General features: G+C 43.1%; 8 protein-coding genes across 25 annotated transcripts in view; 5 read left to right on the top strand and 3 right to left on the bottom strand.

Annotated features, from left to right (window-relative positions):
- The window catches only part of palmdb (palmdelphin b), an 89,717-nt gene extending 86,674 nt beyond the window's left edge, over positions 1-3,043 (top strand). For all 4 annotated transcript variants that reach the window (XM_026179202.1, XM_026179203.1, XM_026179204.1 and 1 more), the window contains one exon: positions 916-3,043. In XM_026179202.1, coding sequence (XP_026034987.1) covers positions 916-999 — 84 coding nt within the window. In that variant the 3' untranslated portion in view covers positions 1,000-3,043. The remainder of the gene's footprint in view (positions 1-915) is intronic.
- A 32,586-nt stretch (positions 3,044-35,629) lies between these two features.
- On the bottom strand, positions 35,630-135,393 carry arhgef4 (Rho guanine nucleotide exchange factor (GEF) 4). Of its 8 annotated transcripts, XM_026180768.1 has the most exons (17): positions 134,880-135,393; positions 134,339-134,532; positions 133,520-133,575; positions 128,720-128,819; positions 127,381-127,515; positions 112,649-113,206; positions 109,100-109,205; positions 68,752-68,903; positions 60,202-60,381; positions 59,804-60,004; positions 53,293-53,472; positions 52,787-53,019; positions 47,400-47,529; positions 47,162-47,293; positions 38,363-38,606; positions 38,033-38,110; positions 35,630-37,091 (listed from the first exon to the last, which is right to left on the bottom strand). In XM_026180768.1, exons 3-17 carry the CDS (start codon positions 133,552-133,554, stop codon positions 36,934-36,936), a joined length of 2,622 nt encoding a protein of 873 aa, XP_026036553.1. In that variant the 5' UTR covers positions 133,555-133,575; positions 134,339-134,532; positions 134,880-135,393; the 3' UTR covers positions 35,630-36,933. The 8 variants fall into 8 exon arrangements, with proteins under 8 accessions (XP_026036553.1, XP_026036557.1, XP_026036554.1 ...); XM_026180772.1 differs by lacking the exon at positions 112,649-113,206; XM_026180769.1 differs by lacking the exons at positions 134,339-134,532; positions 134,880-135,393 and adding an exon at positions 134,096-134,313.
- A 75-nt stretch (positions 135,394-135,468) lies between these two features.
- On the bottom strand, positions 135,469-142,687 carry chchd7 (coiled-coil-helix-coiled-coil-helix domain containing 7). 2 transcript variants are annotated; one of them, XM_026180779.1, is made up of 4 exons: positions 142,545-142,687; positions 140,128-140,187; positions 139,927-140,025; positions 135,469-136,173 (listed from the first exon to the last, which is right to left on the bottom strand). In XM_026180779.1, the coding sequence occupies exons 2-4, from the start codon at positions 140,179-140,181 to the stop codon at positions 136,069-136,071; spliced, it is 258 nt and encodes an 85-aa protein (XP_026036564.1). In that variant the 5' UTR covers positions 140,182-140,187; positions 142,545-142,687; the 3' UTR covers positions 135,469-136,068. The 2 variants fall into 2 exon arrangements, with proteins under 2 accessions (XP_026036564.1, XP_026036563.1); XM_026180778.1 differs by lacking the exon at positions 142,545-142,687 and adding an exon at positions 141,164-141,349.
- Positions 141,466-152,748, top strand: plag1 (pleiomorphic adenoma gene 1). Its single transcript, XM_026180777.1, has 3 exons — positions 141,466-141,814; positions 147,470-147,826; positions 148,019-152,748. Exons 2-3 carry the CDS (start codon positions 147,579-147,581, stop codon positions 149,202-149,204), a joined length of 1,434 nt encoding a protein of 477 aa, XP_026036562.1. The 5' UTR covers positions 141,466-141,814; positions 147,470-147,578; the 3' UTR covers positions 149,205-152,748.
- Positions 152,749-156,761: 4,013 nt separating this feature from the next.
- Positions 156,762-158,219, top strand: mos (v-mos Moloney murine sarcoma viral oncogene homolog). Its single transcript, XM_026179100.1, has one exon. It carries the CDS (start codon positions 156,837-156,839, stop codon positions 157,842-157,844), a length of 1,008 nt encoding a protein of 335 aa, XP_026034885.1. The 5' UTR covers positions 156,762-156,836; the 3' UTR covers positions 157,845-158,219.
- Positions 158,220-160,296: 2,077 nt separating this feature from the next.
- steap2 (STEAP family member 2, metalloreductase) lies at positions 160,297-165,341 on the bottom strand. 5 transcript variants are annotated; one of them, XM_026179097.1, is made up of 7 exons: positions 164,752-165,340; positions 163,953-164,356; positions 163,575-163,741; positions 162,213-162,740; positions 161,594-161,758; positions 160,904-161,218; positions 160,297-160,713 (listed from the first exon to the last, which is right to left on the bottom strand). In XM_026179097.1, the coding sequence occupies exons 2-6, from the start codon at positions 164,332-164,334 to the stop codon at positions 160,925-160,927; spliced, it is 1,536 nt and encodes a 511-aa protein (XP_026034882.1). In that variant the 5' UTR covers positions 164,335-164,356; positions 164,752-165,340; the 3' UTR covers positions 160,297-160,713; positions 160,904-160,924. The 5 variants fall into 5 exon arrangements, with proteins under 5 accessions (XP_026034882.1, XP_026034884.1, XP_026034880.1 ...); XM_026179099.1 differs by having other exon boundaries at positions 160,297-161,218; positions 164,822-165,341; XM_026179095.1 differs by having other exon boundaries at positions 160,297-161,218.
- A 1,665-nt stretch (positions 165,342-167,006) lies between these two features.
- Positions 167,007-172,997, top strand: alg14 (ALG14 UDP-N-acetylglucosaminyltransferase subunit). 2 transcript variants are annotated; one of them, XM_026179103.1, is made up of 4 exons: positions 167,007-167,316; positions 170,619-170,764; positions 171,687-171,809; positions 172,701-172,997. In XM_026179103.1, exons 1-4 carry the CDS (start codon positions 167,175-167,177, stop codon positions 172,929-172,931), a joined length of 642 nt encoding a protein of 213 aa, XP_026034888.1. In that variant the 5' UTR covers positions 167,007-167,174; the 3' UTR covers positions 172,932-172,997. The 2 variants fall into 2 exon arrangements, with proteins under 2 accessions (XP_026034888.1, XP_026034889.1); XM_026179104.1 differs by lacking the exon at positions 167,007-167,316 and adding an exon at positions 167,639-168,304.
- A 70-nt stretch (positions 172,998-173,067) lies between these two features.
- On the top strand, positions 173,068-191,485 carry cnn3a (calponin 3, acidic a). Of its 2 annotated transcripts, none has more exons than XM_026179101.1 (7): positions 173,068-173,224; positions 183,867-183,988; positions 187,932-187,998; positions 188,102-188,239; positions 188,334-188,450; positions 188,636-188,782; positions 189,763-191,485. In XM_026179101.1, the coding sequence occupies exons 1-7, from the start codon at positions 173,165-173,167 to the stop codon at positions 190,093-190,095; spliced, it is 984 nt and encodes a 327-aa protein (XP_026034886.1). In that variant the 5' UTR covers positions 173,068-173,164; the 3' UTR covers positions 190,096-191,485. The 2 variants fall into 2 exon arrangements, with proteins under 2 accessions (XP_026034886.1, XP_026034887.1); XM_026179102.1 differs by lacking the exon at positions 173,068-173,224 and adding an exon at positions 173,243-173,736.
- The last annotated feature ends 24,926 nt before the right edge of the window (positions 191,486-216,411 follow it).

The raw sequence follows: 216,411 nt of genomic DNA on the forward strand, positions 1-216,411 counted from the left end.
CTCATGCAATAAACGTTAACTATGGAGTTCCACAGGGTTCAGTGTTAGAGTCATTTCTATTTACATTATACTTGCTTCCATTCAAATATTATTGGGATTAATACTGGAATCTGTGAGTGTTCAGAAATGGCTCCAAAAGATCTTCTGTTGAAATCTACAATTCTCCTTCCCAGATTTTCACTGAGATGAATTTTATTCTGAATGTTGGTTATTCTAGTGAGTGCTGCTGAACAAATCCAAAGAAAATATTACTCTGACATTCAAATGCACACTGAGTGTATGTAACTCCTGATCACAGGGGTATATTTTATGGCTTTGTTTGTTACAATAGTCTTTATTTTAGGCAGAAAAAACAGACTTGCTTATTCAGGAAACCTTTTACATCCTTTTTCTTTGTGGTGAAATACTTTTACTAGGACATTTCGCCCTCCACACAATTTATTGTAGCAGCCAAAACTACAAGCTTTATAAAATAAACTCTACTTCATGCACCCGGCTGTATCATATTTGATGTCCAATTTTCACCATGAATTTAGTCAAAGTTAGTATGCCATGCACAGTAAAGACATGTCTCTTTAAGACAAATATTTATATTTAAGTAATGGAAGCCATGTTGAATCAGTCTCCCTCTGAAGTCATCTTGCATTATAGTTTCGATGATGATTTGTACATCTGAAAAAAGTATGTGCGTCAAATATAGCAGCAGCTGGCGTGACAGGGTTGTACCTCGGAAAGAAAGAAGTCACATCCTGTCTTAACAATAGTTTGAGTCACAATAGAATAACAGAAAGAAAAGGTAGACTGTCATTGCAAAACTTGCTTATCCCATCTTTATTCTAATAAGCTGAGAAAGCTGGTGGAAGAGGTGGAGGGAGTGGTGTGAATGCAGTAAACCAATAAAGTGTCTTTTGCCAGTTTCCAGAGATCCACACTGGAGGAAGACGCAAGAGTGCCATGGCTTTGCGCTGGGAGGCGGGAGAGTTTACAAAGAATGAATGAAATGCAACAAGTCAAAGGTTCACTGCTGTGTTATTCTCATTCAAGTCAGATGCACTGTTAAAATGGTTTGTTTCATGTTGTGACATAACCTAAATTCTGCTTCGTGTGATGCTTGGGCAAAGAGTGTTTATCCTTACGTTAGTCTGAACAAAGTTTATTGAGCACTGATGGCGGATCTGATAACGCTCAGTTCTGGCCAAGAGGTGCCTATTATGTTTGTGAACACCCAGACGCATTTGACATTTGTTCATTACTTGTGAATAAATACTCATATTTGCTGCTGTTTTAAAGTCTTAATAAGCTACAAAATCTGTAATTGTTTTAGTAAAGTGATGTTTCTTAGACAACTAAAAGCAGTGCCAACATACTTTGTATTTAAACCCTAAACAACTATTTTTCTTCTTATGTTTTGGCTTGTGAAGAAGCACAGAAGGTCCTAAAACTGACAAACAGTGCAGTAAAATAAGAACAGACCTCAGCAGTTTGATATGGCATTGAGTGCATGTCCTGTTAATGCACTACAGTGTTTAGTGGATCCTGGTCTTTTGCTGAAGATTTCCTTCTGTGGGAATAGATTGGATAAAGGATCATTTCATTGTTTGTGCCATGTCAGATGACTGATTGGAGTTAGTCAGTATTAAACCTCCAATAATGTGAGTGTAAAACTGTAAATGGACTGCATTTATAGAGCTCTGTACCTTTATTAACCAAGAATGTGACCCTGAAATGTCTCTGCTGGGAGAAAAGTGCATCAATTGTTCTGTTGTTGGTGGCAAGAATGAGCATAGCAGGCTTCATATAGTCCCAGGCTCTCAGCATCTTAAGGCCCTGTGGATTACTCACAACAAGAGGAACTCACGGTATGGTGGATGCTTCATATGGCTATAGTTACCATCTGTTTGCTTTTCTATTGTTCTGTCGTTGCAGTTGATGTGCTTTTCTGCTTTAACACAACTGAATTCTCCAAAAAGGCTCCAATATGTTTCTGTTTCTGCTGTTAGACAAAGGAACATGCATGAAAAACAAGAGACTAGTTAAAACCAGCTCAGTCCCTTTAATGCCATTTTCTTTCTCGCTGCTGAAATCATCAGAACAGCAACGTTGTGTGGAAAACCCAGAAGGTGTACATAGACAGACAGCTTTGCCTCAGTTTTATATGATGAATAGACTCATCTGCCTTTAAAAACATATGAAATTAGACACAAAAAAACTTAGTGTCAAAGGATGAAACGAGAAACAGAATCATAAAACCTGGAAGCACAACAAGGGCTCTGTGAGAACGATGACACAATCTGAACCAGTCCTTCAGTGAAAGCGTTTGTTCTTTCTGCCCCTGACAAATATATAATACTGTCCACTTTTTGCTAACCTTTGAGACATTATACATGTCAGTCAGATTTTTGATGTTATTGTATGTCTTGATAATGAAAATGTGACATTGGTCGGTGTATATTAACTGTATTTTCATATTATGCTGTTAGTTGCAACTGATATTTAAGCTGGATGAACACAGGAGGAATATCCATGCATCCAACTGAAACAACATAGACATCACTCAGACAATCATATTATAAATGTCAAGATTTTTATGAGACTACATATAAATTTATAATTCCTTTTCAACTCTCCTTGTGGGGGTCAATGAAGCCATGGCCTAGCTCTAAATTACACAGGGTAATTAAAGGTTACTCTAATAATTAACAACTTATTTATTTATTGTTACAGTGGGTTCCTTTACATGAACAAACACACTGATGGTTTTTTAATAAATGTTTCAGCCTCTCTGAAAAACAATTTATACAAATTCAGTGCTTTCACCTAAGAGTCTATTGATCCTAAACAGTTTATTTTTCATTTCAGGTTTGTATGCTTAATTGCTGAAGTATAGCTTACAAAACGTAAGGATTGCTTGCTGATGTTTAAACATTTTGTGTATAGCCTCCTCTGTCGCTTTCAGGGGCTGACTGGGGCTCTATTTGCAGGGGATTTTCACCATGTATTCCTCATGCAAAAATGAATAAAGCTATATATGATATATGAAGAACTTTGTCTAGCTTTGTTTGCTGTTCATCAGCCTGTGATGCCTGTTGTGAAAATATGGTTGTGCAAAGGACACAGTAATCCTGAAAGTCACACTCAAAGGTTTATGAATGACAAAAAACAAAAAACAGCTTATCATCTTTATCATCTGGTGAGTATAAAATGCCATAAAATCATTGTGATTCTGTAAGTCCATGAATAATGTCCTCATCTTTTTTGAGATTCACTAAAAAGACTATTTAATTTAAATAACTGCCTCATTTACACCAGAAAATAGATTTTTGTTGTTGTTGTTGCTGCTAGAAATGTTTGTGGGGTTTTAAAAAAAAAAAATGTCATGTTTCAAGTTTTTGCTCTTATGTAAAAAAATTCCCAAGAATGGTGACTGAAAGTTTTCATAACTTGTTCATAAGGATCCAAAATGAAGGACCCCAGACTCAGGGAAACACTCAGAGTTGCAGCTTTATTTGCAGATAATTAATAATGCCACTATAGTTGCACATTTCTGTCCCAAGCGTCGAAAAAATAATTCTTCCACTTCTTAATGTGAGCTGTCCAGGTTTATATCTGACTCGTACACACAAAACAAAGCTACCACAGCACGATGTCACGGTCAAAAAACTGTTTGCAGCTACAGCGCGCATCTCCCCCGCTGTGCTGGCTCATTCTAACCACACAAAAGGACAAAACACGGGGCAGAGGCAAAGGAAACGGGAAGGGAAATAACTAGATGGGGAAACATACATGTGACAGGACAAAATAGAAAAGGAGCTGGGGCCCGTTCTTCGTACGTCGCTTACTACATCCAAGATCAAATGACACATCCAAGATCAAATCATCGCGCTAACCGTGAGCTCGCTAATCCGGTTCCCCGAACACACCTGCTGTTGACGATTACTACAGCTGGACGCAGGAATGTGACATCACTGGGTGTCGTAAAAGGGGCTACGCATCGATAGTAGAAACATTGATCGGCAACCCGCTGATTGGTCGGCGAAAATGTCCAAGGGGCGTGCTCGGTATTTTCCGGCAGCAGAGCAAGAACTCATGAGTGAGGGATTTCAGGAGTTTCAGAGTTTAATTAAAACGCAAGAGAACACTGCAAAGGCTGCAAAAGCAAGGAGAGAGGGCTGGCAGAAAGTTGCTGACAAATCAAACTCGTAGGTAATTTAATAATAATAATAATAATGGATTGGGTTTATATAGCGCTTTCCAAGGCACCCAAAGCGCTTTACGATACCACTATTCATTCACTCCCACATTCACACACTGGTGGAGGCAGCTACGGTTGTAGCCAGGCTGCCATATCGCGCCATCGGCCCCTCTGGCCAACACCAGTAGGCGGTAGGGTAGATCTATCATATGACACTATATTGTCCAATATCATATGGCATTATATTATATTATAATATGTTATATTATATCCCCTTTCACATTAGAGCCACAACAGGACCCACAAGAACATGGGAACAAGTAAAAGTGGAATACAGGAGTATTCTACAGAATGGTAATATTTATCTCTTAGATTGCTTTGCGTCTCTTGGCAAGGTAATACTGGCCTGTAATACTCTGTTAGTTTGTTCATAACAGCAACCAAGAAAAGGGCAGAGGAAAAAAAGACAGGTGGTGGTCCTGCACCCCCTCGTCAACAAGTTGGTTAAGTAAATAATACCCTCACGGGAAAATCGATATCTCTCTATGAGCACACTGTCGCGCTGAGCTAAAGGATCCTGTCTGTCCCGCAATATACGCTGAATTCTGAGGACTCTCCTTATCAATCTTGCACCTTCCACAATGGGTTGGTCGCGTATATGGACAGGACATGGCTGCGACAGACTTCCCAAATCCACCTTCGCTTTTATAGCCGTGGTCTCTCATCTTGATTACACGAAGTAATTTACAATTACTACTGTGAAATATGAATTACATCTGTAATAATCACATACATGTAATAGAATGTTAATAGTTCATTTCCCTTTTTTAGGAAATGACCTGTATGTATCTGTGTGACATCAATAAAAGGATCAAGTGCTGCATTATCTTTAGTTACATTGATGTTATTTATTTATGGTGAAACAGTGGTGGAATATCGCTGTTGCTTTCGTATAAATGAAGCGGACATACCTGCGTGGCCGCGATCTAATCCTGTTTACATGAAGTAAACCTGCTCCCCAGCAGGTTTACGCTTACGGCTCTGTTGCTATGACAGCAAGTCCCGGATGAGCTTCGGGGAACCGACTGATCCAGGATCACGCGAAATCGTCAACAATCTAATCCGGCTAACCTACTTAGCGCGGTACGAAGAACGGGCCCCAGATGTGAGGAAAACAGGAACACAAAGGAAGGATTAAAGCTGAGGCAACTGGCAACTAAATCTACTATAGTGCAAAAATAAGAAACAACAAAAATACAAAGCAAACCTGGAATCTCCATGACAATAGTGTTTACTGATGTTTTTACTGCTTCCTAAGTCATGTGATTTATTTTTAAGACAACCTCAAAGATCACATTTTGTTTGGATAATTTAAGCAGGTTGGATAGGTTGCACTTCCTGTTACAGCTCGGTAATAAAGGGGTAATAGTAGGGTAACGAGGGGGGAAACAAGAGTGTAATCATTTGTAATCAAAGTTATTACCATGCAATGACCAGAGTAATAACAATGTAATATCCAAGTAATATCATGGTAGCAACAGCGGTTACAGTTGAGTGATTTTACCATGAAATTTATGTAACACTTTATTACCACTCAGTTACCTGTGGTAGTTTCTGTGTAATAAGCAGGAAACGGAGCTGCAAAACTGCCTGTTTCTATTTAATAACATATTAATAACCAGGTAATAAATAACCGTCTAAAACAAACTTAAAGAATAGTAATGACTACCAGGAAACACCTGTGGCAGTTTCTGTGTAATAAGCAGCAATCTAATACTTTGGTCATGATAGCTGAATAAAACAAGCATCAGGAAGTCTGCAATGAACTGGAAACACTGAAAGAGGATCCTCTTTCACAGCTTAGTTTATCATGGATGACAACACATAGCATTGTATTTCAGGGAGGAGAGAAGGTGGAGCACATTTTTAAACCGACTCTTAACCATCCAAACATCCAGCCTTTCCTCCAGTGAGGAGCACAAAGCCGCCCACTGCATACTGAAAAATGAGAAGTTTTAAAGAAAAACAATGTTAAACCAAGCGTGATGTAACTGGCAGTTCTGTGCCCATACGGTAAAAAAATACATTTTTCCTGGCCAAAATATATTTCAAATATATGGTAAATATATTTTGTATTTGTGATGCTCCAAAAAAATATATTTTTGAAATTGAAAATATATTTCTTTCAAACTAAAATACATTTCAAAACATATTTTAGGGTGAAGAAAATACATTTCCAACCTTACAGTAGAATGTATATCAAAGTATCCTTTATTTAAAATATATTTAGTGCAATAATGATGATAATGATAACAATACTAAAAGTAACATGTTTTATGCACATCTGCAAAAAACAGTTGGATTCAAACAAAACAGAGTCAAAGGTCTATCACGAATTAGGTTGTTTATTCATTTGCTTACAGTATTTCACATTACACAATATCTCACTATAATGTAGCGTTCATTGACTTTGAAATTATCTGTCAGTGATACAGTAAACAAGATACAACAACTGCTATGTACACTTTAGTTTTTGACAATATATACAATTTAGTATTTAAAGGAACACACTCCACTGTTTTGGAAATAGGCTCATTCTCCATCTCCCTCAGAGTTAAAAATGCAGCGTCTTCTTTCTAGATCCGTACGTTAATAGGGCTCTGGAGCGTGATCTTACGGGATGGGGCGTAGCCACGATTTTTGGTCAAGGCGCCATATTAGCAGGCCAAACAAATGCTTGCTGTGTGGTCGGTTGTAATGTTAGATTGCACTACCGACAAAGGAATAAGCTTGAAAACAGGCTCTCTTTTCATTGTTTCCTCACCTGGAAACATCATGAGGGAGCTTATGTGTTGGATGTTACCAAAAGAAGGCGTCTAGCCTGGATAGCAGCTGCGAGACGAGCTGATATTCAGTTCTCTACCAGCCACAGATATCTGTTGGTGTGCTCCAGTATTTTCATTCAGGTAAGTTCTAAATAAGTTCATATTATTATTTATAGCCTGTTAATTTTATTTTCAATAGCACAAACTTAGAACAAACATGCAGAACTACCTTCTATTTATAGAGTTGCTAATTATTTGGCATTATTGCAACAAACCAGCCTATGAAATGAATGAAACAAATCCTGACTGGGTTCCAACACTACACATGGGGCACTACGAAATCCCTGCTTCAAACTACATGCTACATACCACCATGCCAATCAGATTACTTCTTCCATGTGAGGGTAAAAAGGTGACCTTCCTGGATAAGATGGCAAAGGTTTGCTGCGTTTTGGTGAACATGTGCCCCAGTGTGGTAGTAAAACCAGGGAAAAATGCTCTTGTTAAATACTTTTAAGTCTTGTGCTGTTTATGTAGTGATAAGTTTTCAAAAGAGACAGTAAATTACAGAATGCTAGTAGTGGGTGATATTATGCAAATGCTGTCATGATTTTATGTGAACATTTTGTCATTTGTAAACTATACATAACATTTTTTCTACATTGTAACTGATGTGATGTTCGACAAAGTGCTTTTAATTAAAAATAGGCAAACATTTCTTTGTTTCTTTATTCAACTTTTGAACAGTGGTATTTAGTAAGTACATATTCAGTAAATGCAAAGTATTTACATGGCCCCCTAAATTAAAACATTATGGGTTATTCAGAACAGAACTATGCTTGGAAAAATATTGTCCCATCAGTTGATCCAACTCCTCCACAGTAGCAGGTGGAACTTTTCTTTTTTGAGGATGGCTTCTTTTACCTGTCACAACGAATGGTCTGTTTATGTTTTGATCAAGAACCTTTTTTTTGGGCAGCTGAAGAGGAGAAGTCTATCTTATGGCCAACCTCTGGCTGTATCTTGGTCATATTACCCAGCAAAACCCAGTATGCAGGTTCATCTGTAACAGTCCTTGTGCCACAGATCCTCACTGTTGCTTCTACATTAAACAGAAGAGCAGTGACATGGCTGCAAGTCTCCACGACTCTAGCCATACAGCTGCAGCGGGTGGCTTCAACCTTCCCTGTGATGCTCACAATGACCTGTGGCTGCAATGCTGCAATTCAGTCTTTAAGAGTGCAGCACCTAAAACACACACAGACAAAGTTCATTTAAAGACAAGAACTTTAATAAGCCAAGTCCGACACAAATGTGTTTTATTTACTTTCAAATCCATTTATCATAAATGTAACAAATAAAGTGTTTTTATGTATCCATCTATAGAACGCTGCATGTTATATTCTAAATCTGCATGTTTCTTTTTAGAAACCTATCAGCAAAAAATGAACCTAAAGTATGTAATGAATGTATTTTTAGTGACACAGGACACAAACAAGGAAGCAAATCAAATCAAATCACAAATCAAATCACTTTTTATTGTCACATCACATGTGCAGGTACATTGGTACAGCACATGTGAGTGAAATTCTTGTGTGCAAGATGTGTAATTAGGATTATTTATAATAAATATGAATTAATTAGGGCAATTTCTTTAACCATAGAGAATAACTAAATCCTTCAGGACAATGTCACATCAATGCACTGAACTCACTATGTTATCCCTCTAACAGAGCCTCTACATGTTCTCACTGTAATTTCCCCCTCACGAATGAATTTTTGCTAGCACTAATTTGAATGCTGGGGGGAATCAAACGCATTTTACTCGCAGTACTCAAGCTGACTTACCTTTGCTTGAACGTGGAGGCTTAAAAATAGCCAAATCTTGTACCCAGTCCTTGGTGAATTGGATGTGCGCCTCCAGAGATTTATAATTGCGAAATTGGTGCGCCGTGTATGCTCTGACTCCACAGACAAGGTATGAGAGTAGATCATGCTAAGTCAATAGCGGTTTGGTCTTCAGGGTTTCTACTCCACGGCTATATTTCATACGGGTCCACATTTCAACAATCAAGTACCGTCTCTTTGCATCTGGACAGAATCTGTACCTATATATATATATATATATGTCTCTATACCGTCATTTTCTTTTGAGCTACGTTTCAGAATGGTTCGTAGCAATCTTGTTTTGATTCGTGACCTGCCAAGATGGTGCTGCGCTCCCACAATGCATTGCGACATTACGTCAACTCCAAAGCCCTTTGCGTGCAGGAGTGTATGCGCATGCGCATTGCCATGGTGGTTTAAAAAATAAAGATATAATGAAAAGTAATTAATAAAAATTAAATATTTAAACATTCCCACAAATGTGCAATGAACGTGCAAAAACTCTCTTTAGTAGTTGTTACTGTTTCTTTCTTTCTTTCTTCTTTTTTTTTTTTTTGAAAAATAACGACGTCTCTGAGGCGCGAAATCTGACAGCGAGAGGAACGGCCGGATACAGGAGACGGGAAGAAACAAGCCGATTATGTTCGCGTTAATTAAGTGGTTGGAAGATGTAAAATTCTCAATTCTGCCAACTGAACATATACGAGATTTTAATGAGGATGAATAATTAGCCGGCATGGAGGAAATGGACCTTTATTTCATGGAGTGGCGACAAGAAGCCAAGGCGGGTGGCCAGTCTAAGAAGCCTCCATCATCAAGCTAGCAGGTGCCTTTTCCCATATAATATTACTTTATTCTCGTGTATTTGGAACAGAAGCGTAGAGCTGCCACCCAGGCAAAAGAGAAATATAAGTATATCACGTTATAACGTGAAAAGTTTATCGTTCTAACAATATACTATCATGTTTGAACAACATGTTTGAACAACATTGTACGAAAAATGTACATAATTATCACGTCCGTACAATATTGTGCGAACGTGACAATTATGTATATTATAATAACGTGATATTATATTATACAAACATGAAAAGCATAATGTTAGAACAATAAACATTTCACGTCATAACGTGATACAGCTCTATTTTTCTTTTGCCTGGGTGGCAGCTCCACGCTTCCATAATTTGGTAATCAAAATATGTAACTTAATTAATTATATTGTGACGTACTTTTGCCTTTTCTTATTATTCTGCCTTCTCAATAACTATCAAAGCCTATTCACATTTAATTTGGCTTTCACAGAAATCCTACCTCTCCTTCTGGCTACAGATTGTTGTGACAGCCCTGATTGTACTTATACACTGCATCTGAACAGGGAACAGTCTGCCACATTAATGTATTTTTAAGTGACTTGTTTGTAATACATGAATTTGTTTCTTACAGATGTCAAAGTCTCAACCTCATGCTGCCCTCCCCCATCCTCCTAAAGTAAGTATTTGTTGTTGTAGTTTTTTATTCGGTGTCTGTGTCACATGCTAATCATAATTATTGAAATAACTGTTTTCTAACAGATTTTCCAAAACACTAGTTATGTTTGTTGTCATTCAGACCAATACTACTGCTTCGCCAAAAAATATATGTGCTAAAATACATTTTAAATATATACATATTTTAAAATGTATTTTAGCACATTTTTTGGCCATTTTTTGTATATTTTGAAATATATTTCAAAATGTATTTTAAAATATTTTTTTTTACCGTATGGGTGAGCAACAATTTGAAAGATACAGACTGTCCTATTGAAAAAGTGCACCATTATAATTTTGTATGAAGTAAAATAAATAATTCATCTTTTTCCTTTTCTAAGCAAAACCACATATTAGAATATTTCATGTCTGTCATTAAAAATAAACCACTGCAAAATGCACTGGGGGTAGATAGCTATATTCTGAGTACAGAGTGGCTAAAGCTAGCAGTTGGCACCCCTCGTCTTTGTCCAGGGTTCAAATAGGAAGTGCAGACTCCCAGTAGGCAGCAGTCTGCCACCTGCTGGCAGGCAGCTCTTTGCAGGCTGTTTCTATTTATACTTATTACACAGAACCCACCACAGGTGTTTCTAGGTAATTATCACAGACTTTTTAAGGTTGCTTCAATATTCTATTAATATGTTTGTCCAGTTTGTCCTGTACTGATGAGAGTCCAGGTTCCATGGGAGGCAGGCCTTTATGTGCTGTAGGATAAGACTCAGGAAACATTAGGTCTGGAGTTGGTGAGACACTTTAGGGCAGATGACATGATCTGTGATCCATGTGGTCCACACAGCAAAAAAACAGCTGCAAAAAACTTTGTTGTTTGCAAAACTCAGTTACTTTTTTGAAGAAGTAACTATATAATTAATTGCCCAACGTTGGTCATTATTTACTGTATTTTGCAGACAGAGTTACAGACTCTCTCCCAGACCACAGACTCATAATACAGTCAGAGCTTTATTTTAAAAGAAAAGAGAGCGAGAGAGAGAGAGAGAGAGAGAGTTTTCTTTTCAAAATTGGAGTTCAAGTTATTTTTCCTTCTAATAGTGTTAACATGCTGCACAGGTCATGAACAAGATTGTTTTTAATTTTCATTGTAAGTGGGCTAAAGCATTAATTAAAAGTAGTCTAACATAAATGTAAATGCTGTAATTTGATTACTTTAATAAACATGTAACTTGGATGCTGACGTGACCACAGCGCACACGTCTGATGTTGCTCACAGTGGTCCAAGGGATGCTCAGGGAGTTTGTGTGTTCGCTCAGACACATGAAACATTAGAGGGAACATTGCTCTAGACATGAACAAATTAGAGTCTTCACACACTAAGGTTGATTATGGAGTTCAATGGGATTCTGCTCTTGGACTACGTCAGTTTACATTATACATGCTTTCTCTCAGCAGTATCATTAGAAGGCATAGCGCACATTTTCACAGCTCTGCAGATTATACCCATGTCACGGTCTGTGGATGCAGACTGAGTGGAAGTTAGAAAGTGGACCCAAAATCAGACATGTGGAACAAAACTTGATTTAAACAGAAAAGCAAGCCATCTAATGAGGCTGGTGGAAAAACAACAATAAAGGCGAACCAACAATAACCTAACTGGGATAAATGGGATGGGATTTACTACATAAATACGCATGAGCCTGAGGAGGGAAAAGGAAACACTCAGGGAACACAGCTGGGGTGAATAAACATAATGACAAATGAAGGAAGGAAACAAAACTGAACACACTGAACATGAGATGCAAGACTGTCAAAGTAAAACAGGAAACACGCAGACTAAGACTTGACATGGGACAGGAAAGTAGGAACGGGAGACAAGACACGCACATAAGTGAGGAACAAATACAGAGGACATGACGGGAGAACACACATGAATGCACATGACACACGGGGGAGACCGAGGAAACATAGAGTACAGACTGACAGCAGACACTGGGATGAGACAGTGACAGGAAAACAGAAATATTACTAAAGAGAGCAAATCCAGGACTCATTCACTAATAAATGATAGAAAACAAAAAATTACTACTATATAAATAAAACAAAACCAAATCATGACATCAGTTTGAAGATCAGCTGTGACAGGAAGATGGCCCCTTTGCTCAGCTTGACTTCTACCTGTCTGCGTTGTATTTTTTTTTTTTTTTTTTTTTTTTTTTTTTTTTTTTTGCCTGTCCCGTTTGGCTCTTTTGCCATCAGAATTGTTGTCTAAAGGCAAAGAAAGATGCCCAACGGATTTACTTTACCAAATTGACCATCCCAGCCTTGCCATAATGGTCCATTTGATTCACCTTTTATTGTTTATTTTATTTTCACTTACTGAATATGGGACAGACTTGACTGGGGGAAAGAAGGGGAGAAAGAAAGAGGGAAAGAGAAACAGCTGAGAAGAGGGACGGGGGAGAAGGGCAAAAGACAAAAACCAACAGAACGGGCAGAAAAAAAAAATGCATATATCAATCACCTGGATCACCTGCTGAGAAAGAAAAAAGAAAACAAGCAGAAGAGAACAAGAGTAATAGAATAAACAACATCACAATGATATATGGGAATATGACAGTAAATACTAAATGTTAAACATTATTGTGCAGCTCATAAGATCAACAGAACACAGTGTGCTTTGAGGTAAGAGCCAAAAAGGGTGTAGTTTGTGGGTGTGATCACCCGTGTGTACACCTGTGAGCATGGACGCGCTTGTTTTTTGTTTTTTAAAAGGTTCCTTCATGTAATGATCTGCTAGAGGGTGTGGGGGGGCCACAGCCCCGTCCTCCAGGGTATGAAGCAGGTATGGAGGAGATCCAGACTCCAGACATCCAGAGGCCCCCAGAACACAAGAGACCAAGGAAGACCAACAGAGGGGCAGCTGCGCCACTGTCCCGGAAAGAGCTGAGGAGAGTCCCAGATGAGGGCTCACTCAGCAGCCGCGGAGCAGAAACCAGGGGGAGTTGCAGTGACGCGCCCGTGAGCTCCGCCGGCAGCCAGCCGTGCCTGAGTGACCGAGCCCCAGGCCGAGAGGCCGGGGGCACCCCACCTCCGAAGTGGCCCGAGCGAGCCCCAGGCTCCAGGCCCCGATAAGCGGCCGCCAAGGAGTGAGCCGGTGTGTACCTGGACGCCCATCCCCGGACACAAAGAACCACCAACGCACCGATGTCTGAGGGAGTCCGCCACTGGCAGGGGAAGTGGTGGTAGGGGGAGATAGGCCTCCAAACCTTGGAGGGCCTGAGATGTCCCCAGAGAGGTGGCGCCTGACACCCAACCTGACATATAGACACAGACATACAGGCACACACAGACACAAACATCCATTCCCACCCTCATGCTCTCATATGCACTTACTCCACACTCAACCAACGTGGAGACAGACATAAAGAGACGCTGTACACACGATCACACTCCCCAAGCGTACTCTAAGCCCCGGGTCTAGGTACCCTTGCCCCTGGAGGGGGGGGAACTGCCCCCAGACCCAGGTGGTGTTACCCTTTTCCCTGCGGTGGGGGGAGGCAGACCGCCCCGACTCCGCAGTAGCAGGGAGGCCCCACACTCCAGACCGCAGTCGGACGGCCAACTCCTCCTCCTAGCCCCCCCGCTCCAGCAGGTCGCAGAGAATGGGGGTGAGAGAAGACTCCAAACCTCCCTCCACCCGCTCATTGTAGTGTTGATGCATGTGTGTTCTAAGGTGCATTTAAAACCCAGGAGGGCATGGAGCTACCTGCCAGAGAGCAGCAGGTAAGCGCATGGTCCCTCCTGCTGGCCCTCAATGTCTACGTGTATTTAACATTGAGAGGTGGGCAACGACGCCAGGCGTGGGGTGTACACCCTGATGGTACTTTGGATTCCGTGTATCGTGCCCACCCCCAAGATCCTATATGTATGTGTAATGAGAGTGTGAGTAATGTGAATGTCTAAGTTGTGGGATAAAATTGAGGCAGAGGCAGCCAGAAGGGGACAGGGGGGGTGGCCTCCTCTGCACCCTGGTGACATACCCCTACTCCAAGGTCCTGCATGTGTGGGTGGTTGTGGTGGAGCGGGAAGAGGGAGGCAGCTGGAGATGGGGAGGGAAGGAAGGGAGGTGTCTGCGTTGTACTGTATTTTATGCTATTATATCATAGCTATGTTGCTGTGATTTATGACCGTTCTTCCCTGCTCCACATCAAAGAGTCTATGGAACGCCTTTATGATGATTGGGACAGTAATAAGTAAACTTTCCCCCCACCATTTGTGTGCTCTTCTTCCTCGCCGGATTACTTCTTGCTACTTATGAAATGTGCCTTAGGCAATTCCATGAAGAAATTGAGGAAAAGAGGCTGTAGGGCCGGCATACAGGTACACATTAGACGAGCCTACAGATCAGAGATTCCCCGACTGGCCTGGAGACGTCCCCGGTTTTTGCTGCCAGTTAGCCTTCCGGATTTGTTTGGAAACGTGTACAGACCAGTACAGACTGGATCCTTCTCATCTGATGCTCTGGATTCTGTTGATTACCTCACTATCACTGTGTCCTCGCGATAAATTATTTACATTATGTTTGACAGTTCTTTACTGTCAAACATAATGTAAATACTCTTATTCATCCTTCATCCTTATTCATCATTCCATTATCCTTAATAGAAAATGCACATCCATTTTGGATCAAGTGGCACCTATTAAAACAAAATCGGCCTTACAAAAGAAGACATGCCCTTGGATAAATGAGTCTATCTTAAATTTAAGGAGAATATGCCGCAAAAGGGAACGACTATGGAAGAAAACCAAACTTGAAGTACACAGGCTCCATCTTCGAGATCTCATGCTCTCCTTAAATGATACGGTGAAAACTGTTAGATCAGAATATTTTTCTAGACGCATATCAAAAAACAAGAGAAATCCCAAGTTTCTTTTTGACAAAAGAGTGCTATATTATCCCCAGATGTGGTACCTTTAGATGTACACTCTAAAGCAGACAGTAATAAACTCCTCCAATTATTTGTTGATAAGATTAAAGAAATCAATGCTAAAATCTCCCCAAAGCTTTCTTGTTCTCCAAGTGAGGCACTCCCTTTACACTCCGGGTCAACTTTTACAACGGTGACATATGATGAAATAGCAGATCTGGTGGACAAAATGAAGCCATCCTCAAGCCCATCAGATATTATTCCCACTAAGCTTTTCATCAATGCCTTTGACACCATTGGTCCTTGGGTTGTGAACCTTTTTAATGTTTCTCTTCAGACTGGGGTGTTCCCCAGCTTTTTTAAACATGCCATTGTGGAACCAAGGCTTAAAAAACCCCAACCTGGATCCAACATTACTTCAACATTTTAGACCTCTCTCCAAACTCCCATCCCATTATGTCAAAACTCTTTGAGAAGACAGTTGCTGTCCACCTTACAGCATACATGGACCCACATAGCAAAATTGGTATGGCCCAGATCTGGCCACACATTGTGCTTACACATAGCCCACATACCGCAAAGAATGACGGCCCTTTGGTGGCCCAGATCTGGTTTGCCAGATGTGGCCCACACATGGGCCAACGTAAGGCCAGTTGCAGACACACTGCTGGCCCTGTGCTGGCCCAGAACAGTTTCAGCTCTGGCTCCAGATGTCAGCCTAATGTGTACCTTAATCAAAGCATGTAATAACAACATGTGACGGAACATAACAGTGCAAAATTAACTTGAGGAAACCCTTTTCACACAGTGAATGGGCTGACAATTATATCGTGCTTTTCTACTCTCCCCGATTACTCAAAGTGCTCTATATAACATGCCACATTCACCCACTATCTCGCTGAGTGCTTCCTAATTACTTTCATACACATTCACTCTTGACATTCAGACTGGAGGAGCCAGGGATTGAACCACTAACCTTCCAATCAGTAGGTGACCTGCTCTACCTCCTGAGCTACAGCCACCCGGTGGTAAACATGAGTAACTCCTCACTAGGTTTTGGATAAAGTGTACACTCACAAACCGTTCAAACCTGCATTTGAAATGTTGGCTACCATAGCAGTATAGTATTGCAACATGGCATTTGGGTCTTCTAACTAAAATAGGAAAATATGAACATAAATAGTGCCATCATTGCCAGACCTGGCCCACATATGGTTGACATACACTCTGCCATGACACCAGTCAGTCAGAAGTGCCAGCTTGATGCCGAATCTGGGCCAGACCTGTTTTTTTTTTTTTTGTTTGTTTGTTTTATGAGCCTGGGCCGCATAAGCCAAACCACAATCAGGCCAGATGTGGCATGTCATCACATAAACAGTGCCATCTGCACCTGGCCTGGCCCATATCTGGATGACATAACACTTACCATGCCAGAAGTCAACCAGCAGTGCCAGCTTGACACCAGATCCGGGCCGGACCTGTCTGCTATATGGGACATCTATGACTGTTTTCAATCTGGTTTCCGTAAATGGCATTCCACTGAGACAGCACTACTAAAAGTCACTAATGATATTATGATGTCAGCAGACTCCGGAGAATACACAGTCCTAGTCTTGTTAGACCTCACCTCAGCCTTTGATACAGTCAACCATACCATCCTGATAAACAGACTGAGAGACCTTGTTGGGATGTCTGCTCTGTTCTAGACTGGTTTTTATCCTACATATCTGGAAAGGAGTTTTAGTGTGGCTGCAAATCAGATCATGTCGGAATCTACAGAGCTGCTGTGTGGAGTTCCTCAGGGCTCCGTGCTGGGACCTATTCTGTTTTTAATATACTTTCTCCCTTTAGGCCAGATAATACGGCAGTTTCCTGAAGTATCTTATCATCTTTTGCTGACGATATTCAGCTATACTATACTATAGCGCCTTGCCTTGCCTTATTCATTTAAGCCTTCTGAAGTTCACAAGCTCTCCGGTCTGATTGACTGTTTAACCAACATTAAACAATGTTCGAACAATAACTGTTTACAGCTTAACCCAGACAAAACAGAAAGTTTGATTATTGCACCCGACAGTGCAATACCTGATATTAAACTGCCACTGGGTGACTTAGGTTCCTCACAGAGGCATAACCTTAGAAATCTAGGTGTTATTTTTGATGAAGTTTTTTCTTTGGAGGGACATTTAAATCAGATAGTAAGAACCTGCTTTTTCACTTGAGGAACATTTCAAAACTTCCATCGAGTCAACAAGTGAACTTGAGATGATAATACATGCTTTTGTCTCTACAAGACTTGACTACTGTAACAGCCCGTTTACTTGTCTAAACAAGAACGGGCTAGCTTGTCTACAGGTTGTTCAAAACTCTGCAGTGAGGCTACTGACCCGCTCTAACAAGGGAGCTTGTATGACTCTTGTTTTAAAGTCGCTGCACTGGCTACCAATCAGATTTAGGTTCCATTTTAAAATTCTAGTTTTAAGTTTTAGAGCATTACAGGGAAAACTTACAAACCACTTTGCCTTTTCAATCTCTGTATAAAGACAACCAAGAGTGGAGTAGTACAAATGCAGTTTTCTATGTGTTGGTGGTACTTCAGAATATGTATTGTGGAGCTTTATGGCCCTTAAAACTGTTATAGACATTTACAAAGTTTATATTAGAATAATTGGCTAATAAGATGTTCTCTGTGACATTTAGCTGGAGAAACAGTCCTCAGGAAAAGACAGGAAATTCATCAGAAACATCACATCAAATCACTTTTATTGTTACATCACATTACCTTTACACTGGTCCAGCACATGTGAGTGAAATTCTTGTGTGCAAGCATTACAAGCAACAGAGGTGTGCACAACACAAGAAACATAAAAAACAAAAAAAAATATAGGAATAAATACAAGTACAAATATAAGAATGAATGCACATTACAAAATATGCATATATTTATATATGATGACATAACACTATATATATATATATATATATATATATATATATATATATATATATATATATATATATATATATATATATATATATATATATATATATATATATATATATATATATATATATTAGTGGTCAGTGTTTAGCAGTCTGATGAAATCAAGTCAAATCAAGAGGTTTTGTAAGGACAGGAAGTCAGCTACTTTTACTACTTTATTACTCCATAGTGTAATCTCATGTTTTATCATATCTTTTGTTATGCACATGCACACAAACAGTCTGATTTTGAGGTCCACTAACAAAGGAATAACATCAACATGACCACTAAATATCAGATCTTGTTAAAACCACATCTATAGGACCGACAGAAGAACACTAAGCAAAAGATTTAGAGATGAAGCAGTGTGACAAATAGAGGAACAGATGGACACACACTTGGAGGGAGGTGGTGTACACACACACACACACACACACACACACACACACACACACACACACACACACACACACACACACACATGCTATGATGTTTGTTCCAAAAGTTCAGGGAATTTTACTCATATCAAAAATCCATTTCAAAGAACCAGCAGGGACACAAACAGCTCGACTGTGGACCTTGGCTTTACCCAAGTACCCCAATGTATCCAAAGCCTCAATGCACTGACACTTTCCTTCCATGTCTCAGTGGTATTTTCAAGGGCAGGAGATTCAAACAGACCAGAGCTGAACCGCTCAAACAGTAGGCGGTAACAACGGCTAATGATATCCATTACAAAAGAGGCCAGGCACACTCCTTAGCTGCTGAATATGTCCATCTGGAGGGTCCTCTACCACTATGCCCATTTTTGTCAGGATGCCACCAAAAACAGTCATATCAAGCTCCATGTAACCTATATTGACTTGCCATCGGCCTGAAAACGAAAATGCCTAGTTGAGGGAGAGGTGGGGGTTAGTCCAGTCTGAGAAGAAAAATGGACAGACATTTGCTTCATAAGAGTATGCAACTGAACCTGATGTTTACAAAGACACTCCTTTATCTCTAAAATGCCATCACTAGGCTTAGCGGTAACTGAGTGCATAGTTGCATTACCTCCCTCTCCCCCTGACGGTTGGTATCAAGGGAATTCACTCGAGACCTAGTTTTCCCTCCCTGTCAGCTCGCCTCAGCCAACCTAAGGGTAATACTGCGTAGAGTAACAAAGGAAATGTCTGGTGTTTGAAGAACCCACTGTTTCAACTCTCTCCGCAGCGTATCATCATGAACATGTTAAACTGCTCTCTTAACACTGTATCACTTTTGGGGATACAAGCTGGTGTCTTGGATATTCCAACATCCATTAATGATTTAAGGGCATAAAAGTAGTCTTGCAGAGATTCCCCCTCTCTCTGGATACGCTGGAAAAACTGTAACTGAGCAGCTCCCTAAGACTGAGTACAGCTATAATTCTCATTTAAAATAGCAAAAATCTTTACTGGAGCATCTCTCCGGTGAAAACGGACACTGCCATCAGATATGTCCATCATAAACATCACTTGTTCTGCTCATGACAAAGGGCGAATCTCCAGACATCTACGCACTTCTTCAACGCACTGATCAACAGTTAACAAGCCCACTGACAATTTCCCATTAAACTTCAGACATTTATGCTCTTGGGGCACATAAGCATAACACACATTTGGAGCTTCATTTTTTGGGTTCAAATTTGATGGTGCAGTGGACGAGCCTGGCACTGGACCAGTCACCAGTGAGCATTCCTGTAACTGGTCTCTCAATTGTTCATTTGAACTCTCAATATCAGCCAGCATCAGCCAGCTTCCTTTTCCTTGGGGAAGCCAAGTGTTTCCCTAAGGAAATGATTGGTACCACTGCAATCACCATTATGCAAGGCCTAATTTCTATAAGGTGTGAGCCCCAGCTCAGGGACCTCCCACTACCAATATTCCACCTGGCCCAGTTAACATAAAAGCAGACCCAAATGCCAAAAAAATCCCTTTTAAAACGCGACCCTTACTCTAAAACAAACTAGGGAGAAAGTGCAAGAAAAAGAGAAAGGGAAACACTGACACAATCACATGTGCCACCCATCCTACAGACAGTACAAAATAAATTACATTTCAGTGCATTAATACATTCTTTATGTCAAATATATTAAATTACCGTGCCTCTGCTGCTATGTTTGCTGCACAACTTGACTAGTGTCCTCTTAATCACTACTAAAAACACAAAATACAATAAACATCAAACACGTTTCAACAAACTTTTTTTTTAAATTGACTTAAAAACCAGTCTATACCCTGGCCCTCTGCTGTAGGGTATTGTAGAGCCAGAAGGTTTTTCAGAGTTTTTCTTTGAACACTGTCTGCTTTTCACTCACTTTTAGTCCAGTTCTTCTATCCTTGTACCTGCCATTTTGTAAAGAATGTTTTATTTTGTCGTCTTCATTTCTAAGACCATGATGGTGTAGAATCCCAGATTTTAAGCCAGTCATTATCAGCAGAGGTTTGAAGTGAAACCATTGGGACACCCTGACTTATTGAAATCATACGGTTACTCTGTAACCTTGGTTCTCTGAGTGAGCAATTATCTCTCCACTATGTGGTTGTTACAAAAAAAGTAAATACACATAGAATGTAATGGCAAGCAGATCTCCATGCATCCATGCTCTTCCTGTATGTATTTTGACTTTGGGAGGATGTCGGAGTATCCGAAGAGAATGAGAGGACATGCAAACTGAAAATGAATATTTTCTGATGCAGGATTCTCAAATGTCCTGCTCCTTTGTCATTGTTGTATTTTTCATTTTATAATGAGCCAGATGTTATCAACTGGTGAAAGGTCTGGCCCACAGACAGGATAATTCATCAACCTCAAAATGAGCTAATATGATGTCACTGAAGCGAGAAGAGAATGCATCCTCGAAGGTCTGGTGAAGAAATACCTGATATGTGAATTTGCCTATATGTTCACTAAGGAGATGCACAAAGTTTCAGTTAATGGGGTTTACTTTGCATTCTAATAGCTTCAAAAGTAGGAAAAATAAGGCTTTTACAACCTCTTTCTTTCTCTTACTCAGAAAATGCATGCAACTCATTTTCCCTTACTTTGAATGGTATATGTTCTCAAAACATTGCTTTTGCACTGAGAGGTGAAACCATTGCAAAAGCTGCACCTTGAATCTGGACAGTGAGTCTGAAACCATGCACACAAAATATACAAGGTAATTATAAGCTATGAAAACTGCTTTGTAACCATAGTTTTCCTACTTTTTTGCAATATACCACGAGTATGAAATTTGGTCTCTCATAACATTTTTTTATAGTTTCATGTAATGTAGTGTATCTTTATATTGTAGACTTGTTATTGTTGAATTTGCTGTACAATTTAAAGCGCCTTGTGGCAACTGTTGTTGTGATTTGGCACTATATCAATAAAACTGAATTGAATTGAACTTGTCAAGACTCCAGAAAATAACCTGGAATGAACTTGAAATGATCATAGAAAGGATTTCCACATGACTACATTACTGTCTATCACAATTAAGCCTTTTTACCTTTTTTTTGGACTAACTTCATTTTGATAAACTGAGTTTTATAATACCATGGTTGTACTGGCTGGATCAACTCCATTAATAAACAACAAGCATAGCACATAAGTGTGAAATAACCTACTGAACTGAGTTGGACCAAAACATCTTAAGTTAGACCAACAAAACTAAATTAAACTGGCCTAAGCAGGAGTAAATAAGCTAAATCTCACCATCAATTAAGTTGGTTTGATCCAAGAAGATTATGTTGGGATAATATTTGCATAATGTTAAAATAAAATAATGCGAAAATTCTTTCCATGATTTTTTTATGTCCATTTAAATACTTTTTTTTGTGTGTCAATGTCGAGCTTATTTGAAATGTTTTTTATTCTGTTTAACATTCAGCATCATATTCTCAAAATCATGTTTGTAGTAGGTGTCCTGAGCAGTGTTGGTCAAGTTACTTGAAAAAAGTAATCAGTAACTAATTACTGATTACTTCCCAAAAAAAGTAATCCCGTTACTTTAAAGATTACTTATTTTCAAGAGTAATTAATTACTTAGTTACTTAGTTACTTTTTAAAAACACGATTTACAACCTGAAGAGGTGATAAAGTGATAGATCTTTCAGCCCAATTCTACTTTTTCTACATAATCCATCATACAAAATGTAATCAAATGGAAAAGTCTCTTTTTAAAACTTGTTTTATTAGTTTTAATCTTTTAACTTTATGCATCAAGCAAAAATTTAATTATATGCAACATTCTCTGACTTGAATAAATTAGTTTAACATTTAAACCTATTTTCTGCACATTCCAGCTCATAAAATAAAATATTTTTTTTTTTGTGTTTACACTCAGTCTTTCAAATAGATGCAAGTAAAACACAGCAGAAAATAAATAAAGTCAAAGACTCAGCGGTCCTGTTGCTCTATTTTCACCTGGTAGGCGGAGGTTTACCCTGGTGCAGGTGTGCCGCGGTCAGTTGAAGAATCCGCGAGTTTCTCTGTGAGTTTCCCATTACGTCGTTGCGCACTCGGTGCTTGTTTGGAAGTTTAGGGGTTTTTTTTCGCTGTAAAAAGAAGTTTTCTTCCCACGCACAGCTGACACTAATGTTTTTGTCACTTTTTATGGAATCAAACTCAAAGTAAGGTCAGTACTTCCACGCTTTAAACGCTGCACGCTCATACTCTCTCCCACAATCGATATGTGATCCATTGTTGATCTGCACACAGCTGTTGTCATGAACGTCGCACTCGCTTACGTCACTGTTGATAGGTTTGTAGCTTGTACCTATCCGCTGGAACGTTGAAGACAATATAATTACACTACAAAGCAAGACACAAGCAGGCTGGTTTACTCATGCATGAGGGAAATTAAGGTTCAAGGTTCAAGGCTCAAGGTTCTTTATTTGTCACATGCATAGTTATACAAGTATAACACACAGTGAAATGTAGCCTGACACGCTCCTCGACATGTGCAAAAATTGGGGGGGTGTAGAGGAAGAACATTATATATATATATATATATATATATATATATATATATATATATATGAAGTATATACATTGGGTGAATGTGCAGTAGTAGCAGCAAGCAGGTGAATTCTGTACATTAATATGAATAGATATCTGACTATTTTACAGGATAGACAATATAAACATATTTAAAATTAAAGGAATTGAAATGTACATTGTGCCTTGGTTTAGTGTCTGGAAGAGTCCTGTCTCAGTCAGTTATAGATGATGTGAGAGGGCGGGTGTGTGTGTTTAGGGCACGGATGGCTTGGGGATAGAAGCTCCTCTTGAGTCTCTCTGTCCTTGCCCGGAAGATGCGGAACCTTCTACCAGATTGCAGAAGTTGGAACAGTTTGTTGCCAGGATGGGACGGGTCCTTCAGTATCTGCGTTGCTCTAGTCCGGCATCTCCTGGTGTAGGTGTCCTGAAGCGGGGAGAGAGCAATCCTGCAGCAGCGTTCTGCTGTACGGATCACTCTCTGGAGAGCTTTTTGGTCCTTCACACAGCTGTTCCCAAACCACGATGTCATGTTCTGTGTGAGGATGCTCTCCACAGCGCCTGTATAGAAAATCCTGAGGATCTTTGGAGAGACCCTGAACTTCCTCAGTTGTCGTAGGTGATACAGGCGCTGCCTAGCCTTTTTGGTCTGGACCTGAATGTGGGCAGCCCATGTTAGGTCTGAGGAGATGTGGACACCAAGATACTTGAAGGACTGCACCCTCTCCACTGGAGCTCCATTGATGATGATGGGCTTGTAGTCTCTGTGCTGACCCCTTCTGAAGTCCACCACCAGCTCCTTGGTCTTGCTGACGTTCAGCTGGAGGTGGTTGTCCTGGCACCACGATGCCAGATTCTTCACTTCATCCATGTAGGCCACCTCATCGTTGTTGGAGATGGCACCCAACACCACTGTGTCGTCAGCAAACTTCACAATGGTGTTGGAGCCATGGGTGGCCACACAGTCTGAAGTGTAGAGGGAGTAGAGCAGTGGCTGGGGCCAAGTGTTGTCCTACCACCTAGCCCCCGTCAGACTCTCAGCCAGGTCCCCCACAGCACTCCTTTTATTGTGGTTACATGAATATGCATAGGGTCATTAACATATAACATCTTACATAGGTATACATGTGAACAAAGAATACTGTGTATGTATTTAGTATTTAGTATTTATTTATTTATTGTCATTGTCAGAGAACAATGAAATTGCATTTGGGGCTTCCGTACAACCCGTAAATAAAATAATGAAGAAAATAATAAATACCCCTTAAAACCCAAGTGTAAATATTTAACCCAGTGTGACTCCAGTGCAATAAGACAATCCTTAGCAACAACATGAGAACCTGACAAGTAAGTTCAGTGCTATTAAGAAGTTGGATATGGTTATTGTGTGTGTGTGTGTGTGTGTGTGTGTGTGTGTGTGTGTGTGTGTGTGTGAGGTCAAGGTGTGACCCTGTGAAAACTCCCCAAACGCTGGTGCCAGGAGCGGGTCCATCTGAACAAAAGACTCTTATACTTAAACAGATATACGTGTGTTTGCTAAACCATATATCAGCAAGAGAAGATACGACCTCTCCTAGGAGGTGTGTGATCTATGCCAGAACACTCTGTAGAGGAGTGAACGCACTCCCCCTTCATGCTACTCAGAGCCGTTACAGACCTCCTAGGATGAGACATTCTTTCAATCTACAAATGATTATACACTTCTAAGCATATATGGTTAAATATTTCTAAGCATAAATGACAATCAACAACACAAAACCTAACAACTGTCGTGAGACATTCTCGCAAAAAATCACGGTTTTAGTAACGCAGTAACGCAGCATTCCTACAGGAAAGTAGCGGTAATCTATTACTTTACTCGTTACTTTAAAAAAGTAATCAGATTACAGTAACGCGTGCCCATCTCTGGTCCTGAGGACCAAATATATTCATGACTGAAGAAAAAAGTCAGCTGAATTTAAAGGCTTGAGCAAAATCTATAGGGAGGATTAAAATATGAATGAAATTCAGTTACAGTTAGCGGGACATGGCTCATTTGTTAAGATGATTAATCACTGAAGCTCGTTCACTTTCTAATGCCAACTGTTTTCAGAGCAGTCACTGTTGACAGAGACATCGGTTATAAAGAGACAGCTCAAGTATCCTAAGAGCGCAATAGAAGGGCAGCTTTCAGTTACAATAGCCAACTGTGCCTACACGATGGCAGTAATGGAAGGGATGGATGCAAAAAGGTGATGAGCTTTATGGCAGCACTGTCTCATATGACAGGAGAGAGAGATTATGTCATGGTTCTGGGTCCTTGACCCAGCTTTTTGAGTTTAGTTTGTATTTGATTCATTCCTTGTGTTGTAATGATTTAGTTTTATACAGTTTAGTATTGAGTTTACTCCTTTTTATGTTGCTGAGTTTATTTGTAATTTCTGGTTTATGCTGTTTTATACGTTCCCTTTGTGCCCTCGTCTACATTTCCATGTGTGTGGTTGTGTGTCTTTCGCTTCCTCGCACTCTTATGTTCCCACACTCCCCTCCTTGTGTTTCGTTTCTTGTCTCTCCTGTCTGTCATTTGCATCTCTGTCCGTTTTATTCCCAACCCCAGGGTCAAGCCACATGTCTTTGTGTGTCAGTGTGTTTCCTGTTTTATTTTGACAGTCTTGCGTCCTGTGTTTGGTGTGTTCAGTTTTGCTTCCTCCCTATCTCGTCATGTCTGATTTGTTCCTGCTGTGTTCCCTGTGTTTCCACTTCCCTTGTCACCCTTCTGTGTATATGTTAGGGGTGTCCAAATTCATAGGTGCATCCTCCTGAGGACCCGGCCTTTGCGGTCTACGTGGGCCGGGTCCTCAGAATGTCAGATAGACCGGAAGTTAGCGGCTGTGAAATTGGACAGTCTAGCCTTCTGATTAGCATCGCTGCTGTCTCGGTGGAGTTTAATAAACTCGACCGTCTGCTCCTTGCTGTCTAAAATATAATAGGACACTGGTGTAAACTCTCGACCATCTCACACTTCTGTTTAATCAGTTTTCTGTTTGATGTTTATCCAGCTGTGTGAAAACCAAGGAGGAACCCACTGGGGGAATAATAAAGTTTTATTTCATCTAATCTAATAACTTTAATCTCAGCCAAACAGATTTACTCACGAACAAATAAAACACTGAAAAAAGCCAAACAATAACATTTTAGGTTATCTAAGTGACTTGGTAAATGGTACCATGGTAAATGGTAAATGGACTGGTTCTTATAAAGTGCTTTTCTACTCTATCTGAGCACTCAAAGCGCTTTATAAAACTAATTCACTCACTCAGTCATGCCCATTCACACAAGCACTTTTCCGAAACAGTTTAGTGCTTATTGTCTGACATTCATACACTTTCACACTCTGATGCATGCATCGGAAATAAAATAAGAAAATAATAAAGATCAAACAAACTATGGCAATCAAGTGGACCAGTATGGCAAAGTTGTAATGATCCAGTTGGGAACATAAATCTGGCGGACATTTGTCTTGGCCTTCAGACAATAATTCTGATTGTTACAGTGCCGGACGGGACGGGCCAAAGAAAAAAAAAAGAAATCTCTATCGGGGTCACCTGTATATCTCTGTCAGAGAAATGGGATGCCTAAATAAACCTGGAAAGGTCAAACGTAGCTGATAAAGTATGTTATATGCTCTATTTTATAACGACACATATCACTCAAGAATATGTTGGATGTCACATGTGCTGCATGTTCGCGTCACCTCTGTTATATTTGTCTTTAGCTCAACTGTCTGGTTAAGCATTAATACTAAAGTAAGTCCAGTACGCCAGCCAAGGTATTCAGACTCAGACCAGAAAATGTAAAAGCTTTTAAGCACCAGCCACTATTTGAATATATGCTATTTTAACTTGAGTAGTAGCAGAACAGACATTCAACTCAATTCAATTCAATTCAATTTTATTTATATAGTGCCAAATCACAACAACAGTCACCTCAAGACATTTTAATTGTACAGTAGATACAGAGAAAAACCCAACAATCATATGACCCCCTATGAGCAAGCACTTTGGCGACAGTGGGAAGGAAAAACTCCCTTTTAACAGGAAGAAACCTCCGGCAGAACCAGGCTCAGGGAGGGGCGGGGCCATCTGCTGCGACCGGTTGGGGTGGGAGAAGGAAGACAGGATAAAGACATGCTGTGGAAGAGAGACAGAGGTTAATAACAGATATGATTCAATGCAGAGAGGCCTGTTAACACATAGTGAGTGAGAAAGGTGACTGGAAAGGAAAAACTCAATGCATCATGGGAATCCACCGGCAGCCTACGTCTATTGCAGCATAACTAAGGGAGGATTCAGGGTCACCTGGTCCAGCCCTAACTATATGCTTTAGCAAAAAGGAAAGTTTGAAGCCTAATCTTGAAAGTAGAGATAGTGTCTGTCTCCTGAATCCAAACTGGAAGCTGGTTCCACAGAAGAGGGGCCTGAAAACTGAAGGCTCTGCCTCCCATTCTACTTTTAAATACTCTAGGAACAACAAGTAGGCCTGCAGTGTGAGAGTGAAGTGCTCTAATAGGGTGATATGGTACTACAAGGTCATTAAGATAAGATGGGGCCTGATTATTTAAGACCTTGTATGTGAGGAGCAGGATTTTGAATTCTGGATTTAACAGGAAGCCAATACAGGAGAAATCTGCTCTGTCTTTCTAGTCCCTGTCAGGACTCTTGCTGCAGCATTTTGGATTAGCTGAAGGCTTTTCAGTGAGTTTTTTGGACATCCTGATAATAATGAATTACAGTCGTCCAGCCTGGAAGTAATAAATGCATGAACTAGTTTTTCAGCGTCACTCTGAGACAGGATATTTCTAATTTTAGAGATGTTGCACAAATGGAAGAACGCAGTCTTACATATTTGTTTAATATGTGCATTGAAGGACATGTCCTGGTCAAAAATGACTCCAAGGTTCCTCACAGTGTCACTGGAGGCCAAGGTAATGCCATCCAGAGTAAGAATCTGCTTAGATACCATATTTCTAGGCTTTTCAGGGCCGAGTACAATAACCTCAGTTTGATCTGAATTAAGAAGCAGAAAGTTAGCGGCCATCCAGGTCTTTATGTCTTTAAGACATTCCTGCAGTTTAACTCATTGGTGTGTGTTATCTGGCTTCATGGACAGATAGAGCTGGGTGTCATCTGCATAGCAGTGTAAATGTATGCTATGTCTTCTAATGATGCTGCCTAAGGGAAGCATGTATAATGTAAACAGAATTGGTCCTAGCACTGAACCCTGTGGAACTCCATAATTAACCTCAGTGTGTGAAGAGGACTCTCCATTTACATGCACAAACTGGAGTCTATTAGGTAGATATGATACAAACCACTGCAGCACAGTACCTGTAATACCTACAGCATGTTCTAATCGCTCTAATAGGATATTATGGTCGACAGTATCGAACGCTGCACTGAGGTCTAGCAGGACAAGCACAGAGATGAGTCCACTGTCAGAGGCCATAAGAAGATCATTTGTAACCTTCACTAAAGCTGTTTCTGTGCTTTGCTGAGCTCTGAAACCTGACTGAAACTCTTCAAATAAACCTCTGCAGATGATCTGTTAGCTGTTTGACAACTACTCTTTCAAGGATGTTTGATATGAAAGGAAGGTTGGAGATTGGCCTATAATTAGCTAAGACTGCTGGGTCTAGAGATGCTTTTTGAGTAAAGGTTTAACTACAGCCAGCTTGAAGGCCTGTGGTACATAGCCGGTGTACCACAAGGCTGTGTGATGAGCCCTTTCCTCTACTCCCTCTTCACCCACGACTGCAGACCTGCTGATGGTTCCAACACCATCATTAAGTTTGCAGATGACACCACGGTGATTGGCCTCATCAGTGACAACGATGAGGCCGCCTACAGGGAGGAGGTGGATCGTCTGGCTGAGTGGTGCGACAGAAACAACCTGCTGCTTAACACCGAGAAGACCAAGGAGCTCATCGTGGACTACAGGAGGAATGCTGACCCACATCCACCCATCCACATTAAGGGGACGGCTGTGGAGCGTGTGAGCAGCTTCAAGTTCCTGGGAGTCCACATCTCTGAGGATCTCACCTGGACGACCAACTGCTCCAAGCTGGTCAAGAAGGCTCACCAGCGCCTCTTCTTCTTGAGGACTCTGAGGAAGAACCACCTGTCCTCAGACATCCTGGTGAACTTCTATCGTTGCACCATCGAGAGCATCCTGACCAACTGTATAACAGTCTGGTACGGGAACTGCTCTGCCTCGGACCGGAAGGCGTTGCAGAGGGTCGTGAAAACTGCCCAGCGCATCGCCGGAGCACCACTTCCTGCCATAAAGGACATCTACAGGAAGCGGTGTCTGAAAAGGGCTGGGAAAATCATCAGAGACCCCAGTCACCCATCACATGGACTCTTCACCCTCCTGCCCTCTGGGAGGCGCCACAGGAGCCTCCGGACTAAGACCACCAGGTACCGGAACAGCTTCTTCCCCACAGCTGTCAGACTCCTGAACTCTGCCTCCTGACATCTGACCCACGTTAACACATGGACTGGACATACACACACCCACAATGGACAACTGTACCCTCAAACACACAATAATAACATGGACTGAACCACCACTCACAACCACTAGCACTTTATATAGCCTCTGTAGAAACTATCTACACCCTCACTTATCTTAACTGCACTACTGTATAGCTCTGTGTAAATAATCATTCTGTACATTCAATAATCTTTAATCCTACAACTGTTTACAACTTGCATAGTTCCCATTTCTGTATAGCTGTATATCTCAGATTCTGTAAAGTTATTTATTTCATATTCTGTATAGTTTTTCATATTTATATCCTGTTCATAGCCTGTACATAGCTTGTACTCACTACAGCCTGTACATACTTATAGTTATAGAATATTCACAACATACTTCATACCGTGTACATTATAACATACCATAATAGACCCATTTCTGTAATATACTCACATATCTATATTATTGCTAATATATATTGTAATATATCTATATCACTAAAGCACTTCTGGATGGATGCAAACTGCATTTCGTTGCCCTGTACCTGTGCATGTGCAATGACAATAAAGTTGAATTCTATTCTAATTCTATTCTATTCTAAATGATGATCCTCTAAATTTGTGACACGCCATTTCCTCTCCAGATTACGAGTCATCTGCTTTAGGGTACGTGTTTGAGAATTATACCACGGAGTCAGGTACTTCTGATTAGAGACCTTAGTTTTCACAGGAGCTACAGTATCCAGAGTCGTACGTAGTGAGGAGGTGAAATTATTAACAAGATAATCGACCTCTGTTGGAGTAGCGTTCAGATAGCTTCTCTGCTCTGTGTTGGTACAGGGCATTGAAGATGATAACAGTGGGTGGATTATATTCTTAAACTTAGTTACAGCGCTTTCAGAAAGACATCTACTTTGATAAAGTCTACTCTCCACCTCTGTGTAATCAATTATTGTAAATGTAAATGTTATCAGGAAATGATCAGACAGGAGAGGGTTTTCAGGAAACACTGTTAAATGTTCAGTTTCTATGCCATATGTTAAAACAAGATCTAGAGTGTGATTAAAGTGGTGGGTGGGTTCTTTTACATTTTGAGAGAAACCAATTGAGTCTAATAACAGATTAAATGCCATGTTGAGGCTGTCATTTTTAGCATCTACATGGATGTTAAAATCACCCACAATAATTATTTTATCTGAGCTCAGAACTAAATCAGATAAAAAGTCTGAGAAATCACACAGAAACTCTGTGTAAGGCCCAGGTGGACAATAGATGATAACAAGTAAGACTGGTTTCTGAGTTTACAGCTGGGGTGGACGAGGCTAAGCAGCAGGCTTTCAAATGAATTAAAAGTCTGTCTGGGTCTTTGGTTGATTAATAGGCTGGTGTGAGAAATTGCTGCCACACCGCCCCCTCGGCCTGTGCTTCAAGATTTCTGGTAGTTAGAATGACTCGGGGGTGTTGATTCATTTAAACTAACATAATCTTCCTGCTGCAACCAGGTTTCTGTAAGGCAGAGTAAATCAATTTGTTGATCAATTATTAAGTCATGTACTAACAGAGACTTGGAGGAGAGAGACCTAATATTTAATAATCCACATTTCACTGTTTTACTCTTTGGTTCAGATGTGGATACTGTATTGTTCTTTCTTTGTGATTGTTTATGTTTAATTTGCTGGCTTTTAGTTTGTTTTTTGTCTTTTTGGAAGCTGACACAGTCTCTATGGAGATGGGTTTTTGGGGGGGTAGCAGGAGGAGAGAAGCTGCAGAGAGGCGTGTAAGACTGCAACTCTGCTTCCTGGTCCCAACTCTGGATAGTCATATTTTGGGGGGTTTAATAAATTTGTCCATATTTCTAGAAATGAGAGCTGCTCCATCCAAAGTGGGATGGATGCCGTCTCTCCTAACAAGACCAGGTTTCCTCCAGAAGGTTTGCCAATTATCTATGAAGCCCACATCGTTTCTGGGACACCACTCAGACAGCCAGCAATTTAAGGAGAACATGTGGCTAAACATGTCACTCCTGGTCTGATTGGGGAGGGGACCAGAGAAAACTACAGAGTCCGACATTGTTTTGGCAAAGTTGCACACCGATTCAATATTGATTTTAGTGACCTCCGATTGGCGTAACCGGGTGTCATTACTGCCAACGTGAATTATGATCTTACTGAATTTACGTTTACCCTTAGCCAGCAGTTTTAAATTTCCTTCAATGTCACCTGCTCTGGCCCCTGGAAGACAATTGACTATGGTTGCCGGTGTCTCTAGCTTCACATGTCTGAGAACAGAATCACCAATTACCAGAGTTTGACCCCCGGCGGGTGTGTCGCAGAGTGGGGAAACCTGGGGCTTCTGTTTAGGACTATGCTTTCTCCTCACCGTGACCCAGCCGCCCTCTTTCCCCAGCTGCATGGGGTCTGCCGGGGAACAGTTAGCGGGGCCTACGCTATCTTCGGCTGCACCAGCTACAGGGGCCTGGCTAGCTATGGGTGAATGAAGGGTGCGAAGCCGAGTCTCCAATTCAGTAATCCTGGCCTCCAGAGCTTCAAATATGCTACATTTGTTACAGATATCATTACTGCTAAAGGAGGCCGAGGAGTAACTAAACATCTGACACAATGAGCAAGAAAGTTCAGGAGGGACAGGTGAAGTAAATGGTAAAATGGTAAATGGCCTGTATTTATATAGCGCTTTACTAGTCCCTAAGGACCCCAAAGCGCCCCAAAGTAGCCATGGTGCTAACGAGTCGGCTACGAGCTAAGCTAAGCTAGCGAAACAGTACAGAGACAGTGAGTGAATACTTTGGCTATAAATTAGGTAGTGAGTACACAGAAAGTGTGCTTCGGATGAAGCACGTGAAGATTATACTATGAAAAAGAATGTATTTAAAAGTTGTTAATTAAATTACTAAGCAAATAAGCTACTCAGAAACACCACTGTGTTTGAGCAGGAACAGGAAGTGATACTCTACCGCAGAGCGAGCGAACACCAAGTGACAGCGATCACCTATATCTAGCCAGGTACCGGCTAGATATAGTTGGGCTCACCTCTACGCATGGCTTGGGCTCTGGAACCAGTCTCCTGGAGAGGGGCTGGACCAGGTTGCCCCTGGTGAGAGGCGGCGGGCTGGGGAGGGTATTCTAATATCCCCTCGGCTTGCTGCCGGTACGTTAGGGTTCTTTCCGGTGGATGAGAGGGTTTGTTCCCTGCGCCTTAGGGTCAGGAAACAGGTCCTGACTCTCATCTGCGCTTATGCGCCAAGTGGCAGTTCAGAGTACCCAGCCTTCTTAGAGTCCCAGACAGGCCGTCTGTCAGGATATATTTGTGAATGATATAAAACAGTCGAATATGGTTGAATTCTTTGACTGACTTGACAAAAGCAAAGCTTGCTACTACTGCCTTGTTTAGTTGACAGCATGGCAATGATACAAGATGTATTTCTAAAGACTGCCTACATTTCATGTTTGCATCAAATATTATCACAATATGTGGAGCGATACCCTTTGAAGAAGGGGCTTCACAGCCTTCGATTACTAATGCTACACATTGATGAATCTTTGTTTTAATGTTAACATTCATCATATAGTTCATTATAATGGATGAGATTTAGGACCTTATAATTGCAGAGGAAGAACACTGAATTTTTTTTTTGTCAGTTCTTTTTTGTTAGTTCTTTTGTTGTTCCCACGATACTCTTGGTGATAATTCTGTACTTGGTGTTAATGTTAAAAAATGTTTTTTTATTAGTGCTGTCAATAGATTTAAAAAAATTAACTAATTAATCGCACAATTGTCTGTAAATTATCTGTATATTTAAGCTTGTAACTGACATTCATGCTATATAATGAAGTAAATGCAGAATAAACACAAAGAATGTTAAATGCCTAAATTCAAAGAGAATTTGAATAGTTTTCTTCAATCTTTTAGCACAGGTTCTCTCCTGTGAAATACAACTTTTTAAAAAACCTATATACTAATAGGTACGTGTGAGATTATTATACTGCCATATGTTACCTGTAATCAAAACGATTGAATCATGATTAGGGATGGGTACCGGTATCCGGTGACATTATGGCACTGGTTCTGACATAAAGGGTAGTAACCAGACCGAAAAGCAGCGCACATTTCGGTGCTTTTTTTTCCTGAGATGACACACACTCATTTTACCTTTCCAAGGATAGTAGGCGGGCCCAGGTACGTACGTTCTTTTAGAGCAGAGCTACAGATTAAAAATGCCCAAGGCGAAGCGGTCAAATTCTGGCTGTACTTCACAGCAAAAGATGCAAACTCAGCAGCCTGCAACAAGTGCTTTAAGCTGATACTGTGATACTGTCAAAGGAGGTAACACCTCAAATCTGATGAAACATCTGGCGACGCATAGCGTTTTTTTTAAAAGCCGAGAAATGCGCCGTATTTAATAGCTTGCTGAGAGACCTCACACCGTGCACATCTACTGCGGGTGTGGTGCCTGTTATTGGAACCCGGAGTTAGCAACATCCCCCAAGAACCCGAAGAGGAGAGTCCTGGCCCCTAGCCCTGCCAGTGTAGCAGAAATGATGACGGATGATGATGCAGCAGCAGCCGTTCTTCTCTGCGTGAGTAGCTTCATGTTGTTCGTGTGTAATTTACGTTGAGTAGGCTAACCACGTTATTACATTAATGCATGTAAGGTGAACTAGCAAACATCATCACAGCTACATGCGGCTGTCTTCTTGTTTGATGGCAGATACTCCCTTCACCCTGGCCAAAAAGGCTAAAATGACCAAAGAAAAAGTGGAAAACAGCTATACATAAGAGGTTTTTGGACAAAGTTTGTATTCTCCATTCTTTAATCACCGGTTCGAGCACCATTTAAGCACCGGCACCATTTCAAAAGTACCGGTTTGGTACTGGTATCAGATAAAACCTAAACGATACCCATCCCTAATCATGATGCTGCTGTAGGCCACATTATACTTCTTATTATCGATTGTGTAATCATTATGTAGTTTTAGTTTGCATTATACTTCTGACTTAGAAGAATGTGAAAATCATTAGATTTATTAGATTGATTTGTATTACATTATACTGCTGATTTACTGTGAATGAGTTACACGGTTTTATGACATTTCATACTGCTGAGTTATAAAGAGAATACTGAGTGCACGGGATCAGGGCCTTGCTTTTCTGATTGTAGAGAGAACCGAGTATACTGCACGAGAGCTTCTCCCCCACCTTTGTTGGAAGCAGAAAAACAGGCAGCCAAGGTCATAACTCAGGCTCACTGAGAGATAGAAAGTATGTGCGATTGTTTTGCCCCCTGAGCTCCAGGTGTTGTGCTAGACAGTGATCGTGATTACCATCCGCAGGAACACGCAGCTGCTTAAAGCTGTAGCGCCCAGATTTCTTACAGCTACTTTCTGCAGCTGATATAAGATGCAGTAAGCTGAACACAGCTTCAACCATCTGTTTGTTGAAAAATAGTAACGGGCCGCATTTTCTTGTTAGTAACTGTAACGGCGTTATAACGATAGGAATAGTAATTAGTTAGATTACTTGTTACTGAAAAAAGTAACGCCGTTAGTAACGCCATTACTTGTAACGCCGTTATTCCCATCGCTGCCCATGATGCACCATCACACTATGAATGTAAATAGTGTGGAGTCAGTGAAACTGTGTGTGTGTAGCTTTTTTCTCATTTATACTGTATAGTCTGTGCTTCCCACAACCTTTAATTATAAGTTGTGCAGTGTAACTACATTAAGTGTGAACTGTATCAATTTTCAAAGCAATCTCCCTTTGAACGGTATGAAAAGCAAAGTAATACAGACTTGATACTTTCAGCAGGTTTTTTAATCTATAAAGTGAAAATGTTAGCTTGTACTCCATGTTAGCGTACACATGGTTTTTCGTTAAAGAAGTGAAACTCCAAAAAGAGTGGCATGAAACAAAGTAAAAATCACCCCAAGTTGAAGCGACATGAGTCATTTTAGGAACGTTTAATTTTTGAACAGAAAGGAGTAAGGAGTACATTTCACTAAATGCACTTACAGAGCAATATCGCCGGGCTGCACTGATCTGACATGAGATTATACTGGAAATCAGATACACAGAGCAGGAATAGTGAATACAGGTAGATAAAAGAATGTGTGTTTGTGAGACAGAGAGATGCTGTCAGCATGGCTGCACAATGAAACCAGCTTTAACCAGCAATCAGGTTAAATATAGCAGGGCTCTTCAGAGATAAAAAAATATTCCTCACAGTATTTCTTTTAAGCACATCCATGCATGTCATTGTAAAGCATCCATGACACACTTCAAATGGCACTTCAACAAAGAACAGAAAGAAAAAGAAAATCGAGCGAGTTGCGTACTTTCGTTGACACAGCAGGTATCAGGAGTCGTCGAGGTTCAGACCGTGGAGCCAGAACAGCCGAGAACATGTGCTGAGCCAATTTGTCTTTGGGCTGCGTTTGATATTCGTCAGGAGTTTGCACATTACACCAGAGAAGTACAAAACCAAATCCCGGTGGATCATAATCACGAAACAAAACATAGCTGAAATCATATTTCTGTACATGGAAACAAGAAATGTTGTCTCTTCATAAGCAGACAAGGAACAAATATAAAAACAGATCATCTGGCACTACAAACACTTGGCATCTGTCAAATCATGAAGCAACAGAAGAGTGAAAATAAACAAGGTTTTGTTGACAGGCAACGTCTTCACAGAGACAGCACAGTCAGGAGTCCCACGCTCACCTGCAGCAGTACAGTACTAGTACAGTACTAGTACAATAGTAGTACAGTACTATTACAGTAGCAGTACAGTAGTAGTTTTAGTTCCAATCAGTGCTTGATTCAAGGTCTATTTATAAGTGAACCAAGAGTTTACTCTACCTATCTGACTCATTGTCTCTAGAGGACCATTCCCATGTCTGATTGTTAACCAACATATAAAGTGCTTTCAAAAGATAACATATTCAATTCATATCTATACAATAAATCAATAATTAGAGGATATTATGTGTAGGAATTAAAGAGAGGAAGGGTTAAAAATGGTCTATTCAGGCACGAACAGAGACTCTTTCTCCTTCTCTGTTCCTTTTCTCCAAGGCTTTTTTTTCCTTACAGTTTTTTTACTTCTTGAAGGGCGTCAGTCTGCCAATGTTGTGCCAGAAGGTGGAGGTCTTGCGCTTGGGCTCAGCCAGCATAAAGACCTGCTGCTGGGGCAAAGCAGAGGGGAGAGAGGGGTGTTTCTGCCTCAGGAGGAAGTCATAATAAGGTCTGGACACCGCTGAGGAGAAGACGAACAACAGATCATTACTTATAATACAATAATAATACATTTTATTTATAGGTGCCCTTAAGACCCTCAAGGTCACCTTACAATAGCACAAGAACAATAGCAACAATACAATATAATAAAACATGGCAAAATAAAATATAGACATAAGAGAAAAAAAAGCATGAAAGTATAAAAGCAAGTATAAAAGCTGAGCAACGTAAAAGTGGACTAAGCCCGAATCAATTGTATGCAGTTTTGAATAGATGGGTTTTGTGACGTGATTTAAAAGTGGTGAGAGAGTTCGTGATCTGGTGGAAGTGCATCCAAAGTCTTGGAGCAGAACAGCTAAAGGCTCGAGTCCCATGGTAGTCAGGCGAGCAGGTGGATTTATGAGGTACACCGTAGAGAAGAGAATTACAGTAATCTAAACGGGATGTGACAAGAGCATTGACAAGTATGGCAGTACTGTTTGGAGTGAGTGAGGGACGAAGGCGGTTAATATTACGGAGATGAAAATAGGATATGCATTAGGAAACAAGGAAGGGTTTCATTATGAGGGTCTGAGATTGCATTTGTTGTTTAAATCTAACTCGGTAAAAGTTCAGTATAAACTAAAGTGAGCGGCTATGAATGACAGGGAGACTTCTACAAAGAGCCAAACAGGTGAAACAAGAAAAATATTAGATATACACATAATCTGTTGACATACGCACATGGCAGCAGATCACAAAGTGTGTACTGCCAGGCGTTTCGATTCGTTATCATCTATGGGCCACTTTTTTACCCCTTTGCTCAGTTCCACTGCTGTCCACTGCAGTCGTGTAGGTAGAGCAGGTCATTTACTAATTGGAAGGTTTAATCCCTGGCTGCTCCCATCTCCAGTCTGCACAGTATCCTTGGGCAAGATATTGAACCCCAAGTTACTCTACGATAAATTGATTGGTGCATACCTTTGGGTTTCCCAGCTGGATGGCTTTTGCAGGCATTCAACATGGCCTGTTTCTTCTGGACCTCTGTGAGAGTGAACCCTGACAAAAAGAAAATAAAAACAACAGGTTTATTCGTAAGGACACCAGACCGACAGCATTCAAATCAGCTGACAGAAAATGTCCTTGACAAAATGAATTTAAAAATCAGAATTCTGTGAAAGTTTACAGCGTCTGTATCTGTTTAATGCATGTGCCACGACAGTGCTGCAACAAACTTGGATTGCCACCATTATTATCATCCAAATGTTTTAGCATCCATTCATATGAAGACAAACTGAGCACATGTCTGACCTGTCTCGCGGTCTTGCTGGACCTGCCTCCTCTCATCAGTAAAGGCCCGGAGCCAGCGCTCTTTCTGCTCAGGCTTCTTAGCACATAGGAGGTGGACTTCATCACCAGTTAGCGAGCGCAGTTTCAGAGCATTTTTTACGCTGATGTTGAAGTCTTTCTCCTTACCATCCTCCAGATCTATTACTTCCATGTGGTCCATGTCAATCCGGCCCTTGTAGTAAAGCATGTCTCGGCGCAGGAGGTCCTGCAACAATAATGGACAGCAGATTTAAAGAAGGATTTGTTTTGAACAAGAGTAAAAAGAAAAGTAAATGAAAGCATACAGGTTTGTTTTGTTTAGTTTTTTTTGTTTAGCACTGTGTCACCTCAACAGTTCTCAACAGCCCAAGAGAAAACCCTAACAATCACATCACCCCCCATGAGCAACCACTTGGCAACAGCAGAAAGGACAAACTCCCTTTTAACAGGAAGAAACCTCTGACAGAATCAGGCTCAGGAAGGAGCCGCCAACGGCTGTGACCTGTTTGGAGTAAGAGGAGGGAGACTGGTTCACTTCCACTGCATGTCTTTAGTCCTGAGGTAAATAATAACAAATGACTGAATGTTCAAAGGTTGATTCTGTTCATCTGGACGTAGCGTTTTCAGTGGGAGAAGCGTTTCGTCACTAATCCAAGTGACTTCTTCAGTCTCAGCTGACTGCAGGTTTCAATCTTATAAACAGTACATTTGAAACCAGCCCACTGAAGGAACAATGGGCTGGGAGGGCAGTTCCTTCATCATAATTATGCAAATTCTCATGACCATTGATCAACAACCAGTGATCAAAGCCCACTGATCAATGGCCATGAGTACCATAGTCAGCAGTTCTCTCCTGGATCGGCTGGATCTTTCTTTAGGCGTCTTCCCAGCTTTGACAAATGTCCAGCTGGGATAACAACATTTAATCAGAGCCTTTTTCCCACTTTGGCACGGACTGCCTAAAGCTTGCTCGTCAGTATGAGCAAACAGCACGTAAGATGGCGGATTACAGGAACCACCTGAGATTCAGCCTCAGATGCAGACAAAACAGGATTACTCCTAAAAGTCTGCAAATGAGCTTTTCAGTTAAAGGCTTCCAGGCAACAAAAATCCTCCAGAAGGCACCACACCAGCTGCTTAATGAATGGGTGAGGCAGACAAATTTTACCATCGACGTGCTAAAATCTCAAGAGGAGCGGATCCGACAGAGACTGACAATGCTTTTAGATGAGAGCAGACCAGGCAACAAATGAAGTTTGACTTACTTGTTGTACATCGGAAACCACAGCGAAATACGGAGAGTGTACTCAATGGCCAGAAGAGGGAACGATGCAACACCGAAGATGTAGACAAGTGGGTGAAAAATTTGTCTGACAGACAGCTCACCCAAACAGAGAAAACATCCTTGCTAAAGGGTTAAATTTTGCTGTCATGGTGAGACAAATCCCGCTAGTGGAGCTGATCACAGCCACAGAAACAGCAATTCGAAACAACAATATAAAAACAACAAAACAACACTCTCAGCATCGACCAAGTGTGTTTGAACTGTGTGTGAATTCCACCTACTTCACATACAAGGGTCAGTTCTACAGGCAGAAACATGGGTGCCATGGGCTCCCAGTTTCACCCATCGTGGCCAATTTGTACACGGAAGAAGTGGAAAAGAGGGCTTTGCTATCCTACCCTGGAACACCACCAAGCCATTGGTTCAGGTATGTGGATGACACCTGGGTGAAAATCAAATCTCAGGATGTACCACAATTCACGGATCACATTAACTCGGTGGACCGACACATCAAATTCACCAGGGAGGATATGAACAGTGGCAGGTTAGCCTTCTTAGACTGTGAGATTTCCATCAGTAATGGAGGACATCTAAAAGCTGACGTGTACCGTAAACCTGCACATACGGATCAGTATCTGAGGTTTGACTCTCATCATCCACTGGAGCACAAACTGGGCGTCATCAGGGTACTACAACACAGAACGAACACCATCCCCACTGACACAGCAGCCAGGGAGGCAGAAGAACATCAAGAAGGCCCTGAGTAAATGTGGTTACCCCAGCTGGACTTTTGTCAGAGCTGGAAAGGCTCCTAAAGAAACCTCCAGCTGATCCAGGAGAGAAGGACAACCAATGACTAAGCGAAAACCTGTAGTGATCCCGTACGTGTCAGGAGTATCGGAACAGCTGAGACGCATTTTTTCTAAACACCACGTATCTGTGACCTTTAAACCCCAAAACATGTTGCGGCAAAAACTGATCCACCCCAAGGATCGGGTCCCCCGACACAAACAGAGTAACATAGTGTACGCTGTTAAGTGCAGGAGGATTGGCAGGATTTATACATCGGGGAAACCAAACAACCAAAGAGGACGGCACAACACAGAAGAGCTACCTCGTCAGGCCAGGACTCTGCAGTCTATTTACACCTACAGGCCAGTGGACACTCTTTCAATGATGAGGATGTAACATCCTGGACAGGGAGGAACGCTGGTTTGAGGGCGGAGTCAAGGAGGCCATTTACATGAAAAGGGAAAGACCATCTCTGAATCGAGGAGGGGCCTAAGGGTACATCTGTCACCATCTTACAATGCTGTGATTGCAGCCATTCCCCAACTCTCTGTGAATGGGACTCATGGCCATTGATCAGTGGTTGTTGATCAATAGTCATGAGAATTTGCATAATCATGATGAAGGAACTGACCTCCCATCCCATTGTTCCTTCAGTGGGCTGGTTTCAGTCATTATGTAAATGTCCTGTTTATAAGATTGGGGAAACCCTTCAGTTTGCTTAGACTGAAGAAGTCACCTGGATGAGTGACGAAACGTTTCTCCCAATAAACGCTACGTCCAGATGAACAGAATCAACTTTTGGAGATTTACTTACCTGGATGATTGAGCATGCATCAAGACGTAATGACTGAATGCAAAGTGGTGTATAAACAGGGAGTGAAAAGGAAATGTTCATAGCATCATGGAGAGCCTTAGCAGTAGCCTGAGCCTATTGCTGCATATTTAAGAGAGAGGCTGGATCAAGTGACCCGAAACAAATGTTATAAAGCTTTATAAAAAAAAAAGAAAAGTGAAAAGTACAAAGAGGGGCTGCCTCCTGAATCCAAACTGGGTGCTGGTTAATATAGGAGAGGGACCTGACAGCTAAAAGCTCTGCTTTCAGACTTGTGGCGACTTGTGGCTCCCAGAGTAGAATAGGAAACAAAGTGCTCATTTGGGGTGATATATGGTAAAATTTGGTGTTTAAGATGAGATGGGGCTTGATTATTCAAGACTTTGTATATGAGGAGTAATTTAACTTTGGCTCTTGATTTAATAGCTAAAAATATGGTCTCTTTAGTCCATGTCAGAGGTCTCACTGTAGGATTTTTGATCACTACAACCTGAAAAATTATTACAATAGTCTGGCCTAGATGTCATAAATGCATGAAATGTTTTTTTATATCACTCTGAGATAGGATGATCCTAATTTTAGAGGTACTGTGCAAAGCAGTCCTTACTATTTGCTTAATAATGTGCATTACAGGATATAATCTGGACGGCATTATCTTGGCCTCCAGTAACCAGGACAAGTAACTGGTTAGACACGTGATGTAGATTGGACTCAATACACAGGGCTCAGGAGAAAAGTTTACAAGACAAAGTCAGAAGCAAAGCAAAGGGATTTCCAGTTAGCGAGGCCCATGGCTCCACCACAGTATTTTCTTTCCTCAGCAATCTCTCTTTCAGTAACTCTCTGAGATCCATTTGCAGGTCTCTGCTGCCGAGTGAGCCAACACAGGAGGACTGGAGGACCATGGCATCACATTTCTATGATTTTTAAGGCAGAATATAAAAACTTCGGCATAATCTGAATTTAGAAAGAGATAATTAGAGGTCGTCCAGCCTACAGTTTAATGAATTTGTGAGCTAACCGCTCACGCCTCCACCCACTCACTCCATTAATTGACTTCGGCGCCGAACAGAGTTTTATTGACTTTTCCCTTGCTAAGAAACTAGGCTTAACTGTTGAGCCACTGCCTCATGCTCTACGAACCTCCTCCCTGAATGGTTAGCGTTTACCAGACGTCACCCACATTACTGAACTGATAACATCATTCCGGATATCATTCTGAGTTAATCAGTTTGTTTGTTTTTAAGGCTCCACTAACCCATCTGGTTCTTGGCTATCCCTGGCTGTTACAACACAACCCCACTCACTGACTGGAGAAATGGCTGCATTTCTAGATGGAGGGAGGAATGCCACATGACATGCCTAAGATAATCCAATCCAATCCAACTTTATTTATATAGCACTTTTAAAAACAACAAAGTTGACCAAAGTGCTTTCCAATAATAAAACAATAATGATAATAATAATAATGGATTGCATTTATATAGCGCTTTTCTAGGCACCCAAAGCGCTTTACAATTCCACTATTCACTCACACTCGCATTCACACACTGGTGGACAGCGAGGCTGCCATATTGCGCCATCGGCCCCTCTGACCAACACCAGTAGGTGGTAGGTGAAGTGTCTTGCCCAAGGACAAAATGACCAGGACAGAGATGGTAAATGGACTAATTCTTATATAGCGCTTTTCTCTCCCAGAGTACTCAAAGCGCCGTATGCAACATGCCTCATTCACACCCACTCATGCAAGCACTTCTAAACGCAAGTGCAAACTAATCTACATTCACACACAGTCACACTCCGATGAACGCATTGGAGGGCAATTTGGGGTTAGTATCTTGCCCAAGGACACTTGACATGCAGACTGGGGAAGCCTAGGATCGAACCACCAACCTTCCGATCAGTAGCTGAGCCACAGCCACCGAGAGAGAGCAGGGGGATCGAACCGGCGACCTTCTGGTTACAGATGAGTTTCCCAACCCCCTGAGCTACAGTCGCCCAGATCTACCACCTCCGTCTCTCCTCTTTCCAGCATCACCTCCGCCAACACCTCCGAACCTAGCTGCTGTTCCTTCGGTTTATCATGAACTGGCTGAGGTATTTAATAAGGATCGTGCCTCCACACAGGCCCAATGATTGCGCTATTGACTTGCTATCTGGGCACCATTGCCAACCAGTCGACTCTAAAGCCTGTCCCAGCCAGAAAGGGAGGCCATGGAGGAATACATTACCAACTCACTTGTTGCTTGGATAATTCAGCCATCTTCCTCTCCTTTAGGGGCAGGATTTTTCTTCGTGGAAAAGAAAGACAAGTCTGTAAGACCTTGCATTAATTATCGGGGTTTGAACACAATAACTGTTTAAAAAAAATGCCCGTTGCCTTTGTTGACTTCTGCGTTTGAGCTTCTCCAAGGAATGACAATCTTCAGTAAACTGGACCTCCGCAATGCGTACCATTTGTTTCGCATAAGGGAGGGGAACGAGTGGAAGATGGCCTTCAACACTCATTTGGGGCAATTTGAGTATCTTGTCATGCTGTTTGGGTTAACAAACGTTCTGGCAGTCTTCCAGGCCATCGTTAATGACATTCTCAGAGACTTCATCAACCACTTTGTTTTTGTCTACCTAGATGATATCCTCATCTTCTCCAGGTCAGTGGTGGAGCATGAACGGCATGTAAAACTAGTGTTGCAGAGGCTGCTGGAGAACCGTCTGTTTGTTGAAGCTGAGAAGGGCTTCCTCTCTTCCATTATTAAACAGGAAAATCTGAGACCGGATCCAGTAAAAGTCCAAGCGGTCTTGGAGTGGTCCACACCACCAAACTGCAAACAGCTTCAACGATTCCTGGGGTTTGCAAATGTCTATCGTCGCTTCATTCACGACTTCAGTAAAATTGTCTCACCTCACCTCTCCAAAGGTCCTGTTTCAGTGGGGGCAGGCAGCCCATGAGGTTTTTGCTCACGTGAAGCAACCTTTCACTTTGGTGCCCATTCTCACCCAGCTGAATCGCACCTGACCCTTCCGTGGAGGTGGAACTTAGTCAACAGACTGAAGGTAAACTCCATCCATGTGTTCACAGAACAAAATTACGACGTTGGCGACAGAGAGCTACTGGATATCAAGTTGGTGATGGAGGAGTGGCGGTAATGGCTTGAGGGAACAGCACAGCCTTTCACTGTGTGGATAGACCACAAGAACCTCGCCTACCTTCAGTCAGCAAAACGGCTTAACGCGCGCCAAGCCAGGTGGGTCAGGTTCAGTTTCTCAATTACCTACTGGCCTGGGTCCCAAAACGTCAAGCTAGATGCTTTATCACACCAGTTTTCACCTTCTGAGGAGGCTCAAGTGGAAACACTGGCCTTTCCTAGGGGCTGTGTAATAGGAGGACTCCCCTGGGAAATTGAGTCAGCGGTATGGCAGCATACCGAACCTGATCCTGGGACAGGACCCCCGGACCGGCTCTATGTCCCTTCATCCGTGCAGGCCCAGGTGCTCCAATGGGCATGATTCTCGTGTCATCCTGGAATCCAACGCACCATCTCGTTCCTGGGAGCCTGTTCTGGTGACTTTAGCTCAAGATGCCCGAGAGTATGTAAAAGCCTGCACCATCTATCCCCAAAATAAATCACTGACCTCTCCTCCGGCGGGCCTGCTCCAACCGCTACCAACCCCAGGCCCTCTTGATCACACATCGCCCTGGATGTTTTGACAGGCCTTCCACCTTCACCAGGAAACATGGTAATTCTGTCTATTATTGATTGCTTTTCCAAAGCAGCACATTTTGCAGCTCCCCACAGCACTCAAGATGGACCAGCTGCTGATGGATCACTTGTTCCACCTGCATACAATCCCTTCAGATGTCGTCTCCAACCGTGGACCTCAGTTCACGTCAAAGGTATGGAAGGAATTCTGCTTCACCATATGTGCCCAGGTCAGTCTCTCATCAGGTTATCACCCCCAAACCAATGGTCAGACAGACAGGCTGAACAAGGAACTGGAGCCCTCTTCCCATTATTCACTGTGCATATGTATATTAGAGATGGACCGATCCGATATTACGTATCGGTATCGGTCCGATACTGACCTAAATTACTGGATCGGATATCGGAGACAAATAAAAAATGTAATCCGATCCATTAAATATCACGAAAGCACCTCACAAAACTTGCAACACGCCGTAACTCACCTCAGCACGTTAGCACGTCGGAGCAGTATGCATCACGTGATAGAGCGGCTGTGGCATGCGGGACCTGTCGGTGGTCTGGATAGCATTTGGAGCTTCGCTAGCAACCCGGCATTTCATCTCCGACAAAGTTATCCCGAGAGAAGTAAAGCAAGTGTGTAAGTCCATCTCTGAATGTTTGTAAAGCATTCCTGCGTTAAGCTTAACAACCGATATATGGAGCGACTGCCTCTCCTGCTGCTACTTCAATCATGAAACTGCTTAACGATCAGCTGATCAGCTTTTCTGTCCTGAGTCTCTCTTGTTTGTTTTTGGCCCACTTTGCACCAGAAAGAGGAAACCAGCAGCTGAACAACAGCAGCACGTTTAAGCTTGATCAGCTGTTGTTAGAATGTATTTAATATTACTTTCTACACCAGGATCTTTTTCTACGTAGCTGACGCTGGTAACTGTGCAGGGGCGGATCTAGCAAAGTTTAGCCAGTGGGGCCGATAGGGCATTAACAGGGAAAAGGGGGCACAAAGACATACTTTTCTTTCTTATTCTCATTTAAAATGTCGAGCTTTTAATAAATAATTATCTGACACCCAAAGTTTTAATTTGATGTAAAATGAATAGAAGTCAATTACTGTATATAGTAACTATTAAGTCTAATATACCCTAGTAAGCTATAGTACTTTTTCCTTTGGGAAGGTACCATCTGTGCAGTCTGCAATTTTGTTGAAGAAAGATGTTGAATCTATTTAATATTTCTTGAAAAATAATTGATTTCTGTGCATTTTTTTTCACACTGCATCAAATTAAGGTTGATTACGTCGATTAAGCATCATGAGGTGGCGCGTGAGGGGTGGTTCCCTATTTTTTATTTATTTATTTTTGTTGTTGCTGGGAGTTGGAACCCTATTAGTTAGGTTGCTTAATATTTACGCTAAGTACTCTTTAAAATACCAGAATAGGGAGGATGGTGTAGGTTTAAGTTTATTAGATTGATCAGTATTGCTGAACTATGAAATTTTTTTTTTTTGCATACAGGTATAACAGAATAGCTTTAGTGTAGTTGTTGTTTTAAACTTGAGTATGAACCTATACAAAATGCAGCAAGATATTTAAAAAACTGTTTTGTTGATTAAAAAACACTATATCGGATTCATATCGGTATCGGCAGATATCCAAATTTATGATATCGGTATCGGTATTGGACATAAAAAAGTGGTATCGTGCCATCTCTAATGTATATATGCCCCTTTAAATAAATTTTTTCACTTTTCACTAGTTTTAGAGTTTTGGAGTCCTGCGATTGAGTCCTGCACCAAACAAACCTTGACAATTCAGTTAATGATCCATCTCAGTACATAAATACCACCATTTTTCTTCTTCCACTGACCAAACTGTCTTCTTCTTGTGGAATAAAGTGAATTATTATTAGAAAATTATAGAAATGTATTTGTATTTAGAATACAAATTAAGCCTATTAGCTTGACACATTAGTATTACCTTACACAGACACCTTGAGGGAACTGTTGTTGTGTTTTGGCGCTATATAAATAACACCTGATACACAACCATGGATAACCTTTTCTTTTGTACATATACACTGATGCCCCTTTCTCCTGGCACTTAGGGTGATTCTTGCCACATGCTTTTATCAGTACCTCACAAAATGACATCCATAGTAGAAAAAAAGGGCACCTTTTTACAGTACACCATCTGATGGTCAAAAAGGAAAAACATTCTCTGTTGACTCTTAGCCTGAGGCAGGGATAGCTTGGTCAGCTCTCCTGAAAAGATGAGCTCAGAGCTTCTGCTGAGGACATCTTCACCCTGTAAGGTTTAAAGCACACATGCAGCTATTAGGTGCTTCTCAGACATGCTGCAGTTAATAGTAAGTGTTGGAGAAATGTTAGAAAAAAGATGCTTCATTACAAACCTCAAAATCCTCAATGGAGCTCTGCCACTGAGCGATCTTGTCGATGTTCTCAAGGCGCCGTTTTCTCTCATTTATAAGCCTGGCAACATTCTTCATGGCATTCAAAGCTGCCTCCACATCTTTGTAGTCCCTAAAGTTTAGAGAGTGACATGCATTTGGATTATAAAGTAAGTATTTGTGGTGATTCCATAACACACTCTTTATATTTTCTGTGAAGCACAACTGATGCATCCGCCATGCTGCAGAACTCCATTATTAAACAACCATTAAAGCAATCACTGAGTTGTTGAACAGGGCGTCGTGTTACAGTTACAGTATAGTGTGGTTTCGGACAACCTGTCAGAAAATGGGGCTTTCTGTAGAAAAAAACCCCAAACTGCACAAACTAAAATGCCGTGTCTGTTAGTCTTTTCAGACAGAAAAACCAACTAATTTATCAGAGGTCACCTTAGAGTGAAGTAACTGTAAACCTTCTGTGCCTCACTTCACAAAATATATTTAACAAATGCACCATTTTATTTCCGTTCAATTGAATTTAATTTATAAAGTGCCAATTCACAACAAAAGTCACCTCAAGGCCTTTTATACTGTAGGGTGATAAAGACCCTACAATGTTAGAAAGAAAATCCCAACAATCAAATGAGCCCCCATGAGCAAGCATTTTTCAACAGTGGGAAGGAGAAGCTCCCTTTGAGTGGGAAAAATCTCAGGTGGAACCAGGCTGAGGGGAGGGCCAGCCATCTGCCGTGACCAGCTTGGGAGTGAGGGGTTAGAGAAGTGAGCAGAGAGACACAGAGTCATAGTTACTAATGACTGACTGAATCTTTCATGAATGAATCCGCTGTGTATAAAGCCACAGAGAGTGAATGAAGAAGAAATGGTCAGTGAATCACGGGAACCCCCCAGTAGCCTAAACCTATTTCAGCATATCTAAGGGATGATTCAGTGTCACGTGATCCAGCCCTACCTATACGCTTTATAAAAAGGAAAGTTTTAGACCTAATCTAAAAGTACAAATAGTGTCTGTCTCCTAAACCCAGACTGTGAGCTACTGATATCCCATTCCCCCCAACTCTGAATTATGATAGTATGGTATTATGAGGTCTTTAAGATAAGATGATTATTCAACATTTTGTATGTAAGGAGAAGGTTGTTAAATTGGGGGATTTACAGAGAGCCCATGGGGAGAATGTGGGAGAAATATGGTTTATCTTCTTAGTCCCTCCAGCCTTCTGTTTCAGCTGAAGGCTTTTCAGGGAGATAATACTGGATTTTCAGTAGTTAACACTAGAAGCAATAAATGCATGAACTGACTTTTCAGCATTCTGAGACAGAATGTTCTAGTGATATTGCACAAATACATAAAAGTAGTTATGTGTACAGTCAAGGACATGGCCTGATTAAAAAATGACACAGGTTCCTCAAAGCGCTGCTAGAGGCCAAGGTAAGTCCAGTATCTGGTTAGACAAAATGTTTTTAAGATTCCTGCGGCCAAATTAAAAAAACAAATCTCAGTTTAGAAGTAAATTAATCATATTTAAAGTTGGGCTATCACTTAATGATCAGACTTAGAGCAGTCTTGTAGGAATGAGTTCTAAGAGACATGTTTACATGTTAGAGAAAGTCAATATAAGCAGCTATTAAAGCTGTTGTATTTACTGGTACATCCTTGGGAAGGGTGTGAAATTTATTCTAATTGTTAGAAAAATAATAATCATTACTAGTCTTTACTATTAAAGTCTAAAGGAAGACTCCATTCAGCAGAGCTCTGACTCTTTGTCAGCCTGGAAAAAGTGTTAAAAAGAAACCTATCATTGACAAATAGTAAGATGTCCCAGCTCTACAGAAGACTTTTCCTTCAGAGTGTTGGATTGTGTGTGATGAGCACACAGAGGCAGGCGGAGGTTTTAACAGAAGCGAGCCCTTTATTAAACCGATGGAACAGGTAAAAAACAAAGGCAAAAGTCCAAGTGTAAATGGGAACTATTGAAAAACTAAACTTGGAACGACAGAAACCAGAACATAACAGGACACTCTGATAAGGGACAAAGGGGAACTGACACCAGATAAACACAGGAGGGTGGTCAGGGGAAGTGGAGACACATGGGAACACAGCTGAAGCAAACAGACGAGATAGGGGAAGCAAAACTGAACATAACATGCACGAGACAAGGGGCTGACAAAATAAAACAGGAAAAACAACACAGAGAGAGTGAGGGACACGGAGAGACTAAGACAACCTCGACACAGAAGGGAACTGAGAATGAACGAGGACTGAGAACTAGAAATATAGACAATAACCCAGGAAGCACGGGGGGAACATCAAAGGCACGAACAAATCCAGATAAATCCAGAATACTTTTCTCAAAACACAATACAATGTTGATTCAAAAGTCCAACAAACAAAACATATGATGAAACAGACCCAGGGATCCTAAACTATAGTATTGCTATGTAAAGCAAAAGACAGATATTCCAGGTCAAATTAAGGTCTTCCAAAGGCACAATATCCTCTCCAGCCTATGAGTTATGTGTTTAAGTTAAGTTAAATGCAGTGTCATTTCAACATATAAATGGATGGACTTACAACAATTATTTGGCTGGGCACTGAACCTGACAAAAAAGTCAGAGACATCAGATAAACACACTGAAGATGATGGATAACAACTAAAACTGTTTTTTGACTTGTCCAGTGGACAAGGATAAATAGAGTTTTAATTCATCTTTAACAGTGATGGATGGATGGATGGATGGATGGATGGACGGATGGACGGATGGATGGATGGACGGATGGACGGATGGATGGATGGATGGATGGATGGATGGATGGATGGATGGATGGATGGATGGACGGATGGATGGATGGACGGATGGACGGATGGATGGATGGATGGATGGATGGATGGATGGATGGATGGATGGATGGACGGATGGATGGACGGACGGATGGATGGATGGATGGACGGATGGATGGATGGATGGACGGATGGATGGACGGACGGATGGATGGATGGATGGTTGTTTGCCGATTTTGGTTTGGATTTTGCTTGTATGGGAGCAGACACAGTCTCTACGGGGATGGAGTTTTGGGGGTTTACTGGAGGGTGTTGCTATAGGTCATCAGAACAGCCTGGCGCTAAACTGCAGAGCCTTGGATTGGTTCTGCTGCGGCCCATTACCTGCATGTCATTCCCACACACTCTTTCTTCCCTTGCTTTACTCGTCACTCATTGCACTGTGCAAAGAATGAACAGTAAAGGCAAAAATCAATCAATCGATTTAGATAAATGCTGATAAAATACAGTGACCAGCTATAATGAAATAATGTATTTGCACATTTTTGGGACATTTAAGGTGATGCACTTGCATTTATATTGTGCTCTTCTAGTCATACTGATGCTGCAGTGCTTTAGACTTTCTTTTGGGCACTCCTCCCTCTAGGGCAGTGGTGGGCAACTCCAGGCCCCGAGGGCCGGTGTCCTGCAGGTTTTAGATCTCACCCTGGGTCAACACACCTGAATCACATGATGAGTTCATCACCAGGCCTCTGGAGAACTTCAAAACATGTTGAGGATTTAGCCATTTCAATCAGCTGTGTTGGATCAAGGACACGTCTAAAACCTGCAGGACACCGGCCCTCGAGGCCTGGAGTTGCCCACCTCTCAGTAGTTTGTTCACCTCCATCTCAGTTCATACATCCTCATCTGTCACACTAATCCTCTGCATGTCTTCCTTCACTACATCAATCTTTCTTCCTCCTGCCTGACAAGTCCATCTTGAAGATTCACTGTCATGGACTCTGGGGTGTTGGCCCGAGTTTGATGTTCTGTATTTGAGATTCTACTGATACGTATGGCTTTTGTATTTCTGGCGGAGGTGTGGTCCCTGGCTCAGCTGCAGGGCAGGGGTGGTGCAGTGAGCTCAAGGGGCAGTGCCGGGGAGGTGGGACAGGTGCGTGGAGTTTAGTTAATGAGCTCTCTCTCTTCCTTCGTGATATAGTGAAGCCGGAGCTGAGAGTGGGGAGGAGTGTCATAGCGCAGCTGAAAGCTGCACGCGTGGGTGCTGAACCGAACGACAAGAAACTGTCAGTAGTGTGCCACGTAAATAAAGAGAAAATAAACACGGTCAGTGTTGTGGTCCTTGTCACAGTATTCTTTTCTTTGTAGCTCTTATTCTTAGTTTTAGATTCTCCTTGTGTTATAGTTAAGTTCTTTAGTTTTGGTTTAGTGACCATTCCTGCTTTCCTTGTATCCTGTTGTCAAGTTTGTTTGTTAGACGTCTGTTGTTCGTACTTCGTGTTTTACTTTGTTAGTCATCTCTTCTGTTTGGTGTTTAATTTTCCTTCCCCCATGATTTGTGATTATTCTGATTTAGTTGAGCTGTGTTTCCCAGGTGTTTCCTCACTGCCCATCACCCTACTGTGTATTTCTCATTCCTGTATTCCCCTTATTCTTTGTCAGTGCCTCAGTTCCTCTCACCCTAGCTTGTTCCTGAATGCTTCTTCTCAGTTTCCTGTGCCGTAGTTGCTAGCTTACTTTTTTAACTTTCACATTTTCCTCATTAGATTTGTGTTATGTTTTATGGACATTTTTTTTAGGCTTACAAAACAGGTTGTATTCTGTTTATTGGGCACTTTTGTGTATCTGCCTTGTCTATGGACAATTTAGAATGACCATTAACCTAACATGCATGAAATTGGACTAGAAAGAAACTGGAACACCTGCAGGTAGACATGCAATTCTCCGCACAGAATCCATCTCATACTAATATATTATTCTTGTTTTCCTTTTATGGAAGTTTCCGTGACCCCTTGTCTCTATATGTTCCTCCCTGAGCCTGGTTCAGCCACACGTCTGAATATTTAAGAGGTCTTCCTGTTAAAAGGGAGTTTTTCCTTCTCGCTGTAGGCAATCATTGTTTGAAATTCAGTTTAAGGCAGAGGCTCTTTTTTTCCCTCAATCTGTGTATGTCTGAATATCCCACTAAGATTTAATGCTGCATCACTCTTAAGAATGAAGATGAAACCCAAAGAGTGTGTAAACTTAAAACTTCAGATAACTGCATCTGACCACGTGATGCCCTGGTTAAGTCTTTAGGAAATCTTAAATTCTGAAATATCACCACTTGTGATTCTGTTATTCTGTTATACTCACATGTGCACACGGGCAACTGTTGAAATCGAGAAAAAGTCATCATTAAGCTATTTTAGCGCTTTCATTTGGAGAAAAGCTTTGTTGGTGGCCTGACACAGAAAAGCATGTGACTGTCTGCATGGATTTTTGGATTCGTCTACTGATGAAATGTATGTCATAGAGAGGAGCCAACTGGACCCTCGCTAGCTCGGGAGCACTTAAATTCTGACAGTTTGTCAAAGAGCTTACAGTCACCTGTGCTGAGGGTTGGTATATTTGAGCAGTTCTGCCAGCTGCAGCGGGTACTTGCAGATCTTCTGAACTGGAGTCAGCAAAAAACCATCCAAAGATATGTCAATCATCTTCTGAAGCAGTCGGCAAGCCTCAAAGAAGAATACATACTTGTTGACCTTCATCAACTTGGAGAGTTGGATGCAGGCATTGGGGTGGTTGTTGCAATACTCTGAATAGATCTGGAAATCTGTTTGCTGAACACAGACAACAACAAGTCGGGCTAGAGGTGAGAGAATGGTGTGGGAAGAGTGTTTAATATGTGACTGAAAACACCTCTCAGACCTGTCATGAAACATCATAAAGCATTTTCAATTAATCAGGCAAAAAAATGTAGGTGTAATATAAGCACTATGAAATGGACAACTCAGAAGGACTGAAAGCAGAAGTGTGTGTGTGGGTTAACTGGTTTTCTAAAGGTTTTAAGAAAACCAGTTGAAGATTTTTTGTTGTTTTTTGATTCAGCTTACATGTTCAAGGAAGCAGCAACCAATCTCACTCAGATGTGGCTGCTCCTTGTTGAACTTCTGCTCGAGACCTTTGAGGAACTTCCTTTGGAATCGGTAGATCTCTTCGATATTCCCAAAGATGGTACGAAGCTGCTCTTCAGTGAACATGTCTGTCCTTTTGCGGCACTGTTTGATGTAACCCTGAGGGGCAGAGACAGGAGGAAAACCTGCTGATTTTAGATGTCAAACATACACAGAGCACAGTGTGTTCACAGACTAACTGTTCTCTCTCATTTTTCCACTTGGTTTGAATTTGGTCATTTGTACATTTCAGACTATCTCAGAGTTCAGGCCCAGATTTCCTGATGCTGGAGGACAGATTTCCAAAGTTCTTTTTCCTACATGCAGGTCAGGTTTGGGGGCCAAATAAAGGGACTTAGAATCACTGACAGGATCTTGCTGGGGGGCCTTGGGCGCTGGTGGAGAACGTCCAATGTGCTTTTTTGCTCAGCATGCTGCTGTCCAATGCAGCTTGGTCTTTGCTGTTGGTTGCAGCCACTTGGGGCCTCTGGGCTTATGTTGGTTCTCATTATGCGCATGCTCACCCCCCCCCCAATCAAAATGGGCCACAGTGTTATCATTTCAGTAGTAATAAGAATGAAGTTTATGAAGTTTAGGAGTATACTTGCCAACATTTAGATGTAAATTGTCCTTTGTGTAAGTGCAGATGGGTGTGAGAACTGGAAAAGTGGTTTTTAAAACTTGTTATGAAAGTGTATATGCAAAACTACTGCTATGTGAAATTAAACTGGTGAGATAAAGTATAACCGTTGGTGAATGTTTTGCTAATCAAAAACTGAACCCTTCTAAAAGAAGAACGTAGTGTAACTCAGTGCATACCAGTGATGTTGCAAGTGAGACAACTGTTGCTGTGATTTGGCGCAATATAAATACAACTGAATTGAAACTGAGCTGATGCTGGCATCATCACATTTTGAAAATTTCTTCAATACAATTTAATATTGTCCTGGAGATCTAATAAGGTCAAACTTTCCTAAAATGTCTTTTTGTATTTAAAAATTAATTCTGTTAATTTTGCTTTTATTGGCAAGATTTAGGCAATGAAACTGGTATATGGCAATTATAAATAATGAAAACCTGAAATTCCATTTTAAGCAATAAATTGCCCCCCAAAAAAATTATAACATAAGTTAATTTAACAATCCATTTTCAAAAAAAAGAATTAAATATCTATATAAATATATATATGTATATGTATATATATATATATATATATATATATATATATATATATATATATATATATATATATATATATATATATATATATATATATATATATATATGTATATATACATATACAGTGGGGCAAAAAAGTATTTAGTCAGCCACCGATTGTGCAAGTTCCCCCACTTAAAATGATGACAGAGGTCAGTAATTTGCACCAGAGGTACACTTCAACTGTGAGAGACAGAATGTGAAAGAAAAATCCATGAATCCACATGGTAGGATTTGTAAAGAATTTATTGGTAAATCAGGGTGGAAAATAAGTATTTGGTCACCTCAAACATGGAAAATCTCTGGCTCTCACAGACCTGTAACGTCTTCTGTAAGAAGCTTTTCTGTCCCCCACTCGTTACCTGTATGAATGGCACCTGTTTGAACTCATCATCTGTATAAAAGACACCTGTCCACAGCCTCAAACAGTCAGACTCCAAACTCCGCCATGGCCAAGACCAAAGAGCTTTCGAAGGACACCAGGAAAAGTATTGTAGACCTGCACCAGACTGGGAAGAGTGAATCTACAATAGGCAAGCAGCTTGGTGTGAAAAAATCAACTGTGGGAGCAATCATCAGAAAATGGAAGACATACAAGACCACTGATAATCTCCCTCGATCTGGGGCTCCACGCAAGATCTCATCCCGTGGGGTCAAAATGATCATGAGAACGGTGAGCAAAGATCCCAGAACCACACGGGGGGACCTGGTGAATGACCTGCAGAGAGCTGGGACCAAAGTAACAAAGGTCACCATCAGTAACACACTACAACGGCAGGGAATCAAATCCCGCAGTGCCAGACGTGTTCCGCTGCTGAAGCCAGTGCATGTCCAGGCCCGTCTGAAGTTTGCCAGAGAGCACATGGATGATACAGCAGAGGATTGGGAGAATGTCATGTGGTCAGATGAAACCAAAGTAGAACTTTGTGGTATAAACTCAACTCGTCGTGTTTGGAGGAAGAAGAATACGGAGTTGCATCCCAAGAACACCATACCTACTGTGAAGCATGGGGGTGGAAACATCATGCTATGGGGCTGTTTTTCTGCCAAGGGGACAGGACGACTGATCCGTGTTAAGGACAGAATGAATGGGGCCATGTATCGTGAGATTTTGAGCCAAAACCTCCTTCCATCAGTGAGAACTTTGAAGATGAAACGAGGCTGGGTCTTCCAACATGACAATGATCCAAAACACACCGCCCGGGCAACAAAGGAGTGGCTCCATAAGAAGCATTTGAAAGTCCTGGAGTGGCCTAGCCAGTCTCCAGACCTCAACCCCATAGAAAATCTGTGGCGGGAGTTGAAAGTCCGTGTTGCTCGGCGACAGCCCCAAAACATCACTGCTCTCGAGAAGATCTGCATGGAGGAATGGGCCAAAATACCAGCTACTGTGTGTGCAAACCTGGTAAAGACCTATAGTAAACGTTTGACCTCTGTTATTGCCAACAAAGGTTATGTTACAAAGTATTGAGTTGTATTTTTGTTATTGACCAAATACTTATTTTCCACCCTGATTTACGAATAAATTCTTTACAAATCCTACCATGTGGATTCATGGATTTTTTTTTCACATTCTGTCTCTCACAGTTGAAGTGTACCTCTGGTGCAAATTACTGACCTCTGTCATCATTTTAATAGAATAGAATAGAATTCAACTTTATTGTCATTGCACATGCACAGGTACAGGGCAACGAAATGCAGTTTGCATCCATCCAGAAGTGCTTTAGTGATATAGATATATTACAATATATATTAGCAATAATATAGATATGTAAGTATATTACAGAAATGGGTCTATTATGTTATAATGTACACGGTATGAAGTATGTTGTGAATATTCTATAACTATAAGTATGTACAGGCTGTAGTGAGTACAAGCTATGTACAGGATATGAACAGGATATAAATATGAAAAACTATACAGAATATGAAATAAATAACTTTACAGGAATCTGAGATATACAGCTATACAGAAATGGGAACTATGCAAGTTGTAAACAGTTGTAGGGTTAAAAATTATCGTATGTACAGAATGATTGTTTACACAGGGCTATACAGTAGTGCAGTTAAGGTAAGTGAGGGTGTGGATAATTTCTACAGAGGCTATATTTTAAGTGGGGGAACTTGCACAATCGGTGGCTGACTAAATACTTTTTTGCCCCACTGTGTATATATATATATATATATATATATATATATATATATATATATATATATATATATATATATATATATATATGTATATGTATGTATGTATATATGTATGTATGTATGTATATATATACATATATATATATATATATATATATATATATATTAGGGGTGCAACGATATTCGTATCGATATTGAACCGTTCGATACAGTGCTTTCGGTTCGGTACGCATATGTATCGAACAATACAAAATTTGTAATTTATTTTATCAACTTTCCTTCTGACGATGCTGTCTGTGTTGAGAGCGCTCAGTGGATCTGCGTTCAACTACTCCGCCTAGGCTGCACTGTCCAGCGCAGATCCACTGAGCGCTCAACACAGACAGCATAGTCAGAAGGAAGAGCGCAGGGCAAGCTAGTGAGACAGAAGCTAAGCTCTCCTTGCAACATGGCAAATTGAACCTCCCTCACCCTCATTCAGATCTGGCGTTTGGAATTATTTTGGTTTTCATGTGACGTATGACCCTGAAGGTAAGCGAGTCATGGACTAAAGTAAAACAGTATGTTGGATGTGCCACGCAATGCTCAATTACATGGGTGGGAGCTAGTGTGTTAGCGCAGTTAGCTCGTTAACGTGTTGGCCGTCCAGCCCCATGCACGGGGCGATCGGCGGTAGCTCGTTAACGGAGATTTGCCGTGTTGTGGCGTTAAGGTCATTTCAACGAGATTAACCTGAAAGCACTAGTGGGAACACAACGAATATGACTGCACATTTACACCGACATCATCCTAGTGCAAAGACAAAAACAACAAGCATGCTACTAACTTTAGCCGAGTCATTTAGACAGCCGTTAGCACAGGATTCTCCTTATGGGGACCTGATATGTTTAATATGCTGCTGAGAATATAGCCCAGAAGAAGCGTATAGTATAGCTTTTATTTTGGAAAGAGCCATTTCTCTGTAAACGTGGTGATTAAATTTCCTCTGCAGCAGCATTTTAACGTGAGCAAAAGGAGCCGTGAACGTACGAGGAGAAACGTGATGAAAATTAAATTCTCGCTAGCCCTGTATTCCTCAATCAGATACAGGGCTCGCAATATCGCTAGCCCGATGTCCCAGGGCTAGCGATTTTTCCCGTCGGGCTATTGTAGGAAGGAAAAATATATATCAATGCTTTTGCATTCTTTCAGAAATGTAGCTGGGTAATTATGTCATTGGCATCGGTGAGCCACTGTCAATATGTGACATATTGAAGTCGCGTTTGAATTTGCGCTTGTTTTTTTGCTTTCACTTTGCAATCTCGCGAACTGTGTATAGAGAGCGACAGCACTGATCTGTGAGTGACGATAATTTGTGCACCAATTCCTCTGACATCGTCTTATTAATCGTTAGCTTACTATGCAAACATGACAAGTGAAATCTCCCGCAGCTTAAACATATGAGAGGTTGATCGCGCAGAGAATCGCTGAGCTTATGTGAGTCCGTGTGTAAAAGTAGCAGTATATATATTTTAGTTCTGCTGAGCCAAATAAGACAGGTCAGGGTGAAGAAGTGACAGCCAAAGAAAAGCTTACCACAAAACGGAGAAGTTATGACAAATCAGACTATAAGGCAAAAAGAAAGTGCAGCTTTATGGTTTCATGGACAAAAGAATTTCTGGGGCTGCAATATGACGAGCTAAATAACCAGGGCTGCACATAAGTGGTCCGCAGGTGCGCATTCGCTGTCAAAATAAAAAAACACGCACAAGGGTTAGGGTTAAATTTAAAAACTGTACTTTTGAGTTAAAATATATATTTATAATTTTAATAAATGACAAATTAAAAAGGCATGAACATTTTTTTTGTATCGAAAAAATATCGAACCGTGACACCAAAGTATCGAACCGAACCGTGAATTTTGTGTATCGTTGCACCCCTAATATATATATATATATATATATATATATATATATATATATATATATATATATATATATATACATAGATAGATAGATTTGTCGTTAAAGGAAAGAGCCAGAAAACTCATAAATGTATACAAAGCCAAAGTAAATAGTGCCCAGGGAGTGAGTGCTTTGGTGGAATTTTGCATTCTTGGAGTATTAACCTTCTCTTCCACAGGGTGTCTTTGGTCCTGTCTCCCTCTCCTCAAACCAAACTGGCCGCCCCCTCCATGAGGGAGGTTTCTTCCTTTTAAAAGGGAGTTTTACCTTCCCACTGTTGCCAAGTGCTTGATCTTTGGGGCTCCTGTATTATTGTAGGGTCTCTGTTGCACATTGTAAAGGGTCTTGAGGCGAATCTAGTTTGATGTATAAATAAAACTGAACTGAACTGAATTCTTACATTAAAGTTCTGACCTGGAAGATGACATGTCTGTTGAAAATGTGACTCTGGCTTGTTGTACACTTTAATAAAGAAGCATTGTTTGTCTTTTTTTTTTATTACAAAATATTGCACGTTTTAAAGTCTTGCTCTTAAAAAAAAGAGGCAACAACAAAAGCTAAGAGAGGGTTGTAATTCATTCAGCAAGTCCCTGTGCTGGTCTGTACTCTGCCCACAGTCCAAAGACATGATTTACTCATAAATATCTACATTTCATAGATATTAATGTGAATGTAAATGACAGTTTGTCCTTATTTGTCAGCCCTGTGATCAATCCTCAGGCCTCTTATGCATTAACAGTTGGGCTAAGCTCAGTGACACTCAGGTGCTGGAGCTTGTACAAGCGGTAAAGAAAATGAATCGAAGGATGTAACCTGTGTATACATTATCATGCACCCTTGACTTGAATCAGGCTGCAGGTTAAATACTGTGGGGAGTGTGTGTTGACACTCAGAACAGGTGTAATACAGTCATTCACAATAAAGTTCGAGCTGGTCAAGCAAATAATGGGATGAGAAAAATGGCAAAATGAGATGGTCAATGAAACTACGGGAGAATTTAGACATTTAGACGGTTGGCAGATATATTGGAGACATACAAGAGAGTTAAGCAGACAAAGTTCCTCATCTAGAAATCGATTTCTAGATGAAGCTCGAACAGATATGTCCCAAGTAAAACACCAATCAATTTCAATGCAAACCTCACAGATGTCTTTCAGGTGCTTGATGTAGTCTCTCTCTGTGCTCATAATCTCATTGATGACATTTGTTCTCATCTGCTCTTTGCAGGGTAAACCAGGTCCCAGCAACAGGCCCAGACTTGCCCGGTCCTCTTCTCCAGCCTGAGCCTCCTCTAGGTGGGCCAGATACTCGTCCATGGGTTCGTCCTGGTTCACACGCAACTGGAGAATGCAGGCAGTGTTAAAAGTATGCAATGGCTCTAAGTGGCTCAAATAATAACCCTGTCTTTCAATGTCATCTTTTTCTTCACAGATGCCAAAGTTTAGTAGCAGTTTGATGTCTTTTGATATATATCCCGTATATCCTTACCTGGATGATTGAACATGCACCAGAGTACAGTCAGAACAGAGTTTCTCACCCGTACAAAGCTGGCAGGGAACCAGCCCTCACTGTCCATGATGCGACCCCACCACCACTCCTTGTTAGTTGCATCCACTACTTCAATGACATCACCGGCCTTGAAACCTAACTCCTGGTCATCCATGGTAACATGGTCCCAGAGCCCCTCTGCATACACCACACTGCCATCACTGATGAGCTGCAGAGAAACAACAACAGGAGGGACTGTGGTCACATACAATCAACTTCTGGTTGGGACTGCAGTAGAGTCATGGTATACAGGATTAATGTAAGAACTCTTTCAGCCTTCTAGCCAGGTACAGGTGTGGTCTGAAGCTTGCATACACGCTTCATGGGCATGAATGTTGTGGTCATTTTGGGCATTGATTTCTTTTAACTGTTCCTTTTCTTAGGGTGAAATGAGTGTACACATCTTTACTATATCCTGGGTCTGTTTATTCAGTGAGTTTAAGCTTTTTGGATTGTAGTTTTTCTTTTCTTTAAATCTCTTATTCTTGGTTTTCCTAGGGTTTGTATTTTTCCATGTACTTTTTCAGTTTCCTGTTTCTGGAATCGGATCTACTTTAGGCACTCATGTAATTAACACTCATCTTTACAGACACCTCCATGCATTTGAGTCCGCACGCTTCCACCACACTCTGCACAGCAGAATTTCAAGTTTTAATATATTTTTGATTTTTTTCTAATTCACACAGGGTCAAAAGTCTACATACAGCCCTACTAATATCTGGTAAAATATCTCTTAGTAAGGTGCACCTCAACCAGATGCTTTAGATATGCCTGAATGTTGTTGATGGCTAAGTCTGGCTGTATATTTGTCCACTCTTCTTAGCATAAGTGCTAGAGTTCACTTAAATTAATTGGTTTCCTGGTATGGCCCTGGCTTTAAGCACAGTCTACAAACTTTTGAAAAGGATTAAAGTCAAGGCTTTGGAACGGCCAGAATTAATGGGCCATTTCTAAACAGCTGCAGATTCCAGGATTCAATTTCAGCTCAATTTTATTTATATAGCACCAAATACCATAACAGGATCAACAGCTCAAACTGTATGTAAGTACAAGTTAAACGGATAGAACAATTTGGTAGTATGTTCAGGAACAACCCAGGAGCCACCAAGATTAAAGCCTGCCGTTAACGGCTGTGTGTGCTATCATTTTGTGTTTTGACAGCGTCCACAGAATAAAAAATCACTGAGAAGCTAAAATCAAATTAAACTTAGAAGGAGATACATTATGGAAGAAGAAGAAGAAACAGAGGAAGCACTTTTCTACTCTCCTGGAGTACTCTATCCAACACGCCGCATTCACCCCATACACACAAGCACTATTATCTATACAGTGAGTGCTTTCTAACTATCATTCATACGCATTCATACTCCAATGGATGCATCGGAGAGCAAGTCGGGGTTAGTATCTTGCCCAAGGATATTTGGCATGCAAACTGGGGGAGCCAGGGATCAAACCACCAACCTTCCGGTCAGCAGCTGATCTGCTCTACCTCCTGAGCTACAGCCACCCCTCCCAGATGGGAGCAGTGTTACTGAGGAAAACGCTGAGGTGATCATCACGGTGCCTTGCAGGTCCATATATCAAATGATCACTATGGCATTACTGAGAGTTGAAAAACTGTCTAAAGTCTTTTATCTTTAATAAAATGATCAGCGTTCTGCTCTACCAGGTGTAACAATTGAGTTTAACATCCAGGCATCCATGAAAACGGAATTTATGACATTTAACGTTAGAAGTTAGCAGGGAGTTAGCTCGCTAGCTTCTATCTAAATACAATATAGCATGTCCTGACTGCGGGGTTTTGGAAACAAATTAAAACGTACAGCTCTGTTATCACTTCCAGCATAAATGAAGACAGAAAACTAAACAGCAGTGACGTTTGTAGGGTTACTGAAGTTGGGCTAGCTGGTATATAATGATTTGCTACGTGACCGCTAGCGACACAGCTATGTTAGCATAATATAAACAAGCTAACTTTTTTTCCACTGGATAAAAGTTAACGTGAGTGTTCTCGGTGGTCAGGAACAAATGTAATCGCATGGCAGGATGCTGTAAAAGGACCAAACTTCAGCCAGGAGAACAACTGAGATAATCCATCCACAATATGAGGTTAGTCATTCATATACTGCTGCATGGGCTGGGCTGTAGTTACATCCTAAGGTTTTAAAAACTGAGCTTAAATAAATGATTAGCGGTAATAAAGGGAGGTCAACAGTGATCACTGACTGTTTTAGGAGCTTTTTGAGATTAAATAGAAGAAAATACAAAACATTAAACATGTTAACAACACAAAAGCCATATTAAACGCAGACTACTTTAGACCCGGAAGTAGGATTCGTCGCGTCATCACTGAACAACCGGATAGGCACTAAGCCACATTTCACATAGATTTTGCATTAGTGGATACTGTGCTGGTCTTTCTTTGTTTTATGTTCAAATCATTGTTGCTGGGTTTGGGTGGTCTGGGAGTAGACACAGTCTCTAAGACGATGAGGTTCCGTTCAATTTTATTTATGCAGCGCCAAATCACAACAACAGTGTCCTCAGGATGCTTTATACTGTAAGGTAAAGACCCTACAATAATACAAAGAAAACCCCATATAACCCCCTATGAGCAAGCACTTTGGCGACAGTGGGAAGGAAGAACTCCCTTTTAACAGGAAGAAACCTCCGGCAGAACCAGGCTCAGGGAGGGGTGAGACACATTGTAGGGTTTTGGATAAAATGGCCTGTATTTGTATACATGTCCCTAAGGACCCCAAAGCGCTTTACACATGCAGTCATCCACACACTGGTGATGGCAGCTACATTGTAGCCACAGCCACCCTGGGGCGCACTGACAGAGGCGAGGCTGCCGGACACTGGCGCCACCGGGCCCTCTGACCACCACCAGTAGGCAACGGGTGAAGTGTCTTGCCCAAGGACACAACAACCGAGACTCGGCAACCTTCCGATTACAAGGCGAAGTCCCAACTCTTGAGCCACGATCGCCCCAAATAAAAGAAGGAGAGAAGCTGCAGAGAGGCATTAAAGACTGCAAGTGTGCTGGTTTACTGGTGCTTGAGGAGAGCTATGGCTGTCCTGCTTTGGCCTCACATACTACAGGGCCGGGCCAGTTCTGGGTTTTTCAAGGGTGCCGAGCTGGGTCTGTTCACATCCCTGATTTAAACTGTTTAGCTGATATCTTTCCACTTGGTAAACAGAATGCTGGAAATATAAACTTGGATTTTATTTATTTACCAATAAATACTCTTCTTTTGAACCTGACTCTGTTCAACAATTTCTGTTCTAAAAAGTATAAAAATAAAAACTTCAAATTAAAAGAAAACAATTAAGACATAAGCTACAACTATTAAATTATCTGAGAATGTTAACTGTATCATTTAACCAGCTTTGAAACACTTAGAATAGAACTCACTCAAAGTGCTCACTGAAAATAAGAAGTGAAAAGAGCCACTTAAACCTTCTTATTTCATTTTGTATTACCTTGGTGATCTAATGTCCATCCACTTATTTTCATTTATGATGGTGGAAACCATTAGATTGATTTTGCTTTATAAGACCACATTTTACTTTGATGCAGGAGTCTCCTCCAGGCTTTGAGTAACATTCTCATAGTCATGAATGTAGGGAATTAGCTGTGTGTCTCATCATCAACGTGATTTCTGAGAAGATCATTGGTGAGTATGTTTGGAGTCTGGGGGTGCATTTTAATGTCACCATCTTGGCTCATGAAACCAGTGAAGGAAAGGTCTGAACTGGAATTTGAGGACACTGTGTTACTGTGGCAACCTGTCAATCATAAAGCAGCCATTGATAAATAAATACTTAAGAAGATGTTAAACTCCTTACCAAAACCATGAATTCAACAATGAACGGTGTGACACTTTTCTGCTCAGTCTTACACAGTGATGGCACGAGGCCCTTCTGCAGAATCTACTTTATCAATTCAGCACAATAACAACATAAATGTTGCTCTATTGTTAACACAATATTAACAATGTTAACAACTTTTTTTGCAATAAATAAATAATAATTAAAAACAAAAAAAGAAGAATGACACAAGTTTCCTCCCAGCAAAACAATCTCAAATCCACTGTTGGATTGTAGTGGAGGCTGGAGTCACAGAAAATGTCTGCACCACAGATCATTAGTGTAACCATGGTGTTTTTCAGGCTTTGTATATGTCTATTAAACACACATCATCCGTCCCTTTGCCCTCCTGCTGATTGTACCTGTGTTCTGCTGCTGCCATGCTGGAAGCCCATCAGTCCAAACAACACAGCGCTCTCTGTTCTTCTGTTTGTACTTCACCTGGTCTCCTCCTCCATCTAGGAGTCTTAGTTTGTGTCTATGACAGAGAGTGTTGGTCTGTGTGCGCTCTACTGGAAGGCCAGTAGGAACATGAGAACTACATTGATGATTATCAGCAACATCATGATGATGAACACCACCACCTTCTGGGTCTCTGGGGGTAGGTTGCAGCGCAGCATAGTGTTTAAGAATCCCATCCTCTGCCTGCTCCACCTCCCTGAACCACCGCCACGAGCCATCAGTTCCCTAGCTTCTTCCTCTTCCTCCTCAGCACCACCTCCCCTCCCCCGTCTTCTCTCCCTCAACACCAAGCCTCCACACCACACCGCGTCACCTCGTCCTCCTTCTCGACTATCGATGTCAGTATCCTCTCGGGCTGCTTTCTTCCTCCGCTCAGCTCCAGCGGTGTCCTCCTCTGTTTTTCCTGCCACTTTGCTAATTTGCCAGCGTTGACCCGGCCTGCCTGTGGAGGCTGGGTGCCTACCTGTGTCAGCGTCTGCGTAAAGCTTTGGGAAGATATCTGTGTATTACGTGCTGAGCATGGACCCCCCCTCCTCCTCTTTTACTCCCTTTCTTTTCTTTGAGGAAAAAGCACCTCCCCTCCTCCTCTCTCTGTCTTCTTTGTATCCACCACTTCTGTCTTTTTTCCTTCTGGCTCTTCTCTCTTTTAGTCAGGATATCAGGATGAAAGACAGCCAGTGGGTTGCTGCACCGCTCCGATACGTGATCATGGCTCGTCCTTTTTCCGTCTGTCCGCTTGTTTTCCAGAGCGTTCTTTTCTGTAGCCTACATAAACTCTTTTTTCTACCTCTTAAACCAAATGGCCATTTGGAGCTGGCTTGTTGTATCTGTGCTCATCTTTTCTCTCCATTAAGAGCTCCTTCTAAAATGGTGCTCAGTGCTCTGCCTGGAGCTGTGCTACCTCAACCATCTAACTACTAGGATCAACCTTGTTTCCTTTATTCTCCCCTTCCTTCCCTTCCCTTTTATATTGTGCCCACCCTTGCATAAGCTGGCAGCCAATCAGAATGCGGAGTGTGTCAGCATATCCTAGATACCACAGTAGTTGAGGCAAGCACATTGTAACCCATTGGAGGGCAGCAAAGAGGGGGGCAGGGTATTTGGCAGAGAGGGACGGAGGAGGGGGTACAGTGAAGACTGATCTGGAGAGAACTGATGCGTGTGTGTGTGCACATGTACGGGGCATCGTATCTATTTCTGCAGGATTCAACGTAATAGCAAAGCAACAACAGTTATAAAGGACCTGTATGAAATGTGATCAGAAGAATGTCAATAAGATAACAACAACATTTCTTTCACAATGATTCAGTGTTTGTAGTACTGGGCACCAGTGGCACCCCTACTGAAACCCAAATCTTTTACTACATAGTTGCTTTCACAAGGTGGGACCAGAGCTTCCACTCAATAATCCATATCTCCTCCACACATCTCAGTTTTTCACACTCTCCTCTACTAATCCCATCTATCAGGCATAAGAGCTGCGACCTATTATAATTATGTGACCCGTGGGAGGTAGCCATTTCAATAGGATGGAGCTGTAGGCATACAGTCAGTTCACAAGGGGTTAATGTTCATACAAAATAAGATTAAACATGTAACGGTAGCACCTAAAAACAATTAAAAGCTTTACTTTATTAAATACGTTTAAAACTATAAAATTGTATGATTGTACGTGGGAGACAGGATAAGCAATGTGGGGAACCTGTGAAAAATAATCAACGTTTGACACATGTTAAAAGAGATGGCAACTCACACTGAACACTAACTGGGCAAAACAATATAAAAAGGAAAATCTTCAGTGCCGTCTCCACTCAAGCTCACCACAGTGCATGCAAAAGCAGCCAGAAAAAAACACAGTTTCCACGCAGCACCTTCACTGTCTGCAACGATATAAACAAGTAATCCACTCTAAAATACAATCAATCCCTGCATTGGTGCCTACTGATACAGTGAAATAAAACAAACACACAGAACACCGACAGCCGCAGCCGTCACAATAATCTTCAGCTCTTCGCTGTTGAGTTACACCAGTCTAAACACATTAAAATAAACACTGGTGCATCAGGACCTCGGCCCTGCAGCCAGAAATCCACCCAGGCAAAGCAGCAGCTTGGCACTCTGTAAATGAAAACAGGACATCACTTACACTGAACAGTCGACCGCAGCAGGAATATCCCTCCCGCCTGGCTTCATATGTATTGTTCAGTTACCTGTTCACAAGTTCGAGTCTGGAATGCAATAAAATAAAATGCTATATACAATAGAATAAAATAGAATAGAATAGAATAGAATAATATATACAATAGAATAAAATAGAAATACAAATGCTATATACAACTGAGTAAGAAAATACAAAAGTACAACTTCGTCAGAAGAAGAATTGCACATATAGCAGTGTTATTGCACGTGTGAGGGTTTGATCAGCTGCAAAAGTCTTTGTATGCTGACATTGTTATCTTTTTACAAAAAAAAACAGCTAAACATGAGAGGTTTTTGGACAAAGTTTGTGTTTTCCATTGTTTAAGCAGTGGTTCCAACCAAAGGAGGTATGTTGTATCAACAGAAAAGGCTAACTTGGTTATCATTTTGCAGAAAAAAGGAGACTTCTAAAAATAAAAACATAAGAGGTTTTTGGACAAAGTTTGTGTTCTCCATTCTTTAAGCACCAGTTCGAGCACCGGCACCGTTTCAAAAGTACTAGTGTCGCACTGGCATTGGATAAAACCTAAACGATACCCAACCCTACTCTGAAAAGGTTTACAAAGGTATTCCTAAGGCTCTGGGACTTCAGAGAACCACAGTGATTATCCACAAATGGAGAAAACTTGGAACAGTGGTGAACCACACAAGTGGCTGGCCTATCAAGTGCATATCAAAGACTCATCCAGGAGGCTACAAAAGAACAACATCACTGTAGACCTGTCAGTGCTCGTCTTTCAACAATAAGAAACAGACTGGACAAAAATGGCATCCATATATGACTTCCAAGGAAAAATAAACACTCCTCACCAAAAAGAACATGAAGACTCCGCTCACTTTTGCCAGAAAACACCTTGATGGTCCCCAAAAAAATATCCTGTCGACTGACGAGACTAAAGTTTGAACTGTTTTGGAGGGTTTGTGTCCTGTCACATCTGGCAAAAAACTAACATAGTATTTCATAAAAAGAACGTCATACCAGTTTCTTTGGGGTAGCTCACCGCATCGTTTAAGTATTAAGAAACTTCAAGCGAGTGCAAAGCAAGGAGGTTTTTCATTGCCTAATTTCCAATGGTATTATTGGGTGATGAACGTGAAACAACTTAGGGCTTGGTTACCTACTGCACCAGTTAAACCCATCTGGTCCCATATAGAGACGGAAGTTAATGGCGGTATTTCTCCTTGGAGGGAGCTGTTTGATACCAGTCATAAAACTATCCATCCTATAATTGCAAATGCGAAGACATTGTGGTGTAAATTACATAGGGCAGGTCGCTGGGACTTTATTAAATCACCTTCGGCAACCTTATGGGGGAATAAAAGAATTTTAATTGGAGGGACATCGGTTGACTGGCTACAGTGGCGTAAGGCAGGCATCCTTAATGTGTCCGATTTATTTGACTGTGGGACCAAATGTTTTTTAAGCTTTGATAAAATTGTGGAGTTATATAAGTTGAAGCGTAATCAATTCTGGAGATATGTCCAAATACATAGTTCATTATCGAAGTGGCTGGGAACCCCCTTGAGTTGTCCTGTGGGCAGCCCTGTGGAAGTCCTGCTCTCAAGATCACCCTTGGGTAAAGGTGAAAAACTTTATTTGTGGATGTGTATGCACAACTCAAAATCAGGACTCATGTAAGCTTTTATGTCAAATATCTTTTTACATCTGTTTTCCCTCCAAGTTGGTTGAGTTCATAACTTTTATGGACCCTAACATTCAATAAATGAAAAGAAACGTAAGTGTTTTCTTTTTCCTAACACTCTCTGACTTGGCAGGCGATCCCCCTGCTGACATGACTCTTACTACTCCAGGGTCAGGTTTATGTCAAACTGTAGTCCTCTGCCGAGGATGAACTCTTTTTGTTTTTAGTTTGGTATCAACCCCACCCTACATTTGGTCAAGGACATCTATCTTTCACACAGATCAATTGAGAGTAGATATATAATTCTTCTGACCTTGGTGGTCACAAGATGGTGCTAGAGATTACAGTTCCATGTTGCTTACCTCATTGATGGCAAGTTGCTCTCCTCCGCCTCCTCCTGGGTGTCCATAACGATGTCCAGATCCTCGAAATTCATCATAGAGGAGGTCCTCTTCACTGCTCAGGTCATCCCCAAATGCTGACTTTTCAAATGTGCCATCAGGAGCGACTGCAGCTGAGTCAGGAAAAGAAAGAAAAGGAAACAGATATCTTCACATGTGTTTGTAATTTGATTACATTAGATTTATAATCAAGTATATCTTTGTATTTTTATGCCAGTTTTCTAAACACTAAAATACAAAATAATGCACAGATGACAGGCAGACATTTTATAGGTTAAGCAGCCCAGTGTAATGTTATGTGAGAGTCAAGTATTTTAGCACCTCCTAGTGGTTTGCATGGAAACTGCGGTCAGGTGAATGTGCTGTGGCTTTACTCGCATTCCTTCCTGTTGGATGTTTAGGGTCACATGAGCAGGGTAATACAGGAACCATTTTAGTATTAGGAATTGCACAATGAGGTGTACCATTAGTCTCTCTGTTTAATCCTTCAACATCCACCTGTGAGAAGGACAAGCTGTGTCCTTTCACAGATTCTGGAAAAGAAGAATGTCCACCAGTGAAGACAGTAAACAATCCTTTACTTTGCTTCCATGTCTGAGTCATCATTCAACGCTTTCATTGCCTACTGCATATGTTTAGCTGTCTGTCAATTCGTGTAGAGCCACGCACGCACGAGACAGAATACTCAGTAAGTCCAACACACGCCGGCTGCCGGCTGCACAATCAGCTGGCAGAGTTGTTCACAAGATGCAATCAGGGATATTTCATCCGCTAATCATTCTCTCTTTTGCCAAACAGTTCACAACGTAACAGGTTAATACATCACAGCACAAACATACCTGCATTACTTACTGAAATGCAGTCGGCAACCCTGACAACCTCACACTCTTCTTCACTTACATTTGGGCTTCACCTCTATTCCTCACGTAATATGAAGGAAACCAGTCAGTCAAAATCAGGTCTCCAAAAAGTCTGCCGTCTCTTTCTCAGAGTTCCTTTTTTCAAAACTTGATTCCTTAACATAAAACATCACTGTTGCATCCTGGGGCAGCAAACATGATCCCCTCAAACCGATTTTTCATTTTACTGTCCTTATGTTCCACTGAGTTACTGCTTCTGTTAAAAACTAATGTAAATCTACTTACTGCTCCCAACCAGCCCGCTGACTGAATGTTCTGCACTGGCACAGCACGGCACTAAGATGTTCCAAAAACTTAAATCCACACAGCGTTACATCTGTGTCAGGACTCTGATGTACATAAGCCTGTAAAGTGTTTCATGTCCACTTCAAGAACAGCAGTTTAATAACAGCAAAAGTCTCTTTTTCATTCTCTATCACTGGAAACTAAAGAATTTGGGATTTTAAACATTCATGCACAGATTTGATTGCTTTTGTAATTTTTTGTGATAGTTTGAATAATTGAAAAAGGGTTAAACTAGATAAACTAAATAAAGTAAATAAAGTAAATAAAGTACCACATCAGCTTTAAAAATAAAATCAAAACACGTCTGATCCATATCTGCAGTGCTGCGGGAAGGTATTTAGCCCCCTTCCTGATGTCTTAATTATATCTGGGGTTTAAATAAATATCAAGTGTTAACATCACGTGACTTTTTTAAACTGCCTTTTGTTCATCTAAATCTTCAGAGTATTATTAAAGAAAGTGAAATGAAACGAGTGAGTATATACCTGCTGATACTCACGCACTGTGGCCTCACTACTGTACTGGGAGTATAATACTTCATCGGTCCAGTTAGTCATGTTTAACCACGGCCTGCTATAACGATTGGTGGTCATTCTGGTCTGTGACATCAGCACTACATGAGAACCACTGACCATGACACAGCATTTAGCTCTTATTTAAACCAGCTTTCTTTCTCATCATCCTACCTCCCATCCATCCTTTGAAGTGTCTGAACTCACATTTGTGAACACCTAGCTGACGGGCTAAAAATACTTATGCTGTCACACCTCATCATAGGCGTCACCCTTGGTTGCCTTGCCAACAGCTCTGTCTCCTTGGTGACAAGTCACTGTGGAGACAGAGAGATGTCCATAAAGAAAGATCCTCTCCCCTCCTCTACCCCACCCCCCCCCCCACCCGTCCAAACACACACACACACACACACACACACACACACACTCCTCATTCAAAGTCATTACAGAATTTAGTTATTAAAATGAATTCCATTTTCTTTGGTACCTTTGTTCCTCACTGACACTGACACACACTTATCTATGGTACAAGGCAAAGCACACCAAGCTACTCCTCTATTAGGATTACACCAGCATCATACACATTATGTAACGCTATATAATGCAACACCACTATCACTGCCAGCATCAAGAAGAGACGTTGCAGGTGTTGCTCTGATGGGGGCAGTGTAGGACACCCTGACTGGTGATGCAGTAGAGAGATAAGAGAGCTCCAGGTATTAGCTGGTCTTTGTTTATGTGCACAGAGCTCCTGCAGTCTGAGTAACAGAAGCATGGAGGGAGAGAAAGGAGGGATAAAATATCCATTTGCAATGCTAAGTAAACTGGTAGGAAAGGCTTTTTTAAAGTCATACACTCACCATCCATCCATCCATTCTCTGCCACTTATCCATATAAGGATACCTCTGATGCCTCTACTGTACATAACAGTAGATGCAGGATGCTAGCAGGCAGTGCATAGAATGCTATAACCAGGTTGCTGGCATAATATACAGGAACATTTGTGCAGAGCATGGCCTGGAAGTCACAAGCTCAGATACGTCCTGGGGTATGAATGACCGAGCTAAGATCCTGTGGGATGGCTAACAAACCAGACATAGTAGTGGTGGACAAGGAGAGGAAGACGGCCGTAGTGAAAATCTGGAAAATAATTGTTTATTCTGGATTAAAAAGCAGATCATATATGAAACAGATCATTTATAAAGTGTAAATAAGTGATTAAGAAAGCATTTTCATGTACCTTTATATATATATATATAGAGAGAGAGAGAGAGAGAGAGGAGATCTGGGAAAGTGTATGTCAGGAATAACTGCTGGAACTGTTTCTTGGTGAGTTTAGCTGAGCTAGCGTGACTAGCTAGCCTTATAGTGAAAAAGGTAGAGTACTGAACTGCTGTACCAAAAATAGTGTGGCCGTATTTTGGGAATTCCTATTTTATTTTCATTATGGCCATTAAATATTTTATGGTCATTGATTTAAAGATTCCAAGCAAATGATTGTCTGATCACCTCTTTACCCCAAAGATTATCATTGAATGAGAAGAAGAAAGAGATCAGAGTGCTTCTTTCACTTCAGCAGACCTGGATTGAAACGATCTCTCTTACTATCTGTACTATTTAGTAGTAAAAGTGTTCATTGGAGGTCATCTTGTCTGTTTCAGCTCACCGACCGGCTCTTCAGGCGGTCCACAGTCCAGACCACCATCTTCTTCACCAATGTGTCATCTCACCACCTTAACCAGTCTTAGCTGGATCTAGCCCCCCTGCTGGTCTGCGCTGGCTCAGCCACCACCTCTCCATAGATGCTCGAGTCAGCTGACCCAGTATTGTTTCATTTCTTTTCCTCTGTAAATAAACCTTTTAGCTCGGGATGTGCATGTCTCAGTGATCTGCTACTTGTACTGGAGCCTTTCCAGTTGACCTTTGTCACCTACCTGTGCACTGACCCCTGACCTACCCCATTGTTCCCTCCTCACCCACTTTATCACCATTTTAAAACTGCTATAGCATCAAGACTTTCTTACACTTTAAACTGTTTGGATCCAAACTGTGCTTCCAGCTCTCAGCATTACAACACACAAAGTCGAGCAATGTCATATTACCACTATGCATTAAAAATGTATAGTGGTAATATTATGCAATATTGATTTGTTTGTGATACTTAATGAGCTCATTGTTGCTGTGGATACCATCACTCTCTCCCACACAGCTTAAAAACTGTGGACTCAGCGGTAAAAGCTAAAAACTTGCATTATGTTTAAGCAGTTTGGTTTTTAAAAAGTTTGTAATATTTATTGAAAGGTGCTCTATAAATAACATTTCAGTTACTTTTACTGAATAATAAGAAGACAGCTTACTCTACCCCAAATATAGATCAAAATGAGGAACAGATGGCTTGTGTGCAATAAATGGGTATATACAGAAAACCAGAGGTTAGCCAGAGGTCAGCCAGAGGTCAGCCAGAGGTCAGCCAGCTGACTGTTAGCTAACAGAGCCCCCCCTCCTTTTTTATCTAGTTTCCACTATAAACACGTTCATTTCTTTTGTTCCAAACCTCATCATCCATTGAAATATAAAAACTAAAAGTTATGTTTTGAAAATGTAAAATAAATGATAAAACTTTCAGTTTGACCTTTCAGACGTTTCCCACTGCACCCTGCACCAAAACTATTTCCAGTCAACAGTTCATCATTCAATCCAACAATCTACGATATATTTAAAGTGTCTTAGAGCAGCGTTAGCTTGATGGATGTGCATGGGTGTGTAACTTATCAGCTGTGTGGGCTGAGTCTTGTGGGAGCTGGAGTGTTGTCCTTGGAATTTTGGTACAGGGTTGAATTCCTTTTTAAGTTTAAGGTTTTCCTATTTGGTTGTTAGTTTTTGTTGCTTCTGTTGAAAGCATCACATGCTCTCAGAGTTACACCAGGATAAAAAAAAGACTGATGTTTGGATTTCAGAGTTTTCATGAACTCTTTGGTTTATTTGGGGCAGTCAGAGAAACTGTTCTAATCAAACAGACATGTCTGGCTTGTCAGATTATTCCATGAAGTAGAAATGACTTCTGCATATTCTGAAGTTACACTCTGTTAGAAATTATGCTGTCATGAAGTTTGCAATGTCCAGTTTTAGTAACATACTCTGCTTGTGTGTTATTTTACATGGTTAAGAGGTGACACCATGCAGATGAAGTATGGCAGCTGAACAACAAGCACGAAAATGAGAAAAGCTAAAGTTTGGGAAAACACAAAGATAATTATTTTTATTACAACTTTCTGTCAGTGATTCCTAGAATACAGTTTACATTTGTTAAAATACAAGTAAACTGTAGTAAAACTAATGTTAACACGTGTATCATATTTAACAAATTGTGTTATTAAAGTGTTTTTCTATTTGTTGTTTGTCAGGGTTCAGATGGTTCCTGCGTGGTTTATTCCCTACATTCACAATGAGGGGTCATATGATGATGATGATGGTGATGCTTTGACTGAACAATAACAAGAAACAATAAAGAAAATATATAAAACATGTATCTGTTTGTATCATCGCTCATTAAGACCAGGTTGAACACTATTGACTGTTTGTTCTCACCTACCTGTCATAACTATGTAAGTAACTAAATGCTGCAGGTTGGACCCTTACTGTTGTTGCATTTGGAGTGTCTCTTTCACAGTGTTGGGACTAACGCGTTATTAAGTAACACGTTACAGTAACTACGTTATTATTGTGGTAACGAGCACGGTAACTAGTTATTATGCCAAAATCAGGAACGCGTTAGTCGTTACTGGGATTTAGATAGGCTCGCTATTCGTTACTTCGTGTGTTGCGTTCGACTTACCTCGGAAATTGGAACACGGACCTGGAGATAATGTCACACTCGAGTAAACGGCGTTCTGGTTAGCCTCGTCCCTAGTAACTAGTTACTTTGAAAGTAACGAGTAACTTGAAGTAACTGAGTTACTTTTGATAGAAGTAACTAGTAATGTAACTAAGTTACTATTTTAAAGTAACTTACCCAACACTGCTGTTTCACAATGCAAAACTCTTGAACCAGAGTATTAAAAATGATATGCTAAGCAGCAGACTTCTTGAGCAGGGATCACTTTGATATCACTTTGATTGGTAATTTATTTGGAACTCATACATGGCGAGGATCACCTGTAATGTTATGCACAGTGCCAACGTTTCGTGGTTCTCTCCTACAGCAGTGTTTACTGACCTTATTAATCACTTGAATTGTTTGGAACAAAATGCCATATATTTGTGACAGAATCTGTGAGATGACTGCTTTCAGCGCCCGGCAGCATGTCCATGTGAACGGGGGCTCCGTCTCGTTTTTACATCTTTTTGCAGAATCTTTTACTTTCTCTTTAATTGTTTGCTGTTTTAGCTGGTGGTTAGCTTGATGGTTGTTGAAATAGTGTCTAAGTATATGTTTTTAACCTGTTAAATAGTCATGATGCTGATATTTACAGATAATTACAGCTGCAATAATAAATAATTAAGCTATGTAATACTGTAATAATAACGTAATAAGCAATTCACTGATTAATTGTACAGACACTAGTGGATATTACAGGCTTTGGTGTCCTCGGTAACCTCCACATCTGTGCATGGAAATATGCAAGTTTGTAACGACATCCCCCTCAGCTACCTTCAATAATCATGTGACCTACATTGTAGCTGCAGTCAGCCCTCTCTGTGGCCTTACAGCCTGAAACGAGGCCATAGGGAGGCATGCCAGCCTTTTAAGGGAAGTAGAAAATAATCCATCATTACTATTACAAAATCTCAAACCTAAAATAACTGTAAACATTAGATCTGAAACTGGTGCTGGCTGATAAAATGACCACAATATTTTCTTTATCACAACATATCATCTACCTCCATCACAGCCTATACAAAATGTTGGGTATAGGGTCAGTAACAGCCAGTAACAGTGGAACTGTGGCCTGTATCAAAACTACTTTTCTCACCAACGCCTCATCCCTTCAGTGGATGATCTGAGACTATGGACAGCATGTGTAAAATTGTCAGGAACACCTGTATCCTCAGTACAGAGACTTGGCTCTAGTCTTCTATTCTGGCAAATGGTAAAATGACTGGTTTTTGTTAAGCGTTACTCTACCTCTGCAAATAGGTTAGAAGGCTACACAATATAATGTCATGACAAAACTAGTGACTCTGGTGAGAGTAGGCGGGGCTGTCTGTGCGTCTGGCAATAAAAACTGGTGTACTAACTCAGTGACTACAATGAACTACTACTCCTGGGACTTAGACTGTTAAATGTGGGCCTGTTTACTTTCTTAGGGAGTTTAATGTGGTCCTAATAACTACTGTGCAAATACAGTTCGATTGTAATGCTAACTCTGCTCTTGGTCATTTGCATAGCACCATGAGCTTACAGCAGAGAAGGTTCCTTAGCAGAGACTTTAACCATGTAAATTTAAAAAAATAGCTGTCCCTTTTAATACAGAGCAGCAGGATCGAGGATCGCACCCCTCCTGGACACCTGTCAGGTCAGCCAACAACAATTGTGGGGGCTCGTCCGGGATTAGAGCCTCCTACTGACGGTAGCTAATCACCAAGCAATAAACTAAGATTAATGTCCTGGACCAACGTGCTACGCCTGCTCCATCTGGGATACCAGAATGGCTGCTTTACAAGAGTTACGATGAAGAATACAGAGAAAGCTTCATGAGCTTATTAATACTGCTAAAACAGAGGTATTGTACAAGCTTGCAGACACCATTGAGGATGAGGTGGAAGATGACCTAACAGGAGAAAATGCATCAGAGGTGGAACTCTATGACTTCATTGTGGACTTTTTGAACAGTGACTGGCTGGCAAGGCAGGAGGACTAAGGCATGTCTCGCCTGCTAGTAGTCAACAACTTCATCACTGACCTGCAATGACCTCCGGTGGCTGCAGATGAGGATTGTGAGCTTGTTGCAGAAACACACTCTATTGTACCACCCTCAGTAGTTAGTGCAAAGGCAGATAGACCCTGCATGGTAACCAGTCAAGTAACTGAGATTCGGATGTTAGTTATAGCTCTCTGTGTAGACAGAGTGATGAAGCTGAGAATTTTACAGAATTAGAGATAATCCATACTGTCTTAAAGATAATTAAACCAGGTACATTCAAGGATATGTTAATGGCCAAACCTGGGTTAACGTTAGCTGAGCTCAAATGGTTCTTTAGAGCATGCCTGAGAGACAAGAGCAGTGCAGAGCTATTTCAGGAGCTTAGCAAAGCTAAGCAACAAGACAGAGAAAACCTACATCAGTACATGTACCGACCGGCTAACGGGGCTAAAACGGCGTGTGATGTTTGCTTCCCAGCAGATTAGCTCAGAGATTCAATACACCAGTCAACTGATTGGCCAAAACTACTGAGAAGGCTCTCACTCCAGTGGGAAACTCTTCTGAGTCCACACAGGTCAGCTCATTCAGTACTGCTCCACCACCAAAGTCCACCGTGAAAGGAAAATGCAGGCCATGTATAACCCAAGGGATTGCTAGTAACCCCTGTTTCCAGTGTGGTCAGGAGGGACACCAGGCTGTGGTTTTCCTGTCCAAGAACCGGGAAACAACAGCAGGTCATTGGGGAGGGACTACCAGTGACCAGACAAAAGCCAGAGTCCCAAAACATTGTAAAAAAAAAAAAAACATGAGAGAAGAACTCCAACTGATAATCAGCAAGTGTTAAGACACACAGTGAAGAAAGGAAACTGTCTAGTAAAAGGTGTATGTTTACCTGTTACCTTAATGGTGAACCAACTGAGGTACTACTGGACAGTGGGGTTCAGGTCACAATAATGGCACAGTCTTGGATAGAGAAGCACTTCCAGTACCTGATGCCAAAATCAAGTCGCTTGAAGATATCTTCAATCTTCAAGCTAATATCTTGATATCTTCTTGCCACCAAGAACAGCTTTGAACTTCATATTAGGAATCATAGACACCAGGCCAACAGACTTTTGTCACCCTTGTCAGCAACCAGGGCAGTCAAGTGTTGATACCTAAATATGTACCATGCAGGATAGCCAGGCACACGAGTGCCAGAGCAAACAGTATCCAAAAAGTGGCATTCCTGTTAACTTCGAGAATCTTGACCAGAAGCAGCCAATCCAGTTCAAAAGTGCTATAACTCTATCCCTAAGCCTTTGTACAGGAAGGTTAAAGACCATTCAATTTCAACTCAATTTTAATTATACAGCGCCAAATCACAAAAGTCACCTCAAGACGCTTTATATTGTAAGGTAGACCCTACAATAATACATACAGAGAAAACCCAACAATCATATGACCCCTAATGAGCAAGCAGAGAGGTCTATTAACACATAGTGAGTGAAGAAGAAACACCCAGTGCATCATGGGAATCCCCGGCAGCCTACGTCTATTGCAGCATAACTAAGGGAGGATTCAGGGTCACCTGGTCCAGCCCTAACTATATGCTTTAGCAAAAAGGAAAGTTTGAAGCCTAATCTTGAAAGTAGAGATAGTGTCTGTCTCCTGAATCCAAACTGGAAGCTGGTTCCACAGAAGAGGGGCCTGAAAACTGAAGGCTCTGCCTCCCATTCTACTTTTAAATACTCTAGGAACAACAAGTAGGCCTGCAGAGCGAGAGCGAAGTGCTCTAATAGGGTGATATGGTACTACAAGGTCATTAAGATAAGATGGGGCCTGATTATTTAAGACCTTGTATGTGAGCAGCAGGATTTTGAGTTCTGGATTTAACAGGAAGCCAAAACAGGAGAAATCTGCTCTCTCTTTCTAGTCCCTGTCAGGACTCTTGCTGCAGCATTTTGGATTAACTGAAGGCTTTTCAGGGAGTTTTTAGGACTTCCTGATAATAATGAATTACAGTCGTCCAGCCTGGAAGTAATAAATGCATGAACTAGTTTTTCAGCGTCACTCTGAGACAGGATATTTCTAATTTTAGAGATGTTGCACAAATGGAAGAACGCAGTCTTACATATTTGTTCAATATGTGCGTTGAAGGACATGTCTTGAGCACCGGGATGTTTTAGCTAAACTTGTTAAACTTCAACCTTTTATTCATACTGCACACCGACACATCCAGTGAAGGGTTAGGTGCAGTGCTGCACCAGCGTCAGGACAACAAGTTACGTGTCATCAGATATGGCTCAAGAACTCCAACATCAGCTGAGAGAAATTACCACCTTCATTTCGGTAAGCTTGAGTTTTTGGCACTAAAGCCGTCCACCTGTGATAAGTTTCAAGACTACTTGTATTATGCCCCCACATTCACAGTCTGCATTGATAATCACATCTTAACATCCATCCTGAGCACTACCAGACTAAATCTGAAGCTGAATATAGATGCAGACACTCTGTGAAGTTACCCAGTAAACCTCCAAGACAGAATGACAGAGCACACAGAGACTATGTCATCAGAGGTGGTGTCTGCAGCATGGCAAGGAAGCAAAGCAGGGCAGGAGGATGAGGTGCCCCAAGCAGCAGCTTTTCGGGTGAATAGTAGAAATGCAGCATAAACAGCATAAACAGCTTGTGCTTCCTGAAAAGCTAAAGCCCCTGGTGCTGAGAACACTTCATAATGACATGGGTCATGTTGGTGTAACACACCTCACCTGTGAACAGTTTTATTGGCCCAACATGCAGTATAGAGGACTATGCAAACAAACGATGTGTCTATATCAAACAGAAGCATCCCAGTCTTCCCCAACGAGCTCCTATGGACTTATCAGTACCAGTAGTCCTTTCAAGTTGCTTTGTATTGACTACCTACACCTAGAGCAAAGTCACGGGTATGAGTACATTCTTGTTCTTGTAGACCACTTCAAACGCTTTGCTCAGGTGTATCCAACAAGGAATAAATATGGGAAAACCGCATTTGACAAAATATTCCATGAGTTTATCCCTCGCTTTGGGTACCCGGAGAAACTCCACCATGATAAGGGGAAGAAGAGTATTTGGAAACAGATAACTGATCATCTTCAGAGAAATTGTTAATTTGAAGAGTTCAGTCAGGTTTCAGAGCTCATCACAGAACACATATAGTCTTAAAAATATGAGTAAAAATATCTTAATAATAATCTTCTTATGATCTCTCACAGTGGACTCTCCCCTGGCTAGAACTCAGTGCAGTGTTCAATACTGCTGACCATAGAATTTAATTATAGAGATCAGTGCATGCCCTAACTTTAAGGCTACTGATTTTAGGGGTTTCATTTATTACTGTCTAACAGACTGCCTCACACACTACCATTACCAATAATCAATAATGGAGTGCCACAGGGTTCTGTGCTGGAACCAAATCTTTTTATTTTAGACATGAATTCTGTTTACAATCCTGTTTACATTATATGTGCTTACCTTAGGCAGTATCATTCATATATTTACATTTAATTTCAGACGTTTCAGCTTTTTCGGGGTGTGGGTGTATGGGGGTCAATGTGCACATTAATCAAATAAGTATAACCGCTACCTTGCATTTGCACAATATCTCTAAAATTAGAAACATCCTGTCTCAGTCTTGATGCATGCTCAGTCATCTGGGTAAGGAAATCCCAAAAAGTGGAAGAGGAGTGAAAGAAGCCATCTATGTCCACTGTGAGCGACCATCTTTGAACAGAGGCGGTGGTTTACGACACCAACTGTCTGCCATCTATAATCCAGTTTTGAGATCCCTTCCCAGACGCCCTGGGCCATCTGACCTCAGGAAATCACATGATAGGGTGGGGCTAGGTTTCACAATGAGCTCACCCTAAACCCTGGCTGATTGTGACCCACACCCATTTTCACACCTTGGCTCAGGTGATTAGGTAGAGGATCATCAGGGGGTCCTTTTGTCTCTCTTTGGGGGGAAACTCCCACAGGGCTTAAATCTGGGACTCCACATCATTTGACCTTAGAACTGAAGAAGGTTCTCGGACGAGAGGTGAAACGTCTTCAAGCAACTTAAAGAAGTCCAGACGCTTTTCTTTCCAAGCTTCTTAGAATACAATGACCTGGATGACTGAGAACCTTCACAGACAAATCCCAAAAAGTTGATTCTAATCATCTGAACACAGTGTTTATGTACTCTTGTACTCTTTATAAGGTTGGGGAAACCTGCAATCAGTCGAGACTGAAGAAGTCACTTGGATGAGTGATGAAACCTTTCTCACACTGAAAACACCACATCCAGATGAACAAGCATCAGCTTTTTTGGATCAAATCTCAGTGTGTTGCTAAAAAACTGGTTCATGCATTTATTACTTCTGGGTTGGGCTACTTTATTATGAGGCTGTCCTACTCCTTGGTAACCCTTCATTTGATCTGAAATGCTGCAGTGAGCGTACTGACAGTGACTAGAAAGAGACACGCCAATATTTTCCCCATACTGGCTTTGCTTCACTGTGTATCTGTTCAGAATCAAACTTAAAATCCTTTTCCTTACATATGAGAGCTTGAATACTGGGGCCACATCTTATCTTAAAGACTGTATCATATTATCCATATCAACCAGCAGCTGGACTCAAGGACCATCAGTCAACTGAAAATGAACTTGAAATCTACTTCAAACTCCAACTAGTTCTTTGAAAAGGTGGAAAGTCTATGTAAACTCCTTTCCTAAAAACAATCTGCCAGGTTACCCTCAGAACATTTGTAGTACAGAAAGCAACACTGTCACATGCAAAAGAACATTTACCAAGGTTGAGGCAGACTGGATATTCTTCTTAGCCACAAACCTGTAGTTTGTAACAGTGGACATTTCCAGGAGGTCACAAAAGAAAGAACAACCTTAAAGAACAGAAGGCTTCACGTCTCAGCTAAGGTCATAAGTTCATAATCAGTGTTGGGGAGTAACGGAATACATGCACCGCCGTTACGTATTTAAAACATAAAATATGAGTAACTGTATTCCGTTACAGTTACCGTTTAAAAAGGTGGTATTCAGAATACAGTTACTTTGTTGAAATAAATGGATTACACTGCGGTACTTTCCTGTTTCATATTGTCGCGGGTCAGGACTGTTTGGGTTTTGTTTGACAGCTACGTTCTGTAGTTCCAGGCGGCAGCGTTACGGTTGCCATGGTTACAGGGTGATGCTCTCTCTCTGTCTGTGTTTGCTGGGTGAGAGAGCGCCTTTTTGTTGTTGGTGGTGTGCTAAGCTAACAGGCAGAATGCTACAAGCATAGCTCTAAAGAATGTAGCATCATAGACAGTGTAGTCCGTGCTGCAGGGAGAATGGACTGCTGTACCCGTTATGTGTCTGTGAGCGAGGAGGGAGAAAAAGGAAAAGTTCGAGCTGTCTCCGAGCAGAAACGGGAGCTGGAAGCATGTAAATATAATAATAACCACTGCAACCAAAAAGAGTGCCTGACGAGCCCAGTTGTAAGTAAGCTATTAAGACTCGACTGTACACCGTGTTCCTGTTTTCCTCTGAAACAATAAGTTCCGTTGGAGCAGCCTTTCAACGCCTCTCTCTGTCTCTCGCAAGAAAAGTTGACCCACACAACAAAGTAAAGCTAGTTTTCAGCTACGAGCCCGACACGAACCCGACGTATTAGCCAGAGGTCCCTTTACTACAGTTCGGAGTCGCGGACCTTCAGTAATAGTAATAAATCACACAGCAATAGGACATTCACGTAGTTGTAAACAGCATGATAATGTATTAAGTAATCCAAAGTATTCAGAATACGTTACTCTGATTGAGTAACGTAATGGAATACGTTACAGAATACATTTTGGGGCATGTATTCTGTAATCTGTAATGGAATACATTTTAAAAGTAACTTTCCCAACACTGTTCATAATTAACCAATAAGAACGAGACTGGGCAAAAGTGGCATCGATGGGAGAATTCAAGGAGAAAACCACTGCTGACTGAAAAAACCCCACCAAGACTCTTGTGAAAATATTCTGTGGACTGACGAGACAAAAGCTGAGTTTTTTTGGAAGGTTTGTGTCCCTTTTTATGTGGCATTAAATAACACAACATTTCAGACAAATAACCACACACCAACAGTAAAATATGGTGGTGGTTTTGCTGCCTAAAGACCTGGATGACTGCAGTAAATGGAACCCTGCTGTCCACCTAAACTTAAACGAGATGAAGTGTAATTGGGTTCTGCAGCAGGACAATTATCCAAACATGCCAGCAAGTCCACCTCTGAATGGCTTAAGAAAAAGAAAATGAAGACTTTGGAGTGGCCTAGTCAAAGTCCTGACTTTGATTGAGATGCTAACAGTTGAAAAAAGCAGTTCTTGCTCAAAAATGCTCCAATGGGGCTGAATTACAATGATTTTGCAAAGACAAAATTCCTCCCCAGCACTGTAAAAGACTCATTGCCAGTTATCGCAAACTCTTGAATGCAGTTGTTGCTGCTAAGGGTGGCCACTGTTTTATACGCAGGGCCATGTAGGTTTGGATTTTTGTCCCTTAATAGTAAACCCCCTCATTTACAAATTGCATTTTGTGTTTACTTGTGTTATTTTTGCCTAATATTTACATTTATTTTGATGATCTGAAACATTTAAGTGTGACAAACACAACAAATAGGAAATCAGGAAGGGGAAAAGCACTTTTTCACATCACTTTTATTTCTTTTTCTGATTATTAACTATCTAGATATTATGATATTTATATAATGATAACCTAGTATAATGTTATATATGTTATAATCAAAGGGTCTAATGCAGTTTCTATGCATTATATAACTACAATTGGAATATGTTTCAGTCAACAGGTAAGAAAAAAAAACTTGTGTCAGTGTCTTCCAGCTGGCACCACCCAGTGGGTCCGCTGTCACCAGCTCACCAGTTTAGGCATGGTGGTAATGCTAGCAGAGGACCATCTTGTGGCTCAGCTGAGGGAGCTGCTGAGGCCGCCGTTTCGGGTGGTGGGCAGACAGTCAGCCAGTCCTGGCCTCAAGTAGGAGGCTCCAGGTCACTGGCCAGGGATGGCAGACCGATGGCCGCTGTCTCTACTAACACTTTCTACTCTGCTGTAGCTACAGACACTGCACCTGGCCCGCAAGGGGCCACATGGACAAAGTGAAACTGGTGAACTAGGTGGCAATTCCAAAAGTGTCTTTGTGACCACTACCTTTTATGGAGGCCTCGGAGCGCATCAGCATGGACTTTATCGGGCCATTTTACTGGAGTGCACAGGAATATCAATTTGTTTTAGCTCTTATCGAGTATGCGACACAATATCCCAAGGCAATACAATAAATACAAGCATATTTACAAGAAAACTGGGGACATGTTGAATACTTATTTACTTGCTGTACAAGAACAAAACAGGGTCTACACATAGACTTAGGGTTAGTATATATTTTAGCAGATCAAAAACAAGTACCTTACATACATTTCAACCTTACATTTACTCTGTTATGATATTTTTCTTTATGTGCTTTACAGGTAGAAATTCACTACTGGGGGCACATGTGAACCCTAACTGTAGCCTTAATCTTAGGTCTAAAGAGCCTTGAGGATAACAGTTAAATAAGGGGACACCAAGCTACATTAAGTTCCCTGTGAAGAAAAAAATAAATTACAATGTAATAAACTTTACAGAACAAACGAAAACAAAGTCTACACAGTCCCTCGCTGTTTCACATAAATGAAGGGAATCTGAACTCTCTAAACAAAACTCTGACAAAGACTTCCATGCTTTGACCAACTGAAGCAAAGCAGAGTGGCAGGATAAAAGGGAGAGGATGGAGGGGGGAGGTGCAGTATGTACAAGGAAGTGCCAGGCTGAGCTGTTTGCTGGCTTTGTGCTTCCAGCCATACAGGAACAGTAGAAAGTGTGCAAGGACGCAAACACACTGATGTTAAACTGAATGTGATTCTCTCTCTCTGTCTCACTCACACACACACACACACACACACACACCAGTAGATCATTGAAACACCTCAGGATTCGATGTCTATACCCGGGCACAGTGATGATGGTGAACTTGCTCCAAAGGCTCCGCTAACATAGGGAGGTACAGACTATATAATGCACTCATTCTGAGCACTCAAAGCACTTTACACAACTTGCCTCATTCACACATTCACATCTGAACTTTTTTCTATGCTTTTTCTGTGAAAGTGCTTCTAACTAACATTTACATGCATTCATACTCCGATGGATGTATTACAGAGCAACTTGAGGACATACCCAACGAAATTTGGCATGCAGACTGGAAGAGCCAGGGATGGACCCGCCAAGCTTCCCATTAGCAGATGATCTGCTCTACCTCCTGAGCTACAGCTGACCCAAGATGGCTTTCAACCATGATTTTTTCTGAACTGACTCGGAAGAAAACCAGTCCACCTGCAGCTCCTCTGCTTCACATCAGAACAACGAATATGGTGTCTTGGCTGGCTGGGGCAGTGGCACACTGAGTCAATGACAGGCTCTGCAGCTCATCCTCCGAGAAACCGTGGATGTCCAGCACATCATCATCATCCTGGTGATTGTTAAGTTCAGCTGAAGCTAGCTAGCATTCTTGCTTAGTTCTAGCTCACCCTCTTCTAACCCATCAACATACTTCATTCAGCCCAGTCAGATGCAGGTACATCAACTTGCCTTTGGATTCAGACAAACCCAAGTTCCTACACTTAGAAAGGAAAGCTTCATGCCGTGCTATAGCCATGTTTCCCAGTAATTTCTCCACAAACGTCACCCATCTTTCTAGGGTCTTGTGCTGGAGCTGACAACAAATTGCACAGGCTTCAGGTTCAGTCAATGTGTGGTCAAAACCCAGGTAAATGTGACATGCCTCATTCTGCTCTTGCTGTGGACTGCTGGCGACAGGGACAGCCATGAGATTTCTGCTTGCTTGCTTAATTTTGGTACTCATACGAAACCACAAACACTGTACAAGAAAAGCTGTAAACAGTTAGCACTCGGCAGGCAGCCCAAATACCAACTGAGTGGTGGTGTCTCAGTTGGTACCAGTAACAGTGGCAGTTAAGCTAACTGAGGGGTGACTGTGATGACACAGGTGTATAATTTGATTGAATGAACCCTGGTGCTACCCCCTGCCACTTTTCTGTGGACTTATTTTAATTCTAATATTGTATCACTTAAGTGTCTTTTCATATATTTGAGAATGGTTTCTGTAAGCCATCAATTGCCATCCGATTTTTGATCGTTTTTATTGCATTTTTATTGTCGCTGTCACCATGCCTTCAGCAACTGGAAACCTCTAAAATCTAATGATGTGAAATGGCAGAGTGTTCCCGTGGAGCTTGCTGGCACTGGTTGCCATCTTCCACCCACTGACATTTGTATTTTAGTACACAACAGCCAAGCTTCTTCAGCTTCATTCTATTTACGTCATCCCAGTCAGAAATACACTCACCGAGGATCTCGTTGGAACTTATCATGATCATAATCCAATACAACAATTCTGGTCTATTTTCCTTTGATCCCCACATAGACCTGGTTAGACTGTTAACAAGTGTCCCGGCTCACCCGACCTGGTCGGCTGATGCCACAATTGAGATAAAGAAACTCTCCTTCGGGTTATTTAATGTGAATTCGCTCACCAATAAGGGCTTCTACTGTGTGATCTCCTGGCCAGTCATTAAGTTTGATTTTCTTTGTTTGACTGACTTGACACCAACCCAGTGACATGGTGTAGCTTGGTTAGTTTACACCTATCAGCCCTGCGCATTTGGCCGTGGTCGCAGTGTTGTGGTAGTTTACAACAAGAAATGGAAAGGATCATCTAAAACTATTCTTCTGTACGCCTCATTTGAGTCCATCGTTTTACAAATCAGTGGGCCAACTACTCCTATATATGTTACAGTGTATTGCCTGCCCAAGCTAAATAATGACTTTTCAAATTCATTTTCTGAGTTCCTCCAATGAGTTTCTTCTGGTTTTCAATGTTATTTTGCTGGTTGACTTACATATAGACAATCTCACTAAAACTCCTAAGAGGGATTTCGTGTTCCATATCTGACCAAATTTTTAATGCCAATTTAATCTTGTTTAAGTCAAACTCTTTTCGTTCTGTGTCATATTGCAACATTAAGCACATTGACATATTTGCCTTTTCCCACGTACTCGACAGTCTCCCAAGAGACCATATCCTGATGAGATGGTGTTTTACTACACAGAAGGCTTCACCCCAAAAAGGAGCACCCCAGAACTGCCCCAACTTAAAACTAAAGGTTGTTACCTGGAAGGTCTTTATGGGCTGGGTCTGTGACCCAGCATTTTGATATATTGTTTATTTCTTTTATTAGTATGGGGAAATGTTAAGTTCTTGTTTTGTATTATTAGTTAGAACTTGAGGCTTCATGTTTTGTCATTTATTGTTTGGGTTAAGCTCATCTAGCTCCCGTAAAACCCCAAGTGGTTCAGTTTTGTTATTGATCCCCTCATTTCCCCTTTTCCCCGGGCTTTGGGCTCACCTGCCCTTTGTGTTTCATGTCTCATGTGTCAAGCCCATGTTGTTTATCTGCCTCATCATGTTTCCTGTGTTATTTTGTAAGAGTCCAGTATGTTCTTTGTTCATTGTATTTAGTTTCCCTTCCCCTGCCCTGTTATTAGGTTCATGTGTGTCAGCGGTGTTCCCATGTGTTAATGTTCCCATTGTTGTTTATTGTGTCTTATGTGTCATGTTTCTGGTTGATGCTGTCGTGCCTGTGTCTTGTCATGTTTTCCTGTTTATTTTGAAAGTCCAGTTTTCATGTCATTGTGTTTGAGTTTACATTTCCTGTGCATCGTTATGTTCATCCTTGTCACCTCATGTGTGTATTTAAGTCCTCTGTTTTCTATGTTTCGTTGTCAGGTCGTCTGTTTGCTTCCCCAGAGTGTTTCGTTATAGTTTACTCAGTGTTCATAGTTTGTCATAGTATTTTCATTGAGTTTCTTAGTCCTTTAGTTTTCTGAGTGTTCACAGTTTTCTTAGTTTTCATAGCTTCATGCTTTTTCATGTGCCAACATCCAACTAAAGGATCGTCTTCTGTTCAGCCAGCAACTCCGCCTTTCAGTGTCTGCTTCTGGGTCCTGTAAACTAAACTTATCGGCGCACCTCGCCGTGACAAAGACTGGTCTTGTTGTTCATAAGAATATTTATCAGAACACGTGTCCCAGTATAAGGATGCTCTAAATCTCAATATCATGCAAAAATAATTAGGTCTGATGAAGGGAATACTAGGATTCTTTGTCTCTACTGAAAATCCCACTATCCAATCAGGTAATTTTCTGAGTTGACATGGAGAGGTGAGTGACGGTACATAGCTGATGGTGGTGCGTCTATGAGGTGGAATCTGTCTGTATTACTGTGCAGGTTGCAACCAAAGGTGAAATCCACATAGGAGAAGACCACTAAAGGCCACTTGAGTGTTAGTTGTCCAACAACTAGACCAGGTGATGTCATGCAACATTTACATCAAACAATAGTGCTACTGATATTAAAAAAATATGAAGGAATAAATAAGACACACATTACTGATGGACCTGTGACATTAGCTAGTTTTTATTAAATAAAAAACTGCAATTTTCTGCAGTGTAGAACCATATTGATGGGACCCAGACACAGTTTACTGATTCATTACAGAGCCTATGATCCCTTCATTGGGTGGGTGTGGCTCAGGAGGTGGTCGATTCCTAGCTCCTCTACTCTACATTTCCTGAATGGTAAGGCTGGAAGGAAGTATTTCTACACTGGAGAGAGGCTACAGTTGTGATCTACTATGGTCCACAATGGGTAGCTGTTGTGGAGATTTGGCTAGTTTAGCATTTTGCTAGAACATCCTCTTCTAGTTTGGTGAAGTCCCTATCTTCACCCACTTATCCTGGAGGTATAAGTGGGTAACTGTTCAGAGTACCCGACCTTCTTGGAGTCCCTGGGTGGGGTGCTTGAGGGTGCTCCACCTGGGGACTCTGTTGTCCTACTGGGAGACTTCAACGCTCACCTGAGCAACGACCGTGAGACTTGGAGGGGCGTGACTAGGAGGAACGGCTTCCCAGATCTGAACCTGAGCAGTGGTCTGTTACTGGACTTCTGGGCAAACCACAGTTTGTCCATAAAGAACACCATGTTCGAATATGAGGGTGTCCATAAGGACGCAGGGTGATTTTGTAATTGCATCATCAGATCTGCGACCATATGCTCTGGACATACGATTGAAGAGAGGGGTTGAGCTGTCAGCTGATCACCACCTGGTGATGAGTTGGATCAGGTGGCGGGGGAGGATACTGTACAGACCTGGTGCACCTAAACGTACAGTGAGGGTACACTGAGAATGCCTGACAGAGGCCCCGGTCTGCAAGATCTTCAATGCACACCTCCAGCAGAGCTTCAACAGCATTCAGACTGGGAACATGTTCAGCACCTCCTTGTCAAAGACACTGCACTGAGCTGCGGCTGCAAGGTGGTTGGTGCCTGTCGTGGTGGTAGCCCCCAAACCAAATGGTGGACACCAGAGGTGAAGGGAGCTACCAGGAGTCCTATCAGGTGTGGGTAGCCTGTGGGACTTCAGAGGCAGCTCAGATGCTTCTCTGAGGTTCATCACTAACTGTAAATTTCAGACTCACCACTGTGAGTTATACTCTCAGGTAGGATGGCCTGCTTTGGTAAGTCGGAGGAATTCTCATTTCTACAGTTTTATATATAAGGCGATACTTGGGTTGCTGCCTTCTTATCTATGTTCCCTGCTTGTAATGAAACATGCTGGTCAGTATTCTCTTCGTCCGCATGGTTACTTGTTGCTTTCTGTTCCATTTGCCCGAACTGAACTTGGTAAAAGAGCTTTTGTCCATTTAGCACCCTCAGCTTGGAACAAACTGCAGAAGGAAAATGACTGAATTCATTTCATTAAGTGCTTTTAAATCTAAACTACGAATCCTTGAGGCCAAGTCCATAACATGTAACTGTTTCAATTAGATTGATTGTCATTTTAACTGACTTTTTTATTTTTATTTGAATTTTATTGAATTTTATTTTTTTTTTATTTGTATTCTTTCACTTATTGTTGCATGTGTGTTGTTGCTGCCTGTGTTTGAGTAATTTCTGTAACTGTGAGACATCTGCTGCTGCCTATCTTGGCCAGGTCTCCCTTGAAAAAGAGGTTTTTAATCTCAATGGGATCTTCCTGGTTAGATAAAGGTTAATAAATAAATAAATAAATGTACCGACTGTATGACTGTATACAGTCGGTATCGGACTGTAGTCGGACTGTATGAATTGAGAATAGTAGACCCAAATGCAGACACAAAAGAACGTGGAACAAAACTTGATATTAACAAAAGGTCGTTTAATAAGGCTGATTTTTTTTTAAAAAGGTGCAAGACAAAAGGCAAGGCAAACTGATGCAAAACTAAATATTAACCTAAACTGGGAGAACTAAAAAACAACATGAAGAACCCTGACATGAACCTAAACAAACCTGGAGATGAAACCTGGAAACATGGCAAGAAACAACAGATGACCTGACAAGGAATGTATGAAAACAAACACACAGGAGGTGATCAGGGGAAGCAGAAACACATGGGGAAACAGCTGACACAAATGAACATAACAACATCACAGTGGAAGAGTAAAACTAAACACATTGAACAAAGAAAAACAGGAAACAAAACAGAGTCCCAAGAAGACAGTTCAGGGGACCGACCCGGAGGTCAGCAGCACAAGAGTCCATAACTAAAGAGGTCCGGAGCTTGGCCGCCTGGAAGCAGCTGACAGCCAGGAAGTGGCCAGCGACGGTGTGCTGGACATGGACAAGTAGGATGTGGATGAGCAGGCCGCGCTGGACATGGACAACAACAACCCTCAGGCGGCTTGGCAGGCGGTCGATGGTGGTGTAAACATGCACAGAAATCCTCTGGTGGCTTGGCGTGTCAAGCGCGCTGGACATGACTTGGCAGAGGCAGGACCATACGAGGCAGGATCAGATACGGGCGCTGGAGCTAGACCAGATGGCGCCATGGCAACAGTAGGCAAAGAAGTAGGTGGTAGTGCAGCAGGCGACGGCGTGGAAGCCACAGGTGGTGGAGCAGGAGGTGGCTGAATAAACTCACAAGAGCCCTCAGCGGACGCAGCAGGTGGTGAAGCTGCAGGCAATGCAGCAGGATGCTGGATGGGCTCGGCCGACCCTCCAGCGAGAATAGGAATGGGTGCAGGCACCTGCAGGACACTAGTCACTCCCACCCGAGGAGTAGATATAGGTGCGGAGGTCAGCTGTGTCTTGGTGGGCCTCACCTCAGGGACTGGCATGGGTGGCAGAGCAGACCGGAAACCAGCCACTCCCATGCGAGGAGTAGGTACAGGTGTTTGAGAAGGCCGGGTCACAGCTGCTCTGACCTTGGACACCGGAACAGGCACCGGCAAATGCTGGGCAACTGCTGTCTCCACCCGAGGAGCTGGAACGGGTGCAGGGATCGGCAGAGCCTCAACCAGCCAGGAACCCAGAGCAGATGTTGAATGTCTTGTGGGGGATAGGGGACCCTCCTGCCAGAGATGCTTGGAAAGTCAGGCTTACTGACTCATTGGCTCATTTCTCTCAAATCAAATACAGAGATTTGAATTTTACTGTTTTAACCTTCGTAAAAGTGAAAACGTTTTTAAAGTTCTTTTTAAAGCTTGGGTATTTTTTATCACTCTGTAAAAGTCCTGCTCTGATCACATGAATATAAACATTTGTGTTTTTGTACCAAGGGGAACACTAAACAGACAGCAGTCATCAGCTTATGTCAGTGGACGATGACACATTAGTTCAGGAGTATGACCAGGAGCATCCTTCTCACTTTTAACTGATGCACCACAGAGCAGATTGTCAGTGTAGAGTTGCACAGAAACAGCCACAAGTGCAAAACACTTAAACTATAGCATTTACCACCACACGGTGTATTAAAAAGAAAGGAGATTTTTGGCCAAACCAACAAAATCTTTGCTCATCACATAATTTAGTTCCTTTTCCCAAGATTAATTTAAAGTTGAACAGTTGGAAACAATGGAGGAAAACACATAGAGCGTATCTATTTGCAATTGGGCAGAACTAAAAACTAAAAATACCAGCTGTGCAGACATACAGAGCTATCCAAAGAGAAGATTTTGGAAGGGAAATGGGCAAATTAAAATCAGTTGTTTTTTAATGAGCAGTCACAGAACACCCTGTAAAACCTAGACATGAACTATTACATGATTAAAAGTGTAAAATGAAAAGCAAGCAACTGAATATGGCATGTGATAATAAAAAAACACGTTAGTGTCTTTGTGTACTTAGAAAATAGAGTTTAACAAAGTTTTACTAAGTCAGCACACCAGTTAAAAATAACTTCTTTTTAATTGACATTTAGGAATCACTGTACAATACCATCAACTTCAGCAATTTGTTACTACATGTATTTTTCTTTTTTTCCTGTTTTTAAACAACTAAAATATCCATACAAAAGGAATGAAAGAAGAAAAAAAAGAAGCAAAACAGACAGAAAAAAAATAAAATAAAAATACAAAAAAAAGGCATGTAGGGAGTTTTTGTTTCCATTAATATAACTAATATATCCTCTAATAGTTAACACAGTCAAAATCAAAATCTGGCCTGCATGTTTTTATATAGTCCATCCATTTCTTTCATCATAGTTCACATCTGCTGTCTCCATCATGTAAATGTCCATTGTGATGTCCATCCACATGTTCATAGTTGGGCTCTCAGAAGAAAGCAAGTTTTTGTGATGGCTCTTTTTGCCTGCTGCCAGTAAAATATTAAACAAATATTTATCGTTCTTTGTCCATCCGTCTGGCATAAGTCCAAAAAATAGAAAAATAACATAACATAAAAATAACATATTAAATAGCAGACAATTTAAGTTTATATTGCTATACTATAGCTATAACTACATTAATGGTGATTAGCCATAGCAGATACTTTTGGAGAGACTGTTTCATTTAATCAGCAACAAAATGGGCTCAACCAGATCTCGTGGAGAAAAGTAAGACTCAGTTAAAATAGCTACTGAATATATGCTGTTTACGTTATCTATGTCACATTCTACTGTAATGAGTAATAATAAGAGAATCGGTAACAAATGAATAAAACTGATGCATTTATCTATTTGTGTCCACTGTCCCCTCATCCTTCTCTAAGATAAGTAACTTCAGAACAAGTAGTGCACAAAAACACCTCAGGCTAAATGGCTGTTTTAATGGTGACCTATTTCCCAGAAAGCACCATGCCTCCCATTTTTGTGATGGATGCTTTTAGACATCCTTTCCCCCATCCCCTCACTTGCTCATGGATGAGAACAGTTGCCAGTGTGTGCTTGGATGCTACAGTGTGCCACACTGTTGCCACCTGGCATTATTTTAATTCACAGGAACACAAAAGAGGAGAATGAGTGCAAAGATTGGACAAAGACTTGTTTACACACAACCTCTTTTCTGGCATTTTCTGAGATTTTTTTTTCATTGGGGTAGCAAAGCACAGGGTAGGTACAAGAAGAAAACAGGTCAGATTGGTAAAAGTGGTTTAGGATTAGGCATCAGATATAGAGATTGAAAATGTGACGTCACTCAGGGGTAAAACCGCAAAGGATTCTGGGAACTCGTGGCAAGAGGTACTAGCGCACGCAGGCTTTCAATTGAAATCAGTTACACAGCGATAAAAAGAAACACAAAAATGTCAAGAAGCCGTTGTATTATTAACTGCAATAGCCAGTCACATGACAGCCACGGGAAGCCGACGGGTAAAGAGATCGGTTGTTATCGGATTACGTCGTTGAAGAGAAATTGTTCGAGCCATGTTTCCGAAGTAACAAAGACGCGACTGGATTGCAGCCATTCAAAGACCAAATATAACGTCCCAGAACACTCCAGCTCACAGGTTAGTCTGCTCCAAGCATTTACACAAAGGTCAGTCTGCTGTTGTAGTTAATGCGTCATTTTCATAACATAATTGGTGATATAGGTTACAAGCAAGTCTGGTGCTGAACAGAAATTGTCGCGCTATGCTCCTTTGTTTATTGTGCATAAGTAGTGAATTGTCCTGACACAATATTGCGTTTCGCTTCTGTTATTATGGTACATTGACAAAAACATATACTTTTATTCACAGGATAAAACAGTTGTTTTGTATCACTAATTGCCCAGTACGATTACAGCATACAATATTATTGTCACTGCTACATTTCTGTGATGCTACCAGAAATTATTTCCACTACTAATTAATTACCATTGAGCTCAAAGGTTATATTAATAAACGGTTAATGAATGTGTATTTATGAAGACGATTTGTGAGACTGGTAAACTTATGATACGTACGATGGTCTTTACTTTCTACACGGTGCATTTCAAGGTCCTGCACCCATCCGTCGGTAAACTGTACCTGGGCTTGTTGCAGTGACCTGAAGTTACTAAACTTCATGAGTGTATGCACTCACTCCAAGAACCGTATAATTATAAATATGAGCGTGGTGAAAGTTGGGCAGCACGCTAACATCTTTTGTCCCTCTGTGTGCTCGTGAGGGTCTGACCCTTTCACTCCTTTGATTTTTTTCCTCGTATCTTTTCTTTGACTTTTCATCAAGTCTGTCTTTGTACGGACCGGCATTGTACACGTTTTGTACATAACATTTTGGGGGGCAAAGAAAGAGCAAGAATTTATTGGAACCGAAGAATGAACGTTTTGTGGTGCTGCAAATGCTTGCATTTGATGCAAGTACTTGGATTGTTTTGCCACGAGTTACCGGCATGCAATGCGCGAAAGTCACGTGGTCTGTCAATCTCTATACTGAAGAAACGTAAGGTTTAGGTCAGGGCTTTGTGTCTGTGGTAGTGATGTGTCGGTCACAAACGAAACGGCTCTTAGAGCCGGATCTTTGACATGAACGACGTGAGCCGGCTCCTTATCACGAGCCGTCACGTGTTTTTTTTTTCTTACTCTCTCTCTCTCTCTCTCTCGCACTTTTTTCCCGCTTCATTCTGCACGCCAGCCTTGTGCTTTGCGCTGGGCAGAGGGGGGAGGGGCGGTAGTTACACTCACAGTAGCACAGGAACAGAGCGGGAGGGAGAGAGAGAGAGAGCCAGGGACAACAAGGTCACATTAGAAAGGTATAGTAATCATCCACAACTATTTTCAGCTGCAGATGATAAAGGATTCAGAAAGTTTATTCATGCAGGTCCATATGACAGAGAATGTGCATCTTCTTTTTGTTTTCATATTTTAATTTATATTTAATTGTGTTGTGGTTTGCAGCGTTTTGTTGCTTAAACCTATTTTCTGCACATTCCAGCACATAAAATAAAATATTTTTTGTGTTTACACTCAGTCTTTCAAATAGATGCAAGTAAAACACAGCAGAAAATAAATAAAGTCAAAGACTCAGCGTTCCTGTTGCTCTATTTTCACCTGTAAAGCAGGAGTGCGGTAGTGCATTTACATGCACAAACTGGAGTCTATTAGATAGATATGATACAAACCACTGCAGTGCAGTACCTGTAATACCTACAGCATGTTCTAATCGCTCTAATAGGATATTATGGTCGACAGTATCGAACGCTGCACTGAGGTCTAGCAGGACAAGCACAGAGATGAGTCCACTGTCAGAGGCCATAAGAAGATCATTTGTAACCTTCACTAAAGCTGTTTCTGTGCTGTGATGAGCTCTGAAACCTGACTGAAACTCTTCAAATAAACCATTCCTCTGCAGATGATCTGTTAGCTGTTTGACAACTACTCTTTCAAGGATGTTTGATATAAAGGAAGGTTGGAGATTGGCCTATAATTAGCTAAGACTGCTGGGTCTAGAGATGCTTTTTGAGTAAAGGTTTAACTACAGCCAGCTTGAAGGCCTGTGGTACATAGCTGATCATTAGAGATAGGTTGATCATATTTAAGATCGAAGAATTAATTAATGGCAGGACTTCTTTGAGCAGTTTTGTAGGAATGGGGTCTAAAAGACACGTTGATGGTTTGGAGGAAGTAATTATTGAAGTTAACTCAGAAAGATCAATTAGAGAAAAAGAGTCTAACTTAACATCAATGGTACTAAGAGTAGCTGTAGATAATATTACATCTGTGGGATGATTATTGGTAATTTTTTCTCTAATGATAAAAATTTTATTTGTGAAGAAGTTCATGAAGTCATTACTAGTTAACGTTAAAGGGATGGTTGGCTCAACAGAGCTCTGACTGTTTGTCAGCCTGGCTACAGTGCTGAAGAGAAACCTAGGGTTGTTCTTATTTTCTTCAATCAGTGATGAATAGTAAGATGTTCTGGCTTTGCAGAGGGCTTTCTTATAAAGCAGCAAACTATTTCTCCAGGCTAAATGATGATCTTCTAAATTAGTAAGACTCAATTTCCACTCCACCAGAACACTACTCTGTGGGAGTAACGTACTTCAGTCATATTGATCCAGGTGGAAGGTTAGGAAAATAAAACATTCATGCCAGTCGAAATAATGACCCATCTTTCTTCTACAACCTATTTTCATTAGAGTGCAATTCAACCAACATCATCAGTGCTGGACACTTCAATACAGTTATCAGTCCCACACTCGACCGGTGACACTCACCTGGTAGCTTAAGACTTTGGTGTTCCACAGATATCATAAAACAATATATGAATCATTATGGTCTCAATGACAGCTGGAGGAAAAACAACCCTTCATCCAGAGACTTATTTTTCCATCAATCCCTCTCACGCATTGCTTTCTCTGTCTCAGTAACTCCCTTACAACAATCCACTCAATCATACTTAGTGAATGGGATTTTTCAAAACACTTTCAATATTATTAATATATTCAAAACCTTTTATAGCCAGCTATACTCTTCTGACCACAACCCAAAGTAGAAAACTTTCAATGAAAACTTAGATTGACCCAGACTTTCCAAAAAGCAAGCAGACATGTTGAATGAACCTGTTACTATAGATGAACTCCATAAAGCACTTAGTAAATGCCAAATATGAAATCACAATGGATTTCCGGCACAATTTTATAAATACTTCTGCCAAATCAGAAGACAAACCACAGAGTAATGACACAAATAATACCAAGCGATATTATGACTCTCCAACTAAAAACTAACCAACATATCGCTCTCTCTCATTAATAAACACAGACATTAAAATAATCACTAAAGCTCTAGCTACTAAAAAAGAAAACGTTACCCAAACATGAATACATCCAGAACTCTCTGCCCCCCTCTCACGGACAATAACCATATCCAACTTCTTAATAGCAATGAACTGGTCTGCATTGGTGCATCATATCTTTATTCTCTTCCCCCTCCTGCCCCCCCCCCTCTTTCTTAAATAGATAACTATCATATCTGATATCATATCTCACAGTACAATAATATTGAATGGGTTGCATTGTTGTATTTTGTCATGTTTCTCAGGTCTTTGTCTGAATTTCTACGAACATTATTGCTAAGGATTGTCTTATTGCATTGGAGTCACACTGGGTTAAATATGTACACTTGGGTTTTAAGGGGTATTTATTATTTTCTTCTTTTTTTGGGTTGTATGGAAGCCCCAGACGCAATTTCTTGACAATGACAATAAATAAATAAATACCTAAATACCAAAATCAAACCAGCTTCATGAAAACCTGAAATGACAGATTAATCAACTTCATAACTTACCTCTAAACACCATACCATAATAATCATGCTAGCATTAGATGCAAAAGAGGAGTTTGATAAAGTTAACTGGACACTTCAACCTACACAGACTGGCTTTTGGACGCTCAGAGAAAAACACTGTGCACTTCACCCAGGTAAATATAGCACAAAACCAACTCAACGTGTATTATTGTAGGCTCTGCCTTACAATGCAAAGCGCCTTGAGGCGACCGTTGTTGTGATTTGGTGCTGTATGAAAAATTGACCTCAACCATTTGTCAGTTTTAGTCTCTCTTTCCTACATTTCTGCACTAAAAAAAACAAACTACATTACAATTAGTGTAACTCTGACGGCCTGGTGGAATGCAAACAAAATGTCCAATCTATAATCAAATCCAGGATTACCATAACAAATAATCCACTACTTCCCTCCAGATTAACTGAAGAGACCATGAAAATCACTCACCCCAGAAAAATAACCTCCAAACTACAATTTTCCAATATTGATGTATCTATCATGTGTTGTATATCCTCATACAAATGGGGAAGTGACCTGGAGTACTCTTCCAGCGCTGACCTCTGGACAGAAATGTGCAGTAACATTTTGTGACCAAAAATGCACACTTACTATTTACACTTTATAAAACAATTCACAGGACCCACCTCAAAGGAAAATGTTTCAAATGGCTTTGGGTAGCATTGCCACTCGTTCACAGTGCGCTTCAGGGAGCTCAGGCAATGACTTTCACACCACATGGGTGTGTCACCCAGTCCTATAGTTTACATGGCTGTGACTGAGAGATTATCCAGAATCCCTGCATCTCCAACACTGTGCTTCATTGTAGGCTGAAACCATGCACATGTCCACATGTTTTGAATACTACAGTATGTTTTAGTTAAACAAATAAATACCTTGGCCCCACCTTGGAATTCCTTTTTAATGTATTGATTAGTGTTAACTTATTTTAATTCATTTTTTTATCCTTTCTCCCTTTTTTCTTCTTTTTTCCCCTCTTGCTGATTTCTCAGCATCTGTGTGGGTTAGACCGAGACCACATGCGGACCAAGTGATTTAGGAAGGCAAGCCAGGTCACCAATGTAGATTCATCATCAACTAGATCAGTGTCCTTCTCCCCTAATAAACAGGCTCCCTCCTTAGGGTCTGGGGGCAACCCGAGGCAGTGCTAAGTCATCTAGAACAGAGCAGTGCAGTACCACCTCCCGGTGGGACATGCCCGGAACAGCTCACCCAGAGGAGCCCAGGAGGCATCCTTGTCAGATGACACACCTCAACTTCCTGTTAAAAGGGAGTTTTTCCTTCCCACTGTCGCCAAAGTGCTTGCTCACAGGGAGTCATATGATTGTCGGGTTTTGCTCTGTATGTATTATTGTAGAGTCTACCTTACAATATAAAGCAGCTTGAGGCGACCGTTGTTGTGGTTTGGCGCTGTATAAATAAAACTGAATTGAAAATTTAATTGAATTAAATGTTAGTAGTAGTAATAGTAATGGTGATGGTGTTATTACTGTGGTTATTATCCTCGTAGCCAACAAACATGACATACAACACATATACATGTTTTGGCTTTGTTCTTTGTGTTTTCATCTTTTCCAGTTGCCTTCTTTCTTGTTTCTGTCTATGCACACCTTTTCCTGTTTTATGTTCATACAATGTCCAACGAAAGAAGAGAATGACATGGGAGAGACAATAATTAGTGTAAATAACAGAGTTCAGGTCCATCCCTATCTGTCAGATGGTCATACAGGCAAACACAAGCAAGCATGCATGTGCACACTCATATTTACACATACAAACACTTTGGTTTCTCTGGCAACCGCTACGGGAATCTTTGCCCAGCCTCTCCTCCACAGGAACAGCTCCTGTGTTGGCAGCTCTCACAGATAGTTGCAACATTGTGTCAACATTGAACTTTTCTCATAGCTTTGCTGTATGATGCTTTTAGGGGGCCTTGCTCACATTCGCTGTGTGGCAACATCATGGCAGGTCAGTGAGGCTCTCATATTTGATGACAATGAGGATGGATTAGATGAGGAAGTTTTAGAAGCTGAAGTTGACACGGAATATAATCTGACCCGACCAAGAAAGGATTGATGAGGAGGAATCCAGTGATGAAGAGAATGGCCATGCAGAGGTTGATCTCACATTCAAGTGAAAGAATGGGAACTTATCCCCACCCGAGAATGAAGGTAGGCTTTCAACTGAAACTGTCATCAGGACTGATGACATCACATCCTGCTTTGAACTGTTCTGGACTCAGTCCTGAGTCAAAGCCATGCTGGTAAACTTGACCAACTTGAAGGGGAAACAGCTTTACAAAGATGATTGGGAGGAGGTAAGTCAGAAAGACATCAACGCATGCATGAGTCTTTGATTTGAGTGGTGAGTACAGATCCAGAAATGACTCTACCAGCAGTTTATGGGATGCAGAGTCCACTCGGACAATTTTTTCAGGCCATCATGTCACTCCAGAAAATGTACATGTTGTTACGGGTGATTTGCTTTGACAGATACAAGACCAGGTCGTGGTCAACAAGACAAAAATGGCTGTGATGAGAGAAGTTCAGTTGGTTCGGTCTGGTTGCTTTAGGGGACACTGCCCTTTCAAACAGTATATGCCAAGCAAGCAGTGTAAATGTGGCATAAAGGTTTTGCAACATGTGATGCCAGGATGTGTTATGCTTGGAACATGTAGGTTTATACTGGGAAACCCACTGATAGTGTTGGTGAAAGAACCAGGAGAGGTTTGTGGTTCTGGAGACTGATTGGAGGTCTCAAGGGACAGTTCCTCCATCTCCTATGCTCTTAGTCACAAGCTGAGTCAGAAGGCAGTATGGTTTGGGGATAATTTACTCTTTACACAAATAGGTGTAAAAGTAACGCAGGTGTTACTTTATGTGACTGTATAAAAACTTGAAATGGTTTCAAAACAAATATTGATGCAAACTTTCAGCCACAGTGGTCTGTGATGATCAGTTTACTATGTTTCAACTGATCCTTCTTAGAGTGAAAATAATCCAAAAGTTAAACTCAGATTAATGAGACATGCAGAAACTGTAAAGTTCACAAGAACATAAGTTGATACAAAGATCTAACACAACAAGTGGTGATAATGTATCTATTGTTATAGTTTTTTATGATGAGTCTTAATGGAATGGTTGTTTTTGAAATTGTTTAACACCAAATGAACACAACGTTCAATAGCTTATCCCACATAACCTCTCCACTCTCCTATTTTATTTGTTTATGTCTCATGCTTTTATGATTCTGTAAACTTCTTGCTTTTATTCTACTGTGTACAGCAACCTTCAGTGTTTTGAAAGGCGCTTTCAAATAAAATGTATTATTATTATTATTATTATTAACGTGAGGGTTAACGGTGCCTCCTGTGCAGAAGCAGAGTTTCTCTTTCTAGTAATCTTTGAGTACAATTCCAACACGTCCCACTAGTTTTGGTTTTTAAAGTCTTTGAAATCTTTTCTTCTGTACTGTGTAGCTCTTGAATTTCTTCATGATACTTTAAGAGAAATAATTCTGTTGACAACCAACAAGTCCAAAAGTAACAATAAATACTTTCTCCTTTCTGCTCTACCTGAGCACTTTATAGAGCCTGCCTCATTCACACAAGCACTTTCTGTCTATGCTTTTTTCTTCTAACAGTCACCCACATTCATACTCCAGTGGACGCATCAGAGAGCAACTCGGGTTTAGTATCTTACCCATACAGACTGGGAGCTGCCAGGGATCAAACCACCAACCTTCTGATTAGTAAATGACCTGCTCCATTGCACAAGCCAGAGCCAAGCTTAAAACACCTGGTGGTGTTTCCCAGGTGGTCCATCATTCAAGTTCTAAGCAGGCCCAACCCTGCTTAGCCAATGAGATAGGGCGAGCTCACAAACAGCCAGTGATGTTCTCTCCAGAACATCACTGGCTGTTTATTCTTATAATGAAGACATGTCCCATAATGTCACTGTGTTTACAGATTTAGGTCAGCTCCACATGAGCAACAACTGGGCCATACACACGGATACACACATGCACAAGCACACAGCTGGACAAACAAAGCCGGAATGACAACAACTGGGAGTCACAACAACTAACGCGATGCCATTTTGAAGAGGGAGAGCCCGGCTACATGCCACAGCATCAGCAGCTCATGTTTAGCATTTAACAACAGTACAAAGTACATGAACACACACTGATGACAGGGAACGCGGGTGCATGCAAAGACAAGTGCGTCAGACTTTTGGGCTAAACCTTTAATAACACTGTCAATATTTTCAATCATGCTTAGGCTATTAAACATGTCTTGAAATATTTTTAGTCCCCTCAAAGAATACTAAAAATACCAAAAAAGATAACACCTGGTTCATTATCAGAGACTCTTTTGTTGCAATAAAACACAGTGTGTATAATAAGGTTAAAGCTATAATTGTATTTCTCACATCAGATTAGAACCTTGACAGTTTGAATCAACCATATTTTGTTAAATATTCATGTTTCTCAAAGATAAATGAGTGTGCATAAAAGTCAACCCTCTGCCTGTCTTATCATATGGGACTTTCCAAAAAAATGTCATCAGTGCCAGTTTAGACAGACGATTCCAGTGATCCCAGCTCCAGCCCAGAGAGTTCAGTGCAGCATTAAGTGCAACAAGCATTTCCACAGCGAAGACCCTTTGTGTGGCAGACAAGGACACACATTTCAGACCATAAGAAAGGGCACAGCAGGACACAGAGCTGCTGGCATTTTCTGGCTCTCTCTGCATGACTAAAGCATCCGGCAGCCGGCCCACCCAAATATATTAGTACTGCACCGTCACTGTCAGTGGGTGTCAGCTGAACAGCTGGAACGACATGCACTCACGCAAAGCGTACCCAGTCCCATCCAATCCGGAATAACACACTACCACTTACCTGTGGTGGAGTGCAGACTTTCCAAACTCCAATAGCGAGACAGGACCCCCCTCAAAGTGCCGCCCAAGCTGCCTCCTCCTCCTCCACCTCCACCCTTGCATACACCCACTCCGAGACCTCCGTCCACCATGCCGTCCACCCCTCTGCCTGTTGGGCTCCCGCCGTCTGATTCAGAGCCCGGTGACAGCCCAGAGCTGCCACTGCCGCTACTACCACAACTGCCCCCTGGCAGCGGCACGCCCCCCTCCGAGCCCTGCTGAGTCCGCATCCCTGTGTGGAAACCCAACAACAAGGGGTGGAGGGAAATGTAAAAGGGGAGTGGAACTAAGAGAAAATAAAGAAAATGAAGAGAAGCGGCTAAGTAGATGGTTTATTCTCCTGGCAAGCGGACAGCACAATGGAGGAGGAGGATGAGGAGGAGGAGGAGGTAGCCTTTTGGCTGGTATCTGCTGCGGTATTTGCTGAGGTAAGCTTCAGCTGTCAACTTCCCGCTTTCTCCTCCCATGCACAGAATAGAAGAGCCGTAGCAGTGCTCCACTCCACCCTTGGATTCTCTGCTCCCCAGTGATACAGCGCTCGTCTCCTCTCTTTCTGTTCCTGCTTCTCTTGCTCTCTTTATCAATTTGAACGCTGCTTCGCTTCCTTACATTAAATCACACAGTCATCTCCCTCTCCCCCTATCGCTCACTCTGTTTCCAGGCTCACATCAGTAGGGGTCCTGCAGGGGGGTTTCTGCATCTCGATCGTGTCATTTGCCTGCTACAGATAGCCTGGATGGCTCACTAATGGTGCAGAATCCATTAAGGTTTCCCTCCCGCAGTCTTATATAGTCCCCTGCTCTCCAAAACATACGACAAAGCAGAAACATATGCACATGCACACACTCTATATTCTGTTGGTTTTCAGGAATGATTTTTTTAAGCCAAACTGGGTTTCCTACCATTGTAAATAAGGCATAGTATACACATGATGCGGTTTAATATAGAGAGTTATATCAGAGGTGTGAAACAAACGGACCCTGACTGAACAGGTCAGAACTGTTCGGTCCAAAGACTGAAAACTGCAGAGACACGCTTTCTACTTACACCAAAAAGGAAGTGCAACATATGAAATAACTACAAGAAATTTGCAGTAATTACCAAGTATTTCATATATCAATACTAAATCATTAGTCTCCATAGCAGACTGAAAGGGCTCAGTATCTTTTCATTTGTAACTGTAGTGTCTATTGATACTGCGTTTAAAGTTCCCTGAACAAAAATGTAAATAATCCACCTGTTTAGAGGATACTTGCACCAAAACCCCAGCGATGTCCAGCTGGGCAGAAAAGTGTCCGTTTAAAAGGAAGACAGAGTGGGCTGGGTGACAGGCCAGCTCAAGCTCCTGCAGTGAGGGCACAGCAACTGTTACATGTGAACATCATTTCTTTTATTTTTATTTATTTGACCCAAAAGTTCCCTTTAAAGAGATCAAACTGTGACCTTTTGAGCATAATTAATGCATTTATATCCTAATAATAGCAGAGTCTAGAAAAAAACCCAACATAAACAGATTTTTCTAAAGATCAAACCAAACTTCAGATGATAATATTGTGCAAAAATGTTTTAGGTCATTTGAAACTGCAGCTTCAAATTCAGCGATAAATAAAATAAAACATTCATTTGCGAGATTCCTTGAGTCGAGTAAGGGTCTCGTGACTTCAGAATGACCTGAATGATTCTGTTGCATCCTCATATGTACATGAATGATTACCAACCCAACACTGACACATTTCAAACTAAAGACAAGGTAAAATCAGACATCACTGGATGTGGTACCTGGTCTCAGAGTTCAGTGCTTTGACCCAACAGCCTGTGTAAACAATTCAAATGTATCAGTGACGGGGATAAAAGACAATGGCATGGGAGTGAAAAGGGCTGATGTTAAACTACACAGCAATGTCAAACATACCCATACAAGCTCGGAGCAAGTGTGGATGCTTCTCTGCAGCAAACCTAAAACTAATATACATTAGTATAAATGCTGGAGAGGAACATGACATACTGTTCATATATCGGGAATAAGAAAATATATGGATTTTAAAAACTACTTTTCTTTAGGACATAATGGAAGACATGTTAAATAAGTAAGAAGGTAATAAAATAAACAGTTAATTTAATATTTTTCACCACTGCTGTGCTTCAAAACATCATTATAGACCTTCAATAGCAGCCTCAGATGAGTGCTGCTTTTGAAAGTGAGACTGAAAAGGATAAAAAATCTGTAATTTGTTGAGTAAAGTTTTGATTATTTTTCTAACAATCTGCTAACAAATGGCAATTTCATAATAGATCGATAGTTGTGAGTAAAGCTTCTTTAGTTTGGTTTGTTCCTCTGCATTTTAAAAATAGGATGGAATCCAACCTCACCTCAGAGAGCTGTTAATGATCAGTGTTGGTCAAGTTACTTGAAAAAAGTAAATGGTAAATGGCCTGTATTTATATAGCGCTTTACTAGTCCCTAAGGACCCCAAAGCACTTTACATTTCCAGTCATCCACCCATTCACACACACATTCACACACTGCTGATGGCAGCTACATTGTAGCCACAGCCACCCTGGGGTGCACTGACAGAGGCGAGGCTGCCGGACACTGGCGCCACCGGGCCCTCTGACCACCACCAGTAGGCAACAGGTGAAGTGTCTTGCCCAAGGACACAACGACCGAGACTGTCGGAGCCGGGGCTCAAACCGGCAACCTTCCAATTACAAGACAAACTCCCAACTCTTGAGCCACGATCGCCCCACAGTAATCAGTAACTAATTACTGATTACTTCCCCAAAAAGTAATCCCGTTACTTTGCTGATTACTTATTTTCAAAAGTAATTAGTTACTTAGTTACTTTTTAAAAACACGATTTACAACCTGAACAGGTGATAAAGCGATAGATCTTTCAGCCCAATTCTACTTTTTCTACATAATCCATCATACAAAATGTAATCAAATGGAAAAGTCTCTTTTTAAAACTTGTTTTATTAGTTTTAATCTTTTAACTTTAAGCATCAAGCAAACATTTAATTATCTGCATCATTCTCTGACTGGAAGAAATTAGTTTAACATTTAAACCTATTTTCTGCACATTCCAGCACATAAAATAAAATATTTTTTGTGTTTACACTCAGTCTTTCAAATAGATGCAAGTAAAACACAGCAGAAAATAAATAAAGTCAAAGACTCAGCGGTCCTGTTGCTCTATTTTCACCTGTAAAGCAGGAGTGGGGTAGGCGGAGGTTTACCCTGGTGCAGGTGTGCCGCGGTCAGTGGAAGGATACGGCAGTGTCTCTGTGAGTTTCCCATCACGTCGTAGCTACTCGGTGCTTGTTGGAAGTTTAGGGGTTTTTCGCTGTAAAAAGAAGTTTTCTTCCCACGCACAGCGGACACTAATGTTTTTGTCACTTTTTATGGAATCAAACTCAAAGTAAGGTCAGTACTTCCACGCTTTAAACGCTGCACGCTCATACTCTCTCTGCACTCGATATATGATCCACTGTTGATCTGCACACAGCTGTTGTAACTAACGGCGCACTCGCTTACGTCACTGTCGTGAGACATTCTCGCAAAAAAATCACGGTTTTAGTAATGCAGTAACGCAGCGTTCCTACGGGAAAGTAACGGTAATCTAATTACAGTTTTTGCAATAGTAATCCCTTACTTTACTCGTTACTTGAAAAAAGTAATCGGATTACTGCCCATCTCTGTTAATGACAGACAGCAGTGAAGGACCAATGCTGATAAGAGCACAGTGAAGTTTACGTTTGTTTCTGTCAGGCTCAGGAGGGACTCGGAGGCAGACCGTCACTTAAGTTCGTGATTTATTTACACACACAGACACCAGGTGCGAATATATACAGGTGAGGGGGCACAGGAAGAGGGTCTCCGGGAAGCACAGGCACGGGAAGAAGAGGGCTATGTACAAAATCCACTGAAGCTCAGGTAGCTCGGACTCCGGCTTTAGCTCACCAACGGCGGTCCTCAGGCTGGCGAGAATCCTGGCACAGAGAGGAAAGGCAGGTGAGTAGTGGCACGACAGAAACTCGAAAAACGGCTCAGATAGGTGATGACACTGACGAGTGTTACACAATAATCCAGCGAGGAAGCACTCTCAGCAGCCGCCTTAAGAAGTGAGTGAGATGATTGCTTGCAGGTGTCCGAGCCAGGGGCTGGAGCCGTCATGACTCCGCCCCGGTAGAGCGCAGTGCAGGGGAGAGAGAGAGATGCAGCACAACAAAAACACTTGTAGCCATACAGAGTCAGCCGAGAAGGCACAGGGTCATGACAGTTTCAGCCTGTCCTGTCCAGCAGAATGTGACGTCAGGCCAAACATGAGCTCTATAAACTCTTCTTCATGTGTTTCTTTTACCTGATTATTAATTTCTATCAGTAGTTTCTTATTACAGTCCATGTGTGATATTGATTGATTGATTGGTAATTTATTTCAACATGTGAACAATATACAAGTACATTATAAATATATAAAGGAGAAAATGGAATAAAAGCATACTAGCACACAGAGAAGTGCCATCCATGGCCAACTCCTGCACCTTTAAGAAAAAACATGGGCCCACAATAACAATGGAGTACCACCATAGACAGGGCCTCCACCAGGAGACCCCAGGCACCAGGGCCCCAGATCCCACACATGAAGCCCTGGCGAAGAAGCTAGCCGCTCAGCCCAAGGACAGCATCCACCACCACAAGGACCCAGACCACACGCCACCCACCCGGACCCTCACCAACAACAACTAGATCAAAAACACATACATGACAGAAGTGTCAGGCATATGGAGAGACAACACTGCAGCTGACCACACCCACTAATGCAACTGATTGATTCATTTATTGATTATTCGAGGAGATTATCTCCACTAATGTCATCTAGAAATAAATTCCTGTATTAAACAACAAGCAAGTCATTGTTGAATGTCCAATTTATGAGGTTAGTTTTAGAGGGAAACAGTAAGAACTGTGTGTGTGTGTGTGTGTGTGCGTGTGTGTGTGTGTGTGTGTGTGTGTGTGTGTGTGTGTGTGCGTGTGTGTGTGCGTTTGTGTGCGTGTGTGTGCGTGTGTGTGCGTGTGTGTGTGTGTGCGTGTGTGTGCGTGTGTGCGTGTGTGTGTGTGCGCGTGTGTGTGTGTGTGTGTGTGTGTGTGTGTGTGTGTGCGTGTGTGTGTGCGTTTGTGTGCGTGTGTGTGCGTGTGTGTGCGTGTGTGTGTGTGTGCGTGTGTGTGCGTGTGTGCGTGTGTGTGTGTGCGCGTGTGTGTGTGTGTGTGTGTGTGTGTGTGTGTGTGTGTGTGTGTGTGTGCGTGTGTGTGTGCGTGTGTGTGCGTGTGTGTGCGTGTGTGTGCGTGTGTGTGTGTGTGCGTGTGTGTGCGTGTGTGCGTGTGTGTGTGTGCGCGTGTGTGTGTGTTTGTGTGTGTGTGCGTTTGTGTGTGTGTGTGTGTGTGTGTGCGTGTGTGTGTGTGCGCGTGTGTGTGTGCGTTTGTGTGTGTGTGTGTGTGTGTGTGCGTGTGTGTGTGTGTGTGTGTGTGTGTGCGTGTGTGTGTGTGCGCGTGTGTGTGTGTTTGTGTGTGTGTGCGTTTGTGTGTGTGTGTGTGTGTGTGTGTGCACATTTTAAATGATGTAAGATGAGTGATATAGGTAAAGTGTTCCTCCGTGAATATCCTCTGCTGTTTTTAGTAGAGGAATGTGATTCAGCTGTATCATCTCTCAAAGCCAGGCAGAAAAATCTATACCTAAATATGTGCTGTTACCTGGCTGGAGGTGTGTGGTGGGCGTGTTCTAATGGCCACTAGACTGCAGATGGAAGTCAGCTGAACTTTGTTTTCTTACTCCCACATTTTGATAGTCATAGTTATGGTGGCAGCTGTAGGAAAACAACTGCTCAGGAAGATGATAGATGAAAAACGTTGTTAGAGTGAATTGTTTAATGTTGTCATTTTTATGCTTGCCAACTCTGATGAAAGGAATTTCACTGTCCTTCCCCCCACATTCTCGAGGTGGGGGGCTGTAATGTTTTATTGCAGATACATCCTGGAAGATCTGCTTCTTTTGATGTAAGCTTCCTGCTTTTATGACCCTTTGGTCAGCAGGAGGTAACACACACACACATTCTTACAGAAGTTCACACATATACATAAAATGCTTTGTCTTAGAACCAAGTGGGCGTTGCTTTGCTATGATGTGTTTTGTGTGAACTGTCTCTCAATAAAAAGGCAGCAGGAGGAGGTCAGAGTCGGGGTGATTTTCGTGGTGGACACAGGCCTCCCTTGCGCAAGTGATCGATCAATCGACTGTCTTGTTTTCTTCATGATGAATAAGTCTCTAGAATTAGCGGGGCTTGTGGAAACACAGACCCAACAAACATAATTGTTTGTTGTACCAATGTACCTGCACATGTGATGTGACAATAAAAGTGATTTGATTTGATTTAATTAGAAAGAGATGATGAAAATATGCACGAGGCCTTGTATGTTCGTATTTAATGGCATCAGTGCCTCTTTACATAACAGGAAGTGCCTGTGAAACTAAAGCTGAAAAACATGATCAGGTACATTTAGAGAGTAAGCTTAGTCATTCCTCATTAGTCTCTGTCAGCAGAGCTGAAAAATACTCAGCCCAGTATGAAATAAACAGACATTTTTTGAACAGAGACATGATCTGATGGTAAATGGCCTGTATTTATATAGCGCTTTACTAGTCCCTAAGGACCCCAAAGCGCTTTACACATCCAGTCATCCACCCATCCACACACTGCTGATGGCAGCTACATTGTAACCACAGCCACCCTGGGGCGCACTGACAGAGGCGAGGCTGCCGGACACTGGCGCCACCGGGCCCTCTGACCACCACCAGTAGGCAACGGGTGAAGTGTCTTGCCCAAGGACACAATGACCGAGACTGTCCGAGCCGGGGCTCGAACCGACAACCTTCCGATTACAAGGCGAACTCCCAACTCTTGAGCCACGATCGCCCCTGATGACTAAAGCTGCACAGGTTCGAACACTCAGTCAAAAACGCTGCCACAATAAGACACCAGAATCTAAACCCAACAGAAGCAGAGTCGGTACTTACAGGAATAAGAGATTTGTCTCCTCCTGCCCAAGCAGTCAAGACCGATGGGGGTGCTGTGGGAGAAGCAGTGGGCCTTGATGGGCTCCAGGGGGGCTCCGGCATCTAGCTGTGGAAATAGAGCATGTTTTATTATCATCACTGTTCATTGGCACCCCGATGAGGATCATTAACATGTAACAGTCACATACTGGACAAACCTGAATCATGAATGGGTGTTCGAGAGACAACATGTGGGTTAAATAATGACAGAGCGGTGTAAGTATGTATTTCCAATCTGAGTCACTTTATGTGACTTATGTGGGTTGAAGGCTGAAGGGCTGCCAATCGTTCCAGTGAGCTGGGACCTGGACAAGGCTTTTTCTACCAACCTCTGCACTATGAGAACATGAAGGAGTTTTTAATCTTGTTCAACCGACTGAAAGATGTGAGAACATCCTGATTCTCTGGCTTAATCACCAAGAACAATCCTGAGTTCTTTCATCAATAGACTTCTTACTTCTGCTCTCTTTCTGGTTTTCCTGCCATGTCATCCAATGTCCATGTCCTGTCCAAGTGCCTCAGACTACCCTGTTGTCTGAGTTTTATCCAAGTTTGTATTTCCAATCCATATGTCCAATGGATATTATTCCTCCGAAATTCTATAATGGGGTTCTCCTTGTCATCTACCTCTGGCTCCTCTCCAGTATCAATCAGTCTCTATAATCGGGTTGGAGATAGCTTTAAACAGCTGCTGTCATTCCTTTGCTTATAAAACCATCCCTGGAAGGTTGTGTTTTTTACTAACACAACAACTAAAACACACGTCCTTCCTGGTGAACAGCTGTCTCCAGAAGACCAAAGGGAAGCTTATCGACTGGTCCCAGGTTGAATCCCACCAAAGGACACACAACTATCATCAGGAGGGCCTGTCAGTTTGGGGATTTTTGTGAAATAAATGTATTTCTTTTTGTTTAAAAAAATATCCACTTTGGAAATAAGTGGATCTTGATGACTACTTTTTAGGGCTCCTCATTCTGCCACTTCTTGCATGCACGCTATCATGGTCTTCATTTGTATACATGTGTTTGTGATATATATTGGCATGAAAAAAACAGTTAATTAATTGCATGCGTGCATGCGTGTGTGAAAAACTCGTGACTCTGTTTAACAGTGCTTAGGAAATACTTCAGAAATGCATCATTTTCATAAGGGGGCTAATAATTATGGAGTCCCTCAGGGTTTAATGCTTGGACCAATTCTCTTTTCTTTGCATATGTCATCCCTGGGTTATTAAATGATTATTTTCATTATTAAAGTGTTTCAAAGACATTTTCTATCACTGCTTTGCAGCCAATACACAACCTCAAAAGCCTCTCCCACCTGCATGAGTATTTGAATAGTGTCTTTTGTTGTAGTCTCACTTTTCACTGCCTTGGTTTTAGGTATTGTACAAGTGAAGACTGTCAGAAAATGACTACAGCAGACATCTCTTTACAAAACAGAACCAGCTTTACCCCGATCACATTTGCACACCAGACCTCTGCCTCCCCATCACATATTTATAATACAACAGATGAAAACATGGATGTGTCGTGGGCTCCCTAGTTAAATTCAATTCAGTTCCATTTTATTCATATAGCGCCAAATCATAGCAACAGCTGTCTCAAGGCACTTTATGTTGAAAGCTAAAGACCCTACAATAATACAAAGACAATCATATGACCCCCTTTTGTGCAAGCACTTTGGCCACCTCGGGAAAGAAAGTATTGCACAAATGGAAGAAAGCACATCTTCAAGAAACTTAAAGAAGTCCAGTTGCTTTCTGTCCAAGCGCCTTAGATTATTAGTTGAAGAACTGTGCAACATCCGTCACTCGGCTGTGACGGCCGAGCCCTGACAGTAAGGTAGATCCTACAATACGCAGGCAGCAGATCCAACATTGCGAGCTGGGTTTCAGCTCCACTTCTAACCCCAGTCAGTATTTGCAACACTCACTGTGCTCATACAAAGCTTTTTATCAGCCGTTTGCTGAACACATCAGCAAACGACTGTTGCAGTGCAGCAACACCTGCTCTCTGGGCCTGTGTAAAATGGTTATTACAACGGAGGGAGGCAGCAGTGGTGGAATTTGGCACCACCGGCCCCAGCTCATATATCTCCTTAACCAGGCTCACCAGAGATGCAGTTTCAGCCTCTCTCCATGCTTTTAGGACTTTGAGGTGATATAGCTGTGTGACCGTACCACTTCATAGTCAACGTTGCCCACTCACCGTGTGACCACAAAGGGTCCTTGCCACTCGGTGAGCAACTTTGAACTTGAAGGGAGTAATACAAGCATTTTTTTCTCCCAGTAAAATTCCCTGAGTCCTGTGTTGTACAGGCGCTGTTGACACTCCTGGGCCTGGAGCAAATGCACTGAATTTTCACAACAACCCCAACTGTGCAAAGATGCACACGAAAGGAGGTCGGACACCAACTAGTGAGAAACAGAATGACAAATGGAACAACACTGTCATCCCTTATGTAGCAGCTTTGTCAGAGAAACTCGGGAGAATCTTCTCCAAGCACGACATCCCAGAGCACATCAGACCCAGCCACACACTCAGGCAACAACTGGCCAGGACAGATTTCCCAAACGCAAACTAAGCAACAGTGTATGCTCTGCAGTGCAGTGAGGAGTGCTTAGACTTGTACATCGGAGAAACCAAACATCCATAAATGTATAGCACGACATAGAAGAGCCACCTTGACGGGGCTACAGACACCTTAGAGGGCAGGTATCAGAAGGAAAGCAGGCTGTGGTCTCTATGGAAAAAGGATAGAAGAAAAAAATCATGCAAGATCATTGCCTCTATTGCAGTGCTTACACACTCAAAGTCCACCCAGCACCCAAGCCTGGGGCTCTGGTGCAGTAGCACAAACCGAAGGGTGGCTCTCTGACAGTTACTTGCTGGGGATCTCTTCAAACAGAGTTTGTGAACAGCAAATATCCACCTTACGTGCAAATACAGTTAATTATGGATTGGGTGCATATATCAGCTTCTGTGATGCATGAACTGTCTTTGTGCCGTGTTCTTCTATGGTGTTTGGATTCTGTGCGAGTGTGGTGATGTAGAAATACTGTCACACGTTTGCATATTTCTGATATCTCTGAAGGTAGGAACTGCTGCATCGGTATTATTACCCTTGTTTTTATCATGCATGTTATATCACTCTCACGTAAGTCTGTTTTGTCTTCGCTGTGCATTTTTCCACATTGTATTTGACACTGATTGAACCTGTAAATGTTTTCCCTGTTTAGAATAAGAGGAAGTGTTATTTACACATAAGTGCTGAGCAGGTCAGGATTTTGTACTTCTACATGCTCAACGTTACATGTTTCTAATTTTACTCCACATGCCTTCTCTCTTCTTCTTAAATCTGTGAATGTGTCTTGTTTTCATGTGCACAATGCTGCTGCTGTGTCTCCACAGTACTGTCCTGTGTTTCCTAGTCTCTATTCAGTCTGTCCCCACTGTTGTCCTCAGGTTGTACAAGCAACTTCACTACTTGAGTGTCTGAAGTGTTTACCTTTGCATCAAATGTCTCCGTTTTGTGTTGCTTTTGAATATGCAGACTGCATGGCTCTGTGCCGCCTGTAACAACAGTTTGTAAACTGCACTGCTCTTTTAGTTTCTCTGTGTTTAAATGGGGTTGGATCTCAACTGAAAAAAGGTCTTTTTTGATGAGTTTCAAAGGAAGATTTGGTGCCACACAGTTTTCTGGTCCTTTTTTCATGCTGTAAGTAGATGGTTTGACATAAGTCTCTGTGACATCTCGGTGGCTGTCCTTTGCTGATACTGATTCTCTGCGTCGAGCCTTAGTGTGCCCACTGCAGACGCTGACTCCCATTGTTTGTCGAAAAATGTAGGCATCCTCCAGTCGCAGCAAAGCGTCCACAGAATCCTCTCCTTCTCCACTAAAATCTGACAGGATGTCACTGTGCCATGAGCAGGAGTCAAAGTACTCAAATGTTTCCCCATCTCCTGTGCTTTGCTCACACCACTTCAGGGAAACCGTACCAAAGCCCCTCTCCTCTGAGTCCATTGCTGCAGAGAGGCTGTGAGAGTCGTCAGGGGCTTCCCGTGGCTGTGGAGACATTAAAGAAGACGAGGTTGAGTAACAAACCAACAAGTTTAGCACACACAGACATATATCTATCATTTTATACACTACCGGTCCAGTTTGTTATTGAAAACTATCCAGTTTAATGTCTCATTGCACTCTGAAATGAAAGCATAGTACAAATAACCAATTGGAGTTGAAACAAAAAAAAGAATTCATTAACTCATCAAAGTAGCCACCATCCATCCATCCATCCATCTCCATCCGCTTTATCCGAGGCCGGGTCGCGGGGGCAGCAGTCTAAGCAGAGTAGCCACCTTTGTGACGAATATTTGATTTCTATTGTAGAAACACGGCTGTGTTCAGCTGTTATATCTGTCAAAATTCTTCCCATATCTGCAGCACAAGTTCCCATAAATGTGGACCTTGTAGTTGCTTTGCTTTCACTCTTCTGTCCAGTTCATCCCAAAGCAGCTCGATGGGGTTTAAGTCTGGAGACTGTGCTGGACCTCCATGTTTTCAAGCTCACTGCCCTGTTCTTTGTTCCTGAGGTGGTTCTGACACAGCTTGCACTGATGCTTTGGGTCATTATCCTGCTGTAGGATGAAGCCCTGACCAACTAGACACATACCAGAGGGTCCTGCATGGTGCTGCACATTGCTGTGTAGCTGTTTAGGTTCAGGGAGCCTCTCTTTGTGTGCAAAATCGTATACAGTATGCTCGTTTGTTTTGTGTATCTGTTTATTTCAGGTTCTAGCATTGTGCTATGCAAAGCTTTGCACATTAGCCTGTTTTTTGTTTTAGGCACCATTCAAAACACTCAAGGTCATCTTGAAAACTCATCAATCAGACTGACCAAGCTAGTTTAAACAAGTGCATCTGAAAATGGAGAGAGTCATTTTATGAATAGCTAGTGCAGCTGAAGGCTCCTGACTGTTGTACTGGTTCTCTCCTTCTTTGCACAGTCGAGGAGCATGTCAGGCTATCTTTCACTGTGTGTTGTACTCGTATGCAGGTGACAAATAAATAATCTTGAATCTTGTCTGCTGCCACTTAAGGTCAGTTTAACAAATATCAGGATCAAATGCTTATGTTAGCCAACCTTCTTCTTGTTTATATTGCTTTGCCTCTGCTACAGATAAGACAGAGGTCACAGTAATGTTTATGCTTTTCTGCATAGTAGACCTACCTTTGAACAGTCTGCAGTCTTATTGTTCATACATGTCTGCACTGTCAGCTCTTTGAAGAACCTCAAGCATGAAATGTCTCCATATCATTGTTACTTTGTAAAAACATTTCTGTTTGAAGCATCAGGCTAGTCCACACTCACACATACTACATTCTGTTAAAGGTCAAAGGTTGCACTTACTCTCCATTTCTTCAGTGCACCACCGCTGTGCAGCATCAGAGCACGAACGCGAATAGCAAACCAGCTCAGCAGAGCTCCCATGGTGTGGCTCACATACATTAACACTTCGAACACCAGCATTTACATACATGTGTCCAAGCTCTTCTCTTTCCCAGTACTACATCTTCAAAGATCCCTCCTGAACTCCTCTGCTTTGTCCATGATCATAATTAGTGTTTGTTAATGTCTTTGTTTGATCTTCCACCCCTTCTTTTCTTCTTTTACACACACAGATTTCATTAACAGAAAGTCTTGTAGCAAGATAACCGTAGACAGTGCAAAGAGCAATCCTTCCTGTTTCGCAGTGTTTCAGGGGTGTGGTTACGCTACATTAGCCAGAGCTTAGTCCAGCCTCAAAGCAGCAGGTACACCTTGATCTCTAAATAACAAGGAAAGACACTAAGAAGCCCTGCTATAAATACAGAGCTGCGGTTTCAGACAGAGAAGCTCGTGATCTCTGCACGTAACTCAAGGACATGGGATTGTGCATGGTAGACACAATGGTCTGTTGGTTGGGTCTGCTATAAATTGCTTTTCAAAACTATAAAAGTACAAATTGGCACAAATCAGCGTGTGACACTCTAAGATCAGGGTGTCAAACATAAGGCCCGGGGGTCATAATCGGTTCAGCAGGACTTAAATCCCGCTGACTGGATGGCTTTGGAAAATGTGAAGGAAAACAGAAAATTTAACTGCAATTTAGAGGTTTTACAGCTTTTCCTACTGATAAAGACCTCCCGCATGGCCATTCATGCTACACAGAAGTAATTAAGCCATAGGTTTCTGTCATTTTCCGCATTTAATTCTTAAAACTATAGCCAAAGAGTCGTGCTGACAGATTTCTTTCTGTTAAAATAGCACTTCATTTTGTATACAAGATATTTCAGGGACTAAATGTGTCGTTAAACTTCTGAACACTGGCAGAAAGGGCAGTTTCATTGGTGTGACCCACATATGATCAAAGTCAGCTAGATATGCTTCCAATGTAAAATGAGTTTGCAAACCCTGCTCCAGATGGTTTATACAGTCCCCATCAAAAGTTTAAGACCATTTGAAAAATGGCAAAAAATCCTATTTTGCATGTTTGGATCTTAACAAGGTTCCAAGTAGAGCTTCAACATGCAACAAGAAGAAATGGGAGTGAGACAAAACGTTTTTTTTGAGCATGCAGTTTATTGAAAACAATGCTTAAACTGAAACAGGCTGTTACAGCTGATTATAAGTTTAGGACCACACCTCCAAAAAAAACCCGTAAACCCCCTAAAACAGAAATCAAAGATCCAAACATGAGCTCAGTCGTGAGGAGCTCCACCGTTATTGTTGATCACTTCAAAAATGTATTGCAGCATGCTTGATGTGTTTCCATGAGGTGATGGGAACATTTCTCCAAGTGGGAACAGATGGCCGCATGAAGGGGATCTACTGCCTGGAACTGCTGTCCGTTTTTGTAAACTTCCCTTGCCATTCACCCCCAAAGGCTCTCAGTTGGGTTTAGATCAGGGGAACACGCAGGAAGTCCAGAAGAGTGATGTTATTCTCCTGGAAGAAGTCCCTTGTCCTGCGGGTATTGTGTACTGTAGCGTTGTTCTGTTGTAAAACCCAGACGAGGGCCCTCAGTCATGAGGGATGCTCTCTGCAACATCTGGACACAGCCAGCGGCCGTTTGATGCCCCTGCACCTCCTGAAGCTCTGTTGTTCCACTGAAGGAAAAAGACCCCAGACCATTATGGCGCCCCCTCCACTGTGGAGCGCAGAAAAGGTTGGATCTGCTTGTCATGCCAGTAATGTTGGAAACCATCAGGACCATCAAGGTTACATTTGTTCTCATTACAATAAAACGTTCTTCCACCTTTCAGCGTCCCATGTTTGGTCCAAACGGTCAGTTCTGTGGCGTTCAAGGAGACGAGGCCTTTGAAGACGTTTTATGTTTTTTATAACCCTCCAGTCTCAGATGCCATCTGATGGTTATGGGGCTGCGGTGGGCACCAGCAACGTTTTAATTTGGGTCGAGGATCGTCCAGTGTCTCGACGGGCAGCCAACTGGATCCTCCAGCTCAGTGCTGGTGACAGTTTTTGGGTCTTCCACTTGACTTTTTTGTTCCATAACCCTCAGGATCATTTAAGAAATTCCAAATGACTGTCTTACTGCGTCCCACCTCAGCAGTGATGGCGCTGCTTATGCAGTTCAACAACCCAACCACGTTCAAAACCGTTCTTTTGAACGTGTAAGTGCTACTGGAACAACAGAGTCACACTGCTCAGGTTTTCTTCAAATGAAGAAAAAGATATTCACATCAAACCTGGTTAAAATACATCTATCAGAGTATTTCATGAATGAGAACCAATGAACTCCAATGAAGGCCAAAGCTTTGGCTCTGTGATCTAACTCTTCACTTAATCTTTAAACTACATGTTCAGAGCCAAGACCCACAGAAGCCTGTTGGCTTTCAAACTGATGGAATAAATATGGCGGTTATAACGATAACTCTTTTGTAAAATAATCAGAAGTATTCCAACCAAACTGTTGCACTAAAATCGTACATTTTAAGTGCTGTCTTTCATTTACTCTAATTAAGTGGAGCTGTGTGCCTTAAGAAGCTTAAGGGCTTAGTGGAGGAACCTCTCCAGCTGAAGATGGTGCACAACACCGAGGCACAACACTGACGCCTTACCACATTCATCGTCATCAATGAGATACTGCTCAGAGATGCTCTCCATAGAGCCTCCACATCAATGAGTTGAAAAATAGTGGTTTGACTTTAAGTTTAGAATTTGTCTGCTAAGCATTTTCTGTTAAATGAACTGCAACTCTGTACTGTAGCGCTCACATTTGTAAACACAGGCAGATGTGTCATTTTCCTTGGTTCCTGTTGGAGAAGGTGTGGTACATAAAAATGTAAATGGTAACTTTCTCTCACATTTCCTCAGTAGGAATACTGAAGAGATTATCCACTCTGGGTCATGTAATGAAAAATGCCTCAGCAGAGGTGCCACAGAAGTTTCCTAGTCCTCAGAGTACACAGGAATGGTTCCACATTAAGCACAGCGATATTCAGCACCAAGTTAAAAATGCCTCATCTTCTTGTACAGCAGGGGTCCCCAACTCCAGGCCTCGAGGGCCTGCAGTTTTTAGATGTGTCTGTGATCCATCACAGCTGATTCAAATGGCTAAATGACCTCCTCCACACGTTTTAAAGTTCTCCAGAGGCCTGGTGATGAACTAATCATGTGATTCAGGTGTGTTGGCCCAGGGTGAGATCTAAAACCTGCAGGACACCGGCCCTCGAGGCCTGGAGTTGGGGACCCCTGATGTACAGAGTAAGCCAACAACAGCTTCTCCTTTTATTTGCAGTTTATAAGGCTTCAAACATTTTATATAAAGCAGCAAAGGTAAACGGTTTCTTTCTGTATGTGAAACAGTGAGTGAATCTAAGTGTCTGCCATATTCCAGCTGCACCATCAGACTACATTAACTGGGCTGGAATAAAGAAAACATTAAGCAGCTGTCTGCACTTCAGTGCAAACTGGTACATGTTCTAGTATTTATATTACTTATTATAGTCTCACTGCCCACTCTCAGCACATTCTATAGTTATAAAGAACAGCAAAAACTCCCTGAGTATTAAAAGAAGATCCAAGTTGGCTGCCACTTAAGAGTACTGTATCGAATGAAATGACTCGCCTAACTGTCAGTGTGTCTGTAACCACTGAAAACAAAAACACTCCCACATCCACAGACGAGGATCATGACATCTCACATCAGCCGAGCCTGCTGCTCAGCTGTTTCTGACATGCACACAAAGGTGAACATTTTATTGCTATTAAATTTTAGCTTCATATATAAATTACTTTTCATTATTTTATTTTATTTTTTTAAGATTTAACAATGTTGAATTTCCTGAGGGTTTGCCGTAGTCTGTTTTTGTGCAGCTGATAGGAACACCACGTCCACATGAACACAATCAACTGTTTGGGACTCGTTTCAAAAACCAGTTTTGAATTGAATTTCTGTTTGAAAATATATATTGAAACAGAGAAACAAGTAAATGGATTCAATAATCAAAGATGTACTTCTTACAGGGCAGCACGGTTCGCTTCCACCACCCGGCCGGGGACTTTAAAGTTCTGATGCTGGCCTATAAAGCTCTGAATGGTTTAGGACCAAAATACATCAATGACCTCCTGACCCAGTATGAACCATCCAGATCCCTCAGGTCATCTGGATCCGGTCTTTTATCAGTTCCCAGAGTCAGAACCAGACACGGAGAAGCTGCGTTCAGCTTTTATGCTCCTTATATCTGGAACAAACTCCCAGAAAGCCTCAGATCAGCTGAAACACTCAGTTTATTTAAATCCAGGTTGAAGACTCACCTGTTCTCAGCTGCATTTGAATAAAGCACCAAATCCACACTTTAAGCTTAAATTTCAAAACTTACATTTAACTACTGATTTTATCTGTTCTGATTTTATCTGTTTTGATTTTATATACTGTTGTTTGTTTGTTTGTTAATTAGTTTTTGTTTGCTTGTTTTAATCAATTTTAAATCATGCTTTTTATTTGTTTTTGTTTCTAATGTCTCTGTAAAGCACTTTGAATCACCTTGTTGTTGAATTGTGCTATACAAATAAATTTGCCTTGCCTTGCCTTGCCTTGCCTTTCTGTGGGGAGTTTGTGCTCCCCGTGCTTATGTGGGTTCTCTCCAGCTTCCTCCCACAGCCCACAGTCATGCAGTCAGTGGGGTCAGGTTGATTTGAAACTCTAAATCGCCCACAGGCATGAATAGTTGTCTATGTGTTAGACTGGTGACCAGTCCAGGGTGTACCCTGCCTCTCGCCCTATGACAGCTGGGATAGGCTCCACCCCCCACGACCCTGAAAAGGACAAGCAGCAGAGGATGGAAGGATGAAACTGAGCTCGTGATGGCGTTCCTCCGAAACAAAGGGCTCCATTTCAAAAATATACAGTATATCTGTAGGCTCTGAGAAAGAAGACAAGCGTAGCTACATTTTGAGGGTGAAATGATGGCTGTGGGGTGAAGATTACGGTCACAGCGGCAGGTTCAAGAGCTTTTGTGTGCCTCACACTTTAACCTGCCTCCAGCTCTCTGATAGCCATGAATGGGGAGGAATTTGATAGATTTTTGTGTGACATTTATGATAATAACTGTAAAAGCTGTAGGGGAATATACGGGTGTCTGCCTAAAGGAGCGACCAGAAAACTGAGAGAGGTAGGTCTCTCCATTCAAAGCCAATGTCACTCTATCAACAGAAAAAGTACAAATTTCAGCAACTGTACAAAATTTCAAAAGTCTGAATAGAGGCACATAGCATACAATCCTTCTGATGTATGAACAGTGACTAGTACTGTCGTTCCACGCCAGGAGAGTCCTGCTGGGGGTCTCTTTGTTGCTGCGTTCTCCACACTTCTATGTAGGTTCTCCTCTCCAGGTCCTCCAACTTCCTCCCACAGTCCAGAAACATCCATGGGATTCTACTGCTCATCAGTGTGAATGATGCCTGTCTGTATGTGCTGGCTCTATGACAGACTGGATAGGATGTAAGGAAGAAAGTGGATGTATTTATTTGGAGAAATATTTCCCTTTCTTTTCTTTCCTCCTCCCTTATCTGCAGTGTTCACTGTCTGCTCTGCAGCACCTCTGCTGTCTGACTCACTGAACGTGGTCTAAAAGTGTACATGCTGTGTGGATGCAGCTTGCAAACCAGGCTTTCTTACCTTAGCTTATATTTTAGCATTAGTGATCTGATTCCTCGTGAAGTGTGTGGCACATTCCCCTTACCGTGGCAACACTGTGTTAGTGTGTTGTATAATAGTGACATCTGCTGGATTAAAAAAGCAGCTGCAGGTAACCTGAGTAGAGCGCTCATGGCAGGGTTTGTCTGTGGCAGTGGAGAAGGCGGGGTTAAATCATGCCTCACTGGAGAAAAGTTTTCTCATTGGTTCCATTGGTGATGATGAGCCAATCAAAGAGCACCAAAGCCAGTCTCCCCTCCTCCGCTCAGTATAAACACAGCGTGGCATCTCCTCACTGCACGAACACGGCAGCTGTATTGGTCGTGTGAGCTTTCTTACTGCATGCATCGGTACAGTTTGTTGTTCTTTGTGCTTCATGCATGCACCAACGATTCAGTATTGTGACACCTTCTGTCCAAATCCCACAAAGTTGATGCTGTTCATGTGGACGTAGCTTTTTCAGTTTCTCTGCTACGTCCACATGAGCAGGGATGTCCTCACCAGGATGGCTTTCTATCCACATATGAAAATAACACATGGTGTCAATAAAGCTTCAAAAAAGAGCGCAGAAATCAATCGATGACTCCAGTGTAGCTGTATCCATCTTTTATATACAGTCCTTGTAGTTGTCACCCACACATGAGCAGCTCAGAACATGCAGACCTGAGAAAGGTGGCACATATAACAATCAGTACACACTGTGTGGCAGAAAATGCTATTAATGTTGAACAGCACCGTACAAATGTTGGCAATAAACGTAACAGCGCACAGAACTAATCTTCCCACCATCCACAAACATTCTGCTCCAGTCTCTAACTTTCAGTGCAAACTCAAAAAGAGGAAATGAGAGACATCACATGATTTTAACTTTGTGCAGATCCTCCACAGTGATGTACACCACCTGCAGAAACACATTCAGACGTCACTATAGTGGGGAATTGTAACCACAGGGAGACAGTAACAGCCATCTGCCATACAGCAGCATACGTACATCACAAACATTTCTAAGATCAGTGATGGCACACGATCTGAACAAAGGTTACTGTTGTGAAAACTGGAGCTTGGAAAGAAAAGTTTCTTGAAGACGTTTCACCTCTCATCTGAAAAGCTTCTTCACTTCCAACTCACAGCTGTTTGAACTCTACTGCAGGTTACTACACTTTCAACACCTGGGTCACTGAGCCACTATTGATCACATGACTCATCACACAAGCCAAGGTTTGAAAAAAGGTGTGGTCATTATAAGCAGAGGGTTCAGGTGAAGCCATGTCATGTGACCTATTGATGTGAGAGGATGTTGGCACGCCACCTCAGAACTGCGCTGTAGGTTCAGACAGTTTGTGTGTAAAGCTGCCTCCTGTCTTCACAGATGGTTATACAATCATTAATGATCTTATTGATCATGAAACTGACCTCACGACCAATGTTCCCTCTAATTTTTCACGTGTGTGAGCAAACTCACAGACTCCCTGAGCGGCCCCCTGGACCACTGTGAGCGACATCAGACGTGTGCACTGTGGTGACGACAGCATCGCATCCATCGAAGTTACATGGTTTATAAAAATAATCAAATTACAGCATTTACATTTCTGTTAGAATCCCTTTAATTAAGAGCTTTAGCCCACTTACAGTGACAATTACAAAAATCTTTTTTAATGACCTGTGCACTATGTCAACGCTATTGGAAGTATGAATGTTTGAACTATGGCAAAACATGAACGGCCAACCAAATCAAGCCTACTATAAACTCCAATTTTGAAACTTAACATTTTTATTATAAAGCTCTGACTTGTGTTATGATTAGAGATGGACCGATCCGATATTACGTATCGGTATCGGTCCGATACTGACCTAAATTACTGGATCGGATATCGGAGAAAAATAAAAAATGTAATCCGATCCATTAAATATCACGAGAGCACCTCACAAAACTTGCAACACGCCGTAACTCACCTCAGAACGTTAGCACGTCGGAGCAGTATGCATCACGTGATAGAGCGGCTGTGGCATGCGGGACCTGTCGGTGGTCTGGATAGCATTTGGAGCTTCGCTAGCAACCCGGCATTTCATCTCCGACAAAGTTATCCCCGGGAGAAGTAAAGCAAGTGTGTAAGTCCATCTCTAAATGTTTGTAAAGCATTCCTGCGTTAAGCTTAACGAGCGACTGCCTCTCGCTCTCCTGCTGCTACTTCAATCGTGAAACTGCTTAAATGATCAGCTGATCGGCTTTTCTGTCGCGAGTCCGTGTCTCTAGTTTGCTTTTGGCCCACTTTGCACCAGAAAGAGGAAACCAGCGGCTGAACAACAGCAGAACGTTTAAGCTTGATAAGCTGTTGTTAGAATTTATTTAATATTACTTTCTACACCAGGATCGTTTTCTACGTAGCTGACGGCTGTAACTGTGCAGGGGCGGATCTAGCAAAGTTTAGCCAGGGGGGCCGATAGGGCATTAACTGGGAAAAGGGGGCACAAAGACATACTTTTCTTTCTTATTCTCATTTAAAATGTCGAGCTTTTAATAAATAATTATCTGACACCCAAAGTTTTAATTTGATGTAAAACGAATAGAAGTCAATTACTGTATATAGTGACTATTAAGTCTAATATATATACCCTAGTAAGCTATAGTACTTTTTCCTTTGGGAAGGTACCATCTGTGCAGTCTGCAATTTTGTTGAAGAAAGATGTTGAATCTATTTAATATTTCTTGAAAAATAATTGATTTCTGTGCATTTTTTTTCACACTGCATCAAATTAAGGTTGATTACGTCGATTAAGCATCATGAGGTGGCGCGTGAGGGGTGGTTCCCTATTTTTTATTTATTTATTTTTGTTGTTGCTGGGAGTTGGAACCCTATTAGTTAGGTTGCTTAATATTTACGCTAAGTACTCTTTAAAATACCAGAATAGGGAGGATGGTGTAGGTCTAAGTTTATTAGATTGATCAGTATTGCTGAACTATGAAATATTTTTTTTTGCATACAGGTATAACAGAATAGCTTTAGTGTAGTTGTTGTTTTAAACTTGAGTATGAACTTATACAAAATGCAGCAAGATATTTAAAAAACAGCTTTGTTGATTAAAAAACACTATATCGGATTCATATCGGTATCGGCAGATATCCAAATTTATGATATCGGTATCGGACATAAAAAAGTGGTATCGTGCCATCTCTAGTTATGATGAGCCAGTCTGTGAAGCTCCTGTCCTACTGCGGTCTGGGAGACAGTCCTACTGTCCTGTAACTCTTTGTCTGTCAGTATATAATGATTATATGCATTTTTCTAATACTCAAACTGGTGACAGTATTTAATGATCAATATCCATAAATGAAAACTCAATAAATGACACAAGGTGAAATTTAAGCTCTTAATCAGTTTTCTGCTCATCTAGTGTTTCCCGTCTGTCCTTCTCACGTCGTCCAGGTTGATGGCCTCGTCTGCTTGCAGCTTTGACTTTATGCGCATCAGCTGGTCCAAATGCTCCGCCTCAAGACGATTTCTGGATGCTGTTTTGAGACAATTCATTAAACTAAAGCCTCTTTGGCAATCTGCACTGAATGCTTGAAATATAGCACAAATATCCACAAGCTGCGAGATGTGTTTTAGCTCCTCACATTTTAGCGTTGCAGCCTCCATATCTGAGAATGTGCTGATTGACCCATGTTTAAGTTTGTGCCTCAGTATGTACTTGAAATCAGAATATTCACTGTTTATGACCTCCACTGAATGTGGAGGGTGGAGAATGGCCTCATACTTCTTTGCCAGCGTGGCAATGTCTGCTGCTCCATACTCAAACCTGATGTCTGAGGTCAATGCCTCAATGTCAAGTGCAGACCACTCCTATAATTCATCCTCTGGAAAATCCAAGTGATCACAAAGCTTACGAATAACACGAGTAATCTCACTGGTATTCCTGCCATCAGTAGATAAGGCCCTCATCGCCTCTATGACACGGTCACTCCACTTAACATCCTTTTCCTCTGTCAAGTATTGGGAACGCAACTTCTCAATCTTTGCTCTTGCCAAGCAGTGCCCTTCAGTCAGGTTGCATCTTTGAAAAGAAAGACACAGGTGTGCCAGCTCACCCAAAACATCTCCCAGAGCGGTGAGAGTAACCTTGAAGTTTGAATCGGTTAGCTTTTTGTAACAGTAATTTGCCACTGGATGTCTGTTATCACTGGATTCTCTCTTGCAGTATTCTTCCAGCACAGTGTAGTTCCTCAGCATTCACAGCTTGGTGACGCGACAGCCATCGCACTTTACTCAGAGGCCTGAATGACAGTGCATCCTCATCAAGAACATTTCTAGGTCTTCCCGTTTTCCCCTCTTTACAGTGGATCTAGAGAAAGTGGAGTAAACTGTTCTAAGAAGAGTTCCCACATCACACATCAAAGGTACATCTTTCCACGCATCATCAATGCCCAAGTCCTCTCTATGGGCCACACAGTGTTGTTCAGTTAAGTGTGGTATTTTCCGCTTTAATAAAGCTGCAACTCTGTTGTGCTTTCCTCGCATTACTGAGGCACCATCGGAGGTCAGCATCACCATTCTCTGTAGGGCTGGGCGATAGAAACGATATACGATAGAAACTATATAAATTTGGCCAACAATAGAGATTTTGACTATACCGCTCTATCGCGATAGCGCATGTTGATGATGTCATCAAGCTGCACCTGTTTTGGTCGAAAGCATCGCAGTGGCTACAACCATTATCACTGCAAATTATGCTGACAGTCACAGCAAAGAGATGAAGCACCTTTGAAATATGGGGAAAGCCAAAAACTGCGCTTCCTCCACTTCCCTAACATTGATTCATTAATGTTGGATTCTCTCGCAGCTGCTCTGTTCCCATGTTGTTGCAGTATATTAATAACTAATCTCGTATTGTGGATGAATGATCTCAGTTGTTCTCCTGACTGAAGTTTGGCCCGTGTACAGCATCCTGCTATGTGATTGCATTTGTCCCTGACCACCAGAATCCCTCACGTTAACTTTTATCGAGTGGAAAAAGTTGGCGTTCATCCTCCAGCTTCACTGTGCTAATGTTATGCTAACATAGCTGTGTCGCTAGCAATCACGTAGCACATCATTATATAGCAGCTAGCCCAACTTCAGTAACCCTACAAACGTCACTGCTGTTTAGTTTTCTGTCTTCATTTATGTTGGAAGTGATAGCAGAGCTGTACGTTTGAATTAGTTTCAAATCTCTCTGTCAGAACATGGTAGGAAATGTTTAGGTGGAAACTAGCGAGCTAACTTCCTGTTAACTTCTAACTCCATTAAATTTAATAAATCTGTTTTCATGGATGTTAAACTTAATTGTTACACCTGGTAAAGCAGCAACGCTGATGATTTTATTAAAGATGAAAGAATTTAGACTGTTTTTAACTCTCAGTGTTTGTTTGACTTTGGGACCTGAAGAAGACGGAGTTTAGGACCCAGATTACTCCGTGAAGCTCCTCACTACGGCAGCCATAATGCTCTGACATCCATCAAGCAGTGCTGCTTACCAACATTTTTAAACTTAAAACATTTTTAACAGATTTCTGCCCAAATCGGTTCGAGGTCAGTAAGCACAACCAGAATTCATACATAAGGCACACTCTCGATTTTTGAGAAAATTAAAGGATTTTAAGTTTGGAAAATACGTTATACAGAAGAACAGAATATATCGTGATATATATCGTTACCGCACATGCTTCAAATTATATCGCGATATGAATTTTAGGCCATATCGCCCAGCCCTAATTCTCTGCATGTCTAGTTCATGCCGTGCATGCGGTCAGCTGGATGATGCCACCAAACAGTTTTATGGTTGACGTTATTTTCCTCCCTGGATTTAATATACAGGACTAGCATTTTGTGCACTGTTACGTCTGTGCTCTCACCTATGATCAGGGTGTGCCGAGGTGCATTTTTAACTTCACACATTGTCTCATTCTGCACTACTTCATTGATTGAATTCACAAACTCAAAGGCATCATCTTTGCTTCGCCAGCTTTCTGGTACACTCACATACTTTGCCATGTGATGGTCAATTTGTTGAACCGACAGCAGAGAAGAATTCATTTTGAAGGCTGGTAGAATCTTGTCGATGAGAACTTTAACTTCTTCGGGGTTGGATTTCTTTCTGAGTGACAGCTCGTTCCTCTTCTCTCGGTCTTTGGCGCTCTCTCCCAACAACGTACCGATCCCCATTCCCATCGTACATCTTCTCACAATTCCAGCTGCTTTCAAATGACTTTTCTGTTGAATGTGGCGCTTGAGGTATTCCAGCTTCCATTCTGTCCACACTTTTCCCTCCGAAAACTCGCTTGCGATTTTAGCTTCGCAACATATTTTGCAGACCAGACCTTTCTCGCTCAAAAAAGAAAAAATCTGTCCCAGTTTCACAGTTTTTTCTCCTGTTTGCACATATTCTGACAGCCATTCCATCTTAAAAGAGTCGCATTTCTTTTTTACTTTGGCCACTGTGTGCCACTGCCCGTTCGTTTTGCCATTATTTTAAAGGTTCAACATAAGCAGCACTCCACATCGGCCACACCCCTTTGTTAGCTAAACATGAGCAGCATTTAAGGACGCTGTCATAGCCTGTCAACCACGTTGATGAGCTGTGCATATACGAATGTGAATCGCATCATTGGCTGGAGCAGCCAGTCACCGCTCACTTACTGACTCACACTACAAAACAGAATCAACTGCTAACGTATTTATTTTCATTTCAATTCAGGTTAGATTTTTTATTTTTGTGCGCTACAGAGATTTTCTGTGCGCAGAGACCGTGCCAGCAGTGCACAATTGCGCACGCGCGCAGCTTAGAGGGAACATTGCTCACGACCCAGTGGTGCCAGTTTAGCTCATTATGCAAACGTAGATGTTTATAAGGCTGGAAACCAGCAGTCAGCTGAGACTGAAGACGTCACTTAGATGAGTGCTGAAAACTCCTCGTCCACAAGAACAGAACCAACTTTTGGGGGAAAACAAACCTGTCTTTGGTGATAGAGCATTTAGGCAATGAAGAATGGTTTACACTCACCTTATCATGGCAGGGATCTGGATAGTCACAGATGTCCTCTGGAAAGGCAGACCGTATCAACATCTTCACCTCTTTAGGGTAGACGTAGGTAGGCTGACACTGATCCCCCTCCTTCACGCCAACCTTGTTAAAAAACTAGGACGGGGGTGACAGGAGTTATATGATAAAGATGATAGAATAATACAATGTATTTCATGACAGGGACCACCTGTAAACACAGAAGACCAGTTTGTGAGCAGTTACCACTCATCACCCAGTCTCAGTCTCAGTTTCCTTGTCCTGAATTGAATGGTGATGAAATGAAGTCCACACTTTGTCCTCTGCAGAAGACTCCTTCAGCTTCTTCTAATGGTTATATATCCTGCCTGGCTTTGGAATATCTGAGGACTCAGTGTGAGTATTAGTCTGTCATGACTGAAACATCTCTACATGAATGTCTGCAGGAGATTTTCTGATGGCACAAAGCTTTGGGGAGTGCTGTAACCACTGGGAGAAAACCTTGCTTATTGTCATTAATGAGCTGAACAAAACAGTACAGACACAAACATGTGCCATGGCTCCCCGGTGTCACCCATCGTAGCCAACCTTTACCTGGAAAGTACAGCACCAAGCCACTGGCACAGATAGGTGGATGTAGAGTAGTAGAAGCCTTCACTGTTCACATCAGCTCAGTGGATAGAAACAGAAAGTTCACCAGGGCAGACTCAAACAATAAAAGTTTGCTTTGCACAGTGAGGAGAAAGTCCTCAACATTGGAGTTTACTGGAAGCTATGCCTGCAGGTAAAGATTATTTTGGTAACTGACTAATCCACCAATTGTTCTTTGAATGTTTCAGTGACTCTTATCTCCGCCTCCTGTGGGCACACCTGTTCTAGGCTCCAGGACCTCACCTGCTCAAGACTGTGAAGACCAGCCTGTTGTCTGGTTAAAATAATGACCCAGGAGACATTTGAATTTGAAAGCAATCAATTGTATTTCTAACATTACTCAATATGTCCGTCAGACTAAAAATGAATTCTAATAATAATAACATAGAAGCTGTACATCTGCATCTAAAGGTCAAAGGTCACTCTTTGAAGAATGTAAATGTTTCCATTGTAGACAGACATGGCTTTTTTTACTCCTCTTTCTGTCTTCTCTGTGTCCACTGTGGACAACCATGCTTGAACAGAAGGGGTTCAGTCAACTCTCTGCAATGCTGAGATCGATTCCCAGGCCCCTCTTCTTATGTGCATATATGGGATCCCCGTCAAACACTAGCATATACTGTGCTGTTGTTCTGTGGTAAGAGAACGCAGTACTGTAAAGACATCTACGTGTTGCTACTAAAGTACACACCAGTTTCCTCTGCAGAAGACGGAAGACCTTCTTGCGACGGGCGTGGTCATTCCTGAGGCGTGTGGCAGCATGTAGCAAAGATGCTAACCACCCGGGAAGCCTGCAGAAGTGGCCATAATAGATATAAGTGTAGGTATAACTCTTTCCTGTACCTTATCCCTGCAGCTACCACCCTCTAACGTAAGTAGATAAGTACCAGACCATATACCACCCAGCTTTGCTCACTCCACAGTCCCAGCATATTCTTACAATATCCTCTGGGCTGCTTTGCAATAAAGACTTTGACCCTGTCTCTGTGTTCTGATTTAGAGCGCAGCTGATAAACCTAAAAACATGTTTCTATGCAGTTTAAACGCCTACTTCTGAACAGCCATCAAGTACTTATTTATCTGTGCATCAGCATTGGCAGGGTGGATGGAGTGTTACAGTTACAGTTTGGTAAATGCTGCTTTAAGTTACGTTGTTCCACATGGACACTAAGACTCACACTGTGGTGCAGGATATTCCTCACTTAATTTAACTATTACACTTATCTGCATTTATATAAAGCAGTATACTTGCACAGTGACTAATGGTAGTCTTAAGGTTTAACTAGAAATCCTACATTTAGAATAATGTCATCATTATTGATGCTGAGTTTAGAAACGCAACCAACTGTCACAACTTGCAGATCGTCTGGACTGTTTATGTGAGGACCCAAATCCACACCAGGAAAACAGGAAAAATAAACGAAAGACGTCCCGTTTATTAAGGCAGACACACCAAACGGGGAAAAATGCATAAATAAACTAAACAGAGGAACGGCTGAACTGGAAGAACTAAGGACATAAAGTAAAAGCCTGGAACACTAGAAAAACCTCGGAAACACCAGCGGGAAACAGAAGAGACACGGAGGAACCATGGACACGATGACAAAGGTCACGGAAAACTCACACAGTGGCTGTGTCCCAATTCAGGGTCTGCACGCTTGAAGTACGCATTTCAAGTGCGGTTACGTCACCGCCACGCGACGACGGCTGTCCCAATTCGAAGTGTACTTCGAACGCATACTCCAAATGCGCCGTCGAGTTCCCCAAATATCAAGCGTGGTCCGGTGCACGCTTCGTGGTCCCATATATCCCACAGTTCATAGTGCGGCGGTGGGTGTGGATAATTTTGCTGCAAAATACGGCAGAAGAGTGAACTGTGAAAAGTAAGTACTGAATATGACGTCACTTATTTATGTGCGAATGTTTAATAACGAAGAAAATTAAAACATTACTGTTGGCCACATGTTGGCAGAGTTGTGCGACATTAGTGATGTTTGTACTTTCAGTGTTTACTTGGTTTTAAAGCCTCTACATATATATATAGTCGACCTTAATCGTACAGAGAATGTGATGATTTCATGGATAATTAAAGTCAGTCATATATCCACAAACACAACAGGCTGAAAGTCAGTGATGCTGCTCGGTTTGCAGTCCTGAACATCACGGCACAAGCAGGATCCACTGCACTGTTAATGTTAGCTGTGTTATATTGCTGCCTCTGTTCGGTGGTGTCGAGCCAAACGCACTTTAACGTGTGTTTGAACGAGCTGACGGTTCACTCGTTAAGCTGAAAGAAAGATGCTTTAATCACAGCAGTCACACATGTGTCCACTGCACCATCTGGAACTCTTCTTGTTTACACTCGTAATAACACAAACACTAAATCCTGCTTCTCTGTGCTGTTGTGTAGCAGTGTGTACACCTGAGACTGTCACCTGTCTGTCTGTCCTGCACTCTCTCTCTGTTTCTTTCTCTCTGATTGTGGAATAAAAGTATGAACGTGTGTTTATAAGTTACACTTGTGTCTGAATCCTGCAGCTTATCACACATTTGATTTCCATGTGTGACGACTGCAAGTGTCCAGAGTGAGGACAGACTGAGGGACCCACTGCTGCACATCATCTGTGAGGCTTTGCACCCCTGATGATCCACCAGGACAAACTCAGCAGTGTGTGAGGAAGAGGAGGAGGAAGAGCCAGCAGCAGCTGACAGATGGAGAGAATAGACAGACTGTTCCCTGTTTGTGAAGGACTGCTAGGAAAGTTTAACATACCTGTCTGTGCTGAATCAGTCTTATTAGGTAATGTTCAAATAATGTGATCATCCCAGTGTTTTCAGTGTGGGAGAAAGTACTCAGAGTACTCAGGGCCTTCAAGTTACACACTATGAAAGGCAGCAACAAGTTTAATGTTCAGAAACCTAAAGTCTGTATCAGCAGCAGAATGGAGCTAAAATAAACGTTTGTTTCAGTTCTATGAAGCTTTGAGTATTTTGGATCAGTAGCTGCTGTGTTTGTTGCATCATATTGCTGTAACTGTTTATATGCTTTATATATTCTGAGCTAAGTTGATCTATAGTGTTACATCATATTCTATAAGGATGTTATGTGTTTGTAGACTTTCTGCCCAGTTTGACCCATTTAGCAGAAGTCAGCCTGTTTAAGGCTCTGATGTCTATTCTGTGTGACTTACAGCAGTTATGACATGGTCTGATTTTCTCACCCAATAAAGGAATATTTCATATATCAGTCTACTCTTCATTCTATCAGACACAGTTATCACAGCTCCTACATTTGCTTTTTACACATGTATGTAAGCATTGAGCCAAATTTAGTAATGCCAACATATTAAATGAACAATATTTGTCTCTTATATATAATACATCTATATATACACTGTCAAAGATACTCGTCCTTGACTGAAGATTTAAGGTGACAGGAAATATAAATAACTGCAACTTGAATCTTTGACCCAGAATTCAAGCTCACTGCTGTAATATATCCTGTAATATATCTCATAATAATCTGACAATAATATAATATTGGCCATATTATATTTACATCACCACAGTGAGATGACTTTAGTCTCATGAACAACATGAGCTAATTGTTATTTACTAGCTAATCTTAAATGACTGTTCAGCACAGAAATGAAGCCCAACAATCATGTTTACAGTCCCGTGGTCTCAGCCTCAGATACTCAACTAATCACAGTGATGTCATGACAAAAATGAAAGACAAACAAAACATTTTCTTCTTCATTTCTGTCACACAAAGCTGTATGCAACGTTTCTCGCGGTTAGTATCATGGTTGCTAGGCAACCTGAACAGCGCGACGGAGGCCAGACCGTCCCATTTCACACGCCTCTCACTTCCGCACTTCTCGTACTTATAGTACGAACCGTGCGTACTGCGCGTACTTCAAGCGTGCAGACCCTGAATTGGGACACAGCCAGTATATACAGACAGGAGGTGATGAGGGAAGTGGACACAGCTGAGACAAATTAGGGGCGATGAGGCAGAGGGGAACAAAACAGAACACACTGAACACGGGACGCAAGACTGTCAAAGTAAAACAGGAAGCACAGAGACGCGGGCCTAAGACTCACACACCTGACATAACATTAGGGATAAAACAGGGAGGCAACGAGACGACAAGAAACACCAGGAGAGCAACACGGGAGGGAGAGAGAGGGAATCCAAACATGGAGACGAGACAGACGGAGGGGCGAGCGACACACACGGGCGACACGGAGTCAGGCAAACACACAAGACGAAGCTCAGGGAAACGCACAACACTAAACAGAGTTTACACAGGAACCAAATCATCCCCGTACACAGAGAATAACACAGCTCAGGACTTCACAATAAGCAGTGCTCTTCAATACTAAACAAATGATTTCTTAAAAAGAAACACACTTATTATTATTATAGGAAGCAGTTTGTTACAATATTACTAGTTATTTCTTAACATTACATGCACTGTCCCTTCATTTGTAACTCACAATGTAAACCTCAGAATATCGTCCCACACTGACACAGGCTCCTACTGACACTCAGCTGATGTTCAATAACACAAAGCCATGAGCAAGTAGACTCTACAGTAGAGTCTACAGTAGAGTTTATAGTAGAGTCTACAGTAGAATCTACAGTAGAGTCTACAGTAGAGTTTATAGTAGAGTCTAGAGTAGAGTCTACAGTAGAGTCTACAGTAGAGTTTATAGTAGAGTCTACAGTAGAATCTACAGTAGAGTCTACAGTAGAGTCTACAGTAGAGTCTACAGTAGAGTTTATAGTAGAGTCTACAGTAGAGTCTACAGTAGAGTCTACAGTAGAGTTTATAGTAGAGTCTACAGTAGAATCTGCAGTAGAGTCTACAGTAGAGTTTATAGTAGAGTCTACAGTAGAGTCTACAGTAGAATCTACAGTAGAGTCTACAGTAGAGTCTACAGTAGAGTCTACAGTAGAATTACAGTGGAAACAGGTTTTTGTTCAGTTCTTCGTTTCATCTGATTCCACATGAATTATTAAGGTTCGTTTAGATCATGCTCTGAAACAACTGTCCAAAGAAGAACCAGGAAGTGTTTCATAACAGGGACCGAATGGCAGGAATGAAGCGATATACATAATGAACTCTGCAGTGAACAAGAGCAACAGTGACTAAAGGAGAATCAGCACAGGTGAAGGGAAGTGGGCGGGCCCCGAGGTAAACTTTCCTCTACATCCAGGCGAAAGCCAGAGTGAAGTACACTGCTGACTGACACGTGCCCTCGTACCAAATACCACAGCTCTGCTAGAGGACTCATTAAAGGGTCACTTTAGAAGAACTGGAGCTGACAGCAGGTGCACATTAATGATTTAGCCGAAAAATGACTAAAACAATCAGGCTTTATGTATGTTTTCACCCCCGTGGGGATATTCTGTCATTCTGTCACAGCTTTTGGACGACTCGACGCTGGATTCTAAACTGAAAGCTGGGAAACTTGAACTTACCCGAGTGAATGGCAGAGATCAATATACACATTCATGATGATGGACAACAGCAATGTCTGTGGACGAGAACGCCAACAGCATATTAGGGTTATTATAGTTAAACTAAAACTAGGTGTGAAAAGCACTCTGCTGAATGTGAATACAAACAGCACCTATAACTAATACGAACCCCAACAACAGTATAAAGCTAGCTGGACCGGTACATTTGGTAAGTGGGGCTTTTCTACATGATCAATGCACTGATGCACGCACACATAAAGAATATCAGCTGTTATCTGTTCTAACACTGTTATTTCATTACTATGGATTTTTTTTAATCCACGGAACTGCAATAAAATGTTTCAGTAACTCTGGATAATTGAAACATTTTAACGCCTTGTGTTTTTATTGCTATTTTGTAACAAAGGATATTTTTATACCATAAAACATTTTGTATTTACATTTCAATTCTAGGAGGAGGGACATGAGCTCATCATGTCTCACGTTCCTGACCACACAGCTACTATTACAACTTATTATTATAAACAGTTCTTTGCTCTGTGTCAAAGTCGAAATGCGCTCATAGTAAAGCAGAACCTTTTGGATGCGGTTTCCGTTGAACAGAACCAAATTAATGTGGATTATAGATGAAACTTTCAGTCCACATCGCCTTTGTTCAACGAGTCCGAGCTAGCAGCAGGTAGCTAGCTAAGCTGTCATCCATTAGCCTCGCTCAGCCTGCTAACTAGAGTTTGACTGCAGGTGATGAATGTGACATTTTACTGCTAATGTTTGTTAGCCTGCTAACAGTTCGCTTGGTGAGGACTCGCGCGCTCCTACCTGTCACCTCTGAAGAACACCCTCTCCTGAACAGTGCGCGTGCACTCTCCGGACTTTTGGGGGCGTGGTTTAACCCTGAGTGACGATGACGGTGGCAGCACTGAGCAGGCTGACCGACTGATGACATGGTTACGGTTCAGTAGAAAACCATCACTCAGCGGTTCCTGTCAGCTCCTCCACCTACGACCTGCACACTGTAGTCATCATCACACACATACATATATATATTTAAAAGGGACAGTGCAGTTTAACATAGTCCAAGTACAAACATGAAAGTAACGCACGTACGTTTATAGCTATTGCTAATTGTCAATAACTGTGCCTTGTTGGGCTTACAATCAAAATAGATACATTTTACAATAAAACCAAATTACATCATAAATGCAATTACATTAATTAATAGACAATTAAAATTAAATTAAAATCCTTAGTTGACTACATTTCCCTTTAACCACACTTTAAGCTTCAATGTAAAGGATCTGATGTCTGTAATCAATTCGATTTTGGTTGGAAGTGTTCCACAGATGGCAAGCTGACTGACCGAATGCAGATCTGCGATATGACATCTTGCAGTTGCCGTTCACCTTACTCCTGGTAATACGATTACTATCTGGTCTCTGGATGTTTCTATTGAGACACTCTGGGGCCATCCTATTTATACATTTAAGAAAACACAAATGATTAAAACTCTTAAAACTAAGTAGTAGCAATATTTCTTTAAAATGTGACAATGATGCCACTGAACAGATTTTTTATCCATTATTTTTAAAGATATAAGGACACCACAGGCTGACTGGTGCTGCTTGGGTCCAAACTGTCATACAATATGAAAAATGAGAGAATATCATAGAACGCATAAACATCTGAGCTGCTGAAGTGGGTATAAAGTGCCAAATTAACTTAAAACAACTCAGATCAGCCTTGACCGTCTTAGCAATCTTTTTTACATGCTTGTCAAATTTAAGATCTGAATCTAAAATTATTCTAAAAACGTAGATCTCATATATAGATATATCTATATATGAGATAGATCTATCTATCAAAAAATCCCAGTCTGTTTCTTCCAGTCTTCCCACAATGCTCTTCTTCTTCTCCATCAAACTTTTCAACAGCCAGAAATCAAACATTAGTAATGGAGGCATGTTTATTAAGAGACAGAAACACTCGTTACAGGTTCACAGGCTGCACACTCGACCATGGTCATAGAAAACATTCAGCATCTAGTTCCTCACAGGCTGTTTTAGACTAGCAGCAATGCTAAGCTGGCTTTGGGCTTATCCAGGTGACTTCAGGGCTAATGGTGGGTTTGTTGTTCTATGAAGGCGGTTCACTTCATCGAGGTAACCTATGCTGTGAAACTCCTGCAGGTCAGAGACCAGCAGGTATCACTGAAAACAGTGACACCACACCTGGTCCCCCTGTGTGCAGACAGTCCACAGTGTCGTGAGTAATAAAATAAGAGATATGGATTTTTATAAGCAACAACATATGATCCAAAGACACCTGTGCCCACCTTAGGCTGAAATTGTGTTTTTCTATTGAATCTTTACTGTCAAATCCTTAAACAGCACCAAGTCTGCAGCTAAAAGCAGAAAAAGTAAAACTGTTCCAAGTTTCTGATGAGCTGGATTTGAGTAGGCGAGTCTTTGGAGCACAGAACTGTAGTGTTGACTCCACCACAGGCTGAAGGCCAGCTGCTCTTCCCAGTGTGCATGTGACTGGGCTCGTTCTTAGTATGGTTTGCCTCCCAGTGAAGTAAGCATCTCCAGCCTCTCTGCAGCAGTGGGCATGTCAGGTTTCACACCATCTCTTCTCCTCTGCACCATGATGTTGTGCTGCAAGACAAAACAGACCAGCCAAAGAAAGCACATCAGATAATTATCAGAACAGCACCTGCTAATAATGACGGCTGAATAAATAGCACGACACCTTCTAACCAAGTCAGTGTGACTGCTCAAGTCTCGCTTGTAAAGGTCACAGTGGGTCTGAGGAAATAACCTCGATGACATCACAGTGACATCATGGAGGGCTTTGAGTGCCAAACTGAAACGATTACATCATCAATTCAGCTGGTTTCAGAATTATTAACTGATGCATTTAATCAATTCATTACGTGTGTAAGACAGGTCCATCCTATCGCCAGGTATGATGAACAGGTATCCCACAATGCATTTCAAATCACAAGTGGCAGTGCTGCTCTAAACTGTAAGCAATAGGGTGGCTTTAAAAAAGAAATCACTTCCTGATTCAAACTGATTTCAGTTTGATTAAAGCTGGATCAGTACATCGCTTTTTAAAGACGGCAGAAACTCAGCCTAAAGCTCACAAAACTATTTCAACAACCAGCAAACGGCTAAAACTGCAAATGACAGCAGGTACACGGCTTCAACACAAACATAAGTGAACCGCCTCAGGCTGGGCCTCAGCGTCAGCTCGTACTCACAACGCTCCTCAAACCCAACGCTGAAAATGACAGACTGAAACAAGTACAGCACACGTACAACCATCAGAGCTCCACCTGTGACAGGCGGAGGGGGTGTTGTGTCCCACTTTATAAGGTGCGGTGCAGCACAGCTCCAAACACTTCAGCAAATATCCTCCAGCTTTAGAAACTGACCACAGGTTTACATTTAGATCGGCGCTCACAGCCCTCTGTACCACAAGAGCACACAGTTACCATACCTGTGTGAAACACTTGTGCTGTGGAGTCTGACGTGTGACAGGCGGCTGAAGTTAATTACATTATAGTAATAATAATAATAATAATGTGTTAGTCCCTGTAGGGAAATGACTCCTCTGCATTTAACCCATTCACCCAGTGAAGCAGTGGGCAGCCACTAGTGCAGCACCCGGGGAGCAGCGTGTGCAGACGGTACCTTGCTCAGGGGCACCTCAGGGTAGCCGTTCAGTGGATTCGAACCCCCGACCTTCTGATCAAGGGGCAACCACTCTACCTAGTGAGCTAGCCCTGCTTGTTGATGTGAGCCAATACTAAGAGAACCCCCGTTTGGTGGCCTTTTCTTTACACACACACACACACACACACACACACACACACACACACACACACACACACACACACACACACACTAGGGCTGCCACGATTACGTCGACTATCAAAATCGTCGACGACTGATTTAATAGTCGACGTGTCGTTTGAAGCTTTGTAAGATCACAAAAGACGCAGGAATAAGTAGCAGGATTTAAGAGTGTAATAACGGACTGAAACAGAAGATGGCAGCACTGCATGTACAAGGATGCCAGCTACCGTTAAACCCCGAAGAAGAAGCAGCTGTGTCCCAGAATTCATAGCGTGGCCCAGCGCAGTTTCCAACAATGGCGGCAGCTAGTTAGTTTTAATATTACTCTTATTATTCTTTCTGGGTCACAAAATAAACGTTTAACATATTTTCAGGCGAGAATGTAGCTGTGCAAACCTCAAATATCTGCTCAGTTTATCAGGACACCGCATATTTTCAAAAGCGCTCCGACGTTTTCGGAGACGTCTGTTACCCACTAGCTCGATAGCGAGCCGGGGGCGAGGCTAGCTAGCGCCGTGAGAACACCGGACTCCCGGCAAATTGTTTTCAAACCCACCGCCGTCTTTCGCTACTCAGGTTAAACATATATAAGTCACTTAGATAACTTAAAATGTTATTGTTTGGCTTTTTTTTTTAGTATTTTATTTGTTCCTGAGTAAATAGGTTTGGCTGAGATTAAAGTTATAGTTTTTACACAGCTGAATAAACGTCAAGCAGACAGCTGATTAAACAGAAGTGTGAGATGCTCCAGAATATACTCCAGTGTCCTGTTATATTTTAGATAGAAGGAGTTTATTAAACTTCACCGAAACAATCTGCAAACTTCATTAAACTTTAATAAACTATCATCTTGTCTTTACTTTTAGTGAGAACATACCTTAAACACTTAAAGCTGTAAGCTAATGATAGTTATATAAGAGCAGATGCTGCTGGTGCAATAAGCTGTAGTTTTACGTCTAATGGATGATGATCTGATTAGTCGACTAATCGCAAAAATAATCGGTGACTAGTCGACTATCAAAATAATCGTTTGTGGCAGCCCTAACACACACACACACACACACACACACGGTGATGTGTGACCCAGATGTAAACAGATTGGTCATGTGACCACTGCCGTGTGACACAGTAATGATAAACACTTCCACAGTTACAACAGCACGGCTTTGCTGTGACAGTATTCTGAAGAGTTCACTATCGCGAGCAGGCAGGTTGATCCTTTACTCACACGTGGAGCTGAAACAACAGCAGGCTACTTTCAGTGCTTACATTTGACCGATGCCATTTCGCTCTGGCTCCATGGTGTACTGGTTTACAGGTTAGCCTACTGAAAGATTCCCAGTTGATCCCAGACACACAAATCCCTCTATGGTCATGTCCATAAGAGCAACTGAGAAATGTGCTGATGTGACGCGAGATACGACTGCACCACAATAGCGGTCACTGATCATAGCGCTTATGAAAAGACTAAGATGCCCTGCATACTGTTCGCTGCACTCAGTGATCAAACAGCCATTTAGATTGTGGCGATATAATTATGAGGGTATATTGACCCTAAAAGTGCAGGATGTCCATTTTATTTGTAGATATGAGCACTTCATGAAGGAGCGTGTTAACCCACGTTTCCATCAGCACCCACTCAGATCAACTCGCCGAGGCTCGCCACGACTCCACTGACTGCTTTTTCATTACAACCGAGTACCACCTGACCTGTGTCGTTATTGTCATGGCGACACAACAGCACCCCGTGATATAATTAGTATGTAATATGCTACAACAAAGGCGGACATTGAGCCAATGATACACCCGCTGCTCGGCCTGTAGCTTTGCGTCAGACTCGGGGACCATGGCGATGTTAGTTGCCAGGTTTAAAAAAATGTCAGTTTTGGGTTTGTGAAGGAGACGCTGTGATGACTCATCGAGTGACGTCCCTGCCCAGCCAATCGGAGGCCTGCCGTCTGCTGGTGTCACATTTTGGGCTCACCTTGGATTGCTTGGAACCCCGGCCGAGTAGGTACTAAAAAAGGACCTGGTAGCAGGTACTCTGACCTAATGAAACTGTACCGAACTGTGGCCTGGTCTCTGTGCCGGGGGTCCGAGTCTGTCTGAGGGACTCCCTTTCTCCGTTTGTTCCAGGACAAAGCTCTGTTCTCTACGCTTTCATGTCTTTACTGAACTTGGTGATGTTTCCGTCGTGTTTACAGTGTAAAGTAGCTTTTCTCACTCACTGCAGCCTGCATGCTTCTGCTCAGTGCTGCTGAGTCACGTGACCAGAGGACGGCTAATCACAGCCTGCAGGAGAGGAGGTGTTTGCACAGACACGCCAGCTTTCTGAAGGGCGGGAGCCCAACTTAGGACAGAAACAAACTAAAGCATCGAGTCCATCCTGTTAGTGTCGATCAGATACCAAAACCACTGATACTGCTGGCTAACATGTGTTGCTCATTACTTGTGGTGCCTTGAGCATCCACCACTGCAGCATCAAGGATGAAGATCTTTCAAGATCTTTGCCAACAACAAATCGAAACATGAAAACATTACACTCACCCAGTATTTCCTACAGTTCTTATATCTCTGGAAGTAGGTGGAGCACATGCTTTTATCATAGTTGTAGGCATTCAGACACTTCTGGGAGTCATCGCTCTCCTGAGAAAAGGCGTATTTCAAAGCACAGGATTAGAAAGCCGCATGTGCCAGCAGCAGGCACACAGCCGACACAGCGCAGCACGTGACAGACGGCGAGCTTACTTCGATGCAGGGGTTAATGTCCTGGTTCCGAACTTTCCGTGCATTTTGATCCATCTGAATCTGGATGGATGGAAAGAAACAGGCTAGTTTTTCTTCTCTTTGTGACTCCAGGCAGCATTTTAACATGAACCCATAGACTAGACAGAAAATACGGACATGGTCAATGTCATGTTAATTATGTGACTGTTTTCAGTGTCATTGTTGTAGCTTTTTTTAACTACATGTCACAATTTCCTATCTATACAACCAGAAGTGAGCCGCTGGCTTCCCTGTTTGGATCCATCATCTGTGTCCACTAGAATTAGTTAACTGAACTGAAATAATGATAACACAGTGACTGCACAGGAAGGCAGACGCCTACATAACTGCCTCCTTTTGCCCTACTCAAAGGCCGTTTTTTCCTTTTTCAGCGGCAGACATTGTGATGTATGATGGACGTTTGTCTTGCAGTGAACCAGGCATTTCAGAGGTACTATATCAACACTGGACTGTTATTGTGGGCAACATTTAAAGATCAATACACATTAGCTCACTTTCAATTGTTACATTGACATGACACGTGGTTGTGGTTATTTGTGCACCAAGAAATCATTCCAGTGCATTTTGCTGTAATACACACCCCAAAATGTTTATACTGTGAAGCTCGAGTTTGATGAAACGCATCATTATTTATGCCACAGGTCGATTTACAACTTGAGGATATCAAAGATTAAGTTGTGATCAGTTTGGAGACTTTTATATCATGTTTACAGTTTTTCTTAGGATTAAACAAATGAGTGAAATAAAAAAATGTGTGTAGTTTGAAATACATGCCGAATTAAAAGGCAGTTCTTTCACACACTGTTTTAATGATTCCTGGAGATCGGAAGCGTTAAAAAGAGCACTTGTTATTTAATTAGCAGATTTCCTAACGACGGTGGGTGCAGCTGAGCGTCCTCCCCCAGCACGTTTCTATATCGTATCAAGCGAAAGCTTCTTTAATGTCTCCAAACGGTGCAGAAACGTTGCAGCAGCTGAATGTGAGTGGAATACTCACCATTGCCTGAATGTTACAACGTGCCTTGTAGAACCCGGCGTTAGCCTAGCGAGCTGTGCAAGCAGCTAACATCCACTGCAGTGAAGACGAGCCAGCTTTAGCAAACACACAACCAGGCTAGACTCCGAGCAACACCGAGCTAACTGATAACGCAACCTTCTGTCACCTTACCGCCGCCTCTGGTTACTGCACCGGCGCACCGCGACGTCACCGAGGACTGACGTCAATATGAGCCAATAGACGCTGTAAAAACCTGCAACGTAGAAAGATAATCCAGCGAGCCAATAGGATTCCGACCCTAACTGTTAGGTTTCGTATCCTTGCAAAACAGGGGCGAAAAGAAGTTTCGGGGATTAACGGCGAGTCCAGTTTTTGAGTTTTATTTACAGACAATGTGAGCGACACTAAAGTGAAAACGACAGCGCCTTTCACAAATCAAAAAGCGCCTTGTCGGAACTTTAAATGGGTGTGACTAACTCCAAGTTCGGTTGCATCGCAGCGCATACACAATGGCTGCTCGAAAGAGGAGAAAGCAAACAATTTTCAGGCCCGCCGCGTCTCGCAAAAAATATGAGAAAAAAATTATTAAAAATTCGGAAAATAGTTGAAAGTGAAGAAAAACTCAACAGAAAGGATGATAAAGCGTCCGGGGTAAGTCTGGTGCAAAATAAGGAAACGGTTACTCAGTTCTTCAATTAAAATATCGGGGTTATTTAAATTATGAGCGGGGTGAGCTGGGGGAAAAGTTAGTGTTAATCAGTACCCAGCTTTGGACCACAGAGAAAACGAAGGCAGGGCACAAGGACTGAGAAATGTCAAATCAGCGGTGTCACTGCTGATATTAGTGTGACGGTGCGTGTTCACGAATATTAAAGATCCCACGAAGCGGTGGTGTGAAGGATACTTGAGGAAAGTTGAACACTTGGTTTATTTTTCTAATATAATAACAATGGCAGTGCCGTGAGCCCCGTCACGAACAGGCGCGCTGAGGAATAATGTTCATTTTCCTCCGCGCGGACTTGACTTTAGCGCACGCAGTGTCAACATTCGTGTCGGTTCAAGCATCTCCTCGCAAAGCCGCAGCGGCCGCACTGACATTTTGTCTGCGGCCGTGTACTGTATGGCGTTTCCCCTCCGCGCTATTGATCAGTGTGACACAGAAGCTCGCGTCCCGAAACAAGCGGCTCCGTTTCTTGTCGATAAAGTAGAAAATGGAGGGAGAACTAATGCGGCAGCGCCGAGCGACCCAGCATAGTGTCTTTAAAGTTACCGTGGCTCGGTGTGATTTGTGTGGCAGGTTCACACTTCGTGGGCTGTTAATGAAATGTGTGCCTGTCGCTGTTCCGCCGTGCACAGCCGGTCATATGTCAGGCTACGGTACCTTAAACGTGAAGCTTCCACAGACTTGTTCGGTGCTGTCCAATCAGCAGCCAGTCTGTCTGTACCTGTCTCACATACATTAAAGCTTCTGCGACGCTTGCTTTGAACCCGCCCGTAGTTCCGATGTGCTGCTTAAAGAGACTGCAGAGACACAGCTGTCCAACCCGCTTCATCACATTAGGAACTGATCAAAGTTTAGGGAAATTCTGAGAATTTAAATGCGGGTATAACCGGATCCTAAATCAGCCAAAAAGTAACTTTCTGCTTGTTTCTGTACAATTCACCAAGTTTAAAGCGCTTTATTCTTTCTGATCAGACGGAAACGATTTCATTTGTTTTTCTTTTACAGATGAAGAGTTCTTTGTTGGAATGAGACACATTTAGTTTCCTTTTGCTTCGAAGAATAAAGATTATTCCAAGAGTATAAATTCATTCAGACCTTCAGAGATTAAAGCAAAGAGCTGCTTAAAGAAGAAGAATAATAATAATGATAACAATAATACATTTTATTTGAAAGCACCTTTCAGAACACTCAAGCACACTGTGCACAGAAGAATCTATCCACACTTTCACTAAAACATGAATCAATGCTTCAAAGTTTTACCAAACAGGCACAAGTAGTGACCGTAGTAACAATTAATCATGTTGCTAAAGAATACTGATACTAAGTAGATACATTTGTAACTTCTCTAAAATAAACAGTTATACATAAAAAATGTCCTTTTTTTCCCCCTTTTTTGATGTTTTCTTATGGTTTTTGTTTTTTTTGTAAACATTAAAAGTTCTTCTGCTAATTCTTAATTATTACAAAATAACCGAGCATGTACTGTGTAGTTATGTGGAATCATTTAGTGAATGTTTTCAGCTCATAAGTTAAACGAAATTCTAAATGTGTTTAATTATAGAGGTATCAGCCCCAAACCATCATCCGGTGCAAGGAGTGATGCAGTGTCTTTATTCATCAGTGTTTTTATTGTCAAGGTTTCATGGTGCTGCGTGAACTACTTTGCAGATCAGGCAACATTTAATTTGACATAAAATAATTGTATTTTTTCTTTGGTCAAAAATGGATGAAAATGCAAGATGTGATCTGTTTGTGTGCACTGAACAACTCTTCTCTTTGTCAAATTCAAATTCAAATTTTATTTGTCACGTACACAGTCATACACAGTACGATATGTAGTGAAATGCTTGGACAACTGCTCGTGACCTAAAGAAAACAAAAAAGGAAAAGGCTATGAATAAGATAGGAAATAAATATGAAAAATTAAAAAGGGTAAATTTAACTAGGAAGGAATAAAATATAAATTAAGGTTAAAAATGAAATAACTGTACAACACAAATTAGAATGAAGGGTAAATTTAACTGGAAGAATAAGATAAAATATATAAATTAAAGTTGAAAATAAAATAACTGTACAACAAAACACACAATATAGAACTATATAAGAATGTATGAAGAAATATAAATAAATATATACACAATAACAGCAGCTGTACAAGTATTAACTGGAAATGAAGAATATAGTGACCAGTGTTGTGCAAAACCAAAGTCCAGAAAGTCCAGTGTGTGTGTAAGAACCATATGTGTGGGTCAGTACTGTGTGGTGGTGTGATTGAGAGACCGTATCGCCTGCGGGAAGAAGCTCCTCCTCAGTCTCTCTGTGTTGGTCTTCAGGGAGCGGAATCGCTTTCCTGACCTCAACAGAGAGAACAGTCTGTTGTTGGGATGGCTGAGGTCCTTCACCATCTTCCTGGCCTTGGTCCAGCACCGCCTGCTGTAGATTGAGTGCAGGTCAGGGAGCTCGGAGCGGATGGTGCGCTCAGCTGACCGCACAACCCTCTGTAGAGCTCGTCTGTCCTGCATGGTGCTGTTCCCGAACCAGGTTAAGATGTTTCCCGTCAGGATGCTCTCTATGGTGCACGAGTAAAAGTTCCTGAGCACCTTGGAGGGCAGTTGGAAGTCTCTCAAGCGTCTGAGGTGGTAGAGACGCTGTCGGGCCTTTTTCACCACGGTGTTGATGTGACAGGACCATGACAGGTCCTGCGTGATGTGAACTCCGAGGTATTTGAAGCTGTCCACTCTCTCCACTGGGCACTCGTTGATGACGGGGGTCTGGTAGTTCCTCTCCTGCTTAGTGCTGAAGTCCACTATCAGCTCCTTTGTCTTACTGACGTTTAGAAGGAGGTTGTTCCTCTGGCACCAGTTCTCCAGATTCCTAATCTCCTTCAGGTAGGCCGTCTCGTTGTTATCAGAGATCAGGCCCACCACGACGGTGTCGTCAGCAAACTTGATGATGGTGGTGGAGCTGGTAGTGGCCACACAGTCATATGTGTACAAAGAGTACAACAGGGGGCTCAGAACACACCCCTGGGGGGCTCCAGTGCTGAGAGTGGTGGAGGCTGAGACATGTCCGCCCATCCTTACTGCCTGTGGTCTGCCAGTTAGGAAGTTGGAGATCCACTGACACATAGATGAGCTGAGTCCCAGATGCTCCAGCTTGGTGGTGAGTGTGGAGGGAATTATGGTGTTAAATGCAGAGCTGTAGTCTATGAAGAGCATTTTAACATAATTCCCCCTTCTAGTGTCCAAGTGAGTGAGTGATGTGTGGAGGAGATGAGAGATGGCATCGTCTGTGGAACGATTTGTCTGTGTTTGAAAACTAATTTAGAATAGAATTTGAATAGAATGTCCAACAGAATAGTTTTTATTTTTAATAGTTTGAAATACACAGTTAAAGATTTCACACTAAGGAGATTTTATTTCTTTTTTGTAGATTCCAGCAAGTTGGTTAACTGGGGAAAGTAATGGTGTGTGAGATTGTGTAATTAGAAAGAGAAGGGCTGTCGGTGTTAGCTACTGATCCTGAAGGATTCAGTGCACCTCACCGCATCAGCAGCAGGACAGCTTCATGTACAGGGCTTAGCTGGTGGACCCTGCACACAGAAATAAGACCTTTCTCTGTTTAAAGAAATGTAAGCAAATAAACTAAAATAACCACATCTTTGTTTTATGTTACATTCTTTTAAATGACAAAGTACACATGCATGTGTGTCACGTTATTAGCATTATTAGATCGGTCTATATATATTTCTGTAAGGTTGGATAAGACCATGTTCCCTGTGTGTTACATCACCTGTGATTAAATCGAAATGTTGGCCCATTTTTGTCTAACGTAGGATTTCAGCTGCTGCTCGCTTCAGACGCTGTTGATATGATTTAAATACCTGGACTGCAGGGAGACAAGTCTGACAGACGGTTCAGTTCGATTATCTTGGTATAACAAACAAAGCTTTCCCTGAAAAAGACGTGTATGAAAGTTTCTCTTGCCATGTCACTAATTCCCCTTCACATCATGACTGCTAAACTCTGCACTAGTTAAAAAGACCAATGGTCTGACTCCTCTTTAGCCCGTAGGACACAAAAGAATTAAAAATACAGATGAGTCAAACCATGAGACAGTTTTCCACTTTGCCAGGCTTCAGGTCCACTGGTTGTTTTTTCCCAAATAAAACGATTATTAGATCTAATTATAGTTAAATTATTGATCACAGCTCAGCCATCTGGTGCCACTGTGGCCAATGAAAGGGCTGCCCACTGGGGTGGTTCTTTTCTACATGACCTACAAAAATATTTAAATAAATGATTTTGTGGTCAGAGGTTTCTGTGCACTTACAAAGACATGATTGTACAGCACACATCTTTGATGGCTTTAACAAGCAAGAACTGAGTGCACACGTTTGAATTTGTTTTGGATTTGCATCCCTGCTGATGGGTCGACAGAACCCATCAGGCCCAGAACTTGATGTTAGTGATGGAGTGACAGGTCGTGTCCCTTTGCCAGCATAAAGGACTCGACTGACCAGTACTGTCCAAGGAGCTCAGTCAACATCTAAGGAGAAGAATTACACGTGTTGGGAAGGTCTCTCGGAGCCATATCTAAACAGCTGCATATTCCTAAATCTTCACCATTCTAACAATATTATATCAGTGCAAATTATTCTGTATGTCGTCTGGAAGAAGACCCCAACTATCACTTTAAGATGAGAGGAAATTGGTTGGGAAGTTCAGGAAGAACACAGGAACCACCAACCACCAAACCTGCCATGAACTGGAAACTGATGGAACTCCATGGCAACAAAAAAGAAGCTTGTGCTCCAAAATCACCGTCTTCAGCCCGAGTTGAAATTTCCAGTTCCCCATATGGACAAGCCAAATGGGGTATTTGGCCGCGACGATGACGTATGTTTGGAGAAGTAAGGCTTTCAGACCCAAGAACACTGAGCTCATACGATGGAATAATAAAGACAAATTTCAGCTTCACCTCAAACCAGCAGCTTGGAGACGATTGGCTCATCAGAATTTCTTTTAGAATAGCTAAAGTGGGCCAACACTCAGCTTCTGGGATGGCTTTCCCTAACATCTACCTCAACCTTAGTGAAAATATTTGCACTATACATAAAAGTACGGTTTGGACATGGAAACCACTTATTTTAAATGAGCCAATTATCACGAGTAGTCCATTGTATACATTTGAGACGGTATGTAAGACTTTCGCGCAAATCCAAAAGAAATTCAATTTGCACCCATGTTTTCAGTTCAGAAGGGGCTACCAATCTAAACTGGTCATGGTTTCTGATTCGGGGGACAGGAAGAGGGTCCAATTATCCAGTTGAGGGTTCCTGGGGCCTGGAGTCTATTCCAGCTGCCATAGGGTGAGAGCTGGGTGCATCTTTCACCAGTATTTTGCAGGATGAGTGTGTTGTGCTTATTAGTCACCAGTTTGACATCATTTGCAGGAGTTATCCCGTTTCTATGTTGATGTATTTTCACTGCAGGTCGTTATTGGCGCTCCTGCCGTGTTACAGCCTTGTCCTATACCGAAGCTCTGACGATATTTCTGCCCTTTCTCTCCCTCTCTCACAGACCCCTGTGTCCAGGCAGTGCTGAACACATAAAACTGGACAGAATAATCACATCAGTACTAGTCCGGCGCCGTGCATCGGTCCATGTAGCTGGTCAGCCTTAGGGTGCCATGGCCACGGGAACCCAGGGCCACCGTGACCAAGTCCTGGACAAAGCCAAGCTTGCAGTACCTCTGGGGAGGCGCAAGAGAGCAGAAGGCAAGCTGAAGAAGAATTTCCCTTGTCAGGAGTGTCAGAAGGCTTTCAACAGTCTGGAGAAGTTGAAGGTGCACTCATACTCTCACACAGGAGAAAGACCCTACCGCTGCTCCCACCCTGAATGCACCAAGGCTTTCGTCTCCAAATACAAGCTGCTACGGTACAGACAAGCAGCAGTACATAACAGGCTGCAACATGTTGCTTTCTCTTTGCACTTTTGGTAACGTAATGTTGTGTAGTGGTCAGATTGATGTGTTGAATTCTAGTTTGTTGTGTTTATGTGTAAAGCATGCCTACTTTAAACATGATTGCAACAATTGTGAGTGCTCATAGAATGTGTCTGTGTTCCAAGGCATATGGCAACTCACTCGCCAGAAAAAAACCACAAGTGTTCATACTGTGAGAAAATGTTCCACCGTAAGGATCACTTAAAGAATCACCTACATACTCACGATCCACACAAGGAGGCATTCACTTGTCAAGAGTGTGGCAAGAGCTACAACACGAAGCTGGGTTTCAAACGCCACCTTGCCCTCCATGCTGCCAACAGTGGAGACCTCACCTGCCAAGTGTGCCTGCAGCCATTCCCCAGCACTGGGGTTCTTCTGGAACACCTCAAAACACATGCTGGCAAGTCCTCCGGTGGGACCAAGGAGAAAAAACATCGTTGCGAGCATTGCGAGCGGCGGTTTTACACCCGTAAAGACGTGCGACGGCACATGGTAGTGCACACCGGACGCAAAGACTTCCTCTGTCAGTACTGCGCCCAGCGTTTTGGAAGGAAGGACCATCTGACGCGTCACATGAAAAAGAGCCACGCTCGGGAACTGCTGAGGGTTAAAACTGAGCCAGGCGATTCGCTGGAGCCCGTCGTCTACGACTTGGCGTCTGGGAGCGTAAAGGGGGAGCTCCCGGGAATGCTGACGCCAAGACTGCACCAGCTGAACGTGTACACAGGCCCCGTCCTCGACACCGAGCCCTTCTCCAGTCCCACACATCCCTTTTCTTTAAAGTACCCACTGGGCTCCAACTTTACCTCATACGCCGTGTCCTCACAGGAGCGGGAGCAGAATCTTAAGGGAGACCTGGAGACCTACCTGATGGAGCTGCAGAGCAGTATGCCATCCTCTGCCTCTGAAGCCCAAGAAGCCCAACTCTCCTCCTCCAAACTTGAGTTGGTTCCTGAAGTGGGTGTGCTGGAGGAAGCCAATGAGGAGATGTCCCTGTCCAAAATGTCCACATCAGTAGCAGCACCTGCAGGTGACTCTTTGGCCTTATCTTCCTCTCTAATGGATTTTTCACAGCTTTTCAACTTCCTGCCGCTCAACGGGCCTCCGTACAATCAGGTAGGGGGCAGTGGGGGGCCGGGTGTCACTTTTCTACCCAATGAAGAGCCTGCATCTCTAGTTCAGCTGCCCTCTCAGGCTGCCACGGGCTCAGAGGCTGCTGAGAGTCCACTTCAGGGGCTCTCCTCCTCCTTCATATCCAACCTGAGCACTCCAACCACACTGCCCCGCTTCCACCAAGCTTTTCAGTGACCCCAGTACATCCGGCACATGCCACTCACAAACACTGACACACATGTAGAGCTGCATGCCCATATTAAACGCCATACAAGATGCAAGTGACTGAAGAAATTGGCACATCTGTCCATTCATGATACCAGGAGACACTAACCTGACAGGAGACACAGCACTGACAGCAGCACACTCGCACCACACAGCCAGGTCAGCTGTCTGATGATGAGGGTTTGTTTTGGGCCAAATGTAAGTTATTCTCTTTTAGAGTCTTGTTTTTTTTGCCTCGGGCAGTTTAAAAAAGAAATGAATAAAATCCTGAGACTTCAGATGCATGCTGGTTACCACGTGAAGCAGCCGTGCTCAGACTCAAACCATTCTCTCTGTAGCTCATTAATAAGCTTGATGCAAACATTAAAGGGCTGCTTTGCATAACAGCATGAACAGAGCTGACACTGAGATGATTCACATGGATAAGTGTTACGACTTTGTTATACATGCGTACAGTTCTTCATATAGCACTTTGGATTTCTGGTCTTCAAAGATCGTTATATGTGATAAGATTTAAAGAGCATCCGTAGTTTTGAGGGTTTCTGTTTAGGAGCCAAAGTATAACAGGAGGTTTTTGGGAGCCATGATGGGTCGTTTATTTCTAATTAAAGTAGAACTGAACTTTTCTTTTTTCACTGTACTCGAGTGAGCAGCCAGGTGCTTTACTGTGTCATACATTTGCACTGTCAGTAGTAAGACCATGTGCTCAGCGTGTGGGATTGCCCAGTTTCAGCCATAGGCAGGATAAAACATGGACTCCAGGTCTGAAACCTGAAGCCAGTGCAGAAGTGCCTTAAACCTGCATCTTAAATGACCAACAGATGGTGAGAGCTGTGTTTGCAGTAACGTCCTCTGAGCTCTTGATCTCTGCTCTCTTTCAAAAAACTAGCTTTGTGTTTGGTGAACTTCTGTTTCTATGATCTGGCATCACTGTGTGATGTTTGTCCTGACAGGTGCCATAGAAATAAACTGTAACTGTGTTCTGGTCCTATAGACGTGGAGACCCTGAATCTCTGTCACGTGACATCTGTAAAGACTTCCTGCTGGGTTTTATATGCTCAGTTACTCATTCCAGGTTGCATTGAATTAAAAAATGACAGTATTGTGTTTAAAAGGATTATCTGTGATAAGCTCATTGGCTAAAGACGTGTGATTCACAAGTTGTTAGCCAATGAACGCGTGGCTTCACTGTCAGACCTGCCCCTCTGTCACATCGTGTCCACCTTTTATACTGTCTGTAGTTCCAACTGCTCCTGAGCTTACTATTGGAAGGTGGGAAGCATGTGCAGTCTTACTGGAGCACAGTTTGCTCGCAGAGCTCAGACAGGAAGTTGACAGAACAGTACAAACATGTTGTTGATGGATCCATTAAAGTGGTGGTTCATTCACACTATTATACACAGAGTTACTGAGCAGCAGTATTACAGTTGTCCACCAAAGTTTCCATTAACTGTATCATTCAGTGTTGCCTGCAGTTCACAGCAGTACCTCCTTCTTCTTTTTAAAGCAAACATTTCTTTCTCACAGTTTCAGAGTAAATTAGCCAGTGTGCCTCTGGCTGCTGAAAGCACATCCATCAGTTTCTTTGCATCGTAAGTGTTATCAGCTGTTCTACTGACACCAAATTCATCATCAGTCAGCTTCACTCATCACGTCACTGCTACGAAGCTCTGTAGGCGCATCTAGAATAACTGGGAATGAACCCTCATAACCTGCTCAGTGTTTGGAAGTTGGGCCTGTGGACTTACCAGAGTTTCTGCATTGGTTACCTGTAATCTGTGGTCTGATCACAGTTTCCACACTGACAGTCCAGTAACACCAGAAAGTGTTATCAGAAAATGACCAACAGTGACACAGTCCCATCCACGTGTCGCCCACCCTCTCTGTCAGGGTCTGTGCTGCTGAGTTGGGCTCAAAAACAGACTATTGAGTGGTAGAAAAATAGTTTCACAATTGGTCATAGTGACAGTGGGACCCCAGTGGAGCTTCCTGGATGCTGCCGCTGTCCCTTCAGTTGCTACTGTAGTTCCTGTTGTCTTTTGCACAGACTAACCTGACTCTAGGCTGTGAAGTTTAAGTGACCCATGTTTCCTCGGTATCTGGTATCTAAGACCTGAGGAGGCAAAACGGCCCTAAACTGTGAGAATGTGTCATAAAGTATTTTCAGCTGCTTGCTTCTTTCAGGGGCTGCCACAGCAGATGGACCCACATGTTTCATTTGGCACTAATGTCACACTGCACCCACATTTATCTGGGACGGCCACTGTGCAAGGTTGGACCACCAGAGACTGGGTTTCTCCCAGTCTCAAACCAGTTTCATGTGTAGGTGAACATGTTAAGCCCTACAACATGACTGATTGATGATCATGACATACAGAGAGATCAGACCACATGTTGGGTATTCAACACAGAAATGCTGGGAGTTTCAAATGTTACCATTGATGAACCATCAAACTGCAGGCATCACTTCTAATGTTTTTCCCTTTGACTGACGTTCATATCTTACGAATAATAAGGTCCAATTCAGTCATTTAAAATGTTAACCAAGCAAACAGGCTTTGTGATCTCTGAACAAAGAGCTAAACACAACTGTGGCATGAAGGCTTTTTGGTTTTTACTGGTTACTTTGTCACATCCTGGCTGTCGTTCCATTTTTAAAAAGGCTGTTGAGCATTTTCTTAAGTTGTGAAGTGTGACTTGAAGGGAACGTTTCAGTGTTGTGCAAACCCAGCATCAACTACAGCTGACAAATAGATCAGTTTGATGGTCAGACACTAGTCGTACATTAGTCTCTGCTGGCTACATCTATGAAGATCTGAGCACTAAAACAACTTCCCGGGAGACGTAGCTGTGTGACAGTGTGTGAAAATAACTGAAATCCTGTTTATAAGGAAACATCTTACTGCAGTGCTTAATTGGTCTTTACAGATGAAACCACTTCTTTGACATTTAGTCCTAAAACCTGCCTCTGAGGTGAAAACCTGTGTGCAGCATGTTAGACTGAAACAGTTCTGCTCCTGTATGATCGTTCAAATGAAAGGATTCACAGCTCACAGATCGTCACAGTTCATCCACACAGTGCTTTTCATTTATGTAGAAACCTCAAATCCTGGACAAAGAAAGTCAAGTTGGTAGATGTTAATACATGGAGTGTTTTTGGATCTTTAATTATAACGATTTTGAATGGTTTTTTATTGAAATGTGGTTTCTTTAAATTCTTTGATCAAAAGGATGACTTCTCACAGAGCGGGCTGATGTGGCTGATGCTCGGTCAGAAGCAGCAGGCAGTGAGTGGGAGCTCCACTCTGCCTCAGCTCCAGGTGCCTAAATCGGCTGGTTCTCGTGACATGGTTCAGGATAGCATCAGATCTCAGCTGAACAACAAGTGTTCCGGTCATAAAAATCAGACACCGCTGATGCATCGTCGTCCATGTTAGCTGTTGGTTCTCTTGACCTTTGGAGTGAAAGATGCTTAACCTCCTAGGACCTGCGTCCACCTATGTGGACATCACATTTTGGGTTATTTAGACCAAAATACTCAATTTTGCTCTACAAGGGCCTGATATCCTTTTACGAGGACATTATGCTGCTACTGTTCTATCAAAATGTTAAACGAATATCCTCATGTGTGGCTCTTATTTTTCTTAAAAACAAGAATAAGGGAAAAAAAAAATCTGGTAATTCTTTGTTTTTACATTCATTGGGTCCCAATCAAATATCAAAGAGAAATTAAAAATGCTGCCGTGGAAGAGTTCGGGTCTTAGGAGGTTAAAGATCTTGACAAATGGATAAGAGCTCACCTTGTGCCAGCTTGTAGTCACACTTTGAAGCATCACGGTGTCGGACTGTAGTCCACACAGTAACTACGTGACAACATGAACTCGTGCTGCTGGCAGACCTAAGTGGCCGGGCGTATTCATCTGTAATTCTTGATTTCATTCAGGAATCATTCAAGTGTGACTGAAACTGTAGATCTGCTGGCTGCAGACATACAGGCCGCAGGCGTCATCTTCATTTCCTGGACGTGAAGTCCCAAAGACGATGCTCTCGGTTGGATTTCTGAGTTTTGTACATAACTGAGTATGGAGTCGATTCAAAGATGTTCACGAACACATTTTCTCTCCATCTGCATGAATGCATTGATGGCGTGGAACATAGCTGGCAGTGCGCTCCATGTTTGTGTCCAGTATGAAGGAAGCACCGTACACCCCATGGCGTACTGGTTCCAGTTAGAGTGGTGATGTGTAGACAGAGAAATGCTGTGGGGTTAGGGTTCGTCACTTTGACGTGCTTTTGAGTTTCTCTGAGGTTTTTTCATTTGAATGAAGATTTCTTCTTCATGGACATGTTTCTGATTAATGGGGGGAAATGTATGTATTTGAGTAATGCCTGTGTATTTGTGCCCTGGACTAAATTGACATATCCAAACTGTATTAGCTCGTATGTTACTCTGTCACCAAAGTTTGGTTGATGGGCCACAGCAAACTGACAGATGGGAAAGTGTTCCCACACAGAATCTACTAAACAAGCGTTGAGTCTTGTTTAAACTGCTGTTTCCAAGGTCAGTAACGATGGTTCATGCTCAGCACTGTGGCTTCTGTTGTAAATGAGAAGGTATAAATATGTGGTTTCATATTTCTTGTAGCTGGATATGAATTGTTTTTCGTTTGGTTGGAGTCTTTTTTAAACTCTGGTATCAAGCAGTGACAGCACAGACAAGTCTGCTTCATGTTTGTTGCTTTCACCACTTCCACGAGCGTCAGCCACACCTGCCCTGAAGGTGAATAGATGGGATTTAGTGCGATAGCGTCAGCACGTTCTTGTATGGTTTGACTCCGTGTAGCTGTGTGCATGCCCTGCCTGCAGGGGGCTGACAGCCATAAACAAATCTCATTTCATCCAGTGAACCTGTCTGGACACCTGATCCCTTTGAAGAGCTACTGGGCTGCGCACTCTACAGAAAATGTGAATTTCACAGAAATTGAGTCGTCACTTCCCTTCCACCACATAGGTTAGCATTTCCACACACGTGTGGTGACTCGCCTGATGCCCGTATAACCCAATAGTGTTATAATTTACCTCACTGTTCTTCTTTGAGCTCCAGAATTCTGAGAATAATGACAGAAAGTGCCCGTCTCCTTTGTGAGTGAGCAGAGATGAACACCAGTGGAAACCATATTTCTGTAGGTCGTGTGAAACGTGGAGCTGAGTTCTGAATGTTCCCAACCTTTATGGAAGTTTGCTCTTTGGATCTTGTGAATGTTTGTGGTTTTACAAGAGATGTTAGCAAGCCGCTCTTTTTTATTAGCACTTTTTGTAAATGGGATGCGTTTATTTCCTGCAGCATCGAGTCTTTTATTACAAATGTATAGATTCTATATTTAGCTCTTTTAGAGAACAATAACATGTAAATACAATATAAATGTTTTATTTTTGCAGGTACAATTTTTGACAGTGTTTTTCCTATAAAGTGTCATTTTTGCTTTACTTGCACAATTGCTCTGTGTTTCTCATTGAGGCCTCTTGCTTTGCAGCTTTGACTTAATTGTCTCCTTTGACCGTTCGTACGCTGCTTTACGTCACAGTGTACCGTGGTGAAGCTGAAACGAAGCTACTTAACAATATCACTGTGTCACAGAGTGTTTAGATGTTCCAAAAATAAGATGTGTCCAATAACTCCATGAGTGTGTCCTCTTCTGTCATTTTTACACCTCGGTGTGGTACATTACTTGATTTCCTCGTGGTCTCTGTCTGAAAGCTGCAACTATGTGATGTAAAACTCTTATGGACTGTACGACAGATTCCAGGTACAGAGAAGCAATAACAGTGGATCAAAGCTGATTACAAGTATTTTAGCGTGTGTGTGTGTGCACGCATGCATGTGTGTGCGTGGTCCTGGCACGTGCTGAGGCAGGAGATGCTCTTCAATGAGAGGCACAGACCAATTCAAACTTCTTTATAAGCTTCAATGGTACCAGTGAACTTTATTGAATGTTATGAAAAAACACTGCAATATATTTTGGTATTGGATCAAGCTGCTAACACACTTCTAAAGCTCCTTAAGGTGCTACAGACCTCCTCACTATCTCTTCAGATGTATCGTTTGTACAAAGTATCCCGTGTAGCTGAACAGTTGGCATGTGTGTGCCTAGTCGTACTTTATAGCTTCATATATTTTCTTGTACTGTGACTTTTGTAGTCTTTGCCTTTAATATAGCCCCCCCCACCCGCACTCACCTGCGTGTGAGCGTCCACAGACTGAGTTGTGTTGGGAGGTTACGCTGATGCTGGGAAACTGATAGCAGTGAGCTGCATCCAGCCACATTTAAAAACAGCATCCTGTGACGATGATCGACTCGTTGCAAATTCTTAATGTTCTTCATATTTTACTTTTTTTTACTTTTACATTTATCTTACAAACTACTGTTGTATTTTTATAGGCAAAGTATCACCTAAACACACAAATACATATACAGCTCACACTTGTCTGTGTGTGTTTATAGGTTGTGTAAAATAAATGTTAATGCTGCAGCTTTGACATCATCCAAAGAAGCAGATTATTTATTGCCTGGCAGAATAACCTGATTTCATTCACATATGTTGCTGCTATAATAGAAGAGCTGCAGTTGACAACTCCGATGTTTTATTCAATGTAATAAAAGAAATCAAACAGAAGAATCCAGCTCGTCTGTTTTCAACCTGTCACTCTGAGAACTTTGTTACAGTAACACACAGTGACACACAGTGTTACTGACACGCAGACTGCAGGTTTCCCCAACCTTACAAACAGGTCTTGATCAGTGGTTGTTGATCAATGGTCATGAGAATTTGCATAATTATGATGAACTGACCTCCCAGCCCATTCAGTGGTTTCAATCATTATGTAAATGTGCTGTTTATACCATTGGGGAAACCTGCAGTCAGCTGAGACTGAAGACGTCACCTGATGATGACGACACGTTTCTCCTACTGAAAGCATCCAGATGAACAGAATCAACTTTTGGAGAGTTACGCTTCCTTACAACATGAAAAATCTCTCTGACCCATGAAAATGATACCTGGTACACCGAAGCTCGCATCAGACTGGTTCCAGTAGCTTGCATTAAAACACAGTAATGTACAGCTCCATGTTTTCCTTTGTTACCAGTGAGCAGGCTGTTAGAAAGTGAGCATCTGTTTTTGCGTGCTGGAAAAGTCGGAGAGAGTGAAACAGACAGGCTGTGAGCTCCACGCTCCTCGGTGGAGCACCCTCCCCCAGCCTCACACTCAGTCCACCCTGACTGTTCAGGCAGGGCTCCCCATCCGCAGCTTTAAACACTGCGCACACATTACCAGCTCACACGGCTCGCCGGGTCGTATATATGACCGTAGATGTTATTATGCTCACTATCCCAGATGTTGTTCACACAAAGCCGTCCTTTTACCCGGCTCTGCTCTGTTGTATAGAGTAAACTGAGGTGAACCATCGGCATGAACTCAGTGACCCCAAACAGAAGCATTACGTCCTCCAGAACAGCAGGCGGCAGTGCGGAGCGCGTAAAAGCCTGAGCTGAGCGCAGAGTAGCTGTTCGGCTTACAGAGCAGTATGGTGCACAGCGTGCCATGCCGTCTCCCATCCCGCTGACCCGCCTGCTGCCCAAAGACTTCTGCCCCTTTCTGGACACGGGGCCCTGCAGCAGCCCGCTGACTAAGCACGGCTCCACCTTACAAGTGCCCGCTCAGCGGCTCCATGGCCGAATCGCCACTCGGCTTTGGTCCTCGGTTATCCACTGGAAGCAGCTGCGCTCCGTGCAGCCCGTGGGCTCGGGAGGCTTCGGCTCGGTCGACCAGGCGGAGTACTTCGGAGAGACCGTGGCGGTGAAGAAGGTCAACAGGTCCACCAAGAACAAGCTGGCGTCCCAGCAGAGCTTCTGGGCCGAGCTGAACGCGGCGCACCTGCGCCACGCCAACATAGTGCGCGTAATAGCTGCCACCACCTGCGTCCCGCCACAGTGTGGAGACGAAGGCAGCATCGGGGTAATACTGATGGAGTTCGTGGGCAGAAGGAACCTCCAGCAGGTCATTTACGGTGGCACGGAGCCGCTGGGACAGCACAGGTGCGTCAGGTACTCGTCGGACATCGTTCACGGCCTGAGGTTTCTCCACTCCCACGGCGTCGTGCATCTGGACATTAAACCAGCTAACGTGCTGCTGACCAGCGAGGACGTGTGCAAAATCGCAGACTTCGGCTGTTCTCTCAAACTGGACCCTGGCTGTGAGGTCAGCGCCGCGAGCCACCAGCCTCTCGTGGGTGGCACGTACACGCACAGAGCCCCAGAGCTGCTCAGAGGCGAGAGGGTGACTCCTAAAGCGGACATCTTTTCTTTCGGCATCACTCTGTGGCAGCTTCTCACCAGAGAGCCGCCCTACACCGGCGACAGGGAGCACGTCATCTACGCGGTGGTGGCTCACAATCTGCGGCCTCCTGTTCAGGACCACCAGGTGTTCCGGTCGGAGCCGGGGCGGCTGTTTCGGGCTCTGCTGAGCCGCTGCTGGAACGGAACGCCCCCCTGCAGACCCAGCGCCCAGGAGCTGCTGTCGTCCCTGGAGCAGCTGCAGCCACAGACCTGATTTGATCTCCGAAGCTGCGCACGGGTGTGTGGACAGCTGTGGGTTCGAATATGTTCAGCTCCAGGAAACGAGCACTGTGCGCTAGGCCAGGTCAAAGCTGAGGAAACGCTGGGCGTCTATGACTACATGTTTCTACTGTGCAAATAATAAGTGTGATACTCCTCAGATTGTAGCATTAAAATGAGCTGGTTTATTCTCCTCTCAGCTGTTCGTGCTGCTGTCAGGTCGGTCCTGTGGGACCAGGACACCGTTTCCTCCCAGGCGTCCTGATCTATCTGTGAGTTTCCAAATGTTTCTTAAATGTGTTGTGAATCCTAGTGTGTGAAACGTGATATTTGGGTGTGATGGGTTTCATTAAAATTCTTTTTTATGCCACGTTTGTCTGGAGTTCACATCATTAGAGGGCAGCAGCTGGTCGGAGGCTCGGTGGGCCACTGCTGCCGTGTCATGGGAGGACACTTAGTGTTCAAGTAGTACAAAACCAACTGTTTGTTTACATTTCAAATATTGTGTAGCAGCACTAAACACATGGGTCCTCTCTGACTGCCATTGTGTTCGTATTTAACCACAAACTGCATTAGATTCTTCACGTCAGTGTACGGCTGCAGGTGGGCCCGGTTACCAGCCTCATTCAGCCAATCACAGGTTTCTCCTTATTTACCAATCCACCCCCGCACACACAGACGGGCATCCTGAGCGCGTGAGGAGGTTACCCACTGTCAGAGTTGTCGTTGAGCCTCGTAATGATTTGCAGCTGTGTGCAGAAACAACGAGATTCTAATGAAATGACCAAACTCAGACTTGTTCATGATAAAGTTTATTTGTACTCTGACGTCGAGCTTGGGTCTGCCGCCCGGCCCGTCGTCTGATCCAGCTGCTGTAGATCTCCTTCATCCTTAAAGCTCACAAACTCAATGCATATACAGAGAAGTACGATTTGTGAAGCCGGACAGCAGAGGGCGCTGCTGCTCATTTAACCCTTGTATGGTGTTCGGGTCTGTGAGACCCGTTTTCAGTTTTTTCAGAAAAATTAAACAATTATTTTTTCAACCTGAAATTCATTGGCTTTGGCTTATTTTCTGTGAAGAACATAAATCTGAACTAATTTTCAGTGACCTCATACTGTACCTCCCCCCATGCATTTACATTACATACAAGGTGTTGGGGTCCACTGGACCCAGGTCTAATAAAAGTGTTGAAAGTGCAGGTCCTGTGTTCCCACACTCTGTCTTCCTCCTCTCTGGTGCTGCTGATAGTGTTTTCTTCCCCTCCTGCTCTGCACAAAGTTGCACCATTGTTGAAAATTCAACTATCTGCTCTTACATTCCCACACATTTTACCCTCTTTCTTGAGGGATCCAAATTTTATTTTCTCATACCCTGTCCCACCTGCAAATTAGGGGCATAATACTATAAATAAGACTTTGCCATCCAATTGATTTTGGAAGAGAGAGGGGCTTCTGATGATGATGTTGACAAAGAGGTTTCAGAATATTTCACATTTCTGAAAATTCAGAGTCTGACAGTGACTTTGAAGAAGACGATGAGGTTGAGCACCATTTAGTAACAAAACGAAGACGAGTACCCCATCTGCTGCCAGCTCCAGGACCAGAACAAGCCCACCAGACAGCAAGTGAAGAAATATGGATGTCAATAACTGGTGACATTGAATGGTCTTCTTGGCCAAGAAATGAGCCACCCTGCAGAGCTGTTACTGTGATAAGCCAGGGCCAACACAGCTGACAGTTACTCATGTGCAGGACATCAAGTCTTCATTTGAGCTTTTCATCCCAGATTCCATCCAGAAAATTATTCTGCATTGCAGTAATCTAGAAGGACGGTGTGTTTTTGGAGAGAGGTGGAAGGAGACCAAATTCATCTAAGAACCCCAAAGGCCTACTTTGGGCTTCTTATCCTTGCAGGAGTTTTCAGGTCCAAAGGGGAATCCACAGAATCCTGTGGGATGCAGAAACCGGCAAGAACCTATCCGTGCATCAATGTCTCTGGAAAACTTCCACAAAATTTCCAGGATTATCCGTTTTGATAACCGAGACGACAGACCAGCTCGACGGCAGAGAGACAAGCTAGCTGCCATCAGGACAGTGTGGGATAAGTGTGTGCACCACCTCCCCCTGTTTTACATCCCTGGACTAATGTCACCATTGATGAGCAGCTGATCCCATTTAGTTGTGAAACATGTTGCTTCACCTGTAAATGTGTTGTGTCTTTCCACTCACTCCACTTGATTATAACTGATTCATTTTTATAACATTTTATAAAACAAAAAAGAAACGAGAAGCACATTGATTCATAAATGTGATCTAACAAAGGTAAAGGGAAAAATTAACCATGTTTGCTGTTCATATGGTTTGTAACTGGGATGAAGTAAACATCTGTTGAGTAATTTAACATAAAATTGTTTGATAGTGTTAAACTCTGGCGGGTCCACCAGACCCATGAACACTGGCTGAGTAAGAAAAATATGAACACCACACAAGGGTTAACTGCAGATTAGACACCGGCTGTTCATCACTGTAAAAATACAACGAAATACTATAAACGAACACTCAGTGTGAAGCTGTGTGTCACATGAGCGTCACAGGAACATGTCTCACTGACTGACACACAAATGTTACACACTTCTACCACGGTCTGTAAGGAAAACAATGTGTGAATGACAGCCTCAGATCGCACTGCAGACACACACAGGTAAACGCAGGTGTGCAGCGTTACAGTGAGGAGAGGCAGATGTGCTGCAGCTGTCCTCCATCATCAAAGCTGCAGGGCCCACCGACAGCACCTCTGCTACACTCCAGTCGCGATGCGATGTCACAGAAGAGCAAACAGCTGTTCTCACAGATGAGCAGGACCTGTACAAACTGCAGTTTCAGTTACAGCAGCGACTCAAAGCAGGGACGTGATGTCCTGATAAACACTACACAATAACACGAAGCAGCATCGTTGGAACAATATGAATAAGCGGATACAGCAACAGGTCCACAGCACGAAGCTGTCATCAGACACAGTCCCGCAGTGAGAGTCACTACAGCGGTTCCTCACCTGGAGCTACGAACAGGCCGATCACATAACGGTGACCCTCTCAGGGGAAACGTGGGCAGCTGAGCCCACCGGCTCCATGCGCTTGCCCCTCATCTCACTGCTGTCCTGACCCCTGCGGATCTGGTGGAGCTTGCGGGCAACGCAGGGGAGCAGGATCAGCAGCTTCCCAACGATGACGCACACCGGGAGCGCCAGGGCCACGACGAAGCTGGGCGGCAGGTAGAAGCGGTAGGCCTCCTCCTCAAAGGCGCGTTTCCAGCCAAACAGCAGCCCGTGGAAGGTCGCAATGAGCAGGGCGATGTACCCCAGAGTGGACTGGAGCAAAGACAGGAACACTCAGACACAGGCTTTTGTTGTGATCACATAACAGCACGACAGTGACTTACATTAGACACGCCCCTAACATCGAGACTACAGCAGAACATGTTTACACGCATGTAGTCTGTCATGTGACTGTCTAAGAGAGCATCTCGGTCACAGCACGTTTCCCCAAGTGTTCACAGCAGGAGAGCTGGGAGTGACGGCACGCCGCCTCAGAGACGCGACCTGAGTTCACAGCAGCTAAGCTGGTTTCAGGTACACTCGTCACAAGCCGCCATTACGCACTACTGATCACGTACACAGACTAGACTGGACTCCGAATACTCTCTGAGGCACGTGACACGACGGGCTGGTGGACTCTGTGGGTACCTGTATGAAGCCGAACTCCCTCCAGTTGAGCGTGCTGTGGACAGACGGGATGGAGGTGACAGCCAGCAGAGACAGCAGCCCCAGACTCATGATCCCAAAGGAAACGTACATCTCCACCCTCCACACCTCTTCCTCGTTCCACGTGCTTTCCATGTTCGAGTGGACCTGCCATCACATGAGAACACGTCACAGAGAGTACAGTTCATCAGGAGAAACCCTACCGCTGCTGCCAATCAGATTACAGCGTTTCTGGTTTACTCCACGAGCCTCCCATCGCTCCTCATGTGTTTGACACAGATGTTAGACAACGCCGACGTGAACACGTCTCTACTGTGACACAAACAGAAAAGTTAAAACCAGGAAGGTTGGTGGTTCAATCATGTGGTTCAAGATGCTAACCCCCTATGATGCATCCATGGGAGTGTGAGTGTTAGACAGGAAGCTTGTGTGATGCTGCCTCAGGGTGACACTTGTGCTGACCTGTAACGCTTCTGGATATTTGAAGGGAAAACCTGTGATGTTGCCAGTTCTCTTGCTAATGTGTAACGATTCAAATCAAAGTGATCTTCAGAAACAGCACTGATGTTTGTAAAGATGTGCAAAAAGCTGTTTCACTGACCTGCTGATAAGCAGTGTTGAGCAGCAGGTATCTCTCTGACCTTCTCAGAGGCAGGCACACACTGTAGAGGACATGAACAGCAGCCAGGAAAAAAGCGAGGAGGCCCAGCTGTTTGCGGCTCTGCAGCCAGTTTTCCAGCCAGTGTGGGAAATGCTTGTACTTGGTGCCATAGTAGAGCTGGTGGGCAGCTGCTAACTGTCCTGCAAGGTACACCAGGGCCAAGAGAGTGATGGCGACGGCAGGCAGTGTCCGATTCACTATCTCTATGGGGATCTTGTAGAAGTCACTCTGCTTGTATTTCATATATGGGTGAATTATATCTCGAATAAACGAGTAAGAAAAAAAGAAGATGGAGAGGGCCACGGCAGCAAGAACAGGGCCCTTCCAGCCAGGGAACAACTGGATAGGCATGTTCTCAATATCACGGGAAGAAGACAGGGTGCCCATGTCCACCGGCTGGAAGTTGAGCTGCCGGGCTAATTCCATGATCTGCTGCCTGGCCTCCACCGAGTCACTGCAGATGAACACCTACAGGAGAAACATGAGGGCGGGTTAGAGACGACGGGCCGGTTCAGAGGCGTCCTCCTGTTTGGACGGTGCTGCGAGACTCATAAAGAGTCCATCTCAGCAGCATCAGTAAGCCTGAAGAGCCTGCTACAGACCTCTCTGCACCCATGCTTCTTATTAATCTCTGGATATCTCCCACAGCATGTCTTTGTCCCCCCTGAGCCTGGTTCTGCTGGAGGTTTCTTCCTGTTAAAGGGAGTTTTTCCTTCCCACTGTCACCAAAGTGCTGCTCACAGGGGGTCACATGATTGTTGGGTTGTATTATTGTAGGGTCTGCCTTACATTATGTTGTTGTGGTCTGCTGCTGTATAAATAAAGTTGAATTGAAGTCATTTCGAACGCTGCCACTAACCCTGCTTGCTCATAGGGGGTCATATGATTGTTGGGTTTTTCTCTGTATCTATGAAGCGCCTTGAGGCGACTTTTGTTGTGATTTGGCGCTATATAAATAAAATTGAATTGAATTGAATTGAATTGAATAACCCAAAGGAAGCACTTACTGGTATTTCTTCACTGACTCAGTGTCATCAACAGCTTTAAACTCTCTGCCTTACATACAAAGTATCACAAAGTCAGATTCATGAGCACGTGGCTGACCTCTCAGCTGAGGCTGTGGTATTTTAAGGTAAAGACCCTACAACACTACAGACAAACCCCTGGTGGGCGAGCATTTTAGCAACAGTCACAGGTCAAAACTTTGGTTTTTAAACAGGAGGAAAGCTCCAGCAGAGCTCAGGGACACGACAGGACAAAGACACGCTGTAGACGTGGACACGTGTGGCCCGGTTACTGCACCTGTGTGCTGGCATCCTTAGGGTAGCTCTGCTGCATGGCCCAGGCTGAGATGACGTTGAAGCCTTTGACCACGATAGAGTCTGGCAGCAGTGAAGCCAGATACTCGGCGTTGGACTCTGGATACTGGTTTGCTCGCTTATTGTTACTCACATCCAGCAGGATCTTCCCTGCAGAACAAACACAAGCACAGGGCCCAGGTCACCAACACTGATAACCCAGACGTCTTTGCCCTTGCATTTCCTCCAGTCTCACAGACGCGGCTCAAACCAAAACCTTTGGGAGGTCAGTAGCTTGATCTGCATGCTGGGATAAGAAAATCAACCACCGTGTCCAGTATGTGTGTGATGGTGTGAAAGCACTTAGAGGTGTGTGACATACCTTCCAGTAGGTGTTTGAGGTCCCACACAACAGAATAGTGCTCACGGCGGATTGCCAGGAATACGATGTTAGCCTTCCCCACGGCATCTTCATGGTGCGTTACATCCACCACATGTGGAAATGAGTGAGCTGCCAATTTGGGATGGCGGCTACCCACCACCACATGGAAGCCACAGCGCAGCAGGCGAATGGTCAGGCACTTGGAGAAGTCACCTGATCCCAGAATGGCCACAGTAGGCTGAGCATCCCCGCACCAGCTTCCTGGACCTGCAGCTCCATTCTTCAGGCCTTTGGACAGCAGGGGGGCCTGGACGTGGTGGGAGGAGGAGGCTGTGAGGAACACGGGGTTCCTGCTTCCACTCATCAGAGACATAGAGTCCATCCTGCGTGCTGCTTCAGTGGGCCTGGAGGAGACAGAAGCACGGGTGTCTGTAAGAACACAGCAGAGGATCCGCAGGTTTCACGCATTTAACACACTTTGTTCCACATTTCTGAGAGCTACAGCAAACACGTCCACGCTGTGTGTGTGCGTGCGTGAGCGCGCGCCGGGACAGGAGGCCTCCACTGGCTACCCCAGTGACCGCGCGGGGAGCCCCCACACGACATCGGCTCTCCTCGCGACCTTGTGACTGCAGACAGTGGTTTCGCGAAGGACGCGGTCGCGCGTGTGCTCGTGCACCTGCACCAGATGCTCTACCGAGACACGACGAGCTGCCCGTTTACCCCACTCACGCGCACACGTATGATGCCATGTTACCGTGTGTGTCACGCGGGGATGCTGTCGCAGCTGCTAGCTCACCCTCCCGGTCCTCCTGCTCAGCCTCTGCCGCGTGACGTCACCACACTCGCTCGCGCCATCGTTCACTCACGCGGAAGTTGTTTTCAGGCGATATTATCTGCAGACAACACTGAAGCGAAGCTCTCTGTACATCACCCACAGCTCCGTCTCCTGTTTCACCGTGAAACAGGAAACACGTCACTGTTGCCTGCTCAGCACAATGTGACGTCATGTACGTGAGGGCAGAGCTTTTGTTTACACTCGGGCTTCATGCTCGCGCTTGTGTCGCCTCTGTCTGGTGACGTCAGCTCAGTGTGTGCACGTGTTTGTGCATTTACACACATATACACTCTATGGTATTACAACTGTTGTAGATCAGTGAGCAGTGGGCCAGACTAACTGCAGTGCACATGAACCACGTGGTGCAGTGCTGCCATTCACAGTAGCTCCACATCAGCGTTAACACGGGAGGGCGAGACGTCCACAGTGGAAGACAAAGATTCCAGTTTTGAATCTCGGCTTTTGTCTCTGAGCACTTTAATCACTCTATGATCAAAGTGTTGAAACCAGCACGATCGTGCACCTGTGTCTCCAGCCCAGCTGTGACAGATGTGACCGGATGAAAACGGTCATCAGACACAGGCGTTGGTCAAGCACAACACTAACTAGGTGGTCATGGCTGCCAGAGGAAGCCCATGATTAGTCCAGTACGATCAGAGCAGCAGAGCTGATGTCTGGACTACAGCACTGACTCTTAGCTGACAGTCACGTCAACAACACTTATTCCTGATTACCTTAGAAATCAAACATTTACTAAAGGGTGACGACATCACAGGTCAGTGATGTCACAACCCTGTTTCATTTGGCCAGTGTGAAAGAAGCCTCGTTCTCATCTGGGACATTTTTAAAGTCATTGGTTTGCATATATCAGCACGGTGATCACGTGCACAGGTGACACCTTTGACATCATGTAGGAAACAGTCTTGAACAGAAGCACAGGTAAGTGTGGTTACTGCGTAGCACTTTAACCTTGTTTACAATCCTCTTACTGCCCAAACCTGCACAGCACAGGTCTCGTCAGCTATCAGTGATGTCAACCTGAACAAAGACATCAGAACCAGGAAAATCAGTGTTTGCATCTTCTAGCCACTTCCTGTCCCACACCAGGCCGCAAACACTTTGAGCTATAAAAGCTCCACGGACACCATCAGTGTAGCCGCCGTCTCTGTACAGCTCACATATACTTAGTATGAAATGTGAACAGGATGTGGGCGATGGTCAGAACACTGATTCACGACTGAAGGCTGACTGTGACGACGTATTCTGCAAGTAAATGTCCTACAAAATGTCACAGAAGTAAAACTGTGTACAACATAAAGTAAGTCAGGGTAAAAGCACTGATCCTACATGTGACGGCAAAGACATGTCAAGACAGGACCAGCTACCTCTGAGGGTGTCCAGCCCGTTTAATATGTTCATGCTGTTCTAACAGCTGCTGCCTTTATTTCAAGCCAGTAACTGATTGATTGTTTCAGCTCTACTTGTTTACATCGTTGGTTAGTTCAATGTATAACTTGATTTTGTAACCATTGTGGAGAGGTGCAGCAGCTAGCACTGCCTCACAGCACCACCGTCCTGGGCTTGAATGTGGTCTGTGTGGAGGTGCTGCTCGGGTACGCGCCCTGGCTTAGGTTCACTGGGACTGTAAACTGGCTTCAGTGTGGACACTGTGCTGTGTTAGAAACCTGCAGGGTTGCTTTGTTGTTCACTTCAATGTTAAAATAAGTTCTTTATGAGCAGAGAGCAGTGACAGACTCACAAACTCATGTGTAGCTTGATTTAGACACGAACACAATGACAGCAGCAGTGCTGCCTCCTGTCACACAGAGACGACCCATGTGTGTATGAAAAAGTTTAGTCTTGTTATAAAATATTTGAAATGAAAACAAACAAAACATTCTCAGAAATGTCTGTTTTCCTCGTTTTTGTTTGGTATGACTTGAACACTGAGGGGGCGTGTCAGCAGCGGCCCACGGCTGCTTTCAGGTCCACAGCCCTGAGATCAACCCGATCGTTGAAGATTCAACCTTCTTCATTTGGCACATTCAGAGTTATACGAGTACAACATGCAGTGAAATGTGTGCTGACACGCTCCTCCGCTGTGCAAAACACGGATAACATTATCATCATTATTATTACACTTACAAATTACAATGAATTTAAAGTGAAAGTCGACGTATATTTTTCTTTCATAAGCTCCACCTCCTCAGCACACTGCAGATTTATAGACACGTGTCCAGGACGTCTGAATAGATGTGGAAGCTAAAAACAAAGTAACGTGAACACCAAGCAGGAGCTGGCTCTGCCTACCAGCCCGCACTCAGGGCTTCCCCGCCCCACGCCCTGTCTGGTTTTGGGCACGCCAGGCTGCCGTAGCCGTCACGATGTTGCTGTTGGGGTTCACATCAGCAGTTTTACTTCTGTGTTTATTTTTCATCATTCGCCTTTATATCGTTGTGAAGACGGGCGCCAACTGCAAGCCTGGAAGCAAGGGTCGGGTCACTGTTCTGGTGGTCGCGGGATCAGGTAACAGCGCGGAACACGGCCCCGCTGCGCTGCGTTCAAGTGTCACAGAGAAAGCGCGCTCATGTTGTTACGTTACAAACAGCCGTCAGCCGGCCTCCGTAGCTACCGGGCTACACCGGGCATGGAGCCATGTTTCACAGTGTTTCAGCAGCACTGTGACACCGTGGGTGTATCGGACACGGCGTGGACGCATGCTAATTCTAGCCATGCCACGTATCTGCTGTTTTAGCTGTGGATACTGAACATGTTTGCTTTGTGTCGGGCAGGAGTGCGACACTTCCGCCACCGTACAAACAACATCCCCGAGCTTCCGGTACACTATACATACCTAGAGTGTACACAAAGGTCATTCTGGTGATTAGTGAAGTGAAAATCCGTCAAAATACTGGATTTTTCTTAATAATTCCATCCAGATTAAGCGATGCTGGTTATTTTCTATGTATTTAGTTGTTAAAAGTCCTTAGAGGCAGGAATAGTTGTATTTCCTTGAAGAAACACAGTTTGGATGCATGCGTGGACCTGTGACAGGCGTGAGTCCGCTGGTTTTCCACGCTGAGATGAGGGGAAACTGCTGAGTCAGTCATCTGTGTGAGGTTGTTGCTCTCTGCCCTCCTGCTGCACACGGACCACATGTTTGACACCCCTCTCTCCGTCTTCATTCAGAAACGTCAAACATAAACTCACACGTGGATTTTGAAGCGACTTTTTAAATGAAGTCAGTTTGTCATCAGCAGTTCAGTCAGAACCTTTTTCCACTGAAAATCTCCTGATTCACTCTCAGTGGGTCTAACCAGAACCACATCCACGTGAAGGTGTTGGGCTGTGATGATTTTCACGCCACATCCTGTGGCACGTGGGCTGGTTTAAAGACACGAGTGTACGATCCGAGCCTGCTCCTTTCTCCAAACGTCAGCAGCATCTCTACGGGGAGAGCTCATCTCACCAAAGGATGCACTTCCAGTATGCATGAGCTTTGTCCGGCTCCAAGGTGACGTTTTTCCTTCTGAGACTCTTCAGTCCATTCCTGTGTAGGTTTCCAGTGGCTGTCATGTGTGAGACTACAATTCCCAACAGTCACTAGTGTCTCTGCAGTTGTTCCTGGGTCTTTAGACACATCTCGCACTAGTTTGCTTCCTTTCCTTGTTCTGTACTGCGTGGTCCTGCTTCTCAGTGCAGTTCTTGATGTTGGGGTAACTGTGTGCTCGTGTGCATCACAGGCCCATCGCTGTGTGATGTGTTTGTATTCTTGTCTTCAGTTTCTGTCAGCTGTAGTTTGTCCCTGTTAGGTAACAGCTGAATGATTAGATTTAAAAATCCAAATTCGGATGAATCAGAAAGTTGGTTAAATGATAACCACGAGCGTTCCTGCTGTCCATGGTAGTGACAGAGTGCTTTGGTGAGAGGAATAGTCAGCAGTATTCACATTACTCTGCTGGATTCAAACGGAGGCTCTGACATATCAACTCAGGCTTCATCTTGAGAAGTGTTGCTGAGCATGCTCACTGGAATTGGGTGCAGGTCTGAAACGTGCAGCCAACACGACCGTTAGCCAATGGATGTGCAGTGTTCCTGGTCTCAGTGGTGAAAATACTCAGCTTAATGCTGACGATCCAGTACAGTCTGGAGCGTAGAGCTGGTCCTGGGGTGTAGCTCTGCAGCTCAGTCTTAGTTATATACAGTGAAATTACAACAGCAGTTATCTTCACACGTAACGACCCTACGGTGTTAGCGAGAAACCACAACAATCAAATGATCCCCTATGAGCGAGCACTTGGTGACAGTGAGACAAAAAGCTCCCTTTTAACAGGAAGTGACCTAAAACAGAACCAGGATCACTGGACTAAAGTATGGGAGAGAGGCTCCAAAGGCTAATGACATGCAGTAATAGCACATATACTATAGACAGCATGAGAAAGCTGCTTCTGCAGGGGTCATATGATAATCCAGTTGTTCAGTGATGACGCGACGAATCCTACTTCCGGGTCTAAAGTAGTCTGCGTTTAATATGGCTTTTGTGTTGTTAACATGTTTAATGTTATGTATTTTCTTCTATTTGATCTCAAAAAGCTCCTAAAACAGTCAGTGATCACTGTTGACCTCCCTCGGCTTTTATTACCGCTAATCATTTATTTAAGCTCAGTTTTTAAAACCTTAGGATGTAGCTACAGCCCAGCCCATGCAGCAGTATATGAATGACTAACCTCGTATTGTGGATGGATTATCTCAGTTGTTCTCCTGGCTGAAGTTTGGTCCTTTTACAGCATCCTGCCATGCGATTACATTTGTTCCTGACCACCGAGAACACTCACGTTAACTTTTATCGAGTGGAAAAAAAGTTAGCTTGTTTATATTATGCTAACATAGCTGTGTCGCTAGCGGTCATGTAGCACATCATTATATACCAGCTAGCCCAACTTCAGTAACCCTACAAACGTCACTGCTGTTTAGTTTTCTGTCTTCATTTATGCTGGAAGTGATAACAGAGCTGTACGTTTGAATTTGTTTCCAAAACCCCGCAGTCAGGACATGCTATATTGTATTTAGATAGAAGCTAGCGAGCTAACTCCCTGCTAACTTCTAACTCCGTTAAATGTCATAAATTCCGTTTTCATGGATGCCTGGATGTTAAACTCAATTGTTACACCTGGTAGAGCAGAACGCTGATCATTTTATTAAAGATGAAAGACTTTAGACAGTTTTTCAACTCTCAGTAATGCCACAGTGATCGTTTGATATATGGACCTGCAGCGGAGTTTAGGCCCAGACACGGCTAGTGACGTCAGACTGAACGACCGGATACTCAGAGGTCTCTGAGGTCTGATGGGGCTCGGCCGTTTTGGGGAGATTGGAGTTGTCGTAGAAACAGTTTGTAGTCATTATGGGAACCTGCTGATGTGAGAATGATGTATAAACTATGATAAAGCATTTATAATGTAATGTCACATTTGACCTTTAAGGTCAGTAGACCGATGTGAAGTTCAAAGTGATAATGATGCTTTATAGAGCTGTTGGTCCTAGATGCTGAGCAGACTCCTGGCTGTTTCTGGCCACGTGCACGTCCAACACTGTCAGTGATGTCCTGTGGTGTGTCCTCGCTGCCGCTTCACGCCCAGCACGGACTGACCTGTTTGAACTCATGCTGGGATGAAACATACTTTCTAAATCAAATTGAATGTCTGTCTTTATTAAGTGTCCATCTAAAGATGAGCGTGTATGACGAGCGCAGTGAGGACTAAGAGTTCAGTGTCCTCCAGGTCGTGGTTAACCTTGTAACTGCTGCTGTGCTTCTTTCTGATTTGTAGGTGGTCATACCACAGAGGTCCTGCACCTGCTGCAGTGCATGTCTGCAGCCTACACACCTCGACACTATGTCCTCGCAGACACAGACAGGATGAGCGAGGAGAAAATTTGCACGTTTGAAAGCCTCAAACAACAGTCGGACTCACAGGTACGCATGATGGAGCTTTTGGTTTTAACTCAGTGTGGTGATGCACAGCGAGAGCTCACTGAGCTCTGTGGTCTCCATGGCCCAGCAGCTGCACCCCAGCACAGTGCAGAGGTTCAGATACAGCAAAGCGTGCCACCGCTGGACTCTGCAGAGGACTTGCTGCTCCCACAGGACTGCATCATCATAGGCAGGAGAGTCCTGACACAGCAGGCTCACACACTGGAAGAGTTACTTATTTCCTGTCCTTCAGGAAAGTATCACACTGTGACAGTACTCCACTGCCAGGCAAAGAGCACATCAGCAAAACAGAAAGTAAAGTTTGGCCTGTTGGCCACCAGCGTTTCTGAAGTAATCCTGTTACTGTGTGGTTTAAGCTGTCTACCGAAGCGCACGATCTGATATCCTCGTGTTGGTGTTGTTCCCAGATCATCATGAAAATGTTCCAGGTTCAACATTGCAAGTGACCAATCACATTGTTGTGACGTCATACTTTTGCGACTTCGGGAAAAACCGGCGTAAAACAAAAAACTGTACTTAAGCTGCGAGAAACCGCCTCTGTCCGCCGATCAACGGACCCTAACTCTTTAATAAACAGTAAGCAGAATTGATATTGTCCTCGCAACATTGGAATTTCATAAATGCACGAATGGCTTGGCGTGCAAAAGAATAACGTCACAACAAAGTGATTGGTCACTTGCAACGTTGAACCTGGAACAACATTTTCATGGTGGTCTGGGAACAACACCAACACGAGGATATCAGATCATCCCTACAGAAGCACGTCCTCGTGTGTCTCACAGGTCCAGGTGTGTGGTTGGTTTCTGTTTGTCTTCAGTCCCTGTCAGCTTACAGCTCAGTGAATCCATTTAAACATCTAATGTCAAATTCAGACGAATGTGACGCACACGTGTTTGTTCCTCAGTTCACCATCTGTCGGATCCCACGGAGCCGCGAGGTGCACCAGTCCTGGAGCTCGTCTGTCGTCAGCACTCTCGATGCCCTGCGCTATTCCCTGCCTCTGGTGTTCAGGCTCAGACCGGACATGGTGAGTGGAGCAGGCTGTAGTGAACAGTGGCTCACACAGCGGTGGTTAGCACGCTGCAGCTGAAGGCATGTTACCAACGGAATATTCCATCCGTTATATTTGAGTCACAAATACTGTTGTGTTGTTAATGAGCGACAGTAAATGGAGAGAAAACGGCTTCTCACTGGTTTCGCTTTACAAAAACATTTGTTTCTGCTGAAAAACTGCTTCTGTTCAAACGCTGGCTGTTTCAGGTCTGTTTTAGTCGCAGCTGAAACGCTGGCGCTTACGTGGCGACGGCGCCGAGCGCTAAACGAAGCGTCGAGGCAAAGGATCATTTTCTGATCAACTTATCGCTGCAGCCCTGCTGCTGTAAGAAGGTTTGTGCAGGGAAACAGACGGCTGAGAGGTGTGGGTGTAAGCTGACTGCAGAGTGGGGCTCTGCATGCAGAGGAGCTGTATGATTACTTCTCCAGACTCCACGGCAGCTTTCCTGTAAACTCCACCAGCCTCCTTCAGTGCTGAGGCCTCGTACTTACTCAGCCCCCTCCCTTTGTCTCACTGAACGCAGTCCTCGGTGAGTCAAACGCGTATCTGTTTGAAACATTCTGATGCATTTGTGGTTTGAGACGGTTCAGCTCAGCCGGGTTTGGCCTTAAATATGTTCGGTAAGCTCCAAACCCCAACAGGGTTTCCCTCTTTGACTCTCACAGTTTCTACTGAAGGACCTGAGGAGGGGAGGTCACTGTGAGAACAGAGGCTGCTGCGCTGCATGTCCGAGGCGTCCTGTGATGACAGGGAGTGCACATGAACCGAGCCAGTCTTTGTCACATGACACACAGTTTTGTAACAGATGTACAGAATAACCTCTTTCCACGGATGTGTGCCCGCCCCCCCTGTCTGTGTTTTCAGGTGCTGTGTAACGGCCCGGGGACCTGCATCCCCCTGTGTGTAGCAGGACTCCTCCTTGGAATTCTGGGAATAAAGAAAGTCCTGATAGTTTACGCTGAGAGTATTTGCCGTGTCCAGACGTTGTCGCTCACTGGGAAGATCCTGTATCCTGTATCCGACTACTTCTTTGTACAGTGGTCGTCTCTGAGGGACAAATACCCCAAATCCATTTTCCTGGGAAGAATGGTGTGAAAGTGTCCGATCCACACGGACTCATTCCTGCTGTGTGATGAATAAATGCTGTGTCTGTATTGTTGAGTTGTTTGTGCCATTATTTACTCTCACTACTATTAAACTACTCAGAAAACAATGCAGTGAAGGTGAAACTGCTGCACCTGCGCATCGCTGGGGAGGCTGATCGTTATCTGTCCGACGTGGCATCACGTGTGATCGCTGTGGAGCCCACACCGAGCACGAGTCCCTGCATGAGAGGAGAAAGATGGACACCATGTCCACCCGCACATTCCAGGATCACCACAGTGCACGTGGGTTAGCATGTTTTCCCTGACAGTACACACGCGTGTGTCTCATGAAGCTGAACGCCTGTTAGTAAGCCCACGCGCAGCCTCTGCTTCCACGGCACGGCGGGGAAAGGAGCGGGTGAGATCTGTGTGTTTCTCGGGTGCTGTGGGACTTGGTTAAAGCCGCACCAGCTTTTCGTTTCCAGCCAGCCTGCAGACCAAAGCTGAGCTGAACAGGATTCCTAAAAATGATCCCGGTGTGGAAAGTTTTGGTCATGTGTGGAAGTTGTACTCATCCAGGGCTTTCAGGATGCAGCCGACACTGAGGGGAGGGGACAGGAGGCGGGGGGCTGACCGTGCTCTCGCCTCGCGCACTGCTTGAGCTCCCGTCGGGCCGAAACAGTCGCTGAGAATCCGTCTTTTCCACAGACGACTCCGCGGACTTTGCGAGTAATCCCGTGGGTTACAAAAGCGCCACGATGACTCACTTTAATAAGGGACCAGCCTACGGCCTGTCTGCTGAAGTCAAGAGCAAAGTAAGTGCTTCGGTCGCGTCTTTACTTTGTCTCACGTTTCCTTCGCTTTCAGACTTTTTGTGTGGATGCTAGAAGCCCGCGGGCCTGTCGGTGTGTCTCGCTGTGGGCCGAACACGAGAGTTTAAACAAAGGTTCGGTCCTCTTGTTTGTCTGAACGCTTGTTCCCGGCGCTCGGGAACTTTTCCCTTCGTGTCCAGCACGAAGAAAGACGCGGGGAGCGTTACTGTGACCGCAGCCGCCTCGGTGCCAAGCGCTGCTTTTACGCCTCTAAAGCGGTTTGTTGAACTTCTGATGAGATGTTGTGATGAAGATGTTTGATGACGACAAGCTAAACGGGATCTGTGGAGCAGCTGGGAGGAGCCCGGACACACTGATGCTTCCATGTTGCCTCAGATTTTAGGAGCAGACTTAGAACAGCAGTCAGTGTCGTGGCAAATATTCAGAGGAACCAAACCATCTGTTAGTTTCACGGCAAACGGTCTCCGTGGACAGTCTGTGAGGGATGGCTGAAGGATGACGCCATCAGAAACACGTACAAACGCGCACTCTCCACGAAGTTCGCGTTTCTTCTGTCTGCTCCTCACAATGCCTCCATCTGTTACTGCGTGTTCACGATGCCCCGTGAGATTTACATTACCCACGCCACGCATGACTCGCTGCATGGAGGGACTTCTGCAAACTTGGGATTTGAAAGTCCGCCAAAATGAAGTAAAGGACTTTCGAGAGCGTTGATTTGAAAACACATCTTTTGTGTAAGCATGAGAAGTTGGTGGGCACGCTGCCAGTCTGCGTGTGTGTGGACGAGTTAGTGTTTTTGGCTGTTCGTGTGCCAGGACGTTTGTTTGCCTTTGGCCTCGTCTTCTGTCCTGTCAGCAGTCTGAGATTTTAAGAACGAATGACACGCGGAACCAAAGGTAGATGTTCCCCACGTCAGCCAAAGGCTCTGTCCCTGTGGTTCTTCAGCATAACAATGATGGTCTGAAGGCAAAGAAAGATACACAGCAGGTTTCCTTTACCAAGTGGATCATCACGGCCTAGCCATAGTGGTCCGTTTGATTGACCTTTATTATTATTATGTATTTATTTTATTTTCAGTTTTTGCAGACGGGACAGACATGACTGGGGAAGATAGAAAAACACAGGGGAAGAGGGAGAAAAGGCACTTTTCACCTGGATCACCTGTTGAGAGGAAGGAAACAAGCAAAAAACGAGCAGCATAATAAACACAACAGCATCACAATAATCTAGCTGACAGTAGATATTAAATATTGAATGTTATTGTGCAGCACGCAGGACTGACAGCGCTCAATGTGCTTTGAGGTAGCAGCCAAGAAAGGTGTAGTTTGTGTCTGTGCACCCCTGTGTGCACCCCTGTGTGCACCCCTGTGTGCACCAGCACGCTTGTATTCAAAAGGTTTGTCTATGTAACGATCTGCTAATGTCTTGTGATTGACAGGCCCCTAGGTCGAGAGTATGTGCTTCTGGAACACAGAATGACAACGATTTATAAAACAGACCTATTTTTTTATTCAGGACGACCCAAAGTCGGTGACAGAGCCCAAAAACAAAGAAGGAAGATGCTCACAGACTGCAAGAGAAACGTTTTCCCATGAGCTTATTTTAATCAATATTTCGATCACCACAGTCATCTGGCTGCAGATTGAAGACACTTTTTCCCACCTGGAAGTTCCATCCGTGTTTCCCGTCTACAGCTGATAAAAACGCGACGTGGCAAAGCCAGCGTGCCAGTTTCATCCGAGGATGAACGTTAGGCTCTGTGGTGATGTCACTGCAGACGCTTCCCTACAAGCACACAACCTATGTGTGTCAGTCTTAACATGAACAAACAATTAGTCCTTGTGACCTAAATCAGTCTCCTCAGAACTTAAGCTCAGCATCTGGAGATGCAGGTGAGCATGTGAAGCTCCATCAGACTGTTTCTGATGATGGACATTATGAAAGCAGCTGCTGGTTAGCTTTGACTGTTGGTTAGCTGCTAATGCTGTTTGAGTCACATTCATGGTACAGACTGTAACCGAGTCACATGGCTCTGTGCCAAAACACAGGACATACAACAGCAGCCATAGAAACCGTAGACTTGTACGCTGCAGCTAGTCTCACGTCTGTCTGACACTCGGCGAGCATCAACTTCTGTTTGGACGGTGGACAGCTTTCTGATTTTGTGTGTTAACCTTCAGTGTAAGAAAAACGCCTCCTGGGATATCACCTGGTATACAGCTGTCACTGCTCAGCACAAACCTCAGTATCAGAGCTTCAGCAAAGGAAATGCATCAGTCAGCTTTTGTTGCTCTTCACCATGAAACAAAGAAACACAGAGTGAACATGAAGCAACTGGTTTAACGTGAGAGGAAGAAGCGTCTGTTGGTCAGTAACTCAAAAATGGGAGGCACAAATAAATGTGCCAGAGTGTCCGTCAGCATACCGAACCAGCAGTGTGGATACAGTCCAGTCACACGAGTCCTGCACTGTAGTGACGTATCAGCAACAAGTGTGTGTGCACAGCTTTTAGCTGTCGCATGTCCTCCTCCCAGAGCCTGTTTCTCTTTGTCATATCAGTGTGACCAACAACTGCCACATTACCACCTACTTAAATGATCAATTCCATCCTAATACAGAGCTGCAGCCAATACAAGGCCACCGGTGCTGCGCCGGAACGTTCCAGGTGAACTTCCAGGATTTGCTTCCTGTGAAGGATAGTAAATGATTACCTGGATCACAACACAGCAATGGGACGAATGCACTCAGCCCGACTGCCCACCTGTTCATCCAGGCGTGTGCTGACGTTAGCATTGGCAGTATCAAAGAAGCATCTGTGAAACAGGCCAGGAATCTGTGCAGGTTTTATATTAGTAAAAATTTCCCAGAGCCCAAAAATGTCTAAATATTTAAAGGGTTTTCCATCATCACAGTGGAAACGGGGAAACACTAGTGTACTTTACACAGTGTGTTTGTACAGAGGGAACGTCATATCGAAGCTCTGTGAGTTTGTTGGCTCACACACTTTTCTATGTGTGTTTCATATAGACATGAATGGATGAGAGGCTTTCTGTGTGTTACCGTTTCCTTTTTGATGACATGCTGAGAGGAACCACCACGGTTCCTTTGTGTGCTCGCATGAAAAACACGTGGAAGCTCCTGATGCCGTACGCTGCCTCAGTGGTTCCCCCTAATTTTACAAGAATATTCAACATCACTGTCAATACATTTTTCCAAAAATGTCTCTGTGTGCAAAGTGGGTTTAAAAACCTCAAACTGTGGGATACAGTGTGTCCATGATTTGGGGAACAAACTGTGGCAGGATCCGTGTTTGTGCCAAGGTCGGTATCACCGACACAATGTGTTCCTCCTGCGTCAGTGGCTGGACACGGGATCCAGTTTACTGCATTATAGAGAGTTAGACGGGGAAGTAGTGATGTTTTAGTTTTGTGAACGGTGAGTGTCGTTACATCGCCATTCTGTGGAAGCCAACAGCAACAAAAGAAGTATCCATAACTCCAAATTTCGAGTCATTTGCTCTGTCAATCAGTAATCCACGTGGAACGCGCACTCAAAACCGGGTCGCAACAACTTGGCGCTTTCGAGAGTACGTTTGCTGATAGTAACGCTAATAATTCAGCTAATAACACAAGGATTTCATCATTTGTGAAGCCAAGCTGAAAATAATCAGCAATTTGTGCATTCATGACTGTAATCCTGGTAGCTTAGCTGTAGCATTTGTAGCTGAGGGCTTCAGCTTCCGGGTAACAAGGAAATGACGCCATTCACGTAGATTACTAACTCGAAATTTTGAGAAAATAACTCAAAATTTGGAGTTATGTGGATGCTTTTTTTTTTTTTTAGTGGTGGAAACGGGCCTCCATACCATTCAGTTTGAGGGTTACAACAGAAAATTATATATTTATTGTTCTCACGTGGTGTTGGACGGGACTATTTTAACAAACGAAGGACATTTTGCCCGATAATTACTTTTATCCTCCTGTAACTGTACAAAGTGCTAACATCTCCAAAGTTTCAGGAGTAGTTAGTCGTTATAAGAAGTGTTTGTGAACTAAAAATCAAGAATGTGGGATCCTGTTTGTCCGTGATTTGGAGAGCCCAGTGCTGCTCCCCACGCAGGGGAAACTCCTTCTGTCGGCACAACAGCTGCTCTTCTAGTCTTTGGCTTGGAAGCATCTTTGACGATGCTTCAACCTCTGCTTTGCGTTTGTGTCCATTATACTAGCAGTGTTTTCTTATAAAAACCATACTGCGCCCCCCCTGCAATGGCTCTGTGCCCGCCACTTTGGGAACCACTGCACTACATCATGATTACTCTGAAAGCAGCATCGTGCACTGCTTGAAAGTAACACTCTCTCTGAAAGTTGAAGCACAGATAAAGCCTTGATCAGAGACAGGAGAATGAAGCATGTCCGACGGCAGGCCGGGCGTCCGACGGCAGGCCGGGCGTCCGACGGCAGGCCGGGCGTCGGACGGCAGGCCGGGCGTCCGACGGCAGCACATCCTAAAAACCTGTTTAAAATGGGAGAGCACCCATTTTAAACAGGTTTTTAGGATGCTGTCATATTGCCGTGTGCTCTGATAATGGTGTCGATGTAAGAACTGGATATGATTCCCTACCAAAGTTCTGGATTTTGAGTCACGTTGGTGTGAAGCCATGTTCCTTCTGAACATGTAAATATGACTTTTGTTCCCTTGTGTCAACAAAAGCAGAGCAGCAAATGGCTTCCATTGCGTAACGTGCGATCAGGAGTCCACGCTCTTATCCTGTCAGCATACATCACATTCCTGAGATTCTTCAATGCCTCGATCCAGCCGTCCGCCCGCTACTTTTCACTCGGCTCAGTTGGCAGATCGTGTTATTCCGGTCTGTTCAGTAGACGTGCTGCATAATTCATGTCGAGTACATCTCCTGAGTGTCATTGTTAGCCTGGGCTCTGATTGATCCGCTATGGAAATCTTATTTATTACGATATGTTTGATTTTATCGAGGTTTTTATACCAGATGGCCTAACCTGTCCTGTTTAGCTGGGCTCAGGAGTACACTAGCTTAGAGCCCCCTGTTGGTCTTTACCTGCTGCACATGCAGCATTAGTACAGTAGCCAATGTTGCACTGGTGCTGCAGGGTTTGAATCGTATCCAACAGCCTGCAAATTGTTAATGTAACTAGTAAAGGTTATTATGGAGTTCCACAGGGTTCTGTCTACATCATACATGCTTCTCTTAGGCAGTGTCATTAGCAAGTATAGCACGTGTTCTCACTGCAGTGCAGATGACACCCAGCTCTATCCATAAGGATGACATTGATGAATATGGCAGGGATGTTTTACAGACTTGTCAACAGTTGCAGTGAGGTTTCTTTGTTGCTTTTGTGCTGAAATACCAGAATAATAGTTTGATTATATGAGTATCAGACTCGGGTTTAGTCTGTTGCCCCAGCAGTTCTGCATGCAGAATGGAGCAGCCAGTTACATAAAAGTACAATTTTCTTCATTGTGACCAAAGAATTTTACGCTGGTCATAAAACGAAAGCAAGCATTCGACAGTTTCCAGTATTGTACCATTTATTTCACTGGTTTTCTATTACAGTGTAACGTTGTTTCCTGTTGTGTGCTCAGCACGAGTGCTGGACTGAAACCTGCTGTTTGATATCATCATGTGGAGACAGATTCCAGTGTGTTTTGAAAAAAACAAACCTGATAGTGGGCTGACAGACCAAAATAACACACACGCATGTATGTAAAAATGCATTGTTTGAAAATGAAAACTAAATATTGAGTGAAATGTCACTATGAGCATGTATTTGATGGGGAACATGAGCTGCAGTGTCTGTGACTGGAACGTGTTCGGTTTGTTGGGTTTCAAAGATAATGTTTGAACATTTGACCAACATGTTTCACACGATGGACACATTGTTGCATGTTTCCTCAGGCTGCTGGAGGGAAGTGCTGTGATCAGAGCTGTGAAATCCTAACATGATCGTTTAACACTGCAGTGTGTTGGTGTGATGAGTCAGACTGGTCTGGTTACTCAAACTGGAGTTCCTCCGTGCTGCTTTACTCTTTGTTCAGTAAAAATGTGAGACGGTAGTGACTGACAGCCTTGAAGCAGCTGTGCCTGAAACTAAAGCTGTGACACAATCTGAGGAGTTTGAAGCCCTGCAAGGTTTGAAACGTCAGTTCCACTGTGGAACCAGTTCAGAGTACATACGTGCACTGGTTTCACTGGTCGTGTTTCCAAATACATGCTGTTTGGTACTGATGACAGAAAAAACCAAACTGTCAACGGTGGGGAATCCTGGTCAGAATCAGACGGAGTCTGTTTGACTGGTTTTCTTGTGGCTTTTATCAGGAACTGGGAGAGGAGGCCGGACTGGTGGTCGGATAAAACGAGGTATCTGCAGAACTGTGATATTTTTATTTCTTTATTCTTATTGGCTTGTTCATTGTATTTATTGTAATAGTGGTGCTTAAAGTGTGTGTGTGTGTGTGTGTTTGGAAGAGAAACAGGTCAAAGCATTTCTGTATAAGTGGATTAAAATGGATGACCATGCTTCTTAATTCAGATCAAACTGAGGTTATTGTACTCGGCCCTGAAAAGCTTAGAAATATGGTATCTAACCAGATTCTTCCTCTGGATGGCATTACCTTGGCCTCCAGTAACGCTGTGAGGAACCTTGGAGTCATTTTTGACCAGGACATGTCCTTCAATGCACATATTAAACAAATATGTAAGACTGCGTTCTTCCATTTGTGCAACATCTCTAAAGTTAGAAATATCCTGTCTCAGAGTGACGCTGAAAAACTAGTTCATGCATTTATTACTTCCAGGCTGGACGACTGTAATTCATTATTATCAGGAAGTCCTAAAAACTCCCTGAAAAGCCTTCAGCTGATCCAAAATGCTGCAGCAAGAGTCCTGACAGGGACTAGAAAGAGAGAGCATATTTCTCCTGTTTTGGCTTCCTGTTAAATCCAGAATTCAAAATCCTGCTCCTCACATACAAGGTCTTAAATAATCAGGCCCCATCTTATCTTAATGACCTTGTAGTACCATATCACCCTATTAGAGCGCTTCGCTCTCGCTCTGCAGGCCTACTTGTTGTTCCTAGAGTATTTAAAAGTAGAATGGGAGGCAGAGCCTTCAGTTTTCAGGCCCCTCTTCTGTGGAACCAGCTTCCAGTTTGGATTCAGGAGACAGACACTATCTCTACTTTCAAGATTAGGCTTCAAACTTTCCTTTTTGCTAAAGCATATAGTTAGGGCTGGACCAGGTGACCCTGAATCCTCCCTTAGTTATGCTGCAATAGACGTAGGCTGCCGGGGATTCCCATGATGCATTGAGTTTTTCCTTTCCAGTCACCTTTCTCACTCACTATGTATTAATAGACCTCTCTGCATTGAATCATATCTGTTATTAACCTCTGTCTCTCTTCCACAGCATGTCTTTATCCTGTCTTCCTTCTCTCACCCCAACCAATCACAGCAGATAGCCCCGCCCCTCCCTGAGCCTGGTTCTGCCGGAGGTTTCTTCCTGTTAAAAGGGAGTTTTTCCTTCCCACTGTCGCCAAAGTGCTGCTCATAGGGGGTCATATGATTGTTGGGTTTTTCTCTGTATGTATTATTGTAGGGTCGACCTTACAATAAAAATTGCCTTGAGGTGACTGTTGTTGTGATTTGGCGCTATATAAATAAAATTGAATTGAATTGAATCATGATCTAACTGAAGACTGATGAAGCATATTCAAATCTGCCTCAGTGTTCGTGTGTAGAAATTCTAGGTTACAATAAGACAGAAAAGAAGAAAAGTTTGGGCTTTAAAATCTGAAGAGCTCAAGAAGATTTGGATTTCTGCTCAGCCTCTAACACGGGGAGAGTGCATCTTCAGATCTGAGGGTGCTCGTCGTCTCTCCAAGCTTCTTACTCCCAGCGTTAGCTCAGACTAGGTTATATTTCAGGTGATTATTATTTTGGGATTATTACTGTCTGCATTTGTTTTTGCTTTGCTAGTTTTCTTTAATAAAATATCCTTCATTAAAGAAGTCTAAACTTTTGACATTTTCGGCTTTTTAAGGGCAAAAATCTGAGTACTACTCCTCAGTAGTATAAATAACTTTTAAACTGCTGCAGTAACATGTAACAGACCCTTGAGACCTGCTGTCCAGGCCGCTAAATTTAAGCCCTTTTTGTTAGAGCTGGTAGTTTTTCTCTGCCAGTATAAAAAGCATCTGTTTGACCAAACTGAAAGTGCAGTCGTTCAGAAATGGAACCATTTTGGAACAACTGCAGGTTCCAAGATCGTGAGTTCTAACAGTTGTATGCAAGGACAAGTTCTTCGAATGCTCCCCTCTTTGCCAAGGTCGAGAGGAAGACTCAAACTGCCTTCCTCGGATTGGAGAAGGTCGGTTAGGATGTTCGGGAACAACCTGGGATCCCCCAAGTCTCTGGCATGATGTGGGACAGCAGCTTCTCTGAGTGCCAACTAAAAACTAAAACCTGCTCCTAAGTAGATGCTCTCAAGCTCGACTGAAATTTGGAGTTTTGAGGGAAACTTTTGGGGGATTTTTTTTAAAAACGTGTAATATAGCTAAACATGACAGCACTGATTAAAGAAAGGCCCCACGGATATAATCAGCCCTTATTCAGTGGACAGTTGGCCATAAAGCAGCTGTGTCCATCCAAGTCTGGGAGAGATCTTTCTTTGCATGTTTGTGCATGAGCTCTGTGCTTTTCCTGCTTCATCACAGAAGTTCAAAGAAACAGTTTTGTTATCATGTTCTGAACTTTGTCCCGTTTTTCATGGTTTTCTGTTTTAGTAACTGGACTGGGAGCCAGCCAGTTGTGTTACCACACAACACAAACACAACAGCTTGGCTGCCTGAGTGAATGTGTTAAAATAAATATGTGGAAATGGATGTTTTTAAAGGATATCAACAGTAGTTTTGGAGCAGCAAAAAGAAGTTGTTTTTCTGGATAATACATTTACAATATGATGAAACTTCCTACAAAAACAAACACTCAGAGATATTATCAGATAAAAGTCCTCCATTGTTCCTCCGTATGCTTCAGAAAAGCAGAGTCCCTGTGCTTTGGATGGGTTGTGGTCCATCTGTCCTCTGTAGCACAGGATTACCTGGTGAGATGGATTCAGTGGAGAGTGAGGCTTCCACATGTGTTTGGGGCATGAGCTGATCCCAGCAGGAGTGTTTGTTTAGTCCACATGATAGAATAGAACAAACCACAGTGATCAGCAAGGGCGCTCTATGTCCTGTTGATTCTGGAGACTTTGTGAACCACTTTAATCTGTCAGCAGTTCTTTACCAGCTGAACGGGTAACTGGATGTGTTACTCGGCATCTTAAAAACCCCAAAGCAGTAATAATTAGAAGCAAAATGCCAGTGCCTGTTCTAAATCAAACCGATAAGAAGAAAAGCCCTGCTGGCTGCTCTCCGTTACCTCCCTGACCTCTTTCTAGGAACGCCCTGTTTCAGTCTTTTACTGTGATTGATGGAGAGCCTAAGAGAAAACGACGGTTCAGGGTTAACATGTAAAAACCTTTGATGGAAAGTGTACCATGTGACAGCCCACCATTTAAAGGACAGCACAGAGAGACTCTTGGACCTCAGCAGAAGATAGTTTAAGACCACCAAGCACCTGTAAACCACAATTCTATTATTCATGACTGCAGTGTTAGTGTGTCCCTCGTGGTCTGAAAGTTACTGAGAAAAGGTTTTAAAAAAGCTGTTTCTGCTGCAAGTGGCCAAACCTCATCATTTAAGAGTGCCCAGACCCTACAGTACCCTCTGAGGCTGACCTTTGACCCTACAGGACCCTCTGAGGCTGACCTTTGACCCTACAGTACCCTGTGTGGCTGACCTTTGACCCTACAGTACCCTGTGAGGGTGAAATATTTATTTAGTTCTGTATAACCAAAGAATACACGTTATACATTGGTGAGGCTTTGGTCAGATGAAACACGACTGATGATTTTTGAAAGCTCCGATGTCTGTAGATGGTAAAGGCTCAGCATGGTCTGCTGGGCACTGGTGCTAGCAGCTGTGCTATCACAGACTCATGTGGTCATATTATTATTTGTGTTTTAATCTCTCCAGATTGCTCAAAAATATGACCCACAGAAAGAGGAGGAGCTCCGTTTCTGGATTGAAGAGGTGACCGGAATGTCTATTGGAGAGAATTTCCAGAAAGGCTTGAAGGATGGGGTCATCCTCTGCGAGTAAGTTCTGTTTGCTCTTGTGTTACTGCCGTTGTTGGGCCTCTTGATCTTTGTAATGGAGACAAAAGCAAATTCCATGTAACATTAAGTATGTTTTCTAATCGATTGAATTCAGTTTGTCACCAAACCAAGGCTCTGTTTATTGTAACACCCACATCTTTGTGGTGCGTCGGCCGGTCATGCACCCTCAGTTTCTCTAACCTGTGGACACTGAGTGGACGATCATAGTTTTTACTGCCGTTTTCATGATGTTCCTGCACAGAAGCTCAGAGACATGCAGACAAACAGGACAGATGTCAGAACAGTTTTGAAAACTGGAGAGTTTGTTGCAAAAACCCACTCTCCAAAGTCGGCATCATCAGATCCTCTTTATTTCGCCAAATCTGTGTCCACAAACATGGACTCTGACTCTGGGTCACTTTGATCTATGCATGCAAACAAAAAGTAAGAGAAAACAAGTTACACAAAGTCTAACAAACTATACAAACTGAGCACAATAGTAGCCCAATGCACATATGAATGCTATAACAGCTTATTTCACAGTGTTCATCAGAGTGACAGCCTGAGGGAAGAAAACCTAGACGGCGGTCTGAAGGCAGCAGTTTGAACAGGATGGGAGGAGTCTGCAGGCAGCTGACGATCCTCTCTGCAGACCTGATTGTCTGTTGCAGTTTTCGGGGCTGAACTGAACCAGACAGTAATTGATGTGCATGGGACAGAAGGTGTAGAAGGTGACCTCCTGTGGCAGCTTGAACTTCCTGAGTTGCTGCAGGAAGTCCTCACGCATAGACTGTGTCTGGGCCTGGTTCCTACACAGTCTATGTGTGAGGAACACTTCAGATTGCAGATTGGAACTCCTCAGATGAAAACGGGCACAGGGGAAACAACCCAGAGCTTCCCCCCCAGCTCCTCCAGTTGCAACAGAGGAAGTTTTGTTGTCTGTCTTTGGCTTCACCAAAGCTACCACGGCCATATCCCACATGCCAAAGCAACGGAGGAATGTGCTTCTTTTGACAGCAACACACAAGGAACCAGCAGTCAGTGATGGGGAATAAAGGATGCGTGAAAGCAAGAAGCAATCCTGGACTACAATAGGCACAAATATTGCTTGGATAACTTAGAGGGTGTTGGCACCTCGAGTTGTAGAAGGAAAACTAACTGATGGCTCTTTTCTCCAATCTCTTGGATGTCTTGGGATATGATGTCTTTGTCCCGCCGGAAACATCTTCACTGAAGTGGGGGAGTCCTCTACATACCTACAGTCAAAGGAGCTTGCAAAGAAAAGCGTCTGGACTTCTTTAAGTTGCTTGAAGACGTTTCACCTCTCATCCGAGAAGCTTCTTCAGTTCTAAGGTCAAATGGTGGAGAGTCCCAGATATAAACCTAGTGGGAGTTTCCCCCCACAGAGGGACAAAAGGACCCCCTGATGATCCTCTAATCGCCTGAGCCAAGGTGTGAAACTGGGTGTGGGTCCCAATCAGCCAGAGTTTCGGGTGTGTTCATTGTGAAACCTGGCCCCACCTTATCATGCGAATTCCTGAGGTCAGATGGCCCAGGATGTGAGTGGGCGTTAAGGCGTCTGGGAAGGATCTCAAAACTGGATTATAGATGACAGAGAGTTGGTGTCGTAAACCCCGCCTCTGTTCAAAGATGGTCGCTCACAGTGGACATAGATGCTTCTTTCACTCCTCTTTCAAACCATCTGTCCTCTCTGTCCAAAATGTGAACATTGGCATCCTCGAAAGAGTGACCTTTGACCTTTAGATGCAGATGGACTGCTGAGTCTTGTCCTGTGGAGGTGGCTCTTCTGTGTTGTGCCATGCGCTTGTGAAGTGGCTGTTTGGTCTCTCCAATGTAGAGGTCTGGGCATTCCTCGCTGCACTGTACAGCATACACCACATTGTTAAGTTTGTGTTTTGGCGTTTTGTCTTTCGGGTGAACCAGTTTGTGTCTGAGTGTGTTGCTGGGTCTGAAATGCACCGGGATGTCATGCTTGGAGAAAACTCTCCTGAGTTTCTCTGATACACCGGCTACATAGGGGATGACAATGTTGTTGCGTCTGTCCTTCTTTTCCTCCCTCGCTGGTGTCTGGTCTTCTTTTCTGTGCCTCTTTGCTGACTTTAAGAACGCCCATTTAGGATAGCCGCACGTTTTGAGTGCTTCATTTACATGTGTGTGTTCCTTCTTTTTTCCTTCAGGCTTAGAGGGAACATGTTCTGCCCAGTGGTGTAGGGTCCTGATTACTCCAAGTTTGTGCTCCAGGTTTCACAATGAACTCACCCGAAACTCTGGCTGATTGGGACCCACACCCAGTTTCGCACCTCGGCTCAGGCGATTAGAGGATCATCAGGGGTCCTTTTGTCCCTCTGTGGGGGGAAACTCCCACTAGGTTTATATCTGGGACTCTCCACCATTTGACCTTAGAACTGAAGAAGCTTCTCGGATGAGAGGTGAAACGTCTTCAAGTAACTTAAAGAAGTCCAGACGCTTTTCTTTGCAAGCTCATTTGACTATGATGACCTGGATGACTAATGTGTGTCGTGGGAGAGCTGGGGCACATGCTGGTGACCTCAACAACTGCAAGACACCCTTCTCCTAATTCTCAGCCACTTCTGCCATTGATCTCAAGATACAGTAGTCTGAACCAGAGTGTTCAGACTACCCCACACCCCCTAACCCACCCCACCAACGAAATGACAAGAAGGTGCAAAAGGCGCACCTCCAGGATTGGAACAGCAGCCCCTTGCACCAGGTGTAGAAAGTGTGCCTACAAAAACCACTCTACTGTGGTTAGTACATCTTGCTGCTAATGAGGATGCACACAGAAGCACACACTGGAATATGAATCTTGATCATTTTATTGGTCATCTCAGTGGTTATTTGGTCATTAAATTGCCTTTGTGGCCACTAACACACCATTTGTGATTTACTTTTTGGCCATTCATTGATACTCATTGATACTTTTAATTATTGCTACACATCTAACCTCCACCATGGTTAGAAAATAAATCAGTTTGCATGTATTATTTAGAAAAAAATGGGGATTTTATGCTTTTATCCCTATTTAAATCATTAAAATTATGTGATCTAACTGGTATTTAAAGGGTTAAAATTCTGAATTTGAATGAAATTTAGATTTTCATGAGCAGCACTGATGCTAATCTTAAAAAATCAAGTCAGAAAAAGTGGAATTTTTTCTTAATATATATGAATTTTATAGCATTTTGTAAACGTAAACAGGGGGTGTCCATTTTTGGCCACAAACAAGCTGAGAGGGAGTTTTTATGTTTTTGCTCTCCCTGCACAAAAACAACAATGCATTATAATCAATGTTGATGTGAATCAATTACATGCCCCAGACTCTACTATTAACAATACAAGAAATTTCAGTAGCAATGTAATTATATAAAATTGTGAGGTTGTCTTCCAGCTGGTGCAGTGGACAAACAAACTGGTGTTTAAAGGGTTAAAAATGTAAAAAGTAATAATTATTTTAGATTTATGAAAAGAACTGAAGTTAGTTAAAAGCTTTATGCAGAAAAAATGGCAAAAAACCATAAAAATAATAAAAACTACAGACCTACTTTTGGCCACCAACAAACTGAATGGGTCGTAACCCCAGAGGGTTCAGTGATGGTCAGGTTACTGCCACCTTAAAGGGCGTGGTCATATTTAAGGTCGTGACGCGATGTCAGTAGCACTGCTGTTTACCTGTACATTATGTCTGTGGGGTGGTTATGAATATTCTCTAATGGTTTGAACTTGATTTTGAAGAAATTCACATTTCAGGTGAATTTTGGTTTGATGGTACTTTGAGCGTTATAAAACAGGAAGTTATGTGAGTGATGCAATGTCCTCTCAAATGAAGGAAATGTGTCTGAACTGCATGATATCCGCTGCAGCAGTGGGACTAATGTGATGTTTTCTTCCCTGCGTCTCACAGACTGATTAATAAGCTGCAGCCTGGTTCAGTGAAGAAAATCAACCTTTCACAGCTCAACTGGCACAAGGTGAGCGCGACCCACAAACACTGCAGAGCTGCAGCTGAAGCACGTCACTCGTCTTATTAGTGCTCCGTCTCTTATCACTCTGTTTCCCTGATGCTCTCTGCAGCTGGAAAACCTCGGGAATTTCATAAAAGCTATCCTGGCCTACGGCCTGAAGCCCAATGACATCTTTGAGGCCAATGACCTGTTTGAAAACGGAAACATGACTCAAGTCCAGACAACACTACTCGCACTGGCTAGCATGGTGAGTGCACGCACAGCACAGAGGACGAGTGCGTCTTTCTTCTGTTATAGAACACAAAGCGCCATCAGTCTGACGAGCGTGTGTTATCTGACAGGCTAAGACTAAAGGCATTGACACAAAGATCGATATCGGAGTGAAATATGCAGACAAACAAGCTCGACACTTCGATGATGAGAAGATCAAGGCTGGCCAGTGTGTCATCGGACTGCAGGTAAATGAAGTGTGACTGTCACATGACCTGAGATGTGTCATCATTAGATTTAAACCATTTCAGTGTCTTTTGATGGAGCAGAGAAACACTCCCTGTTTAACCTGATACGTTTAAATGCCAACAGTTCCCTGTAGAGTGAAATGAGACGAACTGTGTTTGCTGAGCTCGTGTCTCTGGTTTCTCAGATGGGAACAAACAAGTGTGCGAGTCAGGCTGGAATGACTGCGTATGGAACGAGACGACATCTGTACGATCCAAAGACTCACACTGACAAACCTTATGACCAGACTACCATCAGCCTGCAGATGGGCACCAACAAAGGAGCCAGCCAGGTGAAACCCAGTCTTTACTCTCTACCATGTGTCGTGCTGTGACAGAAGTATTGGCCCACTCCCTGATCATTATCATGGTCTTTTGTTTCGCATATTGTCCACACTTGGTGTGTTTAGACAAAGATAACCTGAAGATTTCATTTCTTAAAGGAAAAGCTTTGATTTCACTCGCTACACCAGGCCAGTCCTGAAGTTTTCAAAAAGCAACACGAGAAAAGCTCAGTGAAATCAGTCTGCATTTGGGTAACAAAGCCGTTTGGGCCTCGTTCAAACCACAAATGGAGGAGACCTGGAGCAGCCCTCCCAGGAGTGGCCGACCTCCCAACATTACTCCAACAGTGTCTCGACAACATGTGAGACACTTGAGTGGAACGTGAGCCCCACATCTATACGACTTTTCACATGCTGAGTGACAGTGAGGTGTGCGGCTCAGATTCATAAATAAATGAGTTTAGCTTTTTTGGTCAACACCTGAAGAAGGAAACAGCCACTGTGGGTTTAAGACTGTCTCTTCCTCATTAACGTCTCAAAGGAGCGTCGTGCATTGAAGACCCTATCAGAAATCAGCACTGGCATCAAGCACAGAGCAGTTTGATTATGAAAGCCAGGTGATTTGATTGTGGGACTCTTGTTAGCTTTTGCTGCGTCCCTGCTAAATAGCTTAAATAAAATATCCTGCACTGTATAAAAAGTCTGACGTGTCTCCAGGAGGACGGCTGCTTAACCCGACCTGCTATTCTGTTCATCAGAGGTTAGCATGGTTGGCATCAGGACAAAACACAGTCTGAAAAATGCAATTACATACAATGAAGCTTAATTAGCCAAGCCATCATTTTAAAAAGTCACCTTTGTCTAATAATCAAACGAGTTTGATCTGAAACGTGTGCCCAGTGAAGCTCTGCGTTATTGCTCAGTGATCACTTTGAGTCCTCTCTGTGTAAATGTGTTTGTCGTGCTGATGTGCGCCATGTTTCCTGTAGGCGGGCATGCCGGCCCCCGGTACTCGCAGAGACATCTTTGATCAGAAAGTGGCCGTGCAGCCGCTGGACAACACCACCATCTCTCTGCAGATGGGCACCAACAAGGTGGCGTCTCAGAAAGGAATGAGCGTGTACGGGCTGGGCCGCCAGGTTTACGACCCCAAGTACTGCGCCCCCCCCACCGAGCCGGTCGTCCACACTAACGGCAGCCAAGGCACCGGCACCAACGGTTCCGACATCAGCGACAGTGACTATCAGGCTGAATTCCACGAGGACGAGTACCACGCCGGCTACCACCACGACTACCATTACAACGATCAGAACATCTGCTAGTCGGGCTCTCCACCTGTTAGCAGATGTGTTTTATCACTACAACAGAGCAAGTCTTTTGCTATCGCTAGTCTTTTTATTCTCTGTTATCTGAAACGTTGCTTTGTATTTCATCTTCACCTAGACTTTGATCTCAGCTCCAAAGTTTGTAAGACGTAGCATAGAATCACCACACGCACACAGTGGCAGATGCTGTTTTTAAGCTAATAGCCTCTTTTATAAAAGAAATGATGGCACACTGATGTAGAGATGCTGCTGCCGATGAATCCGATGAATCCCGCTCTTTGCATTCCTTAATGCTGCTGATCCATTCGTCGGCTCCAAGAGCACGTACCTCGTTTGGCGTTCATGCTAATGGCTAGACCGGAGTAGTCCTGAATTTCCAGCCTCCCTTTGCTCTTTGTTGTTCTGTGCCCTCTTGTTTGGCTGAGCTGTATTTATGTGCAGTGTCCCAAAGTAAAGCAGTCTGCTGTTCACAATGAAAACGACATGTTATAAATAAAGTTTTAAATCTTTAATGTTAAACCTGGACCACGCACTAATCCCAGCCTATAACATGCTTCTACTGCTAACGTGGAAATCAGGTCACGTCTGTGGAAAGAGGCTCCGAGCGTGTCAGCCTCCAATCAGCGCTCGCTCTGATTGGAGGCTGACATCAGCGCTCGTAGTTGGGGAACAGACCGTAACCACTCCCCCACACAGGTACGGTGCTAACAGGCGTCGTCTGTGACAAGAGTGTGTGACCCCAAATGTAATCATCTGTAGATCCTAATAGGAGATATTCAGAGTACCTGAATCGTATGATGGCAACAATGGACCTGTGCACGGTACTTTAACAATCAAAGCACTATTTGTATTCAGAGCCTGAATCACACACACACTCATACAGATGCTTTATTCTGTGCTGAAGTACTTTCCACCTCACGTGCATACACAGTCATCAGAGGCAATTTGGGCTTCGCCAAATTGCCCAAGAACATGTTGCATTTACGTGGGAGAAGCCAGGAATTCAACCAACAACCTCCCGATTGGTAGCACCGGCTCCCTAGCAGCAGCTGTTCCTAGCAAGGACTAAAGTACCCTCCTCTTCAGGTCCGGGTTTCATCCTATTCCCCCTGTGGCTGCTTTCTTTCACCGCACAGACACGTGTGCTAGGTTGAAGGAATAATGTGGTGTCCCTGCTGGAATGACCGATCCAGGCTTTCCAGCCTCCCTGAACTCAAAGATGTGTGTAGCTAGTCGATGTAGTGTGCAGTAGACGCTGTTAAACAGTACAGGAATGTTACTCTATTACTACTTTTTATCTGGGGAGTATATCATGTCTACATTTATGTAACAATGTAGCGTTGCAAACATGAAAGGAAGAAGTGAAAATAAACCCTGTAAATTCCAACAATGATTATCTGCAGAATCTCCTTATGTGCTGGTCAGTGTGCAGCAGCCACGCTGTTGTGTAGAGTGCTACTGGGAGCCACTCGGTCCCATATTAGTACAGAGTATGTATTTGTGCACAGGACATCTAAGCACCCACTCAGGACCAGCTCTGCAATGAAACTGTTTCCAGACACGCTCAAACTTTTAGTCTCTTGGTAGGAACTTGGCTGGACTCCTGTTATTCATAACGACCACATGGACACACGGCTTTACCCTGATTTCGTTTTGTTGAGGGACGTCTTTTATCTGCTAAATGTGTGACATAATGTTAATCATCATCTTTCAAATGATGATTAACATTATGTCGCACAGCAAGAAGGTCCTGGGTTTGACTCCAGGCCACGATCCTTCTGTGTGGAGCAGGTGACACAGGCGTGGGGTTCAGTTAACTGATGATTGAAATTGGTGGTAGATGTGAATGAGTGTTTGCCTCTATGTGCCAGCCCTGCAACAGACTGCTGGCCTGTTCAGGGTGTACACTATGGCTCAAACCACCCTCTCATCCTGAACTGGAGAAGCTTAAGAAGACAGATGAATGGCTGAAAACCTTCAAATGCATTACGTGAGATTCTTCCCATAGTGCAATAAAAAGACTGTAAAGGCTCTTCATGGTGCATGTAAGAGAAGTTTCCGCGAGGGAAAATCCAGTAAATCAGCCAAGTAGGTCAGATTTCAGTACAGAAAATTCCAAGATGCATGAAAATGTCAACATGGCAGCTAATATAAGAAACCCTGTGTTCAACTGGTAACACACGAGAGCCTGGAAACAGATGTTTTCAGTGTGTGACTGGCTGCCACATCCATGTGCAGGTACACTTTTTAAATTGTATTCCATTACCTTTAACTCTGTATTGTGTTACCATTGTGTCATACTTCTGAAAGTTAGTAACTGACAAAAGGCAGAATATGAAGTTTAGATCTTTAAACAGTCTCTTTTTCCTCTCAGTGCACCCATCGTTTGCTGCCTGAGCTCATGTGATAATGACAGCGTCTAATTGGCTGTGATATAATAAGCATTGGCTTCTGTGTCTTTCTTCTGCTTGTCCTGTAATATCGCCCACATATCCAGCTTAACTCAGACGGATAGTGTAGCTTGAATGATACACGAGGGCTCTGACTATAGTAAAAGTGCTCCTCTAGTTATGTTCACTTCACTTTTATGTATAAAGTGTTCATTCACAGTTGTGTCACGTGCTTTGTTTGCTAGCTAAAGACAATATTAGAAAGAAGCGATCAGTAGGTGAGCTGCTCTACCTCCTGAGCTGCAGCCACACTGTGGCTTATCAGAACAGCCACAGTGTTACCCACCCTCTGTGGGAGCAGAGTGTAGCTAGCTGCTCTGCATGGCCACACATTAAAGCACTGGGCTTCAGAGACTGGTTAAAGTAATTTTCTTGAGTGTTGTAATTGCTTTCATGTTTTTCATGGTCTGTCTGCAATATAAATAATGAAATAATGACAGTTTGAAGAGCCATGAAAATATTCAGCCTGTGTCCTTCTAGTTAAATTTAGACCTCTAATTGTGAGGAGACAAGCTGTTGTCTGTTCTAAGCGCTCAGTCAGGCCCGGGCATTTCAGAAAGCTGAAGACAAAGAGCGTGCAGCCAGTGAGCTTCATGAGAATCAGATGGCCTTCATTCAAAGCCCCTTTTAACCCCAGGCCTCCCCAACTCCTCTGCTGCTCAGGAATAATCGCTGCTTTGTACAGGGCTGCAGAATCCAGAGTGAAAGCGCAAGACTCAATGATAGAGTCCAAAAAAACGTGGTAACCGCAGCAACCGCAGAGGGCCCTAGAAGGCATGGCATAAAGGCACGGGCAGTCCTGCAGGCCCGCCTCGATGCAAGCACAAACCGTCCTGTGCTCCTGCGGCACACAGTAGAGGTTTTAGATACGGGTGACACGGGCGGTTGCCCGGGGCGGCATCACGGGCATCGGCAAAAAAAAAAAATGCTTGTACTCATGCTGCCCCGACGTCATGCCAGCGCATATTGGGAAATTCGTAGGCACCGATCGGTTTTCTATCGCCCATTTGCTGGGAGTAAGGGCGCCCTCCGTTTGCGAGGTGCGCCTGCTGCTGGCGGGGCAGAGAGGAGAGGGCGGGGCGACGAGGATTTTCTGACCGGCTGGAGCAGCGTCTAATAACCGACTCGCAAAGTAAAACAAAATAAAAATAAACCAACAAACACAAAAACACCAGATATCATGATACAGACGTATAATCTGCACTGATGTTTTTTCGAAATTCTGTACACGAAAAGTGAGCGCGCGAGCCCTCGGTGCGCCTGCTCGCTGCTGAAGTCAAAGTAAACTTTATTGTCATCTCCGCTACAGTCCAGTATATAGAGCAGGGGTCCCCAATCCCAGTCCACGAGGGCCGTGTCCCTGCAGGTTTTAGATGTGTCCTTGATCCATCACAGCTGATTTAAATGGCTAAATGACCTCCTCCACACGTTTTAAAGTTCTCCAGAGGCCTCGTAATGAACTAATCATGTGATTCAGGTGTGTTGACCCAGGGTGAGATCTAAAACCTGCAGGACACCGGCCCTCGTGGACTGGGATTGGGCATCCCTGATATAGAGAGACGAGACGACGAGGCTCCAGTTACAGCAGTGCAAGCAAACAAAAAATATATGTAAGAAGAGTCAGAAAATAAATATATACTTTAGGACCAGGGGTAAAGGATCAATAACAATTTAAAATTTACAGTTTGATGATTTAAAGTCTCACACAAGCCGTCGAAAGGGGCGGGGCCGGCTGCTTCCAAACAGAGCACATTTCATCCATAATGCTGTAAATCCAAGCCCATCATGGATTCACGATCTGAATCCTGGGTTGTGTGAAATCTCAGAAATACACCCTAGACAAAGTGAATCTGTGAACTAAGGTGTAGGTGTGTTAGATCATGTTGTGGTGATCCTTGGGTCGAGGGATGGGTGTTCATACTGGAGTGCAAAATTAAAACCAATGGAAGATGGACAAGAAAAGTTCAAAGCCATCAGGTGCTCAGGTTAGAAAAAGAGAAAAGAAGAGGTAAGCAGACGTGTGATTGGATAATGGCAGGTCATCCTGAAACTATCAGAGTCAGAATACTTTATTAATCCCTAAGAAAATTATGTGGGTTACAGAAGAAATGGTAAAAATAGCAACAGTAACAGACTAAACTCCAAACATTAAGTTACAGATTTTAATATTAATGAGTCATTGTCAGTTGTTGATTTGTCCTGTTCTCATTGTGTGACGAATTATGATGGCTGTTTGCATACTATGCATACTCTCTCTCTTCCTATGTGTGTGTGTACAACAATTTTATGTTAATGTACAATCCTTAATATGTTTTGTGGGGGGGTGCCAGAGGGAGTGTTCGCCCAGGGCGCCAAACTGGCTAGGACCGCTGGCGGCACACATAGTGCTGGGGCCCAGGAACACGCCGGCCAGGCTTTACTAATAATCTACAGTTTTTTTTATCAAAACAGCAGAATTGTGTTGAAGAACTGTGGACAAAGAAATGCTCATCACTGAAGGAGATGAACTACTTCCTCCTTATCATTCTGTTTGAAATCATCGCTGCTCTTTGTAATATGCTGTGTTTTGGGTGTCTGTGGAAACAGTCGTCCTGCAAGGCGTGGACGTCATTAGCATGCAAGTTCTCACAGCTGCTCAGGTTGTGATTCAATGCATCTCTGCAGCAAGAGCCAACCTGCCATCCTGTAGTCAACAAAGAGGTTTCATTTTTCTCCAGTCAGAGGATCTAAGATGGGGAAAATTCTCTTTACATGTCAAACCTGCTTAAAATAAACCAACAACTTCTCCTCTGAATCACAGAACAGGCAAAAAGAGGTGAGATGTTCCTCTGAGATTAAAGGCGGAATTCTTTTAATGGAAAAGGATTTAACTTTAACAGGCAAGAACACCACACAAGCACATTTACTATGGTTTCTTTTACATGCACATACAACTTAGAATCGAATAGAATTCAACTTTATTGTCATTGCACACGTCACAAGTACAAGGCAACGAAATGCAGCTCGCATCCATCCAGAAGTGCTTCAGCACAAATATAGATATATTACAGAATATGGATCTGTTATAGGTATGTTACAGTGTGACACACCTGTATGTTATGAATATGCTATATGTGCAGGCTATGAACAGGTATATGGTTAGAAATAGGAAAACTAGACAGATTGTAGATGTACGATTGTGAGTGTTAATAAACTGTTGTAACAACTATAATTATTGTATTGCACAGTGTGATCGTCTATACAGCATTTACAGTGGTGCAGTTGAGATCAGTGAGATATATGGATACAGTACAGTGGTATATAAAGTGCTGGTGGTTGTGAGTGGTGGCTCAGTCCATGTTATTATTGTGTGTGTGAGGGTGCAGTCGGCCATTTGTTTGTTTTGTCCATTGTGTGTGCGTTCAGTTTTAGGTGGTTGTGTGTGTGTGTGTTCAGTCCATGAGTTTAATGTGGGTGAGACGTCAGGAGTTCAGGAGTCTGACAGCTGTGGTGGTGGTCTCAGTCCGGAGGCTCCTGTAGCGCCTCCCAGAGGGCAGGAGGGTGAGGAGTCCGTGTGCTGGGATTTTTCCCAGCCCTTTTCAGACACCGCTTCCTGTAGATGGCTTGTATGGCAGGAAGTGTTGCTCCAGCGGTTTCTCTGTACAAAGCAAGCGGATGGCGTAAACGATGTCCTGTTGTTAAAAAAGGGCAGATGTTCACAGGCCTGGTGATCAGAGACGGTTACTGTCCTGCTGTCCAAAGACCTCCATTCATAAATGTACAGACCACAGCACTGACACAGTTAACATGAGTGTCACGCATGGATGCGTTTGTGCACAAACACCTGGAGTGTGCAGCTTTTTATGAAACTGTGCTGTCATCATGTTTGTACTAGTAGCACATCCGTGCAGTCCCAGAGTGAGCAGAGTACAGCTGACTGCTCTGATGGGCCCTCCTGTCCGGCTCAAAGGACTGACACACACACACACACACACACACACACACACACACACACACACACACACACGTCATGATGTCTCCGGTGGTTGTCTGGATCTTTGTCCTTGTGTTCTGAGAAGATCAAAATAAGGTAAAAGGGCTTTTAAGGTGAAGCATGTTCAACTTTGTGTTTTCTGTTTCACATGAAAATAAGAACAAACCTGCACTTTGCCACAAACAGAACTGCTGAGGACATCAGAAGCAGGAAAACAACAAGACAGTTTATTTGTCCTCGTGGGAGAGTTTGCTCGAAGTCACCGGACGTCTGCATTCACTGCAATAAAACAAAAGCATTCAGCCCCCTTGAACTTGAGGCCCATGGTGACTCTGGACGAGCTGCAGAGATCTACAGCTCAGGTGGGGGTCTGTCCATAGGACAACTATTAAATGGCCTGTATTTGTATAGCGCTTTACTAGTCCCAAAGCACTTTACACATCCACTCATTCACACACTGGTGATGGCAGCTACATTGTAGCCACAGCCACCCTGGGGCACACTGACAGAGGCGAAGCTGCCGGACGCTGGCGCCACCGGGCCCTCTGACCACCACCAGTAGGCAACGGGTGACGTGTCTTGCCCAAGGACACAACGACCGAGACTGTCCAAGCCGGGGCTCGAACCGGCAACCTTCCGATTACAAGGCGAACTCCCAACTCTTGAGCCACGATCGCCTGATGATGTTCCAGCGTCATGTTGTTGCTCCTCCTCCACATGCTTACCTGCCACAGTTTAACTCCGCCTCTCAGACAGTCATGTCACCTGCTCTGCATGCTTTCCTGTACGATGACGTCATCTTGATGTTGACGAGGAGTGTCCTGCAGATGGCGATCTTGCACCGTGTTCAGAGAGCCGACACGTTGATGGTGCTGCTCTACTCAGCTTACTTTAGCCTGGGCTGGACTCTATATGAGCAGCTTCCACTCTGGTTTCACTCTTAAACACACTTGTTTGATTTCACTTGGAAACGTTGAAAAATAAATATTTTATTGCAAAATTATTTGTTGGTACATTTTTGAGGGTCAAATATCTTGTTTGATTTGAGGAATGAACTGTTAGAGTGAAAAAATGAATCAGGTTAAAATACTTTAAATCAGTGCAGATGTATAATGTAATTTAACATGTTGGTAATGGTTGTAGTGGGCTTGTAATGTAAATGTGTCTGATTAAATGTGACATTAATGGTGACGCTGCATAAACCTGATAAAACAGTTCTATTAGTGGGTCTGTGTGATCAGCATCAGTGGGTTAAGCTGAGGCCTTGATTAGAACGTCATGTTGGTGACAACACATGAGCCAACATCAGACTCTGAGCGCTACGATGCTAAAGATGTTGAGTTTAGATCACAGCCGACCACCAGCAGTCTGAAATGGAAAGAAGCCCACTGACAGCCAGCAGGTCTAAACAGGAACACAGCCATTTGTATGCAATGATGTGGCTGCAGCTGACACAGGATTGGTTCAAACTAAACATCAGACGCATTTCACAGAGTTCACAAATAAACTCACGTTTTTATCTTTGAAGATCATCATAAAGTAGAATCTATGGTCCAGTAGAAACAGCAGGAGGTTTGAGCCCTTCTGATGCAGCAGAAACAGGATTTGGAGGAAGATGTTAACAGATTAGAAAGAATTGTACACTGTGAATCTTTAATAATCCTCAGGTAGGTTCCTCTGGGACAGTCACAGATAGAGATTCTGACGTCCTTTGAAAGTTTGAATTTTCATCACTCATCATGTACACAGATGTTAATTCTACATATTCCTGGTACTGAACTCTAAATCAGTCTGAAGAAAATCCTCCTACTGTCACGGCTGCCGAGGCGAGCCGTGTGGATACAGAAGGAGGACCCAAGATGCAGGCAGTGGATGAGATACCGGTGGTTTTATTTACAGAGGTGTAGAGGCAAACAAACAGTGGGGCATAACAAACAACTAAAGACACCTAAACTGGGAGAACTAAAATAACAGACCTGGGAGCATATGACAACGGATGATGAATAGCAGAGAGACGCAGACGAGGAACAGGACACCGTGGGACACAGGGTAACAGACTGACACAGAGTTACACAGACTGACACGGAGGAACACAGACGAACCGGCAACAGGCAGGAGAACACACAGGGCTTAAATACACACACCAGTAATCAGGGGTTGAGAGACAGGAGGGCAACACAGCTGGGAGGAATCTGGGCTGACGGGACAGGGGAAACGTAAACTGATCACACTCACATATGACACGGACCTTCACAATAAAACAGGAAACTCAGATACATGGAACCAGACAAGACATTGAACTAAACAGACAGATTCACAAACAGATGGGGAGACACCACAGACAGACAGATACAGACGCAGACTCAGAGGCAGACCGAATATAACACAGAACTTAAACAATCATCATCTAGAAAATGATAACAAACTAAAAGCGCTGGGTCACCGACCCAGGACCATGACACCTACTAATCTGCATATGTGTTGATATCAAATCCTTTTGCAGCACATGGATAAATCTCTATAAATCTTTCAGTCTGATCAGAATGGGCACAGTGTTGTTATTGCAGCTGATGTTTGAAAAGCTAAATGTCCATTTTAAAGTGCTCGTGTGTAGGATTGTGTTTCCTCCTTTGTGCAGTTCTTACAGTAAACATGTTTGAATGTTTCCTGTTGCCCTGATGGCTGCACCTGTGTGTAATCTAATGTCAGTACAGATACAGCTGCTCTGTGACGGCCTCAGAGGTTGTCTGAGAGAATATTGGGAGCAACAACACCATGAAGTCCAAAGAACACACCAGACAGGTCAGGGATAAAGTTATTGAGACATTTAAAGCAGGCTTAGGCTACACAAAGATTTCCCAAGCCTTGAACATCCCACAGAGCACTGTTCAAGCCATCATTCAGAAATGGAAGGAGTATGGCACAACTGTAAACCTACAAAGACAAGGCCGTCCACCTAAACTCACAGGCCAAACAAGGAGAGCGCTGATCAGAAATGCAGCCAAGAGGCCCATGGTGACTCTGGACGAGCTGCAGAGATCTACAGCTCAGGTGGGGGAATCTGTCCACAGGACAACTATTAGTCGTGCACTGCACAAAGTTGGCCTTTATGGAAGAGTGGCAAGAAGAAAGCCATTGTTAACAGAAAACCATAAGAAGTCCCGTTTGCAGTTTGCCACAAGCCATGTGGGGGACACAGCAAACATGTGGAAGAAGCTGCTCTGGTCAGATGAGACCAAAATGCAAAACGCTATGTGTGGAAAACTAACACTGCACATCACTCTGAACCATCCCCACTGTCAGATATGGTGGAGGCAGCATCATGCTCTGGGGCTGCTTCTCTTCAGCAGGGACAGGGAAGCTGGTCAGAGTTGATGGGAAGATGGATGGAGCCAAATACAGGACAATCTTGGAAGAAAACCTGTTGGAGTCTGCAAAAGACTTGAGACTGGGGCGGAGGTTCACCTTCCAGCAGGACATTGACCCTAAACATAAAGCCAGGGCAACAATGGGATGGTTTAAAACAAAACATATCCATGTGTTAGACTGGCCCAGTCAAAGTCCAGATCTAAATCCAATCCAGAATCTGTGGCAAGACCTGAAAACTGCTGTTCACAAACGCTGTCCATCTAATCTGACTGAGCTGGAGCTGTTTCAAAGAAGAATGGGCAAAGATTTCAGTCTGTAGATGTGCAAAGCTGGTAGAGACGGACCCTAAAAGACTGGCAGCTGGAACTGCAGCAAAAGCTGGTTCTACAAAGTATTGACTCAGGGGCTGAATAATTACACACACCCCACTTTGCAGTTATTTATTTGTAAAACATGTTTGGGATCATGTCTGATTTCCGTTCCACTTCTCACGTGTGCACCACTTTGTGTTGGTCTTTCACCTGGAAGTCCAATAAAACTGATTCATGTTTGTGGCTGTAATGTGACAAAATGTGGGAAAGTTCAAGGGGGCCGAATACTTTTGCATCCACTGTATACAACCACATGGACTGGCTGAGCTTTGTGTTGCTAATTTCGATGTTTGGATCAGGGAATGAAAAATACTTTGGAGCAGGCTCTGTGAACACGGGGTGCATGGAGGACGTGTCCTGATTTAAAAAGCAGGCAGCAAGCGGCTGCCTCACATCACTCACAATATTCTTTGGTTCACTCCTTCAGCTGTTAAGTGGTTTAGTTAGAACTCACCTTATCAGCTGTGTTCCAGGAACAAAAGGAGGAAGTATAGTTTTGCAGCTTCCTCCGGTGAAGAAGGGGGAGGATCTTGGTAATTTAACAAAGCTGATTTTACAGTGTTAGTATGGATTTGTTGTGATATGTATTGAGCGTAGAGCTTTATTGCCAGGAAGAGCAGCAGGACAGGTTTGAGTATAGAAATGTTTGTCTCACCTACCTACTGGAGTCCAGAGGTGCAGGTCAGTGTAGCTGTGCGACCTTAACATCTGTTAAGTTCAGTTGTGTTTATTTGACCTGAGTTAATTATGAGTTTTTTATCTATTTTTGTAAATATTGTTTGGTCACAAAATGGTGAATAACTCACTCGCTACACTGGACAGCATCTGTCTCCTGCACTTCTTTGGCTGCTTAAGCCGAGTCCGACCACATGCAGGATGTGCTCTCCCTGCACCTCCTTCTCTGAGGCGTCTCCTCCAGTCTGAGGGCTCTGCTCCTCACAGGTGCAGACGTGTCTTTAATCCATGGAGCTTCAACAGGGGGCATCAGAGTGTGTGTGACATACAAGGGAAAACCATCTTCAAGGGAACGGTCACGTCACCTCTCGACTTAAACGAAGCTATACCAAGAAACCTGTGAAGAAGCCTGTAGCTGGGCTGAAACAGAAGGTTAGCAGGCAGAAGGGATTTAACGAGGCTGTGATCAGCCGACTCAGTGAAAGCTGTATCAGAGCTGTAGCAATGTTTCTGTCAATGAAAATCATGACGAGGGATGGGTGTGGTTTTCTCCAATACCAGTACCAAACCGGTACTTTTGAAACGGTGCTTAAAGAATCAAGAAGTCCGGATACATGTAGTGCTTCATGTCCACTTTAAATACTGAAGACAAAAAGGGTAATAAAGAGCAAATGAGCGGCACTGAACACAATGTTAAATGTACCGAATATTAAACTAGGGCTATTGAGTAATGAGAGTAGTTTCTGGGCTGATCCATCTCCCTCAGAGACAGAATAAACAGCTTGAGAGGATTGGTCCAGTAACTCACGTCAGGCTGTGAAGAGTCTGCACGTTTATATTCACTGAACAGATTGTTTTCAGTGGGGGTGGGTCCAGACTCCCCACATTGTTCCAGGACTGCCCAGGACTACATCCACCTTAAATTCCAGTCTAATAACATCATTAGTTGGAAAAATGTCCATTCAAAGTGTGCGTCCTTTACTGAAATATGTTATTGTCTCATATCAGGTCCAGTTGAAGGATGTAGTGCCTTTACCTGATCAGGAAATCAGGTCGCATACATTTTGTGTGGAGCAGTCGGAGGGCAGGAGAGGTCGTCACTAACCTCAGACTTCAGCGCTGACACTGTGGATGTGTTTACTGTTTGTGCGGTTGTGTGTTCACGTCACAGGAAAAGGACCTCGTCTTCAGTCTGGCATCGTTTAACCTTTCACCCTCACAGAAACACAATTTTCCAAAACAAATCTTTCACTTCGATTCCTGTTTTCGACGTTACTCCCTTAATAGAATGTGTTCTGTGACATCGTGCTGCTTTATTATTTTGGCTGTTACTGACCCTCCCGTGTGCTGTTAGCGCGCTGTAACCCGAGCCTAGCTAAACAGTCCCTTGTTGTGCGCATGTCAGAATGAATGGGCCTTGTTTTTTTTGTTTTTTTTGAATACGTTTTATTGACAAAGCACAAAATACAGACATACAAATACAAAATAGCAAACACAATGTCAGGGGGTTCGTATAAAAAAGCAAAATAGACACAGTCTATTAAAGAATCACATGATATTGAACAGGGAACATAAGTTTATGGTTTTGACAGCTTTTAGATTTTGAGAACGTTGTATGGTTTTAACATATTGTTTAGTTTCAGTTAAAAAGCACTGAAAGGATGGTTCTGCGTTAGAAATTTTGACTTATGTACATGAAATTTAGCCAATAATATCAATAAATTAATCAAATAAAATTCGTTTGCCCTGTGCATGGTTAAAGAAACCAAACAATATTTTCTCGTAACAAAGAGAGAACTCAGAAAAGATAAAGGAAACAACAAAAACACAAAACTCTTGCAGAAAAGACTCGTGTATAAGCATGACCAAAGTAAATGAGAAATATCTTCCTTCACACAATTACAAAATGTACAGTTAACATCAATGTCCTTTTTATAACGTACAAGAAAAGACCCAGTTGGGTAAAAACGATGAATAACTTTAAAAGATATTTCCTTTACTTTGTTATTTAATAGAAATTTCGACGGTAAGGTCCAAATCTTCTCCCCTTCCAGGTCCTGGTATAAGTTATTCCAGTAGGCGACAGCCGCTGGGACACAAGTTCTGTCTTTTGGAAACAGAGTTCGTATTTCACGGTTGTTTTTCCTCCTTACAGACGGGAAACACACCTGACCGACATAAGTAACAGCAGGGTCCAGTGGTAAAGGGGTCAAATCACTAACAACAGGATTTCTAAACAACATTAAGACCCCAGCAGGGATAGCATCAAACACTACGGCACATTCCTTTGAACAGGAAGACCATATGTATTCAAAGATTCTGAGTAAGAGAGTAAACCTCCAGCTGGATTTAAGTTGTGCAGCACCATGAATCCCATTATCAAACCAGTTACTTACAAACACAGACTTATGTTTGTATGAAATGTCTCTAGATGAATGGGCCTTGTTCTTATCCACGTAATGACGACACACTTATCACCCACCCATCACTACACCCGGCTGCCCACTGTGGGTTGTCACGACGGAGTAATGTAACGGCATTTCAGGGTCTGCAGCCTCAACGGTCCTCAAGGGGCGTACTCAAAGACCGCCAAGGCCGGAAGTGCGAGGCTTGTGAAATGGGCGGTCGCGCTGCCCAGGTTGCCTAGCAACCATGATAGCCGCAAACGTGTGGTTGACAGAAACGAAGGAGAACATGTTTTGTTCGTGTGTTTCTACGTGAGCTTTGTGTGATTCAATAAGACCGGCCGTTATCTGCGTGGCGCCTCGTGGAGAGCGACACCAAACAAACTCCACGCTGCAGACAGGAACACGGAGTTTAATAAAAACGTCATTTTAAGAATAAATGTGGAGATTACAGCTTCCACAGCAACACTGCCCTGATTTCTCCTTGTGACCCAGCCACGAGGAACGTCGTGCCACAGCACTACGTCATCAAACCCACTTTGCCCCCGCAGCACGAAAGTCGCGCTTCCCGATAAACACGGTTTACAGGCCGGTCACGTGGTTTTTCCTAAAGCGGAACACGCACCGTTACGGGGTTTCGCTCTGTGCTCGATCCACGCACCCACGCGTCGGTACTGTGGGGCCGGGCTGTGTTGTGCTGCTGTGAAAACAAACGGCTGACGTGACTCACTGATGAAGGCGCGTGCAGTCTCCGTGCTTCTGATAATCCTCGAAGAAGAAACGTAATAATGTCAACAAACATTTCACAGTCACGTCTGGTCCACTTCATTCAAAGCTGCTCTGCTGCTGAGTTCACCCAGTAAGAACCACACACCGTCTGCACACGCCGTGGATAAGCACACTGTGATGCACACTCTTAACTAACACGCGCCTGAACGTGTTATCCACGAAAACAACGAAATGTTGGAAACAGTTTTATAGTTTTAAGATAAGATAAGCTTTATTAGTCCCACACGTGGGAAATTTGTTTTGTCACAGCAGGAAGTGGACAGTGCAAAAGTTATGAGGCAAAAATTAGAATACAATAAGAATAAATACAGTACACAGCTGTACAGAATAGAATAAAATACTATATACAGTAGAATAAAATATAGGCTACAATAAGATAAAAATAGAATACAAATACAAATACTATATACAACTGAGTAAAAATACAACGATGACAGAAAGGATTATTGCACTTAGTATTATTGCACATGTATGGATGTGTGTGCTTGATCAGTTAAAGTCTTTATTATGGAGTCTGACAGCAGTGGGGAGGAAAGACCTGCGAAATCTCTCCGTCCCACACCGTGGGTGCCGCAGTCTCCCACTGAAGGAGCTGCTCAGTGCTGTCACAGTCTGCTGCATGGGGTGGGAGATGTTGTCCATCAGGGATGACAGCTTAGCCGCCGTTCTCCTGTCACTCACCACCTCCACTGGGTCCAGAGGGCATCCTAGAACAGAGCTGGCCCTTCGGATCACCCTGTTCAGTCTCTTCCTGTCCCCAGCAGAGATGCTGCCGCCCCAGCAGACCACACCATAAAAGATAGCAGAAGCCACAACAGAGTCATAGAATTTCTTCAGGAGTGGGCCCTCCACTCCAAACAACCTGAGTCTCCGCAGCAGGTACAACCTGCTCTGCCCTTTCCTGTAGAGGGCGTCTGAGTTATGAGTCCAGTCCAGTCAGATGAACACCAAGGTACCTGTAGCTGTCCACAGCCTCAATGTCCATACCCTGGATGTTCAGTGGTTGCAGTGGAGGATGTTTGTGCCTGTGGAAGTCTACCACCAGTTCCTTGGCTTTACTAGTGTTGATCTGGAGGTAGTTCAGCTGGCACCAGTCCACAAAGTCCTGAGTCAGTTCTCTGTATCCTTGTACAGAGAACTGACTTTTATAATGAACTTCACAGACAGGAAATTATGAATGTGTATGATATGATCCACAAGCATCAAGTATGATTTACAAATGTGTGCAGTGATTTGTGTGTAACCGCTGAGGACTCACAAATCACGTGTTTGACCACGTGTGTATTTATTTTACACACATCCAGACCTGAGTAAATGCTGATGCACAGATCATTAGGTTCACCACTTACATCATTTTCACTTCCAACAATGTGTCAAACTACGTGAAACATCCACAAATGTGAGCTGCCTTCATGTCACACTCGTTCTTTCACTGTGTTTTTAACACAATAGGAGTTTCTTCTTCTAAATAAACACAACTGCTTCACAGCTCTAATAAAACACAGGGTTAACAATTAAAGGCATTACAAAAACGCCTATGAAGGTTAATATATGCTTTAATGAACTGTTTCTGTATCGTGAGGTGTTCAGGAGGAGACATTAAGCTGGCATCAGTGTTAGCCTGCTTTCTCAGAGAACAGTGAGACTGATATCTCAGTGCTGTTCCAGATTACCTGGATTATAACTATATCCAAAATAAACAGAGATTAGTTTGCATATATTCACTCCTCTGCATGTGTCCCCTCTCTGCAGCTGCGCACTGACTGGCTATCCTAGCAGGATGTTCCTCGTAGATTAGCTGTTCTGTTTAAAAAACAACCCCCTGCAGGAATCCAGAGGACGACCAGATGTCCTGGTTTCATACAGGGACTTGCATGAATACAACTTACATTTGTGAGTCTGTGCAAAGCTGGCAACATGAACCAAAACCCCACCTGGATGTGCTCTGTGCATATCAGGCGACCGGTGCATTTAAGGTTTTGTGACTGAGCGAGAGAGATGTTTATGAAGGTCAAACCGTGAGTCACTGAACAGAAATAATCACCATTTATTCAGGTTGGATGGATGGCCACTTTGTGAGTATAAAGTCCTAAAAATGACACACATGTGTAAATCTTAGTTTATGCTCATGGATCATAACGTGTATGTTCTCTCCACAATGATCTATTCAGTAAAGCTCTGTTCAGTCTGCTGATGCAGAGGCATGAAGGTGGATTCACACACATTCATGCTCCCATGGAGGCATCACAGAGCTGCTTGGGGTTGTCTCGCCTGAGGACGCTGCATGCAGACTGGAGCAGCTGGGGATCAAACCTCTGGATGAGCTGCTGTATCTCCTGAGCTACAATCACCCCAAAGTGTAGATAAGACTGTGGCCCTTAAAGCAGGAGACGGCTGTTTGTTTAATGAACCAGCAGGTCCATATGGAAAAGAAATAGTAAAAACATACATCATTTACTCATGAAAGTGGCCACTTTCTCATTACTTTCATATATTTTTTTAGTAAGTATACAAAACATACACGTTTCATTATATAATTTTTGAAGGGATCTTATATCTGTTTTCACTCTTGTATGCTTTTTATACAAGTTTCATACAAGACAGATAAAAACTTTATAAGATTTATATATATCTTTTCCATACGGGGTGGAACAGTCTATCTTTCCTTCTCTCGGGAGTATTGCTGTAAGCTCACTCCAGTCTGTTTCAAAGACCCAGCTCGAAGCTACACGCTGTGTTGGCCCGAGCCTGAGAAAATATGCAGCCGTTGGCATTTTTATCCTGTTGTTTATGAAAACAAACATTTTATAGTCCCTAACTGCAAAACAGGGAGACATATTTAGTGAATTATAGTGAGTCATACTAATGTGAAAACACTTGTTAGGTTATTTTGTCACGTTCACACGTGTGAAACACATTTGATGAAAACTGCTTGTGAGAATCACATGAAGACTGAAATCACATCAGACGTCATTAAAGACGACTGCTGTGTCAGGATGATTCCACGGGCGAATCCACAGTTTCCACAGTCCCAACCTGTCAGTCAAACGATGTCCTCGCAGATACGGGCCAGGGCGTAATGTCCCACAAACATTACACTATTATTTAGGTGAGTGCGGGCACAGTCAGTGGACGTCTTCATCCTTAAGCGACTGCCTGCGTACTCTCACCACGTGAGGCTGAGAAATAATGGTCACGGTGAAGCGTGTTCCAGGCAGCTTTGCCACGTCGGTCACGCGTGTTCATGTGTCAGTTTGAGGTCTTTACAACATGAAGCGCCTCGAGGTGACTGTTCTTGTGATTTGGTGCTGCATAAATAACATTGACTTGAACTGTGAAAAACTCAGGTGGTGGATCTGCCAATTTTAGCATCGTATGCGCCCCACAGTGGACCCACTAGATCAGCGGTCTCCAACCTTTTTTGCGCCACGGACCGGTTTATGCCCGACAATATTTTCACGGACCGGCCTTTAAGGTGTCGCGGATAAATGCAACAAAATAAAACCGGTACCGGTACCGAAAAAAAAGAAGATTTATTCATAACACACGTGAAAAGACCCAGGAAAACCGAGTAAACGATAAAAACGATAACAAAATAACGCTGAAAACCAATAAAAACCCTGAAAACCATTCACACCTGAGCCTCAACTCTCGCGGCCCGGTACCGGTCCGAGGCCCGGGGGTTGGGGACCGCTGCACTAGAGGACGTTGGGCTCTGAGGCCATCCTCTGTTTCTGTTTGCCTGCTGGAGGTCATCTTTAGGGCTGATGGATTCCGTACCTGTGCAGCCTCTGCAGTTCAGGTATCTCCGGGTGTCACGCTGGCCTGTTTGTCATGTAACGAACAAGATGACCTTTGACTGTTTTTGTTGTTTTCTACACATTTTATTACGTTACTTTTTGAACCATAGAATATTAACTATTATTGTTATTTTGTATAATTATGTAGTAATTCAGACATGTTTAATGCTACCATCTCAATGGTGGGACCATTTTCCAGTTACTCCATGGGAGTAGCTTTTTCCTGTGAATCTGCATGAACGCGTCGTGTGTTTGAAATAAGCGTCTTTAAAGGGATTTTCCAGCCTTATTGTTTGTAATGTGACTGACTCATCAGCGTCATCTATAAAACCATTTGGTGCAAAAGTGGAAATAACTATATTTACAACTTCTGCAGTAATTCAAAGAGAGCAAAAGAGGAACTAAATGACAGATTTGGTTCATGCGTTTAAGAAATGCATTAATGCAATAGCTCTGACAGATGATCACACACACGAAGAAAACAAATCAACCAATCCATACCGTGTGTTGTACGACATGAATGCTGGAGTAAAGGAGTGTCCGCTCTGGTGTTCAGCCCCGTGCTCCACATGACCATAAAAGGAGGCAGCAGCACAGACCAGTGGGTGCACTTCACTCCAGCTCTTAACTCTTAGCTCGGCACAAAATAAAGGCCATGACAAACCGAGCAGACCAGTGTGTTCACGGGACGTTTGAAGTGGGTCATGGGTCATAACAACAGAATAATAATTAAAACATGTAAAACATGTGATCCCTGTCTATTCTGCAGAAAGAGCTAGGTTCCCATGACAACATCTCAGCTCCAATCATTCCTACTTTAAAGCACCAAAAGCTTTTGTGAGATCTGTCCTTAGAGCTGCTCTGCTGCTGGCAGCTAACTGGTTTTGTTGCTTAGGTCCAGTCAGCAGGTCTTCGGAGAATGCAGCAGTGTTGTCACCAAGCCCAGATCACTGCTGTGACTACAGAGCTGCTTTGTAGTTCCCTCCACCTGGTGAAAGCAGAGGATGTGCTAGAAATGGGAACACTGTATGTGTGACCATCAAACTCAGCATCTGTAACTGTTAACAACAAACTTAAAGTCGCAAAAGACAACAATTTCTGAATGGTATACACCCCCACCCATCACGCTCCTGCCCGAGGGTTCTTCCTGCCAAAAGGGAGTTTTTCCTTCCCACTGTCTCTCGGGTCCCTCAGGTCATATGATTGTTGTGGTTTTCTCAGTTTTCTTTGAATGATTGCAGAGTCTGGACCTTACAATATAAAGTGCCTTGAGGTGAGTGTTGTTGAGATTTGGTGCCGTTACATTTCACACTAATGCAAAATGAGCCGTTTGCATTTCTGCAGAACAGACAGGGATCACTGTGATTTCCAACTCCCCTCTTTCACAAAGAGGACATGAGGCCAGATCAGTCCCTGCAGTCACCCTCTAGGTGCGCTTGAGGACATGCCTGTTTCACGTACTCCCCGGGGAAGTCCCTTTGGTTTGGCCTTGTCCTTCACGTTGTTTTGTTCCTGTCGACCAGGAAGTGCTTGGACTAAAAAAGAAAGCCAGTAGGAAGTAACCTAGCAACCTCCTGAACAGACAAAACATTTCTGGTTTTGAGATGCAAATTGATCCGCATGTATCTGCAATGGTAAAGTGCTTAACTGTGTGGATTTAACTCAAAGTGTGACAATGGTAACATAAATGCTGGGTCGTTTTTGCATCTGCTTCCTCTCCAAACAATCAACAAACAAGCCTCAACAGTTCAGAAAAGGTTTAACCTGAGTCCAAACTCAGGCATGTCAAGCATGTGAAACAACAAACCCTGCTACGCCACACGGCAGGAAATGTTCCGGAGCCTGGCAGCGAGCTGCTGTGTAGCTAAGAGCATCCTGCTGACAGCTTCTACAGACTATTTGCAAATATTTAGTAAAGTTTATTGACTCTTTGGATGAGAGGCACTTCAGGCAGACAGCGGTCTGTCGTTGGCAGAGCCCTCGGCTGGATAGATGACCAAAATCACTAAATACATGTGCCTATGCATAGAAAGGGGAATGTGTAAAACTGAACAGATGTGGATCATGTGATCATTTTATAGCTTGTTTGTTTTAACAGACCAGATGACTTCTTCAGTTAAAACATATTGAGTGTTTTAATAGAGATTGGTCCCATATAATGTATGGGGTTATATTAATGCTTGTTTATCTTTAAGCAGCAAATAAGTCATCGTTTCTTCTCAAATTTAACGTCCAATATCTCACCAGCCTTCACTTAACTCAAACACAACCTGTGTCGATGAAGACGAACAAGAAAGGCGTGTGTGTCTGTATGCTGTCAGGCTTCTTCACTCGATCAGTGTTTGCACATCTGGAACCTGCTATAACAGGCTGAACAGTGTTTTCTGTACTTGCATGACCCTCACAGCTGGACTCAGACGGCTGCGTTCCAGGAGGAACCAGAGACAACAAACACATAGATTGATTTAAACTTGAGCAGCATTTTTGTAATCCCAGATGATCAGGCTGAGGCACAACGATGTGTGCGGCTGCTGCTTAAACCAGGATTGAGCAGTGCAGTTTGTTTTTAAATTTGCATGAAATTTGTATAAAAGCAACTCTGTGCTTCAAAGCTGGTGTTCTGCAGACTGCAGTGGGAACAAAGTGGCTCATCTTGATCTTATCATCGTATAAAACCTCCTTTAAACCTTATGAACGCTGAAATGTTCCTGTAGTGGTTTCTTATGCTTCTGTAGATATTTACAGGGGCTACGTTTTACTTCTGATGTATGAATAGTTCTATTTGATCATTTGTGTAAATCCATATTAGGTTGTTGTTAAAGTGTTTTTATTTTGGAGGAAGAGATCAAGTGGAAGAGGAAGCAGAGAGAGCGGGAACAAAGAGAGAAGGAAGAGCGGGAAGAGCGGCGCCACGAGTGACCGGAGTGAGATGGCAGAGCGTGTGGTTGGATGCAGCTGGCATCAACGAGGACACTTGTGAGGGACGGTGAGGATAACCCGTCCTGCATCCACAGCCAAGGAACGGAGTAAGGGAGCGCATGAGTGCAGCTCGGACTAGCTTTGTATCTCTGCCCAGAAAACCAGTTAGTGGCAGTTGAATGTGCTAATGGCGATAGCTCCAACTCTGCAAATTACAGCAACAACTGTACAGGCCGCCTTGTCGCCTGCTCTGAAGGCGGAGTCTCAAGTCTTTAGCAGGTCACGCACTTCTGCAGTCATCTGGTCGCAGCAGATAGCCCCGCCCCTCCCTGAGCCTGGTTCTGCCGGAGGTTTCTTCCTGTTAAAAGAGAGTTTTTCCTTCCCACTGTCGCCAAAGTGCTGCTCATAGGGGGTGATATGATTGTTGGGTTTTTCTCTGTATCTACTGTACAATATAAAGCACCTTGAGGCGACTGTTGTGATTTGGCGCTGTGTAAATCAAATTGAATTGAATGCACAGTTTCTGGTTGGAGCGTGTTATGACAGTCTTGGAGTCAGTGACATCATCGATGCACTTACCTGTGTGCTGGTCACAGATGATGTGTTCTCCTCCAAGTTGGCGTGGTCGCCATTTGTTGCAGCGTCCCTGAACATGTCCCAGTCAGTGAGCTCAAAACAGTCCTGAAGAGCAGAGAGCTCCTGCAGGCCAACTTCTCACCTGTCTCAGAACCGCTTTGCACAGCAGTGAATTCCCGAGGTAGATAAAAAGGTCTGCCTCTAACAGTCATAAACGCTACCAGCGATGAGCAGTTTTAGAAACTAGCACAGTTCTTGTGCTGTGATGTAGACACACAAGCCACCACGTGAGTCTCACGGCACAGAGCTGCATTTCTGTTGGCATGAAATGAAGTGAGCCCGTGTAGCTGAACGGTGGTGTGCGTCACCGAGCCATGCTTCTGGGAAAACAAAGACGCAGCAGTCCCTAAATTCCCGCTAATCTGCTGGAGTCGGACGTAGTCCAGTTTGTTGTCCAGTGAGCAAATGTTTGAGAGCAGCGTGGATAACACCTGACCACCGCCACCAGGCAGCGGACTGCAGGCCTGGTTTCTGTAGCAACCCAAGGATGCACAGCGCTCCCAGGAGTTCCTGGTCAGTTTTTATATGATGCCGTTGGTGAACGCGAGCACCTCTTGTTCTGGTGTCCATGTGGCTCAGAAATCACAAAAATACAAAAACTGCCCCATTTGAGTGGCCGCGGCGTGCTGCTAACACGGCGCCAGCTGAGGATCTCGTTGAATTATAATGTTTCCTTTTTCCAGAGTTCAGTACATAGTTCTCTGGTAAGTGTGGGAAAAGGTTGGATGCTGAAGTTACCTGTGAAGAGTTAAGGAACTTTCTGAAAACCAGGAGAACAGGAGCTGATAACAAACCGGTAAAATGAACTCAGGGCGCTGAAGCCAGGGTCGTTTCCCTCCCATCGTACATGTCTGCTGGCATAAAACAGCAACATATCAGTGACGCTATTTCAAGTTCACAGGAAAACACAGTAAATTAACAGGTGTCTGACCTGGTTATACTGTACATGGATATTCACGTATACTCCAAACACAGGTGGAAGTATTTTTGCACTCTCTGAGGTTCAGTGAGTGTGTTCACATTTCTGCTTTCAGTTAGCGAACACTGACAACAGCAGCAAGACAAATACAACAACTAAGTTTATGGAAGTCCGTCTGCTCTGTGTCGTCTTTGCCATCAGTAAGAAGAATAAAGGTTTGACATAAAGATTTCAGCGGTGCCACTTTGACAGGATTAGAGCAGAAAACCTTTAAGTCACCGTCTGAGTATGTGAAGGATCCCTGAAAGAGACCCTGCTCTGCACCAGTCTCACTTATATAACACACTTTCCATCTGTAGCTCCAGCGTGCACTTCAAGCACTTTTACAGATACATGGAGTTTTTCCATTGCTGCTGGTTTATGAACCGTCATTTGTGGCTCTATTGGCAGTGAACTGATGAACACAGTGTTTAAAATCTGCAGTCGTCATCATGATTAACACCACGAGAACAGAAAAATGATGAAATTCTGGGAAGGATGACGAGTGATTTTAGTCACTGAGGAAATAAAAGACATCTCATTGTGTGTAAATGATATTACACATGGAGCTAAAAGCTTTTTAAGGCAAAATGAGTCAGTTATCATTGTTTTACTTCCCACACACAAACCTTCGTCACACACTGGGAGCTGGCGTTTCACGGTGAAGCAAAGGTAAAGATTCAAAGAGTCGATAAACACACACGACACACCCACAGTAAAGGTTATAGCCACTGTCTGTGTCCACATGCTCAGCCACTCATCACATTTTATTGTGTCTTCGTTCATTTCCAGACTGTTGTGGGTACCTTCATATACAGTGTGTGTGCAGTCTGAACAAAGAGCTTTTTGTTCATATGCAGACGCCTTCACGCAGAAGCCGAAGCACTTCAGCCAGATCAAAGTCCAAACATCCAGTTAGAGTGCACAGTTCATTGATACAGGTTCAGGAGACAGTGCAGCCATGCACAGATATCCACGAGCGTTTGATTCTTCAACTCAAAGCCGTCCAGCTCCCGTTGCTCGACACATACATGTCAGCTCCTGCGTCCTGCTGCTGGGGAGGCTAACCCCCCACGCACACTTCTCCTGCTCTGCATCGACAGTGAAGAATACTTTAGTTGTTGACCACCAGGACATGAAAGGTTTGAGTGTAAGAGCCAGAGGCTTCACAGGTCCAAAACAGTACTTGACAGGAGACGTCAAAAATGCAGATACAAACTTTATTGTTCATTAAACAACCTGCACAAAAGTAAGTGGTTGTTGCACACACAGGGTTGGACCCAACCAAGAGAGAGAAATAGGAAAAGGGTCGAGTGGAGGAGGCACACACACCCCCACAGTGCACACAAAGCATTAATGAAGAGCAGTCTTCATCAGGGATGTAACACTGCTCCTGGTCAACACCGAACATCCTACTCAGCACAAAGAAGGAAGGTCAAAGTATCAATGAAACCTTGAGGATTCCTCCAGCTGTGCTCCTGTGTCTCATCCCCTCGTTATCCCTCAGTGTATTCAACCCCGTGTTTCTCTTTGTCATGATCTTCATACGTGTCTGTGTCCTGACTGCAAACTGTCCAGTTTACTTCTTTCTCGTGTCCAGCAGTAAAGCTGCCCTTTGAGTTTTGGGTCCTTTCCTGCCTCCCTGCACACACACCATGACAGAAAATGTGTCCCCCCCACTGGCCACAGCAGACGGCTGCTGCTTCCCAAGTCTGGTTGCTCTCACTTCTTCTTCTTCTTCTTCTTTTAGACTTCTATGGAAAAATGTCTTTATCCTAATAATGTCTATTAATATGTTAAAAGGCAGATTTGTGTGTGTGCGCGATATTGTGATATGTGTCACTTGTTGCTTGTGTTGCTTATCTGTTGGTTTTGAAGACAACCCTTCTGAAGTTGTTTCCCACGCTCACAGCTCGAGGCTGCTGGGTAAAAAGACGCGCAGAGACGCTCACACTGTGATCCTGCATCAGCTGACATGCTGGGGTTGTGGTTGGTGGCTTGCTTGCGCTGCAGACAACTGAGAAGGAACAGTTTATTTGTTCTGTGTGTCTACATCACACACAAAACAAGCCCAGAGTGTGAAATGTGACCTGATCTACTACACATGTAAGTGCCACTACTGCACGTCATTACATTCACTTGTATTTTTATTTTTTATTCCTATTTATTCTATTTATCCCCTTTGTATATTTTATTTATATTTGTCTCTGTATTTATATATGTGTGTGTGTGTGTGTGTGTGTATATATATATATAACAGTTCTGTAACTGTAACTTCGGTCGTTGCTGTGCTTTTTTTGGAAGTCGAATTTCCCAGAGGAACCCACCCGAGGGATTAATAAAGTTCTATCTTATCTTATCTTACATGTCCTGTGCTCTCCTTCTTCTGTCCCCCAACATCCTGTTAAAGCAGGGTTCGTCCTCCCCGTGGTCTAAAGTTGTTATATTTGTGTGTGTGTGTGCAACATTCAGGACACGTTACAGTCTTGGATCTTTTGAATGTTTCAGCTCCCGTCAGTTTCTTCCTTTGTTCTGTTTTCTAATAAAACAGCTTCTTGCTTCTAGCTCACGTGACCTGAGCTCAGAGTCCAGACTGCGCCCTGGTCTCCTTAAAAGGCTCGTCTACATACAGGCTGCTTCGTCCCCATTATTCCTCACAGGAAAAAGTCCTGACAAACATGTATATCTCTGTGTCTGATCTCTTTCCTGTTTTCATCATGAGCCGCAGACAGTCATGTTCCAACAGGTGAAAACCCACCTCTGTTCTCTAATCTCCCTGAAACCTGCACACCAACGCACCGAGCATTCACCCCTGCATTCCAATCCTTCTGCTGGGAGTGGAAACCGCTTTGCTGTGTTCCCTACTCTGAACATCATGTGCATGCTTCATACAGTTACTCCATGTGCAGTTTGAACACAACACCTGGAGAGATGCTGATGGTTGCCAGCAGAGCTCTGGTTCATAATCTCACTCTCTGTCACTGTGGCTGTTCCACCTTTGCAGAAACAGGCTGTTGTTTCCGATCGCCTCTAAAACCACACCCTGTTTGCTGGAAGCTGTTAAAGCCTGCTCGCCACTCTGTGTGCAGGTTGAGCAGGATAAAGCTACCAGGAACAGGTTTCCTTGGGCAGCCTGCCAGTCTCTCTAGATTTAGGTTTGCTGGTGCTTGATCCAGCTCGTGCTGCAAACACAACCAGAGTGATAGAAAATCAGAACACAGTTTGTGACATTTGTGCCAAATAAAAGTGGACGTGGACTCTTCTGTAAAAGCCCATCTTTGATTCAAACATGCCGAAGCTTTTAAGTGCTCATTGATGACCTAACATCTAAAGTTATCGGTGTAGCTGAGGACGTAGAACACACCACCCACCAAAGATGCATCCGCGTGGCTGTGAACGTGTGAAGGTGGGATAGAAAAGCGTGTTTGAACTGGTGAATGAGGCTTTGAGCACAAATATAAGAAGGAGTCCAACTACTGACGTGAATCTGAATGTCTCTAAATGTGCTGCTGACGTGTTGGTGCGTGCTCAGTCCTGCAGGTGAGCAAATCCTCAAACGCTGACTCTTTTGAGTAACAGGCTCCTCAGAAACATACTGTAAGTCACTTCTGATCAGCATCAGTGAATCATTAACCCTCATTAGTTTTAATGCCAGAAACTGCATGGATTTGGTGGTGGTTGGATGCATCAGCAGGGATGATGAGACAGAGTACCGGGCTGTGGTCGACTCCTTTGTCACGTGGTGTGAGCAGAATCATCTGCAGCTCAACGTGGCAAAGACCAAGGAACTGATCGTGGACTTCAGGAAGACCAGGAAACACTTGACCCCTGTTTCAATCCAGGGGGTCAGTGTTGACATTGTGGAGGACTATAAATACCTTGGAGTACACATTGACAATAAACTGGACTGGGCTAAAAACACCACAGCACTTTACAGGAAGGGCCAGAGTCGTCTCTATTTTTTGAGG

Source organism: Astatotilapia calliptera, chromosome 9 (assembly GCF_900246225.1).
Source record: "Astatotilapia calliptera chromosome 9, fAstCal1.2, whole genome shotgun sequence".
Classification (NCBI taxonomy): Eukaryota; Metazoa; Chordata; class Actinopteri; order Cichliformes; family Cichlidae; genus Astatotilapia; species Astatotilapia calliptera.

What these genes read in the sequence shown, in the direction of transcription:
- arhgef4 (XM_026180768.1), bottom strand. Translation starts at nt 133,554, where the DNA reads ATGAATGTGTATATTGATCTCTGCCATTCACTCGG. An exon ending in AGCAACTTGCCATCAATGAG is followed by an intron (nt 60,382 to 68,751) that starts GTAAGCAACATG and finishes GTTTCTCTGCAG; the next exon opens with CTCATCAGTGATGGCAGTGT. An exon ending in GTTGCTGCTTCCTTGAACAT is followed by an intron (nt 53,020 to 53,292) that starts GTAAGCTGAATC and finishes GTCTGTGTTCAG; the next exon opens with CAAACAGATTTCCAGATCTA.
- chchd7 (XM_026180778.1), bottom strand. An exon ending in ACATTAACCCCTGCATCGAA is followed by an intron (nt 140,026 to 140,127) that starts GTAAGCTCGCCG and finishes GCCTTTTCTCAG; the next exon opens with GAGAGCGATGACTCCCAGAA. An exon ending in AGAACTGTAGGAAATACTGG is followed by an intron (nt 136,174 to 139,926) that starts GTGAGTGTAATG and finishes TTTGTCTTGCAG; the next exon opens with CACAACATCATGGTGCAGAG.
- plag1 (XM_026180777.1), top strand. Translation starts at nt 147,579, where the DNA reads ATGGCCACGGGAACCCAGGGCCACCGTGACCAAGTCCTGGACAAAGCC. An exon ending in TCCAAATACAAGCTGCTACG is followed by an intron (nt 147,827 to 148,018) that starts GTACAGACAAGC and finishes CTGTGTTCCAAG; the next exon opens with GCATATGGCAACTCACTCGC.
- mos (XM_026179100.1), top strand. Translation starts at nt 156,837, where the DNA reads ATGCCGTCTCCCATCCCGCTGACCCGCCTGCTGCCCAAAGACTTCTGC.
- steap2 (XM_026179099.1), bottom strand. Translation starts at nt 164,334, where the DNA reads ATGGACTCTATGTCTCTGATGAGTGGAAGCAGGAACCCCGTGTTCCTC. An exon ending in CCTCAAACACCTACTGGAAG is followed by an intron (nt 163,742 to 163,952) that starts GTATGTCACACA and finishes TTTGTTCTGCAG; the next exon opens with GGAAGATCCTGCTGGATGTG. An exon ending in GGGAGTTCGGCTTCATACAG is followed by an intron (nt 161,219 to 161,593) that starts GTACCCACAGAG and finishes TCTTTGCTCCAG; the next exon opens with TCCACTCTGGGGTACATCGC.
- alg14 (XM_026179103.1), top strand. Translation starts at nt 167,175, where the DNA reads ATGTTGCTGTTGGGGTTCACATCAGCAGTTTTACTTCTGTGTTTATTT. An exon ending in TCTGGTGGTCGCGGGATCAG is followed by an intron (nt 167,317 to 170,618) that starts GTAACAGCGCGG and finishes TCTGATTTGTAG; the next exon opens with GTGGTCATACCACAGAGGTC. An exon ending in TCAGGCTCAGACCGGACATG is followed by an intron (nt 171,810 to 172,700) that starts GTGAGTGGAGCA and finishes CTGTGTTTTCAG; the next exon opens with GTGCTGTGTAACGGCCCGGG.
- cnn3a (XM_026179101.1), top strand. Translation starts at nt 173,165, where the DNA reads ATGAGAGGAGAAAGATGGACACCATGTCCACCCGCACATTCCAGGATC. An exon ending in TACTCGCACTGGCTAGCATG is followed by an intron (nt 188,240 to 188,333) that starts GTGAGTGCACGC and finishes GTTATCTGACAG; the next exon opens with GCTAAGACTAAAGGCATTGA. An exon ending in CCAACAAAGGAGCCAGCCAG is followed by an intron (nt 188,783 to 189,762) that starts GTGAAACCCAGT and finishes TGTTTCCTGTAG; the next exon opens with GCGGGCATGCCGGCCCCCGG.